The following is a 288,358-nucleotide window of genomic DNA, read 5'->3' on the forward strand; positions in this document are numbered from 1 at the left end:
AGAATTGGGGCAGTGTTAGGGTGGGGGAGAAAGGGAAAGTTCCATTGGATTCTTGGAAGTTCCCCTGCATGCACAATGATTTGGTTGCATAACCATAACTCTGCAAATGATGTTAGTCCCTTACCATAACAGGCCAAGTTTGGGTAAGCATATGATTCTATTGCCATGTTAACATAACATTGTAAATGAAGCTGTGTTGGCCCATGGGAAATTCTGAAGTCCGTATTAAGGCAACTGCTTTCTTCAGCCAACCAAAATGACAAAATAGTGCACACATCTTCTCGTCGCCTAAAACTCTTCATCGGACTATCGGGCACCCCCAAACTCAGCCCTCCAGCTGTTTGAGGACTACAATTTCCATCAGCCCTGACCACAGGTCCTGTTAGCTAGAGATGATGGGAGCTGTAGTCCCCAAACAGCTGGAGGGCCAAGTTTGGGGATGCCTGAACTAGATGGTAAGCTGAGCAATGTGGGCAAGAGAATGGTCCAGTGTAGAAAACCATGTCTGTGTTGGCTCAACTTCCAGAGGAATAGGTGAAGAGACCAACCTGATGCCCTCTAGATGTTTGGGATAACTCCCATCATCCCAGACCAGCACAGCTGACACACAGGGTTGATGGGAGTTGTAGTCCAAAACAAGGGTACCAGGTTGCCCTCTGGGAACATGAAGCATTAGCATTAGTGAAGTGGGAAGCACTGTATCAATAGCAGATCAGGGGTTGCACTAGATGACCTGCAGGGTCCCTTACAATTCTGCGGCCACTGTGAAAACAGGATGGCCCATTGGCCTGATCCAGCAGGCTAGTCTCATGTTCTGGTCAAGTCTCCCCGGCGATCAGGCTTTGCCCTGGAGAGGAGATGGATTTCCTTGCTGTGTTTCCTTCCTCGCCTCTGAACAGGCCAGGTTGCGCTACCCGCCTGCAGCAGGAGAAGCGCGCGCGCGCCTGAGGAGAGCCTCGGCCTCCAGTCAGCTTTCAGAGAGGCGAAGCCCCGCCGCGCCGCCCTTTCCAGCGGCTTCACCTCGGCCTTGGGTGGGAAGGGGTGAGCATAAGCATCCAGGCGCGGGCTGCCTTGGGCACCGTCTTAGGCCCTGGCTGCTTCTAGGCGGCGCGCAGCAAGAAAGCCGCCGGTGGGGGAAGTGGGCGCGCGCTCCTTGGCCGCCCACGCTCCTGGAAGGTTCGGGCGGGTTCCGGAGGTGGAGGGGGCGCGCGGGCGGTTGCCATTCCCTCCTTGCCGTCCCCAGGGCCGCGGTGTGAGAGGGCTTCCCTCGGGAAGGGCGGCGCCAGGCGGCGAGGGCTCGTCACACCGAAGTGGGAGCGGGAGAGGCAGCCTTTCGGCCCCCAGGAGGCAAGGCAAGGTCCCCCCGACCCACTCCCTCAGCATCTTCCGACTCTTCACTTCCACACAGCCCTCCCTTCTCATTTCGCAATTCCCCCCTCGAAGCAGGGCAGGATTAAGACCTTGAGAGAACCCAAATACTTGGAAGGTTTGGGTGTTCCCATATTATATATGCATTTAGTTCAAAATATAAACAATAACCATAAAATGAAACGAAATGAGGTGAAACCTACAGTAAGATGGAAAATAATCCTTATTTTTGTGTACTTCCATTTTACTTGTATTTGGGGGGAGGAATCCTCCCCACTTTTCTAATTGCAAAGTCCTTGATAAGATCTTCAAAACTAATGTTACATTCCATTCTATACTTAATACAGATAAGGCATACAGCCTGGTAGGGGTGCCAACTTGAATAAAATAGGGGGTGCAAGTAAGCCCTTCCCTGCATAATCAACCACATAATGCAGTGCACATTATGTCATTTAAATGGCAATACCCATCAGCTTTGGTGGGACCCAGTGCCCTCAAATATTTTATGGGGGGGGGCTGAAGACCCCTCGGCCCCTAGGAATTGGCTCCTATGCAGCCTGCCTTCTTGTGTTGTTGTTCTGTTGAGATTTTTAATGTACTTCCACTGAGAAAATGAATGCTCAGCAATTTGTGACCATTAATGTCAAAAATCTAGCAATGGAAAATTGCTGTGGTGCCCCCTTTCCTTTGATGCCCTAAACACATGCTTATTTTGCTGAAGGTTAATCCTGCTCTGCCCTGGATTCCAGGATGGAGGAATGGTGAGCGAGGCACCTGGTGCCTGGCACTGCCCCTACCCACCTTCTGCCCCAAATTTACTAATAGTAGGTAGAAGTACAACTGCTGTACTGGGAACCGTGGCATCACCTAACATACCTTATTGTGCTGCCTTTGGTCCAGCAAGGGCCACTGGCTTCTTCTTGCTCTTTCTGTAGTGTCATCTGTGCACATGGTGCTTTGCAAAGGGTGTGTGTGAGAGGCTCTCTGTCCCACGGGGCTAAGAAGAAGGAAGGCAACAGCAGCAGAAGTAGAGAAATGGTGGAGGAAGCGGGGGGGGGGGGACCCAGGCAGGGTTAAATAGAGGATTATTTCCATTGCACATACTTTGTATTTGTTACAGTAAAGGTAGCATTGGCTATAAATATAAACACACACACACACTAGTCTAAAATGTAGCCAGGTTTGTTTATTTATTTCTCAGTTCAGATCAGAACTGGTTTGGGGAAGAACACATCAGAACACAGTATTTCCTAAGAAATGGCAGGATAGATATTACTGTGACTAATGTTGTGGGTACACCGCTTCCCAAACCAGTGGTGAGGACACCGTAGATGCAGAGTAAATGGGAGTGTGTACATGACCACTGTTTCTGGAAGAAGTTGCCTTTTGTTCATCTGAAGAGCTGTTCTGGATCTGACCAAAGGCTCTTCTAGTCCAGTATCTTGAGACCACAACAGAGCCAGCCAAGTGCTTCTAGGAATTCTTCAAGCAGGGAATGAAGGCATGCACCCTTCCCTCATCAATTGAGACCCAGCAATTGTTACTCAAGCAGTGCGCTGCCTTTGAACATGGAGTTTCCATTTAGCAATGATAACTAATAGCAGTTGGTACACCTATATTTTCAGGACCTGGCTACATAAAGCCTTTTAAATATAATCAGAGATCTAGTAGCCATCAACACATATTGTAGCAGCAAAGCCTATTAGTTAACTATGTATTGTGGGAAGACGGAGTACCTTTCTTTTTTGTCTTGAATGTACCTCCAGTCTGTGCTACCAAATGATCCATAGTTCTAGAATGAGGGGGGGGGGGCTTTCTTCTTCTCTACACAATTAATAACGTAGTACATTCCAGCTCTTCTCTATCTCCATCATTTGATGAAAAATGCAGATTCCGTGGTAACAAAAAGAAACTAGGCAGTTATTATATTAGGATAAATATGGGTTTTAGAAAGTCAGTACAAGCCAAACTGGGGGGTAAAGTGTCATTGGAGAATAAAGCCACATCTTCAGGTGCCATAAGTTCAGATCCTGCTGTTTGTTTGTTTTTTAATATTACTTATATTGACTACCTGCCTTCAAAAAAAGAGTTTATTTTCTTGTTATGTTTTATTGCTTTAATCCTTGTGTTCCACATGAACAGTCTTTACATTAACAATTACCATATTGGAAGGAGTGAGGGCTGGGTACTACTGCAAAAATAAAAGGGCAGGGCAGGGATACCAGTGGGGTGGGGGTGGGGGAAAGGCAGCTGATAGAAGACCATGGGTGAGTAAGGAACAGGAACAGGAGATCAGAAACAAAGGGAAGAGTAATGACCGCTCTCCACATTAAATGGGGGGGGGTGCCCTTTGCATGGTCGTGCGCAGCCCCTGGGACCCTATGCGGCACCATTAGCACAGACTTGGCTTCGCCTTCCCCAGGTGGGATTCCTGGAGGTCTCCGCCTACCTCAGCCAGTTGCCCAATCCTGCCTGGGGAGGCATTGCCAAGGTGATCAGGCCAGGTAGGGGGAGGGACCACCCTGCCCACACAATAGGGGGAGGATCTTACCTGGGAATCGTCAGTTGGCTCCAGAGCTTCTCCTGCCCTACCCAGCCTCAGGTAAGACTTCTTTTGCAGGTTAACCTTTTCTCCACAGGTATGTCAAGCTCACTGTTGAAGGGCCGGAAAGGAATTCTCCTGCATTGGCAGGTTTGCCTTTCCCGTAGCAAAATTCCACAACTTTGGCGGTATCAGGCCTTGGGTGGAATCCTTTAGTCTGTCTTCCCTAAATGGGGATGGGCGTGCAGCAGTGACCCACGCCCCCCTTCTCTTTGCAGCGGCGATACCAGGGCTCCCCGTTAAAGGGGTTGTTTTGAGGGGAAGCTTTGGCCATACGCCTAGAGGTTGTCATTGCTTTCCCCTGCGACGGCGGCATAATGGGGGCGGGCTCTCTCTGCTTGAACATATGTTCTCCACAGCCAGCCCATCCCCCCCCCTCTGGATAACCCTGATGTTCCCCAGATCTCCAGCGGGGGCCTGGGAGGGATAAACACCCAATGCCTGAGCCAAGGTCTACCCACATCTGAAACATAATAAAGTTGTGGCCAATTTTAATCCCATAGCACATTGTCTTGAGTCGTTATTCCACACAGGGGCTGCCTATGGTTTGGGGGACTCCGCCTGTCCACGCAATAGGTCCAGCTGGTGAGCCAAGCAGTGAGATAGCAAAACTTGGGATGGGGATGAAGAGGTCAATGTAAGTTATGAAATGTGACACAAAGCAAGCAGCAAGGGGAAGAAAGAAACAATTCAAAACTTTAAATTTCTAACAGTAAGGGCTGGAGCCGACTTCCTTGGAAGGTGGTGGACTCTCCTTCATTGGAGATATTTAAGCAGAGGTTGGATAGATGTCATGGATGCTTTAGCTGAGATTCCTGCATTGCAGGGGGTTGGACTAGATGACCCTCAGGGTTCCTTCCAACTTTCTATGATTCTATGAAAACCAGCACCTTGAACCAGACCCAGAATCAAGATGGCAACTATTAGGTAATATACTTTTAAAGTCGCATTCGTGTCATGTCCATCTGCAGCAAACTTGGAACTATTCCATTTTATCTTAACAACAGCCAGTGATAATTGCTAACAATTTATGACTTCCACCAGGAACCATTCTTATAAAATGTTGATTATCTATAGACTACAGTGCAACCTCCATAAACAAGGAGGTAAGTTGTGCATTCTTCAAAACCCTGCTTTTTTTTTTTAGTATTGAACTAGGTTCATGGAAAAACTTGATGCACACACAAAATCCAAGCTATTTTCACAAATGGGATTTTCCACTTCATTATGTTAATTCATGTTTTTGGTTTTTGAATTTCAGGTAAATGTTTTATTGGTTACTAGTATGGTGAATCTTCTGTACCAGCCAGAAATCAGCATAGGGTCTTATTTGTTCTGCACCTACTAGCCAATAGCCTTTGGTAATGGATATAGGCCAAGGGATTACCAGTGCTATAAAAAAGCAAAAACGAAGAGGTTCCAAGAAAAAAAGGTGAATATGGTACTATATTAAGATTCAACATATTAACTTTTAAATTATCCTTTTGGGTTTATCTGCATGTAACTCTGAAAACATTTTTTGAGTTATGCACCCTTGTATGCCTCATTGTCACATTTCTAAAAAGAAATAGGTTGAGTGCAAGTCTAACTTGATCATTTTCTAAGTCTTTAAGCCCTTTCTGCTATTTGTAGATTTGTGAAAGCTGACGGTGGGTATTCAGCAATAGGTTTCACTCTTCTCAGCATGTTATAAAAGGCACCCCTTTCTCACTATTTCATATGTCTATATATTGAGCCCTTAAATCCCATCATCCCTTGCCACTGGTCTTGCTAGTCAGGGATGATGGGAGTTGTAGTTCAAAAACAGCTGGAGGCACAAGGTTGGGAAACACTGAGCCTTAAACAATCACAAAAATCACAATAAATATACCCCCCCCCCACTCCAGAGCTGAAAGACCAATGCTGAAAGTATCACATAATGTCTAATGTAGGCTCCTGCAAACAAAAAATAGTTAAAATGTTAAGTCCTGGTAAAATCAGATTAAGGCTTTCTTTTTGAAAAACCTCTTAATTAGGAAAATGCATTTTTTCTAGGCACTTTAGAAGTTTGTTTTGTAGAAGTTGTGGACGGGGGCGGTACTTTCTGGCATGCTAGACTCACTGGGATTAGTGTGCCCTAATGCTTAAGGCAGGAATGTACTTTGCTTTCAGGAACTTTTAACTAGCCTGTATCCAGAAGAGACCTCAGTTACAGTTCCTGCCTTCTGCTCAAGGCAATAGCTTGGCAGTCTTTCCAGCATTCCTGCAGTCAGGCACGTGTTTCTTGTGTGTTTGGGATCCTGCAGACTGTTTGCTGTGTTTTGTTGGTGTGCCTGCTTGTCTTCTGTTTCAAGTTGTGCATTTTAGTTCCCCTCAGGAGGGAACATATTTGTTCTTGCGATTGTTAGAGCTGGCTACTGGAAGCCAAAGCTACGTTGCTGATTTTGCAGTTATATTATGGTTGATGTGTTAACCTTTAACTTCTATTTTCTGATTGCTAACTGCCAGCAAAGTAAACCCAGTATTCGTTTTGAGATTCCATCTGCCCCCCCCCCCCATTAGTTGTATATGTGTATATGTGTATACATATAAGATGTGTTGCATGCCACCTCAATCTCTGAGCAATGTGAGATTCCTGGAGTTCCAGGTGCTCATCTTGGTGAATGTTTCCTTTTAGAAATAGGGCACAGTGGAGACTTTGGTGTCTCTATGATATCTGGTTTATTTACACACATATACAACCTGAGCTTATGGTGGAGGGGTTCCCAGTGTCAACACCCAATAGGAACTTCTGTCTCCCATAGCCACAACCTTGGATTCAAACAAAAATCAAACATTGCTTTCTGACCCTCTGCTTGCTGCTTCCCACCTCCCCACCCAAACTCTGACCTAAAAAACCTCAGGCCTTTCTCCATTTAACCATCTATGGACCATTATTGTCCTCTATCCTCTTAATGGCCCACCCCCCAGGCAATAACCTCATGTGGAATCTAGCCTGGTTTATATTGCTAGGATAATATGGATTAGAAGTCTGACTCCCACAAACTCATAACAGATGCAAGATATAAGATGACCTAGTTTCTGAGGAACCATACTGTAGCCCATAACTCATAATAAAACATGACAATCGTGTTATTTGTGATTAGCTGCATTGCCCTTCAGCTGTGAAACCATTTTGAATTAAATGTATAGTTAAACTGGTACTATATTAATTTTATTTGGGATATTTTGCCCTGTGGTAGAATTGCTGCTATATCTTTCTGTTGGTCTTTACACTTCACTGTGAAAAAAGAAGTAATTATCCTACCAACTTTCCTAAATTTCATTTATATTTTAGTATGTCAGACTAAATACGTGATAGAGGGGGAAAATATTCCATGATCTAGCAAGGAGCAAAAGCTGTCAAAACCAGGCATTTGTATGGTTTGCCCTTCTAGATTAAGTGTGTGCAGTGCATACAAAATAATATACAGGGGAGAAATTCCTGCATTTATTACCCAAAACATTACTTCTTTTTCAGAACATTTTAATTTTAAAAAAATAATTTTAATTACCGTAAATTTTCAAATTTTACATCTCAAAATGAACATCTTGCATTACAGTCAACAACTTCCCCTCCCTCCCCTTCCAAGGTTCTTTTAATTTGCCCACCATTTCTGCATATTTTTGTATATTCATCTCATTCAGTTCTCCCATCTTACATCCCTTTTAAATATATTATACTGTTGAATTTACCTTAATACTGCCAGCGTTTTCAACTGGACACAATTATTTTCTACATACTCAGGAAAAAATTTCCATTCCTCTTTAAATACCTGTTCTTCTTGCTCTCATATTCTACTTGTTAGACCTACTAACTCTGCATATTCCATCATCTTAAGTTGCCAATCCTCTTTGATAGGGACCTCCCTCACCATCCATTTTTGGGCTAACAAGATCAAGCCACTGTTGTTACATACATAAATAAGTTTTTTTTGTGATAACAGGAATGCCTCTTGGGTTTTTTTTTGGGGGGGGGTTAAACATTTTTTCCATCTCATGATATATCATTTCCCAATATTCTTTAACTTTTTTCCATGCCCACCACATTTGAAAAAAAGTTCCTTCCATTTCGTTACATTTCCAACACAAATCCGATTTTGCTCTTAGCTAGTCTACTTGGGTTAGATACCATCTATTAATCATTTTCATGTAGTTTCTCTTTTTTTTCCAGAACATTTTTAGGCATGCTTTGCCCTATAAGCAATCATGGCTGAAAGCTATATTAAAATTTAGAGTCATGGGAAAACAAAAGTACACCCTCTTTCAATTCTGTGGTTTTACATATGAGGACATAATAAAAATCTTCTGTTCCTTAGTAAGTCTTAAAATTAGGTGAATGCAACCTCAGATGAGCAACAACACATGACATATTACACTGTGTCATGATTTATTTAACAGAAATAAAGCCAACGTGGAGATGCTGTTGTTTCATCATGTTAAATGTGGTTTCTCTTCCGTTTTCATAAACTGCATTGTAGTATATTTCTTACCTAATCCAAATTTCTATTTCATTATTGCGAAGATTAACTTTTGAAGATGAGGTGCCTAGAATTGAAGAGCATCTAAAACCAAAGGATATATCACCTCAAGTGTAAGTATATAAATACATACATACATACATACATACATACATACATACATAAATACATACATACATATATTGTCTCTGGAGATCTGTCTCAAATAGAATCTAAAATTTGTGGCATATGAGCACCTGTGTCACTTTAATGAGTCTTGTATACCAAATATGTTTTAATTCTGTTTTGCTAGCATTTTCGTGCTTGAAAACAACTTTTCCACTAAAAAAGGGGGGGTGCTTTGGTTATTTATTTGTTTGGGTTCACATACTATATAAAAACTTGCTTTATTTCATTTTTTGTTTTTGTTTTTCCACTTGAATTTTAGAACTTTGAGTGCAATGTGGCCAGTGGAGATAGGGTATGCTTCAGTTAGTACCATTTTCCCAGTGCCGTTTATGTACATCTCTAAAAAGTTAAATTATTCTTCCTGTTGCAGATTTATAGGAAAAGGCACTGCCTTTCTTTCTTTTGGCTTCAGATTAATTAAGAGCTACACACAGCAAGGTTTAGATATCATTGGAGGTAAGAAGATGTAAATTCTACCCAGTTAGAGATAAAGTACCTGTAGAAACATTAGGATCCACCTCCCCTTTCTTTTGTGTATCTCAGTATCCTTCCAGTCATATAAATCTAGAAATGTTGTTTGAAGTCATGGCCTAAAACCATCTTCTTCACAATTCCTTTTAGCAACCTATTCTAACAGGAGCAAACGACTGGTGTTGTTAGATGGGAAAGGATTTTTCAGTCTGGATTTGCTTCCTACTAATTGTTCTGGTAAGGTAAATCTATAGTCCACTTTCAATTTCATTTCACATTTGTGTGCGCTTTCAGAAGGAAGAATTAAACAAAGTACCAAATAGTGTGCCCACTAAGAGCTTTATACCAGCCTCTGCCACTTCACATTTGACCAGTGCCTCTAATGATCTGTCTTTTTGTTTTGTTTTAAACTATTTTTCTGATGTCATTCGGCAATATTCAACAAGTAATTGTGCAATGAGTCTCCTTTGTGTGTGTCGTACTGCAGGGGGTTGGGTTGAGAGAAACCCTACAACAGATTTAGGAGGGGTGGGGTGGGGTGGGGAAACCCCATTGTGGGATGAGAAATCCTTGAGTTGACAGAACGCCCGCCTTAGTACTACATTGAATTCCACATTTAGTGGTTTTGTTTTCAAGTGTATTTTCATTTTGTGTCAGTCCTTTTGATCAAGTAGCCCAGATTTCTCTCTTTTTTTAAAAAAGGAAGCAGAACATTAATTTCAGCATTAGAGTTATTTTTTTATCAAAGTAAGTGTTAGATGTTTTGTTTATTTTCTCTTCCCGTACAGTATAGTGTGTGCTTATACATGTCAGTAGTACTGCATGTGAGGGGTGTCTCTTTGCATTTCTTAGTGCAGAAAGTATTGATCTGATGTCTAGAGATCTTTCCTATTCTATTTACGGTAATTCAAGAGGGTTCTGGAAGCTTCTCTGTGTGAAAGAAGCAAGCAGAAGGTTCATGGTGTTTGGGTTATTTCTTCAGAGAAGCTGAGGACAGATGGTTTAATCTGGTTCTCTTATCTCTTCTGTCAAAGGTCATGCTGACTATATAAGGAAGGCCTGGGTTTTACTTTCTCTGTCTATCTTTTTGTTCTGGTGTGATATTCTGTTCTGTATATAGTGTTAAGGTTTAGTCTTGTTATAAGTTCTTGTTAGTTTAAGATTAATCTGCTGCAACTGACAGTGCCACTCCTGAATGTATTGGATTTGTGACCTTTATGCTCACTTGCCTTCAGTAACAATAAAGCTCTCCTGGATGAAGTAAAATTGCCTCTGGTCTATTTTTGGGAACCCTGCAACATCTTTTAAGTGTTTCCTCCACACGCACAGCCCTGGAACCACCCTCCTGACACCTACGCCACTGCTCCTTATCTTTACCAAGCTGGGGTGCTGCCAAGGAAGATCAGGGCTGCACAGCTGAACCATTGGGAACACTGGAGTGTACAGCCACATGCCTCTGACCTTACTCCAGCCTGGTCCAGGTAAGCAGCAGTGACCATGGTGCCAGGAATGTGGTTATCCGGCTCTTCCTCACCTCTCTCTCTCTCTGGTGGTTGTATTCTGTAACATGTCATTAACACAATAATAGCACATTAGTGGTGGATTTATACTGGACTGCACAGACATCATTCCATATTATTACTTGTTCTGCGATGTTTCCCTAATATCACATTACTTCTGTCTGGAAGGGCAGCACAACAAAAGTGGAGCTAAATAAATAAACAATTGGAACATTTTGCAGTATGAAAAGTTACAGGATTTCAGCCATGTGTATGTACATGCAGGTCCCACAATCTGTCCACTCACAATATGGAAATTCACCTATCCAAATGTAAAGAATTGTGCCCAAACCTCACTATACACTCTGCAGATTTAGCCCCCTTCCTTCCTTCCTTCCTTCCTTCCTTCCTTCCTTCCTTCCTTGTGGTTGCTAGGCAGTGGCAGCCAATTTTGGGAAGAAACCATGCAGGGAGGGAGCAAGATCAGATACAAGTATAGAATCATAGAATTGTAGGGTTCGAAGGGACCCTGAGGGTCATCTAGTCCAATGCCCTGCAATGCAGGAATCTAAGCTAAAGCAAGGGAAAGCAGGAGAGATCTGACAGATCAATTTTTCCTTTGTCTCTCTTTTGATGTTTGGCTGCAGCCAAACCAGGAACAAACCATAGGGAGAGATTGGGCAACTCCCAGTTTAGAAATGTTCCCATAGGAAACAATGGTAATTATGGGCTCATTATGCTAATGCTTGTCTAATGAACGATTTCCAGGGAACACATTGTGTTCAGTAAACTGGACTAGCATTTATCTTAATCTGTTCTGTTCTTTGAGGTCTCCTAGCTAAGGAGCAATTTATATTGATAAATCTACTCTATTCAGTGCCCAAAACCCTTTTCCATTTCTGTTCTGCTACATACAAAGCATGAAATTGTTCATAATCCTATACCAACTCAAATTAGTCATGTTAAATATTTTAAATATTTCTTCTATTGAATTGTAGAATATGAATTTTCTACTGGTTTTAATGACTATCTTCTGAGTGGTTCCATTGAAGATGGAGCCAATACGTAGTATAAAACAGTTGGATTAGCTGAGCTTGTATTCAACTACTTGCCATGGAGACATAGGAAGCCAGAAATTCTATGTAGATGATTGAATGGACTGGTGGAAGAAGACAGATCTCGCCACCTCTCCTCTGCAGATCTACTTGGTGGAAGGCTAGTTAGAAAAGCCTGCCTGCTAAGTGGTAACACCTTTGCTGGCTGCTGAGGAGAACACTTCCCTTTCTCTGTAGCCAGCATGAAAACACATGCTAGTACTGTAGTGCCTTTGCAGCTTGGTTTCCCTCACCCCCTCCCTATCTAGTAATGTTTGTGGATTGATTTACAAGGCTAGATTAGATTACCAAATTATTATTATTATTATTATTATTATTATTATTATTATTATTATTATTATTATTTTAAAAATATTGTTTGTGTTCAACTTTTCAGTTAGAAGAGAGTTGGAGTTTCCAAAGTCTCAGCTCAGCTCGGCAAGAATCATCACTTACTCTGAGAAGTATAATGTCTACTTTGTTTTGCAAAAAGATTTCTCAATTAAGGTAAAATTGTGTTTTATCATTCTTGATACAAGTGGGGTTTTTTTCTTATGAGAAGAGAAACAATTTGCAGATTCTGGCAACAAAGTAATAGGACATTTCCCTGTTAGGGAAGATTTGCGCAGCATGTGAGCATATGGAACTAGCTATATGTCACTTTCAGAGAAGTGTAACAGAGCCCAAGTATAACTGCCCCCACCACTTAATGGATCCAAATGGTTTCCAGAGAGTGGTAGGGGATGTTTTATCCCATGTTGATGGCCTTTCAGCTGATTCCCTGGTGGCCTGCTGGAATGTGGAGTTAACCAGGACTATTGACTGTTTGGCTCCGAAGCGCCCTCTCTGATTGCATGAAGTTTGGACAGCCCCGTGGTTTTCCATGGATCTAAGGGCAATGAAACTGATAACTCATTCTGAATCTGACCGGACACGGGGTAGAGCTCATTGTCGAGCCTACCAAGTGACAATAGCGACGGCGAAGAAGACCTTCTTCACCGCCTCTGTTGCATCTGCAGACAACAGCAGGAGACTCTTTCAGGTGGTTCGCAGTTTAGCAGAACCACCTGCTCCATCAGTACGGGCCACATGATCTCCTGCAATGATTTTGCAAAGTTTTTTGCAGATGAAGTCGCTCATTTGGGAAGAGGTAGACTCCACCATGGGAGCAGGGCCAGGGCAGGAGAGTGCTAGAGTCCTGTCTAGTCAAGTTGCGTGGGATCAATTCTAATCTGTTACCTCTGAGGATGTGGACAGGCTGCTTGGACGAGTGAAGCCAACCACCCATCTCCTTGATTGTTGCCCATCCTGGCTTATAAAAGCTAGCTGGGAAGGGCTGGGCAATGGGCTTCGTGGGGAGGTGAATGTTTATCTCTGTGAGGGAGCCTTCCCAGACCCACTGATATAGGTGGTTATCAAACTGCTTCTTAAAAAAACATCTTTAGAAGCGGCCAATATGGCCAACTATTAAAGGTAAAGGTACCCCTGCCCGTACGGGCCAGTCTTGACAGACTCTGGGGTTGTGCGCCCATCTCACTCAAGAGGCCAGGGGCCAGCGCTGTCCGGAGACACTTCCGGGTCACGTGGCCAGCGTGACATCGCTGCTCTGGCGAGCCAGAGCCGCACACGGAAACGCCGTTTACCTTCCCGCTGGTAAGCGGTCCCTATTTATCTACTTGCACCCGGGGGTGCTTTCGAACTGCTAGGTTGGCAGGCGCTGGGACCGAGCAGCGGGAGCGCACCCCGCCGCAGGGATTCGAACCGCCGACCTTTCGATCGGCAAGTCCTAGGCGCTGAGGCTTTAATCCACAGCGCCACCTGCGTCCCCTATGGCCAACTATTGCCCAGTCTCAAATCTTCCATTCTTGGGAAAGATGATTGAGCGAGTGGTTGCTGAACAACTCCAGGACTGGATCCCTTCCAGTCAGGATTCAGACCTCATCATGGGACTGAAACTGCCTTGGTCTCACTGGTTGATGATCTCCGGCGGGCTAGAGACAAAGGTGAGAGCTGTTTCCTAGTTCTGTTGGATCTCTCTGTGGCTTTTGACACCATCAACCATAACATCCTTCTGGACCATCTAGAGGGAGTGGGAGCGGCCGCCAAGACCATGTAACACCGGTCTTGAAAGACCTACATTGGCTCCCAGTACATTTCCGAGGACAATTCAAAGTGTTGGTGCTGACCTTTAAAGCCTTAAACAGCCTCGGTCCAGTATACCTGAAGGAGCGTCTCCACCCCCATCGTTCTACCTGGACACTGAGGTCTAGCGCAGAGGGCCCTCTGGTGGTTCCATCACTGCGAGAAGCCAAGTTACAGGGAACCAGGCAGAGGGCCTTCTCGGTGGTGGCACCCACCCTGTGGAACGCCCTCCCACCAGATGTCAAAGAGAACAACAACTACCAGATTTTAGAAGACATCTGAAGGCAGTCCTGTTTAGGGAAACTTTTAATGTTTGATGGATTACTGTATTTTCATAATTTGTTGGAAGCGGGCCAGAGTGGCTGGGGAAGCTCAGCCAGATGAGTGGGATATAAATAAATTATTGTTATTATTGTTGTTGTTGCTATTATTATTATTATTATTATTATTACTATTATTAAGTTCAAAGCAGCTTGGGGAGAAGGGAGTTCTGAGTGGAGAAACTGGGTGTGGAAAGGGTTCAGTGCTCCACTTCCATGTGTAACATCTCAGCTTTAAATTATTCACTTTCAAAGCCACATTTCACTTTTAAAAGCAGTGTTGAAGCACAGTTGCATGCCTTTGCGTGTGACATATGAAAACTGTTGTCTGCTTGAGCTGCCCCTATTTACCTGAAACTCCAGGTTTTTAGTAGCTGTACCTGGTAATCTACTGTCTCTGCTTGTGCATCCACCACCACCCTTTCCCCCACTTTGCCTGTTTGGGGAGATTTTGTGGGTGCCTTCTAAACATTTACAGAGCAATCCTAATTATAGGAAGCCAGTGTAATTTAGGCTAGCATAACTCACATAAACTATCCCATTCCAAACTCCATTCAGGAGCTTTTGGCAAGGGCTAATGCCAAGTGTAGGGGACCAAGCTTTGAGGTGTGGGCCCTGAGTCACATGACCAAGCTGAACAGGGTTTGGAATAGGTATAAGTCTCTCTTTGCCCCAGCCTGCTCCTGCTCCTCCTCTGGAATGTCCCTTTTAGTTCAGCAACGTCTGGCAGACCAAAGGTTTCCCACACCTGCCTTAGCACATTACTAGCAGGTAAGGCTTAGTCATACTGGCCACATGACCCAGAAGCTGTCTGCAGACAAATGGCAGCTCCCTCGGCTTATATAAATGAGCGCACAACCCCCAGAGTCATCCACAACTGGACCTAACGGTCAGGGGTACCTTTACCTTTTACCTTTAAGCTTTACTGAATCAGCGGGCACTACTCTTGAGTAAGCATGCTTAGGATTGCAGTGGCAGTTTTGCTCTGTAACGGAAAACACGGGCATCCCATTTGCTTTTTCATTCAGTTCAGAGACACTGTTGCAAAGGTAATGAATACAAGCATACAGCAGTCACAAAATAGCCTTTAAAGAGGATGCTTCTGTGAGGATAGGAACGAGACAGGTACACAAGAGGGTCCCTATTTCCACTTGCAAGATGCTAGAATCTTCAACACTGCTTATTACTTTGTAATCCAGATAGCATTTTTTGTCGACTCTCCCATATCTGAGCTCATCAATCTGGTTTGCTTGTCACAGCAAGCCAAACTATAGTGCAGGAGGATGTTCAAAATTCAGAGTTTGAAAATACTGTATTTTTCCGTGTATAAGACTAGGTTTTCCCCCCTAAAAAATAATGTCCAAAATTTGGGGGCATCTTCCCCCATTTTCTTAAATTGGAGTCCCCAAAAATACATGAAGATGTCTTATAGACGGAAAAATACAGTATATATGTATCAGGAGACATATTGTCTCAAAACTATGCAGAACGTTGCTTTCTTTTGGGTTGCAAGAAGAAACAGGTTAAAAGTATATACGTATTATAAACTGAGGGAAAGATTTAGGATTCTTGATAATGTTTGATATTTTGGAGTATATCTGGACAGATAGTCATAATTTTTTCATTGTACACTAGTATAGAAGAAAATTCTTTTATAGTAATAACCAGATGATACATGACAACAAAAAAGTTCCATAAAGCGTGAATCTAATACTGAAGGGGGTCCCTCCCCCATTTATGGTGAAAGCATGAGAACGCAAATAAATTTTGGATACAAATTAAGCAGGCCATGGAAATAATAATGCAGAAATAGTAATAATACTAAATTATAATGCAGTAATAGTAATAATATTAAATTATAATGCAATAATAATAATAATAATAATAATAATAATAATAATAATAATAATAATTTAGAACCCACTTTATTTTTACTGACAAGGAAAGAAAGTATGTACGTTAGATGTAATTTGAAGTCTTGTAAAATACAAGATCTTTGACATCAGTATTTGTTTTTTTAAGGTTTACAACAAGGATTATAATGAGACTTGTTCAGTAGAAAATCCAGGTTTTGGACGGTTAACCTTTCTATCATTCAACCCAGTGAGAGATGAACTCATCGGTGGAGGAATCATGGGAGTAAAGGTATTGCCATTGCCATTTTATTTATAAGCCACATTTCCCCACAAATAAATCTGTGCTCACAGTGAGTTCGCAGAAACAAATCAAAATGCAACAACAATACATAGTAAGCCTTATAATAAGAATGCAACATAGCACACACAAACGAATCGCCAGAAATTAACAGTTCATTTGACCTAAACATTTAAATTAACATACACATTACTAATAGATGAAGTCAAAATATATATTAAGCAACAGTTGGTCTTCTGGCAGCTGTTCCCTTCTGAAGGCTTTTAGGGCTGGATGGAGGGGCAAGACAAGTAGAGATAGCCATCCTCTGATGTCCAACACAGAGTCTTTCACCCCTCACAGTTATTCCTCTGGAAACAGCTCCCTTCTGAAGGGATGTAAAAACAATACAGAGGCCTGGGCAAGGCCTGGGCAAAGCGGGTAGTAAAATTCAAAAATGACCTGGGCAAAAGAGGAGAGAGAGGCTAGCCTACTCCCCGCATGGCACCTGTTATAGAAATGCCATTTTGTAGTAGGTGCCCATGGTGTTTTCCAAATTTGCCCACAGGCCCAATAAGTTTGGCAAACCCTGCTTTTTTGTTTGTTGGTTGGTTTATTATTTGAATAGTCAAGTTCATGATTCCATGGCAGCTTACAACACTGGATACTTTCAGGCATAAACAAAACAATCCTTGTAACATTTTAGACAGAAGGCATCTTGGAAGCTGGTTAATCGCACCAATTCCGTAAAGAGGTGTGCTGAAAGCATTGTTGCCAGTCAGTCTTCAGCAGAGTGGACATAGGTGCATGAACACTAGAATTATGTTTTCCTGCATTAAGTTTGAAGGCATGACACCAAATTAATGTAACTTGGAAGCTGCATGTTTAGGGGTGCTGATCAGGAAAATCAGGATATATGAGGCCTCTTATTTTTGAATCACTCACTGGAATCCAGATTTTATCAGTTATGTGTATATGCATTATTATTCCATGGACACTTCTATTATGTCACTTGGTGGATGGCAGATCATGCAAAAACTACTGAACTATTGAACAATTAATATTGATTTCTGATCCACATAAATATTTATTATTCTTTTTCTACTGAATTACTGAATTAGGTGTATTCAGTTGAAGAAGAAGAAAAATCTTTTAATGCTTGTTTGGTACAGAAACCTGTAAAACTATCATTGCAGCTCTCTGATGAATAGTTTGCCTGCTAATAAAAGATTTTTGAGAATAGTTTTTTGGGGGGTTTTCCCCATTAATTATATAATACATATTGCTATTTTAAAAGAACATGAGAATTTCTTCCGTCTGGTTCTAGCAGTGTCCTTTCTAATAAAAAATAAAATAGCACACTTTCTGAAATGTAAATCCCTTGCCAAAAAGATTTCAGCACAGCTCAATCATACGCATATTTACTTGGAGATAAATCTCGCAGCGCTCCAAGTAAGTGTCCATAGGACTGCTGTCTTAAACTTCTAAATTTCCAACTGTTGCTATTTAAGCTTTTTAAATACATTTATAATATTTTCTATTTTAGATTTGGAAGTTTAAAGAAAAGAGGATCTCAGAAGAATCTAACATCTATCCAATGTGCAATTATGGCCTCTTCCCCAGGTACATGAGTTTGTTTGAGTTTTGGAATGAGCATTTAGACTAAACAGTGCAGACCCAGATGCCTGTATCTGTGCACCTTATTTCTTTGATGCAACCCATCACAATTCATGTATGTGAGTTGGAATATACAAATATATGGAAGTATAACTATGAGAAAAGTATCACCCTTTCCATTTGTGATTCAAGCTTTCTGGTGCTCATGGAGCTGCAGCCAAAATATCACTCACACACAAGCAAAGAGGTGTCAGCAGACTCAGAGTAACCTGAGGTTTGCATATATGCAAATATTGTTTAGAATATACATGAGGAAGCAACACCCCTTTCCCAATAGCCTCATCATAACCATAATAATGTTGATGGCAACAGCTTAAGTGAGGAAATGGAACTAAGTGACTGAGGAGAGGAAGAGACACATAGATAATATATATATAATGAAATATCACACACAAACACATATATAATTATACACACACACACACACACACACACACACACACAAACTGGTACCTCGGGTTACAGACGCTTCAGGTTACATTCGCTTCAGGTTACAGACTCTGCTAACCCAGAAATAGTACCTCGGGTTAAGAACTTTGCTTCAGGATGAGAACAGAAATCGTGCTCTGATGGCGCGGCCGCAGCGGGAGGCCCCATTAGCTAAAGTGGTGTCTCAGGTTAAGAACAGTTTCCCGCCCCCCCCCAAAAGGTTTATTTTATTTTATTTCTATTTTAGCTCACAGCTTTGCAAATGGAATGAAAATGTTTACTTAGGCTGAAATCCTATACGCTTGCCAAGGATAAGCTCCATTGAGCAGATCTTTTGGCAGGCTTTGGGCAGAGATGTGGAGTGAAATGTTAGGTGATATTTTGCTGCCAGACTTTTATAGAATGACGAACAATTTAATGTTTTTTTATTGTTTTGTTGCAGATATTGTTTGTATTATATTTGATTTCAATTATAGAATATTGTTTTATATTTTTATTGATGTGAACCTTTCTGGGCCTATTGATAAATAAATAATATTATGCAATATAGATAGGTAGCCGTGTTGGTCTGCCATAGTCAAAACAAAAAAAATTCCTTCCAGTAGCACCTTAAAGACCAACTAAGTTAGTTCTTGGTATGAGCTTTCGTGTGCATGCACACTTCTTCAGATACCCCTGTGTATCTGAAGAAGTGTGCATGCACACGAAAGCTCATACCAAGAACTAACTTAGTTGGTCTTTAAGGTGCTACTGGAAGGAATTTTTTTTGTTTTGATTATGCAATATGTTTAGCAGTGTGTGGTTGCATCCATGTCTTGGGTCCAGAGTTTTCATGAGGAGATCCTGGTTCATGTGATGCTCCAGCTGGCTGGAGGAAGGGAGGAGGTGGTTTTTGCTGATTCCTTCTTCCCTCTGTAGCCCCTGGTGATGCTTGAAAAACTGTGCTGGAGGGTTGAGGAAGTGACCCTGGCTCCTGCAGCTAAAAAGGAGAATTTGTGTGAATTGCTTCTTTCCTTCCACCATTGGATCTCGGTTTCCTTTCCACAAACAGAAGCAGCCCTTCCATTTGTAGAAGCCACACATTGGATCTAGCCATATATTTCTTGCTCAGTAGTGACAGTTCATATAAAACATCTGGTTCTAGCAGATTTTCTCTTTTTATCAGATTCAAATAATTCCCACAGTATTTTCACATTGCTATGTTTTATTTATGTGTATATATATTTAATGCAGTAGAGAATATCCACACATGGGGAAAAGGTGGTGCACAAATATGGATTTTGATGTCCTTATGCAAAGATACTACTGCTTTTCTGAATGCCATTTCACCTGCTACAACATCAATGGGAAAATGCTATTAGAGATACCAAATGCACATACAACCGAAATTACCTCTTGTGTCTACTCATCTGACGTTAACATTTTGGTTACTTCCTGCAAAGGCAATGAAAGTAAGTTGTCCCAGAGAAGCTGCAAATATTCCAATGTTATCTTCATACTTATCTCCTTATTTTATGGCACATTTTATTGCTGTTAAGAAAAAAAATACAAGGGTTTAAATCTCCAGTTACTGTTAATTTAAATGTGAAATTTGTAGGAGTACTTATTTACAATATTTTTATCTTGCCTTTTATCATCACTGATTTCTGGAGGGGTACATGCAGTAAATTCATAAAATTAAACCTCAGCAGTGAAATACAATGCAGTACTTAAATGACAGCAACTAAAATACCATGGTTAAAAAATATTCTTTATAACAGCAGGGCAGACTTCATCCTTCCAGTCTGAAGCTATGAAACTTATAACCAGCAGAACCCTGGGCAAATCCATAAGTTTTCAGTTGGTACCAACCTTGGCAGATGGGCTGCCACCACAGAGCAGGCTGCTTACCACATCGCTGCATAATGAACTTTTTGTCAGACGAGACCCCAAAAGGGCCTCTGACAATCACAATGCCAGTTTTAAATAGTACAGGAGGTAGTTCTTCAACCAAATTAATACATTTCATGTATTATTTTATACATCATTTAAACCATCCACATCCTGCCTTTCCTTCAAAGTGCTCAGGATGGCTGCCAATAAATATAAAACCACAAGTTACCAATGAAAAGTTTGTAAGCAGCAGCAAGAAATAAGGAAGAGTTTAACGAAATACAAGCTTCCACACAAGAAAGCCAGAAACGTAATAGGGGCAGTGGATGATAGATCACAAGGTGCAATGTAGCCTGCACTATCTCCACATGGAAATACCAATGGTAGATCGTACAAAAATAACTAGATGCACTATTAGAAAGGTAAATAGGCCCTGAATTGGCTCTGATTCTATTGCTCATGGAGCCAGAAGACACTATGGCAGTCACGAAGAGATCAGTTATGGAAGTATAGATTCCCACCCCACCCCCCCAAAAAAAATTAAGACAAGAATTTTGGAATTCATGAGTCACGCTAACTGTTAACTCTTTAGAGGAATACTTAGTACCAAATCAGTAATGGATTTATAAACAGATTTGTCTGTTGGATTTTAGAACTATCTACTACTTATATGAGATATAGACCTCCTGCAGCATTCACTAATTGGGACTTCAGATTTGGAGATTGTTATCAGTAGAATTTAAAACTGGATGTTCGCAGATAGAATTATTTGGGGCTATGGCTTAGATCCAAGAAAGATATTGCAATGATAAAGCCAGGCTAGACGTCACTCTGGTGTCTTTCAGCTTTTGAATTTTATGACCTTACATTGTGTTTGTTAAAACTACGGGAGAGTAATTTGCAGATATAGAGTTGGATCCAAGTCTTTGTACAATGTACAGAAGGAGTTTCTACCAAATCTCTTTCTCTGCACTTCTCAAAACCCAAGCTACTTAAATCCCCAAATCCCACTCCTAACTCCTCACACTTTCAGCAAAACCATCCACAGCCTTCTAAAAAAGTAGTTTATGGAGCTGTCATAAAAACTAAGGATGCATGTCAGATCCCCTCTTTCCCCTTGTAATTCAAGCACTAAACATAGGATAGATCTTGACAGAACAGTGCAAAGCTGGAGACTGGAGTGTCCTCCTTAGCCAAGCAAATAGTGACATGATAGAGCGATCCAGGTGAGTTTCCTTGCACAAAAGTGGAAAGCATATCACACCCTCTCTAACATCCTAAAACTGCAACTAAAGAAGCCATCATAAAAGGAAGGGGTTGACATACCCAATTTCAAACACTGATTTCAATAACAAAACCTGTGGATCCAACTCTGTAATCATAACTGAATTGTTACAGCTTTACAAATTTCGTGTTTTCCTGTTATTCTTTTTACCCAGTAAAATCTTGGAGTGACCAAGGCTCCTTGCTGCACACATTTCAAGGTCATTCAAAAACTGTCACAAAGCTGCTGCTGCACCCAAACTCTTCCTCTTTATTTATCTCTGGATCTCTAGATGGATCAGTCAAACTCTGGTCATTTGATACAATGGACATTTTTTACAGGTAGTTTAAACAAGGTAGTACTCCCTAATTTATAAATATATGGGTTTATATCTGGAGGTGGAAGGGTACCTTTGCATCCAGTTCATACATTTTACACACCAGGAGGTTGGCTAGCATTTCATATAGCTTCTAAAATACTAATGTTGTAATCCTATGCACACTTACTTGGGAATAAGCTCCATTGAACTCACTGGAATTGATGTCTGAGTAAACATGTATAGGATTATGCTATGAATTTGTTTTAAAATTCTCCCCCCTGAATATATTGATTGTTAAAGATATTGCATCACTTACTTTGTACAATTCACTATAAATCGTTCAACAAATTATATACGGTAATTATAATGACTTTTAAATGGCTTTTGTAGGAGCTGGTGTTATATATTGCTTATAGTAGCATTTTCCTGTTATATTTGGATATGATACAAACAGTAATTACCTATTGTTACAAAGTTCCTTCTTTTTGCTGGCTGTTTGACAAATGTGCCAAACTGACTAATGATGTTGTCCTCATCGACTTAGCATCAGTATTTGCACATAATGTGGATGATGAGGACAATTTTAATGAATATGATGTGCTTCCAAGAGTGTCATGTCATGATTTTCAACCATGGACTGGCTGAGTGCAGAGAAGTGGTGGGAGGCACTAGCTGGGAAACCCCCAAGGGAAGAAGGCTCAGAGACAGGGGATTGGTGGTGGAAAGACAATGAGTGGTCAGAGGGAGCAGACAGGGAGGAAGAGATATTGGAAGCTAAAGAGGCAACAGGGTTTAGTGAGCAGGAAGAGGCTGTGCCAGAGAGCAGTCCAGAATTAGAGACAGAAGCAGAGGCAGAGTGGAGGCAGGCTGCTGAAGAAGCCAGAGAATCTCCCCCCCCCCTCCTGCTGCGACCAGCTTCCCTCCCCATGGTCCCCCAGAACATGCAGAGAAATGAAGAGGACGGGAGCAAAGAGAGACAAGACAACAGAGCTTTAGGCTATTGGGGAAGGATCCTGGGGAGGATCCTTAGAGAGCAGTGGGAAGGCGGGTACCTTCAGTCCTCAAAACTGCCTCACTGGAGCAAGACCTAGTGGGAAGAGTTGCTGTGGTCACTAGGCCTGCACTGTTTTGGTTTCTTTGAATGAAAAGTTAACTTCACTGACACCAGGTGTTTTATGACAGATCTAACTCCAGCTCCCAGTACTTTTCTTCAGCTCACATCTGGCCTATAATACCATTCTTTTATATCCAGCATATCACCATTCAAAGAAGGAATACGTTGGATTGGCACAGTGGATGATAATTTTCTGTACTGCTGTTCTCCCCGCAATCTTCATATATATGACCTGAATTCATTTACTACCTTTTGGACTCGTTTCAACAGTCCGATAACTAAACTCTACGTCTGTAGTGCACATGAGAAGTCCAGCAGGGTGGTTGCTATGGGTGCTGACAACAGGTATGTTGAAATGTTGGGATTTCTGTAAAACAGATTTCTTAAAAAGCAAATTCTTACTGTTTCCAGTGTGAACACATTGTGATCCTTCCAAAATAAATATATTACTATCTGGATGATATAACTCTGAAGCAAATGGTTCAGAGTCATTCCATACATATCTACTCAGAAGTAAGCCCCACTGAGTTCAGGAGGACTTATTTCCTGGTAAGTGTGTATTGGACTGTAGCCATAATATCCTTATGCTAGTATCTAAAACTGGAAGCAGTTTCCTAAATAAAGATGACTGCATATATGGGGCCCTTTTATGGCAATGTAAAAGAGTTCTTTTTAAAGTGTATACCAGTGTTTCCCAAACTTGGGTCTCTAGCTATTTTTGGGCTACAAGTCCCATCAGCCTTAGCTAGCAAGACCAGTGGTAGGGATGATAGGAATTATAGTCCCAAAACAGCTGAAGACCCAAGTTTGGGAAACACTGATGTATATAATAGTTGACCTATAGTTTTTTGTTTTTTAAAAAATTCTGTTTGCTCTTTGTTTTCTTTCCAAAGTTTAAGAATATTCTCACTTCAAGACGGGGAAACATTATGTACAGTTCTGCCACCTCCTTATCCTCCTCTGATCCAGCCAGTTCTAAGTTTTACCTACAACCGAGCCAGTGGAACTGTTTTCTTCCTCCTGACACCTTCAGAAATATGGGTCTACACAGTAAGGTAATCATGCTAACCATTTTGCTTGCCATTCCAGTTACTGCATCAATCCAACTATTACACAAGTGTGGTTCACATTTTGTTCAGCGGGTGAGGAAGCCCTGATGAATAGGAAGAGAAAATAACATCTTTTATCGCTTCTGCAGCAACTGCACCAGCTGCCTGTGATCATCTGCACCCAGTTCTAGGTGCTAGTGCTTACAGCCCATCGTAGCATCAAATCCATATATCTTACCTGGTCACCTCTTTCCACATTAACTCCTTTCTGATTAAGATACTATTACTAAGAGCTTCCATTAAGAACACAAGAACAGCCTGCTGGATCTGGTCAGTGTGGTCCATCCAGACCAGCATCCTGTTCTTACAGAGGTCAACCAGGTGCCTGTAGGAAACCAAGAAGCAGCACCTGATCACCAGAACACTCTCTCTTCTGGCAGTTTCTCGCTACTGGTATTCAGAAGCTAATAACTACTGATGGTCTTATCTTCCATGAATTTGTCTAATCCTCTTTTAAAGCCATCTAAGTTGGTGGCTGTCACTGCCTCCGGTTTGAGTGAGTTCCATAGTTTAACAGTGTGCTGTGTGAAGAAGTGCTTCCTTTAATCTGCCCTGAATTGCCCAGCATTCAGCTTCCTTGTATATTCATAAGAACATGGGAGAAAAACTGTTCTCTGTCTACTTTCTCAATGCCATGCATCATATTATAAGCTTTTATCCTATAGCCTTCACTCGCCTTTTTTCTAAATGAACAAGTCCCAATTGCTGCAATCTTACCTCATTGGGCAGTTGCTATATCCCCTTGATCATCTTGGTTGCCATTTTCTGAGCTTTTCCCAACCCTACAGCATCCTTTTTCAGGTGTGGCGACTAGAACTGTGCACAGTGTTTCAAATGCGGTCTCACCATAGATTTGTATGGCATTATGCTATTGTCCCTAAGGCTGTCAAATTATCTCCCTTGGAAGTCAAGACCTGTGAGGCAGGCTACAATCCTAATCCCTCACTGGCTGGCGTGGGGATTGATGGGGTAACACAGCCAGCACTGTATGCTCCTCAGCCCTACCAATTTGACTGGCCAGGGCAGAAAGGGGTGGGTAGGTAAGGAAAATGCCCCTTCACTGTCCTAACTTCTAGGCAGGCGTTATGGAGAGAATTAGATTGAGTCTAATTGCTGTCATGTGATAGCAGGACCCAGCAGAGCCTATAGCAGCCAAGTCCCCCTCCCCAAATGCTCCATTTCAAGACTTTTCATTGACAGAGATATCACCAGTGGTAGCTTCTGCTTTCCATTTGGGTGGCTGCATTGGTGTGTTCCTCGCTGGTGGGGGCTTCTCTTCTGATAGAGCCAGGCAGGACTGGACACCTCCTCCAGCATGGCAGATCTGGGGTGTAGATTGCTCTTCCTCTCAGTTTGCTAGCTGGAACTGTCTATCTGTCACTGGGTGAAAATTGGGGTCACGGGATAGGGGAAGCTTCCAAAGCTTCCACTTGCATGTTATTATTGAGGTACAGTAGCAGAGGGCAATTCAGTCAGCACCATACAACCATGTGGTTGCAGACAGGGTATCAGTGGCATAGCTTCAGTGCCACTTCTTACCTGTTACAAGATAGGACCAGCTTTCATCTTCCTCTTTGATTGACTCACATCTGTCATGGCTAGCTTTCCACAGAGAATCATTTCACTAGTCACTGCTCTTTATGAACTTTCAAAGCAGCTGTGAATCCCTTTTTCCACGTGGTTACTTATTTATTTATTTAGCATATTTGCGATGCACCCTTCACCCAATGGTCGCAGGGTGAGCTACGTATAGCAATAAAGCAGTAACTTAACAATATCATATGTACAATATTAACATGTACATAGAACATTCTTAACAGCCTAAAAAAACAGCTGCTCTGTTGTTCTGCTGGCTGCTGAATTATTTTAAATTTCTTGTTTGCTTTAAAAAGTATGCTAGTCTCATTTTATTGTGGTTTTATGTTGTGTTGTGGTACTTTTGCATAAACTGCTTTGAGCCAAGGAAATGCAATATTTAAATATTTTAAATAAACAAGTAGAGTAGGTTAAAGGACAGGCCATTTATAATTTGAGGCCAAGAATATGTGTATTGGGGTGTTCCTCGCTGGTGGGGGGCTTCTCTTCTGTACTTCAACTGCAGAAACAGAACCAACCTGGCAAAGCCTAATGCAAAAGGTGTAGGCTGAATTTACTGTTCCAGTTTACAAGGCCCCTCTAGCTTGAGCTTCTCAACCACACTCATCCAGCCATTGAAGTTGACTCTAGTTCCCTCTGTAAAACCTTTTGTTGTGCCCTTTCAGCTATTGCCAAAATGACATTGTCTCACACAATGTGCTCAGTGAATTGTAGCATTTTTGGCTTAAACATGAGCCCTGGTGATTGATAGTAATCATCCACCCTTAATTCCAAAGAATTAGTTTGGATTAACTCTCGAGAGAATTGTCCCCCTCTATTGGCTGATGTTAGCAAGTGACATTGGGGATTTTTGAAGCACCTGAAGATTTTACTGTTACTAGGTGCTGAAGGTTTTTAATAGAAGCCAAAAATAAATTTGCTGATGAGTAAGATAAACTTGCATTCTCACCGTAATATTGAAAACAGTTGATTGGTCAGTTGGTATGTGTTGCTGCAAGTTAAAAGGTATAGAAAAATGAAATTATATTTTTAATGTTGTTCATTCTAAGGCAAAGAGGCAGTGAAGTGAACATTACATAAAAATACTACATTACTTGTCCATATTGACCTATTTGAGGCACATTTTTAATGGTATTTGATTTGTAGACATCAAAGTCAGGACCTTTTTAAAGATGGTACACAATTTAAGGAATCTGTCCCCTGGGTGAAGTTTCCTCTGTCCCCATCTTAGTTACATGTCAATAGCTTTTAAATATTTGATTTGTACTGCTTTAACATATTGTTTTATGCTGGTTGCTGTGTAGGATGTGTGTGTATTCTTGGTTTCTATATTTTTACTTCTGGATATGAAAGCCACTCTGATTACTTGTTTAAACAATATAACAATAACCTGAAATTCATTAAATACATACCATGTTAACAAAAAAAAACAATACAACCCCCACCTGCTGCCCACAGGACACCATAAAGAAGTACCTGGTCCTTTTCCACCACTCCTCCTTCAGGGTCTTCTGTGCTGTTCTCCATGTGCCCCTGAAACTGCTCTTTTAAATAAAGGAAGTACAATGTACAAAATAATAAATATGCACCTGTTGTTTTAATGATAGAGGTGTGCATTTTTAAAACGTGGCAATCTGTATTATGGCTCTAAAATGGATTAGTAAGAATTGGAAATGAAACTTTGGAACAGTAGATCACACACACCACAACCACTGTAATGTATTTGTGGCAAGTGAACAGTAAACAAAACAATTTCCTTAATTATTATTGCATTTGAGTCTATGTTGTTTAATTGTTGCCAAATCCTTCCTTTGCCCTAAATTCCCAATGTCTCAGTATCATTGTGCCTCCATTATACTCCTCTGTCCTTATATCAGGGCAAAAAGGTCTTAGTTTCACATATTTGCTCATAGGACCTAAACTGGTTGTGACTGACCAGGAATGAGACCTTGGGGTCGTCGTAGATAGATCAAGAATGATGTCAACCCAGCAGCTGTTAAAAGGGCAAATTTCCATGCAAAGAAACCTTAGAAAAGGAATGAAAAATAAACCTGTGCCAGTATAACAACGTTGTTATACAAATCTACATCTTGGAATACTGTTACGGTTCTGGTCACATAACATTAAAAAGAGATTTTGTAGAGTTGAAAGAAGGTTCAGAAAAGGGCAACCAAAATGATCAAGGGAATGAAGCAACACCCCTGTGAGGAAAGCTTTGAGACGTTTCAGTTTATAGAAAAGACGAGTAAGAAGCAACATGTTGTTGTTTAGTCGTTTAGTCGTGTCCGACTCTTCGTGACCCCATGGACCAGAGCACGCCAGGCACCCCTGTCTTCCACTGCCTCCTGCAGCTTGGTCAGACTCATGTTTGTCGCTTCGAGAACACTGTCCAACCATCTCGTCCTCTGTCGTCCCCTTCTCCTTGTGCCCTCCATCTTTCCCAACATCAGGGTCTTTTCCAGGGAGTCTTCTCATGAGGTGGCCAAAGTATTGGAGCCTCAGCTTCACAATCTGTCCTTCCAGTGAGCACTCAGGGCTGATTTCCTGAAGAATGGATATGTCTGATCTTGCCCTCTCTCTTCTGTTGTTGTTGTTTAGTCGTGTCCGACTCTTCATGACCCCCTGGACCAGAGCACGCCAGGCACTCCTGTCTTCCACTGCCTCCTGCAGTTTGGTCAGACTCATGTTTTTGGCTTCGAGAACACTGTCCAACCATCTCATCCTCTGTCATCCCCTTCTCCTTGTGCCCTCAATCTTTCCCAACATCAGGATCTTTTCCAGGGAGTCTTCTCTTCTCTTCTCTTGAGGTGGCCAAAGCTTCAGGATCTGTCCTTCCAGTGAGCACTCAGGGCTGATTTTCTTAAGAATGGATAGGTTTGATCTTCTTGCAGTCCATGGGACTCTCAAGAGTCTCCTCCAGCACCATAATTCAAAAGCATCAATTCTTCGGCGATCAGCCTTCTTTATGGTCCAGCTCTGACTTCCATACATCACTACTGGGAAAACCATGGCTTTAACTATACGGACCTTTGTTGGCAAGGTGATGTCACTGCTTTTTAAGATGCTGTCTAGGTTTGTCATCGCCTTTCTCCCAAGGAGCAGGCGTCTTTTAATTTTGTGACTGCTGACACCATCTGCAGTGATCATGGAGCCCAAGGAATCTCTCACTGCCTCCATTTCTTCCCCTTCTATTTGCCAGGAGGTGATGGGCCCAGTGGCCATGATCTTCGTTTTTTTGATTTTGAGCTTCAAACCATATTTTGCGCTCTCCTCTTTCACCCTCATTAAGAGGTTCTTTAATTCCTCCTCACTTTCTGCCATCAAGGTTGTGTCATCTGCATATCTGAGGTAAGAGGCAACATGGTACCAGTCTATATAACATCATGCATGGAATGGAGAACACGGATAGAGAAAAGTTGTTCTCCTCGTGACACTAGAATTCACAGACATCCAATGAAGCTGAAGATTCAGGAACGCGACATAGTTAAATTATGGAAGTTGCTCACACAAAAGGCTACCAACTTCGATGACTTTAAAACATGATTAGACGCACTCATGGAGGACAGAGCTATCAGTGGCTTATGCTATGTTCTTCCTCCACGGTTTGAGGCATTATTCTTCTGAATACCGAATGCTGGAAACCATAGGTGAGGAGAGGTCCTGCCTGTGGGTTTCCCACAGGCACCTGGCTGGCCGCTGTGAGGAGAGGATGTCGGACTGGATGGCCCACTGGCCAGATATAGAGGGCTCTCCTTATGCTCTTAGGTGCTGCTGCTTGTCCTTGCACATGTTGCTCTTTAAAGTATTGCTGAGCAGATGCACACCTGTCATATTAGTTCAAATATGTTTAAAAATGCAGTGGAAATATATCTGGACTTTGCAGAATTTGGTAAATGTATGTTTTGCCATTGAATCTTCAGTGAAAGACAATGGTAGAACACTGAAGCTATTCAGGGAATCTCTGCTGTGGTCAAAATGGAGCTTATTATTGGAAAATGGTGGGTATCACCTCCTGCTCAGATTTTCCTGGCCAAAGGTGTGGGGACCGTTCCTGAAGTGGCTTATAGGAAAAGAATGGCTGAGCAATCCCCCAAATGGAACATGATGCGGGGAGAAAACCCCAGAATGATAAGAAAATTAAAGCCTGATATGTGATGAATGCATTTCCTCTGCAGTAGCCTGTCTGGTGTTCACTTTTGAAGCAGGGTTAGTTAGAATCTAATTATAGTGGTTTTCAATATTTTTATTACTGTTATTTTACATCCATGCCCCACTTTCCAGACTTTTGTGGCTTCAGTTTTTAAGAAGCTTTAGAATGTTCAAACTCACAGTTCTATTCATAGAATAGTTGCATTTCACATTCAGCAACGTTTGTTGTGGAAACCAGTGCACCACTGTGCACACTAATATTTTTTGTATATAGGCTGCCCCAAAATCTTTCCAAAAGGCAAAATATAGTAAGGCAGGGCAAGAGTTATTTAACAGAGATAAAATCATGATTGATCCTGGGACACTTAGAGCATATAAATATGTTCCCTAACCAGCCATAATGGGGTGTGTTCTATTCTATTCCGAGAATGATGAACCTGCCAGCTTACCCCCTTTGAGCAGAAGACAGAGAGGCTTGTCTTTTGCATTAATCACCCCTCTTCCTTGAAGCCTTGAAAAGCGATATCTCATTTTTGCCTTTGTTCTGGTCAGTTTCAGCTTCTCCGCAGCTTCATAAGTAAAGTTATCCATTAAAGTAAACTGGATAAAGCTATCAAGTACTGACCTGAACTTGCTAGGTTAGTGGTTTTGAAACATGGAAACTCATAAGGGATTCCTCAATGAACAGACTGATAACAGCAGGCAAACATGTACAAGCTTGCATGCTAGTATTCATGTTCTGTAATGAGCAGCTGGAGGAGAAAGTTGTTTGCCTTCTGTGAAACAGTTTAAATGGGTCACTGGAAATGCTCAATGGACCACGCACCTTAGAAGGTGATACCCAAACCCTCCACCAATGAGCAAGGATTCCTCATGTGACTCAATGTGGAAAGGGGTGGGTGAAGCCAGGAAGTTTTATAACACGTCTCCTTGGGAGTTGTGAACCTTTTGAGCTTGATTTAATTAAGAGAATTAATCTCGATTACATCAGAACTATCTAGCAGATGAAAAATCTTTCAAGCAGCTATCTAGCTGCTGAGGCTTGGCAGCGTGTGTTTTTAAAACATCATCCTTTCTACAAATCAGTCTCAGCAAGGGTGTATACATGAGAACATACAAACAGAAGAATAATGTTTTTCAGTGCTGCTTGGCAGGATGAAGGCCTGTGCATACTTTTTCCTTTCAGCGTATTTAGGAATAAGATCTGAATGAATGGACATACTAAAATAGCTACACTGGTTTCATTGTCTTGATTATGGTTGATCACATACGGTAATCGCAGAGGACCCACAGAATTTAGAGAGTATCTAAATTTTCATCTTCTGGATTTCCAGCATACCTGATTTCTTTCCTTTAAAAAATCAATTTTATTAAAGGTTTTCAACCTAATGTACCATAAAATTCAAACTAAACTAAAGAGAATAAAACAAGCCCAATATATCAAACAGAAAAAACTAAAGAAAAAGTAAAATATATTAATATATTAATAATATATTAATTATAATATTAATATAATAATAATACTCAAGTGATCCCCATAAAACACAAAATTATAAATATATGTAGCACTCAGTACACCTGATTGATGAATTGCTTCTCTTCTGCAACATTTTGTAAACTCCTGTGCAAATAATAACAATCAAGGACTCACAATAGTTTGGATGGGAAGGTGAATTTTGCCAATTCTGTCTTACCATGATGCCCCAGCACCACCATCCACTGACTCTGGTCCTGGGAGTTGGGGAACCCTCCAGAATATTGAGGGAGATGGTGATGGGTGCTACTGGGGAAAACAGGAGAAACCACCTTCTCATCTCCTCTGCCAGCAAGCTCCTTCTGCTGAATCAGAAGGACCTTTTCCATCCAAGGCACAAGTCAGCTCCATGGCAAAGAGTTCCTTTCACCAGCTGCATTCCTGGGCCAGGGATAGTAGTATTAATGGTGGTAGTAGTAGTATTTATTTATTTATTTATTTATTTATTTATTTATTTATTCAATCATTCATTCATTCATTCCCCGCCCATCTGGCTGGGTTTCCCCAGCCACTCTGGGCGGATCCCAACAGAATATTAAAAATATGATAAAACATCAAACATTAAAAACTTCCCTAAACAGGACTGCCTTCAGATGTCTTCTAAAAGTCAAATAGTTGTTTATTTCCTTGACATCTGGTGGGAGGGCATTCCACAGGGTGGGTGCCACTACTGAGAAGGCGCTCTGCCTGGTTCCCTGTAACCTCACTTATTGCAGTGAGGGAACCGCCAGAAGGCCCTCAGCACTGGACCTCAGTTTCTGGGCTGAACGATGGGGGTGGAGACGCTCCTTTGGGTATACTGAGCCAAGGCTGTTTAGGGCTTTAAAGGTCAGCACCAACACTTTGAATTGTGCTCGGAAATGTACTGAGAACCAATGTAGGTCTTTCAGGACCAGTGTTATATGGTCTTGGCAGCCACTCCCGGTTACCAGTCTAGCTGTCAGTCTAGCTTAGTCACAGTGGTCCATGCACTGGTAGCTTCACAGTTGGATCTCTGCAATGTGCTCTATATAGGTCTGCCTGTGGGCTTGGATTGTGAGTTGCAGCAGGTACAGAAAGCAAAAGTAAAGTTGGTGGCTACCCACAAACATAACACCAGTTCTGGAGGAATTGCACTGACTGTCAGTTAGCTACCAAGCTCAGTGTGGTGCATTGACATGTAAAGTCCTATACAGTATAGGACCTAGGTGTTTGCTCGACTGCCTACCCTTGTAAACATCAGTCCGGTATTTGAGATTGGATGGACATTAAAAACCCTTGTAGAAATAGTTTCCTGTACTCAGGCATTTGGTTAGTTGATTGGAGATGTTTTGTCACTCTCATGGTGATGTAAAGTAAGTTTGATTTATTGCTGTTGCAGCTTGATTTATTTATTTATTGTTGTTTTATTTCATTATGTTTTTATGTTGTGCCTTGCTGTGGGAATTTAATGAGCAGTGGGTTCTAAATTACCTAAACGCAGCACAGCTCTAAATTACCTAAACACAGCAAAGTGTTTAGGTACTTTGAATTTGGTTTTAAAAATACTGAAAAAAACACTCAGAAGATTTTTGTATAAAAGTAGATGATATGACTTCTGTATTATGAAAGTGAGTTAATACCATTTGTTTTAAATATAGCAAGAATGACAGACTTATTATGTCCCAGTTTGTTCCTATTGTTTGGTAATGAATCCGTGTTTCATTTTACACATTCAGTGGGATAATGCGTAATTGCAAATTAACATGTGACAAACATAATGCTTGAACTCATGATGAGCCATTCTAATAGTCACATCCCTTAACGCCTTGAGAAAATGGGGTTATTGCTTAATTAAGTTACACCCATTGTTATTGATGCATTGAAGATTACTATCAAGGACTTTGTACGTACTAAGGAACAAATCTGCCGAAAGCATTAACACTGAATACAATTTTTTTTTAAGTGGGTAATTTGGCTCAAAGGGAGAGGCTGCATGGTGAAATTAAGCAGATGAAAATTTTATGAACTCAGAGTTGTATTTGATGTAGCGCTATGGCAAAGGTTCCATTGGTGCAAGGATTTTCCTTGCAAAACAGAACCTTCTCTCCCCTCCCTCCTTAAATCTGCTTTGGGGATCCCCAAACCCTCCTGAGCAGATCTGGGGATCATGTGGGCCGAGGAGAAGAGGATGTTCTCATTGCACTATCAAGAATCTTTGTGCTGCCTTCCACTAATGCAACAATCTCATTGAATTTGGTCCTCATTGCCTTAGGCTGTGTACAAAGCACTAAGCAAAATACTGAGCAGCTTGTAGTACAGAATACCAGACACGCCAAGTGTCCCTATTTTCCAGGGGCAATCCCGGATTTAAAGAAGTCATCCCAATTTCTTATTTGATCCCAGAATGGCCCACTTTTCCTTAGGATGTCCCTTTTTTCATGAGAGAAATGTTGGATGGTATGGAGTTATGCAACCCCTGAACCACTATAAAGCCTTTAGAAAACATTTGACAAGGCAGCACTGTATAGGGAAGTTTTTTTTTAAATGTTTTATGGTGTTTTTATGTATGTTGGAAGCAGCCTGGGACAGCCCAGTCAGATGGGTGGGTATAGATAGTAAAATTATTATGGTTTGTTGAGACAGAGGCACTCTTCCCTTTTGTAGCTAATGTTCAAATGTTTCTTCCTTAATAATTAGCAATGAGCTAAATCTAATGGCTCCTTGCTTATATAAACTACCATAAAAGTTGTCCAAACTGCCCTAAAAGTGAATTTTTAGCCTCTTATGCCACTGGGAATTTAATAATGAAATCCTGTTCTATTAACCCTATTGATTTTCAGTTACCTTATGTAACTGTGATTTGTGGTGTAATATGCAAAGATTTGAGAGGTTATATTCCTTTGAGGTTTGACTAACTAGATCCTAAACTGTTTCTAATCTAATATTGTAAATGTCTCTGTCATTTTTAATAGAGGATGTGCTGTTTATTCTGGGAGAGTGTGAAACCATTAAAAAAAAAATTACTTACTGAGCCAGCAATCCTAGGACGTGCCCATTTGAACAGCAATAAATAAATTTTGGTAGTTTCCAGTGGAAGTTGAGTGGAACTTTGGCTTGGCTTCCTTCTCAGAGGTTTGGCCAACCTCTTCTGAGATGCAGTGGTCATGTCCCTGTGAGTTTTCACCCTGTAGGTATGAAGGCAGCGTGGCAGTCTTGGTTTCCCCGCCTGCCCTCCAAAAAGGAAGAAAGTAAGCTTTCAGGCAATGAAGAGGTGGAGGAGGGGTCCAGCTCTTCCCACCTGTTCTCTGCAAGGGACCCCAAGTCATTGTTAAAGAAGGCCTTATCTTTGCAGATCACTTCTGTGGGGAGGGGATAGCATTCCCCAAATGCAAGTCCCTCATGATGAGGTTTCCTTTTCCAGAGAACTTCAACGTTAGTGAAGTTAGTGTGGGGCCCCCAAAGCTTCCCACTCCTTGCTCAGGTGCCTTTATCTTTATGATAAAACTGAGGAAGATTTCTTGAAGGTCAGAAAAACTCTTGCATGATCTCAGTTTAACATTACAGTAGTGATTTATGTAAGTTCAGAATGTTGTGGGAGGTTTTAACAGCTGAAATGTGCTTTGATTCTAGGACTAATCCGGCATGTAGAGCAGCAGTGTGGACTATAGGAGAGCTACAACAACACTTGTATAGGAAACATCCCTTTGCTTCGTAAGTTTCCTTAATCTGTTTGGTAGTCTTTCTAATTGTTGTTGAACTGCTTTTTCATCTGGCGTAGGCTTCAGTTCATTAAATATTTTTGTCTGTTCAAACCCTCTTTGGCTGCATTGGTAGAGTGTATTAATCCAGTTAATTTCTTCAGGAATAGTTTTGAAGTAATTTCATTCCACATGTCTAGAGCACCATATGTGATCCCTAGTCAACATGGAGCGATGAATGTGAACAGAATTATAAAAAGGGTTTACAGATAAGATGATGCTTATATTCAAGAGATTTTACATGCTGAATATTTCTTACATGACAACAGAATCCCCCTGTCCTGACAGCCTGGGGTGTCAGAATGAATTATTCACTACATTAGTGGGCATGGACTTCAAGCAGACCTATGACTGAGTCATAAACTCTGCCTATGGAAGAAATGACATTTTCATTTTGATGAAATTTCAGATGAGCAACAGGGGAAAAATTGTTTTGAACAAGTCACCATCTTAGATTGATGTGTTGATAAGGCTATAATGCATGGATCACACACACACCCAAAAGGAGAAAGAAAAAACATATAACAATATTATTATTGTTTTAACATGTTGATGTTTACTGTCCTGGGCTTCTTTGGGAGGAAGGGTGGTGTAAGGATATCAGGGGTTTACTCGAAAGCAATCAGGCAAATGCCTCCCTGGTCGGCTGTAAAGCCTCGCTATTGGTACCAAAAACCCTTCACCATGCAGAGCGCCACTATTCCGTGGCTCGTTCATTCACCGGCAGAATCTGTGAGTAGGCAGTCCTTAAACCTTCCCCAGCAGAGTAGTTTCTTGACGCCCAGTCTGCACCTCCCCTCTCGGCATGGAAGCCTACTGTGCAGGGAGGGCGTGGGTAAGGAGGACCTCTCTCCTCCCCGCTTTGCTCAGGCAAGGTGTCCCGGCACAACCTCACCTCCTCCAAGCCCTGAAGCTCCTCTCCACTGGAGGCGTGGATACTCTCCTCCGCTGAGGAGGTGCTGCTTCCCACAATCTTTGGGGGCTCTCTGTAATCCATCTGGCTTTTCCCCTCTCACCCCTGAGCCAATGGCAGTTCCCTGACAGGTGGGATGCAAATGTAATTAATTAATAAATATTTAAATTATTAAAAAGAAAAAAAAAAGAAAAGAAAAAAGAAAAAGGGTTCTTTCTGCAGATATAGTTTTTGTGACATTCCATTTACTGAACATGGGGCCCCAGCTTTTTGAGGCCCATGGGCACACATGGGATTTTTAAAAGGAGAAGGGGAGGGGGAGAGTTGGGCAATACCACAAAATTGTTGTTTTGGGAGGCTTTGCCAATAGCAAAGTGTTGGCAGTAACCCTGCTTGCTCACACTATGTGTTCTTCTTGGGTGCTGGATGGGATGCAGACAGGCTGGGAGGGAGGGAGGGAAAGAAAAAGAAAGAAAGAAAGAAAGAAAGAAAGAAAGAAAGAAAGAAAGAAAGAAAGAAAGAAAGAAATTACAAAGATACCCCCCCCCCCAAAAAAATAAGATGGAGAAGGGAGCCGCCCCTCTAAAAAAGACCCCAGAGAGGGAGGAAGCAAGCGTATTATCAGACATCCAGAGAGGAGGTGGCAGCAAACAAGCCAACAGACCTCTCAGAGATGAGGAGGAGGACCAACTTCCTCCAGCAGATTCCCAAAGTGGAACAAAAAACAAATACTGATACTATCCACCTGCCCCCTCCTGCAACTGGCAAAATGAGAGGCAGGAAGGAATACAGAGGCTTTCAGGGTGCTGAGGGGCAGGGGCTTCACAGGTAGCATTGTACCCCTGGGTGCTCTGCACCCACTGGTATTATGTTTGGTGAAGCAACTTTACTGGCCAAAATTCATGTAATACTGGTCTCTTGTGCCCATGTCACTCGTATTGCATCCAGTATGTGCTCCCACCTTTGAAGTTGCTTCAATATGTCTTCCTAGCTGTATTCAGAAGAATGAACATTTTCAACATACTCGAAAAAGAAATTTCAGGACTTCAGTGAAATGCGAATGCCTCTGCAGCTTGTCTTCACCATTGTGCTACTTGATAGATGAAGGAGTGGTGTTTGCAGATAACCAGGAATTTCTGGTTCTCGGCATGCAGGTAAAAAGCCAGATGATATATGCATAAAATTAATTTAATGAACTAGGTTTGTACTTGCTGGTAAAGGTTAGTATGTATACATTTGCATGCTTCACAGGGGTTGGAAAGGCAAATGCTGAATTGACAAATATTTACAAATTTGGTGCTTAAGGTATGTCCATAGGCTAAGTCAGCTTCTTATGAACTAGTGTTAAAGAAACTAGCACCCTCCAGAATATGTTAACCATTTTAATCTGCTTTATGCAGTGTTCTGCTATGGGGGATTTTCCATCTTCTTTCTTGAGGAACAGCCTGAGGACAGAGGTGTGCGTGGGCAGGGGAAATAGGGCAGGCTTTTAGAAATGCAAAGTGGTTACAAAGACACCCAGAAAAGCTTAGTAAGATAACATCCAAATGTAGTCATATGAAACTTAAAACTCTCAAATTAACAGATTATGCATTTGATACAAAGCACCCTTACATTATTGTTGGCCATTCATCCCACTCTTTTTCCTACTCTGGCAGGCAGTGTCTTTCCAGTGTCAGAGCCAGAGGTTTTTTCCTGATCAGACTCCAGAGGTTCTTTTCAGGATCCCTTACATTTTAGATGCTAGGGTCCGAGGTGTGTGTTCTGCTCCCTGAACTATACCTCATGTTACGTACACTTCATGTTACGTTCTTTCAGGTTATGTCCCGTGGTGAAACCCAGGAAAGGGTTACTTCCGGGTTTCACAACTTGCGCATGTACAGAAGCACAAAATGACATCACGTGCATGTGCAGAAGCGGCGAATCGCAACCCACGCATGTGCAGACGCGCTGTTGTGGGTTGCGCTCATTTCATATTGCGAACTGGCCTCCATTCCGGAGGCCCGTTTGCAACCAGAGGTACCACTGTATAGTTCCTCCCTTCATAACAGATTGGGAAAGATGTCTGCTTGAGACTTGGCTAACTGCTGCCAATTAGAATAAATAATACAGTGGTACCTTGGTTCCTGAATGGCTTGGCTCCTGAACAAATTGGCTTCCAAACACCGCAAACCCAGAAGTAAGTGTTCTAGTTTGCAAAAAAAAATTGGAAGCCGAACGTCCATTTTGGCTGTCAGCATTGTTTCTGGGGCCAATCAGCCAGTCAGAAGCCACGCCTTGGTTTGTAAACATTTTGGAAGTCGAACAGACTCTCAGATTAGATTGCATTTGGGAACCAATGTACCACTGTATTGGGTTAGCTGATCAATGGTTTGACACAATCATATAATCTTAGAGCTGGAAGGGACCCAAGGGTCATCTAGTCCAACCCCCTGTAATGCAGGAATCTCAGCAAAAGCATCCATGACAGATGGCCATCCAACTTCTGCTTGAAAACCTCCAAGGAAGTAGAGTTCATAACCTCCCGAGGGAGATTGTTGCACTGTTGGACAGCTCCTACTCTCAGAAAGTTTTTCCCACATGTTTAGTGGGAATCAGTGTACTGAAATAGCCCTTTCCAGTGTAAGGAGGTGGGCTAAGGTTTCAAAGTTAAGAAGACAAAACAAGGACACCGGGAAGCTGAACAAGGCCAGAATTTAATGTGATTGGCCCCTGTGAGGAACAGGATATTAGGCTACATAGTCCTTTGGTCTGATCCAGCAGGATAGGAAGAGAGATTAGGGGATTAGGGAACCTCAGCAGAAGTTTGCAGGGTCAAGAAGAGGAATGAGCATGAAGGATGAGCATGTACTGCATTCCCGTACATGACTTGTTGTGCTTTGAATGGGAAGTGGATGTAGTGGCAAGGGGGTGGGGGTGGGAGAGAACCAATCATGGTGAGGGGAAATGAAGATAGAAAAGCAGCCAATAAAGTTGTCTGGGCCCTGGACATTCACTAAGTTCAGCAGAGGAGCAGCAATTCCGGGAACAGGGTTCCAGGTTAGCTTTTAAGAAGTCTAGGATTTGAGTCCATCCTTCACTGCTGGTTCTGACACTAGGATATAGCTAAGTTAAGCTTTTCATTTAGTTACTCAGGTCTGTGTTTCTAATGGATGGCGATGAGATTGTATTCATTTTATTTATATATATTCATTAGGGTGTATTTCACAGCTTGTGGGTTGATCCTTTCAAGCCAAATAAGCATTAATAATGATATTTGTGGTTTTGATATTCTTTTATCAGCAATAATAATAATAATTTGTCAGGGTAAATTATGAAAACATTAAAAAAACCAACCACAACCACAGAAAACAGTCAAGAGATGTTGTGTAAAACCTAGGAAAAAACAGTCAGTTACAGTCAGATTTTGAAAAGTAAGATTACTTGTATGCTTCTGTTATACTCTCACATGAAAACCAGACTTCCACACAAAATGCATCTCTAGCTGTTTGGCTACATAACACATATGTTCAAGAACAATTTCACAGATTGCTGACCCTGAAATCTGAAACATAAATGCTACAGCAGTTTGCAACAAAGCATTAAAACACCTTGTATAACTTGTTTCATTATGGAGTGATTTAGCACCTGAAACTTTGTTAGTATGTAGATCTAATAGTTAAAATGAAACAGGTTGAGTACAGAAAGTACAGTAATTGCAATTATCTTACTGGCAACCTGTCACTGTACTCTAAAAATCTGCCTGATAGTTAAGAAATTTAGAAATTTGATAGTGGACAGATTATGGGGAAAAAACATCTTAGAGCATAATTCACACAGTGCCCTCCCCACCCCCTGCATGTGAAGCTGCACCTGGGGGAGGGGATCAGCATAGGTCTCAATGGGATTATTTTTCATCTTTCTTTTACTTTACAAGCTTAAGTGTAAATAGATTTCCATACCTCGGTCATCAATGAGAATAGGAGGCCAGTAATTCACCCATCCTCCTCCTTCCCATTGCACCACCCTGCAAAATATTCAAGTCTCATGGAAGCTGTCTAGTCTTTATTTATTAGAACAGAACAATAAGTAATATCCTGGGATCTCCATGTCTTTGACTTTATAGGTGCACTCTAATATTATGGCATTCTGGGGGAAAGCTGTGAGTGTTGGTAGGTGTGCGTGTTGATGGATAGTGTATGTATGTATGTCAGATTTTTCATCTCATTGAGCATAATGAGCTATCATTCAGCCTGGACACCGAGATCCAGCACCGAGAGTCTTCTGGTGGTTCCCTCACCGCAAGAAGTGAAGCTACAGGGAACCAGGCACAGGGCCTTCTCGGTACTGGTGCCCATCTTGTGTAAGACCTTCCCATAAGATGTCAAGGAGATGAGTAACTATATAACCTTTTGAAGCATAGCTGTCAACGTTTTCCTTTTTTAAGGGAAATTCCCTTATTCCAAATAGGATTCCTTGTAAGAAAAGGGAAAAGTTGATGGCTAGGTTTAGAAGACATCTGAAAGCAGCCCTGTATAGGAAAATGTTTTGTTACGTTTAATGTTTTGTTACTTTTTATATATGTTAGAAGCTGCCCAGAGTGATTAGGGCAACCCAGTCAGATAGGCTGAGTACAAATAATAAATTACTATTATTATTATTAAAGGATGGACGAATTCTATTTCTCCATACATCAGTACAGAATTTGGTTTATTATGAAATGACTGCTTATACAGATCCAGTAAGTACGTTTTTTCTAATCTTACTTTTCTCAACAATATGTAAAAATGGTTTTTTTAGTTTAAATATAACCTTTTTATATATATACTGCTTATTTTTGAGAACTGTCGGGATTGTGATAAGATCATCACGTTACATTAATTGGTCCAAAAAGGCTGCTACAAGAAGTGTCCTACATGTATTATCTTGAACTGCTAATTGTCCTCCGCATAGCATATATTTTAAAGGGTGAGGCACATCACGTGCACTTAATTACCATAATCTAGTTGTTCCGTGTTTGCACAAAATTTCCTCTAGGCAGGGCAAAGCTGGGAGTAGAAAGGCATGCCCCTTTCCACACAAATTACCCAACTAATTCCTTAGTTATGCAAAGACCAGCCACTGAGGCCCATCAGTGCTAGCCCTCTCAGCAAAAGGGAATTCTGGCAGGCTAAGCTTGTCCAACCAGTTTGAATCATTATAGAACCGCAGTCTTAGGAAGCAGGGTTCTTGAGAGATCATCTAGAACAACATATCTCATTAAAATGTTAAAGATTAATATGAAACATTATTGTGAAACCTAAACATACCAGCACCTTTCCAAAGAGTATATGAAAATGTGCTCTAAGTGGCCCGCTGATTTGGTTTTTTTTTTTAATTTTTAATTTTATCCATTCAGGAACTACCATTTTAAAATATAAACATCAATTGGTTTAGGTGGTCCATTTAAGGCACGATGTGGCCCATCAGCAGCTAATAATTATGTGCCAGAGCCCAAGATGCAAACTGATACACTTCAGAAGCTTACCTGGTCTGGAGCTCATGTCACAAGTGAACACAGCAAACGATACCATTGTTTTTACAAGGCTTGTGAGTAACGAGAACAATTGAGTGCTAGTGTGAGAATATGTCTGTGTGACACATTAATGGAAATGCTAGAGTTATTGTGCTGTGTCAAGCTGCAGTTGCTGCAAAAACACTGCTGCATGGTTGCTCTCTGGGGCAACCTATCAACAAATGTGAAACCTTTGTTGAATGGATTGCAATAGCTGCCAGTGTGCTACCAACCTAGATTCAATGTTTTACTACTAGTCTATATAGCCCCATACCTCTCCTCCTACAGCCTACCCCAGTCACTTAGGTCTGTGGTTGAAAATCTGTTGCTGATGTGCGCCCCACACAAGGTAAGAACTGTTGTAACTTGAGCACTTGCTTTACGCATTGTGGCATCAGTTGCCTGAAATCCTCTTCCCTTAGAAATGAAACAAGCCCCAACTTGGTTGCGTTTTTGACTTCTGTTGAAAAATTCTTTTCTCCCTTGCCTTCCCAAGGTAGCCTATTTTATCTCTCCGGTTTTTAATCCTTGTTGATTTTTATGTTTTAATACTGTTTTGTGACTTGTTTTGTTTTATTCTACTTCTGTTGTCTTGCTATATTCTATATTCTTACATCTTCTTATCAGGTGGAGTTGGTTTTTACTGGAGATAGTAGGCTGCTTTGTGCTAAGGCGAAACTAGGCCTTTTTCACCCGGCTCAAAGACCCATGCATATTTGTGAACAAGCACACACACACACACACACACACACACACACACACAGGCTGGGAGCCTCAATGATGTCCCTCTGGAGGCTTCACCCAGGGCAAAAAACATGGCTAGCCCCCCCCCCATGGCTATGGTTCTGCTTTCTAGAGCAAGTTCCTCAAAAAACAAAGTATAAAATTTTAACTAAACAAAAACAAATAAACCCTTTTCTTATGGTCATTGCAGAAGCTGTGTAAAAGGAAGAATTGGGTTGAAGGAAGATGAATGGCTTTATAAGACAGTCATGAAGGAATGTTCTCCATAAAGGGGTGGCAATCTGAAGGCCATTCTTTTCTTGACTATAAGTTACTAGACCTATAGACAGAGGGAACAGTGAGTTAATATATACCAAACTGAAATTATATACCTGTTTCAGAGCAATTCACTCTTCATTGGTCTGACATCTGGAAGTGTGGATGTTTTAAATATAAAAGAAGACAACAAAACAACTTTGTATGGAAAAGATGTGAAATATCATGGTGAGATCCTTTTGAAATAATTTAGTATGCATACAAATAGGAAGAGTGAAACCTTAGCCTTTTTATAGTAAAATTGTTAATGTCTTTTATGGAGATTTGAACACATTGATGCTGCAATCCCACACATATGTCTGAGAAGTGATGACAGGATTGCATAGTAAATCAGCATCAAAAATAAAAGTTAAAACATTGTTCCTGAGTTTTACTCAGAAAATTATGCTGGTATAAAGGGCATGACTTAGCCAAAGTAAGCACTTTTAAGTGAAGAAAGAGTTCAACACACATTTAAATCTTTCCCACTGAAGACAGTGGGATTACATAGAGGCTAGTTTGGGCAAAGTACGGTGGCTAAATGTTGGTGACATTATTTCAGGTCAGGCAGCCCCTGTCCTTGTTGAATATCCAACAGGCATTTTAACTGAATTCTAATCTTATCATTTTAACTGATCTTTTTGTCCTAAGTAACTTGTATACTGCTTAGAGCAGACATCCCCAACCTGCAGCCCTCCAGATGTTTTGGCCTACAACTCCCATGATCTCTAGCTAACAGGACCAGTGGTCAGGGATGATGGGAATTGTAGTCCAAAGCATCTGGAGGGCCAAAGGTTGGGGATGCCTGGCTTAGAGACTGTTGTATTTAAGCAGTATATAAATGGTCAAAATAAATAAATAATCAGACATTTCTCCCGCCACCCCAAAAAACCCCTCAAATAGTGCAGCCTGCTTCTACTTTCGCTTGAAATAAGTTCCTTTGATTTCCATGGGATTTACAAGCCTGTGTGCATAGGATTCCAAACTAATTCTTTTGGCAGATGGAGAAATCCTTAAATTAAACTGTTTTGGCCTCATAATATTTTGGTGGCCTGGTTTGTACACCCTGGTAAGCCATAGCCTGAAATAAGCTATGGCTTACAGAAAATAAGCAGCATGCTCAAACCATTCCCACCTTGCTCTTCCCATTGCTGCAACAAAACAAATCACAGTGTTGGCTTCATATTACATGTGAACCAGTGCCCATGGTTTGTTTCTCTCTAAGCAAACAATGAGCATCAAGCCAGGAACAACAAAGAAAACATAGTGGTATCAAAAGTCTCTGACAAATCCAAGAGAATAAACAGGGTCACACTCTTCTTGTGCCAGTTATCCACCAGTGTGAGCAACGGAATTTCAGTCTCGCATCCAAGCTGGAAATCAGATTGGAATAGTTGCAAATAATCACTTTCATCCAAGAAAATGTGGAGTTGGCCAACCATTACACATTCAAGGACCTTTTTGCCTGGAGAAAAAAAATGACACCACATGATAGTTATTTAGATCCAGTGGGACAAGCAATGGCTCCTTGATAAGGAGTTTCACAATTGCTCCCTTAAAAGGAGTCAGGGCATCATCTTTTCTCATGGCATTTTAAATCACAATGACCCAGATCCTTTGTCCTGGTCTGGTAGATCTAAGCAGTCGTGATGGACATGAATGCAGCAAATGTGGCGGCAATCCTCACTGCCCCAAGTATCTTGATTAAACATCTTGAAGTTGCCCAAACTGGACACAGTGGCTGAATATCTGCAGAAGGTGTGGGGAAGCTTCCTCTCTCAGGTCAAGTTTCCGAGAGCCAACATGACCACAGTGGGGCCAAGACACACATCATTCTCACACGGGCATCAAATTATCATGCAAACACCTGCTATTCTATCTGGTTTCTCTTGCTCACTCACTCACCCCATTTCACTTGCATTTCACCTCTGTGCGCTAAGAAAAGGCCTGCTGCACAACCATATCACTTCAGATCACACTAGGCATGGACACTGGGCAATGTGCTCCTCTCAGCAGATGGCTGAGTTTTAGCATCCTCCAGCCTGTCCTCTCACATGCAGCAGAAGGCATAGCGGGCCAGTGAAGCAGATGAGGGAACAGACAGTGGGCATGACATTTGGAAATAAACAAAGTGAAGCCTGAATATTTTAGTGATAAAGTTGTTGTTAGGTTACAGAAAGAAATGGAACCAGAATCCTCTAGCACAATATATTCTGCTCAGGTGTTGGTGTTGTGCTAACATAATTGAGTGGACATCATTCTGTGAGAACACTATAAGTAAAGGAATGTGTGTAGTTCTAATCCATTAAGTTATCTCAATAGATCTTTTCATGACATAATTGTTTCTTCAAAGGCACTGCGTCCTGTGAACAAGCCTGCAATCCTTACCTGAGAGTCAGCCACACTAAATACCTGAATAAACATGCATAAGATTGCATGGTCATCCTCATTCTATATTTGGATATGCATAATATCCAATGAGAATATTGATTATTTCAGAAAATTATTAATGCAGTTTCACATTCAGCTGTTGATACAGCCTTCTAGCTATGAATGGATGACTTGAGCAGCTATTTCATGACCAACAGTAGCACTGACTTTTCCCATGCCGAACCTTGTGTACAGAATTAGCTTGCCATTTAATTCCACCCACATATTTTAGTCCGTAGTAGAACTTTCAAGTTCTACTGAAGTTTTGTAATACATTTCAAAAATGATTCACACTTTCATTCTGTAGATGCTGACTTGCTAGTAACCTATTTTTGACTAGTTGTTACTAGTAATGGCTTCTCTCAATTTCACCTGTGGGGAGGGGTTTTTTTTTGCACTCTTTTATATTGTTAGAACTTATAAAAACAATGAAGAGTTTAGAAAGTTACAAAGAAGTAATATATCTTATCCATAAGCTTCTGGTTTTTTTGAGATGAATGAAGGTTGGAACATTCTGTATTTCGGTTTCAATGGCCTGGGGGTATCTGGTTAGAACACAATTCTTTTCCTTTGGCTAAACATGGGCCTATTTTTATAGTTTAGATAGGATCAAACCAATTGTGTGTTTTATATATATAAACAGGGGCAAGAGTCAAATAACTTGCTCACTTGATCAACTGATAAGTGCCCATTTAGGGCCATGATAGAGACAAACCTAACTCTGCCACAGTTGTGGAGAAAGTAAAAGTAGATTGGTAGAGTTCCAATTTTAAGAGTAAAAGAAGCACCCAATTAAGGAGTGCAGAATTCCCACCCATCCCGAGCAGCTTATCCTCCAGTGTTACTTTACCCACTGGACAGAGAAGTGGGGTAAGGGAAGACCAAAGGGGAGATGGGGGACCCAGGGCTGACACATCGTCATTATAACCTTTTCCTGACGGTGCCCACATTGTTTGGGAGAGGGTAAGGTGAATGAATAACCCCCCACCAAGGCTGCTCACAGAGCCCTGCAGACCTACCACCGTTCTGGCACATGATATTATCATTTCCTGACAAGGGTGCATTCAGAATCGGAAATCAGATCCTCAAATTCACAAATTACTGTATTTTTCGCTCTATAAGACGCACCAGACCATAAGACGCAACTAGTTTTTGGAGGAGGAAAACAAGAAAAAAAAAATCTGAATCCCAGAAGCCAGAACAGCAAGAGGGATCACTGTGTAGCGAAATCAGCGATCCCTCTTGCTGTTCTGGTTTCTGGGCCAGCTGCACAGCCTGCATTCGCTCCATAAGATGCACACACATTTCCCCTTACTTTTTAGGAGGGAAAAAGTGAGCCGTATAGGGCAAAAAATACGGTATATCAGAGTATTCCTTTTCTTTAAGGGAAGAATGAAGAAGAAGAAAAAGATGCTTTTTCGGACAAGTACCACAATGGCCCTGTACTGGCAGTGGATTCCTGCAAGAATTATTCTCTCTTTTTAAGTTGCGGGTAGGTGAATAGTTTAATGTTACCTTTTGTAACATAGGAAAAGGAAGACAGGATGGTACATGTGCTATAAAATCCATAAATCTATATTATGGCTTCATGCTCCAGACCAGCACCCAGCATAGTGGGGGAAATGTCAGCACCCACCACTGCTGACACTAGCATTATTTTAACCTTTTCATTTTAATACTGTAATTTTTTAAGAAAATTGAATCTCCACCCTAAGAAGAGAAGTACTAGGTAGGAGGGAGATGGCTTCAGGCAAAGCTGGCATGCTTTATCAGTATTTTTCAGTATTTTGTTGCTGCTGCAGTTTTTGTTGCTGCTTTCTTGTTGTTGTTTTTCAGGTGGGGTATCACTCTTGTTAAAGACCTTAGTATTTGGTGGGGGGGGGGGACTAAGTGGAAATAAGTATTATCCCCTGTTTCAAAAAGAGTACAAGTCTCCATTTTGCCCATTGTGAAATATGATAACTTGCAGACATCCAGTGAATTTTTATTTATTTATTAAGTGTGTACCTTGAGATAGAGAGATGCCTGTTTGCATGGAAGAAGGTTGCAGAGGGTGGGTAGGGGGAGTGATTTAGGGGAGCGACAAAATAATACAGCCCAGACACATTCCATTAAGCCCCACCCACTGGTGTGGGCAGTAGCTGCAGAATAGCAATACAGTCAATATCTATTTCGGTTTTAAACTGAGTGTGTAGAATCCAATCTCCCATGCAGAAAACCAAATCTGAACGACCTGCTTGTGCTTCTTGAAGCATCTCATACTAGAGGCATGGGGAATTAGATTTAGCTGGCAGGCCAGATCTTCATTTACCACTTTGTCAGGTGGTTGATAACGTTCACCAGTCAATCACCTGCTGCCATAACAAGAGCAGGTAATTTACTCACCCACCCACCCCCGCCCTGCCTCTGCAGAGAAAGATATTTGGATTCAAAGCACCTCCTTCAGCAATTCAAATTGCAACCTCTAAGAAATAGGAAAATGGAGCATTTTCTCTCTCCAGGGGGAACGGAATGGATTCAAAGCACTGGCGGAAGATCTTTGAATCTAAACCACTTCTACCTGACTCCTTGGCTATACTAGGGAGTTCCCAATACCAGTTAATTTTGGGGACTGTGTTTTGAAGCACTGGCAATCAGCTGATTGACACCTGTGGAGGGCTCTTTTCAAGCACCTAGCATTAGCTGATGTCTAGCTGATTGTAGGAGCTTCAAAGTGCCTCTTCAGCAACAAGCTAAGAGGGAGGGGTATTTGTTGTTGTTGTTGTTTAGTCGTTTAGTCGTGTCCGACTCTTCGTGACCCCATGGACCAGAGCACACCAGGCACCCCTGTCTTCCACTGCCTCCCGCATCTTGGTCAGACTCATGTTTGTCGCTTCGAGAACACTGTCCAACCATCTCGTCCTCTGTCGTCCCCTTCTCCTTGTGCCCTCCATTTTTCCCAACATCAGGGTCTTTTCCAGGGAGTCTTCTCTTCTCATGAGGTGGCCAAAGTATTGGAGCCTCAGCTTCACAATCTGTCCTTCCAGTGAGCACTCAGGGATAATTTCCTTAAGAATGGATGTGTTTGATCTTCTTGCAGTCCATGGGACTCTCAAGAGTCTCCTCCAGCACCATAATTCAAAAGCATCAATTCTTTGGCGATCAGCCTTCTTTATGGTCCAGCTCTCACTTCCATACATTACTACTGGGAAAACCATGGCTTTAACTATATGGACCTTTGTTGGCAAGGTGATATCTCCGCTTTTTAAAATGTTGTCTAGGTTTGCCATCACCTTTCTCCCAAGGAGCAGGCGTCTTTTAATTTCGTGACTGCTGTCACCATCTGCAGTGATCATGGAGCCGCAGAAAGTAAAATCTCTCACTGCCTCCAATTTTCCCCCTTCTATTTGCCAGGAGGTGATGGGCCCAGTGGCCATGATCTTCGTTTTTTTGATGTTGAGCTTCAGACCATATTTTGCGCTCTCCTCTTTCACCCTCATTAAAAGGTTCTTTAATTGCTCCTCACTTTCCACCATCAAGGTTGTGTCATCTGCATATCTGAGGTTGTTGATATTTCTTCCAGCGATCTTAATTCCAGCATGGGAGTCATCCAGCCCAGCCTTTCGCATGATGAATTCTGCATATAAGTTAAATAACCAGGGAGACAATATACAGCCTTGCCGTACTCCTTTCCCAATTTTGAACCAATCAGTTGTTCCATATCCAGTTCTAACTGTAGCTTCTTGTCCCACATAGAGATTTCTCAGGAGACAGATGAGGTGATCAGGCACTCCCATTTCTTTAAGAACTTGCCATAGTTTGCTGTGGTCGACACAGTCAAAGGCTTTTGCATAGTCAATGAAGCAGAAGTAGATGTCTTTCTGGAACTCTCTAGCTTTCTCCATAATCCAGCGCATGTTTGCAATTTGGTCTCTGGTTCCTCTGCCCCTTCTAAATCCAGCTTGCACTTCTGGGAGTTCTTGGTCCACATACTGCTTCTTTGGCACTGCCCTTCTTTGGGATTGGGATGTAGACTGATCTTCTCCAGTCCTCTGGCCACTGCTGAGTTTTCCAAATTTGCTGGCATATTGAGTGTAGCACCTTAACAGCATCATCGTTTAAAATTTTAAATAGCTCAGCTGGAATATCATCACTTCCACTGGCCTTGTTATTAGCAGTGCTTTCTAAGGCCCATTTGACTTCACTCTCCAGAATGTCTGGCTCAATGTCAGCGACCACACTATCTGGGGTGTACGAGACATCCATATCTTTCTGGTATAATTCCTCTGTGTATTCTTGCCACCTCTTCTTGATGTCTTCTGCTTCTGTTAGATCCTTTCCACTTTTGTCTTTTATTATGGTAATCTTTGTACGATATGTTCCTTTCATATCTCCAATTTTCTTGAACAGATCTCTGGTTTTTCCCATTCTATTGTTTTCCTCTATTTCTTTGCATTGCTCGTTGAAGAAGGCCTTCATGTCTCTCCTTGCTATTTTTTTGGAAATCTGCATTCAATTTCCTGTATCTTTCACTATCTCCCTCGCATTTTGCTTGCCTTCTCTCCCCCGCTATTTGTAAGGCCTCGTTAGACAGCCACTTTGCTTTCTTGCATTTCCTTTTCACTGGGATGGTTTTAGTTGCTGCCTCCTGTATAATGTTACGAGCCTCCATCCATAGTTCTTCAGGCACTCTGTCCACCAAATCTAAATCCTTAAACCTGTTCCTCACTTCCACTGTGTATTCATAAGGGATTTGACTTGGATTGTATCTTACCAGCCCAGTGGTTTTTCCTACTTTCTTCAGTTTAAGCTTGAATTTTGCTATAAGAAGCTGATGATCTGAGCCACAGTCAGCTCCAGGTCTTGTTTTTGCTGACTGTATAGAACTTCTCCATCTTTGGCTGCAGAGAATATAATCAATCTGATTTCGATGCTGCCCATCTGGTGATGTCCATGTGTAGAGTCGTCTCTTGTGTTGTTGGAAAAGAGTGTTTGTGATGACCAGCTTGTTCTCTTGGCAGAACTCTATTAGCCTTTGCCCTGCTTCATTTTGAACTCCAAGGCCAAGCTTACCAGTTGTTCCTTTTATCTCTTGACTCCCTACTTTAGCATTCCAATCCCCTATAATGGGAAGAACATCCTTCTTTGGTGTCATTTCTATAAGGTGTTGTAAGTCTTCATATAACTGGTCAATTTCAGCTTCTTCAACACCAGTGGTTGATGCATAAACTTGGATTACAGTGATGTTAAAAGGTCTGCCTTGGATTCGTATTGAGATCATTCTATCATTTTTGAGATTGCATCCCAGTACAGCTTTCACCACCCTTTTGTTGACTATGAAGGCCACGCCATTTCTTTTACGGGATTCTTGCCCACAGTAGTAGATATGATAGTCATCTGAACTGAATTCGCCCATTCCCATCCATTTTAGTTCATTGATGCCCAAGATGTCAATATTTATTCTTGCCATCTCATTTTTGACCACATCCAACTTACCCAGGTTCATGGTTCTTACATTCCAGGTTCCTATGCAGTATTTTTCTTTACAGCATTGGACTTTCCTTTCGCTTCCAGGCATATACGCAACTGAGCATCCTTTCGGCTTTGGCCCAGCCGCTTCATCAGCTCTGAATCTACTTGTACTTGTCCTCCGCTCTTCCTCAGTAGCATGTTGGACGCCTTCCTACCTGAGGGGCTCATCTTCCAGCGTCATAACTTTTATATGCCTGTTGCCTTTGTCCATGGAGTTTTCTTGGCAGGGATACTGGAGTGGCTTGCCGGTTCCTGCTCCAGGTGGATCACGTTTGGTCAAAACTCTCCACTATGACCTGTCCATCTTGGGTGGCCCTGCACGGCATAGCTCATAGCTTCTCTGAGTTATTCAAGCCCCTTCGCCACGGCAAGGCAGTGATCCATGAAGGGGGGGAAGGGTATTATATCTAATAGAGAGGATATGGTGCTAACAGGTAGAATTAGTTGGGGCGGGTGCTTTTAGCCCACTGAAATCAAAGAGTATATGAAAACATTTTTTAATAGGAATTTAAGCAGCAAATGAATAACGTAGGGAAGACAACAATTTCCCTTCAGCCTCCCATGTCCCTTCTAAATCTGTTCTCCAGAGTCTCTTACCCCCTCTGGAGAAGATTTAAGGAGACATGGGGGGCTGCAGGGTAGAGTGGGGATGACTTAAAATTACTTCCCTCCCCATTCTGCTCATGGAAGTCTTACCATCAGCTGAGCAACACTGTTGAATACAAGCTTGTGTGTCTTTTATAATTTTGTTTTATTTCTCAAGCGTAGGATTTCATTCATTTCATACAAACAATAAAAACACATGATTTTAGAAAAACCTTCATCCTGTAATCAGGAACCTGGTGTACTCAGTGCTAAACTGAAGTTCGCATGAAATGTATATGATTTAATTCCAGTTTGCTTTAGTACTGCGTGGGTCTTGAAAGTAAGCTTCTGCATAAGAGTGAGTTATATTCTGTCTTAAGACTATTTCCCATGATGTTCCCTTTATTTTCTAGTTCAGATTCCACGATAAAGCTATGGGATACACAGAAGAATCTGGTGGCAGATATCACTCTTGATAACACTTTAAGCACAGCCTGTTTCCTGAATAGTTCGGGTGATATTTTACTGGCTTTCAAAAATGATATTTACGTCTTGTCTCACAGTAAGACACTGGGCTTATTGAATGCAAATATTGATGCCTCTAGCATCTCAGCAACAGGTAACCTCTATAATTATATTAACAGAATTTCTTCATTTTTAAATAATATTACGTACTCAGGCAGTCTGATCCCATCCATTTTTACTCAGAAACAAGTCCTACTGTATTCACTGTGGCCTATTCCTGTGTAAGTGTGTATAGGATTGCAGCCTTTTCTGCTAGTTGGTGTATAGGATAATTTGGCATGATGCAATTAGCAAACTTACTGCTAACCAGCACTTAGTATTCATATGTACACCAACACTAACCAGTATTAACAGAAACCAAGGTTTCTGTCATAACCATGTTTTGAAATGGGGGTTTGAACTCTTGGTCTGTGTCAATCATGGTAAGTACAGATGTAACAGTAACCTAAGGCTGACATATGTCATGGAATTTCTGAAAGGCAGCACTTTGTCCTGAATTGTCTTGGGCAAGTTAATCGAGAAATCGTGTTTTGTAACGTGGGGGTTTGCTCAACAATTTTGGGCTTGAACCTATTGTTAAAGAGAAAAAGGATCCATTCTGGAAGAGGAAGTGTACTTGGCAAATTGGGAACCAGACTCAGGAAACCATGGTTTTCAGGGAAATTGTGTTATGCCTGCCCAGGCTCAAAGTGGTATCTTATTTGGCAGTGTTTTCAGTGTTTTCCTGTTCATTTGAGTGAAGAACAGAAAATTAGTTATTGATTACCAATATGCATGTAAAAAACAACTCACATTTCTTTTTATTGTTTTCAGGGATATAATGCTAAGTAGAAATTGTAAATAAAATAAGAGTGGTTTACCATTACGGTTTCATGTTACAATGTGAATGCTGCAATATAAATGCTGCTATCATGATCTCTTCTCCAGAATCCTATATTTTTGAAAGTCAACCTCCGGAAGAGCTAGAAAGAGGGAAAACTTACGTCTCGAAGCCAGTTGAGATGGCATCATATCTGGTATGTTGTAACTGACACAGCATTTTTAGCAACATGAAGAAACGGAGGTTGCCTAAATACTACACTCTTGGAGACATGATTCACTAACTGAATTGCATCTAAAATCAGGTGCAAAGTCTGCCACCCGCTGTTAGATGCAGTTCATTGCAATAACTGCAAAACTAATATCTGTTTTAAAACTTAGATTTGGAATCTGTCATTAACAAAATAATATTTTTTTCTGTATGTTATGTTGAAAACTAGATTGCCACAGTTTATTTAAGTAAATTCAACATTATGTAATGTTTCTAGATTTAATTTATAGTAGATTTTTTTAAGGAGCTGCTTTACTTCAGTTCAGATCTATTTCTGTATGGGATTGGATTTCACAAACTTACAAGAAATGCTTTTCATAGTATCACCCTCTTAAGTCTTTAAGGCTAAAATATGATACCCACATACTTGGTAGTAAACCTAGGAAGAACCTACACACATAAAAACCACTGTGAAAATGCTTTTTAAAAAATGTTTAGAAAAATACATTGAATTTTGCATAGCTCACTGTTTCCATCTAGTGTCACATTTGTATATTGCATTTTACAACACATTTAAAGCGTTTTATTTTCAGCTGTGTAGCTGAGTCCATAATTTAACTCAATGGGACCTACTTCTGAATGTATACCGTATTTTTCGTCCCATAGGACGCTCCGTCCCATAGGACGCACCTAGTTTTTTGGGGGGGAAATAAAGGAAAAATTGTTTTCCTTTATTTCCCCCCCAAAAGCAGGTCAGGGAAACCAAACCAGGTCGAGGAAGGGCGCTGCACCTCCCTGAGCTTGTGGGGCTGGCCGATGTCTGCCTCAGGCGGCAGGCTGCTATCCGCAGCATGGGGAGCCCTGCGGGGAACTCCTGCAGGGCTCCCCACCTGCGGATGTCTGCCCAGCGCGCGGGGCGCTCTGCTTCAGGGCGCACCACCCGCCGGGTGGCAGGCTGCTATCCGCAGCGTGGGGAGCCCTGCAGGGGTTCCCCGCAGGGCTCCCCACGCTGCAGATAGCAGCCTGCCGCCTGAGGCAGACATCGGCCAGTCGGTGCGCACCCACCCCTCTCGCTCTCCAAGCTTCAGCGAAAGCCTGCATTCGCCCCATAGGACGCACCCAGATTTCCCCTTCATTTTTGGAGGGGAAAAAGTGCGTCTTATGGGGTGAAAAATACGGTATATATAGGATTGAACTATGACTTGAACACACTGAACATCTGTAACACATATTCCTGTTCACTAATAGCAATATTATAAAAAATAGACTTTTATCATACCATGAATATCTTTACTATTTCTCTAGGTACCTTACAAGGGATATACCTTCACTGAAGACTTCACATCAGACTTGTTGGTTTTACCAAAGAAGAAAGGAAAGGTTGGGTTATAGTGTAATGAAGCATATTTTGCACAGTTATGACACAGATCCTTCAGTATCACAAAAAGACACCTATATCAAGTTTTAAGTTACCGGTATATCAACAGCTACTTAAATTTAATTGGCAAATAATGAATTAATCCATTAAAAGGCATATAATTAGGTGTAAACAGGTGAAGTAATTTTAGATGTTCAATTATAAACAATTTTATTTAAAAAAATAGTAAGCAGATTACATGCATTTGTACTTTTTTCTTCCCTATTAGCCCGTCTGGAGATTACCAGTGGCTCCCTCAGCAATCTACTGCTCTCCCTGTTCCTCAGATGTTTCTCTGAATATATTTGATTTCCTGCTCCAACCTGGAACTCCTGACTTAGAAGAACGTGATAAAGCTGAAAGTAATGGTTTAAATATAAATATAATCAAGGGGAGGTGTTCTTTTAATGATCTTTGGGTTTGCTCTCCCCTCCATCCTAGAAACCTATCCCAAAGCAGTGCAACAGTGTTTTTCCCTGGCATGGCAGAGCCTGTTCCTTATCAGCTTGCTTCAGCACACAACACTAGAAGTCCTTTGTGACTGAGAGAAGCTGGGAACTGGTTTCGCCCTTTTCTACCTTGCATCTTGATTGCTCCTGTCCATTCCGTGGCCCCATTTCCATTTTGCTTCCATTCCCCTTTTGTTCCCTCGGTTGCATCTGCAGTGCTTCTAACCATAGCTGAGTAACGGTGTGAGCTGATGAATTGATAGGCTGTCTGTTTTTTTAAAAAAGGTAAAGGACCCCTGACAGTTAAGTCCAGTCACAGACAACTCTGGGGTGGCGGTGCTCATCTTGCTTTACTGGCTGAGGGAGCCGGCGTTTGTCCACAGTTTTTCCGGGTCATGTGGCCAGCATGACTAAGCTACTTCTGGCGCAACAGAACACCAAAACCAGAGCAGCGCACGGAAACGCCGTTTACCTTCCCTCTGGAGCAGTACCTATTTATCTACTTTTTGGCATGCTTTTGAACTGCTAGGCTGGCAGGAGCTGGGACCGAGCAACGGGAGCTCACCCCATTGCTGGGATTCAAGCTGCCAACCTTCCAATCAGCAAGCCCTAGGCTCTGTGGTTTAGACCACAGCACCACCCTGTTAGGGCATGTTATTCTGTTCACAGTCAAAAGCACAGCTGAGCAAAACATGGGCTCTATCACACTGGTCTTCGACTGGTAGGTCAGGACCCAAAGTGGGTCACAGCTTGATTTGAGGTGGGTCATAGCAGGAGCACTGCTACCATGCAAATATGTGGTATAAGATTAAGAAATGGGTCCCCACATGCATGCTTGGATTTTAAAAGGGTCCTGGATCTGGAAAGGTTGAAAATACCTACTCTATCACATTTCTTTTGGTGCTGAACAGTGAAAAACTGCTATGCAATCTCTAGCAAATTACTCCTTTTAATAGCAAGGTGGGGGGCTCCCCTGTTGTTTGACTTGGAAGCAAAGCAGGGCCACCCACAAATTCAAAAGAGGCATCTGCAAGTTGGGGGCAACGCTGATGTTTTGCAGAAATAAATCTTTCAAAGTTAGATACCCAAAAGGAGGGAGCCCCTGTACAGCATGTCACGGTCTCATTATGCTTCATTGCAAGTCCACAGCAGGGCAGGCTACAACAAATAGCAAGTACCATTTTAAAACAGATAAAAATCACTACAGTTTTAAAATGCACAAGACCATTCCAAAATGGAACGGAGAAATAAAAATTCAGCAAGGGAGGTGAGTCACAGAAAACAAAATCCCTGAACTATCAAAGGTCAAGGTAAAGAGTTGTGACTTCAGCATGTAGTGAAAATTATATAATGAAGGTGGTTGATGCAATTCTGTGGGGAGGGAGTCCGCAGCTTAAGGGCTGCCACAAAGAAAGTCCACTCCTAGCTACAATTCCCCACATTTCTGAGGGAGGCAGAACTACTGAGCAAGACTTCAAAGCATATCGTAACTCTAGAGAAGGTTGGTAGGGATGGATATAGTTTTTCAGATATTTGGGGCCTAAGTCAAGCACAAAAGGTAAAAGCACATCTCCACCAGACCAGCATACTTGGAGGTTACTCTCATTGTAATAAATTTTCAGTTAATTGCATTTAGGAACAGAGTGTCAATTCTATCACTCAATTCTATTTTCAGTGTTTTAATGACATAGATTTCCCCTTGTAAATGTGAGAGAAATGTTCTGGGCTGCACTTCATCTCCAAGAATGAGTATTGGCTAAGAAATGGGCTAGTAATTAAAAATAGGTCAAAGTGAGGAGTATGAAAGAAGGACCAAATGAATGTAAAACTGTTGGCTGAATATTTACTTTGCTTAAGGAGCGTGCTATCTCACTTTGGTCTAGTAAAGTCTATCTCCCTAGTCAAAAGTTTCATTGACTCTTTGTGTAAGATTACAAGGAGCAGAAGCAAAGGATCTGATTGAAGTTCTCACTGTTTTCTTTCCTCAGTGTCCGAAAGAATGGTTGTGACAGATGATAAGAAGTATGTGCCTGGGCCAAAATTTCCAGCACAAACTCATTTAGAAATACCTTTCTTTGGAGTTTCTCCATGTTCATCTGTAATCTGTGAAGAGCCCAAAACAGAAACACAACCTAAGGAGCAGGTTTGTATTACCTCCTTTGTGGCTAACTTAACTATACTGCTAGAGTAGCAGGCTTCATTCAGAGAGTAGAAAAACAGAAGCTATAGGTTTCTTTGTCTTAATATCCTGGGCATGCATCCCCTTTTAAAATTGGAGCCAAGTTTATTATATCATTGGCTTACTATACAATTTTGAACTGAAGCGTACAGCAATACTCCATATCTCATGTGATACATGACTCAGATAGACTAAGACCCCTTTAAGAGACACAGGGTCAAGGGACACCACAACCTCTCATCTGTGACTAAGAAAGCACTATTCCCCAGTACTCCTAGAGTTGCTAAAAGAGCAGATGTCTCTTCGAAACATCAGAAGACTGCTTTCATTATGGGCTGAGTTTACAGCCCGACTTCCTTGGCTCAAAGGACCTCAGTGGGAACTTCTGCCTGATATGACACCAGGGAAGATCAAGGGCAAGAAATTTCTGCCTTAATAATCCCGATTCTATATGTGCACCATGTAATTTATGATCCTGTGCTAGATTTTGAGTGTGGCTTTATTTTGTAAGCTGCTATGGCAACCTAGTTTGGGCTATAAAGCAGGATAGAAGAATTCCAAGTAAATAAATAAATAAATAAACAAACAAACACTTCAGAACATTTGCTCTACCACTTAATTTTAATAGCGGTGACCTCGTATGTATTGATTCCCTGAATTTGTAGACAGATGGCCAAAACAGAGATGTTACAACTACTTTATACCATATGTGGACAAGCTTTTCCCATCAAGGGCAAAAAGCCACAGGGAAAATTATTTATAAGGCCAGATAGCCAAGAACACTCTTGCAGAGCACACTATGCTCACAGGAGGGGCTTAAGGATTGCCTTCTTTGGCGCATGTCTATTAAATGGCAGCTTCCTATGACTTTGACTGCAAAGTGATCAACTTCACCAGGTCCCATAAGTCCAGATTCAGCAATTAGCTATTCTGCTTCACTTGTAAGCTAATATTATTGAGAGGAAAACATCTCCTTTTGCTCTCTCACCCTTTCCTTCTTAGCTGTCTGGACTTATAAAACATGGAACATTTCCACAATTTTCCATTTAGCAGGGGTCTACATTACAGTTATAGGATTTCCAAATTTTATGTTGCTAGACCTTTGGAGATCTCAGAAATTGTGTGTGTGTTTTAAGGGTGTTGGAACTGAATCTCCTCCTCCTCCTCCTCCTCCTCCTCCTCCTCCTCCTTCTTCTTCCTCCTCCTCCTCCTGAAAACTAATGCTACTTTATTGCTTGTTAAGGTTGCTTCAGCAGAGGGTGAGTTACCCATTGTGGAGCCAGTACAGGAGATTATAAGTAAAGAGCTGTATTTGATAAAAGAAGAAACAGTCCCAGAAGCTGCAAAAGATTCAGGAGCTGCAGAAGATTTAGGAGCTGCAGAAGATTCAGGAACTGCAGAAGCTCTAGAAGATTCAGGAACTGCAGAAGCTCTAGAAGATTCAGGAGCTGCAGAAGCTCTAGAAGATTCAGGAGCTGCAGAAGCTCTAGAAGATTCAGGAGCTGCAGAAGCTCTAGAAGATTCAGGAGCTGCAGAAGCTCCAGAAGATTCAGGAGCTCCAGAATCAAAGCAAGAAACTATCCAAAATTTGAAGGAAAAAAGGACCCTAGAGTGCTTAGATTCAATTCCACACATAGGTATTCCAAGATTATCTACTTCCACTATTTGCTTTCAACAGAGTTTCCCTTCCCTGTTCTTGACCACGCCCCCCCCTCCCAATGCCTCAGTGTCACAATTAGGCTTGAAAGATGCCTTGCCTTGGTTAGAAAAGGAGGCTTTGTTCAAACCTAGTTTCAACAGAGGGGCAATTTCAGGCCAGTTGCAGCTGGTGGGGGGGGGGGGAGATTAGCCTTATCTCTCCAGCAGAGATACACACTCCTGTACATTGAAATCCTCCCCTACCAGCCCCACTGCAATTGGACTTGAAAGAAGCCTTCTATTATAGCCATAGGGGGGAAATGCAAGCCTATTTACTGGCACAAGAGTTTAAGCACATCTTTTGTTTTAGTTTCATTCTTTTCTATGAGAAGAGGGCATTGGAGGGCATTCCTTCAACTGAGGATAATATGTCCCCTCTGATACATATACAGTGGCACCTCAGGTTACAGATGCTTCGGGTTACAGACGCTTCGGGTTACAAACTTCGCTAACCAGGAAGTAGTTGCTCCAGGTTAAGAACTTTGCCCCAGGTTAAGAACGGAAATTGCACGCCAGTGGTGCAGTGGCAGCAGGATGCCCATTAGCGAAAGCACGCCTTAGGTTAAGAACTGTTTCAGGTTAAGAACGGACCTCTGGAACAAATTAAGTTCTTAACCCAAGGTACCACTGTAGACAGCGTCCAGTTCTTCAGGTGCCTCTCCAGAGGTCGGGCTAGCCTTTTGTTCCAGATCAACCCTGCCTCGCACACAGAATGCTTGGTTCCTGCTGGAACTTTCAAGAGACTGACTGTTTTCCTTCTTCAGGCCTAAACTTTAAAAAAATCTTATAGCCTTGCAGCCTTATAGCCTTACAGCCTATTTTCCCCCACCCCCACCTCCCAGTGTGGTGTAGTGGTTAAGAGCGGTAGTCTCGTAAACCGGTTTCGCGTCTCCGCTCCTCCACATGCAGCTGCTGGGTGACCTTGGGTCAGTCACACTTCTCTGAAGTCTCTCAGCCCCACTCACCTCACAGAGTGTTTGTTGTGGGGGAGGAAGGGAAAGGAGAATGTTAGCTGCTTTAAGACTCCTGAAGGGGAGTGAAAGGCGGGATATCAAATCCAAACTACTCCTCCTCCTCCTCCTCCTCCTCTTCTTCTTCTTCTTCTTCTTCTTCTTCTTCTTCTTCTTCTTCCCCCCATTCTCAACCTATCTCCCAATGCATTGAGCACAGACTTGAAATAAGGGACCACAAACCAGCAAATGGGTTTAGGAACCTTCCCTCACTTCACCTGCATCAAGAAGAGCCCTTTACCAGGTAGCGCAATGGCACTGCATCCTCTTCCCCGGCACCAACAACTACCCCAGAAAGCACCCATGATAGACAGTTCTGGATCAATGGCACCATCTGCAGCTCACCCAGAAGCATCCCAACTCCCTCCCCTTCATATAGGGCAGGTAGAGGACAGTAGCATGACCAGCCTTTTGAAGAGGCCCAGCAGAAGTTGGAGCATTGCAAGTCCAGTGAACTGGAACAAGGCCAGGTGCCGGAGGAAGCCAGGGAATAAGTACTCAATTTAGCACAAGCCCAAGCTCACTTTGAACTTCTCTGATGAGAGACCTCCCAGAGTTCATACAATGAGCCAAAGACTTAGTGGCTCCATGAGCCCTTCCATCAGAGGCAGCCAGTTCCTTATGGATCTGCTCCATGCCTCATTCGCCCCCTTAGAAACACAAGAAGAAGAGAACAAAGCAAAAATTGCTGTATTGATAGACCAAGACATAAACGTGAGAAAATCCACAGTTCCCATCCAAGGATCTCAGACTGCCCTTTGTCCATGTGGCTTCCTTCCTCTGCCTCAGTGAGTGTGTGTCCTCCATGCAAAAAGACCAAACATCTCCAGGGAATCAAGGCAAGTAGAAGACAGTTCTCTAAACTTGTCATAGCATAAAATAGGGTCATATGTGGGAACATCCACATATGTTCCTCTGGCATCCTCTACCTTGACTTGGATGTGCAAAAAGGAGAAAGAAAGCATCTGAAGAATTGGACCCTGCCTATCTCTGCCAGGTGTTAATCCAAGGTTGAAGGAATGCTTCTCGTTTCAGAGCTCTGCTGTGAGGTGTAGAAACAGCAGTTCCACAAGAAAATGCCTTCTGTATTCAGAAGGGCACTTTTAGATCCAACCCTTTATTTTCATGTAACTGGTGTGAAGACTCATAAAACTGAGAGGCTTTTTCATCATTTTTTGTAGATTCTTTAATTTATGGAACAACCAAAGAAAGATATTTGGGCAGAGACAGACTATTCAAGCACGTAAAGGTATTAATCATCCTGTTTAATATTTTCTTTCATGTTAATGATGTTTAAATTCTATTGATTTAAACAGAAGCATTGATCATAACTAACTCCAGCTGAAAACAGTAAACATAAAGATACTTAATATTGGCCAAACTATATCACTAATTTACAGGGATGATTTTGGGTGTGTGCTTTCTAAAGGCTATCGTAGTAACTTACTACATTAATATCCCAGTACTGATGGGAAGTATAGGTTTCACACCAAATGTGGCATGAGTTCTTAGCTATCTTTCTCTGGAGATCAAAAGTATAAAACAAGAACAAGACAAACACCTAAAACAGGCATAGGCAAACTCAGCCCTCCAGTTGTTTTGGGACTACAACTCCCATTATCCCTGACCACTGGTCCTGTTAGCTAGGTAGGGATGATGGGAATTGTAGTCCTAAAACATCTGGAGGGCCGAGTTTGCCTATGCCTGACTTAAAACAAAAGCAGGCCTACAGCTCTCTGCTAGCTTCAGACTCTCCTTTCACATTCTCTCCTAGACAGAACAACCAGGAGGTGATTCTTAAAAGATACAGCAACACAAATTTATTGAGATTTTGGTACTTCACAGCAGAGGTTGATTGAAAATTACATTTGTCTTAGTTTTTCACTTGCCCACTTTACTGTAATCTCCAAAATGTTAAAAGTTTTCTTTCTTTCTTTCTCTGCTGTATCATTCTTAAGCTCGGTAACAAAACCACAGCATGGGGCAAAACTTAAATTAGAGCTTACTATGCACGGGACACGGGTGGCACTGTGGGTTAAACCACAGAGCCTAGGGCTTGCCGATCAGAAGGTCGGCAGTTCAAATCCCTGCAACAGGGTGAGCTCCTGTTGCTCGGTCCCTGCTCCTACCAACCTAGCAGTTCAAAAGCAAATCAAAGTGCAAGTAGATGAATAGGTACCACTCTGGTGGGAAGGTAAATGGTGTTTCCGTGTGCTGCTCTGGTTCACCAAAAGTGGCTTAGTCATGCTGGCCACATGACTCAGAAGCTGTACGCCTGCTCCCTAGGCCAATAAAGCGAGATGAGCGCCGCAACCCCAGAGCCATCTGCGACTGGACCTAATGGTCAGGGGTCCCTTTACCTTTACCTTTATGCAATGAAATGGTAGTTTCAGTGATATGGAAGGATGGGTCACTGTGCAATGCACAATGAGAGGAGAGATTTCCCCCTCCCCACTCACTTCATTGTGCACTGAACAGTGATCTAATGAACATTGTATCCACCACATGATTGTAACATGCAATCAGTATGATTTTGGTTTTTCATGTCCGTTCTTAGTTTGACACATGGAAGTTGCCTTTGGAGACAACTGAAGTTAAGGAAACAGTAAAGGTCTCTGAGGTATATTTTGAGCTATCCAGCTCAATCTTGGGTAGAGAGAGATGTGGCCCGATTGTTCAGGCATGCCAGTTGAACATTGCATCCACTTCCAGCATTAGCATCCCTTCTATGCCTGTATCAGATGACTTCTAAAGCATTGGTCTTGGCCCTAAAGTTGGCATTGGTGCAAGACTCATGAATGCTGCCATCTACAGTGGCACACTGTGGCCATAGCCGCATCTCTGTGGCAGGGCTGCGTTCCTGCCCTGAGGATACAAGGTGTGTCCCATCAATGTTTACCTCAAAGTGGGACTGTGCTGCTTTCTGCTGGTGGGGCTCATTTCCCAGGTGCTGGTTGTGCCTGTGATAGTGTTGCTGTTGCCATGGAAGAGCTTCATTAGATTGGGGTAAGGTGAGATGCTTAACAGAAAGAAGCAGCACACTACATTTGCAGTGTTTGAATATAAGGCAGTGGTGACCAGACTCGGCCCTCCAGCTTTTTGGGGACTACAGTTCCCATCATCCCTGACCACTGGTCCTGTCAGCTAGGGGTGATGGGAGTTGTAGTCCAAAAACAGCTGGAGGGCCAAGTTTGGCCACCCCTGATATATGGGGTTTCTAACTGGGACAACTAGTTATATCATGTTTCTTATAAGATTTGGTATTCAAATTATGTGAAGTTATGAAATATGCTGCGTAATTTTTCAAAATCTGTGTGCTTAGGAACCCAAGAAACTCATGCCCAAGAAGCTCCTGAAAATAGAAAGGTTGAGTCTCAAAATGATGCGGACACCCAAACATGCAAAAAATAGTTTGCTTGCAAAGGTACTTTTTGTTATTCTAACAAACGAAAAAGTTATCTGGATATTTATAATTTTAACTCAATTGCTGGTTGTTGGGCTGGAGGTGAAAGTTTGTTGTCATTTACATAGTAACTTTGCATGAGAGACACTTTTTCCCCCCTCCCAAAGAGAACACTTCTAATAATATGGCTTGGGTATACTAAGATACCTTTTACATATTAATTTTTTTCTTGGATAGTGGCAGCCGTTCTACCTGGCTGCAGCAGACACACAGGTGAGGCAGCGCATCCACTCCATTGAGTCGATTGGAATAAGCTGCTATTTGATCTTCCTCCTCTGGAGTTGTCTCCTTGGCAACTGTTCCAACTGGTCATTGCGCAAGGAGAAAGCTTTGGAACCCAAATTGGCTTCTTTTTATTTCTCTTTCCATACCTCCCCACTTTTTTTTCATCCTGTCTTTTAAATTGTACATTTGAACACAGGGCATTATAATTATTTTTTAAAAGAAATAATAAGGTCCATATTATTGGGGAATGAAGGAAGCTTCAGCAAAAATGAGAGCTAGCTAATTTTCTTCAAGAAACGAGTATGCCCCCAAATGCAGCACTTCTGCATCAGACAGCTTGCTGCTAGAACGTAGGGCATGGTTGGTTCAGCGCTGGGTGAAGTGAGGAAGGGAAAATGCAAGCCAAGAACTTAATTTCAGTGGTGTTGGTACTTCTCACTGTGCACCTGGGATAATTATGGGCATGCTTGTGAACTGCAAATGACCCTTCACATTGCATCCAAGCCTCTGGCCACAGGAGTAGCAACACCACTGCTTGACAAAGGTGGACTGTAAGTGACCATTCCCATCCTTTTGTTCAAACTACTGGAGTTACAAGTGCAGTAGAACCACAATTCTCTTTCTTAGCAAAGTGGATTTGCAAGTCCTGGTTATAATTTAATGTAGTTGGTGTCAAAATGAAAGCAAACCATGGATGGAAGGAAGGGAGGGAGGGAGGGGGAGGGGGGAGTGCCCAAGAATAAGCTTCTTCCAGCATCTCAACCATGGTGCACCCATGATTGTCTGTATGGCTTGTCCTGCAAAATGCTTGATGCAGAAAAATGACTTTCCTTCTCTTTTGCCCTTTAGAGTGCTATGAGATCTAGAGACCACACATACGCCTCATGTGCCCAATCAGCTATTTCTGTTGGTAAGATCATATGTAGGGAAGGCAGGAATAAAAATGAAGAAGTAATATTTCACAGTGAATTTGGGGAAGACATTGTTTTAAAAACATAAGTTGGAATTCACCATTATACTAATTTGATTGTTCTGTCAGCACAAGCATTTTTGCTTACCACCTCTTCTCCCTACCCTGTGTGCTTTTTCTGGGCATTGTCTCAACCCCCAGAGTGAACTTGGGGGAGATATGGGGCATGCAGAAGAAAGAGAGGAAGGGAAAGCCCCATTGCACTAACTGGAGTGCCCTCCTGGCTTCTGCTAGTACAAAGGGTTAGTTGAATCCATTCCAAAGTATCGCTTTTTGTTTTGTTTTGTTTTGTTTTGTTCCATGGTACTTTTAATCTTTAGAGATGAATGAAGACTGTATTTAATTGATATTTTATTTAATTATTTATTGAATTTATATACCGCCCTATACCCAGAGTTCTATTTCTGAACTTTTTAATGCCTTTTGTTTTGCAATTATCTGTTGAGTTTATGGGAATACTATATTATGTTGGGAATCTTGTATAAACTAGTTCTTTTCCTCTGCCTCATACATTTCCATTTCAGATTCAGTGGGTTGGATCCAGGCTAACTGAGCAGTCCTAACTTGGCAATAGTGGGGGAGATACCACCATCTTATTAAAATTACAATTGCCTTCCTTTCATTGGTTATTCTACCAGTTGCAACAATTGGTGATCGCTTGAGTTTCTAGGAAAAAGCCTTACGCTGTACACTTACCATAAATAACCAGAAGATGGAGTATAGGCTACACTGTTTGGGAAATGTGAAATTTGCAGATGCAGTTACTTGTTGAACACTGTAGAGCATTGGTTCCCAAACCATTTCCCCCATGGACTGCTTGAAAATTGCTGAGGGTCTCAGCAGATCACTTAATGACTTTTCTGACTTGTCACACCAACTGCAATGCATTGTGCTAGATGTTGTATGATTTTAAACTATAGTCTTATTGCTTCTTTCATTTCTTATATTGTATTTTATTGTATTGCAATTTGCATTTCGTAAAATTCAAACAGTAAAGCAATATAAGAAAGAAAAGAAGCAATAAAAATACAACTGAAAAACAATATGCCTGTTTAATGCAAGACATGCCATGGTCCACCTGGATGAAGCTCACAGACCATGGGTGGTCCAGGGACCACAGTTTGGTAACTCCTGCTGTAGAATGTCATGGTCATCCTCTTGCCAAAGCGAAGCATAGTGATATGCCTGGTGAATTGTAGCTAAAAGCCACACAAATATATACTCTCTGTTTTCTTTAATAGTAAGAACCATGACCCTAAATTTACTGAAGGCCAAGTTTAGCACTTAAATAGCTGTATGAATTCATGAGTAATTCTATTCATAAAACCTCAATACTATACTTAAATTCACAGTGGTATGTAATCTAATGTTTCAAAATGCTAAGAAGGAGATATATGAAGGATACTTAGTATTAAAAAATGGCAGGTAGCCATGTTGTTCCACTAAAAATAATAATCAAAAGTAACAGTAGAACCTCCAAGTACTATTAAATGTAAAGGGACTCCTGACCATTAGGTCCAGTCGTGGATGACTCTGGGGTTGCGGCGCTCATCTCACTTTACTGGCTTTACAGTTTCTGGGTCATGTGGCCAGCATGACTAAGCTTCTTCTGTGGCCAGCATGACCAGAGCAGCGCATGGAAACACCGTTTACCTTCCCACCGGAGCACTACCTATTTATCTACTTGCACTTCGTGCTTTTGAACTGCTAGGTTGGCAGGAGCTGGGACCGAGCAACGGGAGCTCACGTTGCAGGAATTCGAACTGCCAGCCTTCTGATTGGCAAGCCCTAGTCTCTGTGGTTTAACTCACAGTGCCACCCATGTCCCCCAACTACTATTAGAACCAACTAAAAAGTTAATGATGAGTTGAAGTGAGTGGGCTGCAGTTTCATCAACATCTTTCATCAGTCTGGATCAGGCATGGGCAAACTCGGCCTCCAAATGTTTTGGAACTACAACTCCCATCCTCCCTGACTACTGGTCCTGTTAGCTAGGGCTGATGGGAGTTGTAGTCCCAAAACATCTGGAGGGCCGAGTTTGCCTTTGCCTGGTCTGGATATTAAAGAAACAGTTGATGTGGGGTCAAATAAGACTCTCTTTATTTTATCTCTAAGCCATCTTGAGTCCCTGTCAAGAGAAAAGTTGGGGTATATAGATTGCTATACAGTATTTTTTGTAATATTTTTAAAAATGGAATGGAGGAGACATTCTGTTTTTCCAAACAGTGTGTGTGTGTGTGTGTGTGTGTGTGTGTGTGTGTGTGTGTGTACACACCATTATTGGTACCTAGTGGTGGCATAAAAGCCTATGTCAGCAGTTAATTTGGTTCTGTTCCAATTAGTGCTAAAGGCAGAACCGGATAACTGCTCACATTTATATTTTCAGAGAGAGCAGTTGCATGTGCTTGTAGCCATTGATGCAACCTGAACTGTTTTTGGGTTTGTTGCTCCTTGGCTCACAGAAGCATTTCCCCAGAACTATGTTTTCATCAATTTTTAGAAGCTTATAGTGATACATTGATCATGATAGTAAGAACGTGGAACTTCACGGGCGTGAATATCACCTCTGCTCTAATCAAGGCTGCTGGCAGTCATGCAGTGAAATCCTAAGAATGTCTAATCCGAAGTAAGATATATTGAGTTCAGTAGAACTAACTCCCAGATATGTGTGTATAGCAGATTTGGGTATTTGGGACTACAACCCCATCATCCATGACCATTAGCCATGCTTCCTGGGGCTGATGGGAGTTGGAATCCAAAATATCTGGAGGGCACCAAGTTAGGGAAGACAGCTAGTGTATAGGATTCCTGCCTTGAAATGGATTATGTGGAATTTCCAGCAGCACTTGCTACAGATTTACAAATCTCTGCCATGTATGACAACTTGGATGGGAGTTTTACTCTGGAGCAGGGTAAATTAAATTAAAGAGTATATTTATTCAATTTGTGCAGAGGGCCAATACCCCAAAAATACTCAGGGGTATATAATCATTTACATATGAATTAAATACAAAAGCAGGTAAGAAATGACTGTACTTAATCCCTTTTGTAGTTAGTGTTGTCTCTTGAATACTGGCCCTAAGACCTTGAAGTTTTAGCCATATAAAGGCTTTCTAATTAAGTAAGCAAATACCTATAAATATTTATTATTCATAGTTTCAGGCACAGCTTCTCTATATTAATCCAGTCAAAGGCAGCAGAAAGAATGAGAGAAAGAACAGGCAAGGGTAAAAATTTTCTCCTGGTTCCTCCAGGGAGAAGAACTGTGGCTCTTGACTAGGAATTCTTGGATCCACTGGACAATGCCTTTGTGTCATCATGTTTTAATTGGATTGGCTCCTCAATGAGTCTTTCTCCACCACCTCAGTGAGGGAATCAGAATGAGAAAAACAGAAAAAGTATAGACTCTAGCTTCCATGGTTATTAGTATCAGCAGGCTGGCCCAACATTCTTAAGCAGCCACTAAGCTGAAATCCAAAATATTAAAATGGTTAACTGCTTATCCTGGATGGAATAGCTCTGATACTTCCTTAAGCAGAAAAAAATGTCTCTTTTGAAAAGGGGCAGCAGGGAGGGCAGGAGTTTCTCTTTGGATCACTGTCCAATCAGCACCCATCAGGGCCAAGTTCAACACTGAAAGCCTGTCTATGATTTTACCAAAATCCCCACCATTGTATGGGTACTGACCGTTGTTTCTTTTGAAATTAGAATTCGCTCCATATGTTAAGAGTGGGTCCAAAATTCACCATCTTAGATTCCTTATAGGATTAAAAGTCTGGCCAGAAGAGTTTAATACTTCAAAGGCACAGGTGCACCATTAAACCGGGAGTGATTGTTTGGTGAGAACAGTTTGTTGACAAATGGCAAACACCTCCCCGTGCTCTCATTGAAGATAACAAGGATAACTTTAGCAAAAAGAAAAGATTAGTCATTGGCTTGAAATTCACATCCCATGCCCTCTAAGGTTAAAAACAATTAAAACTGTTTACATGGGATGGTTGCTTCCTCTGAAAGCAATCTTGGGGTCCAGGTTACAGGTGGCTGTTGGTCCAAATTTTGTCTCTATGGACTTTTCCATCACAGTACACTCCCCTCCACCCAGTGACACTGCTACTGCTATTGTGATGTAACGTAAAGCTCATTATAAAAAAATGGGTTTCCCTCCACCAGTTTGACAACATCATACTCAGGCAAAGCAAATGAAGGGCAAAAGAAACTAAGCTAAGGTTTTTAATTCCTATACTATTTTAAAAATTATAATTGCTATCTCAAACATTTTCTGAAGGTTGAAAATTTGTGTAGAATTCTGACAGGCTAATGTTTTCACAGTATCAAATATTCTGAAACTCTGTAATTGAAGGAAGCACCGCGGAGAATGTTTTCTTCTTTGTGCTTGATATGATATGAAAGTAGAATGGCTGTATAATATAATATAATATAATATAATATAATATAATATAATATAATATAATATAATATAATATAATATAATATAATATAATATAATATAATATAATATAATATAATATTTACAATACTATACAAGATGAACTATTGATCTCATCTGTTGAATAAAGGCAATGGCTTTAATCAAACTCATTAAATGTTTTTTCTTTCCGGAATGAGCTTATACATAGTGCTGTCAGCATGTGACTCATAGGTGAACCTCTTTTACCAGTTAAGGTTGCTTTCTCTCCTTTGCCAGTAGAGTGTCTTTTGAGTTAAATTCTGCTCAGCTGATCCTCTGGCTATTGGGGGGAAAGTTCCAATCCATTAGACTATTAATGCAACATAAAGTATTCATGAGTGCATTCGTAATGAGGTGAACTGAAGTGATTTGGGACAGACTCACATTTCCAAACCACATCATTAACAAGGCTTGGTTCACACACAATGCTAAGCCATGGTTGTTTAAAGTATGGTTTATATAGGAAAGTCTGAACCCAGCCTAGCAGACTTGTCCTTGTTTGTTTTCTGACCTTCAGCAGCAGTGAAAAGCCCTACTTTCATATGGAAAGAGGGTTTCATTTGTGTATAACAGACTGCAGAGCAGGATATTTAGGTAATATTAATTAATGGCTAAAGATGAACCACATATGCTTGATTTGGTTCCTGATTTTCTCTCTCTCTTTGTACCAGGACAAAAACAGTTCCCTGCCCTTGGGACTGAGGTATGGCATACTGTATTTGTATTCAGAATACTGGGATTGATTGTAGGTTTTAAAATTTATTACCAGGATGTTATGCTTTGAAAGATTGCTGTTATGCTTTGGAATTTTGAAAACTACTTGAAACAGCAAAACTGAAAAGGTCTCTCCTCCACTTATACCATACACTTGTTCTCGTTTTGGTAGTTTCGTTATTGGTAGTCTTGCCTCCTGTCAAGAACCAAATTGTCCTCACCCAGGCAAATATGTATACATTCTTTATACACAAAGCATCATACATCAGTTTAGTCAGAACCTCCCATCAACCCACCTGGCCCATAAGGGGATAGGTGGCAACTATCCAAGGCTTATAGCTAGCGCCCTTCTCTGAGCCAAGATCCCAGAGCCCACAGATAAGCATAACATCAAAGCCAGCCAATTACCATGTATCACAGCAAGTGCATACAGGGGAACTACCAATTAGTTTCAGGCTTATCCTGACTACCAAGATAGGGTTTGCAGAGCTTCTGGAACAGGCCCACCTTTGCTTCAACACATACTGCCAATGTTTGGATTCCACAAGCCTCTCAGTTGTGCATGGATGGTGCCATGTGGTTATGTAAAGATTCACAGAGCGTGTTTACTTTTAGTTATATTAGAAATAGTTGGGGATTTTTAGTGGTGGTGTGCATCTAAATGGGGCAGTGGGAGAATTTCCATAATCTTTCCTAAGGAGCGCACCAACTTAGCCTGGGTCTTGAAGGGCTTCAATAGAAGTAATGAACATCTACATTCTCTGCTTAAGTAAACAGCTGTTAGGATCGTTATTTTAAAATTTACAACCTCTTTTATCTCTTGTTTTTGTTTGTTTTAGGGTTTGGTACTTGCTGACAAAAGGTATTTGTGATGAAAGTATGATTAAAACATGTATTTTTTTCACATGTAAGGAACAAGATTTTGTTTCTCATTTCATTATTATTTGTATACTTCCTTTCTACATTGCTGTGCTCAAGGTGGTTTGCTCATGCCTTGTGGCAGGCAGTAACACTTTATTTCATCTGCTACAGCAATCAACCAGTAGTGTAGCTCACTAGCAACAGGTTACCCATCCTGTTTCTCCCTTTCCACTTGCCACCACCCACTGGCCATGTCCCCCCAAGGCAAGGGGTGAATAATTACAACTGCACTGTGATGGTCTTCTTGGGAGCAGCCGTCTCCCAAGAAATTCCAAGATTTCTCTTTGGCAACCTCTGCTAGTCTCCCCTCTAGGTCTTACTCTCTCTTTTTTAAAAAACTCCTTCCAGCTCTTTGAGGCATTTTAACCACTGGTTACATACCCCATGGTCCAAGTAACATTGGTGTGAGGACCACCACCCCTTGAGTGTGCCCGTAAACCAGGCACAGAGAAACAGAGAGTAGGCATGATCAGGATGAACATTATTAAACACTTAATCAGAATATTTATCCTATACTAAGCACACTATCACAGCGGAAATTACTCTCAGTGGTCTCCTCTAGTGCTGGTGGCTTCTGGAGTTGGTTGCAGGATGAGGGATCAAGACTGGAATGTAGAGACCATTTTTGTCGCCTTTTGTGCCCAGGTAGCTTTGAGTTACAGGTCACTAAGCCCAGCCCAGGATGGGCATGCACTAAGGAAAGAGAGCTTAAAGTTGAGAGATAAGGCTGTCAAGGCATTAACTACCGATGGAGCTCCCCATCTCCCTGTGAAACAACAAATCTTTCCTTGGGGGGTGGTTGATGGATAAACATGGACTGTCCACCACCAGGTAATGGACACTGAGACAGGTGAGCCAACACATATGTGGTTCTTATTTCTTTGGGTGATGTGTAGCCAGAGTAAAATATTTCTTTAGGATTTAAAATATTTATAAATGTTGGAGAGAAAAAATGTAATTAGAGCAGCTTATGCTATAGAGCATAATCTGAGCCAGATGTCAGAAATATTCCTCTCTTCTCATTATAACCAGATATACTGTATATATCATATATTATACATAGATAGATAGATAGATAGAGTGTTTTACAGAGAATTGTACATGCTGAAAAAGTATTGTAAAAACAATCAGAAGCCAGTGCTGCTGTTTAAATTTTGTTTGATGAATCAACAAGTGTTATGGAGGAAAGATGGATATATTTTTCATCATTTGCTTGAAGCTATTCTCTTCTTTTTTGATCCTTCAGTGAATTTCAAACTAGTTTGCTTGCACAATGAATGATAAGGGCCTGGGGGTTTGCATTTCTGCTACAAACATCCAGAGAATTCCTTTAATCATGCATGCAGTGGTGCTTTCTGTGGTCATTTCTCAGCTGCCGTAGCCGTTGCTTTCATCCTGTGAGCTTTTGAAACTGCTTCTAAAGTTCAGGGTAGGATGAGGATGTGAATAATGATTCTGTTTGAATCCCACCATTTACTATATAGAACCACATCCTCAGTTCTTGTGGTTCAGCTCAGGTGAACAGGGTGCTCCAAGACCCATCTGAATAGAGTTCAGTAAAGTAGAAAAATATATCACATAATGTATCCAAAATATAGAAGCTGTTTAAACTTTACTAAATATTCCAAGGTACAAAAAATAAATGTGACGGAGATGTTTTTTGTTTTTGTTTTTAATTTGAAGCCTGTCCAGTGACAAAGCTGTGGTTAAACGTTTATAGGGAAAAAATGGATTTGGGACTCTCAAGTGCAGGCATGCATGTGACAATATGTATCTTAGAACACAGGTTCAAAATGCAAAGTGTATTTCGCAGCTTCTCCTGATCTACATTTTCTAGATAAAATATTATAAAGAAAAGAAAGTCTTTGGGGTGTGTGGGGGTGGGATCAGAATCAATTTTTCCATGAGGGAGAGGGAGTAACACACACACACACACACACACACACACACAAACACACATTTGCAGAGTTAAAGCTATCATTCCTTTTTCGTCTACTTAAAAATTTATAATGGAGTGCTGTGAACTCTAATACACAGATTTCTAGAGGTCTACTGTATTTTTCGCCCTATAGGATGCACTCTTTCCCCTCCAAAAATGAAGGGGAAATGTGTGTGCGTCCTATGGGGCGAATGCAGGCTTCAGGAAGCTATCCACAAGCCTGCAGAGCCCGCCAGGAGTTCCTGCCGGGCGCCGCAGGCTTGTGGATAGCTGCCCTAAGCCCGGGGTGCGCAGCGGGCTACAGCGCTGCGCTCCCAGGGCTTCGGAAAGCAGCAAGCTCCGGGAGCGATGGCGAGGTTGAGCGCAACCTCACCATCACTTCCGGACCTGTTCTGGGGGCTGGGGTTGGGGGAAGCTTGGGCTTCCCCAGCCCCGCAAGCTCCGGGAGTGATGGCGAGGTTCAGTGCAACCTCGCCTTCACTCCTGGACCCCCAGCCCCAAGGCTAAAAATGAAGCCAAGACAGCAAGCAGGATCCATCCCGCTCGCTGTCATGGCTTCTTTGCTCTTTGGGGCTCGGGGGGGAAATAATTTTTCTTTTCTTTATTCGCCCCCCCCCCAAAAAATAATTGCACCCTATGGTCCAGTGCACCCTATAGGGCGAAAAATACGGTAATTCATTGCCAGCTGTGAATATCAGTATGATGTGGGAATTTATGCCTCTTCTATTTTTATTTTCCTATGCAACAGAGTGATCATTGCATGGGTACCAACTATTATTTATGACAGACATTTACAATCTTTGCTTTTACAATTTTTTAATTGAGATTCATAGATTCAGTTAGGATTTCATGCCTGTAAGTAGTAAACTGTGTGACTCAGAAAGAACTCATGAAGACTGACTATAAAGAATGAATTTAGCTTGTAGCTATGAAAAGCAAAATGACTTTGTGTATAGACACGTATCTATATTATAACACTTACCTTAGGTCACGGTTCAGGGCTTAAATAAAACAGATTGTATAATCTGCAAAAGTTTAAATGTTCCTCCCTTAAATGGAAAAACCTGCCATGGCTCTATGCCAAGGAGAATGGGCACTGGAATTTGTTGCTGCTTGGGTTATAGCCATGGCCACAGGGTGAAAAGGTAGAGCTGTCGAGACATTGCTGCCTCTGGGGTTTCTCCATATCTCTTCCCCAAATTTTCAGCTTCCTTATTTATTTATTTCATGAAATGTATACACCACTTGATTCTTAAAAAAGAAAGAAAATTAAAGCTGTTTACAACAAGATTTTTTTAAAAAAATCAAGAAAAAATTACAACCATAGTTTAAAACATACAAAGGCAAAATACTAAAACAGATTAAAATTACCTCAGCGTTCCATGCATCTGGGTAGGCTTGTCGAAACAAGAATGTTTTAGCAGACGCACAAAATTTTTGCAGTGAAGGTGCCTGCTGGATATCAATAGGCAGTAACTTCCAAGTGTAGGTACTGCCACACTTAACGTTCAAGTTCTTACCAATGTGATACAGGTATTATGTAGCACTGGTGAGTAGTGCAGATTCTGCCAATTGAAGTGGTCAAGTGGGCACCTGTGGGGTAAGGTGAGCTGGTCCCAAACCGGTCATTAGAGAAATCTCCAGCCATTTTATTTGTGAAAAGGAAGCTTTACAATCACTTCTTTAGCCAGTGTAACTGACAAGCACCAAGGCACTTGTTTTTAAATTTTGTAAAAATTTAATGTTTTATTATTACTTCTGAATACAATTACACAAATCCAAACCTACTCAGTGCTCTGCATTTTGGTTATTGATGTTCTGCATGGATCTTGTCCCCTGCTTTCTATCCTGTTTTTCAAGATTGCAATACTTATTTCAGGGGAAGTTTCGCAGTTAGCATCATGTTAGTGGTTATCACAGTAGGCTCAGTCATAGGTCCTTGCCACATCTGGTAGAGTCTCAGCAGAAATAGTCAAGCGGGGGTAACGACAGAACTTTCAAGTTCAGGTTAAACAGGTTAGGACCTTGGATAGCTCCCAGAGACTGGACCATGCTTGTCAACATAGAGCCAATTGTGAGGCAGACAATACCTCTTCTGCTATAGGCCCCACCTTCTAGAGCAGGCTTCCTCAACCTCGGCCCTCCAGATGTTTTGAGACTACACTTCCCATCATCCCTGACTACTGGTCCTCCTAGCTAGGGATTATGGGAGTTGTAGGCCAAAAACATATGGAGGGCCAAGGTTGAAGAAGCCTGCTCTAGAGGAAAATGCTGCCTGTACTCATTGTCTGATTTTGCATTCTTTGGCTTCTGCAAAGCTGAGAAGAGGGTGATGCGGCTCGGAGCTTTTCCTCAGAGCCTGAAGATGGTGGTTGCACAAATTTACAACCAAGAAAATGATGCTTTAGAAAATAAAAAGTTTAAAATAGGATCAAGAAGATGTGTAGTATACTTGGTATCGATGATGGCTATTGTCAGCATTTTCATTTCTCTCGCGTTGCTGGATGTGGTCTGAGGTCTTGAGATATACGCTGATGCAAGTTTTGGAAGTGATCCCAGAGATGGGGAAAGCACTTCAGGAGTCTGTTATATACATAACGACTGTATGTTTGATTGTGTACGGCTGTGTTAGGTAGTGCAGCAACGGTTACCATGAAAAGGGGGAGGATGTCAGCATTTTCATTCTCTCCCGTTGCTGGATGTGTGATTATTACATCACATGCCTGTGTTTACATTCCATGCTTGGAAAGTGTGAGAACGGAAGCCAGTCCTATCTCTTCCGTTGTATTGTACTTTTGTATTTTCTCTCTCTCTCTCTTGGAGAAGATGTGAGAGGACGCCATGGTTGCTTTGTCCTGTATATATGGCTTAATAAATATAACTTAGATGTCACACCTCATCGCCTCAGCTTCCAGTTTTTCTCTGCTGTATGAGTGTGCACATATTTTCAGATATGTGTCGCTGCTGTACACTGGGACGGAAGAGTTATGAACGTCCCGGGCTGCGCTCCACAAGGAAGACGCCTGGAGAGGTTTGTCTCAGTTCAGGGGCTGTGCAGTGCCCACCCCCGGAGCTTCCGACAGCTATAAGGGTTTAGGCAGTCTGTAAACTAGATCCAAGTTTTCCAAGGACCTTGAACCTGGCTTGGCTGTAAATGGGCAGCCAGCCAGTGCAGATGTGACACCATTGCTAAGACATGTTTCCAGCCCTGTCAGACCCCACTCTTTAGCAGCTGCATTCTGCACCGGTTGAATCTTCTGAACCAGGCCCAAGGGCAGCCCCACATAAAGCAAATTGCAGTAATCCAGCCTCAAAGGTTACAAACACAGAGACTACAATGGTAAGGCTACCTCTGTCCAGGCATGGCCATAGCTGGTGAACCAGATGGAACTAAGAAAAGATACTCCTACATTATTATATTCAATCAATTTTGCTTAATAAACAATTGTTTCATAAATCAATTTCCGCATGATATTAGTTAGTTTGTTCGTACATAAAGCATCAATGCATTAAAACGTGACTTAAATTTGATTTATAAATCTTTTTATTTCATAGGCCCCATCCAAGAAAGAAGACTGTCCCGCAGGAAAATGAAAGTTATGAGACCTCTTATGAAAGAGATATTATAAGGTACAGAGTTTTTAAAATTAATTTGTATTTAAATGTTAATAATCTGCCTGTCTGTCGCTAGGGATGCTCTGTGTGACTCATGCTAAACCATAAAATACTATGGGATGTATTCAGCTGGCTTTTACTCAGAGTAAATCAATTGAAATTAAAGGGTCTACTCTGAGGAAAAGTAAATTGAATACAACACAGTATTAATAAAATACTAATTAGGGACTAACCCTAAGCCTTCAAGGAGCTATTAGGTGCTGCCAACCTCCCTCTCTGACAGTAGAGTGAACACAAAAAAGGGGACATCCCAGAAATGTGTCAGGGGTGTCTTTGATCCAGTGGACTCAACATCCCTTCTTCCCAGTGGCCCTCATGAAAGGTCAAAACTCTGTGTAAGCCCTGGAGCTGGCTTAGTTATTAAACTTCCCATTGGTGCCAGTCAAAGTGAGGGAAATGGAGTAGCTTAGAAAGTTATGGTTCCTCTGTTGTGGAATCTCATATACCAACAGCACCTTAAGATCGCTCTGTTAAAACAACAACAAAATCAAATTCAATGGAAACTAATGCAGCAGCATATAAATACCCACAGCCAAATGCCTGATGAAATGGTTCAAAACTTTAATTACTTAGCACTGATTATATATAGCATAGCTCCTTAGGAAGGAAATCAAATGTTACCGTCTTAGTTTTGTTCACTGTGCTCTCCTTAATCGTTTCCATCAACACACCATCTGCCCAACAAAAGTAATTTCAGCCATCCAGGAACAGCTTGACGGGCATGCAGGGTTCTTGCTGCCTTGCAATCAGAAATCAAGGTAACAAGTCGAGCTGAGGGCGATGGATTTTGGCATGCCTCCAAGTCTCAGATTTTTATGTATGTTTTGCATCATTTGCATTCAATTTCCCCTTAGTCTTAGTGAGCCTTTTATGTGCATTTTACATATTTTATTTAGAATTCCCCTTAAGAATGCGGGAATTTAAATAAAATCCCCCCTGAGTGGAAATTGAAATATATATAAATGTACATAGAATATGTAGAATTCCCACTGAAAGTGACGGCACAACATCAAGACTTATGATTCCCAGAGGGACTTGAAGCATTGATTTCAGTATGTATGGCAGCAGAAGCTCAGTGCAATAGCGAACCGCTTTTAGGCATTTGAAATTACTTCTTTGACAAGCAGTCCTCAAATCACCTGGTATGGAAAACTGGAGAGAACTCCTGCCCTGATCTCACATTGGTCCAGGCAGATAAGATCATGTGTGTCCACTTGGGAGACACAACTCATTGGATTCCTCCCCCAGCCCTAATTCAAACAAAACTCACAGCAGCATATAACTTTGCACTTTCTTTAGGGTGGTGGCCTGGAGGAGGAAGCAAAATGAACGAATTCACCAAGCAGAGGAGCGGCGTCTGATGCAAGAACATGCGAGAAGGTCATGTTCCCGGAACCACTGTTTCACACCTAGCAACTCCCTGCAGTGTAAGGAGGTTAATTTCATTAATGCATTGTTATTAAATGTAGAACGTGGGGGGCAGGGGGTTGGCATTAGAAATGACCTGTGTCTAAGGCTTTGCTCAGTCGGTAGATCACGTGGCTCTTAATCTCAGGGTTTGGGGTTTGAGCCCCATGTTGGGCAAAAATGAGTCCTGCACTTCAGGGGGTTGGACTAGATGATCCTCGGGATCCTTTTCCAACGCCATGAATCTATTATTCACAGCATTGTAAGGGGTCCCATCCAACTTTACAATTCTATGGTTCTTCCGTCACGTGTCAGACTAAAGGAGAAACCATGACTAAATAGAACTGTTTTCTTAAATGTGCTCTTTACATTGGGCAGGCATTTGAAGCCACTGATTGAGGTCTTAACCATCTTTAACACTGAGATCCCCTGCAATTGCACAGTCATGTAGTGAGATCTGCAATTTACTATGTTTGAGATAGGATTTGGACCAGAGAAACTGAAGAGACAGAAAAGTTTAAGCATCCCTCTTTCCCTACGCTCCTTCACTTTGAGTTCTGTCTTTCCAAAGAGTCTTTTGTTTGGGGTTTTTTTTTTGGGGGGGGGGGTAAAACAACATTGGGGCTTGTTACACATATATTTGCATAGAATGTGGAATTAGCCTCTCATTGCTCTAAGGAATTTCAGCATGCATGCTAAAATTAGTTCCTCAGATTGGCTCTGAGGGAAAACTGTAGTTCTGCTTTAAGTCACCATTGGCTCAGCATACGTACACTATGACACACATTTTATTTCATGATCTCTCTGAACTTCCTTTAAAGCTCCAATAATGTGGGGTTTACAGTAGGCATCACTGTTGCCAGAGGCATACCCAGGGGTTGAATAGGTTGCCCCCCGCCAAGGGCGCAGGCCAGAGGAGGGGCACATAAATTGTGCTGCTGCTTGGCACCCCTTGGGCAGCAATGAGTTTTCCTGGGGCAGTGCAGGGCACCAAGCTATCACTACCTTTGTCTCCACAGCAATATATTTCTCCGCTGCCCCTGGTTTGCCCCCTCTTTCCTCCCAATAATCCATCAGTGCCACCTCTTAACAGAATGTCTTTCCTTATGCTTAACACTTGTCCTTCCATAGCGACCCCCCCCCCACTCAGAAGAAGCACACTGCTTCCTGTAGAAATGCTAAATTTTAAAAGTCACTGAGCGTCTGGAACTAAGAATCACAGTAATGGTTTTCAAAGCAACCCATCAGAGCAGGCTTGTATGTGCGTGTGTGGTTCATTTTTGGTGCGATCTCGTTTGTTTCTTGACATGCATGTACAGTCATACCTCATGTTACATCCGTTCATGTTACGTTCTTTCAGGTTATGTCCCGTGGTGACCCAGAAGTACTGGAAAGGGTTACTTCCGGGTTTCGCTGCTCGCGCATGTGCAGACATGCAAAATGACCGCATGCACATGCGCAGAAGCAGCGAATCGCAACCCGCGCATGCGCAGACGCACCGCTGCAGGTTGTGCTGTTTTCATGTTGCAAACGGGCCTCGGTATGTACAACATACCACTGTATGTACATACCACTGTATGTAGAACAATCCCACATTCGTTTAAACAAAATGAAATGTTTCTGATCTTGTTGGACATTCCAAAAGAGTTTTCAAAAATCTGCTGAGAAGAGTCACTCAAAAGCTGCTTGTTGTTTATTTTGTCCATATTTCCAGTACAGAAGAGGATAAACTTACTTTTGAGGGCCATCCTACTAGTACCATGCATGTACTGTGGAACATGTGTAGCCCCTCACAAGAGTCAGCAGAACTCTCAGCCCCCACCCCTGGTGAAAGCCCCCATCACACCTCCCTGACCCTATGCTGCCATCTGCCTTGCACTGCAGTCAGGCCATTCCTCCCTCCCTACATGCCCATTCTCCTCCAGGACTCCTCATCCAGCTCTACTCCTGATTTTTCTTGGAATAGCCTGCATCCTGGGGACTCCTCCCTTGGACAGAAAGACCCAACCACAATGCTGAGGCACCCAGCAGCACCATGGGGAACTGGTGGGAGAATGGGAGCTCTGCTGGCACCATGTGGAGCAGCTTCACATCCGTCACATTTTTGCAACAACAAAGAAATTGAGCAGAGCTGCCCTATGAGTGGAGAACAAAGAAAAGGACAAGAAAAAGTTTATTTCTACCCTCTACTTCTCTTTGGTGCTTAAATCTAAACGACATAAAAAGCAAATCGCTTTTAGAAGTTATGATTCATTCATTGCCAGCATGTTTCCAGCTTTGGTTTACTTGATGATGGCTTCTGTTCTAAGTGACAAGGAAGGCTAAGCATGTGGTTTACATCTGAGGCATCCATTTGAGAGGGAACAAATCCCGCCATGTCCGAGAGCCTTCCTTCAATTCTATATAATTATGGCACCAGCAATTTTAAGTCAAGTGCACACCCTTTCCATGCCACCGCAGACAGATGACATCAACTGAACAGATCTGATAATTAAAACAAAAGCTTCCCTTTAGTATTTTTCTAGTTATACAATATTCTACCACAAAACAGATGTGCGAGCTGTTTTGCTGGTGAACTATAGCAGTTTTACTTGCATCCTTGCACATGTGAGCAGGCTCAGTAATGTGAACAAGGCATCAAAGGTTAGCTGAGTGAAAACTTGATGTATTTTAAACACAGATTGGTGTATTTTAAAATAGGCAAAGTGGTAGATAACTCACTTTTATTGCATGCCTTCAAAACATATCTCAAAATTCCAGAAGAATTCATAATTTTTATAAAAACACACATTTCATTCCCTTAGGCCATAATATTTATCACAGGTATCATTTTTTACTTGAAGACAAGCTCTTTTCTTTTTTTTTTGCTTGAGGACATATTCATTCTTATCCAGAATCTCATATTCTGCAACAACAAAGCCATTTTAAATGTATGCAGTAAGGATTTAACCATGCAAGCACTGCATGCATGTACACTGTTAACACACCAACGTGCTTGGCTACAGATTCATAGCATGCTAACATTTCACACTGGCAATAAGATCCGACTTAAATGAGATTCTAGGTACATGTAATGTTTCACAGGTAAGTTTTTCTTGTGTACCCATTATCCTTTTTAAATTAGGCCCAGAAACAAGGGAAATACCGTGTTGTATTCCATACAGTGTGCCCCATGACTGGCAGCTGCTTTTGTGAAAAAATACCAGTACAGCAATGCCTCACAAACAAAAAGGGCTTCAGTGTGAAAAGAAATGCAGATAATACATGAAAGGGTATGTTTATAAGGCTTGGTATCAGCAGTTTGGTATTTTTCTCCATGGGTATACACAAATGTACATAAAATAGCAGTCTTGAACTCAGTGAGTACAACCCAGAGAAAGTTTACTGAGCTTAGGTCCGATTGAAAATCACTGGAGCAAATTTAACAAATGATGTGGAGCATGTTCATCCTTTTAGAGTTTCTTCTCCTCGTCTTAATTACCTAGATCAAAATCTACAATCTCCTGAAAACTTCCCTGAAAATTTATTTGCCTGGATGAAGCCTTACAGACAACACCAGGGCCGTCCATACACAGTGATGGAAGAAACAACAATCAATCTCCCTAGAGAATTCCCTTACAGGTAGAGGAAACATTAAAACATCTCTGTGTTTTTTTTGTTAGCTTAATTCCTCATAAAATGTCTCACAAACATCTTGCAGTGTTTCATACAAATCAAAGTTCTATTGCCCTGAAGTTAAAGTGATTGAGCACTAGCTACTCTACTGAAATGTTAGTAAAGAGCATCAAATCTAGCAGAGCTAGACATCCCCCTTCAATTTGCTTTTTTTCCAGATTTATCTTCAGGGCTCTGTATTTAAGCTAGGTTTAAATAAACATATGGGGACAACAGGATGGCTATCTTGTCCAGGTCATCCATTTGCAGAGAGGATATTGTGCTGGTATCCTGGCACTGAGACCTAAGGGTGTATTAGACAAAAGATTAAATGCAGTTGGTGCACATTTCACTCTTAGCATGTGAAAAAGCTCAGAGGCTGATCCTGTTGATGTTTTCCTGGAGATATGTCCCATTGTCCATTGGGGCTTGTTCCCAGGTTAAGTAAGCATGGGATTGCAGTCCCAGATCAAAACACCTAGAGTTTTTCGTTAATTAACATTTATATTCACAAACTATGCTGCTGTGTCTTTTAAGAATTCTGGCTTGCATTATTTTAGAGATCAGTGTAACCTATTATATTCATAGGTTGGCCTGGGGAACTCCAACCACTCAAGATGTAGACATAAAATTGTATCGTCCCAAGGTGAAGTTCGATAAGGAACGCAAAATAAGCAGCCTGCATGTAGAGAAGAATTTGCAGCCAACTCAATCAATCCCAGCCAGAGGGTATGTTTGGAAGATAATATTTGTTCCTGTGCCAACTAGGTCCTGCCATACTGTTCACTCCTCAGTTCCTTGTGCCCTTCTTCTCAGTCTTACTGATGACAGTAGGCAGCATCACATCTTCATTTCATTTGATTTTCACCATGGTTTTTGTTTCTAATCAACAAAGGTTTGATTGCTTTTTAAGCAAAAAAGAAAAAATGGATTGTGTGATTATGGAAGCAGACTCACAATTCTGCTTCCTTTAGCGAAATGCTGTCACAGAAAATGCATTGGTTTATAGATGCTAGTTTACTAGAATTATATTACATACAGGGATTACACTATTTTTCATTGTCACTAAAATGTGCAGATCTGGAATCTGAACTGGACAGACAGGCAGAATTCACCAGAACATTTTATGGACACTTATTAAAAAAATCTAGTGACAGAGTTCTGAGAGATCTCTTGGACAAAATTAGTGCAAGGCCAGCATGTTCCAGTGATGTCACTAGGGCTGTGTACACATTGTACTTTTGAGGAGGCACATTCTTTAAAGAATTCTGATCACAGTAGCTTACCCCTTGCAGAGATACCAACAACCCATTAAAAAAACTATAATGCCTAGGATTCTTTGCAAGGAAAATTTGCTTCAAATGTGTTTTAAAGCTATACGGTACACTCAGCCTAGAGCATTCCGGAATCCAGATGGGAGTCTTTGTGAAGATGCCTAATTGCAGAGATAGTGCTGGTACAATAATAAGCCTATCTCTCCAGTAGAGTTATTTAAGGGAGACAGTGGGGATCTTATCCTCACATTTGTTATACATTCATGCACTTATACCGTATTTTTCCGTCAATAAGACACCCCCATGTATAAGATGCCCCCTGTTTTGGGGCACTCCGATTTAAGAAAACGGGGGGGGGGGGGAATACTATCCATGTATAAGATGAGCCCAGACTTTGAACATTATTTTAGAGTAAAAAAATCCATAGTCTTATACATGGAAAAGTACTGTATATACATATACATACAATACATAGTGTATATACTGTATATAAGGGTGGACCAAGTGGACTGCAATTGTACTTCAACACAGACCCCATGGGCCACACACTGCCTTCTCGTGGGGCGGGGGGGAGCAAGGCCCAAATTTGACACCTCCCAGCTATCCCCAAGCTCCCTTCTCAAAGCCGGCTAAGCAAGGCAATGGGCTATGGGAAGGAGGCACAAGGCTCTGGCGGGGTCCTAGAGCCCTCCCACCTCATTCCCAAAGCCCATTGCCTCACTTACCCAGCTTTGGGAAGGCAGTTTGAGGGCTGTGGGGTGAGGCATCAAATGTTGCCAAGGGCCGCCCAAAAAGGCCTCAAGGGCTGCGTGTTGGACTGCTCTGCTATATAATTTAAACATTGCTTCATAATTAACAGTTACAATCACCATCATCCCTGGTGCAAAAAGCCTCTGGAAACAGCTGATAATCCAGCATTCCACAGTAAATATTTAGGAGCCCTGAAAAACCACATTTCCCATAATTCCTGGTGCCTACGTTGCTGCCATGTCAATGTTCCTGATTCCAGGGAGCGAGAGGCCTTGCAAAGAGGCCTCTCTGTTACCATGGGCATCACAAGGTAAGGGATGGACGGAGGAAGCAGTTTCAGTTCTGGGATACATTGGCACCAGGCAAATGCATTACGAGCCAGACCTGAACTTTAGTGGAGTTTTGTCTCAGCTTGTAATGAGCTAGAAGTGTTGACTCTTCCATTCACCATCATGAGCCCCATAATTCTGCACTTACATGTCATCGCTATGGCTAACAACGGTTCTCAGCATTATGAGACACAGCCTTTGGATATAGTACAGTATGAAAACCATGTATTTTCCCCATCCCTGCTTTTGATTGCTAGTTGTTTTTAGTCCCATTGTCAGCATTCCTTAGTGTTAACTGTTTATCAATTGGTGATCTGTCTTCTTTCTTTCCTTCTCTCACTCCAGGAGATTCATCTTAGTGAATGACCCAGTTGGAGTACCTTCTACTCCTCCTTTGAGCCCACTGGAGAGCAGGTTACTCAGTGCTCGTTTCCCTAAACAGAAAGAAAAGATTCTGAATTCTCTCTTCACAAATGTGCAGGAACCATTCTAGGCTTTGCTTTTATTTTCAGCAGCTTTGTCTTAGTGAATGAGATGCCTTCATCATCTGCTCCTTCTGTGGGCCCATTGCACACAGCTTTCTTCATTCTTTTCTCCCAAACTTGTGGGCACAGTGCTGTCTCGTTTCATATTATTTGAACTGGTCTCCAATATTGGTTAGCCAAGTAATAACACCATATTCCAACCCTCAATTAATTTTGCAGTATGAGTTATTTTTATGATGGGCTGTTTGTTGCTCTTAATTGAGTCTTACTTGGATAGTTCATAAATTATTTTCCTCCGCACCAAGCACTATTTAGCAAATAAGTACTAATGGCCAAAGAGAAAACATATGAATTACTACTTATATGAATTACTAATGGAGTTAAACCCAGAGATCTGATTTGTGCAAATGTCCATAGCCTACGGTTGTGAGAAGTTTTGTTTTCCTGATAGAATTAAGTACTACGCTTTCGTTGATGTCAACTTCATTTGGGCTTTGGGTGAAACTTCCAATCCTTACAAACTACACACAATCTTGTTCTCTTTCTTCCACTCATCTTCATGCAAGAAATAGAATTAGCAAGGGGCAAATAGAATCCTTGCAAGGGGCATTACAGGAAGCACTGTAAGTCTCACCCAAAGCTCAAATGAGTTGTTGTTTTTAATTTGCAAGTAGACTTTGAGCAACTATTGGCATGTCTACGACTGTCACCGCCACATCTTTTTGGGCTGTCCATTTGGCAACCTGGTGATCCATTCAAGTGGATGCTGTTTCTCCTTCTTGAAGACAAATTGGTAACTACATGAAGGATCCTTGTTGCTCCTGATAAATTCTGATGTGTAACATCATTCAGCATTTATTCATCCATGTCGATACTAATGGAGATAGTTACCTTATGAAGATTCTTCTGACTCAAAAATAGTTTGGAACGTCAGCTGTCACACTACTCAAGTCTACCTAATTGGGTTTCCTTCCCTTTGGAATCCTGATTTTGAGGGAGTATTAAGGACCACTGGGCTCTGACTCTTAAGACACCTTAATATATGCTAATTGAAGTGGTACAAAGATGGTGTAGCTTGCAAGTTTCAGAAAGACTACAGAACTCATATAGTTAAACCAAAGATTAGCTATTGAAGCTACTATATCTAAAAACTGAGGCAGGAGTAAAAGTATAGGTAGCAGTAACAGGACTTAGAAACTAAGGTTTGTCTTAAGCAAGCGTCTTTGCTATTTCCACCAGAGAAAGTCAGTATAATTTTGCTAAATAAAAAAAATGAGATGCATGTTTAAAAAGCTTTGATCAGTATTTGTCTTTTCTGTGTGCAAGATCATGTTGTACGCTAAGCATTTGGCCAGTCTTTGAGCTCTCTTCCAGATACAGTTCAGTATGTCTGGTTGCTATATATCCTAGATACTTAAAACACACACACACACACACACACACACACACACACACACAGAGAGAGAGAGAGAGAGAGAGAGAGGCTTTACCCTAAAGCAGCATAAAGTGATAACTTCAGGCCACCATTTTTCTGCCCCTATGTATCCTCAATAAAATGAACTTTGTGTTGTTTTTATCTCTTACTTCAAGTGTGCACTGAAAAGCATTTTCCTTGGTTTCTCTTCAGCAACAAACACTCTTCTTATTTCTTCCTAAGCTGGAACATCTTCCAGAAGCCTGGAATCTCTAAGCAGGATTCAGCAGTATGTTTTCAATTATTCTGTGCATATATATATATAGTTTTAATATATTTTCCCCTCCTAACATTTAGTTTTTATGGGATCATCACTTACTCTAAAGGCCAACCTAGACATGGCTGAAAATGTATCATTGTACTTAACATGTGGCAACATAATATGCCCTCCCACTGCAAAAAGTAACCTCAAATGAGCACTTTTCATGAGGTCCATTGCAGTCCCTCCCTATCTGATGTGATCCCCTCCCATCTGCTGTTTGCATTTTTTGAAAGTGAATGTTAAGTGCAACATCCCAGCTGGCCTTAGGTTTAGGGGAGCTGCATATCTTAAATTTAAATAACTTTAAAAAATTGCTACCAATTTATATTTATTGTGAATTTCCCTATCCGCTTGAACGTAATAACTTGGTTAAGGGGCTAATTTTTCCCCAGCTGCTGAACCCTATTCTCCCTATACTATTGCCATTCTCCCTATGTGCTGAGAGCTCTCCATGATCTATGGGGCACATGAAGGAGGTGCTGGATTCAGGGCCGGATTTAGGTTTGATGAGGCCCTAAGCTACTGAAGGTAACAGGGCCCTTTATATGCCCTTTATTGATGTTTTTTGTGTTGAATATATGCTATATGGTATATGGTAATTTATGGACCTAATAGGTATCTAAAGCCATTTGCACATAACAAAATATGTATTTTATCAAAGTAATTGTTGAACTGAAATACAATTAAGAAGAAGTATATTAATAGTGAAATACTTTTAAACTTTTTGGCGGGGGCCCAAGAGAGTGGGGCCCTAAGCTATAGTTTGTTTAGCTTATACGTAAATCCAGCACTGGCTGAATTAGACCTAACTTTATATTCCCCTATTTTGCAGAGCTGCATTTTCTTCTCGGGTCATTTTTCAAAACCTTGCATCAGTTCTCAAAACAGCAGCACATTCAGACTTTAAATGCTGTGCTATTTCAAGCACAACTTGAGGCACAGAGGTTATAATTTGCTTTACACACACACACAACCCTCTACACTATCATGACACTGGTTGCATTTAGTTAAAGCTCTGAAGAAAGCACATATGCATTCCTTGTTTTTAAAAAAGCAGCTGGGCAGTGTCCAATATTGCTAGGGAAAACTTTGGCAGTGCTGAATCCGCCTGGACAGTATTGAATCCTCTTTTTTATTTCTCTCGAAATGGCAAGACCTTTGCACAGCCAAAATGTCTTCATAGGTGAAGGCAAGTGCAAAGCAACCTGGAGCAAGAGACTACGACAGCCACCCCCAGCCTGGTACCCTCTAGATGTTCCTGAACTACAACTCCCATCATTTCTGACCATTGGCTGTGCTGGCTTTGGCTGGTGGGAGTTGTAAGGCATTCCAGGCAGGGGCATATTTGCAGAAGAGATGCTAGAAGGAAGCAGAGTGGTTCCTCAAGTCAGTTCTGAGCCATTCCTTGCCTTAAAGCAGGGACGGGGAACCTGTGGCCTGCCAGCTGTTTGACTACAACTTCCACCATCCCTGACCGTTGGCCCAGCTGACTGGGGCTGATGGAAACTGGAGTCCAACAAGATCTGGAGGGCTGGAAGTTCCCCCTCCCCACATTAAAGGAAATGGGAAAACAAGATGCAGAGGGCAGGTTTACATCATGGAAAGCCTTGATTATTTGGGCCAGAAAGTTATGCAGATGGTGTTGGAAATGAGCAATAAAAAGCCTCGCCTCCCCCTTTAAATGTTCTTAAATGTCTACATGCTGGGCGCTTTCCCTGCGTGACTAAAGCAAGAGAATGATATACCACTCCCAAAGCATGGAATACCAGCAAGATTATTCTCTCCACTTACCTCCAGTTTTGGAAGCCCTCCTAGGGGTTCTTTTCTTCCATCTATAACCTATTTACTTTTTCTCTCCATCCTGCGAGTGTTCTTAGAAATATTGGCGAACATAATTTCCTTGCCTTCTCAGCAGGTCTCTCCCTCTCACTGCCGCCACACACATGCACTCGGTAGCAGCACTTGTGGTGGAGCTGAGCTCCCCCCTTAAAAACTGCCATCCTTTGCTGCATCCCTAGATGGGCCAGACTGCAACTTGGTCAGTTTCACTGGTGTAGCTGTGGGCCCTGGCCTTGCAGCAGCAGCTCCATCATCCCATCCAGGAAAACAGCAGTAAAGTTGGTAACGGGGAAGATGGCTCTGCCCCATGACACAGGCCTCTGCTGTGGACACTTCTGCTGCATCGCTGTCACATGCTACTGTCCAACAAAGCCTAAAGTACATTTGGCATGCTGGTCTTGTCAGTAAGTGCCGAAGTCATTGCTACAGATTTTTTCCCTTTGTTTGCATGCTTGGTCAGTAGTTTAGGAGACAGAAATAAAGAATAGGGCACTTGGAATTGCTATGTCTGCTCATATCACTAATTCTGTGTGCCCCAAGTTACGTTGACCTAGCCTTGAAACTGCTGGTAATCACAGAGGACTGGGATGTAGTAGTTATGAATAAGAAGACTACTCTTCTGTGGGTTAGTGTCACGTTTTGAGTCAAAACAGAAGTCATTTAAAACATTTTTAAAGAGCTACAGTTGGGCAGATTTCCCACAGAGGTTTATTTTTCTTCTTCTGTTAACAGTCTCCTAACCAAAACCTCTGGCTGGAGCCTAAAGGGGAGGGTTATTTGATCTAATACACTAACCTCCCAAAAATTATGCTACCTGTATCAAGTCTGGCAAAGCACCTGGATGGATGGGTGGGGATGAACTGGTCAGATATATTGAAAGAGAGTACCATTTCATTTTTCTGATATATACCGTATATATCACTCCTTTCATCAGTAAAGTTCTTTTATTTATGAGATTTCTCTCCTACCCTTCATCACAAAAGTTTGAAGAGCTAGTCACAACAATGTAACATGCAGCCTAACCATAACTTACAATTAAAGACATCACTGTACACCTATCAGCTATATACCCCCAATACATTCTAAAGGAAGGCCCATGTAAAGGAGTGTGAGTCTGACACACTCTGTCCCAAAAGCCAGCTGGGCCAAAGAGCTGCATATTGATATTTATGCTGCTCTTGGTCATAGCCAAGAACAGCACACAGATGCTGATCGGGTTGAAAGTTGGAGAAAAGGGATGCAGGAAGAGTCTGGAGTCTAAAGGGGAGGGACGAATTGGGAAATGTGCCTCTTCAAATGCATGTCTTCCAAATGGCTTCTAAGTAAAGTGTGTGTGAGGCTCCCTTCAGCAGATAAAGGTTCTAGCATGGGCACTCTCAGATCGACATTCTCAAAGCAGTATTAGAAACAGAGATATGAAAGCTAGGAGCTAAATGTCACCTTAAACTTAGGTTACTGGTGCAACAATGGAACGTCTAGGAGTGCTTTTTTAATAGCAAGAATACAAAGCTGAAAAAGAATGAACTGCAGCTAAAATATTATGTTCAGTTTTCACATGGTCCTTCTCCTGCCCACCCCCCTAATATCCTTAAGAGGGTCTCTTCTCCAGTCTTCAGAGAGTAGCTGGAAGTAAGGTAAAGCTAAAGAGACCCCTGACCGTTAGGTCCAGTCATGGCCAACTCAGGGGTTGTGGCGCTCATCTCGCTTTATTGGCCGAGGGAGCCGGCGTACAGCTTTCGGGTCATTTGGCCAGCATGACTAAGCCACTTTTGGCAAACCAGAGCAGAACACGGAAACGCCGTTTACCTTCCCGCCAGAGCAGTGCCTGTTTATCTACTTGTACTTTGATGTGCTTTCAAACTGCCAGGTGGGCACCCCATCGCGGGGATTCGAACCGCCGACCTCCTGATTGGCAAATCCTAGGCTCTGTGGTTTAACCCACAGCGCCACCTGCGTCCCTGTAGCTGGAAGTAGGGAGGCAGAAAAAGGTCCTCCTCTCCTTCCACTCTGCAGTTTTAATCTGAAATCTTAGGTGCTGTACTGCGCCTCGAGCTCAGAAACTGCTCACGCTAATGAAATTCCCTTTCACAAAATGCAGCTAAAACAATGGGAATTTCGAACACTGTCTCAAAAGACAGCACTGCTCTTGCCCCTTGTCCACTGGATTATGAGCAGATAGCTTCATTATAAACCAAACTTTTCCTATGTATTATAAACTAAACTATCTCATGTATATATTTTTTCCCTAAGAATGATGCACACTCACACACTGGGTCCTTTGAATTGTGATGGGGCCTGTCCCTTCTCTATTCAAAGAGCTGAGAAGACAGAAATTTGCATTGGAGGGAACATTTCTTCTGAGATGATTCCTATCTCTCACACAATATAAACACCAATGACCCCCCCCCCCCGGGCCCGGTTTCACTTGCTAAATCTAGAATCCAAGGACTGATTTTTACCTCCCATGGACTGCAACTTCCTGGTGGCAGGGCAGTATTGCAATTTGATTATTTGATCCCTCCAGAAATTTGCTGAGTACATATTGCCCCAAACTCAAACAGATGTGCAACTTCCAATACAAGTCACTGGTTTTCTTGTTCAAAGACAGCTTAAAGTTGGGGGGTTTCAGCAAAACTGGCAGTGTTTGAATTGGAAGAAAGTACATCTGTTTTAAAAGGTAAAGGTAAAGGTACCCCTGCCCGTACGGGCCAGTCTTGACAGACTCTGGGGTTGTGCGCCCATCTCACTTAAGAGGCCAGGGGCCAGCGCTGTCCGGAGACACTTCCGGGTCACGTGGCCAGCGTGACATCGCTGCTCTGGCGAGCCAGAGCCGCACACGGAAACGCCATTTACCTTCCCGCTGGTAAGCGGTCCCTATTTATCTACTTGCACCCGGAGGTGCTTTTGAACTGCTAGGTTGGCAGGCGCTGGGACCAAGCAGCGGGAGCGCACCTCGCCGCAGGGATTCGAACCGCCGACCTTTCGATTGGCAAGTCCTAGGCGCTGAGACTTTAACCCACAGCGCCACCTGCGTCCCATCTGTTTTACTCAGTTGCAAATCTGGGGAAAGCACAGCCAGCACTCATACCCTAACACTGTTTATTGGTATAATAAAAGACAGCTCGGTCTCAATTTCCGTTACTCTAAAAACATATTCTTGCTATTAAGTCAAGATACTAATAAGTTATAAGCACCATTGTAGAAATTTAAACATTTTGTCATGCTTTCATTTAATTTAGCTGAAGTTTGGGGGGATTTCCTACAAACTTTGAACTCTCTCAAGCTTCATAGAAATCATAGGCATTTTTATATTGCTGTGAGGTTTTCTTGGGGGGTTGGGCAGCCTGTATGCTGCTTGCCTGTGTTCCATGTAATTCCTGGCTCCAACAAGGATTCAATTGCTGGAATAGCCCGGCCATTTCCTGGTGAGGTAATGGCTGAAGTATGGGTCATTAAGGTAACAAAGGAAGTGGCTCTGTGCCAGAAGTAAAATGGATGGGGGTGGGGCTTCCCTCAACTGTCCGTTAATGAGAAAGACAAAGACCAGAGGTGTGTGAGCTAGCAGCTAGAAGCATGCTGGGCAGCTAAGAGACAGAGCCATTGCTAATTTCTGCTGGGATCCAAGGCTATGGGAGAAGCAAGCCCTTCTTGGGGTGTTAATGCTGTGAGCCCCTTTATTGCTGTGAGCACCACCTTCTCTGCTGACCCTAATTCTGATGAAGCCGAACCCTGAATAAGCGCCTGGAAGCCCGGTAATCTCACACCGCTCAGAGAATTGGGATGGCATGCAACAATATAATTGTCTGATGCTATCCAGAAACTAATAAAAAATTCTTGAGCAGGAGTGGCTTTTTAACATGGTTAAATTCTCCGTGATGTGGACATCTTGATTTTTAAAATCTGCAGTGTTACATTTTAAAATGTAAATGGCACTTGCCAGCAGCTCTATTAAGATGGTTTCTGTGCTATAAAATAGAATATGTTTCAAGCAGATGTGAGCACCTCATGCAGGGAGGAATTCAACAGCCTGTAATTTGGCTTCATCCCACCCTAGCCTTGCTTTGAAAAATAAAGCATCTGGTTTTTATTTTTAATTGCACTACCAAAAAAGCTAAAAGAGGTAGAAATGATTGATTTCCCAAAATCTATTTTGGAAATGACCAACCTGTCATTGAATAACCCTAAGCATCCAGCCTGTGTCAAACTCTTTCCAGGGATATTTTCCGAAGCATGATTCAGAAGGCTTTTTGCTAAACAGCGTGTAGCTTTAAATTTCTATTCCTAAACAGATGTGTCAGCAGTTCTACAATATCGCTGGCCTTGAATCAGCATGCTGAATCTAAACTTACTGTTCCTTCCCCCTTCAAAAAAAAAAAGTTTAAAGTTGGCAAGTTATTGGTTGCCAGTTTCGTCCTCCTCCTGGTCATTTACCAAAAGATATACAACCAAAACAACTTTATAGGTATACATTATTTCTGTTATACCCCTAGAATAAGGTATGTTTTGTCAAGGTAGTTTCCTGCCCATTCACAGGGCTTATCCACATTGGCCTTTTGCCCAGATCTTTCCAGGCAGAGGTCTGTGCTTTAACGCTCTGTGTCCAAGTGGTGGTTTGGGGGGGGGGGTTTGCCCTGAGATTTCCCCCACAAAACCTGCTCTTTACAGCTGAATCAGAGCAAACGTCAATTCAGGTTTTCTGCAGATTGCCATTTGCTTCGACTGAGCTTTAAAGAATGGGTTTTTGGAGGGAGGGGGGAAAACCACTCTTGGACATGGAGCTTTCAAGCTTCGATTGTGCCTGGAAAGTGCAGAGGAAAGCTATGTGTAGATAAGCCCTTAGTGGCAATCTTTGCTTACATTACAGATATCAAGTGCACCACACATGTACTCAGAAGCATTGTGACCTCAGACTCATTTCACACAGAACAGAACGTGCTTCCTCTTGCAAGTGAAAGGCATTCTGCAGATGTTCAAAGATTGCTTGCCTTTAGGTTTCTCCCCTGCCCACTTTAAAAAAATGTACAATCTCCATTATCCAAGCAGGAAAGGATACTTAAAAGGCACTAGCATTGTCTCAAAAAAACATTCAGCCAAGAGCAATGATTTCAGTAGGTCTCACTTGAACATGCTTAGGATATTTTTCTTAAAAAAGAAAATCCATAACAGCAAATAGAATTATTTCTCTGTGTGAAACAAATCATATGGTTCTGAAAAAATCTGAAACTGGCAGAACAAGACCAAAGTTGGCAACACTGAACATACTGCAGAAACCGATATTGCTTGCATTTATGGCAAATCCCACTGTATTCCTAAAGCTGCTGGGATTTATGCTCATGGCTACCTGGGATTGTTTGGATTCTGAATCTTTTTATGGTAGATACTGTTGTCTCCATCTCGTGACCCTTTATGGAGTCAATAATGCACATGTGGAGTCCTGTTTTATAGGTTTCTAAGCTTTGAACACCCAAGAGGATTGTAAGGTGATGCTCCTGTAAACACAAGACACATAGACTTGCTCTCCCCATTGAACTGGATGTGAAAGCACATGTATTTTCCACTTGAAAGTACTGCATAACAGACCCCTTCAAATGGGCAGGGGGGGGGAATTATGCCCAGGCCTATTGTGATAGGGCTCAATCAATCCAGTTCAAATTACTGATTGAAATGCCAAGCATTGCTTTGAAAGATTAGGTGTCATTCCTTCATTCCCATAAGCACTTACCGGGCATTGCACAGATAATAAAACTTTTAACTGTATCAATACGATTCTCCCAGGGGTAACCGCAGACAACATTCCTGTAAACTGCATTGTTGCTCGGATTTCAGCAGATGGCACTCTTATAAAAATGCAAATTTTTTGAAAGGCAATTTGTTTAGTCAGGCGAAAAGGTTTGACATCTAGGTGTGAAATCAAAATACTGTCAGAAAAAAAGTTCTTTCTGGCAGCACTAAAAAGGGGGGAAATAAATGCATGCAGCCTGCTCACCTCTGAAACAGCTCTGGTATTCTACTGCATTCAGACATCGCTAAGCCAGCCTCTGGGTTACTAAGACATGAATGTGTGGGCTCTAAGAGAGGAGCTTACTGCTCTCTCTCTCTCTCTCTCTCTCTCTCTCTCTCTCTCTCTCCCCACATGCTAAGCTAAGCTAGGGAGAAGCAAAGTAGCTTCAAGGTCCTCAGAGCGGTCCACACATTCATGTGGTCTGCATAAGCCATAGTTTGGCTGACTGTGATGTGTGAACCAGGCCACTGTGATCATGAGCAGGAAAAGCAAAATATTTTGTTAGAATGAGTACTAGAGGAAGTTAAAAGGGACGCGGATGGCGCTGTGGTCTAAACCACTGAGCCTCTTGGGCTTGCCGATCAGAAGGTCGGCGGTTCGAATCCTGTGACAGGGTGAGCTCCCGTTGCTTGGTCCCAGCTCCTGCCAACCTAGCAGTTCGAAAGTACGTCCAAAAGTGCAAGTAGATAAATAGGTACCGCTGTGGCGGGAAGGTAAACAGTGTTTCCATGCACTGCTCTGGTTTCGGTGCTCCGTTGCGCCAGAAGTGGCTTAGTCATGCTGTCCACATGACCCAGAAATACTGTCTGTGGACAAACGTCGGCTCCCTTGGCCTGTAAAGTGAGATGAGCGCTGCAACCCCAGAGTCGTCTCTGACTGGACTTAACTGTCAGCAGCCCTTTACCTTTACCTTTTTAGAGGAAGCTACTGATGGACCTTCTTAATTAGCAGCGTGCGAGATGTCATGTAAGAACATGTTGAATTTCAAGCAAGTGCTGTCGCTGCTGTTGGGGTGCAGCATAGCACAAAATGGCAGGGGGGGGGGGAGAGGGCCACAACATGGTCTGGGCATGCCCTCCCCCCTCCATGCAAATAAAGCACGTAAATCAGCCATGGCCACATCTGATCACAGATAGAAGCTCTTTCCAGCTCTCTCTTCACAGTGGATGGAATGATGGGATCCGTCCCCGGCATCTAATGAAGTGTAGTTATGTTTAAGAAGTGTGTGTTCAGTGTTGGAGAGGCTCAGCCACAGTAAACAGGATCTGAGCAGGGAGAGCAATCAGTCTCATATGCAATGTGGATTTTTAAGGAATGCTTACAGCACTTACACCTGCTCTTGATGGACTGAAAAGAGCTAGCTTCAGTTTCTAATACAGATATAAGGCTCATTTGAGTCTTCAGAAGTCATCATTTAGCCTACTTCACTGGATGGCAATGAGGATGAAAGGAAATTATATACTGGACAAATATATAACATTATGCTTTCTGTGACAGGAGTACTCCATGCTTTAAGATCTTCAGAAAAGCAGCTTTGGGGAGTGAGGCAGTAGTGCTACGCAGGGCCTTTTTAACAGTGGGCACAAAACTTTGGAACTTCCTCCTGAGGAAAATGCAATTCTACCCACTCTGCTCATTTTTTAATGCTACAGGAAGGAATGAGGTTCTTTGAATAAGAAGGTAGCATCTTCCCTGTCTGTTGTACTGGTTTCTTTCTTTCTGCTGTTTTGTTGTCATGGGCGTAGCCCCCCTTAATCAAGTAAATCAATAAAAATACTTAACTGAGGTTCTGCCTCCCCATGAAGCCTCCCCACCCCCCAACATAAATCCTGGCTACGCTCATGTTTGTTGATGGTTCTTTTTACTGCAAGTAAAAAAAGTTTTTATCATCTGCTTGTTTGTTTTGATAGGTTGCTTTTTAAAAATTTATCCATTTTTTTAAAAAAAAAGTGCATTCAATTTTAATGACATCAGGCCATGTGTACATCCTTTCGGCTGGGAAAGGTGGGGCATCAGGGTATGAATATTCAAATCCACAAGTGAACACAAGTGATTAAACAACTACTATACAATCTACTAAGGTCATTGAAAGAAAAGTGGGGTGTAAATGTAATATATACAATACCAATGAAGCCCTTGCACACAGACCCCACGAAAGCCACCTTTACCCAAAAATAGAGAGATCTGTGTTTGCAGCATTATGGAGAGGACATTTCATGGCTTTCATGTTCATTTCTTTGAGAACTGTTCGGGGGGGGGGGGGGGCTTTCCTGAGGCTACCAAGGTCATGGTACAAAGATTGAAGGCAAACAGTCTGGTTCTTCTGTCAGGTTTACATAACCTGCTTTGATTTTTCTCATCACAAACAGCCAGCTGAATCATTGTTTTTGCTCTTGCAGAATTCCTCTGTCCCCATACAATGCCACAGATGCTTTAGACCTGGACAAGGATATCAGAAAGGATATTGCTTCACCCACTCTCTTCCACAAGCGGTGGAAAAATTGGGGCAGACTTTATTTCAGAGGAGAAAACACACTGGAGGCTTATGGCTCTGTTGAAATCTCTTTTCTCACTGTTATAAAGATACTGTGGGTTGAACACAAAAGCGAGAGCACATAGGCAGGCAGTGCCGGATTCACAGTAATGAAGTCATATTCAAACAAGCACTTTGAAATCAGTGGGTTTAAGTTTGTCGTCATGATGAACAAGCCCATTCTTTCAGTGAGTCTGCTTGGGAGTATGACTTAGATAGAGCCACAAAGGAAGAGCAGCAACTCTAAGGCTTCAGTGCACACTTACATGTAAGAAAGTCCCATTAGACTCAGTGGGAGTTACATCTGGGTAAACAGCAAAGGATTGGAAAACGCAAAGCAAAACATTTTCCTCCAAAAAACTCTTAAGCTCTTCGTGCACCTAAGCAGCATGAATTTCCCCTTCTACCCTACAGGTGGAGGTAAGTTGGTTACCATGGTGATCTGCCTGCCAATAAATAGCATGGTGAAAAGTGGGATAGATGAATGATCAATGTGTAAACACCACACAAGCAAAACAGGATGAGACCAGGATGAATTTAATTGTCATATAACAAGCAAATCAGAGAAAATGCTCAGTAACAAGGTTATTCTTCTTATTTATTAAATTTCTATACTGCCCTTCATCTGAAGATCACAGGGCAGTTTACAATATAAAAACACAAAATTACACACCATACCCTCACAGTTTAAAATGCCATAGATCAGTGTTTCTCAAACTTAGATATCCAGCTGTTTGGGGCCTAACATCCCCATCATCCCTGACCACTGGGTCCTGCTAGCTAGGGATGGTGGGAGTTGTAGTCCAAAAAAGTTTGGGAAACCCTGCATAGATGGTTTAGTCAAAGGCCTGCCATATTGTCTGGAGGAGCTGCAATGCCAAGTCTGAAAATAGGTCTATAGAATGAAGCAGGAATCACCTCTCAGATGAAGCAACGGCAAAGGTTTAAGAGACTAAGGGACAAAAGGTTTGACCAAGTATTTGACTAAGGGACAAAGGGTTTAAGGGCAAAGGCTTTGAGACTAGTCGGATTCCACTTCCCAGCAAGTTGTTGCTCTGCAGACCATGTGTGGGGAACCTGTGGCCCTCCAAGGGCTCTTGAACTCCAACTCCCATCAGCCCCAGGCAACACAAACCAGAGTCATGGAGGGTGGGAGCTGTAGTCCAGCAATGTCTGGAGGGTCACAGGTTCCCCATCTCACTGAATAGCAGTACAGTGGAACCTCAGTTTTTTACTTCCAAGGTGTGTTTGAAAATGGAAGCATTCACTTCCGGGTTTTCGGCGTTCGGCTTCCAAAACATTTGGCAGCCAAGACGTTCGAAAACCAAGGTTTGATTGCACAATCAAAAGCCATAGATTTGGAGGTAGAATTGTAGAGTTGGAGGGGAGCCTGAGGTTCATCTAGTCCAGGGGTGTCCAAACATTTTTCAAAGAGGGCCAGATTTGATGAAGTGAAGGGCCATGAGGGATGACCAAAGGGCCGACCAAAGTTGTTAAAGTTGTTGAGCTTTTTTAGGGTTCAAGTTGTTGAGGGTTTTGTTTTTTAGGATTTTACCCCAGGAAATAAACTGCCACAGGGGCCGGATTAAACTGACCCGTGGGTCAGATTAGGCCCCCGAAACAGACTTTGGACATGCCTGATTTAGTCCAACTCCCTGCAATGCAAGAATCTCAGCTAAAGCATCCATGACAGGTGGCCATCCAAGCTCTGCTTAAAACCTCCAAGAAAATCCACCACCTCCTGAGGAACTGTTCTAGATCAATTCCCTGTGGGAAGTCCAAATAGAGCATCTTCACCAGACGTCCTCAAGCAGAATCTGAAGAGCCATCCACCAAGAAGCTACTTTATACCATGCTGGACCAAAGACCCATCTACCTCATCATTGCCTGTGGGTCTCCAGGGTTTCAGCCACGAATGCAGGTGCTGCTTAACTAAAAACTTCCATCCTCCACGGCCACGGTCTGCGCTGCCTGGGGCTGATGGGAGTCGTAGTTCAGCAACATCCGGAGGTCCGAAAGTTCCCCACCCCCTCCCCTAACCCACCCCCACGTCCTACTCTTCTTGCCCTTGCCCTGAAGGCTAAACCTCGACGCGTGGGGACGAACGGCTGTGCCTACTAAATCGCGCCAAGAAGAACTCTTCCCATGCTCAGAGGCGGCCCCGCCTTTCTTGACGAGTATAAAAGAACCGCCCCCAACTCAAGCGGGACCTGACACAGGTACGCGGCTTGGGAAAGGAAAGCCGCAGCTGGGCGCGCGCCTGGCGACTCCCCTTTCAGCCGGACGCATCCACGGGGCAGGAAGGGGGGAGGGCAGCCGCCTTCCGCACGTCCCGAACGAGCCGCGCAACGAGCTTCCGCTCGCTTTACTCCGCCTGATCCCCTCGGCGAGAAGCGTCAGTAGCCGGGCGGGGAGGGAAAGGAAAGGTGTGGGAGGGCGGCGCGCCTCCCTTCGACGCCCTCTCTCTCCCCCTCCCGCGCCACCGCGCCGCCTTAGTCCGGCCCTGCCCCGCGCCGAGGTTTCCCTTTGCCCTGAGGGACTGCGCTGTGCTGCTCTCGCTTCGCGCCGGAGAGGCAGAGCCGACGGCCGGAGGAGCTGGGCGTCGGGAAGCGCCCGCAGCGACGCCACCAGCGGCAGCGCGAAGCCCGGGCCATGAGGAGCCGCCGTGACTCTCTGGCGACTCCGCGCGACTCCCTCGCCGCCGCGGCCCCGGGGGATGCCCTCTAGGCGCGAGGATGAGGCAGAGCAGGGGGCAGCGGATGGTCCTGGCCACTTGCCTGGGCTCTCTGCTCCTCGTCGTCTTCTACTTCCAGAGCAGCTCCAACCCAGGTGAGTTAAACATTCACCCCGCAGGCAAAGGTCCTCGACCCGGCCCCGCTCGCTCGCCCGCCCTCCGCCGACGCGCCTCGTCGCTTCCCTTCTCAAGGCGTCTTTTCTTCTCCCCCCTCTCTCTATCAAGTTGGGGCTTTGCTGGGTGTTTGGTCTTCCCAGCAAACTTCGCTAGCTGCTCGTCTTTTAAGGTGACTTTCTAAAAGTCATCTTGGCAGCAGCAAACCCAAGAGTGCAAACCTGGCAGCGCCGCTGTAACGGGGTCTACTCGGAAGTAAATCTCAGTGAAGGCAATGGGGCTTACTCCCGAGCATATGTGGAAGTAGGATAGTAGCCGTGCTTATTTTGTTTAACTTTTGAGACCACTTTCTCGACCGCTTCTCCAAGCGGTTGGCAGAAGGAAACCCAACTCCGGAATGAAATCATTAACATTTAAAATCCATTTCCATCCAAGGTGCTCACACCAGCATGCCATGAAATAAAAGAAAAATAACCCAGCTAGCTTGAAAACAAGATCCAAGTTGTAATTTAATATTAATTAGCTTCCAAAGGCCACGATAAACAATTAACATTTTAAGGGCTTTATTTAGGTTAAATGTGTAGGGTTGTCTCCTAACACAGCTTCCTTTCTGGAAATTGTTGTCCAGTAGTTGTCTGAGAGAAGCAAGCTGCCCATTAAAAAGAGAGGAGATGACTGAATGTAATGTCAGGTGTTTTTTTTATTAATGAGTCTGCCAATCAGCTGCTAGTTTGTTTTTAAAATGATACTCTTATGGTGGGTTTAAAACAGCAGCAGGTCAATAAAAAATGGTGCAATTCAGACTTTATTCCTATGCATGCCTAGTTGGGTGTTAAGTCCCATTGAACTCAATGAGAAAACATAGGATTGGCTTTACACAGTAGCTTTGAAAAATAGAGTAGCTGAACAATGCCCCAAACATTTCCAGTAACTTTAGTACATTTAAGCCCATTGATTTTAGTGGAAAATACTTAAGTGTGGGATTCACTTTCATCCTGAGTCAATGGTCAACAGGAAGTCAATACCCGGAGAAGGCCTTTTTATGGTGTGAAGATAGAAAAGAAACTTCCTTACACTGAGTCAGCCAATTGGTCTATCTAGTTCAGTATTGTCTACACTGACTGGCAGCAGCTCTCAAGGGTTTCAGATAGGAATTTCTCTGAGCCCTACCTGGAGATGCTGAGGATTGAATCTGTGACCTTCTGCTTACAAGGTAAATGCTCTACCCCTGAGCCACAGCCTTTCCTCAAGTGGTTTCTAGGTAGGCCTTCCTGGGCAGTGAGTTTGAGAGAGTAGAGGTTGCTGTGGGGAAAGTCTTCATTCCAGGTCCTACTTACCGGTAACTTCCCTGGATAAACAGAGGGTCACAGAGGAATGCAAATGTGCTGACTCTTAACTTAAGTGGGCCTTCAACTTATTTCTTTAAGCAAGTCACAATGTTTTTTGCTGGAACATACTTCCAAGTAAATTTATGAGGATCACAGCCTTGGAGGATCGGAGTCCTAAATCCAGATTTCACTGAAAAAAGATGAATACGAAGCAACTCTAGATCTGTGAGATTAGCCGTGCCTTCTGTTTATGGAAACATTCAGTCAGCTTTATGTGCTGAATTTTCTGAACTGCAGCATGGGTGCATCTTAACGCCAGGTACGTAAAAAAAACTTTAGTAAGCAAATACCAACTTGCTGGAAAATCCTTCTTAAGTGGAATCAAAGAAACAGCCCAGGGCAACTCACTCTGAGATATTACATATTTTCTAGCTAAGATCATGTTCTTCATCAATGCATATTTTTGCAGTGGGTTGTGACACACAAACTATGCTTACTGCAAACAAAACTGCGTTTTGAAGCTGGTCTTGGCAAAGGTACCAGTGTGATGCAATGCATCTGTAGCAGAGATGGAACTGACTGTGTGTTTCCTCAGGTATCCCGCAGAATTCAGTGGTGCTTACTCACAGGTAGCAGGTAAAGGATATCAGAGTGGCTTTGTGCCTGCTGCTTTTGAGCTTCTATCCTAGCAGTATGTTACTCCTCATCACAAAGAGGAGTATGTACTGTATAGCTATTTTCACCAACTTGCTTCCCTTTATTACTGAACTACTTCTGGTGGTGGGGATCAGCACACAGTAACAAAATGGTGCAAGTGAGAAAGCACACATATGTATTCAAGTTGAATGGTTCTAAAATAGAGGTAGTTTCTGAACTCTGTGCATATATACATCAGTGGGCTAAAACATGTTTTTATAGAACGGTTACCAGACGTCCCCATTTCCCGGGGACAGTCCCTAGATTTACAAATCAGTCACCTGACAAAATCCATCCATTTAGTAGGGAGTTGAAAAGTGCCCCTGGATTCACTGGAAAAAAATCTGGTAACCTTATTTTATAGTGACCTGATAATGCTATATCTAGCAGATTATTAGCCATAGCACCAGCCACCTCTGGGCAGTGTGGATAGATTGAATCCTGAAGCTTCCAGCAGGGCTAAAGGGAGAGAAAATGCATGGGAAGTCCTTTCAATGTGGAGAGCAGTAGCCATTCCTTTCCCCACTGAGAATGAATCTTCTCCATCCCACAACAGCTCATTGGCCATTGACTGCAATCCATCCTATTGGATGAGGTTTTACCCCTTCAGGAACATGCACACAACACACTTCTGAAGCTGGGAGTCTGCACACAGAAATGTATTTCACACATGTTTGACCTTAGCTGCATCTGACTTCAGCAGAACATTTTGGAACCAGTGTAAATTCACACCCTGTATTTATGTTCTGAGGTCTGGGACAGAAGTCGTCCTTGAGATGGGTGCAGTCCAGGTAACTTTAAGCACACGTTCAGAAGCACTAACCTACTCTACTCTGGCTGTTACATTGCTTTCAATGAGGCTTAAGCACAGCGCATCTTCTGTGTGTGCACTCAAGGGGTAAGTCCCATTGAGTTCAATGGAGCTTGTACCCAGATAAGCGTGTATATGAATGCAGCCCTATTTTTTATTTTTTTAAGGAGGGCTAAAGGCTATATGACTAGAAGCAGGCGCTTCAGTGAATTAGGGTTTAACTTCTTTGACTCCTGCTATATTTAATGAGCTATTTCAAGATGTTCTCTGGCTGTTTTATGAAGGCAGCAATTTTTCTTGTGTAATGAAAGTATAGATCTTTTATTTTCTGGAAAGTCATGGCCCAAGAATTCAGATGATGGATGATGAGGCTGTCAGCAGCGAATAAACTCTCACAGAGGGCCCACTTGAATTAAAAACTGAGTCAAATTCTGTGGCCAGTGAATTGATAGATTAATCTCCAAATTAATGTTTTCAGTTGAACAGCCAAACAATGCAAAGCCAAGAAGAGTTATAACTTTCTTGCATGTTTCCTGCACCTTTACTAGAAAGTATGTTGCTTATTATTTTCAGAGAAACATGCGTGCATAATGCTTATGATTCAACAATATGCCAGGGTCCTGCATGGCACTCTCAGCTAACGTTAAGTTGACCTAAATGTTCACAGATTTGTTTTTTACCATGATGGATTGAAAGGTGCCATTTCCATTTTATTGTGTTAGTTGAAAGTATAGAAATTAGCTGGATGAGTATCCTAGAATTTGAATAGGTCACTCTGTGCTTTAAACTTACTATGAAAGCATCATATAAGGCCTACTGGATAAGGGCTACAGTTTTGAGAAAACTGTACTGGGATATCTGTTGAGATAGGACAGCTGCCCACTCTCTGTACTTTACAAAAACAAAAGCCATGTGTATTTCAACAAACTTCCTCAGCTGGCTGAATGCATATCAGCCAAGGGCGTAGCTACCTGGTATTGTTTTTTTAAATTTATTTGTTTGCATTTATCTTTAACAGTTACTTAAGAAGTTTTTGGAAGGTGATAAATAATGTTGTTGAAGGAAAGTGAGCTCCAATTCATGACATGACTTTGTTTTTTAATGAAAAGATAAAGAATTCTGCAAGCCACTTCCCAGTAGGTTTAAAAATAAACAGAAGTACCCATTTGAGGGAAGGGAAAGCTACTGCGATGAAATAAAATGGTGCAGTTGATGTGCAGAGTGTGTGGAGGAAGGTGAATGAATGGTAGAGGTGAGCGATATATCAATATATCATCCAAAACTGGTTTGAAGTCCATATTGTGATATCGGTTTTATAATTTTTGACTCAGCAATGTATCGTGAATCATTATGTGTGTGCGTGTATGCTATGCAGAAATCGCAATGTGGGGGAAAACTATGAAGCCAGCCAATGCTTCTCTTGATTGCTCTGCCAGCTCAGCTGTCCCCTGTCTCATGCAGAGGGCAGCGAATCGCAAGAGCAGGTGCCGGCAAAATTCACGATGCAGGAAAAACCGTGAAGCCTCTACATAGCTCCATCCTTATTTGAGACATCAAGATATATTGGTATATCACAATGTTGAAAACCAGATATCACCCAGCCGTAATGGATAGTGGTGAATGACTAAGTTGGTTCATGTTTGCTTCTGAGTCTTTTGGAGGACAGAAGACGTGTCCTGATCCCAGACACAGGTGTAGATCAGCTGTATTATATTAGTGCCATCAAGGCCCTTGCTTGCTCCAAAACCCAGGCTGCAGGGATGTGACAACACTGGGAGAACTACACTTTGGATCCTGACAGACTAGGTGTGGCAGCGTAGGCTAACTGATCTGGGAGAGGCATCTTGCCAGCTAGGCTAACCTTCACCTGTTGCTGATTTTCATGTTCATGTCTTGCAGAACTTTCGTGTGCATTTCTAACCTGAAACTGAGCCTTGCAGCATTTCTGGAGAGGCAGACTCTGGAGTCCCTCTAAGTTTTCCTCCTATGTATCTCTGACCTTGCTTTCTCTGATTCGTGCTGTCATTGTTGTACCTAACTAGTTATCTGAAATGTCCACACATTTTGAAAGTCGGTGGTTTGCCACTTGACACATTTTCAGTTAAAATATCAGGAAGTCTTCACCTGGGGAAAAAAAAGTTTGGTGCTTTTATTTCAGCTAGTTTTTAAAACGACACACTCTTTGTCATTTCAGATAGCAGAAGTGGCTTACTTTCGAGCTGAGGAAATTCTTGTCTGCTTTTGGTTTCTTTAATACCACAAATGGGGGTGGGAATTAAAGAACAAAGTGAACCTGTCACACATTTCCTGTCAAGATTCTTGCTTTCACTTCCTTTTAAAGTTGTCTCATTTGTTTTAAAAAATATTGTTAAGTTTATTTAGGTAAACCTGATTTGGATAGAAAGGCTAAATGTAGAATTTCCCATTAAGCATGAACATAATTCATGGGGCCTTGCTATGGGGGGGCGGGGTGGCAGGCCAGCAAGGTTTTAGTAGGCCAGTAACTATTATTTACATGCTTTAAAAAAACCTCACTCAGCCGTGTGCAGCAGAGAATTGTCCACTGAGTAAGACATGTGTGTGTGTTTGTGTGTTTGTGTGTGTGTGTGTGACATTTACTATATATTACTGTATATTAAGAACCTAAGAAGAGCTTGCTGGATCAGACCAGTAGCCCATTCAGGCCAGCATCCTGTTATTATAGTGGCACACCAGATGCACTCTCCCTTCCTGCTGTTTTTAGCAGCTGATATTCAAAAGCGCAGCTTGTGGCAGTGAAGGTAGAACATAGCCATCATGGCTAGCAGCCATTGGTAGCCTCAACCTTCACGGATTTGTTTAAGCCCCTTTTAAGGCCATGCATGTTGGTGGCTGCCATTATCTCCTATGGAAGCAAATTTCATAATTTAACAGTGTGAAGTACTTTATTTTGTCTGTCGGGAATCTACCAATGCTCAGCTTCATTAGATGTCCCCCACCAGTCCTAGTGTCATGAGAGAGCGAGAAAAACTATTCTGTATCCATTTTCCCAACGCCATGCATACACTTTTTGTGCTTCTGTCACGTCACATCTTACTCACCTCTCCTCTAAATTAAAATGCCCCAAATGCTGTGACTTTTCCTCATGGGGGAGTTGCCCCATTCCCTTGATCAGTTAATAAAAGGTAAAAAAAAGGTAAAGGACCCCTGACAGTTAAGTCCAGTCGGAGACAACTCTGGGATTGTGGCGCTCATCTCGCTTTACAGGCCGAGGGTATTTGTCCACAGACAGTTTTTCTGGGTTATGTGGCCAGCATGGCTAAGCCGCTTCTGGTGCAACAGAACACCGAAACCAGAGCAGTGCATGGAAACACCATTTACCTTCCCTCTGGAGCTGTACCTATTTATCTACTTGTACTTTTTTTGGCGTGCAGGGGCTGGGACCAAGCAGCGGGAGCGCACCCTGTCATGGGAATTTTAACTGCAGACCTTCTGATTGGCAAGACCAAGAGGCTCAGTGGTTTAGATCACAGTGTCACCCGCATCCCTTTGATCAGTTAATAAACAATACACCAATTCCAAGTTGTAGACAAACCATTAGCCACCAGCCATTCTGGGAACGTTGCAGGAAACTACTCCACCCACTGATCTGTTTAGGGCTCTGGCCTGCCTTGATGCAGATGGCTTTAAGCCCAGAATCTCCTGACTAGCAACCTGACTCTTTGATCTGAAGAGAGTGCAATCCTATGGAATGAGTCTGCTAATGAAATTCTGCAGTCCTGGCTTTTGTTATTTTGCAGTGGGGCAACAACTGAGGCATGTGAGGGTCACAACCAAGAGGTAGGGAAGCCATTCTGGTGTGAGATGCTCTGAGGGAACAGTGCACTTGAGTCTCCTCTCTCTCTGAGCTCAATCCCAGCTGTGCCTGTTTTAAAATGCAAAACATGAAAACTGAACCAAGAGGCAGGGCTCTCTCCCTCTCTTTATCAGTTAATTATGTCTACAGCAGTTTTTCCACACTGTTTACACAGAGTTTCACCCTTCTGATAATTTGTAGGAAGGATGTAGCTCTCTCCTGCGGTATCACTACAGAGGCTGACAGCATCAGTGAGGTGCCATTGAGTGATTGGGGGCAGTTTACACTGTTGCCTTTCAATTCTGATACAAAATGGATAAGATTAAAAAGTGGTTAAAATGTTTGCAAAGCTAGATAAATTCAATAGGCTGCAGAATGATATCCCACCAGCCCCAGAGGTTGGGCGCCATTTCTAAATGTGTTGTTTATGCATCTGTTTCATGGTGTGCATGGCTGATAATGCTAGCAGATGTTGAGAGTTCAGATTCCTGTCAGTTGCAGCAAGTGTGACCACAGTAGTCCAGCAACCTCCAGAGGTCAGCCCCTGAACTTCTTCAAAATCAGGATATTTGTATATAGGATTCTGTTGCACATGGACTACTTAGGTCATGAGTGCATGGATTTCAAGCTTGCAAGATCTACTTTGTTTTTGTTTGCTAGTTTTGTTAGAGAGGCATACCCGCTGGAGCAAGTTCACAGTGGGAGAATAGTAGTTTGGGAAAGAAACCAGATACAAAATGGTGGCTCATGGGGTGGAGCCAGTTACCTATAACAGCACATGAACCAGACATGGGGATAAACTAAATATAAAATTCTAATCACACAACTTGAGCCCTTTTTCTGTTGCTGTTCATAAACGATTGGACGTCAGCAGCACTTTCTGATCTACTGCAATTCATCCAGCATTCTGCCTGCAGGTGCCAACGTACCTTGTGCCCAAACCTGGCTTAAGGGTTTTGCCAGTCAAACCCATTCACCCTAGTCACTTGCTCTTCACCTAGAACAACTGTGTGGAGAAGGAGGGAGCAAGACCATGCCACATTGACTCTGGCCCTGATTCTGCAGGTGTTTCTGTACCTCTGGACATCTGTGTATCTGCTCAGCTGACCTCTGTTTTCCTCAAGAATATGATTGGAAGTACAGCCCCATGGTGAAAGAATGACCTCTGTCAAAATTCATTGTTGTTTGCACTCAGCTGTGCATTTTTATTATCGTGCCCATCTTTTAAATATGTAATTTCCTATTAAGATAAGGAGTAAGAGGCTAAACAAAGAGAGGTTATTGTGGGATAATTACTTATCCACCAGTAGCAACTAACCCTTTGTTACAGTGTGAGGTTTTTTTTATACACACACACATATTAAAGTTTTCATTGATCAAGGTCATTGCAAGAGTGTAGAAAATATTCTATGTAAATTAGCCATATTAGTTCTCTGCTTATGATATCCTCAACTTCTGATTGTTGAGAGTCAAATGAGCAGTCTAACTTCTTATGGCATGTACATGTGCAAAAACACACACACACACACACACACAGAGAGAGAGAGAGAGAGAGAGAGAGAGAGAGAGATGAGGGGGTGGGGAGCTTCCCAGGAAGCCATTGCACTGACTGTCGCATACCTGATTCTGCGATGCAATGGTGGGCAAAGGCTTAGTTAACCCTTCTCCAGCAGCTGCACACATTCCAATGTTTCTTGCTGGAAGGTAAGCCCACCACTAACCTTTCCTCCTGCAGATGTTCTATACAAATACTCAAACTAACAATATCTCCTTGCAGAAATGCCCCCCACATATTAATTTTGGTTATTATTCTGGTCTTAGTTTCCACACAGCAGGGAATTCTCAGTGGGTCGTTCCCCACAAGTTATAAAACTGCCTCCCATATGAGTTTTGGTTGTTCTCATTTAGGTACCAGGTGAAAAGTTTTTTCCTGTTTACTTAGGTCTTTGGAATGTAACCCACCTTTTTGCCAATGCTGCTGTTTTGTATACGGGCACTTCTGGACGACCTGTTTGTTGAGCATTTATCCTGACTTGTTTGCAGGGAGATTAGATGAAGTTGACTGTTTAAAAGGTAAAGGTACCCCTGCCCGTACGGGCCAGTCGTGTCCGACTCTAGGGTTGTGCGCTCATCTCACTCAAGAGGCCGGAAGCCGGTGCCGTCCAAGGACACTTCCGGGTCACGTGGCCAGCGTAACGAAGCTGCACTGGTGAGCCAGCACCCGTGCCGCACACGGAAACGGCATTTGACTGTTTAATGAGCATTAATTCCGATTTGCTTTGCATGGAGGTTAGATGATGGTGAGTCAAAGCAAGTGTCATCCCACATGCTCCCCTGTCTTTTCCTTTCACTTCCCCTATTGCAAGAAGTCTGATCCTTCGGGGAAGTGGGTTTCTTGGGCAAGACCTCCTAATCAACTAGAGTAGGGCAAGCCAAGTTTGCCACTAAGAGATTAAAGATTGTGATAGTCTTTAATGTTGTTGTCAATGTTTTGTTTAAATATTGCTGTGTTATACACAGTGGCAAAGCTGCATGCTTTGGCACCGGGGGCGGAGAGCAGGTGGGTGTGTGGCTGGCATGCACCCTGGGGGTGTGGCACGTCACCCACAGGGGCAGGGTGTGCATCCCGGGGGTGTGACATGCTGCCTACGGGGGTGTAGTGTTTGTCCTGGGGGCGTGGTGTGTGTCCTGGGGCGTGGCGCGTTGCCCACGGGGGGCATGGCGCCCAGTGTGGGGGTGCGCAATGCGTGTCTGGGGGGGCAGCCGCAGTGGTGCCCCCCCTCCCCGATGGTGCCGGGGGTGGTGTGCTTCCCCACCCTCCGTTCCTACACCAGTGGTTGTGTAGCTTGCTGCTCTGTGCTCTCATTGGGAAGAAGGATGGGGTAGAAGCACAAGGAGAGTGAGTGAGTGAATGAATGAATGAATGATTGCAGGCAGCTGGGAGGACATGGGTCTTTGGGCAACTGGTGGATATATAAGCATATCTGGTTCAACAACAGTGATGGAACAGATTTCACTTTGCCTGTGACAAGTAGGCAGAAGTGCAAAACTCTGAGAGGCCCTCTTTTTCTTTACTTCTTCTAACTCAATTGTTTCAGCTGCAGACCTTTTGTCAGCTTAGCTTCCCATATGCGTGTAATGTGAGAGGCTGTTGCTAGAGAGAGGGGGAAGAGAGAAGGGCTATGCTGAATGAAGGTCCTCGTGTCAGCAGAAACTGCAATGCTGGATAACACATGTTGGAATTTCATTTCTGCAGAGACCACAGCTTCCTTCAGCGTTGAACAATAGGGGTGCAGTAGAGGCTTAGCGATCGATCCCATTCCTGCCTGGACCATGACTACTTTGCATGTGGCATGAGGAAAGGGTCATAGCTTAGTGCATGGGTAGGCAAACTAAGGCCCGGGGGCCGGATCTGGCCCAATTGCCTTCTAAATCCGGCCCGCAGACAGTCAGGGAGTCAGCATGTTTTTACATGAGTAGAATGTGTCCTTTTATTTAAAATGCATTTCTGGGTTATTTGTGGAGCATAGAAATTTGTTTTTTTTTCTTCCAGAATATAGTCCAGCCCCCCCCCCCCCAAGGTCTGAGGGACAGTGGACTGAAAAAGTGCTGGAAAAGTTTGCTGACCCCTGGCTTAGTGGCAGAGCACATCCGTTGCATGTGCAAGATCCCAGATTCAGTCATTCACAAGGGCATTCTCCTGCCCACCCCCCAAATTACCTTCCATGTCTGTAGAAGGGGTTATGAATAAGAAATGCAGGTAGGGATCCAAAATCCCATGCGTATCTTTCTTTTTTTAATCATTAGGTTTTGCTTGATTCAGAGTTTTCAGCTCTGACAGATTAGAACAGCTTGATGCTGGTGCTTCCTGTCCAGTTTACAGCACCTCCCTTTCCCACCTCCAAGTTCCAAACGTGCCCATACATAGCCTGCAATCCACAGAACTTCTCTCTTCCATTTTTTGCTTCCAGTATTTTCTTAGGTACAACTTGAGCAACGGGTTTCTTTAGATGTCCTTCTCTCCCAGCAGTGACAGAACTTTTCTCCCTTTATTCATCTCAGCTGGCTGCTTCCCATTGGTTCTTGTCTTGGCTTCTGTAAGAGAGAGAGTAGCTGAGGGGAAAAGTTCTGCTAAAGCCTCTGCTCACGTTGGGGAGGAGAGGGTTACAGATTTCTTAGTGTCTTGGCTTAACTGGGGTGAAGCTGGTCAGTGGACAGAGCTAAAAGTGCTGGCCTTCCAACTTTTGCTCAGTCCCAAATACGGCCCCTTGTATTTTATTACATTTTTTAAAAAAAATCGTTGCTGATCAGCAGCCTTTATTGGAAATGACTTTGTATTTGGAGCTGTTATAGCTGGAGGATTGTTTGGCATAGACGTCCTAGCTGTCTGTCGGCCTTTCTATTTTAGCATTGCAAATAATGAAGCAAGCAAGCAGGTTTGTTTTTCCGTGTGCATTTCTCTCTCCACATGTTCCGTTTGCAGTGGCAGCTAGAACTGTGCTGTCTTGTTGCAGTGTTTGGGGTGGGATTGAAGCTTCTCTAAACCTCACATCCTTCCCTCTTGCAAGACTTCTTTGCGCCTCGCAAAGCCAGCTCAGCCAGCCGCACTTCGGAAAACACTTGGAGAGGTCCATGAATTTGCTTTGCACATTCACTAGACCCTTGTTTTGACTCTCTGGCCCATGCTATTTGACTCTGAAAAAAGGAGCAGTTGTAAGGAATCTACATTTCACCGTGATTGCACTTATACTCAGGGACTCCCTGACAGGAGCCAGTTTTAGGCACCTGCTAAAAACTCTCTCTCTCTGTCTCTCTCTCTCTCTCTCTCTCTCTCTCTCTCTCTCTCTCTCTCTCTCTGTGTGTGTGTGTGTGTGTGTGTTTAGGCAAGCCCTCAAAGACATGTAAAGCTGTTATTTTCCCTTATTTAATTTTTAATTATTGGTATTATTCACAGAAACCTACAAAGAGCATAAAATTCCGTTCTAGAGACTAGCAAGCACAGCAAACAGCAATGCAGTTTGTTAGCAATCCCTCTCATACTCCTTCTCCAAACAATTCAAATTCCCGGGATTCCCTGTGCAGAAGAAGGAACCATGACACTACTTAGTCATTTTAACAAGCCGTCTCATCTCCGCTTCAAACGCAGCGAAGTCTTTGTGATTCACTCAACCCAAAGGGAATGAAGATACGCTGGGAAGATGTGGAAAAGATAGGCCTCTATCTTCATTCTCCCATAATCTGGTTGCTGTACCGTGGGCTGGAATTTATCAGTTCCAGATGTGGAACTGGCAGCCTCTCTAGAAACAAGCCAACCAGGCTTTCTCAGCCCTCTGAGGAACACCAGGCTGTGAGCAATACATCATCAGGGGAAATGTGTTTCTCCCACTTGTGCGTGTGACCTTGGGAGTTTCTTGAATTAATTTGGTGATGTATGAAAACAATAACATGAATGAATTGTGCAGTTGTTAGAGGAGAGACAGGTGGGTCACATTTTACTCTGGAGGAATCGAAGGATTGAATGCCTGAACACAACCTGCATTTGAGGCTGGGATAAGAAAGTGAACAAACATGGAACAGAATTTGAATTATTGTGGAAAGCTCTCAGATCCAAGATAGTCCAAGACTAGATCCTCTGGACAGAGGCCAGCTTTTTGTGCTGAGTCTGTGGAAAAACAGCTTGCTGCACAATTGCATGCGGGTCTCTGGCATTGCCTTTGTGGAAAACCTTCTGCTCTGTTGTATCCAGACCAAAGTTTGTTGCTTTCTCTCCATACCTCCACCTTCACTGGCAGCCTTGGTATTTTTGGCACCAACACATCCAAAAACCATGTCACAAAGGAAGCATACTTATTTAAGCATTTGTGGGTTGAACATGCTGTGCCGCTCTCTTCCATATGCTGCTGGTTCCATCCATGGCCAAGCAGCTATTCGGGGATATAATGCAGAAGGCCAGTTTTTGGAGATCACCCTGTAGCTTGGTAAGCAGGAGGGGCTCTTTCAATATCACAGATGTTGATACAAGCATTAAAAAAAAACCCTGAGATGCAAAATAGCTTCTTATTGTGGGCTGGTTCAATGCACCAAGTCTTCTGTCAAGTGCTGGATGAGGAAAGCAAAACATAAACAATAATGAAGTCCTTCTGCATCCACACCTGGTGATAGGGCACCTTGCTGCTCTGGGGACAAAGGTGGACTTTGTCTTGATTTGGTTGAGTGGATTCTAGGTTGTCTGCTCTTGCATCTTCTGTTCTGGAATTCTGGCAGGCTTTTGTGACAGGTCTCTGGATTTTTCAGTTCAAGATTTATAACAGGTTTAAAACTTCAACTCTGATATATCTCCCCTTACTTTCAGGCCATTTGGCTAGAACGATATGTTTGTATCCCATAATGAAGTGGTTTGCAGGCGCACTGGCAAAAGTGCTGACTTGGCTCTGTACACGTCTTTGGGACTTCCTTTTGGAGGCCAGGTGTGCAGGCATCCAGGTAACTAGTACTGATGGCTTGGAAACTGGAGTCTCCTTTAACCAACAGCAACACGTGCTTCATTCTCAGTGAGGTAGTAAACCTGTTTTCAGGTTTGCAGGTGGGGACTTGTATGCATTTGAGTGCTCTCCATAAAGTAATAATAATAATATCCTGCATGTGCTATTATTCAGTGATATATGATTAGACTTAAGGCTATCTCACATTGGTTCAAGCTCTATAGAGGCAGGAAATGGGAAGCTAAAACTGATGCCTCAACAGACATGATTAATGATGTTGTGCAGTGTCATAGGTTGTGCTTGCTTACAACTTGGCTCTCCATAAGCCAACACTTTCCCTTTGTCTTAGTCCAAATCCAGATGTGGAGGGAGAAAACAACTCGCAATGTCTTGTATTGCCTTATGAAATGTTTTGAGTGTTGCTTGAGGGATCCTCCCGCGAGTTTGACCCATGCTGCTTCGTTGCTTATGTTAGTAGCCACCAGAATGGGTTAAAGAGTAGGAGATGGAGGACTCCTTGAATGCAGCAGGAGCAAGACTCTGGCTCAAACAGAAGTTGAATCAGCTAGTTAGACAAAATGGATGGGAAAACACCATAATTTGAGGGGCAACCCTGCATATTCCCGATCTTGGCGCTTTTGCCATCACTACTTCTGACTGATCTCAATGCCCATGAAGTCTAGAACCTTTTCTTTTGAATGTGGGGATGCATTCTGTAGTTTACTATCTAACTCAGCCTTAGCTGCACTTAAGCTCATTAAGGAAGCCTGATTCTGTTGGGTCATCACCAGTATATATGTAGCCAGCCACAGCAAGCCTTTATTCAAAGCCGGCAGAATTGGTGAAAAGGCATTGCACAGCTGCAGTTCTCCTTCTTCGCCTCCCTTTCCCCCTCTATATTAAAATAGGGAAAGCTCCCCTACTGAGATGTCTACCTCCACTGAATTTCCAAGCCATTAGAAAATACATTCTGGCAGCTGGGTTTCCTCAGGTCACAGACACTTTTTGTAGTGAATAATACCAGCTGATTTTAATGTCATTGTTCCTTAACCCAATTGAATCGGATTAAGGTAAGGAAACTGTCTGGCTTAATTAGGATTTACCAGAGTTCAAGTTCAGAGCAAGTGATCAAAGCCCAACTAATCCTGATATATACACATTTTTTTCACTCTTCACAGTGACAATCATCACCAGTCATTTTATGCTTCCAACCCTTAATTCCATCTTTCAGGTATCCTTTTCCAGCAAAACCACACTAGAGGAGTGCAAATGGAAGCCAAGTTTTCCTTAGTACTGATAATAGGATGTTCCAGAATCCATATTTGGACAATGTCAGTATTAGGCCAACCAAGGGTCTTTGCTGACCTAGCATGTTGTTGGTGCCATTTAAGGGTCAAATCATAGAGCTAGATGGAAGGGGGTCTTGTAGACTATCTAGTCCAACACTCAACTTCAAACAGAATATCCCCAGAGCTGGAGCAGCCCCAGCAGGTGGCTGCCTAACCTCTACTGAACTACTACCCCAATCAGCACTGACCATTAGCCAAGACTGAGTGGGGCTGATGGGAATTGGAGTCCGATGGCATCTGGACGGCCACAGGTTCCCCAGCTGTGCTCTACTAGTAATTCTACTCTGGTAAGAATTAGCCCATCAACCACCAGCCAGCAACAGCTCAATTAAGCTTTAGGTTTTGCATTATGCCTAGAACTGCAAAATAAAATAGATCCAGTCCAGAGCAGGTCACAATATATGGCATATGTTGGCCAGCCATGGTTGGAACAGGATGCAAAACAGTGACAACAGTATTCAGCGGAAAAGCCAGGCGTCCCACCCCCAAACAAATTCTCTTAACTGAAAAGAGACTGTCTGATCTGAGGCATGCAAACCAATCACAGTGAACTCTTATTTTTGCTCTTTTCCTGTGTGCTTGTTTTGCTGAACCCTGAAATAGTTCGGAAATTAGATATTGCAAATGTTCAAAACTTCAAAGAATCTCTCGGGTGTGCTGTGATCAAGTTGGCGTATAAATGAATACAGTGGTGCCCCGCAAGACGAACGCCTCGCAAGATGAAAAACCCGCTAGACGAAAGGGTTTTCCGTTTTGGAGGCGCTTCGCAAGTAGCGCTAATCCGCTAAGCTGTCAATGGGCTTGCTTCGCAAGACGAAAAAACCGCTAGACGAAGAGAATCGCGGAACGAATTCTTTTCGTCTAGCGAGGCACCACTGTAGCTGTGAACACTGCATAATTTCTGACCAGAAAGCGCACCCATTTTGTGTGCTTGCACACCAAAACTTTTAAAATACAGAATGGGTTTATCATTTAATTATTGCAAAGCTTTTTGTGATATGGTTTACATTTTCAAGTCCGGACTCAAATTTTTTGTTTTCTATGGTTGCTCCAGCTTCTTTCTATAAAAGATAAGATGATGTGTTCTGTCAAAGCAGCCTTCCTGAGACTAGCGACGGCTCAGGGTCCCACTAAGTCTCGGAGGGGTCTTTTATTCTCCCAGCCAGCATTAAGCACCACATATTCATGATCAGTTTTGATACAGCTGGGAGAACATTTAAGTGACTCCCACTTAGGAGTCTGGCATGATTGTGTGGATCCAACGAACAGGACTCCTAAAAGGGGCAAGGAGGCGATTTCATGGGAAAGAGATGCACACATCAGGTTTTGCTCACCTAGCTGGGCATTGAACTCTTTTCTCAGTTGCACGGAAACCACTCATGGATAATCAGCTACCTGAAGTTGAGGGAATATCAGAAGATCATAGGAGAAGGGCTGGAGCAAATAGAAGTGACACCACCATCATCATCGTTGTCAGTAAATAAATACATGCTGTAACAAATCTAAATGCCATTAGTGAATGCAGATGTACAACAGGTTACTTTTATTAATTGGGTTTTCTAAGGTAAGGAGAAATCCAAATGATTTTTTTAAAAAAGTATGGGCTATTGGGTTGACAAGAACATTGTGGATGCTGCAAAAAAAGTGTGTGTGTAAGCAGCTCAAATTGCACAATAAATGTCTGTCTGTGAATACCCTGAATCTCTAACACAAATCCCCAAACAAATGCATTTATGATTCTCAAAATGTGGAGGATTTCCTTACTGGCATCTGGACACTGAAAAAGAAAAAGAAAAAGCTGGATGTTTTCTTGCTGTTTCAGCTGCAGTCAAGCTTAGGTGCAAAGTTGCTAATGGCCACAGGGTCACACACTCCCCCCCCCCAAAAAAAATTCAATTTGAACCTTTGCACAGGTGCAGATACCACAAAGAGCTAAAGGGGGCAGTGCTGAGTCTTTTGCCAGGCACAAGCTAAACTGGCACTCCAGGTACTTTGAATTTTCTTCTGCAAAATTTTCATTTACCTTTTGCTTAGCAGGAAATGGGCTCTCTATTTGAGGAAAAGGTGAAATGGCATATGCATTGATTACTATCAAAAGTATAAAAGAAAAGCACTAAATTCATTGCACATAATGGGAGTTTTATCTGATGACATGGGCTATAGCATCTTGCCCAAAGCAAACAAATTTGGAAATGGCAGACTTATTTTTTATTTCCTTCTAAATGTTACTTTTAACACATCTGGAACTGGTTTAATTGCTTTTCTTCAATCACAAATATTTGCATATAGCTGTATGTTATTTCAAAATAGAATAAAGTGTGAGTTTTAGAAAGTGGCCAAGACTGAAATTCAGAGGCAAGGAAATTAAAAGCTAAGGATAGTTATTTGATGCTCTAATGAGCTTCATCCAGTCTGTTTCCTGTCCCTGAGAGCAGTGGAAAAGAAGAGTTTTCAACTTAGCAGTCACATTTAAAAAAATAATTGGAACCCAGCTCTTTGAGATGACTTAGCTGTGGTTGCTGGCATTTATTTTTCTTCTGTCTCGATGCCTGTTAAATTTGTTAACAGTGAATGCGTCTCCTGGTAGGAGCACATCATATAGCTGACTACAGTCTCCAAAAATTATGCTGCCAGGAATAACTAACAGTACGTCAGAATTGGCCCTGGGACAGAAAACGTTTTTTGCTTTGTGAAAGGAGTTCTCTGGAGGGATCCATATGGGGGAAAAATGAATTAGGAGTGCAGAATTCATTTTCAGGAATCCAGTCTCCTGCTTCTGGATCTTTCATACAAAAACCATATGGATTTTGAATTCTGACAGTGTTCTCTACCCCCGCTTTAAATGGCTTTTTCTTAAGTACATATATTATTCTTTGGAGTAGGGAGGGTGCCTGTATTGACCATAGGCATTGCTCCACAGAGTAAAAGAAAAGAGAGAGATGTCTAATTGTTGTGCCCTACATCTCCATACGCGGGTAGCGCTGTGGGTTAAACCACAGAGCCTAGGACTTGCTATCAGAAGGTCAGCGGTTCGAATCCCCGTGACGGGGTGAGCTCCCGTTGCTTGGTCCCTGCTCCTGGCAACCTAGCAGTTCAAAAGCACATCAAAGTGCAAGTAGATAAATAGGTACCACTCTGGCGGGAAGGTAAACAGTGTTTCTGTGCGCTGCTCTGGTTTGCCAGAAGTGGCTTGGTCTTGCTGGCCACGTGACCCGGAAGCTGTACGCCGGCTCCCTCGGCCAGTAAAGCGAGATGAGCGCCGCAACCCCAGAGTCGGTCACGAAGAAGTTAGTTTCACAAAACTATGGAATTTACTCCTGCCAGAGGTAGTAGTGATGGCCACCAATTTGGGTGAATTTAGAAGGGGGGGAAAGGAAGATAAGGCTATTTATCAATGGCTACTAGCCACAATGGCTTTGTTCCACCTCCATCAGAGGCTGCACCACATTGGCACCCACTGTGGTTATAATAATTTCCTTTAGGTGTTACTTCCCCGCCCCTCTTTCTGCTCTCTTTCAACTGGACTTGCTGCTTTCTTTTTGCCCTCCCCCCCAAAAAGAAATAATTTTAAATGAATTGAGCGAAGAGAGTTCTATCTTTTTACTGCTGTCTGCTGGATGGCTGCATATGAACCAATGACTCATCAAACCTTTCCAAGTATGTGTGTGTGTTGGCCAGAAACTTGCTTTCCTTATCGGCAGGGGATGAGGTGGGTGAGCAAGCAGCTCTCGTTACTTTCTAGCAGTCCACATGCTCTCTCATGGAGGAGCCGCAGCCTGTTTTATTTTGGGGTTTGGGGTGAAGAGAGGGAAAGGAAGGACCCATGCAAACTCTGCCTTTAATGGAGTGTGTATGGGATTGTTCCCCTCTTGGAAATGTCTGTACAGGGAAAGGGGAATTTGCTATTCCATGCAAACTATATAGCCCATTGCCCCATGTGCCATGGTCACCTCCAGACTGTGCCACCATTTTCCAAGAGAGATTCAGTGGCGTACTGGCTGGCAGTTAAAGTGTGTTAAAGTGTTTTGTCAATACAAATCTGCTTTGAGAAAAACGAAAACTTCTGAACTTCTTTTGTGGTAAGGAAAGTGACGAGGGGATGTGCTAAAAAATGTGGGACGGCAATCAGTTGATGTGAAATCTTATAACCTCTGTGCATTCAAATTGGGACAAATGCTTGATAAAAGAGCAAGCACAGTATAGCCTCCATGCAAGCTTTGGGCTAGCAAATCAGGATTGAATGCTCAGTGGATGGGATGTCTGGAGGAACTCCCAGTTGCCCCCAAATGCAGTTTTGCTGTTTCTTCAGTTGAGGGAGTGCATGTGTGAAAGAGGGAGGAGGGAGAGAGAAAAAAACTGTTTACATGGATTTTGAGAAAGACCTTATATACACTAAATTTTATTGCAGTTCAAAATTCCATGTTGTTTGTTCAGAAGACTTCCACAGCCCCTTTATCAGTCTGTCTACACTTTCATTAGGGAATCCTGAATTGGAAGTGAATTTTGTATTTACACAACAGAGGGTTTATCACATGCCAACAAAAACAACGAAACAAAAAATCCTCTGTCTACAGGCACAAAGGAATATTTCAATATAATTTGTTATCTTTTGTCTTCATACAGTTCATTGTGTGTGTGTGTGTGTGTGTGTGTGTGTGTGTGTAGAGGGAGGGATTGTGCTCTGTTTTGTCTTCCAAAAAATAGGCAGTTCTGTCTTCCTGCTGTACAGTGGTACCTCGGTTTAAGTACTTAATTCGTTCCGGAGGTCCGTTCTTAACCAGAAACTGTTCTTAAACTGAAGCACCAGTTTAGCTAATGGGGCCTCCTGCCTCCGCACCGCCAGAGCACGATTTCTGTTCTCATCCTGAACTAAAGCTCTTAACCTGAGGTATTATTTCTGGGTTAACGGAGTCTGTAACCTGAAGCGTCTGTAACCCAAGGTGCCACTGTACTGAAGAGTTGGCACAAACCAATATGGACGGCTTGTGCCACGGACAGCCAAACTACAGAACTGTTTGGAACCTAGTATCCAGTGGGCTTGAGATTAATCTTTACAGTGGACAAAGGCATGATTGGGGGAGGCTGTTCGAATTAGGTGTAGGTGGCACTGCTTTGCAGTGGTCTGGTCTGACATGGATGGTTATTTACAGAGGGACCTCCTTCATGTGCCTCCTCTATGAGAAGTCTGGAGGGTGTCCTTTTCTGACATGGCTCCCTGTTTGTGGAATGCTCTCTCCAGGGAAGCTTGCCTGGTGCCTTCATTGCATATTTTTAGGCGCCAGGTGAATACATTCCTCTTTTCCTAGGCCTTTGGCTAATAAAACAATCAATGGTCTCTTAAACTGTAGGGGGTATTGTTTTTGTTTGTTGCTATAGCATGTGTTTTTATGTTGTAAATCACCCTGTGATCCTTTGATGAAGGGTGGTATAGGAATTAGATTTTTTTAAAAAATAATGGTAGATAGGACCATTGGTCTGTTTAGCTCAACACGGTCTCTACACAGACTGGCAGCAGTTCTGCAGAAACTCTTTCCTGGAACTCTATTACAAACCCTTTGCACCATTTCCCCCCTCATTTCACATCTGGCAGTGCCGTCGCTGAGAGCTGGAACCACCTAGAGTGTGCTAAAGCTGAAAAATGTAAATGCCAGGCTGAAAGGGAAGGGTGTGGAATGGCATTACCCATAAAGGGCATGATGCAGGATTCCATTCACCTACCTTTTTTATAGAGGGCTCAGCTGGAGCTGGGGAATTTTTGCCCCTCTTCAAGCTAGCACCACACATAACAGGATCCCCAGAGGTTTTTTGTGCAGCTGATGCAAGACAGGCATTAGTTACAGGTACCCCAAATAAGCAAGAGAAAGTGATGCCCCCAAACAGCAAACAATTTGCAGGGGGGGGGATTCATCACTATTCTGGGTTTTTTGTTTTACAAAAAGCTATTTGTCTCAAAAGCGGGAGAAGAGTGTTAGTGTGATTCCAAACCAGGCCTGGCAGGAGTCTTGTCTGAAGCTGTGCTGGAGCTCATCTTGTCGTTTTTGCATGAAAAGGCAGTTGTGCAAAGGTGGGAAGATCTTGGAAGATTTCAGGTCAAGAAGCTCTTCTGGTGGAAGAAGACTCGAGAACAGTTTGAATGCTGGGAGTTTGCTGGCACAGTCTAGTTTACAGTTGGCAGATGAAACCAGGATCTGATATAGTGGCATATTTCACTTCAGAAACCCTGGTTGGCATTTGAGTCTCTTCCCTCAGCTGCTTTGCACTTCTTAATATGGGGTAATATTCAACTAAGTTTTACACAGAGTAGACCTATTGAAGTTAAAAGCTAGGTTTTTCAATTTCAGTGAGTCTGTTCTGAGTAAAATTTAGCTGAATCCCCCCCCCCCCGTGATTTCTCATTGCTTGCACATTCAGGGTTATTGCTTGATTACTGAGGGCTGGATGACTGACAGCTGAATGTGTAAATGGGCGTTGTGGTGAATTAATTCTGCCAGTTTGTTTTATTATTAGTAATCTGCATCTTCAGGGGAGAAACACTCCCATTAAAGCCCACTCAGATAAATTAAAACAATAAAGGAATAAATTAATCGTATGACAACACTGGTAAAAAGAGCAGCGGAACGAGACACCACATCGTTACAATGTGCTAATCAAAGGAGACTTCCGGGTTGGCGCCATCGCCGAATGGCGGACTCCCTCCGAGCTCCGGAGGGAGCCTGCTTGGCAGGGGTTGGGTCCCCGCGCCAGCGACGCGGGGACCCTCAAAAACCATGGGCGCAGATGCCCATGGACTTGGTGACTCGGCGGGCAACGTTTGCGCCCCCCAACCCGCGAAAGAGCCTTTTTAACGGCTACGGAGCGGGGGATGGGGGTGGCGTGGTGCTATGAGTCCTCCGCTTCCCCTGCCGAGCGAAGCTGCATGCCATTCGACGGAGAGCGCTGACTTCTTCCATTGAAAATTTGGACTAAAAACAACAACCCGTGAGTAATTGGGAAATCGGATCTAAAAGGAACTAATTTTTTTAAAATTCGGAACGAGCGGGGGAGATGCAAAGAGGAAGTCCGTCTCCCCCCGTTGTAGAGGATTTAAAGCAAGGACCTGACAACTAAGATCGAGAGAAGGGTCTGTTTTTTATTGATAAAAGTTATTAATTTCACGATGGAAAATTACAAGATTGTGCTGGAGGAGAAAAGTGGATTGTTTGAGTTAAAGTGCAACCCCCCCCCCCCGGGAACCGGGAGAGATCCGTGAGAGAGCCTGGTGAGGAGATATAAAGATTTTGACAGCTGTCAAAGTAGCTGTCAAAGTTGGAGAATAAAAAGAGAACTTTGTTACTAGTACTTTGCTGGTTAGATTCGCTACAATGCGGATATAAATTGTTGAAAACAAGGGACAATAAGTTAGTTTGACTTTTGGGTGTGATCTGGAAGGAAACTAAGTTACCATAATCCCTCTAGAGGGGATTTTGGGACACTACAAGAATTGTTGCAAGTGGAAAAATACTCATGGATTTGAATAGGACTTTTTATCTCCTGGGAAAGCTGCAAAAATGAAACATTATTTTGTCTACAGAGGTCTCTACACTAAAGGAGACAATAGATATATTTATTGAAGAACGGAAGGGACTTGACGCAAGTTTCTGTTCCTGAACAAATAAAGCCTCTGTAGAGGAACTAGAAGATTTTGAAATTAGAATGTTTTTGCTGCGGAACAGGAAAAGAAACCTGAGGAAAGTGAGGAAAGAGAACAACAAGAAGTGGACAGAGCTGGAAGTGGGAGCATTTGGGACATTCAGATTTAAAAGGATTAAGAAACAAAATTTGAGTTTTACTCGTAAATATAGAGATCTGGATGAAAGAAAAAATGGACCTTCTTGAGATAGAGTTTTTCCAAAGACTGGGTGTTTGAAACTAAAGACTACCAAAAAGACAGCAAAGACTACCAAAAAGACGGCAAAGTGGAGCTGATCGAGATTTGGACATGGCTTGGGGTCTCCAGGCTGACAGCAGATAGATTGATGGACATTGGGGATCGAAACCGGGAAAGGGGGGAGGGAAATTCGGAATCCAAAGGGTGTAAAATTATATTCTGTTCTTTATTTTGTTATTTCATTCTGTCCTGTGTATTAAAGAGGGGAATTCGTGGAAGGGAACAGGGATCGATCTTAGAGGGAAAAAATATTTTTAAGTTGAAGGATGGTGGAATATAAGGGGAAAATGGTTATATAAGATGAATTAAACTGAACATTGGGTCAATGATAACAATGATAATAAGCTTAAAATTTAGGGTAAAAACTTGTGGAACTAATTTAATGGAAATGGAATACAAGAGGGGGTGGGGTGGAGAAGTCCTGGAAAGATGTCAATGAAAGTAAGGCCTAAATGCAAATGTCTTTTTCTCTCTCTTTTTTTCTTTTCTCTTTTTTTTCTTTTATATTTTGGATTTTTTGGGAAACTTCAATATTATTTTTTAAAAAAAAAAAAAAACAAAAACAATGTGCTAATTAAAACCGCTTAGCTGGGTTTAAAAATCTGCTGGAAAGATGAAAGGGTAGGTACCCTGTGGGGATCCGTTGGAAGAGCACTGCATTTATGGGCCATCCTCTCCACAGTTGCTACTCGCCTGCCACCAAAGCTCAAGACACTCAAGGAAAGGTCTCTTGTCTGGCGGAGGTTAACTATGGATAACTATGGATTTGAATGCTGGATAACTATGGCCAAGCTACACCGTTGGGCTGGCGCACCAACCTCAAATGGTGGAGGCTGCTCTGTAACCTGGAGGCCTGACGCCTCCTGTAACAACACTGGGTCCGTCAGCATCCTCACCAAACAAAATGTGATGCTGGTTCTTGAGGTGGACTGCAACCCCTTCTCCACTCTCACCAGCGGCACCTCCATCTTGTCAGGATACAGCCTCAGTTTATCAACCTTCCTCAAGTCCATCATGGATGCCAGACACTAACTCAACACTTTTCCTCCCATGAAGTACAGTGGTACCTCAGGTTAAGTACTTAATTCATTCCGAGGTCCGTTCTTAATCTGAAACTGTTCTTAACCTGAAGCATCACTTTAGCTAATGGGGCCTCCCGCTGCCGCCGCGCTGCCAGAGCACAATTTCTGTTCTCATCCTGAAGCAAAGTTCTTAACCCGAGGTACTATTTCTGGGTTAGCAGAGTCTGTAACCTGAAGCATATATAACCTGAATTGTATGTAACCCGAGGTACCACTGTATAACCAGAGGTTCTGAGGTGCCATTGGTGGCCATGTGTGAGAGAGGGCTTTCTCTGTGGTGGCGCCCTGTCCCTGGAACCCCCTACTCCAAGAGGTTAGGCTGCAAGGGTATCTTCCTCTTCAGTGGTTGAAGGCATTTCTTTTTTTAAAAGCTTTTGATTCTCTTGTTACTTAATTTGACTTCTTGGTCAATTGGTGTGTGTGTGTTTCTGTTTTGGGTTCTTGTTTTCTTGTTCTGTGTTGCTGCTTTTTAGTCTGGTGCTTGTTTGTTCTCTCCCTTCCCTTCCAAATGATGGATTCCTGGTGTTTTTATATTTTATTAGTTGCTTTGAGCAACCCCTTTTTGGAGGAGAAGACCTCGATATAAATGTTTAATATAAATAAGAAGAAGAAACATTGTTGATGGCAGACTAGCTCTCTAGGTACTTCATCCAGCAGTTTCCATGCAGATATGAAATAGAATGGGGACTAGATAGGATCCTGTGATGAGGGGCTAAACACCAGTTCCCCATAGCCATCTTCTGGAATTTGCCCTTAGAGCAGGAGCAGAGACATGGCAACTCAGTGTGCCATCAGTCCCAACTGCCTGTCCAGAAGGATTTCATGCTCAGTGATGGTGAATAGCATTGAGTGGTCCTTCACTTAGCTTTTGAGGCACTTGCAGTGTCCAAATCAGGCCTTAGCTCAGACTGAAATTAACCCAGGTATGAGATGATATGGTATAATATTGTGCTAGATCTCTGGTGGCCCATTCAGAAGACCATATTTTCACCTGACATTCTAGATAGTGGACAGCTTTATTTGTGAAATATTCACCCAGAACTTACTGAATTGTTTCTGAGACAGGAAAACCGGCTACATAATTTCATTCAATCTGTGCTGGGCTTATTTGTGAAGGACCTGTTTGAAACAGCCACTCTGAGATGAGGATTGGGCAGTATTGTGTGGGTGAGCCTGGGGAGACAGGAATGGAAGGGTGCTTATAATTGATATTACATCATGGAAGTATCTACCTTTTGTTTTTAAAAAAGTAATAAAAAATGGAAGTTTGCAGCTGTTGGGAGCCCTAACAATTGAGGGGTATTAGGGAAAGCATGCAGGGAGATGCAGAAAGAGAACCACAGTTGTTTCACTTCATTATTTCCTGGAGATATCTGGTTTCTCTGGTAAGTGAAACTTAACAGCAGCATACCCCCCTGCAACTTTTTTTTCTGAGTCAGAAGAGCAGTCCTTTAACATGCCTGTCCCTGTTCCGAATTGCAACACAGTCAGTCAGTGTTCTCCCCATTTTTACTCCTGAGCCAGTATGCAGACTGCTACAATCTCCATAGTTCACTCAGCTGAAACTTGGCTGCTCTGCCCATTTCAGGCTCTTATCTAGGGATGCTGGAGAGCTGTGAGAGGAGCATAAATTGCCGGTGTTCACTTACTCATTGTGTTTCCGTAACAGAAATCAACCCAGCAATAAAATTGGTGTTTGCTGCTACTGTTGTTTTCAGTCCACAAAACAACATGTACTGGATTACATTGTGTGCCCCCCCCCCCCCCGCAAATTTTTGCACGATGTTTCCCTTGCTTTCAAATGAACAGGGTGGAATAATGTAAGGACCACATAATGACATCGGTTACGAAATTTTGCCACATTGGACAGTGAGACACGTAATGTAGTTTGGGGTGGAAGATGAACAGCAGTGGAATGGAAACAGTGCTGCATGAGAAAAATACAATAAAATGCCCTTCTTTCACAATGAGGGATTTTGCTGGATCCCTGGCACTGAGAGAAACTGCCAGTGGGGAAATTTGGAGCCTGTGGCCCTTCATAGAATCATAGAATTGTAGAGTTGGAAGGGAGACCAAGGCCCAACTCTCTGTATTGAAGCAATTTCAGCTAAAGCATCCATGACAGATGGCTATCCAACTTCAGCTTAAAAACCTCCATGGAAGGAGAGTTCAGCAACTTCTGAGGGAGTCCATTCCACTGTCAAATGGCTCTTTCCATCAGAAAGTACTTTGTGAGATTTAGTTGGAATCTCCTTTTTTGTAACTTGAAACCATGGCTATCCTATCTCCTCTCAGTCTCCTCTTCTCCTGGCTAAACATACTTAACTCCCTCAACCATTCCTCATAAGGCTTGGTTTCCAGACCCTTGATCATCCACAGGTTCTCCCTCCTTGTCATAAGGCAAATAAGAAGAGCTCAGCTTTTCATATAGTTTATACATGTCCCCTTTTCAGTGCTAATATAATGGTTTCTCAACAATTTGAGCTAGGAATACTGGAAAATAGAGTCTTTGCCATCCCAGCTACTTTGAAGAACCAGCTGAAGGGCTTGCCACATTTCCAGCTAATCACATTTTCCACTTGCATTACTAAAATAAGAATGCCATTTGTGGCTTTTGAGCTTGTCCACGATAAGTCTCCGGTGCAATCTTCAGTTTTTCCCAGCTCCTGTTAAAAGTCTGTCCTCATTTCACTTTCCTGTACAGCTCTAAAGATCATATTCTGTTGCTTGATTGGGCTGCTTCCCATTTAAGATGGCACACTAGTTCGTTAAAATTAACATTACATTTACTCACTTAGAATCATTGGCTCATTCCTACCTTTATGAACATCCAATAGAACTCTGGTTGCGGCAGTCACTTCACAGGTGGAGGGAGGGAGGGTGGGGGGCAAATGGAGGGTGGGGAGGAACCTTCTAGAACTTCTGGTAAAAACCCTCCTTTGTAGTGGGTAGATAGATAAGGGTTTGAGGGAAGGTAAGGGGAATTGATTTGAAAGCGCTGAGTGCATGGAAAACATACTTAAGGAAACATATTTGAGGGGGAAGAAAGAATAGAGGAGTGGAAGAGAGAAGGGAGTGATTATTCCTAGGGTTTCTTTTTCTTCTGATGCTGAGGACAAACAGTGGAATGACTAATGGAGCTGCTCTACTTTGAATGCCAAGCTCAGCTTCACAAACGTTGGCATTCCTCAAGGCCAAACATTAAATCTTGACAGAATGGCGAGACAGCCTCAGGTTGACGTGGAGGGGCAGCCGTTTAGACATTTTTATTTTATATTTATGCACGTATTTATTTGAGAATTTATTTCTCGCCCCTCAGTGTAAATTCATGTTTTGGGGCAGCTCACAGCATATAAACTTTCAATTTCGTAACAATGGGATACTGTGTGTGATACATATATATATATAGAGAGAGAGAGAGATACAGTGGTGCCTCGCAAGACGAAATTAATTCGTTCCGCAAGTTTTTTCGTCTTGCGAGTTTTTCGTCTTGCGAAGCACGGTTTCCCATAGGAATGCATTAAAAATCAATTAATGCGTTCCTATGGAAACCGCCTTCAGACCAGGTCCGGGACAGTCTGTCCCCCGACCTCTTCTGAAGGCTGAGGGGGGGACACAAGGGCTTTTCTTCCCACCCCCAGCATTTTAAAAAACCCCGGGACAGCATTTTAAAATGCTGGCAGGCGGCAGCGAAGGCTTCGCTGCCGCCCGCCAGCATTTAAAAATCGCCCCGGGACAGCGGAGGACTTCTCCGCTGTCCCGGGGCGATTTAAAAGCCCCCGGGAAGGCAGGCAGGGGGGACAAAGACTTTTGCCCCCCCGCCCGCCTTCAGAAGAGGTCCAGGACCTCCCGTGCCTGCCTTCCCGGGAGAGCGGACGGCTTTTGAAGGCAGGCGGAGGGGAGCAAAGAATTTCACCCCCCGCCCACCTTCAGAAGAGGTCAGCTCTCCCAGAAAGGCAGGCAGGGGGGGAGCAAAGACTTTTGCCCCCGTGCCGGCCTTCAGAAGAGGTCCTGGACCTCTTCTGAAGGCCGGCGGGGGGGGGCAAAAGTCTTTGCTCCCCCCGCCTGCCTTCAAAAGCCGTCCGGGATAGCGGGAAGCGCTTCCCTGCTATCCCGGACTGCTTTTAAAATGCTGGCGGTGGGGAGCAAAGCCTTCCAGCCTCCGCCGGCCTTCCTGGACCTCTTCTGAAGGCCGGAGGGGGGGGAAAGGCTTTGCTCCCCACCGCCAGCATTTAAAAGAGGTCCCTGGAGATTTCCCTATGGGCTTTCTTCTTGCGAAGCAAGCCCATAGGGAAATTCGTCTTGCGAAGTGCCTCAGAAAACGGAAAACCCTTTCGTCTTGCGGGTTTTTCGTCTTGCGTGGCATTCGTCTTGCGGGGCACCACTGTACGCAGTACTGGATTTAGGGCAATGTGGACAATTCCCCTGCACAGGATACTGAGCCGAGGGGGCACGATGAAGAAGCAGCAGCAGCAGCAGCTGTACCAAAAGGAATTATTGTGAAAAGAAGAAATGTTTAGGAGCGGGTGCCAAATTTAGTCATCGCTCAGGGCCCCATATTAGCAAAGTCTGACCCTGATATATATATATATATGCAAATTTAGAAATGATTTCTGTAAGTCAAGTAGAAATACAACACATCTCATTATGGTGGGGCAGTCACCAGGGAACCTGTGTGCTTGCTTAGTCTGCTGACCAGGTGCTGCTAACAGTTGACAGGCAGCTTTGGAGCTCCTGCTCTCGCTTTTTATGGTTCTTTAGCTTTAACCAGACTTGGACTGGACAGCCAATCAAACATAGGACTGTCACATGTAGTGTAGGTCACATGACTGCCCTGATCACAAACATGTCACGCCCTAGAGATTTCCCTGCCACAGTTCCTCATCCAGCTAGGGGACATTACTAGATCTTGGGTCTTTCCTTTCTTCTACCCCCTCATCGCCACTCCTACTTGCCCACTTTCATTTCTTCCCAAACTTCCCTGGCAGCAAGAAGGCCTGATTAGGCCCTATAACGCTTCAGGAGCAGTATCCCAGGTTCCTGGTTCCGTGGGAAATGGTTTCCTGGGGGCTTGAGCCACACAGTGCTGCTTCCAGGCCCAGTGAACATCAGCTTGGGGTGTGTGTGTGAGCTGGCTCCATGTCCATTCAGCCAGAAATTTGGAATCCCCAAATCTCTTGGGGATGTTTCAGGTGGTTTGTTTTCTTTACCCTAGTTTTAAGACTCTGCTTTCCCCCTCAGTGACACTAGAAAATGTCATTCTGGCCTATTACTCCTCTGCCACCCTTTGCCAGCTCCCCTCAAGAAACCTCCTGAGGCAGTTGCGCCAGACACAGGACTTTGCCAGTCAACAGCCTCCTGTTACATTGCACAGGCAATGTGTTATGTCTGTAGGTGTGCTTGGTAGGTTGTCCAAGCTGCTCAGAACAGACTCCTGCCTGTTGTGTGCTGCTTTGTCAGACCACAAGCATGCAGGTCTCACTTGGCAAAAGAAACCACCTTAGTCAGTAGACGGAGATGCATCTAGAGGAAGGGAACCCTAGTCTTAGGAATAAAGGTGCTATTCAAGGGCAATGTAGGTCAGGGCCTGGCTGGCGCAGGAGTGGCTGGATTTCCTCCATTCAGAAAAAAGATTGCTTGGAACAGCTTGGTTTGGGGAAGGGGGTCGAAGGGTGGAGAACAGAACTGATCCAGTCATCAGTTTTACAGGGGTGCATCAATTGTAGATTTGAGAGTAAAAAGCTTGTCACATTGCATTCCACATCTGGGCAGTGTAGCACACAACCAGAGGCATGAAGAGTGTGTTGGCCAAAGTTGGTGGACAGACTTCGCCTGTACGGACCCAGTTGATCTTTTTGATCATTGGAGGAGGCCCTCCATGGCTAGTGGATTGCCACGTAGGGACAACACTGAAGTGGGCCTTTTTTGCATATATGTGACATCAGGCAGGGGGGCCATGGCTTGTGTAAAAATAGACTTGTGGGCTAAATTATAACCCTTGCTAGGTCTATTTAGGCCCTTGGTTGAAGTTCCCCACTACTGCTTTTAGGAAAGGGATAGGAAACTTGAGTGTGACAGTTTTACAGAATTGTTTCGTGAATTTCGCATGCACCCACCTTCATTTTCTGTTTAACAGCACAATCTAACCATGTCTACTCAGAAGTAAGTCCTGTCAAATTCAGTAGTAAACAAAATTAGGATTGTAGCCTAAATTGCTTCCCTGCCACCAAACAATATTTATTTTTGGAGAAGTTTATCTTTAGATGAGAAAACCATGAAGTCAGTTTATAGCATAATATCTGGACTAAGGAATGGTTACAGTGAGAAAGTGTCATGAAGGCTGGCTTGTCCTTCCTTGCATCTCCTGAGAGAGCCTTTGAGACAAAGAGAGATGTTCAAGCTAATACTCTCTCTCTTTTTTAAGCTTTGTCTTTCTACTTCATTTCCCATACTCTCTGTGGCGTGCATCACATAAGGCATGTTGGTCTAGTATAGCTCCTACAGAGGCAACAGTTGGGTGAGGTGGGGGCAAAGAGATGGGTCTCTTGACCAAAATATTGGTTTTCTGAGCTTCCTTACTTTTATTGTGGTAAAAAAGACGATGTTTGGGAGCACCATAGTTTGGGGAAGCAACTCTTCAACCAATGTGACAAGAAAATGCCCCATGTGGAAAAGAGGTCTAGACTTTAGGTCCTTCTCTGCTCTTTGTTAACGGTATTACATATGGCCCTATTACTGAAAGCGGAATAAAAGTTGTATGCATGTTAGCATTACAGATGAAAATACTCTTAATTTTGGACTGCCCTGGAGAGCAGTGGGCAATATATGATTATTATGGCCTGGAAAAAGGACAACAACAACCAGTTTCAGTTTTGACAGATGCCTCTTAGATCTGCAGGAATCTAGCAGAGAAAGGCATGCTTCTCTTGTGCGTTTCCCATTTTTCCCATTTGTGGTCATTGCCGAACATTTAAAATGTTAGCTTTAAACAAGGAGGAAAGGTAAACAGGATCTAAATGCAGTTACCCCCTTCAAATCATTACTCTTCCAAAAAGCAACAAAGACTGACTTTTTTTAAAAAAAGAAGATCTTCTGGATCACTTTTTAGAATTTCTACTTCCAGGAAGGCCAGTGGCTGTAATTGTTGTCCAAAGCTATAATTTCTGGCTTTAAGACAGCTCTTTCATTTCCCCCTCTTTTTATATCTTGGGCAGATGCAACAGGAAGTGAAGGGGGTGGCTGAATTTAGTAACTGATGGGGCAGTAGCATACTCTACAGACTACAGATGCAAGTACACTCCCCTTCTGTGTCTTTTCCAAGGACATGATCTAGTCATGGCTAAGGACCTTTAAATCTCACAATTTATTTCAATGGGAGAGCAAAAGTTCCTGCCGTCTTGCGTTGTGCCCTGGATTCCCAGTTTGTCATACAACCCAGCCAGTGGTTTGCGTCCAAAGTTGTGAGCTTTGCATTTTGGGATCTGTTCTTAATCATTGCTGTACAGGGAAACCCTGTTGGCTGCAGCCTGCATGATGTCACCGTCGGCTGCCTTGAAATCTGGAGCGCTGTCCCGTCGGTTCCCAGCCAGTTGGATTCGTCATTTGGTGCGTGTCTGATCAGTACACAGATGCAACGCTAAGAGGGAACTACAGCAAACACATAACGTGTTTCTGAATCCTCTTCCAGAGGATATAATTCTAAAAGTCTCCCAGTCAATTAATGGTACCCTTCAGGAGCGCAGCCTCATTCTGATTAATAGTAAGGTAGTGAATATTTCTCTCATTACAGAGACTTGTGTTCAAATAGGTCCACAACAATGGGCAGTTCTTGGGATTACTCAGCACTCATGATTAGATGCTTAAATGAGCATTTCCCTCTTTGAGTGTTTGTGGCTGCGTTCCAGACAGTAGTTCTTTATGGCATGTTCACGTCCTTTTGCCAAACCACAGGTTCAGGCATGTTAGAGCCACATTGTTCAGTGCCCTTGGCCCTTTTCCCTTTGTCTCCTCCTACATGCCTACTTTAGAAGGAAGATGAACGGCAGCAGTTTCCACCTCACAAATTGGGGGTTAGTGGGCAGAAATGGGAGTCCAGCCAATGCCCTACTCTGAAGCTGTGAGGAAACCTGACACATTTTGGCATCAGGTTCCAGATGTGCAAGGCTGTGTGTGTGCTTTTCCAGTTCTTGACATGCTAAATTGGTTTTGGGGCAAAATGCAGCGTTCTGGTCAATGTGGTGTTTGTTGTTGTTGTTGTTGTTGTTGTTTTAAGTAAATTAGGTTTTTGCTCTTGAGGAAGTGAATACAGATTTGGGTGATGCCTGGCAAAATCTTGGGAGTGTAGGAAGAGGTCAGGGGTTTGAATAGGAAATCCAGATGTTGGGAGCCTCAGTGCTGTACATAACTTGTCATCCTTTCTGACCACAAGTAGGAAAAGGTTAAGTAAAGCAATTTGCAATTAAATCAATGAATAGAGGCCTTGGTATACAGTTTCTCCCCCCCCCCCCCGCCCCTTGAATCTTGAGTTGCCTTAGTAAAATTTTTTGAATTGCTTGTTTTATCAAAGATCACAAGTAGCCCAATGGACAGGGGTACTTTTTCGTATAAAGAGCTGAGGCTCATCCAGCTGATAGCTTCTATCTGTTAGGTGCTTGTGTAGTAAACTGGAAGTAGGACAAAATGGAAGCCTTTGAATGGAAAAAGTACTTTACACACAACAGGTTAAAAATACAGCTCATGTCTCATACTGTTCCTATAATTGCTTCTCTTTTCTCTGTGAAGACACTGTTAGAAACTGACTCTTGCCTTTATGCAGTGGAAACTTGGTATGTTCCAGACAGACAGACACTCATCTACCTTCAATTCAGTTTAAAATCCAGTAAATGTTAAGTAGACTAGAGGCCCCTTTGTGGGACTCTCTCACACACACGTGGCCTGCCCAGCTCAGTCAGTTCATAGCTTCCAGAGAGGAACAGGAACATTTTGATTCCTAGAAGGTTGTGAACCAGGGTTTTGTGTAATTTCCATGTGCTAATTTTGTTGATGTCTTAGGGATTGTTAATGGTTTTTATTATGAATGTATTGGGGGGGTGTACACACGTGCGTGTCATATATATATATGTATATGCATTGCCTTACAGTGGTACCGCGGGTTACATACACTTCAGGTTACAGACTCTGCTAACCCAGAAATAGTACCTCGGGTTAAGAACTTTGCTTCAGGATGAGAATAGAAATCACACGGCCGCGCGGCAGCAGCAGCATTAGCTAAAGTGGTGCTTCTGGTTAAGAACAGTTTCAGGTTAAGAACGGACCTCCGGAACGAATTAAGTACGTAACCAGAGGTACCACTGTACTGTGGGTTGTGCATAAAACACACACACACACACACACACACACACACACACACAGTACAGTCAATTCGTGGTGAAGTAATATATTTATTAGGACCAACTAAAATGTCACAAAATGGGGGGTAGTCTTTTCAGTTCTCCATAGCTTGTAGGGTGTGGGGTAGAAAACAACTGGCTGGCACTGAAGCTATGGTGCTGCATATAGTCACAGTTTTATGATGGAATATGGGAGGGAGCAGTAAGCTTGCATAGATTGGGCTGTACTAGATTCTAGGAAGGTTTCAAGTTGCATCTAGGGCTGCCTCAAGGGTTGCTGGCTCCAAGCAGCTTACAATGGTTCACACAGACCCCAATTTTTGAAATTAAAAAAACACCATCTGTCTCCATCCATGGGTGAAACACACAGGTTCTTTGGTAAGTAGCATCCAAAATCAAGCTGGAACTGGGAAGTTTTAACAAAGTTGGAGACTAATTTTAAGAGATATACATGGAGGGAAAGTCAATACAAAATAAATTGGGTACTAAATACTAAAATACTAAATAGTGTGGTCCTCAAAAAAGGTCCATTATTTGATTTGTAGACACTTTTCTTCTTCATGGGGCTATTAGATTTAGAAAAAGACAAGGTAAACAATGAACAAATACATGAGTGTCAAAATCTTGCCCTTTTGGCACCAAATTTCACAAATGATTTTAGGTTCTAGGGGGTACAGATTGATCCAGGAAAAGCAAAGAGTTTGACAGCCAACTTTTGAAACTGCAGGGATGCACTTGCCATAATTTCCAATGGAAATGCCAAAGGGCACCATTGGAATTGTTTCCAGGTCAGCATTGGGTAAATATCTGATCGTCAAAAGCAGCAGGGCTGTTCTGTAAGCTGTATGTTCTCAAAAGGTTCCGAGGAACATTCTCTCTTTATCCTCTGCCCACTCAATTAGTATAATAAACCAAACAGGCTTAGCTTCAGATTGATTTCCTTTCTGTTTCTGAAAAAGAGTGATGGGAACCAGCTGGCAAGTCATTACAGGGCCCTGGCTTTAAAGCTATTATTGCCATCAAACTGCTGGAGAATAATAGCATCACTGTTTAGTAGAATATTACTTCCAATTTGGAGTGGTATTTTCCTTTTCCTCAGCCCTACAGGCAAGATTGATGGCAGTGGTGGTGAACTCCACGAAGTCATTCTTCATACATGGAAAGGCCTTAATGCAGTTGGATCAATCAGCGTTATTAAGTATCAGTTAATTATGTTGCTGCACTTCCTAATGCATGTTGCGTATTGGGAACAGAGGAGATTCTGTCCACGGCCACTTTGCAGATTGCAGAGATGATGGCGGGGGCATTTCACACATTAGATTCATTTTGTAATGCTCATGTTAGCACACTCCTAGAAATTTAAAGAATTAATCAGGGATGTTCTAGAGGTGGATTTCCTGCTCTGACAGAACTATAGATGACCTTTGTGGTTCCTTATAACCTGGGAACTAGGACCAGAACAACACCTGGAGGTCCACCTCTGCCCTAAGAGCTTGAATTGAACTGGTTTGGAGACACATCAGTATATTCTGTTACATAGAGCTCTTTATTAGATCAGAGTTTGACATCTGGAAGAAGATGACTTAAACAGAACAGGATTGAGGGGCTTTCAGGGGCTGGCTATGTTTGGCTGTATCACACTCACTCCTGGAGCTACTCAGCTATGTCTCTGCTGAACCTTTCAAGGGCCTTTGCATACGAAGGATGTCACATACAGCACCTGATGCATCGTAAAGTCAGGTGGTTTCGTTCCAAGACATTGCAATATCGGGAAGGCTTTTGTGATGGGGAATCCTGCTGTGCTGATGGCTGTAATCCCGACTTCTAGTGGTGACTAAGAATCAGATCTTGCCCTTCAGGAGCAACTATAGGTCAGTGGTAGACCACATGCTCTGCATGCAGAAGTTCCCACTTCAACCTTCTCACTTTAAGAGTGAAATGAAATTGTGCTGAATTTCCCAGCCTTGAAACTTTGTGCCATTTCTCCTATTTGTGTGTGTGTGGTGGTGTGCATCAGAATCAGCCACCGTTCGGAGGTGGTGGCTTCTCTTTAGAAGCAGGGCTGTAGCGGATCTTCTCTTCCCCGCCTCCTTTTGCTGCTACTTGCAATGGCATTGGCAAAGGGAGAATTCTTCCTTCACAGTTGGACTGCTGCCCTGATGTAGCTGAGCCATTTGTGGCTCCCTTGGGGCCATTTTTATAAGTGCTGCTTAAATCATGTTTTTAGGTTTTTCCACATTCTGCAAATTGAAAAGGCTACACTGAGCGGAGTAGACATTCAATTTTTGCAACAGCTGCCTCCTGTTTTCTCTACCGCACTAACATTCAGAAAATAATATTTCTGACTGTAAGGTGTTCTCCAGTTCCAGCTAAAATTGTTCCCTGTTATGAATAGAAAATATGATTCAGTTCAGATTTAAAGGTGAACCTACCTATTTGGCAGTTTCTGAAACAATGCATGAACTGAAGCAGCCATTCTTCAAATTTCCTTGAATTTTGCATTGCAGTTCTCCAGCCAAGTCACATGCACCAGAATGCAGGCTCTGGGATAAAGTGTGCATAAGATGCATATATTAGTGAAAATGCATTTTACTAGGGAAAAAACACTTTGCAGAAAGGTGTCTATTAAGAGAAATTAGCACTCAAATTCTGATGAATTTTCACGAGGGCTTTTTAAAATAATACTAATCGCAAGCTGATGTGGAAATGTGGGAAACTGAGCTTAAGCTTGGAAAACTTGAGAAATCAAAATTAACAGGTCCCCTCCATCCCTAGTTCTAACTGAGATGGGCTGCAGTAGTTTAATATTGGGAATAGCTGAGTATAAAGCAAACAGGAGTATTATGGATTAAGGCACTTACTGATGTACAAGTGTTTGTGAAATATGCCGTCACTTCTGACCCAAGCCATGAAATTTGAAAAGCATACAGACAAAAGAGATGGCGTAATCTTTTATTTTAACACCACAACCGCCAGGTCCTGTGGAATGAAGAAGCTTGGCTGCTGCCCATTTCCAGGCGAGAGCTTCAACGTTCTTTCACCAATAAGTTAGCAGCTACTTCTTTTCTAAAAGAATAAAGATTACATAGCCTTCTCTTCCCCTTTTGCCAAGCAGACCAAATGTTCTGCTGAGTATTGCAGACATACATGAATGGTTCCTGCATATATATGGTTGCTATCTCCTGAAAGGCAATGTTTCGGTCCTTGGTTGAAGCCCAGCCTAGTGGTGCCAAGAGGGGACTGGAACATCATGCAATCCTTTTTATTCTCCACCCACACAAGCAAAAGCCATGATCAGAGTTCAGGGGCATATTACAGCCAGCCAAAAGCACTCTAGGTGGGTGCAAAGCAGGGGTGGTAAGGAGCATGGTTGGGTTATGTGGCCTGGGTAGGGTCCCAAGAGCCAGACAGAGAGGCTTGGAGAGCTGCATTTGACCTCAGACCTGAGGTGCTCTACCCCCGGAGCACAGCTATTCCATTACTCAGCAAATCCCCTCCCTTTTTTGACTTTCCAGGTAAACTGACCTGATCCACACCTCCTGGACTGATGTGAAGATTAGGACGCAGTTATTCATTAGATTTCACACTTCTCAGAATTCTGCAGTAGAGCTCTTGGCATTAAAACCCACACCAAACAGCCTTTAAAATACATCTAGAGAAGCTTACATTGAGACAGAATAAGCATCTCAGTATAAACAAAATAAAAAAAAATCCTTCCAGTAGCACCTTAGAGACCAACTAGGTTTGTTATTGGTATGAGCTTTCGTGTGCATGCACACTTCTTCAGATACACCTGAAGTGCATGCACACAAAAGCTCATACCAATAACCAACTTAGTTGGTCTCTAAGGTGCTACTGGAAGGATTTTTTTTTATTTTTTTTTGACTACAGCAGACCAACACAGCTACCTACCTGTAACTACATCTCAGTTTTTGTGATAAGATAAGGTCAGGATTCACCTAGTGAGCATGTCAGCCAAAGCTGTCCACAAGGACTTCTGCTTGTGTGAGGGAGCTCTCCACTCTCTCTCTCCCCCCTGTGTCCCTCCTTGAAATTAGCTTGGGAATCTGAGAAGCCCCAGAACAGTGTGCAGAGGGAGGAGAGCGGCATCATAGCTATTGGCTATTCCACTGGAGGTGGTGGTGAGGAACAGCAAATGAGCCTGTACTGCCCACCGTGCTGCTTCCATTTCTCTTATCTGCCATATACTGTATTTTTTTCTCTATAAGACTCACTTTTTCCCTCCTAAAAAGTAAGGGGAAATGTGTGTGTGTGTTATGGAGTGAATGCAGGCTGGGCAGCTATCCCAGAAGCCAGAACAGTGAGAGGGATTGCTGCTTTCACTGCGCGGTGATCCCTCTTGCTGTTCTGGCTTCTGGGATTCAGAATATTTTTTTCTTGTTTTCCTCCTCCAAAAATTAGGTGCGTCTTATGGCCTGGTGCGTCTTATAGAGCGAAAAATACGACATATGGGTGCATTCTGCACTTACGTGAAGATAGATAGGTAGATAGATAGATAGATAGATAGATAGATAGATAGATGATAGATGATAGAGTGGCTTGATAACTGGGTCACAGAGCCAAGCAATTTCCTATTCAGGTCACTGTATTGTCAATAACTTCAGTGCTTGAGGGGGGCCTGCCACGGCTACTAGCACAATCAGTAAATATCCTGCTCTGATGGTTCCCTTGACAGCTCATACACACACTCTCCGAAACAAGATATCTCGAATCCCAACTTTTCCTGTACTTGGCGGGCTACGAACATTTATCCCATTCCCACTCTTCATGTTAGTTTCCCCAAAACTGGTTGTTGAGATTCTCTTTATAGTGGAAGCCCCGCGCCACATACCACCCTGCTGCACTCTGCATGAAGAATTATGTAACTGGCCTCAGGCTACTTTCCCCTTTCTTTAAGTGTGCTTGTGCTCTTTAAGTGTGTTTTCATAAGGCAAGCTTTCATCTCTGCTTTATGATCAGTGCAGAGGAGGCAGAGCTAACTTGTGGCCCTATGGATGCTGCTGAGTGACAGTTTCCATGCCCTTAGCATTGCCTATGCTGGTTTTGGCTGATGGGAGCTGATCTCCCAACAACCTCTGCAGGGCCAAAGGTTAGCCACCTGGCGGAGAGATTTAGAGACTTCTGACAACTCGATAAATAACTGTGCCAAAGGGTCATTTATACATCCATGTGCAATGTGTATCTGACAACCGAGGATCGCACTCCTTGCATCTGACAAAATGACCCCAAGTCCACAAAAGCTTATGCCGTAATGAAAAACTGTTAGTGTTTAAGGCATCACAATACTCTCTGTTGTTTTAGGAAGGAAAAAAGTCTTAACTGCGCCTAGTTGCCTTTTAGTTTTCAGGTGTTGCAAAGATGCCAAAATGAGGTTCCAAAAACCATATTGGAACCATGTCTTCAATTAGGCCAGCCGAAATAGTGTGCAAACTCTTGAGTTCTCAAGAACTCTTCATCAAGCCACGTGGGGAACAAATTAAGCAGTAAGCCTCCTAGGCTGATTTTATAATACAGTTCCATGGATCTGTTATGTATGCTCCAGTGCTCCCCGCCTCTCTTCCCAACACAAATGCTCTTGTACACATTGTAAATATCATCTTGGCTAGAGGAGATCAGCACTGCTAGCCTCCTGTTGCCTTCTATTGAGAAATCCCTTGATCAAGCCCACACAGCAGAAAGGGGGCATATTCCCTTGACCGCACAGAGCAGATTGCTACCAGTACTTAGTGAAGGAAAGCCTAAAACACATAGTTGTCTTAACACCACGAGAGGTGTATAGGCAGTTTGAAAACTAGTTTTTGAGTTACACATATCTACAGTTCTCATTTGCCATGAGGTATCTGTAAGAAAGCTGGTTAGTTAGCAAGTTTCTAACATGTTAGGTGTTGTCAAGCCAGGGCTAAGTCCAATTCAATGCCAGTTCTTCCTCCCCCCCCCCTTTTTTTGTATGTGGTTTGGTGCACATTTTGTCGTGCATTGACTTGGAGCAAAGGCTGCACTTGCTGAGACCAACATTCCCTTTGTGCTTTGAGTTCTGTCTCTTCCCAAGCAAGAGAACTTGGTCTAACGGTACCAAAATCCAGTCAGTTTGGATTAGGTTTGAACATTTACAATCTAGGACAGGGCAGAGAGAAGACTGAAATGCAGATTAACACTTGGTTCCCCATATCTAGCAAAGCTCTCGTGACAAGCTCTTCCTATCACCCCCGTAACGGTACCTTTGTGGGCATGGGTTGTGGTTACTTGCAACATCGCACTTCTTCAGTAACCTGCCGCTTTCTCCCAACTTTTTGCATCAGCTCACAGATCACTTGCCCTTTAGCAACTGCCAACCTTGCATATCGGCACTGCATTTGCCCAACCTGAGTAACTTCCCCTTCTGTCACGTGACAAGCATGTGGTAGGGCTGGTGATATTTCTCTGGATGATTAAATTCTCCCCCTCCCCTGCTGATTTCCACAACCACTGCAAGCTATCAGGTTATTCACCATGTAAGAATGTGACCAGCCTTACTTTCTTTCCCCTCCCCCTACTTCCCTTAGTATGCTGAGCTGATTTCCCAAGTACTGTACAAAGCAGTATAAGAACATGCATTTACTTGTTTTCTCAAGCCAGGGACAATGGCATTTAGATTAGTGGTCTGTTACTTATGACTTACAGCCTGGAGTTCAAAAGCTTGCTCCCCTTCCCCTAGCATGCTCATCCTGATTCTTCATATTCATGCTTCTACCACAAAAGATCTAGATTTGCTATTTTGAACATGGCGCCTTGAAACCCACCTACTGTGGCGCCTACAGCAGGAGCAGCAGCGCTACAAAGAGATGTTTGGGCCAGTCAGTTCTGTTCTGTGCTGATTTGTTGTTATCCCAGCAGTAATGGGAATACAGAGCATAGGCCTAGGGTTGGGCATCGTCCTATAAGCCGTGGATGGCTTTGGGGCAAATTCATGAAGGATAAGGCTATCATTGGCAGCTACCAATAATGAAGGGCATGCTTTGATTCCACAAACAGAGGCAGTAATGCTTCTGAGTAGCAGCTGCTGAAAATCACAAGTGGGGAGTCTGCTATTGCACTCAGGTGCTGCTTGCAAACTTCCGGCAGGTTGACCACTGTGAGAACAAGACGCTGGATTAGATGGGCCACTGGGCTGATCTGGCAAGTTCTTCCTGTGTTCTTACATTGAGCCTACTACAATAGCAAATATTTTCAAGTTCTTATTATGGGGAGCAAAACTAATGAGCATGCCCTTCTTACTTTTTTCCAGAATCCTGGCCCCCTGCCTCAATAGGGTTCTTAGTCATTGCCATGAATGAATGTTTAAAATCCGCCTTGACAGGTTTCTCCTTTTTAATTGGTAAGCCACTGGCAGTGGTGCAGGCTCAGAACCTCACACATGAGCAGCTCAGCAGAGTGTGGCAGCTTGGCATGCGTTTGATCAGGCCTCATCCTAGCGCCACAATGACTTCCCCTTGCTGCAGGCCGAGGGTTCACTGGGTTGAGCAAGCCAGTGACTGTTACTGACAGCCACCGCTTCTTGGGTAATTGCCTGGAGAGTCTAGCCCAGTGGGAAGTGGTCTATCCTTGTGCCCACAGGGGTCTAATTATTTTGCAAGTGACGAGTGAAGGGTTTAGGTACTGTAAATGGGAAGTACTAAATAAGGCAAGCCACAGAATTTTGGTTTCCCTGTCTTATGCCCTGTCTGGACAATGAAAAGCAAAAAGCAAAAAGAAATGCAGTAGAATTAAACAGCAAACCAGGATAAAAAGTGCAGCACAGAAAGATAGGGTCGTATGTGGTATGTGGTGTGCTCTGGTCATAGCTGTCAACTTACAGATTTGAAAATAAGGGACCAGCAGCCTTGAAAATAAGGGACTCACAGCCAAAATAAGGGACCTGCAGCCTCACCTGTTCCAGGCACTCCAGTCTTCCTGTCCTCCTGCAGTCTGGTCAAACTCATGCTGGTAGCTTCGAGAACACTGTCCAACCAACTTTGTAACCAGAGGTTCAACTGAATAGAATCTGAATCACATGCACCACAAGGCCTATGCAGCCTCAACTTAAGATGGCTCCCCGGCCTGGCTTTGCACAGCAAAGTTTGCAGCAGCACGTGCAACAAAATGGCGTCCAGCATTCAAAAAACCCCTCAGCTTGCATTAACTAGCCACACACAAGGCATGCAAGCTCCACCCCCCAGTCATTCTTAGACTTCTTATTGGGTGAGCAACACAACCAAGCAACACAGTTGGAGCCTCCCTCCTCCCTGGCCGGCAGGGAGGGAGGGAGAAGAGCTGCTTCCTTTGAAATTTAAGGGACATCATTTAAGGGACATTTAAGGGACATCCATCAATAAGGGACAGCAGCAGGACATGGCACTGGAATAAGGGACTGTCCCTTCAAATAAGAGACACTTGACAGCTATGGCTCTAGTCCATGGGGTCACGAAGAGTCGGATATGACTAAACAACAACAACAAATGTGGAATAGCGCTGTGTGAACATTCAGTCATCAGTGCAAGGATTTCTGCTTGTAAAATGGAACATTCTCTTTCCCCCTCCCCTGGACTGTTCTAGGGGTTCTCCCAACCCTCTGGAGCAGGTTTTTGGAGGGGGCAAGGAAGGTGGGGAGGGGACAGAGGGGGCAAAGTCCTGTTGCACAAGTGGATATCTTTGTGCTGATGGGATATCACCCAGAACGTAAAATGCGAATCATAAAAGTGGAATTAAGACATAAAAGCCAACAAGAATTAAAAACAGCAAAGATAAAAATAGGCTAATTTGGGAAGGACTGGAAGAAAAGAAAAGTTTGTAATAAAGGCTGAGAACATCACAATGTTTGGGCTTCCTTCGCTTCTAAAGGAAGAAAATTTCAGAGAACTGGTGCCACAGCACAAACAGCATGTGCCCATTTGTCATGTTTTATTTTGCTTTCTACTGCTAGTATTTTTGCTACTACTGCTTTCTTGTTTTATTTACCATTTAATGTTTCATTGTGTTGATAGCTTCAATCCTTGTTAACAACAACAACAACAATTTTATTGTTTATATCCTGCCCATCTGACTGGGTTTCCCCAGCCACTCTGGGCGGCTCCCAGCAAAATATAAAAAATAATAAAATGTCGGACATTAAAAACTTCCCTGAACAGGGCTGCCTTCAGATGTTTTCTAAAAGTTGTGTAATTCTTTATCTCCCTGACATCTGATGGGAGGGCGTTCCACAGGGATACTTTGAAGGTGCTCTAACAGAAGAGTGGGATTAAACTAGTAAGTGAGAGCCTAATCTTATTTTCTCTAATAATTTTTAGTGGGAGGAAAAAGTGAGAAGTGGAGCAAGCGAGACAACCTGTTTATCAGACCTGTTGTGCTTTCCAACTCCATTGGGGAGGTCTTTTTTGTCAGGCTTAGGTGTTCATCTTGATCCAGGCATAACAGAGCACATGTGAAAACCATTTCCCAGGCAGAATCTTCTCTTAGATGCCTACCACCCAAGCATCTCAGTCATATACTACAACCAATTGGGTGCCTTCCAGCTGTTTGGTCTACAGCCCCTGCCAGCACATGCTGGAGGTCACCAGGTTGGCAAAGGCTGACACTGTGTATGTGTGTGTGTTTATATTCATTCATTCATGAAACAGAGCTGCTAGTGGCACTTTTTAAAACTTCCCCCTTTCCTTTCCAGCTGCAGAGGACAGGATTCTGAAGTCCAGTTGGCATGGAAAGTCCGGTCGAAGTCCACTTCAGGCTCTTTACCACGGTGATCAGGTGAGTGAACGCGAAAAGGGAAGGTGGAAGGGCGTGGAGGGAACCAGCAAGAGTTGGGGAGTGCTCATTGTGTGTCAAAGTCCAGGCAACACACAACGCCTGCTATGATGCAACTTCGGTGTTACTATCTGCAGAGGAAGATGTGCATTTCTTCTTCTTTTTTTGTTAGGACAACTTTACACCCAGGCCACATTTTTTTTGACCCATTATATTCTGCCTCGATAATTACAGAAAGGTGGGGGGCAGAGGAGGTAAATTGCCAGTTTGGTGGTTTTGTGTATCTGGAAAGGGGATTGAGTTGCTCTCATGCCCTGGCCACCCTGCTTTCAAAGCATCCAGCAAGCGAATCAGGAGCAAGTCCTCCCAAAGGCCAGCTCCACTGTGAGCATGTTGGCTTTTCCCCCTCTCCAAATAGTTTGCAGAAGTTAGAATCAGTGGCATCAGATGCTTCTGCTGCATAGCTCAGGCTCTTGGGCTGCAAGTATTCTGGGAGGCTTCTGGCAAATATATCTAGATCTAGAAAATTGGGTGGAGTTATTTCTCTCTTAGAGGTTAGACTCAATTGTCACTCCTGGGGAATCTAACCTGCCATCTTTTGCATGTTAAAAGCATGTGCTCTACTGCTGCACAATGACTTTCCCCAAAGGTCCGCAGCTATCTCTGCTGTTGCTCAGAGATTTGGTCTAGCAAGAGATTTATCCCCATAGGTTTATACCCTACAAACAGTGGATGACTTAAGCAATCCTATGTCTGGATTGTACCACTTTAGGTTGCAGGGGGAGGCATGCAGCAGTTTGACATGGTGCAGTCCAGGTAAAGGTTTTGCCACCTTATCCGATGGCCCTGACTGCTTGGCTACAGACTCCATTTAGCAGTGTGATTTATGCTAGGGGACTGATGCCTGGCAAGGGCAACCTAGGAATAAGGAAGGTAGGAAACTCTCCACAGTTCAGATACCACAGGATACTCCCTGTGTGTGGCTGTTGGAGCTTGCCAGAATACATTTTATTTTCTCCTCGTAACCACCTACTCTTGCCTTCCTTTTGACAATTAATTTAATGGAAACAGGAGAAAATGAAAGCCAGATAACTGCTCCCACGGCAGCGACGATGACTCCCCAGTGAACCCATATAGGAAACGGAACGGCTGCTTTTCAGTGTTATAACGTTTCTGCCTTAATGTCTCAACTGTGTTTTTAAAGAGGAGCCATTGCAAGCGCACAACATTCTATAACTTTTAACCCTTGTGTTACACAAAAGCCTCCTGGCCCTTGTGAAACGGGGTGAGTAAATGGCCCCTGGCGTAGTCAATAGCCATAGCTTCCTATCCAAGATGTTCCCCAGCTCTGGGAGATGTGAGTTCAAATCCTGGGTCAGCTTATGAACATAAGAGCCCTGCTGAACCAGGCCAAAGGCCTCTCTCTAGTTCAGCATCCTGATTCCTGCAGAGGCTGGCCAGCGAGGTCTCTTGGGAAGCCCTCTAGCAGGACCAGGAGCAGCACTAGAAATAGTCCTCTCCCAGAAACTGGTATTGGGAATAATGCTGCCTCTGTTCCTAGAGTAGCCACTGGTAGCCTTATTCCCTGTGAGTCTGCTGTCTTTCTTTTCAAGTCACTGTGTCTGAGCATTGGTCTTACTCCCCACCTTGGAAGTGACCACAATCAGATCCAATTTTGCTAGATGGCCAAAACAATAAGGTGTGATGTGCCTGCTCCACCCATCTCTCGGTCTGGCATTAAGAGAGTGGGTTGGGTTGTTTTTTTAAAATGTTATCCCCCTCTTCCTTTTGAAGAGCGTGAACAAGTCTTATTTGGCCTGGCAGATGCCAACGGGTGAGTGAGAAATTGAGGCAGGCATGGTAGGTTGAGTAAGCAGGCTCCTGGGCTGTGATCTAACAGTGCCTGACAGCTGTCAGGAACCCTCAGAAGACAAATGTGAAGGAAGCAAAAGGTCTACCTACGCATTGCACAGCCCCTCCTAGGAAGAAAATGCTGTTGCTACGTAGTGGGAGCCTTACTTGAAAAGGTTTTGTGTTGTGTAGGCCAGATTGTGGTTTCAGAGCCATATGCTTTTTAGTAGAAGCTCCTTGCTTAAAGCTAGGAATGCTTTTCTGGGCGCAAGACAAAGAATCTGCTTAATTGTGTAACAAAATGCAGAATGCGCCCTGCGCAAATGTCCAAGATTTATCTCATGAACAGAGCTTTAAGCCCTCTGTGGGATGGCGTAGCTGATTCCCCCCCCCCTCCCCCAGAGAATATTTTGTGTACGGGGATCTTCAAAAGCAGGCCTTTGGCACGACATCAGAACTTGTGTGACGGTGGAAGGAGCAACCGCAGGAATAAATGCAACTGAACCCACAGCTGCAGTTCACGTGCTGAAACGAGAGCTTTCTGTCTTTAATGAAATAGGAGGGAGAGAATCAGGGCAGACTCCTTCAATAAATTGATGTTGCCTTGTGTTTCTTTAAAAAAAAAGAGGGGGGGAGACAACGGTGGGCATAAGTGTAGAAGAAAGCAAGAGGAACACACATGCATACCTTCCAAGTCATGAATCCAGTTCTTGAACTTGTTCAGAGTAGCAAGCCCTGGGGCATCACCATGACCTTGGAGTGGCCTGACCTGACCCCTTCCTAACAGATGGCTTGCACAGGAAAGAACCGCAATAAGGAGCAGGGAGGCTGGGATGTTTGAATAGCCCAAGGCAGTCTCTGTTCACGTCATCCTGTCCCAGAGTTAACTTTGCCCTGCCAAGAGCACTTGGCCAGGCCTTTCATGAAGGAAGCTTTGATGCTCCCTTTTCCTTTGCCTTCAGACAGTGATGACTTGACACACTTTAACAGCACCTTCCTCCTCCTTCTGCAACTCTCTTGTACACACAGCCAGGTTAGATCCCCCCTTTCCAAACGCGCCAGCTAGCATTTTAAATCTTGTGGCATTTAGTTATCACCCAAACAAATCAGCAGATGTACAGGGAGAGAATACAAACAAATGACCCCCCTCCTCCTCGTGATTCAGGTTGCTAAAAGCTCTGAAGGGGCCGTAAGGAGCCTCGTATCATGTGGGCACATCTACATTACAAAGCTATATCAGGGTTGTTGTTTTTTTAAAAAATGGATGTATCCCCCACCTGTTAAAAAGCATGTGTGTGTCTTTCTATAAACGTAATTAGACACACACAGTAAAAATATCTACAAAAATAAAAACATTACAGTGCATATAGATAAAACAGTACAACTGTGAGGATTTATAAAAATGAGTTAGAATATGCAGACTTTTAAAAATATAGGCTATACCCGTTGACCTCCCAAATAATTCTGGGAATTGCAGTTAGGTGAGGGTGCTGCACATTCTTAGTGGCTACAGACTTCTCTAGGGTATAAATATTCTTTATGTGAATGCCTTTTTTCATTGCATCAACATAGTTGAGGTAAAGGTAAAGGACCCCCGGACGGTTAAGTCCAGTCAAAGGTGACTATGGGGTTGCGGTGCTCATCTCGCTTTCAGGCCGAAGGAGCTGGCATTTGTCCACAGACAGCTTTCCAGGTCATGTGGCCAGCATGACTAAACTGCTTCTGGTGCAGCGGAACACTGTGACAGAAGCCAGAGCACACGGAAATGCCGTTTACCTTCCCACCGCAGCTTCACCTATTTATCTACTTGCACTGGTGTGCTTTCAAACTGCTAGGTGGGTAGAAGCTGGGACAGAGCAACGGGAGCTCACCCTGTCACAAGGATTTGAACCACTGACCTTCCAATCAGCAAGCCCAAGAGGCTCAGTGGTTTAGACCACAGCGCCACCATAGTTGAACCCCACCCCTAGAATTGTAGAGTTGTCAGAAACCCTGAGGATCATCTAGTTCAATGCCCTGCAGTGCAGGAATAAACTGTCCCTCCTCCCTCCTCTTTTTGTTTTGCCAACTCTGTTGCCAGCCAGTGAAGAGGTAGGTGCAGGGGTTTTTTGAAGGGAAGTTGTCCCAGTAGCAGGTGATCTCCTGACAACTGCCTTAGAAAGGCCTCCAAATTCTTTATCTTCTTGACACGCAGTTGTTTGTGGCCCTGAGCAGAGAAAAGGTTAGGATCTGACCAAATGCACTTTACCAGCCAAGTGTACAGTGACTCTTTCCGCCTCCCCCCTTCTGTCTCCTCAGTTTGAGCAGTCCTCCCTGCAGGCGACGCACCAGCGCAGGCGGGACCTGCTGAACAAGGTGTGCAACCGTTACACGCGCAAGCGGCGCCTCCTCACTCCTGACGACTTGCGCCACCTGGTGGTTGATGATGTTCACGGGCTGCTGTACTGCTACGTCCCCAAGGTGGCTTGCACTAACTGGAAACGGGTCATGATGGTCTTGACCGGGCAGGGCAAGTACCAGGACCCGTTGGAAATCCCAGCCAACGAGGCGCACGTGGCTTCCAACCTGCACACTCTCTCCGAGTACAGCATCCCCGAAATCAACTACCGCCTGCGCAACTACCTCAAGTTCATCTTTGTGCGGGAGCCTCTGGAGCGGCTGGTCTCTGCCTACCGCAACAAGTTCACCCGCAGCTACAACACAGCTTTCCACAAGCGCTACGGGACCAAGATAATCCGGCGGCATCGCCAGGACCCCAGCAACGAGGCCCTGGAGCACGGCCATGACGTGCGCTTCGAGGAGTTTGTGTACTACTTGCTGGATCCGCAGACTCAGCGCGAAGAGCCTTTCAATGAGCACTGGGAGCGAGTGCACTCCCTTTGCCACCCCTGTATCATCCACTACGACGTGGTAGGCAAGTACGAGACATTGGCCAAGGACTCCAATTACATCCTGCAACTGGTTGGGGCTGACGCAGGCGTCAAGTTCCCCTCCTCCTCCAAGACCACCAGGACCAACGACGACATGACGGCTAAGTTCTTCCAGAACATCAGCCCCTTTTACCAAAGGAGGTTATTTAATTTATACAAAATGGATTACTTGCTCTTCAACTACTCCATCCCGACTTACTTGCGCACCCGATGAGGTGGTGACCAAGCAGCCGGGGCTCCCTTTGCCTTTCCTGGTTTCTGCTGTCAGCCAGTCAACATAAGATAGGAGATAACCTTTCCCCTCTTGTTGTGATGGTCAATCCATTGGGATTCCAGTTTGTCAAAACTGCAGCCAGTGTTCCTGTCTCTTCCTTTCCCTTATTTCAGTTAAAGAAATCTACTGTTGTTTGATTATCCTTCCTCAGCCAAAGAGAATTTTTCCAGGAGAACACAGGAATTGTGGCCTTTTTTTTTTTGGTAAGGAGATTGGAGAATCAACCTGGAGCAATCAGAGAAGCAATAAAACATGATATGCATTTTATGTGTTGTTTAATATTCCCCCAAAGCCTCTCTCTCTCTCCTCATAGATTGAAGAAGCAGGGGGTGTGAGCCAAAAGTGTCTTATTGTGAACAATGTCTTAGTGTGAACTAGAATTTTTCTGTGAGACAAAGCCTTATTTCATGTCCCCTCCTCGCTCTTTCTCTCTCAACCAGTGTTGGATATGACTGAGCACTTACTGCACACAAAGCCCACCAAGTTATACTCCCAAGCAAATTCCATTTATATGAATAGACATTGCACTGGGGCAGTGCTGCTTAATAGATTGTCCATTGGAGTAGGGCGGGGTGTGCACACATATTTACATATATGAATGGCCTGAACCAAAGCAGAAATGAATGCCTTTCTTCAATCCTAAAAAACACACACAAAAAAAACAATGTCAACATGCAGTCATTGCATGAAGGAATTGCTGTGGCTTTCTCTCTTTATGTGCATAACTCAGGAGTAGCCAACGTGATACCTTCTATATATTGTGGACGACAACTCCCATCAGCCCCAACCAGCATGGCCAACAGCCAAGGATGATGGGAGTTGCAGTCCAAAACATCTGACAGGCACCAGATAGGCTACCCTTGGTCTAGCTCACCATGGGCCTAACCAATTTAAGCTCCAGAAACAGGTTCTTTAATCTGTGAAAAATGGGTGGAGATGGAGACAGAGTTGGGAACACCCTTGGGATTAGAAGGCTAGCAATGTTTCGTTTTACCAGTCTGAGGGAAAATGTACCTTGAATTAGAATTGAGCTTTTTGATCTGATTCACACAACCCAGTAAGCCAAACTATGGCTTATGGGGGACCACATGGGGATCTGGGTTCCCAGAGAGGAGCTTGCCACTCCTTTGTTCTCCCACCCTCGGTCATTTTTGCTCCTGCATTGTGCTAAGCCAAGGTGCCGTCTGGACCAGAGCTTGCACCTAAGTGATGTCTCACTCACTATGAGTTGTAACCGACAGCGAGCCTTTGCTTTCTCATGTTGTGTGAACCAGGCCTTTGTGCCCCACACCATTTACTGTCCCACCAGGTCTGGCTCCATAAAAGGGATCCTGCCCACCCCACGGACCTCTCTTGGCAAGTGGAGCATGTAGAACATGCCTTGTAGGACTAGTCACGTTTCCTGCCCTTGCAGGTATCCATCTTTCTCTCATGCGATTTCCAGAGGAGGGAGATAATGTCCCTGGGAAGATGGTTGCCATCTTCTCTCTAGGAAAGCCTGCATCCTCTTTACCAACCATTATTCTTAGGAGGGAAAGAAGTGTATATTTTTAGCAGTGTCCTTCACCTCAGAGCTAGCCACTCTCTAAGCCTGAAACAAAAGAGAGGATGTAGGGCTGTAACTCTGAGGTGGGGCGGGCAGCATTCTGTATTTAGCTGCTGAGCTGTGGGCTGCTAATTGCAGCTCCAGAATAAATACAATCCCTGTGCCCTGTAAATTAGAGGTGTCTGGAATGTTCAGAGCAAAAGCTGGACTGGAAGTGGGAAATAAAAATCCCCCTTCCGTTCCAAACCCCCAACCATGCATTTAAAAATGTTGCTTATAGTTCTTCACAACCCTTTTGTTCCACCCTCTCTTGCGCCTTCAGTGCCATTCTTTTCCTGCTTTCCCAGCCCCAATATGGGGATCACATATTGACCCCTATGAGGTCACAATGCCATATAGCCAAGTGACATCATGACACATATTTGGAGTGGGAGCTGTGCTTCTTTTGCTGACCCTGAGAGAGGGCAACTGCTTTCTCCTTTGTTTCCAGTCCTCCCGGGAAATTCAAACAGAAGAGGAGTACTTTCCCTAAGGGAAACACTTTTACAAAAGGCACTTACCCTTCATGCCAACCTCACTACATATATTTATTTATTGCCTTATTAGGGTAATGTCTCGACTGTTTTTCCCCATAGAATAGACATGGGAAACCTGTGTCCCTCCAGATGATGTTGGGACTCCCATCAGCCCAAACCAGCATAGTCAATTGTCAGGAATAATGGGAGCTATAGTCCAATGGTATCTAGAGGATCACAGGTTTTCATGGATGGCCTAGGACAAGAGTGTAACAAAGTGTGTGTGTGTGTGTGTCCCCCATGTTTGTGTCCTTTAATTGGAAGAGGGGATTTCTCCTCCCAAGTGGTCCATCTCTGCTTGGCACTTCCCTCAGCTGCTTTCTTTATTCTCGAACCTCTGATTCATACTCCACACATTCAAAAGCATTTTTAAACCTCCCAACTCTTGTACAGAGAAAATGAAAGGGCTGAATGCTGAAACTTGGAGCCTCCCCTGCCTTGGGGGATATGAGGTTCCCTCATTTGTGTTTTTGCAAGTTGTGCCTCAGCTGGGCGAAGGTGCCATTCTGAGTGAAGGGATGGTGGATTTGGAAAGAGTTGGCGCCCTTAAAATTCTCCTTATCAGCTGGATTTGGTTCAGGAAGAGTTTGGACAGAGAGCAGTGTTCATTGATTAGGGGTGCCCTGCTCTGTACAAATCCTATACCCTGAAAGACTTGCCTTACATTAAGATTGGATTATATTAAGACTGAATGCACCGTTTGCCATAGACTGGTTTTCATATTGATCATTGCTCCCCCCCCCCCAAAAAAAAAGCTGCCTTCGTTTCATGGGCCAAGTCAATCCTCCAGCATATCCATTTTTATTTTGCTGCAAAGCACTTTGAAATCCCAAAGAACTTGAATGCACTCTAGAAGTAGGAAGGTAGGTAACCTTATTCAGTGATGACATGGGTTTTGGAGGGGAAGAACATGTTTGAAGTGGTAGAGATATTGCCTAGATATGGACATGAGAGAGAGAGAGAGAGAGAGAGAGAGAGAGAGAAATTTCACTTGTAAGCCATGGTCAGTCTGCCTAGCTTTGGAGCATTTGTACTTGAAGAGACAATCAGTTCAGTCCAAATGGACAGTTTTGCTTCAATTAAAGCAGCATTTTTGTCTCTACCATGTTACCCTTGTCTTTGTCTTTGTACATAATGCATCATCTCTGTTAACTAACTGTGCTGATAAAGAGGATGCCTGTGCTGCAGGCCTGGATCTGGTGACTTGGGCAAAGAGGTGGTCCATCTGGGCCTCTCGAGATGATGTGGACAGCTTCAGCCTGCCACAGCCAGCATGGCCAAATGGTCAGGAGAGCTGGGAGCTGCCATTTGCCAACATCTGGGCTATCCTTACTGTTCTGAGTGGGCTTGGGGTAAAGAGACTTGTGTAGCCATTTGGAATTGCTCCCCACAAACTGAATCGGGTTATGCAATAGCCTAAAAGTGTGCTTCATATTATTAAAACCTGGTCATATATGCCCCTGTGACTTCTCTGTTTGTATGCAAACTTTCCATACAAGAGTGCAAGCCTCTTGAGACTGGTTGCACCTAGAATCAACATAGAGCTGTGGGGACACCTCAAGGCCGATTGGGTGAACTACAACCATTTAAACTGAATGTGATACTCTTCTTGCACCTTGACATGCATGCCGTTGTTTCTGTGGAGCAATTGCAGGTCTCTGGGAGTGAAAGGCGGGATATCAAATCCAAACTCTTCTTCTTCTTCTTATCTTCTGCATTCTCCTACTTTTTTAAATGGGTAATTCTGATGCCATTCCAAGTTAAGAAGTCCCAAAACAGCAGGAGGGGAGAGTGCTGTTGTGCTCACGTCCTTCTTCCATGATTCTGTAGGAGCTTGGTTGGCCACTGTGAGAATAGGATGCTAGACTAGATGGACCTCTGACCTCATCCAGCAGCCCCTTCTTGTGTTCTTTCTGCTTAGGAAATTGACTCAGAGTAACCAGCTTCGGGAAGGGAACTTTATAAGGTGCTTGCTATATTTTCTTTAAAAAAAGAAGAATTTAGAAAGATACTGTCTCAGCACCATTGGGCCTTATGGCATAGACAATGGATAGGGAATCTGTTATTGGACTTCCAACTCTCACAAGCTCCTAGCAGGCTGGCTGATGGCCAGGCGATGGGATAGTTGTACAGTGGTACCTTGGGTTACATACGCTTCAGGTTACAGACTCCGCTAACCCAGAAATAGTGCTTCAGGTTAAGAACTTTGCTTCAGGATGAGAACAGAAATTGTGCTCCGGTGGCGTGGCAGCAGCAGGAGGCCCCACTAGCTAAAGTGGTGCTTCAGGTTAAGAACAGACCTCCGGAACGAATTAAGTACTTAACCTGAGGTATCACTGTACTCCAAACAACATCTTGGGGAAGAAGGTACTGGTTTCCCCTCCATGACATAGTTTTACTTTCAAAACAGCAGGTCTAGGCACTATTATATAACAGGGCAAGCCAATTAGGGTTCACGCCCTAACACCTTCATTGTTCTGCTACCCCCTGAATTCTGGAATAGCAGGCAGAAATTGCATTTCCTTTTAGGAGCTTTTGTGTTCACAGAGCAAAACAAATTTTCAATCGAAGCAATTTACTGTAGGATGTCCCTTCCCACTTAAATATTCCACAGTATGTTTTTTGGTAACAGAATGGGCAGGAGAGAACTGGCTAGCAAATATTTCAGTATGAACTTTGGACCAATGTTTCAGTATGAACAATGAGTTGACTCTGCCTGTCACTGGCTCTTCCTACCATTGATCTCCCATCCCATCCCTGATCCAATGGGCGCTAGCCACCACTGCTGGAAGGATCCGTGTGCCTTTAAGAGGCGAGCGGCAGGCAGCAATCCAACAGATGCAGCTTTCCTTCCCAGCATGAAGATGTGACAGGAGCTGATGGATGAGCCTTGCAGCTGTGGTTCTAAAGAGAAGCATGTGTGGATCTGTGGGATGAAAAAATAAATGATTTGTTTCAGGTGGGGGGCGGGGGAGTCAGCTGGCTGTCCTACGAAAGCCTGCAGTCTACCAAGAAGAAAAACTTGGTTTTGCCAGAGGTTCCACAGCTGCTGTGACCTGAAGCCTCATGTGGGTCTTTGAAGTTAATTAAGGGATCTGCTTCTACATGTTGGCTCTTCCTGGGTATGGCTGCCCTCCTGGTGCATTAGAGCAGATTGCAGAATTCATCCCCCACCCTCTCCGCCCACCCGCCTAGCTGTGCGTCATGGGCTGAATGATGGCACTTGTCCTCTTTGTCTCTCGCATTTGGTGCAGAACCAGCAAGGCCATTTATCACCCCTCTTCTGCTGAAAAGTCTGAATAATCTTATGTGGATTCAATCTTTGTCAATTAGATTAGAGAACATCGCATAAAATGGATTTAAATCTGCTCTCTTCCCTGGCTGCATTAATCAATAAGCTGCCACCAAACGGCCACACTTTTCTCTCGCTTGCTCTGTGGCAGGATGTGTGCCTGCCCTCCAAAGAGCTCTTGGAAAGGGGCCTTAATCATTTCTTTGCAACATAACGCCAAAGGTTTTGACTTGGTAATAAATCTTCGTTATCCCCCACAAAGATTTTTGTTTAAAAAACAACAACAACCCAACCCTGACCCAATTGCTGCAAGATGGAGAAAAGTCTGCAGGTCCAAGCTAACCCCCTTTTCGGAATAGTCTATGTAGAAAGAAAAAGTCTGGCTGTCATTTCCAAGGAGAGCAGGCCGGCTCCGGTTAGCACTACTTCCCACGCAAACCACAACTCTTCCCTGCAAAGGCCCATAGCTCAGTGTTAGAGCATCTGCTTCAAGTGCAGAAGGTCCCAGGTTCAATCCCCAGGTGGGGCTAGGAGAGTTCCTTGCCTCAGCCCCTAGAAAACCGCTGGCAGTCAGTGTAGACAGTACTGAGGTAGATGGACCAATGATCTGACTCAGTCTGAGGCAGCTCCCTATGTTCACACTTTGGCGAGAATCGCAGAAGGCACCATTGGCCAGTGTCTGCACAGCAGCCCTTAAAGACATGGGCCCAACCAACACCCCCTGCCCAGCCAACTGATCAATGCTTGTGTGGGGAGGAATCTCCAATCAAAAAGAGCAAAGTGTGAGCCAACTGATGGTCAACTTAGTGGAACGATTACTAGGAGGAAGCTTTAACCCTACTTAAACATGTCTGCTACAGTGCTTGTGCCATTGTGGAATTGCTGCTTCCTCATCAGAGTCCACACTGCAATGAATAATAATAATAATAAATAATAATAATAATAAATAATAATAATAATAATAATAATAATAATAATAATAATAATAATAATTTACAGTGGTACCTCAGTTTACAAACACCTCGGGTTACAGACACTTTGGGTTACAAACTCCGCTAACCCAGAAGTAGTACCTCAGGTTAAGAAATCGCATGCTGAAGGTGTGGCGGCAGCAGGAGGTCCCATTAGCTAAAGTGGTACCTCAGGTTAAGAACAGTTTCAGGTTAAGAACGAACCTCTGGAATGAATTAAATTCATAACCTGAGGTACCACTGTATTACTTATACCCCGCCCATCTGGCAAGACCTCCCCAGCCACTCTGGGCGGCTCCCAACAGAATATTAAAAACACGATAAAACATCAAACTTTAAAAACTTTCCTAAACAGGGCTGCCTTCAGATGTTTTCTAAAAGTCTGATAGTTCTTTATTTCCTTGACATCTGATGGGACGGTGTTCCACAGGGTGGGCGCCACCACTGAGAAGGCTCTCTGCCTGGTTCCCTGTAACTTGGCTTCTCGTATTTTGGGAACCGCCAGAAGGCCCTCAGGGCTGGACCTCAGTGTCCGGAGGCTGAACGATGCAAGGCCACATTCCTTGGGTCACCTCCAAGGCTGTCGCCTATGATGGCAGTCACTGGATGTTGCCCTTTAAATCTTAAATCCTCCCCATTCCCTCCCTGGTTCTGTTGTCTTCTTCCTTCTCTCACCTGCTGTGGGATGCAGCTGGAGTTCCACTTGCTGCCGCCACAGGTGAGTGTGGGCTGGGTGATAGGAATGCAGCAGGAACAGATTAAAGGAGCCTCTGCTGCCCTTTCTCTGCCTGCATTTGGAAAGGAAAGGCTGATGTTCAGGATACAAGATGGCAGCCCTAGTGGCAAAAGGTAGTGCAATTATTTCCCATCCTAGCAGCAGAGACCCTGACTGAGTCAAGGTACCACACGGCTGGGGTTTCCCATCACACTTTCGAGTGGTAGAAGCCACTTGGGAATTTGTGGGTAGGCATAAACTGTTGACAGAACCGTTAACTGGATTTAGCTTGGTGCTTCTGAGCTGTGTGGAAAGAAGACCTATAGCAGTGTATCCAGTGAATAGTCACTGCTGTGAGTTTGTTGGGAATAATTTGCTAAAAAGGTGCATCTACTGTACGAGTGTGTGTGTGTGTGTGTGTGTGTGTGTGTGTGTGTTGACCCAGGACAGGTTTCAATGTGCCACTGTGATCCATGGGCTGAAATAGGTTACCTAATGCTAGATTCGTGTGTATGAGGTAAATTTTTTTAAAAAAATGCACCCTCACCAACAAGAATGCAACTCTGTTGACTCTATCTAATTGGCTCCTAGTGTTACATAGGGAGGAAATGGAGCTTCCTTCCATGCAAAATAAGCAACAGCTGAATTCTTTCTCTTGACTGTTGAATGCATTTCTTAAATCACTTAGAATTTTCATAAACAGCACCCCTGCCTGCTTGCTTAAAAAACATTGTGTTTTGTGCCAGACCAGGAGTATGTTTGTGTGTGTGTGTGTGTGTGTGTGTGTGTGTGTGTGAAATGCCCAAATACCGAAGTCTCCTTTCAGAGTTTGGTGTTAAATAACACAGCTTTGACTGTTTACCAGGTAGAGGGATGAGGCAAATACTGTGCTGGGGCACCCGGGGGATTTTTAAAGGAGGTTATTCAAATCTGACAGTGTTGACCTGTTGGCATTTTGCTTGCTCCGTGTTAGAGAACGTTTGCATCTCTGTCAAATTGTTGCTGCTGGAAAACTACTGGCTGAGGCCTGCAGGGTGGCTCTGTGTGGCGGGGAATAAGAAGTTCATCTTTTGTCATTTGGGTAGCCCAGATTTTTTCAGTTAGGGGTGGGCACCGTTCCAAGCTTTATCAGGAGAAACATTTCTGGCTACTTCCAGTTGTGGCTCCTATTAATGGTTCCATCCAGTGCTTTTTTCTGGGGGGACGCAGGGGTACAAATACCCCTGAACATTTTGTGAATCTAACAGGAGAAGAAACTATTTAAAAATAAAATAAAATAAAAAATAGTTTCTTCTCTAGCACGGTGAATCGTCAGTTCTGCTGATACCCCTGATGGCAGCCTCATTTCCTATCATGGTGTTTCCTGAGTTTCAGACAGAAGCGAGCGTTTAATGTGTGAAGTAGGAGTTGAAATCTAGCACAGTGAATGGTCAGTTTTGTTGTTACCACCTCCGATGGCAGCTTCATTTCCCGGTGTAATGCATGTTCTTTGTACTTTTGTCCATTTACTGTATTTATTTTTCCTAATTTGAACTATAAAATGGTGATTTTCTTGAGTCAAAATGAAAGTGCTCCTAAACATTTTATATATATATAGAAAAAAAGCACTGGTTCCATCAGGCATATTGGTGAGAATCCAGGGAGAGGGAGAAAGAGTTCCCTAGCTGAACTATGCGCTGGTACCTTCTTTTGTCCGCCCTGACTCCTCCAACATTCAGCTTCATTAGAGCTCCACAAGTTCTAGCATTAATGTGAGAGGAAACAGTCTAACCACCTGTGACCCCTGTGCCATGAATAATAAGAAGACTTTGGTAAACTTCTATCAAGTCAACTTCACTTGCTTTTTCTCTAGAAACTAATAAGCCTCAAATGCTGCAACTGTTCCTCACAGGGCAGCTGCTCCATCCAGGAAACTAAGTGGCTACTTAGGGCAGTAAAAAAAATCAGGGGTGGCAAAATTAGAAGAGCAGGAAAATTGGAAAGCAGACAGGCGGTGATGATGGAAGAGCCAGTAGCCACCAGTCCCAGTGATTTTGGTGTACAGAAAGGCTGCCGCCATTTCATCTTGAAGATAAAAACCTCCTGAGTGGGGAGTGGCCAAAGGCACCAGTGGATGCTTCAGAGCTCCCTCAGAGCTGTGGTCATAATGAGGAGGATGTGGCTGGCCCAGCAGAGTTTGGAGTAGAGGCTGTATCCCTCATGCTGGCTCTCTGTCTCCCTTGTGCTGGGGTGGGAGCAGATTCAGCCCCCCTGTCTCTGTGCCCAATATGGACTCGGTACAAAATACAGTGTCGCCACCTACCTACCACCTTGTACTGACTCCACTCCAAATTCCAGGAAACGAGGCAGAACAGAGTCTGAGTTAGCAGCTTGAGGGGGGGCGACTTTCAATTCTACCCCCCACTTTTAAAAAGTGATAGTCTTTACTCACTTCACTTCTTTTCCATGTTTGAAGGATAGTTAATGGGAGGCGGAGCCTACTTGTTCTGGGATTGTTCATGGGTGATATAAGGCAGAGTTAACACATTTTTAAAGTGCTGCATTTATGCTGTATGATTTTGGTGTTCCAGCTATTGATTTCCTTGTTATTTTTCTTTACATCCTGCTGTCATTGTGGAAAGAATTGCTTTCTTAAACTGGGTGTTTGATACTTACAGGCAAAGAGCCTGTTGTGTTGCTTGGTTGAGAGGGAAATCGTTCCTTTCTTGCCAGAGGTAGTGAGAGGTTTTGTGCTTTTCTTTGTATAGAAGACATTGCAAATGAAGAATAATGGGACTCCTGCCGTCCTTTGTTTCTCAAGATGGATGTGAGACAACAGTGATAATATCATGGACTGAAGACAGATAGTGATTTTTAAGAAAGAATGCCCCTCTGTGCCCTATCATGCTTTGATCACAGTCCTGCTAGCCGTATGCTGCTGTGCAGGTTATCAGTGAAGCATGAACATGTGAGATCATCTGAGATCCGCAGGAACATGAAAGCTAGTAAAATCCTGGAAATAGGTTACAAGTGGGCCAGGTGGATTTTATCTGCAGAAACCTGTCGTGTACAGAAAAGGCACTGAGATTTGGCCCTGAAATTCTCTGTGGGACTTTTGTGTATCTGCCTCATGATGAGATGGTTCCCATCTCTCTACTAGAGAATGCAAAGATTGGGATTTGTGGGCCTCCTGGCAATATTTTTTTTAAAAAAGGTTTACTAGACAAACAACCTTAAATATGTGCCTTTGAAATCCCCTTTTATTGAAACTTATTTCCTCCTGTTGCATCATATCTCTTGAGGATGGGATGAGGGGGTGGGCATTAGTGTATGCCCTAGATGTTTGTCCTTGTTGCACAGAAGTGAAGATGGTGTACAGCTTAGCACTATAGCAGGTGTTTCAGACTTGTGTTTCCCAGAGAATGGCAGCTAAGGCTAGCACCATTTCTTTCCTTTCAGAAATGGGTATTCAGAGGCATATTTTGGTGTGGCTCCCTCTCTGCAAAACATCCACATAATTCAAAAGGAAAAACATTAGCTGAAACAGATGGGTCTTGTTTACTTTTCACAAATAGGTGCACAGCAGGTATAGATGAGGCCTTGCCCACAGCTAATTGTTGTTGTTTAGTCATTTAGTCGAGTCTGACTCTTCGTGACCCCATGGACCAGAGCACGCCAGGCACCCTAATACCATCCACCCAAGTGAGTTGGGTAACACCATTAACCTTTGCAAACTGAGGGCTTGTCCACCCATGCCTAGAAAGTATAGGTCTGAGAGGTTTTCTGCTTGCCCCATGCTTTCTAGCCATGGGTCTGAGAGGTTTTGCATTTGCCCTGCAGCTTTCCCTGAGAAAACACACTCTTTGCTGCTGAATTGGACCAAACAGCAATCCACGGAAAACAATCATTTGGTCCGATTCAGTGGTGAACAGCGTTTCCCCCAGGGAAAATAGCTGGGCAAATAGAGGTGTAGGCAAGCCCTAAATAATTAGAGCAGCATGTCTTTGTTTGTTTGTTTGTCTGTCTGTCAGTGAGTGATTTTGTATCATTTTACAAAATTTTGTGCCATGCTTGGCTTACCAGCATGAGGCACTATTTTTTTAATTTTTAAAATCTGCCTACTTTTCAGAAGAAATTCAAGGCAGCTAATGCTACAGTGTTGGGGGAGACACTGATCTGCATTTCTCCTGAGTTGCAGCCTAGGTGGCTAGTTATCATGTGCTCTGCAGTGTTTCTGTTCCTCTAGGATGACATAAAGTACTCAAGAAAAGGAAGGAAAAAATAGTTACTATGACAGAGTATAGTGAGTGCTTCAAAATATTAAAGGGTAGATATTTTTTTCAGATTTCTTTCTTTCATATTGTAGCAATAAGCACCCAATCATGCACTATTCATCATCAGAACTACATAAACAAACTCTTACTTCTTGCAGCAGGCAGAGAAACGGGCTTCTTTATGGCTAGTTAGGTAGAAAACACAACTGAAACTGAAAAGCAGGGCGAAGGAAAGTCCGAGGGGTGAAGTTTAACTCCAGCCCATAATACAAAGTTCTAATATTGAACTCTTCAAGGATCGTGCTACTATACAGCCTGGTTCCCCTCTCCCCGCCCAGATCATTTAAGTAATTATAGGGTGACGCTGATAATGAAAAATCCACCCACAGCCAGGGAAAGTCCTGGATAAGCAGTCCGAGGATGTGGAGCAGGGACAGATGAGGCTCTTGTTGTGCATTCGCCCTGCTTTATTCATTGAATTTTTCAGAGGCCCCTATTCTTTAAAAAGCTGTCATTATTTTAATGGAGACTGTTATCCAATAATGGAGACTGTTATCCAATAGGAGTTGGTGGGACACAGCATCAGGTGCAATGCCAACCAGGACTGGAGAAAAGGGGTTTAAGGTCCTTTTTCTTAGTGGGAAATAGGATCCACCACTTAAAAGCCTATGCTCTAGATCAGGCATAGGCAAACTCGGCCCTCCAGATGTTTTGAGACTACAACTCCCATCATCCCTACCTAACAGGTCAGGGACGATGGGAATTGTAGTCCCAAAACATCTGCAGGGCAAAGTTTGCCTATGCCTGCTCTAGATGGGCCTACATTAGGGATGGAAAACCTGTGACCCTCCAGTTGTGCAACCACAACTCACACCATTCCTTACCACTGACTGGGCTGATGGGATTTGGAGTCTAACAGCATCTTGAGGGCCACAGATTCCCCATCCTTGGCCTAGATCATCCACTGGGTTGTTCTCTATGTCACATGAGTTGCGTCTTTTTATTTGTTATTCACCTCTCCTGTCCAAGAGCCCCATTCAAGCGAATATGGATTGTACAAGAGCCCAGCTGAGCTGAGACTTGGATGGATATTCTCCCTGAGCCGGGTCCAAGGCGGAAACAAGCCCTGCAGTAGGCCTGGATGAGAAAACTCTCTTTTTTCCCCTCCACTAAAAAGGAGACAATTTCTTGTTATGACTCCAGGGGAATGAACAGTTCAAGCCCTAGTTTGAGTGACAAAGTGGGGTCGGTGAAATTAAAAGCAGATCCTGTAGTAGGAGCAGCAGCAGCAGCAGCAGCAGCGATACACAGCACTGTCAAAAACACAGATGTCCTAAAGTAGAAAAACTGTTGGGTCACACTGGCTAACCAAGCAGGCGGAGGGTTTGAACTGCCACCACACCCCCTACGGGGGGGGGGGGGTCTTTTCTCTCCAGGCCTGCTTTAGGAATGCCTTTTTTTCTTCGCACCATGCCTCAATTCTTTCCAAAAGGAATAAGCCAGTTTTAAGATTATATAAAGCATTGTGCAACTTATTATGCCTTCTCACCACCTTCTTTCAATTACTGGGAGCTTTAGAGCAAGGAACCATTCTTCCTCGGCGGACCACAAGAGTTGCGGCACATCTGGGTTTATGGCTGAATACAGCTGGAACCAAGTAACTCTGCCTTCGTGCACAAAGGGATGCAGATGTTTTGCTCACATGCTGTGAAAGAACTCATTCATTATATTTTGTTATGAAGATGACTTGCAGGAGGGGAGATCCAAGTAGTTCGGTGTCAGGATACCTGAAGGATATCCCATATATACTTTCCCAGTCCTGCCAAGTCCGGTGAGGCATGTGAATATTACGGAAAGGGCCTTTTTGCTGGTGGCACCACCTGTTGTGGAATGCTTTCCCACAGACTCTTGTCATAAAGATATTTTTGGTGCCAGGATATATATTTTTTAACCTCTTCCAGGCTAATAATTGAAATTTACTGTTTCCTTTGAACATTTTGGTCCACACCCCACCCCCTCCACTGAGTTTTAGCTTTTCATTATTGTTTTCATTGATTTTATGTTTTGTGCTGCCATTATTGTTGAGATATTAGCGTTTTCTGTTTATTGCTTTTGCTTGCTTGTTTTATTTTCATTTTTAATTTGTGAACTGACCAGAAGTCACAATGGATTTGACGTCTTGGTCTTCAAACATATACTGTGAGGTTTTACTTGTGTAATTTTCCATGGCTAAAATGTGGAAACCAAACTTATATCCTTGATGTGGAAGGGAAGAAGACTTCCTCATCTATACCTGAAGCAGGTATATCCCATATATACTGTCCAGTCCTGGACCAGGACCCACAAGGAAACTCTCAAAACATGAACCATTTTTACACTTTTATTTTACATGTGGGGAGGGGGTGTTTCTACAAACCATAAAAACTCATGAGATTTGAAACTGCAAAACAAAAAACGAGGGAGAGAGAAGGACAATTCTATCACGCTTGGCACTTGATGCTGATGACATGGTGAAAATCCACCCTTGGGTCTTCCCGACAGGCGTGGGTAACCTGTGGTCCTCCAGATGCTTCTGGGCTACAAAGACAATCATCCCTGACATGCTGGCTGGGGCTGATGGGAGTTGGGAGCCCAACAACACCTGGAAGGCCAAACATGCTCCGCCTCTGCTGCAAGCCTTAAGCAATCATTCACTGGGTTTTTAAGAGCACTATGCCAGGGATAAACACGGCTGATTTTCCTGCCTTGGGAAGGACAAGTGATTTGATGAAATCCATGGGCACAGAACTCTTAAAAGGTGCTGAGTACTATCAGCACATTGCTTCCCAGGACAGTGACTTCCATGCAGAATACATAAAGCTCACCCCTACCCCCAGATGAGCCTTCAGAACACACTGTAGGGAACTATCTCAGTTACTGAAGAAGTATTTACGAAATCCATCAGCAGAGCTGGCCATTTAATCTATGAGTATTCTTGCACAAACCCTGAAAGCAGTTTTGGACGGGACAACTGGCGTGGAGAGTGGGATGAGAAGCTGCTCAGCCTCTCAAGATTTTATGGGTGGGTACAGTTGTTTGAAACCATTCAAACAGCCCATACGAAGCTTTATTATTCAGTTTTGGCTATTTTATGCCTTCAAGCTACATTTTCCCCATCCTCGGCCACCTTCTCCCACTTCTTAACTTATACTCCACTCCTGCTACCGCAGTGTCAACACTCTGAAACTTCTGCAGAACACTCAAATTACGCATCAGAATGCAAACTGAGAAACGTAAAGTACCTAAATTGCTATATACAATGCTGCAATGAGGTATTGTGAGGCAGAATCTGAGTTATCGCGGTGCAAAGTTTTTTTGGTTTCCTTTGTGTAGGATAGACAGTATTTTTTTTTAATTTTTGGTGCAGAGTGTGACTAGCCCTGGACATAATTCTCTCTCCCCCACCCCGCTCTGTGTGGGAACATATAGAAGAAATACAGACAGGAAAATGCCATCTTTGATTGCCAGCTGATGCCTAGCAAAGACAGTGAAACATCCTCATCTAGGACATAATCTAAACCCCACTGAGATCAGTGGATAGCCTCCCATTAGCGTCAATGGGCTTTTCGGACTCGGCCATTTCAATAACACTTCTTAACCAAGAGGAAGGTAGACAGGAGCAGCGTTTCACAACCCATTCATTACTGACACTTCGGAAGCTGTGTCCACGTTGATGCCGTTTCATTGGTAGGTATCTTTCAAACTTCACACCTACGTGGTATTGAGATGGAAGGGGAGGGATATCCAAGCCATTCCCATTTAAGGAGCTGGACATCCTCTTCTTCATACCCTGTTTGGACCGTGTCAAGAGCACCATAGCGATATTTATTTATTTTTTACTTGTTGAAACAGTAGGCAGGTCAGTGCTGCAGCAGAAGTCCTCTTTAGTGCTTTGGTATGGGCTTCAACCCATTGCAGATCCAAACCAAGTGAAAGCAAAGGGCCAGGAAGCCAGTGCCCAGGACGTCTCCCAGAGCGGTAAGGTAGGGGATGGAATAGTTGTCAGGATCCATGCCCTTTCTCCAGAACAGCCTCACGAGAATATCAGCCAGGTACAGCAGGATTGCCACCTGTAAGCAGAGGGGGTAGGAAACCACATGGCCATCAGCATGCAGATCAGCCACAGTTCCATTTTGCTGGGAACGGCTTCTGTTACTCAGGCACCGGACTTGGCAACAACAGTGGGGCACAGAGGAACTTCGATTCCATGGACCATGGGAGCCCAGAGGGCAGGAATATTTAGGGCTGGGTCAAATTCTCCCCTCCACCAAGTTTTGCCACCACATTCACATGTTCTAAAGCGGAAGGGTGAGGTCACAAAAGGGGGGGGGGAGTAGTGAATGAAAGTGGGCCAAAGGAAGTGTGCTCTGTCCACCCCTCTCCCTCTGCAAGCAGACTAGCAGGTAGACAGAGGGCAGGAAGCAGTGTTGCCTTCACCCAGTCTGGTTTCAGGATAAACATGAAGTCATGGCATCCTGCCATGCCCTTCCAACCTGCTACTGGTTTGTTGGTGGAGTGGGTGGGTGGAGGGAGGTATGACAGCTGCAACAGGGAAGACACAGGAGCTGCAATGATGTCCCACTCACAAGGGATGGCATTTCTGTGTGGCACGCAGAGCAGGCCACATGGGGTTGTCTGAAGAGCAGTCCCAGTATACATGTGTGTAGAACAGGTATCTACAACTTCTACAGACCCAAGACCCACTTTTAGCTCACGCATGCCTTGGGGGACCCATTTCTCAAACTTTTCCCATGGGGGCAGTGCTTCTGTTGTGACCCACTTTGAATCAGGCCGCGACCCACCAGCTGAAGAACAGTGGCACAGGTGGTCCTGCACAACCAAGACACCGGTGCAACTGGGTGTCCCACTCACACACAACTCCTACACACAAGGAGGCGCTCACAGAGCGATTTCTCTGTAGATGATTGTGGGCAATATGCGGCAGGAAACTGTTGCCGGGTTGCAGATGGGGCTAAAATCACAGCACTGCTCTTCAGTCAGCGCATAAATGCTCTAAATGCAAGTACCTCCAGATGAAGCCCATGGCAGCCCCTGGGTATGAAACCAGCACCTTCCTAAAGCTAACTAGGCAGCTGTCAGTCTGAGCAGTGTCTGGACAGGTGATCAGGTGTGAAACAAATCTATGCCACCTTGATCAGTTCCAGGATGGAAGAAAGGCAGGGCATAAATGCCCAAACTCCCCTTCAAGCTATTATAGAGATTTTGACTCAACAATTCAAATATCATGGGAAAAGGAAGGTGCATGACTGATCATTTTTCTTAGTGACATGGGGAAGGTGTGAAAAGAGGGTAATGTGTTCTAGCTGGAAATGGGGGGATTTAATCTGCCACCCTGCAGCATTTTACACTGATATCTCAATCAGTTTCCCCTAGAAATCTCTACTAAAAAGATACTGCGGCTTCCAAGTGGGTGCTGTAAATTTAGAAATCTAAAAGGGACTGGGATGAGGATGGTGGCCTGCGGTTTGTAGAAATCAGGGTCTGTCCCTTGTGCATTCATATAGCTACAGTGGCTAATTGACTCTGGAACACACGGCAGAACCCAAACTTATACTAAAAACAGAAGAAGTCAAGTTTCTGGTTACCTGTAGAACAGCAGCCATCAGGTAGAAGGAGACAAAAGTGAAGGTGGGAGCCGTATGGCCTGCCTGCAAGAAATGAATGGTGTAGATGAACAGCAGGTGCCCTGGGATCACTAGCAGGATCAAGACACGAGCAGACTTTGAATTTATTCCTGCAGAGGAGAAAAGGCAAATGACATCATAACTCTGGTTATACTGAACAAATATGAAATGGTCCGCTAGTAAGGAGCTGGTCCCAAATGGGAGATCCCCTATATATGCGGTTTGCCATTGGTGTCCATGTTTTAGCTGTGTGGGGCTGCATGTGTCTCTCTTATGTTACTAAAGGATGAGCACTTTCAGTGTTTTTACTCTTCTGGTGTGTGCTTGATATTGTATGCTGCTTTTGAAAAACAACAACCCTGAACATTGCTCTGGGACTTCTTTTATAGTAAGCAACAAATAAATACAACTAATATTATTATTAACAACAATAATTTGGACTAGCGTAGAGTTCTCCCTGCGGGTTTAGATGCGAGAGTAGCTAGGCACCAGTACCTAGAAAGCAGATTACCTGAGCTGAAGAAGGTGGTACATGGATTTGGCCAGTGCTGCCTCATCTTGTGTGGCAGGACTCCAGGCATACTCCAGAAGTGCAGAAATGTGGAGATGCGGCTGGCCTGGATAGCTACCAGATTGCCACCAACACCTGAAAAGCAAAAAAAAAAAGGCAGAACACACCCTTTAAGCCTCAATAGCTGGGAGACACTGGGAGGATGGCGATCAGTCAATACCCACTCATGCACTCCCACAGGTCTGAAAGCTAAGCAGACGTCTGTCCTATAAGTTACCGCCTTACTGCCACTGGCTTACATTGCCTTCTCTATCTCAGTATCCTTTAGAGCATTGCTCACAAGTGGATGGTGAGGCAGGAAATGCTGCTGTCACCTGATCAGCAGGAAAGCATTAGAATACCGACAGAACAACAACCGGATCGGTGCTATGGATACTTCGTACAACAAGAATTGCTTCTGTTGCTACTGGCGTGGCCCCAGAATTCTACCACCTACCCAGCAGCTGCACAAGCACACCTGTACAGATCACAATGCCCTGCGTGAGCTTTAAGCATGGCTAGCAATGCCAACGCTCAGCTGCTAGAGGTGGGGAAGTGAGAGAGGAGCCGGGGTGGGAAAATCATAGTTCCCAAGATCTTCTATCTCTGTCAGTTGGCATTTCTTAGTACAGAAAGTATTGATCTGGTGTAGCGATCTTTCCTATTCTACTTAATTCAAGAAGGTTCTGGAAGCTTCTCTGTGTGAAAGAAGCAAGCAGAAGGTTGCTGGTGTTTGGGTTATTCCTTCTGAGAAGCTGAGTACAGCTGGTTTAAACTGGTTCTGTTATCTCTTTCTGTCAAGGTCATGCTGACTATAATAGTGAGGCCAGAAGGAGCCAAAGTCTCACTCTCTCTTTTTCTTTCTGGTGTGGTGTACAGTATATAGTGTTAAGGTTATAGTCTTACTATAAGTTTGTAAGTTTAAGTTAAGTCTGCTGCAACCGGATTTCTTATGGACAGTGCCAATCCTGAATGTATTGGATATGTGACCATTACGCTCATTTGCCTTCAGTAGCAGTAAAGCTCTGCTGGATGAAATACAATTGCCTCTGGTCTATTTTTTGGAAATCCTGTCACATGTTTAAGTTTTTACTCTGCTAATTATGCATTGGAATCTACTCTGGATCGATACTGAGGAGACTTCCAATGACAATCTCTACTGTGGTTTTACACAGAGAAATGGAAAGAAGCTACAGGGGCTGCAGCAACTGCTCTTACTGCATTGAGGCCTCGGAAGGCACTGCAAATCTTTCAGGGGACAGAGGCCTCCTCAAATTTCTAACTACTAGAAAATGAATTGCAAAACTGCTGCATGAACTGCAACAGGGCTTCTCCTTTTGTTTCTCTTGCTCCGGATACATAACCAAATACTTCCAGTTCTGAGAGAGAAAGATTTCCCTCCTTCCTTATCACATACTGGATATGTGTGAGTCAAGATAGCCAACACAGGTGCTCTGTAATACAACTTGTTTGACTCTTGTGCATAGACAGGTTCTTTTATAACAAACAGCTACAGGTGCTGCAGTGCCTAGCTGTGAAACCACCTGCAGTATATCTGCAACTGTGGTAATTACGGTACCAGCAATTTCTATTCTGAAGAAAGGAACCATGGAATGAGAGGACAAATTAAAAGTTCAGCACCATCAGTCTAATTAGTCTCCTCTGGATATGGGCCGCCTTGCATTCTGACAGGCTCTCGGCATGCAAGCTTATTTATTACTTGCAACAAAATTTCTATCCTGCAACCTCCTGCAACACCTGGAAGAGGTGTTCAAAGCAGAAAAGAAAAACAGAGCGAAAAACGTACTGCAATCAATTAAAATGCGATAGGACGGTAAACAACGCAGAGTGTTTGAACAGCATAACAAAGCTAAAACTGAGAGAGGCTGAGTTAAAAACAGCCTCTAGGGGAAAAGACAGTGAAGCTGGAAGCCTTCAATTGTAGTTGGACTAAGACTTCCCCCAGGCCCATTGCCAGGGACTCGAGTCGTAGCTCAACAACATCTTGAGGGACACAGATTCCTGCCCTAGGGTCTGACTCCATTTCCTTCTCTACTGTGCCATCTCTCGGGGCAAACTGTATAATACTACTAATTTCTGGCTGTCACTCAGGTAGAATCTACACACATGTGAAAAACCGTTCTAAAAATTCTTTTTTTAAAAAGCCTTTATAAAAATAAATTGAATTTTCCATAAGGCTCACCATCGCCATTTAGTGTCACATTGTATATTGCACTTAAAACACACTTACAGTGTTTTATTTGCAGCCGTATAGCTGAGTCCATAAGAAAGGATCCATAAAGTAATTGAAAGGAGAAAACCCTGAGTAAACGTCTCCCTTTGGGGGGGCTATTTTAAAGCAACATTATTTCTTCAACCACCTCAGATTATATGAAGCAATTGTCCTATAAACCTTTGGCAATAATGAGTCTCAAGGATGTATCTGGCACAGCAATTGCAGCGCTGGAAATCCAACAGCTGCTTTCAATCCCCTTTCTCAGAAACAAACAGAACCAGAAGACTCTTAAGTCTAAAAGCAAAGCATGGCAGAGCATTGTCACAATGTTCTTCTGGAGGCATTGGACTCAGCCGAGAGTGAATCAGGTCAATGTAAGGCCTGGTAAAATTGCAAGACAAATGTTAACTTTCTGAAGTGGAAGGAGAAGTTACCTTTCATGATCAGCAGATAGAGGTTAGTTCTGTGGAAACCTGACAATGTCTTATATGTCACTCCTTGTAATGCTCCCTGATGCTGCCCGTTTTGGCGCATTGATAGAGACAACAGTTCTTGGTAAAATCCTGTTCACATGAATGCTGTTCCTGAGTTCAGAGTGGAGCAATCCTCTACTTCATTCTTGTGTTTTATTTCTTTAAAACGTTTTTATATTTGCCTTATTTATATCCATATATTTAAAGAAAGCTCAAAACCACATTTGTTCCAAACCAATTTCCATATCTCATGATGCAGTGCACAGTTAGTGCTAGGCGGAAAGGGAAATTCCAGGACTATTCAATTCATTTCAATGGGTCTACCCTGAGTATGACTGACATTGGATCTCACCCTAGAAATCCAATACTCCAATAGTTTTGCCTATTTCCAGGGCCAGCACAAAAGTGTTAAGTACTATACACAGCTTTTGAAGCATTTAATCTTCTACTGGAAATTTAACATTTTAAGTTCACAGGAAGATGCTTTACTGAGTCAGACCAATGGATTGTTTATCTCAGTGTTGTCTTCACTAAATGGCATTGTCATGGGTGTCTCTTCCAGCCCTATCTGGAAATACCAGAGCCTGAATCAGGACCTTTTGCACAGCCAATACTTGTGCTCCACAACTGACCTTAAGTCTCTGGTCTATCCAACCCAGACTTAGAGCTAATAAATTAAATGCTGCAGGCAGACAATGCCTTTCTACGGCAAGCAGAATTTGTCTCACTTACGGATCTGAAAACAGGGATTTTCTAAGTCCTACAACGATGAGGCTAAAAACAGGGACATATATTTGACTTGCAGCCTGACATGCTTAAAAAGAAAAAGAAAAAAAGAACCAACCTACCATTGATCACAGGAGTGAAAATAGCTATGCCTTCAAAGTTTGGATTGGTTATGGTTTTGTCCAAGATAAGTCCCCCGATGCTGTTTTTTAAAAAATGAGAGAACATGAGTATATCCTTCATCTGTTAGTATCCCACTACTCAGTGACTGTATAAATAATCAGTATCTTCTTTGATTACATTTGCTTCTAATCCTGATCTTTTTCAGCAATATTCTGTGGAAATCCTTACTTTTGCTGTTGCCATTCAGGCAGACAGCTTTACTAAGATAACAAAGATTTCACCCCAGTTCCCAGACTAGGAATACTTGAAGGAAAATAGTACGTCTCTGAAATCCCACAACAGGAAAGATTTTGGGATGAAGGGAGGTATACAAATTTTAGTAACAACAACAACAACAACAACAATAATTTAACATTCTATGCCATTAGGAGGACAAAGGGAAGGTAAGGAGCCATTAGGAACGCGAAATTAGAGGAGGCTCTGTGCCAGATGGCAAATAGGAGTGACCTTTCACTCTACCAAGGGTTAGTTTTCGGAAACAAAGCAGAGTTTTAAGAAGATTTTGAAGAAGAGTTGGCTATGACAAGACCTAAGAAAAAAGGTTGCAGTCTGTTAAAGTCAGCAAGCTGGAAAGAGGGTCAGAGCATGATGGTTGATTTCTGCATTTTAATCGAAAGCTGCCGCTATGGGAGAAGCATGACCCTCGGGGGGGGGGGGGTCAGTGTTGTGAACCTCTCCCTTGCATGCTCAGGTTTCATCTATGTGTAAATAAACCATATATCATAAAGACACCACGGTCTCCACTGTGCCTCATTTCTTAAAGGAAATACGGACCTCGGGTCAGCGCCTGGAACCCCTGAAGTCTTGCACTGCTTGGATATTGGAGTGACACGTAACAATATGCATCTCAAGTCAGGGTGAAGATGTACATCTTCAGCACTGGCAGGGAGCTGTATAGTGAAGGTGCCAGACGCACATCTGTGTGAAGGGAATTCCACAACTAAGGGACTGCCCTCTCTTGGACCACCCCCCCAAGGGCAGAGGAACTACCAAGAGGGCACCCTGCCAAGGTCAATACTCAAAGTATGTTCTTCCTGTGCATCATCTGATACTGGGTCCTGCCTTTTTTTAAAAAAAACATGGCTGCATTTCCACATGCCCAGACCTTCCAATATAATCATAAATATGCGTGTGTGTCCAGCCTGTGTCTTATTAGATAGCAGTTGTTTGGTCAATGAATTCTAAAATAAGTACAGATATGCTGTTTACAGTTCAAATCAGCTCAATATGCAGTTATCCAAGCTGACTCCTTTTAAGAAGTGGGTAACAATGGAAATAGAGTTATATTGCAAAAGCGACATGGCTGGAAGCCTGCACACTGCAACATTTTGTTGCAGGCCTCATTTGTCTTTTTTAACACATACACATAAGCAGTTTTGGGGCTGGTTCATGCTTATACCAAGAGTCCATCAGCATCTTGTGGTTACTGAGCATTGTCCTCATTGCACACTGTTGGGACCCCCACTTGCCCTGTGGAATACCCTCCCACCAGGTGTCAAAGAGAAGAACAACTACCAGACTTTTAGAAGACATCTGAAGGCAGCCCTGTTTAGGGAAGCCTTTAATGTTTAACAGACCACTGTATTTTAATATTTTGTTGGAAGCTGCCCAGAGTGGCTGGGGAAACCCAGCCAGATGGGCGGGGTATAAATAATAATAATAATAATAATAATAATAATAATAGTTTTCTCCCTTATTGGACTTCTGTAAACAATGGACATTCCCCCAGCTTGCCGACACGTCCTGTGCACGTATGGCACTGTTTGCGCTACCTAAGGCGCCACACTCCAAGAACATGTTAGCTACAAACCAAATACACAGGAAGAAATTATCCCTGGAAGCGTCGTATTTACACAGTTAGCACCAGGGACAAGACCTCTTAAATTCCAGTCCATCTCTAGCCCACGATGCTTACCTGCTGATGGCCATGGCAACAATGACTGGCTGCCACCCAGTCTTGAGGACTTCAGCAACGGGAGGACTCTGCCTGGCAATAGCGATCCAAAGAGGAATCATAACAATGAAGACGGCACAGATCAGGGGCGACAGGTATCTCACCTCTGTCAAAGAAAAGGAAAGGTTTATTATTATTTTATTTTTATTTATTAAATTTTTATATTGCCCTATAGGCATAGATCTCAGGGTGGTTCACAACATAAAATCGCAATCTAAGAAACAAACAAAAAATACATAATAAAACAATGACGTTGACAACTCAATCATCCCCCTTTCCACAACACATCTTAAAAGGTATATGTGTGAATCTCCAAATCTGAAAGGATACAACTTTGTGGGGAAGACCACTCCGCTTTCTCAAGCGTAAGAACAGATGCAGTGATGAGTGTCCAAGCTTGTTTGCTCTAGGATTTTTATGCAGCAACCCTCCCTCACTGCCTGCTTCCATCGCCATCTATAAGCAGCCAGCAGAATTAGCTGACGTGGGGGGGGGGGGATGCATTGGTTGCCACAATAGAAAACATAAAGCTAAACTAGTAAGCATGCTCTAGCAGGCAGGGAAGCAGGGTGTAAAGTCTCAAAACCAATGGACCAAGTTACACTCATTTTTAAATGTAATTGATTTATATGGTTGGAATTCAATGTCAGGGCCATCTTTAGTAGATGCAGCGCCAGGGTGCAAATATCCTCCTAGCGCCCCCTAATTACCACGGATAGTTGGGAGGGGGAAGCTGTGCACTCCCAGCCATGGGGGGGGGGCGCAACTCTCCCCCATGCCGCTGTGGGAAAGCAATCCCCGCAGAGGCTTGGGAGGGAAGCTGCATGCCGGCCAGCCATATTGTTGATGGGGCGCAGCTGGCAGGCGTGCAGGGAAAGGGGAGGCCGCTGGCAAAGCCACGTAGAACCCCCACTCACTGGGCGCCCCCGAGAGGCCAGTGTCCTGGCGCAACAAACCACTAAGCCCTATGGGAAAGACAGCTCTGTTCAATGTAGATCGTTCAAAATGTTGCAGGGTACATGCAGAGAAGGGGGCCTGCTTGTGAAACTGGGCTTTTCTCCCCTCTTTTCCTTGTGCACCCCCTAAATCTGTTCTGGGGCTCCCTCCAACCCTCTGGAATAGACTTAGGGAGCATGCGAGGAGGAAGGTGCACGTTTTGTTGCATGAGCAGACCTTCTTTGTAATTAATCTATTATCTCAACTTTCCATCCAAAAGGATGTGCCAAGTTGGTTTTACATCAATATAAAACCAAAGCATATATAGACGCCTAAATGAAGTAACACAATTACAGGACCAGCAGCAACAAAGCAACAGAGCTGGATAAGGATATAAGAAGCCACCATTCTTCTCTTCCTAGTGCCCAGGTTCACATGGGAGAAGGTGATCCTTAGGATCCGATGCTTTAAGTGGAATTTAATTAAGCATGACTAACTTCAGGGTCAGTGTGTTTTTCATGTAAGCATCACTACAGAGTATAAAAACTGGATTTGCTACTAATCTTCAGACAGAAGCCCCTTCATGACATTGGCAAGATGGAGTTGGCGGAAGCAGAATTACCCAAAGGTAGAAAATTAAGAAACCCTAACTGACTGCTCTTGTGGGGTAATAGAACAAGCTCATTAACACATCTCCAAGAAGTGATTTTGTCATACTGCAGGACTTGGCATTTAAAAGAAGCTTATTAATCCGTACAGAGGAAACAGGATACCTCCTAAAAGAAGCCAAGGAGCTTTCATAAAAGGAAAAAGCACACAGCTGTTGTTGGGTTTTTTAAAGGCTTTTAAGCAAGGTGCAGGAGAACAGTAAACTAAGCAACAAGTGAAGAAAGATAAAGGTAAAAGAAAAGGTAAAGGTAAAAATAAATGAAGAACACTATGTGTGTTAACAGTAAATGGGCTGACCAGAATGGAACTAGAGCCCCTTTTCCATTGCATAACAGTCACTGCTCACTAAGCAACACTGTTAAAAAAAATAAAACAGACCCCGGAGCGTTTAACTGAACCAATGAAAAAACCTGAGCATTTCTGAGTTCAGTCAAGGGAAGGACGCAGCTCAGACTTAATGAAGGGAGAAGACCTGACAACCAAGCATTTCTGACACTATAAGGACAGTTCGACACAAGTCAACTTTTGTTACCAAATTTTGATCAGCTGCGATTTGAGAAAAAGAGCTCCGGAATAGGAATTTCAGTTCAAGTGCTGAATGAAGTAATGAAAACTGGCTTCTACCCTTTTGACAATTACTGAGACCTCGCAAGAGATTTAGACACGGCTTCAAAGAGTTAGACCATGTGTAAAAAGTTCCAGACCTGGCCTGAAGAACTCTAGAATTTATAGTGGACACAGACCTAATACCATATGCTGCTATTGTTCATGTTGTTTCAAAAGGAGCAGCTGTCTTGGTCTGTTGATTCGTAGAATTGTAGCATTGGAAAGGGACCACGAGGCTCATCGTGAGCAAAGGCAACAAAAAAACACATGGAACCTTGAAGTCTAACAAATGTACGGCACAGAGCTGCTGAATTATTTTGATGGTTATCCTCTTTATATGGGTTTTTCCTTTTACCTAAAATACTGATTGTGGTATAATCCAGTTGTGTATTTGTAGCTGTGAGGTGACTTTGTGCCAGGCAGGCTGGATCTAGCTTTTATATACTTCTCTACGAAGCACCCAGGACTGTTTGTGAGGCGACCAGACTTTCTTGTCAAAAAAAGGGGATAATGGACTAGAATGCCAGCTACTCGGAACTAGAGCAGTTACTGCCCTTTTTATCCCTACCCACCCCTGTCCCTTTAGCTCAGGGGTCAGCAAACTCTTTCAGCAGGGGGCCGGTCCACTGCCCCTCAGACCTTGTGGGGGCCAGACTATATTGGGGGGGGGATGAATGAATTCCTATGCCCCACAAATAACATAGATATGCATTTTAAATAAAAGGCCACATTCTACTCTTGTAAAAACACACTGATTCCCGAACCTTCCGCAGGCCAGATTTAGGAGGAGAATGGGCCAGATCCGGCCCCCGGGACTTAGTTTGCCTACCCATGCTTTAGCTTATATCAGCTCCTATTGTTTTATTTCTGTCTGTCTTCTGAATACGTCAACCTTGGGGTGACCTTTAGAAGTGCAGGAAAGAGGGAGAGAGAATGCTGCTGCTCTGACAAAACATGAATGACTCAGAAGCAGAAGGAAGGAAGCTTCAGAAACACCTTCAAGCAATGGGGATTGTGCCAGGCCTTTTGATATGCTAACGATCGTTCTTAGAGGGCTCTCTCCATCTGCTCTTCATAACTGGTGCAAAGCTGGGCCAGTCGCAACACATTTTGCAGGTAATGGAGCAATTGAAGCATTCTGGAAATGTGCTTTATATTTTTTCTCCCTCTCTCAAAACAAGATTCTGTTAAAGCCTGAGGCTACAAGTATGAAGTTATCAAAGCCTTTAATCACAAAAGTTGTCTTAAATCACAAAGGATGTCACCCAAAAAGGGAACACACCTTTCTCTGGGGGGTGGAGCATGGGATTTTCAAAGCCCTTAGCATCACCCCAGGTGATATAGGGCAGGAAGCACGTGCAGCAGCAGCAGCAACAACAACAAAGGGTTGGGAACTTCTCTGATTGATTTTATAACTGGAGGTAGGGAGTGTCTGATCCTAAGCATCTCTGCTTTCAGAGACAATCATATAGCTATCAAGCGGGAGTCCTTTAGCAGGGAATGGGGTCCAACTGGGATTACGGATGCTAATTTTTACATTATAGGACTGCTACAGAAAAGCTAGCTCTGCCAATATTCCTTCATCTGCACAATTATCAGAAACACAAGAAGCCCCGTAGCCCTTTGCATTTGTTCTCTCTTACAATGTAGGCGCTCAGGAGTTTCACAACAGCCCTTTGAGGTAAGCAAAGTCAAGAGCAGCGACTGGCCCAGTGCTACACAGCAGCCAGTGATGGGTGAATCTGCCCACTTTGGTTTCTCGGTTTCTCATTTTCCAATTCTAAATTCAGGTCTCCACATTCCCACATCAGTTCCTGCCCCACGGTGTTGATTTCTCTTAATATGCACATTTTGTATGCAATTTTGCCAAACTATTTTTTGCAAAGCATAGTCCCTCTAGTGTATATGCTTTTTAATGCAAACTTTACCTCAGTATATGCATTTTTGTACACCTTACTTGGCTGAAGAACTGTACTGCAAATTTCGAAGGATGGTTGCATTTTGAATTGAATTGAATCCATCCCCAATCCCTACCAGTGGGCTTCCTGACTATGTTTCCATGGTCCCAATCTAATGCACTATTATGCTACATTGGTTCTCTGTTTTTCCTGAAGGGGAGGAGGGCTGAAATGGTAAGAAATTATTAGGCCACCTTTCCCTGCTGGTGTGTAGCATATTTGCTGTCATGTAAAATGACATAAAAGGGATGCGGGTGGCACTGTGGGTTAAAACACAGAGCCTAGGACTTGCCGATCAGAAGGTTGGCGGTTCGAATCCCCACGACGGGGTGAGTTCCCGTTGCTCAGTCCCTGCTCCTGCCAACCTAGCAGTTCGAAAGCACGTCAAAGTGCAAGTAGATAAATAGGTACCGCTCTTGCGGGAAGGTAAACAGTGTTTCCATGCGCTGCTCTGGTTCACCAGAAGCGGCTTAGTCATGCTGGCTACATCACCCGGAAGCTGTACACCGGCTCCCTCGGCTAATAAAGCGAGATGAGTGCCGCAACCCCAGAATCGGTCACGACTGGACCTAATGGTCAGGGGTCCCTTTACCTTTACTAAAATGACATAAAGGAAACCACTAAGTAACCCACATTATCTGCTCTCAATTTCCAGTTAGTTTGGACTGCTGTTGCTACAAACTTCCAAGAAAAAAAAAATCTTTAATCAAGTGAAAATAAAACATAAGCCAAAATCTCATCCTTCCACGAACTCCTCTCAGACAGTCATGCAATAACTGCCTTAGCAATTTAAAATTTTTAGTGAAAGTGTACAGCAGATTGGAACTGCCTCCTTATATTGGGAAACTTTGGTATCAGCTCTTAATATGCAGGCTGCATGGTGATGGGGTATCTTTTCCTATCTGGGAGGTTCTTCATGAAGAGGGGGCACAGACAAGGGATAACTGAGATTGAGAGTATCCTACTGTAGAGAGAGGACCATCAAGGCCAAAGAGAACAGGGATGCCATACTTTTAGGAACACCTTTGTAGAAGAGGGGATCTCTGCAGGTTGTTTTCTCTCCCCAAAACCTACAAAATTTCATTTTTCACACAACTAATAAGGCACAGGATCCTCTATTTCTATCTGGTCAGCTTACTAAGAGCAAGCGAATGCACTGGGTGATTTACAGGGTGCTTCAAGTGCAGGAGTTTTGATGGGTCTGTTACACAAATTCCGATTTTCCCTTGTTGGTTACCAAAATGGATCCCACTGTGCCTCTTTAAATGAACTAGGAGATTCAGAGAGTCTGAAGGTTCTCTCTCAACAGGCAGAACAAAGCTGTCCAGCCCTGCAGACCCTAGTCAGCCTGGAAATCTGCTTTCCTTCCATTGTGGGCGGCTGTCTAGGGAGAGGCCATTCTGCGGTTTCAGAGCTCCCAGGCTTCTTTTGCTAACGTACCTATGTATTTGTAGAGGGTGCTGCTGATGGCAGCTAGCAGGGAAAGCGTTATTAGGTCTCCGAGGCTCGCTGCCAAGGGCGTCGCAATGTTGTCTGGGTTTATCCCCACCTTTCTTGCACCAAGGATCACGCCAATCATCACCAGACCTGAAAAAGATAAGAAAACAAGTGGTTTGGAGAAAGTTCAGTTCAAGGTGAGGGAGACTCCCTGTCTGCCAAGCTCTCCTAAAGCCAATAGAGGGAACAGTAGCCCTGAAATTCGCCCAGGGCTTGTGCAAAGGATGGCATGGAAAGGCCTGGATCTGGAAGAGAAGCAAGACCCGCTGAAGGGAGAAGATGAAAAGAGAGTAAAAAAGGAGGCTATTTTGGCAACTGGAAAAGAAACCGGCGGGGCCTGTGGCTCTTTTTTTTGGGGGGGGGAGTTAGTCCCTCCCAACCTCTATTAATGTACATTTCCCAAACCATAATCAACAAGCCAAAGGAGTTACATTAACTACAGGAGTAAGTTGGGGTGAGGAGATAAGCTAGGGAGAAAAGGGCTTCTGCACAAGGGGGAGAGGGGAATACATCAGCTGAGGCCAGGTATAGCATGGATATCCATACCATATGCAGTCCATATGGACTCCCTTTCACTGTGCCTGAAAGCTTTCCAAACAAGAGGGTCCTAACATTAAGATCCCTGAGAACTGCAAGAATGATTGGACCTTCATAAAGGCTTGAAAGCCCTGGCAAACCACAATGGGCTGGGCATTTCCTACTGGCGATGCTTTCAGACCTAATGAAGGCAGGGAAGGGCTATGGCTCAGTAGCAGAGAGTCTGCTTTGCCGGCAGAAGGTCCCAAGTCCAAATCTCCAGGTACAGCTGGAGAAACGTCCTGCTTGAAACCGTGGAGAGCTGCAGCCATTCAATGTAGACAACACTGAGTTAAGATGGACCAATGATATCACTCGATACAAGGCAGCTTCCTGAGTTTCCAAGGCAGGGGGCCATACACTGTTCCTTATCCCTAGCGAGTGATGTTCGGAGGAATAAGGCGCCTGAATGCATGGCAGATACACTTCGCTCTCAGAGCCAAAATAAATTCCTCCATGGAATGTGTCAATAGTATCATATTTCTTTTTCATACCCACTCAGATCACTGAGGAAAACAAAGGAGTAGCAATCTGGCATCCAAAACCATCTTGCCTTGTTCAAACAGGAAGGAGCAGTCCATCATCCTAAGATGTTGCCCTCATTTCTTTGTGTTTTAGGGTGCCAGCATTTCTGATGCCGCCATCTACTTCCTTCTTTTTTAAAGGTCTTGTGCTGCACTCTTGTGGAAAACTTGCAAGCTTCTCCTCTTAGCAGCAGCCATGCTCCATTTGGCAAAAAGCACCGTGAAACAGTCTTTCTGGAGTGACATAAAATCCCCACGGCACAGAGAATGCCATCATATTACGACGGCTGAGGTTAGAAGATCAGAAATGAGAGAGGAACGCACTTAGTACCTAAGACTGCTCATCTAGATTTCGAGAGTTTTCTCTAAGTCAAGGGTCCCCAACCTGCGGCCCACGGAGGCCATTTAACCGGCCCATGAGCTGCCCCCGAACCGAACTACCCACTCGGCGAGTCCCCGAGCGCTGCGCTAAACCGGTGCAGTGCAGCACAGGGACTCTCTTCTGTGGTTCCAGAAATTGCTTCTGCGCATGCACAGATGCTGGAAATTGCACCTGCACATGTCCACGGCATCAGAAATCACTTATGTTGCATGCCCAGATGCCAAAATTTGCTTCTGCACAGGTGCAATTTTTGGCATCTGGGCATGCGCAGAAGCGATTTCCAGCGCCACGGACATAAGCAGACGCGATTTCTGGCGTGCTATGCTGGTCCGGCCCACGGAGGATCTCCACGGGACTGATGCGGCCCATGCCCAGTAAGCCTTGCCAACCCCTGCTCTAAGCAGACAACTGGATCCCATGAAAGGCAGAAGGTGGGACATTAGGTTTGGGTGAAAGGCCAGAAAGCTGAGGGCGCATCAATCAATTTTCTAACAGCTCTGGCTCAAGGTGAATAGGCAGTCATGACGAACCTACTGGGAAGCATACCTGAACACTGTAGTCATTCTAAGAGAGAAAGTGGACTTGAGACTGTTTATGGCAAGGTACAGAGAGAGGCTTCCAGAGACACTGGATCCTACTCTAAAGTTAAGTAGTTTACAAAGACTCACCAAGTGAGAGGGCGGCTATGAACGCTGTTGTCAAACTGCTGGCACACAGGATGGCTGCTTCGTTCAGATTCAAGTAGCCTTTGGTCAAGGCACCAAGAAGGACTGCTGCCACTGCAGCCAGGAGCCCCACCACCGTGGCCTGCAACTGTGGAGCAACAAGAATGGAGGACAGAGAGTCTCAGGAATTATTCGTCTGGTATCAACATGCAAGCATTCCTGGAACAAATGGCAGGTTACATGCAAAAGCACCAGAAAGACTCAAAATTTCTTTTTTTCAAAAAAGGAAAAGCAGTTTTGAGGTAGCGAGGCATTGAGCAATGAAGCAGCAGTGTGTGTGCATGTGCTCACAAAACCTTTTCCCTGCCAGCTATCTTTCCATTTGCATGTGCTCACCAATGTTTTCCCTTTTGCAGGTTTCAGACACACTTGTGAGGGAAGATGCGGGTCTGAAATCTCCAAGACGGGAATGTGTGATGTGGCGCTCAGAGTGTCATACTGTATTAAAATTCAGGCATCTTTAGGTTGTTCACAAAAGCTTACTGCTGCCCCCTCCTGGATGAAAACATTCTACCTAATATTTCTACATGCACTCAACAGACAGGGCATCTCTGGACTACAAACATATCAATTTCATATCGTATTAATCGCCATGGATCCCACTCCCACAGAATTCTGGGAATTGCAGTTTTGTGAGGTGCTGTGAATTCCCTGTTAGATATTCCTATTCTCACTTCACAGTACTACAACCTTAGGGTTTCCTGAGAAGAGAGTTTAAATCTGTAATGAGGATATGGCCAATTCATTAGGACCGTTAGCAGATGTTCCTGTTGATAAAGAAGTATGAAAACATTTGAGTGATACAGTTACATTTCAACCCTGGTAAGCAGTGTTGTGTATATTGTGTATATTATTAATATATTGATAACTCCTTTACCAACAGACATTGGCCCAATAAAATGTAATGCATTATCTTGTATCTTTAAAAGGCAGTTGAGAAAATTAACTTCTTTAAGCTGACCAATGTAGTGACCAAATAATAGCTCAGTTCAATTGCTATTATTAGGGTATCTAAATGAAGATGTACTGAACAAGGTATCCTTAAACCAGCCTTAATCAACCTGGCACAGCTGATGGGACACTAGGTTGAAAAAACGAATTTAAACAATCACCTTCAGGGCATTTCCTTAAGTAATGACAATAGTAGGAATTTAAGTCAAAGCATGTTGTGTAAAGCAAACTTCCAGAATTCAACAGGACGTTATTTTCATATAATATGTTCAGGACTAGAACCTTAAGATGGGTTTATAACCAGGCCCAGGAAGATAGGAAGAGGTAATGAGATAAGTACAATTAATAATCTAATCAATATTTAGAAAACTATTACTATCTCTAGTCTGAATAGCTGGCTTTCATCGTTAATATATTTCAGAACATATGTTCAACTGAACAGGCATTAACTTTTCAAAAAAAGAAAATCTGAGGTTCTACCTCAACTTGCAGATAAATGTTGAGTGAACACAGCATACGGCATAGGAATTCCAATTAATTCTTAGAGGGGCACAGATATGCAGGATCACATTCCTGTAAAGATGGTGACATTGGAAAAATCCCAGACTATATGTAGACATACAGCAAGTTCCAAGCTATGCACATGTACACAAAATGATTCCACATGAGCTATTCAGTCCACTAAACCTGGGACTTCATAAACCTGACCTTTATGAAACATAGGTCACACCGTGAAAAACTGCTGCGGATGTGAGGCTCAAGCCTTAGGTATTTTGGTCTCTGGTTGCAATTGCTTTAAAAGCGTCCAGCCAACAAGACTTTGTAGAGAAAAACGAGGCCTCCTCCACCGATTGTAAAGCACAGTTTTGAAAGCACACAATGAGCAGATACCCTAAGCCTTGCCTTGTCGCTCACACCACTCCAAGCACCCGTGAGAATGTCCGCAGGGTGTGTAGTTTGACTAAGACTATAAAGAGGTCTCAAGCAAAAGTTTAGATCTACTTACCTGAATCAGAGCCAAATTGCAAGTAGCCATTTTCCACTGTGCCTGAGTATCATCCATTCTTCCAGTATTAGCCTGGAAGGCAGAAGAGGGAAAACTTAAATGTTACTTGCTGGCAGACAAGGTGGGAGAGAATACCAGCCTGGGCTCACACAAAGTCTGGGTGTAGGAGGCTACACCCAGACTTGGGGAGCACTGTGGCTGCAGTCATTTCTGTTTCCGCCCTTTCCATATGTATCAGGGCATTCCACATCGGCCCCTGCGGGGCACGGGTTTTCTTTTCTTCCCATTAGCCGTGCAAACATGATCTGAGCACACAATGTAGCACCAGATTGTAAGGGACGGTGGCTCAGAAGCTGCAGGTTGTGCAGATTTCACACTGGTGACCAAGGCATGAAAGAAGGAAAAAGCTTTTTTTAAAAAAAATCTGCTCTGTCCAGGGATTAAAAACTTTAAAAACCATGTGTGTTTTGAATGAGAGAAAGACTATATATCTTTGTATATCTTTGACTATAAGAAAAGAAACTTAATAAAAATATTAAAAAAAAAAAAGAGAGGCAGAGAGGGAGAATTTACAAAAGTTGGAAAGTTGGGAAAGAACTCTCCTAGGCAAGACTGAATACTTATGTAGTCCATATCCTCCGATGAATTTATCTTTACGGGCAACCTATGTAACTCCATCTTGCAGCAACAAAAGCTCCCACAATAATAAAATACTGTCAACATGAATATATGTGTATGCCAGTCATGACTAAATAAGTAAATAAAACTTAACATGTAACTAAGTACTTGTTCATGTACTGACAAATGTATATATACATTATATTTTTCATTCACTCAATAATAAAAAATATGCCCAGGATCAGGCATGACCAGGTCTACAATGATATCAAACCTGGCTTCCTATGGTACCTAATATTTTAATGGGGGCATTTTTCTATCCCAGCCTGGGCTCACACAAAAAATGATCGCTGGTTCCTAGGAGTTAATTCCTCAGCCCACTCTGCAAACCAAAACCCTGGGCGCGAAATACAGCTGCAGCATTATGCTGAGTTAAAACCGAAACTATCTAGAAGGCAGATTGGAATGTATTACAGTGGAACCTCAGCTTTCAAATGTCTCGGCTGCCGAATGTTTCAGAAGCCAATTGCCGAAAACCCAGAAATGAATGTTTCCGTTTTGAATGCGCCTCAGAAGTCAAATGGCTTCCCGGGGCATTTTTTCCATTTTCACCATTCGCTTTGCCGACAACCCTTTGATTTTTGGTTTCTGAAAGTTTTGGAAGTCAAACAGACTTCCGGAACGGATTATGTTCGAAAACCGAGGTTCCACTGTATTAGATTGTGGGATGGTTTGCCATTAGCACTTAATGGTTTGTTACTCAGCAAAAAGCAAATTTTAATTCACTGTATATTTAATACAGTGGTACCTTGGGTTAAGTACTTAATTCGTTCCGGAGGTCTGTTCTTAACCTCAAACTGTTCTTAACCTGAAGCGCCACTTTAGCTGATGGGGCCTCCCGCTGCCACCATGCCACCAGAGCACGATTTCTGTTCTCATCCTGAAGCAAAGTTCTTAAACTGAAGCATATGTAACCCGAGGTACCACTGTAGTTGGTTTGTGTGTGTGTGTGGAACAACAGGTTGCCGCTGACTAGGCAATAGTATTCATTTTTATCACGGCCAATCTCCCTATCCAACACAATTTTTTGGGATTAGCTGTTTCACATGTGAAACAGGGCCCACTAAGCCCTAGAAAGCCTGGCTGCCTTTTCCTCATTGCTCAGCTGATTGGTTTACATTGAGAATTAAGTCTGCTCCTGCCTGGTTTCTTGGTCGCACCAGTGACCTGGAAGCAGCGGTTCCATCATGAACAGAGAGAAAAGTGGCTGCAGCACCTTGAAAGGAGAAGGGGAGGTTGTTCTGTCAGAAGCCTCCACCTCCATCATCTCTTGCCTATCCCAGCAGGCAAGGAAATCTATCTTCACTATGGGCTGCTGCCTCAACACTGCTGAAGTACCTCAAAGCAGCACTTTCGCAAAGGTGCAGCCCATGCTTTGACACTGCTGAGCAAGGAGGTGGGGCAGGGAGACTACAGCATATTTTTCTCCTGACAATATCCATGCCCCTGCTTTGTTGTGTGGTGATATGTGTGTCTGTGTGCATGTGCGGAGGAGGCCAATTTTCTCTTAGTCATGTCCACCGTTGACTATCTGTCTCCAGAAGACTGGCCACAAAAATGTGGACCTCAGGCTGAAAAAACGGTTCCCTACCCCTCGTGTAGACAATACTGAGCTAAACGGACAAATGCAATGAATAAGTATAGGGTGGCTTCTTTTAATTATTTGTGGTATAAGAGGCACGCAGCATGTTGGTGTTAGCTGCAGCAAATCAACGCTTCCTTTTAATCAGATTTAATCAGCCAGTTAGAAGTACCCTGTAAGCAAAGTTTAAAAACTAAAAAAGGAGAGGAACAGGCAGGAGATCTAAAGATCTGGAATGTTAAAGATCTGGAGCTCAGGTCCCTGGGGTACCCTGTAGCAACACCACTGGCAATCGATTTTCATGGATGGGCAGCTAAGGAGACTTCTTTGATTACACCTCCAAACTGTCCTTGTGAAATAAAAGCCATGAACACATCTCTGCATATTAAACAGTAAAACAACACCAAAGTTGACACTTACAGCAGTAGAAAGTCTAGATGCCAAGGTCATTTCAAGGTTGCCCTTCAATCCGACAAGGGCTGGAATCAGGATAAATATTTCTGTGATAGTCTTGAACACAGTCCAGTGCTGAGAGAAAGGGAGAGGAGAGGATGTTAATCCACCGCTATACCAACCACAGTCTTCTTTAGTCACAAACACGGATGCACAATTTCCACACATTGTACTTGGCAACATGGTGATGCAACACTAGCTAAGAGAGATCCCGAGGCAATGAAATCTTTGAAATTGCTCACCAAAGGACTAAATGATTCTGTTCTCCCTGCCCAAAAAAGTAGTGAAACCAACTAGTATTATCAGCCACTATAAACAATATATATAACAAAAATTGAGGCAACCTCTTTTATGTGGCCACCTGCTTGTTGGCATAGGTATATGCAAGATTAGTAGTCATATAGAGCTCTGCATCATGGAATAATGTTATGTTTCTGTCATGGGAACCTATTGGATAATGCCAGTGAATTACTTACTCCTCCTTCCCATACCATTTTGTGACGAGATCATTTAGACAAAGTCATTAAGGGTGGCAGGTTCCTTCACTTGCTCTAAGGAGCAACTGTGACCTCAACTTTTTGTTTCTGGATCCTTTGCCGGTCAGTCAGAGCAGAAAGCCCTGGGTTCAATGAACCAAAGGTCTGATTGTATATATTACTCTCCCTGACTATCCCTGACTGTTGTAGTCCAACTTCTAGAGGGGCAGAGATTCTCCATTAATGACATGTATGTCCATATGCCTTCATTCCAGGGTGTGGGAACAGGAGAGACAACACGGTGAGAGCCACGGTGGTTAAGAGCTGTAGTCACGTAATCTGGGGAACCGGCTTCGCGTCTCCGCTCCTCCACATGCAGCTGCTGGGTGACCTTGGGCTAGTCACACTTCTTTGAAGTCTCTCAGCCTCACTCACCTCAAAGAGTGTTTGTTGTGGGGGAGGAAGGGAAAGGAGAATGTTAGCCGCTTTGAGACTCCTTCGGGTAGTGATAAAGCAGGATATCAAATCCAAACTCTTCTTCATGGCAGGAGACAGTTCAAGTGAAAATAGAGCCACACATTGGTATTTAATACCAGCTGATAAACCTAATGACGAAGACCAGTGGTAATGGTGCTGTGCTGTGGTAATTTCCAGCAAAATCAGCTGGAAATTACCACAGAGGCTCAGTGGGCCTTGGAAAAGGAATGAGGTGAAGAAGAAGAAAAAGAACCAGTTCATTGCTAACAGCAGTTGTATATAAGGAGCTAGAAAATGGCCCTTGGAGGAATGTGACCCAAAGAAGGTGCTGTTAGATGAAAAGATAAGTTTGAACAAAGGAGAGCTTGAATTATAGATTAACAAGTAGGAACCTGCCTGCAAGGAATTCCAGGAGGCTGGAGCAGCAGCAAATGAAGAAGCATATTTTCTACCCTTCCAGTCTTTTGCTTATCTCTTCCTCTTTGAAGCTACTCCATTCCTTCCTTTCCCCAGTTGCCACCTTCTCCATGCAAATTTATCTATCTCCTCCCAAATTGCCTACATTCCTCCCCTCAATCTACCACTTGCCTACTTACCTCCCCACCAAATTTCCCTTCCTGTAACCCACCTTTCTCCCTTGATTCTCCCCAGCCCCTGCTCATAGACCTTCCTCCTCTTTCACTCTTCTCCAACGGAACAAACCCTCACTCTTCTCCTCAGCCTATTGAAGGATGCTCACCAAGAGAGCAGCAAAAGCCTCCCTGAGTCATCTAGGCCAGTAGCTTCTTAAGAGTTCCATATCAGGGGGGGAAATGTGGCAAGGCCAGTGCATTTGTATGATGTTCTGCTGCTGAAGATACTCCCCTGAACTAGTCATAAACAACCCTAATCTTCAGGACTTTGAGACAGCAGATGGTGGAATGACTCTCCCCACTATTCTTCTGCAAGGACAGGCAATCCAAAACTTGCCAAGCATCATTAGATATGGATTGATTACTATGGGTTTCAGCTACTAAGCTATACATTTACATGAGTACAGTGGTACCTCGGGTTACAGACGCTTCAGGTTACAGACGCTTCAGAACTAGTACCTCGGGTTAAGAACTTTGCTTCAGGATGAGAACAGAAAATGTGCGGTGGCAGCGGGAGGCCCCATTAGCTAAATTGGTACCTCAGGTTAAGAACAGTTTCAGGTTAAGAACGGACCTCCAGAACTAATTAAGTTCTTATCCCGAGGTACCACTGTACCAGAAATGCTGAAAGGAACAGAATGGGGGGTGGGGGGGAGAGACTGAGGAACAAAGTGTCGTTACAAAGCTGTGCAATATGAAAGAAAGATGAATAGGAGGAAAAAGCACAGTGTAAGTTGAATTAGTAGTGATTAGTAGCTTTAACATCTTGGATCATTGTATACGGGATCAAAAAATGGATTAGATGGGAAAAGTAACTCTAGAAATTAGCTTGCTAATCTTCCAGACTTGATTGGAAAGGGGTGTGTAGACCCAACAGCAAACACTTTGGTGACAACAAAAGCAGCCTAAACATGGAGGCATGATATCCTAACCATCTTCTGTGAACGTTAAAAAGACAACACCTGTAGTTCAATTACAGGCAGTAACAGAGAAATCAAATACAGTAACCCCCAATTTCTAATTCCTTCCCCTTCCCCTTTAGAATACGGTTATCCTTCTGTGAATCATTATGTGTGACTCACAGCCACAGGGTTTTTTGTTTTTGTTTTTATTACATCAAATCCAACCTTCAGCGCAAATTTTAAAAGCCCTCAAAAATGAATGTAAGTATTCTGAAATTACAATAGCACCATCAAGGGTATAGGCTGGCTCGGTGACCTCTGCATTCATCTCAAACTGGAGCCAAGAGTTACTCATTCCTCCCTTGTCTGCACCTCTTAATTTTGCTTTCCTCATGACACTGCGGAGCTCATAAAGCGGTGATGCACAGAGGCTGCTCTTTTGCAAAGTAGACAGTGTACACAGAGTGAGTAGTGTCAGTTAATGTTTTTATTACTTTCTGCTCAGTTATGACGAGGTTGGGCTCTGTCCTTATCGTCTGTATCCAGTACAGTCAGCTGAGCTCTTACATTATGTGGTCCACATGGCTGGATTTCCTACATGACACGGCTATCAATTAACATGGAGCTCAACAGTGCAATATTGTCTTTGTGGCATCTGATTCTAAGTGTTCAAAATGACGCCTAATGTGTAGCATACAGCTATATCCTGGAGTTTCGTTAATTAAATTATCGGCATCATGATCCCTTCTCTCCCCAATCACAATCAGAACAATAACTGCAGGGATAGGTGGGGGGGGGGGTCAATTGGCACTGGTGGGAATGCCCTCCCTCCGAGGCTTCTGGCCAAATGGGGAGGGCAGAACGTCTGTACCACTTGTGGTTGGAGAATGAAGAAATAAGTCTCTCCATACCATAAACTGCATTTATGATAGGAATTTCCCTCACTCCACCTGTAATCAATCATGCTACTCATTAAGCATTGTGTGCAATTTGTCCCTGAGGGTGACAAAGAAAAACATGGCAGGAAAAGTGGCAAGGTCAGTGCTGCCAGAGATCTAATGATGCATGATTTCCATTCCTTATATGTCGTGCATGAACTGGCTGTTTCCTTTTCCTCCCCCCCTCTCCCCCCCCATATCAGCTGATGCTCAGGGGAGGCAGCAAGAGTACTGGTGACATTTCTACCAGGATCAAAAATGACAGGGAGAGGAAAGGAGGGGAGAGAGAGAGGATGAATGAATGAATGAATTTGGGCTAATATAATAGTGACACATGTTACAAAAATCTACAGCATGACTCTATCAACAGCATGTGGGGCTTATCCCCAAAGACTTGTGCACAGGGTTAAGCTGCAAATGACTCTCTCCTAGTGTAAGCAAAGTCACACGCATGAGGGACGGCCATGGGACTCAATGGAACAGTGAAATGAACCACCCACAGACAAGGCGAGAGTTGTTGCATAATCAGCCGACTTCCCAGATATTGAAGAAAAACATTAATTTGGGAATTACAAACAGAAAAAAGGTCACCACGTCCTCCCACAAAAATAGACCAAGGAGGACAGGTATCATGGAATGTTGAGTTCAAAGGAGTGTCAGTTGAAAGAGAGAGGAAAAGGGAGGGGAAGAGAGATGGAATTGACCTGTCTGAGCCCCTCACAGTAGGAATGAAATAAGGGTCAAGGGTTGCACCCCCAGCCAAATTCCACTACGTGGAAAGGAGAAGTGAAAATGATCCCCTCCCCTATGCTGTACCATTCAGGTTCAGAGCAAAATGAGCAGCTTCATGTTCACCTAGCACTGAACTTCAGAGCTCAGTAGTCTGAAGCTTGCCTAGAGAGGGATTTCCCAAACATTTATATGCTCTCCAGGATTCCCTGTTGGTCCCTCTCTCGTTAGTATTATACAACTCATCCTAGTAGCTGTGCTCCCGGACAGTTAGATACAGTCATGTGCCTTGAAAACGAACGAGAGCTTTCCTCTGAAATACCTCTTTGTGACCCTAGCATGCCCATGGAAGGCACTTTCCCCACAGACAAGGAAGCACACAACACTGCTCATAGCTCCTAGGTACCCACAATTAAAAAAGTGATGCTCAAAGTCACCCAGGCAACATTTACCAATGGTGTTACTAACGTACTTGAAAGCCCATACATACTTGAACAGTATCGATCAACAATCCAGCAAATAACAGGCCGAAACCTGAAAGGATGAATGGCACAAAAATCTGTGATGCTATGGTGAACGATGTTTCTGGAAGGAATCCACTGACTGATCTGATGTACCTGCAGGTGAAACCTCTGAGTTTTTTCCCATGGAAGCACAGCTCCAATTTCAGCTGCGTGACCACCATGACTGAGCGCCATTAACGCATACTCAAGAAGCAGGTGGGCTGGAGGAAATCCAGGATATGGAGGTGGTCCTCACTTTCAGTTGTACATTCCAGAGCCTAAGGCACTTTTTAAGTCAGGGTTCTGCCACCACGTGTCTTCTGTTTGCAGTCTTCTCTCTTCCACCAAAGAGCCACAAGGCTACTTTCTAAATTCCATTTGTCTTAGTTAAATGCAGCTTTGATTAACGCTTCAAGGCAGCTCCTTCTTTACATTATACTCCAGAAAGGAAACAGAATCCAGAGGAAGGAATTTGATTGCTAAGATGTTTACGTATAAATACATACAAAACCACTTCTTCGGTGACTTCAACAACCTGGATGGAAACCAGAAAGACCGGCTTAAGCTATGGCACCAAGTTCCACCAGCATGAAGCGTAACAGACTGTGCACAGATCCCTCTTGAATATTTCAGTCACTGGTGTCCTTTCTCCTCAAGTTACAAATACGATGGTTGAAAATGTAATCCTGTGCTGTTGAAACGGTCACAACTGCTTCCAGCTCATCATGTGTTGACACTGAACTATACTTGCTTGCCGTCCCGAGTCAAGGAGGCGGAGGGTAATGAACTCCTCGGTTTTCTCTTGTTTTCCCTCTTGTTTCCTCAAGGTGAAGAAAGGTCATCAAGGATAGGAGGCTGGTCCCACTGAAGAGGTCAAGAGGAATAGCTTAGGAGATGTACCGAGTGGAAAGGCACTCTTGTCCCTCTGCTTCCTTTTCTTCTCTCTGTTTCCCCAAGCTTTGCTAAGGGTGTAAAAGTTCAGGAAATATGTGGTTGCTTGTCTCTAAAAGACTGACTTTCAGAAGAAGAAAAAAAATTCCACAGCAAAAACCAATGAGCTTCAAAGGCTAACACCCTTATCTGCTGTCATCACTTCAGCCTTTCAGCTACTATGCAAAGGCCTGTGATAAGAGTCTGTGCACAAGTTTTATTTAAGGTAGTTCTTTAGTCTTGTTAGTCAGTGGAAAAGTTTCCAGGGGGGTTGGTTCTATGTAGTTTGTTTGTTTGTTTGTTTTTACTTCCTGTCCTAAAAGTCTGCAAGGCACTGTTATGCATAGCTTAAAAAAGACGAAAGAAGAAGGGAAAAAGTGACACAGTCCGTGGTGGCTTGAGAGAAAGGGCATTTGGCACACACTAGTGTAAAAATGATCCGTGGGGCTCTATCAGCCCAACCCCTTCGTGGACTCCGGGCGGGAAAGTTCTGGTCCAGGTGGTTCAAATTTTGTCAACTGTGTGGGAATTTAGATGGGGGAAGTTTCTGTCTGAGATATGTTGTCATCCCCTTTGATCAATTCTTTAAGAAGAAAATCTCAGTACACATTCTTGATTATGAGTGAGACCAGGAGGGGGCTGTCATTAATTGGATGGCAAATAGTTTGTGGTGTAGTTTTTGTCCATTCAGCGCCACCTTGAGTCTAGTTTTGGATCAAAAGGGATATAATAAAAAATGGATAGAAATCTGAATGTTTAAATAATTTTCTAAAAAGCGATAGCACCCCCAAATTAAAGATGTGGAGGGTCATGTTTTCCTTTAATGGACGTTTTGCAGGCATTTGGAGGACTAGACATTACAGGTAACAAACTTACCTGATTTTTGTTCTGTTTTGTTATTTTTTGTTCTGTTCTGTGCCACTTTTCGGTACCACAGATCCTCGCAAAGCAGCCTTTCCTTCAAATGGTGCTACACAACGCTAACACCCACTTTATCGCTGCAAGCATCCCCGCAGATTTCACTCTGATTACTAAAAGTGGGTTGATCATGAGGACCGAATAAGGAAGCCTTTCTGACACAAGCTGGATGGTTTTTTGGGTTTTTTAAAGGTTTCGGTGATAATATCTGCCTTGACACTAATCTTTGTACATGCTTTCCTCGCCACAGGGAATAGGCATCTACTCAGTTAGACACATGCCTGGCTTAAACCTAGTGCATCTGCAACTAGTATCAGCTGAATGGTCCTTAGACATTACCTTGCTGCACAGGAAGAGGAAATAAAACCTCTTCAGGCTTCCTGTTCCTATGGAACAGCATCACTTTCAGAAAAACAATATTCGCGTCCCTTGTTACTTTCCAGAAATGGCAGCATGGAGCGGTACTGCAGATTCCCCTTCAAACCTACTACCCCCCACACCCAGATCCCCTTAATCACGGTGTTTCCCTTCAGAGTCTGAAAACAACTGGCAGTTTGAGCCGAGTATTCTCTCTGGAAGGGAGGGGGTGGAAAGCAAGCTCCCCAGAGCTGCTTCTCCTCCAGCTGACTGCTGGGGACGAGGGAGGTTCACGCTGATCTCCCCCTTGACATAATCCTTTTCTTTCTGGGAGGCAGGGGGTGCACACTGTCCTTAGGTCTCTCTGGCCAATGGACAGGGTCAGAACGAGATTCCCTGATTAAGTATGGCTGCCCACCAGCAAACACTCTTGACACAGTTTGGATGCTCAAATGTCAAAACAAATTAAAGTATTAACAATACAATACGCAATACAGGCATACCTTGGTTTACAAACAGCTTAGTTCTTGAAGGTTTTGGCTCCCGAACGCCACAAACCCAGAAGTGACTATCTTTTGTTTGTGAACTATTTTTGGAAGTCGGACATCTGACGGGGCTTCGGCTTCCGATTGGGAGCCACGCTTTGGTTTCCAAATGTTTTGGAAGTCAAACGGATTTCCAGAATGGATTCCGTTCAACTTCCGAGGTACGACTGTACTTAGAAAACAATGAAAAAAATCTTTCTAGTGGAAACAGAATAAAACAATTAGATTAAAACACACACACACACACACACACAGAGAGAGAGAGAGAGAGAGAGAGAGAGAGATTCTTTCTCTCAAATCCCAATTCTATGAAATGGTGTGAGAGGCTTATTTAAAACAACTTTTTTAAAAAAGGTGGGGGAAAATAGATTTTTGGCACCATAAAAAGGACATCAGGCAAGCCTTTTGTGAGGGGAAGGGGCAATTCTACAGCCAGGGTGCCACCAAAGCCAGCCCTTCTCCTTGTATGTACTTGTATGTACAAAATACACATGTATGTACAAAATACACATACATGAAAACATATTAAAGGCAGGCCATGTCACAGAAACATCTCCAAAATGGCAGGGTGGTGACTCCAGCTCCCAAACCTCACTGCCACGCATTTACTTTATCAACCAATTTCCCCCAGCCTTCATGTTGAATCTTACAACCCGTGCTGAGAGTTAAAAGAGCAGGGACTCCTTGTAGCCCATTTCCCACAGAGGTGATGGGGCTCCAAAATGGCGTTCAGTTCGATCTCTGCCATTTCCCACCACCTGCTCTCTCTGCTGCTTTCCCTCTCACACACAGCGATTCCATGGCACAGGGAGCAGTTCCAGTTCCTACTGGGATGCGGTAGCAAGCATGGCCTTCAGTAAGGTTCAACAGTCTTGGGTGAATGAGTTTATTGCTCTCCATCTCCGTCCATTATTAAGCAAGCACCATAAAAAAGCCTACAGGCAACAAATCAATATTCAGAAAGCGCCAGTTAACTCAGGAGACCTGAGAGTGTACAATTTCTTTCTTCCTTTATTACACAGTTAAGGTGTTTCCAGCCAAGAGGAATGCATCTGCCAACACAGAAATAAATAAGCTTACGTATCTGTGCACACTTGGGAACAGGAGTTTTCTTTTCATTATAAGACTCCCGTATGGTGCCCAGCATAAAGAGATAAACAAGACACCTACACACAACACAAATAAATAAGAAATGCTATCAAAACCAAAATAACAATCCAAGTCAGCCAGTCAAGGATGAAGTGCTTTCAAACAAAGATAGCTAGTTAACTAGACAAACATAACTAGACAAAGATAGCTAGCTAACTAGACAAACAGATCTAGTTCTTGGTCTCCGATACTCATTTTTGATATTAATAATTATCTATTGACCTTGTTAGTTGTTTGTTATGCAGAAAGGCACCCAAGTGACTTCAACAACATATTTAAGAGCATAAACGTCGGTAAAAATCCAACATGTAGCATTTCTACTGCACTTCTGCTGCACATTGTGAAACAGTCTCCCTCAGGAGGTTGTGGACTCTCTTTCCTTGGAGGTTTTTAAGCAGAGGTTGGATGGCCATCTGCCATGGATGCTTCAGTTGAGATTCCTGCATTGCAGGGGGCCGGATTAGATGATCCAACTCTACAATTCTATGATTCTAGACTTCCAAAGCACTTCACAGTTATTGTCAATTAGGAAGTAAAAGAGAGCTAGGCAAAGTTGACTGAACTTCCCCACAGCTAAATCAAGAGGACCTTGATAGACGCAATGGCTATACAACAGAACAGACGTAGAGAACCTTTTTCAGGCATTACCTCAGTGGAAAGCTGTGTGTCCTGGGTTTAGAGCCATGCCACTATTGGGGATGAAAACTAGACCCTTTCTTCTCTTCAGGGACATGGCCTGGGGGCCAGATTGTGAGGCCTGGTGAGCTGGATTAGGGCCAGAGGATCCCCATTCCCAGTGTCACGATTCTCTTTATTGGATGAGGAGAATCTTTGAACAGTGAATCTTGATTTTTTTATTTGTTTGCACTGTTGCTATTAAAATCCAATAAAAATGAATAAAAATAATTAATACAGTATAATTAATGCAGTCAAACCTCGGCTACCAAACGCCTCCGTTTTGGAATGTTTTGGCTCCCAGACACTGAAAACCTGGAAGTAAATGCTCAGGTTTTTGAAAATTTTTCAAAAGCTGAACAGTGCAGGAAGCTCCTGCAACCAATCAGAATCCGCGCCACGGTTGTCAAACATTTCAGAAGCCAAAAGGGCTTCCGGAACGGATTACGTTCGACAACCGAGGTTTGACTGTAGTGATTTAACCGTCTTAAAAGGGAACATATTAAAAACAATAATATGGTGTCTTAAACAGGGATTCTTAATAGAGTGTACAGTATGTCCTTTATTACCTAGTACAATAAAACGAGTTCTGGAACACAGCGTCAATTTGAAATAGGTGGGACCTCTAACCTTATGGGACCTAACTGATTTGCTAAATATCCAGGAGAAATATTAACTTCAGCTCTGTTAAAGTGGTCAGGACATGCAGGAAAGGTTCTCCGCCCCCTGTTGTTTCAGTGTAATCCTCCTATCTGATAGATAAGGGGCAGCATGACCTGGTGCCTTGCTAGTTAAATAAATCAGGTAGCGAGAGAAAAGGATTGCAGTCCTTTAAAAAGCACCCATTAGGAAGTACTTATTCAAATTCTAGTTCTAACTTACAGAATATACAGAAAACGTTAATATAAAAATAAAGCAGAGGGTTAAGTCACCTGTCTCTAGTAAAAAAAATATTCAACACTTGATTTAATACTTTTGAAAGCTTGTTTGTTTAAGACTGTAATCCAGTGTAGATACATCTAATTGATAGCAGTAGGACAAACCTCTGAGTTTAGGACTGTAATTTTTTTCTTGATTTTATTGTTTCATCCTTTTGCAAAACGCTTTGTTGTTGTTTACAATCAAGCAGTGTATAAATATTTAAAACAATGAAATAAATAAATAAATAAGAGTTTGTGTTTAAGACTATTTATTTCAGACATTATCTACAGCTATTGCACTTAAGAAAGTACACAAAGCAAGATTAAAGCAATAAATACGTAACATTAGCAGCTAGCAGAGATAGGAATAGAGAATAGCAGAATCTGTAGATGCTATATACAGAAGCCATCTCTAAACAGCCCTAGGCCAGGAAGGGACACAATGACACAGTGTTCTAATTCTTGAATCAACTAAGGAACTTAGGCACCCTAGAAAAATACCAATACACCCCTACTCCACACATATTTACTAAGTTCAACAAACTTGCAGGACTTACATAGCCTCCCATATAAAGTGTTTGCAGAAATTCAGCCTTAGTCTTGAAGGAAATACAGGCAAAGGGATTCTGCAACTATGGACAACAAGGCGGGTGTGAATTAGCTACCCAAAACAATATGAGATCTCGGGTTTTAACTGCACTGGGCTGTTGACAGTTAGCAGAGAAACATCACAGACCTGTCCTCTAGTCACAGAACACAAAGAAGCAAATGCACAGAACTTTCTGTTCTTCCTACCTGAACGTAATCCAAGACCATCCCTGCAAGGACCATGCCCATGCCCGCCATCATGTACGGCAGGAGCACCTGCAGGCCAATCACGATGGCAGACTCCTCCTGAAGCTTTGCCATTGCCACTTTTGCTTCAGCAGGCTGCTTCTGAGGCAGCAGCAAAGAGCCATCCTCTGTCCCCTGGCTGCCAAGTTTGCTCTCTTTGTGTTTAACCTTGCCCTTTGCTTTGTGCCTGGACCGCTCTCCATTGCGAGTTCTGCCTTCCTTTCTCCGCTGCCGAGTTTCTTCACCTTTCATGTTGGCTCTTCCAGTTCAGGAGTCCTTTCAGACAAGGGTGAGATGAAGACCAGACCAGAGAGAAAAAGAAATGAGAGAGAAAGAGATAAAGGCAGTAAGAGGGAGCCATTCCACGATGCCTTTGAGAAGAAAAGTCAGTTGGCACTCTTTCATTTCTCCATGTATCCAAAGGAAGGCAACACATTTCACCAGATTCACCCAACTTTGTGCTCAGGTGGCCTTTAGAGAATGGAATCAGGGAATATGTTTTTATACTGTAGCTCTCTCAGCCTGCTCAATGGCTGGATGAGACACTGCCTGAATGGGAGGCCTGGAAGCTGCACAGAACTCCCCCGCCCCCCCAAAAAGGAAGCATATAAGTGTGCTAATTAAATAAAATGCATAGCCTGCAGATATCCAGGAACCCTGGTTTGTAAGCTGATCTCTAAACCATTTCCATAACTGGCTAACACCAGAGATACGAGCACGTCTGTGAGAATCAATCCAAGTGCTGCCCCTTAGGTGCGAAACACCTACTTATCAACCAGATGCAATTCATTTACAGAACTACCCTAATCCGCAATCCATGGTGCTAGTGTGGGTTAGGATTGGGCAGAGATGTCCCTCCAACGGACTCTGCTGCTCTGGAGGCACCTGCTGAAAGCACAGCACCTGCTACTAGCAGTAGTGGTCTCACCAGCTGCAGCTAGTGTAAGGCCTCCAAATGATGCATTTCAGGAATGGAGGGCAGGGATGGGCCCACTGGATCCAAAGCTGGTCCAGTTCCTAGAAAAGAGCCCAATCCATGGAGCTGGCACAGCAAAGTAGATGCAAAAACATGTGCCTTCTCTCCATTAGGATAGCTCCCCTTATGGTTTAAGGAGACAGCTTTGATAACATTTTTCCCAGTAGTTGGCTACTCTGGTCCAGTCACAGTTCCTGCTGTTTTTCCTCTCTTCCATATAGCCACCTTATCTTCACTTCCTCCTGCCCAGAGCATTAGAGAAAACCCAGTTGTTGGCTATGGCAGCTCCTGGTCTCCACACTCTCCTGGTATTAATGCCAGAAGTGAGAAATCAAAGGAGGGGCATCACAGGAGGGGTGCAACCCTTACCTAGTGGCATGTCATACTCAGTCCAATTAAAGGGCCACCAACAGTTTTTTGTTGGCTTGCTTGCTGCCATGCCCATGAAAACTTGAGGGGACGATACACACACGGCATTTTTGCAATAATATTTCTACATTGAAGTTCTCAGTGGGACTCTTGAGAAATGTGGGGATCCATTAAGCATGATTATTTGAAAAGACTGATGGTTTCTCCTTCAGTTGGTTTATACCCAATGTTTTAATTTCCCCGGGCTGTTTTGGAATCTGTATTATTGTTTAAGTTTCTGGTGTTAACATTTTGATCTTAACGGGAACTGCTGTTGTGACCCGTTAGCCAAACTGAGTTTCTTTTTGAAAGCTAGGTGTGGAATAAATTTTCAAAGCAAACAAATTCCTGTGGAACAGGATGTACCTTACCTTACAGAATCTCTGACAACCCTAATAAATAAAGCGCTCTGGTGCTATTTCTGCTGCTGGATACACCAACAGGGATGCTTTCGTGACCAAAACCAAGTAACATTAATGCCATTCCTGCACCTTCAACTGACAGTGGTGGACCTCAGGTGAGCCAGAGGCCAATGCTGAACTCTGTCCTGGGCTCAAGACCGTCACAGATCCACATCTATCATAGATCCACATCTATCATGTTAATACAGCAGGACTTTCCTCTTCTGGAGCAAGTCGCCAGCGACCAGCCTCAGTTTCCCCAGCGACAAAAAGCTTGGATCACAGAAAACACCATTCCAAATCCTACGATTTGGTAAACAATTGTTTCCCCGAGACAAACGGATGCCAACTAACTCACTACGATTTTATTTTTTATTTAAGGGTGTGTGTGTTGAAAAGATGTGAGAATGCAAAGGTCTATAAAGCAAGGCTCCCTCCGCCGCCCCCTCCATATAAGGCGCGGAGAGTCACGCCCCTCGCCAGCAACTTACCGGCGGCCGCCTTTGTCCTTTCCTGCCGGAATCTATCGCCCCCTGGGACCCGACAGGGGCATCGCGCGCCTCGGGAGCGCATGCGAAGCAGAGCGCGCCGCTCCACCCTCACCTGGAGTGGGCCCAGGGCTTCCTAGCGCGCGGCCCCGGGCATCGCTCGCTCCGCTGGGAGGCAGCAGGCGGCAGCGGAGCTTTGGCCAGGCGGCTCCGCGGCGGAAAAGGAAGCGGCCCGCGGAAGGGGGAAGCGGAAAGCCCGCGCAGCGAAGGAGAGGGGCGGGCCTGCTCGGAGGGGCGCGCGGCCACGGGCGGAGAGTGCCGCCCCTTCAGCACATACCGCCTCTGGACTCTCGCCCTGGGCTGAAGCCGCCAGCCGTGGTTGCCAACGCACCTCTGCTTGCAGCGCAGCGGGTTTTATATGCTGGTGTGTTTTAAAAGAGAGAGGGGGTGTCGGTTTCCAGGGTTGTCTGGGAAGGCTTATTTCAGCCCCCCCCCCCGGTTAATTGCTTGGAGCACTCTGCACATGCTCAAGGGGACGTTACTGCAGGACAGAGAGACTCTGAGAACGCCAGTGTCCAGCTGGGGAACGACAAGTAGAAATGGTGGGCGCTGCCAGTCAATGGACATGTAAAAAAAGTTAAAGGACCCCTGGACGGTTAAGTCCAATCAAAGGCAATTATGGGGTGCGGCACTCATCTCTACTTTGCCAGCGTTTGTCCACAGACTGCTTTCTGGGGTCATGTGGCCAGCATGACTAAACTGCTTCTGGCGCAACAGAACACTGTGACAGAAGCCAGAGTGCAGGCAAATGCCGTTTACCTTCCTGCTGCAGCGGTACCTATTTATCTACTTGCACTGGTGTGCTTTCGAATTGCTAGGTTGGCAGGAGCTGGGACAGTGCAACGGGAGCTCACCCCGTCGCGGGGATTCGAACCCCTGACCTGATCGGCAAGCCCAAGAGGCTCAGTGGTTTAGACCACAGCACCACCTGTTGTGAAATGGACTAGGGGGATTACGTATTTCAGCGTGTGTTTCAGCTGTTGTTGATGCTGAGAAAATAGGTTATTTGTGCCCTGCAACGGCCTTTTTAATATGAGCAAAGATGCTTGCACCCACCTCAGAGCCATTGAAAGGAGCATCTTTTACCAGCTTCATCTGGGGCCACCGCTACAGCTGTATCTGAACAGCCTGACCACTCTAGTCTATGCATTGCTAGCCTTAAGGCTGGATCACTGGAATGCGCTCTGTGCGGGGCTGCCCTTGGGCCCTGTGTATTTGCACTAGCTAGTGCAGAATGCAGCCACTAAACTGCCAATAGGGACAGATTAGCAACAGCGAGTGACATCCTTGCTATCCTACCAGACCATGCTTGTCCAGCAGAGATTCAGGCATCCTTGCTGCTAACTTCCATGTCTCTCTTGGATATATTTTACTGCCAACAGGCCTTTTCAAGAAGAGATAGTCATTTTTAATAATTATTTTGCATTGTTTTATGGTTTATTGTGCTTTATTGCACCTGCTTTCCCCCTGTACACCACCTTAATCATTTATCTGAGGTGGTGTTCTACAAATGCATCTTTATAAAGAAAAATAAATTAGATTTGTGTAGAAATTTCCCCAAATGATTTGCCTTTGTTCGTGGAACACCACCTCAGATGTTTACAGGTACTTCTGGGCAAATCCAGGGTATTTGTCTGTTTCAGCTAAATTGAATAGCGCACAGTTGGGAGCTACATTTACAATACATTGAGATTTTGAAATAGTGGTTGGTAGCCCACACAGAACGATCTGCCAGATACAAGATTTATTATTCACATAGCAAATGTATGTTCTGCAAAGGAAAATTAAATAATTTCTTTTTAAAAATCCTGACAGCAGCATTGGCTTGTGGTTTGTCTTTGCTGAAATGATATACAGATTTTTGAAACAATAACCTTTGCTGTTTTTCTTTTCTTTTCTTTTGTCCATTTATTTCCTAATGCCTTTGGCTTAAAAGTTGTAGGGGAGTGGGATTTCCAAATAAATTCTGTACTGTGAACCTCATGGGCTTAATAAACAGGAGAGTAATGGATGTAAAAGTCTGAAACAGTGAAAAATGGTCTCTTCTGCATCATTAACATTGTGTTCCATATGTGCTAGCACAAGGTTTAAACTCAAGGCTTCTTTTTTAAAAAGAAAGAAAGAAAAGGAAATGTACCAAGAGGAAAGTCTGAAAGGATAGGTAGATTTTAAAAAAAGAAGAAGTATTTGACCACACACACTTAATTCCCACTTCATTAATAATGTGTGCTGTCCTGTAACTTTCGTTTTTAATGAGCCATTATAAATACTGGGTATTGCTGGTGGCCCATTTATTTTCTACAGCAGTTTGTGTGTGTGCTGCTTTCTCTGTAGCTCTTTTAATTAATTGTAGCTCTTCCCTTCCAAGGCAGAGAGTCAGCAAACATTGTCACCCCAGCATCATAGAATCAACTTTTTTGCTGCTGTTTTATTTCATAGGATTTAAAACACACAAACGCTTATTAAAGATGACACAGCAAAAAAGCAGGCCAATTCCTAAGTTCAAAGGGGCATTTGGGAAATAGCCCTAAGTGCTCCACTCTGCATCGGAGCCCAGCAGTCATGAGTGGCTACAAGCCACCATTTTTATTTCCCACAGTGCCCTGGGAAATTCAAAATGGCGGCTCATAGCCTAGCTGTCTGCCACCCGGCATAAAATGCTCAAGAGCAGCATCAATGTTGTGCAGCCCTTGCAGGATTCTGAGTCTCTGGCAGCTGCCCAAAGATACTGAATGCTGACTATGAGCCTGTGACCCATCTGACTAAATGCAGTCCACCAGTTATGTATAGCAGATTATAAAAGGAACTTTAACAAACTTTTGCTGCCTGCCCAGGATAGCAAGAATCAGAGATTGCTGTAGGTGGCCAAGGAACTGACAGGAAAATATAACTCTATGGTGTATTGGAAGGAGATGCAATTCTGTGACTAACTCCTCAGTAAGGCAGACCAACTACACCAGGAATTATTATAATTGTACTTTGTCAGCTTTGTGCATTTTTCCCCTTCTGGTGAGAGTATCGTATTTAATAGTAATGTTGGTTGTTACTGTAATCCTAGTATGGCATATATTGGAAGCATGTTAAAAAGATGAGACAATATTTCATAAATTACTATTGTGCTACCTAGAAAGTATTCTTAAAGAAACATTTTGATCTATTTGGCCCTAGAATATGGTCTAAATAGGAACTATGTAATAGCTATTTCAAAACCCCGAATTCTAAACCCTGTTGCATTTGTACACAATGAAAACCTTTTGCAGTAGTCTGAGTGAATGGGAAATTATATTTCGAACCAGTAAACGCATGCATCATTTGCACAAGAAAGGGAAATGATTGATCTATCCGATACTAACTCATTTGTATCTCCTTTGATTAGAAGGAAGTGCATATACTTATCCCCTTTTATTATTGCCTGTTTGGCATTAAAATTAGTAATCACAACAGCTAAGAAAGAGGAACATTCTGTCAGCCATTTTCATGTTAAATTGATTGGAACCATGCTCTTTATGTTCTTTAAAGTTTTCAGGATTTAGAACCCTTACCTCCAGGTCACAGCTGGAACAACTGCCTGTTCCACAGAAGCTCAGTTCAGGAAATAAGGTGGTTAGGCAAGAAGCTTCTTAATTCCAGAAAAGGTGCTTCACATGGTCCTGCAAGGCTAAGGCTTCAACTCCACAGCTACAAAAGAGTTGCAAGATTTTGCAAGTGGCAGTAACTGAACCCTGCAGCTGCTGTGTCCCAGAGCTGTGCATCGTTTCAGGGTGTCGTTTTGAAACCAGCCAGGCTTAAATTTCAGCTCGCTTTGCAAAATTGTGTGTCTTCACATCTTCACAAGTGGTGCTCCCTGCTGCGTGATCTGCGGCAAGGAAAGCTTTATTTTTCCATCAGAGGAATTGCTGGACCACAGTGGTTGTGTGTTGCTCCACCTTGCTTACATGAGTTATTATGAGAGCAGGCTTAGATGGAAGAGATGAACGTGCTGGCTTTGTTAAAAATAGGGGCCTCGCCAAGATGGTTTTAGACTTGTTATGACTTATGATATCAGTTTTCAACTGAGCTTCAAAAAGCAAATGAGAAGTGCCTTGAGAAATGTGGGGGGGGGGGGGCAAACTTGAAACTGACTGTGCAAGTACATCATTAATTTGATACATCCTCAGTTTAACAATGATATGTTATTAGTCATAAAATCATAAGGGTTGGAGATGGCCTCGCAGGTGAGTAGCAGTGGCGGCTATTCTGTTAGGACCCCAGTCTGCTCTTAGCCAGTGCCCACGTGGCTGCCTTCTGATCCATGCAACCTCCTCCTCCTGCTTGTCAACCTCCTCCTTTGCCTCAATTTTACCTCTGTAGAATTTGGCAGGGAGGCGGATGGGAACAAAACTAGAATTTGTTGGCTCTTTCTGGCTCTGGCGCCACCTACTGTTGGCCTCCCAGCCTTCTGCTCAATAGGGACCAGCCACTCCTGTCTTCCAGTTCAACCTGCTGTAGCAGAGGAACTCCAGAGCTAGAACATTCCCCAAAGATGGCTGCCCAGCCTCTTCTTGAAGACTTCCATTGAGGGAGAGTCTCTCTTTACAACTCTCAGCACCTGTAACAAACTACACATCCAATAATTCTTTGGTGGAAGCCATGGGTGTTTAAAGTGGTATGATACAGCTTTAAATGTATGGAGCAGATAAGGCCTAGCTCAGGCTCAGTGATGTATTCAAGGCCAAACTTTGGAGCAGAAGTCCAGGTCCCCATATGATCATTTAAAGAGTGGGTCCCTCCACGATACCATTTAAAGTAAGACAAATTAACACCCAGCGTCTAAAATTATTTAACTGTTCCATCCCAGTCTCATACAAAATATTTACTTCATTTCCAAGGCGCCAACAACAGTTTTCATAAACATGCTACCACAGATGAATAAGGTTGCTCTTTCACAATCTGGCTTCATAGAAACAATTTATGTACTGTTTTGATATTTATGTTACTGTCACAATGACAAATTAGCTGGTGTGTACAGTGTGCCAAATGTGCAGTGCATATGCATGTAGGCACAGGAAAGAAGAGACAAAATTGAACATAAGAACAAAATAGCAGCCTGCTGGATCAGAACAGTGACTCATCTGCTCAAGCATCCTGTTCTCACATTGGCCGGCCGGATGCTTTTGGTTGTTTATAATGCTTTTGTTTTATAATGCCTTCACATATCTGAAATACTTTGGCCTCAGATTGGATTAATCAGAGGCCTCAGCTCTGATTAAATTAAGTCTGTGGGTGATCTCAGCTAATCAAAGAACATGTAGTCAACAGAATAACATTGCAACATTACATAACCAGTCAAGGTTAGGAAGGTGAGACAACAATTGAGAGCAACAAGAGAGACCAAGGCAAATGAACAGGTTAAAAAACAGTGTGGGCATCCTGAAAAATCACGAAAAAGAGGGATGCTTTTCAATGTTGACAAGTGTTGGAAAATTATTCGGCTCATGCCAAATAGATGGATGGTTTGGAGGAGGTGTGTTTTGATGCTTCAGTGCAGATGTGGTTTTTATGCCAGTGATGGTTAGACCACATCTGGAGTAACGTGCCCAGCTCTTGGCACCACATGTAAAGAACAGTGTGGACAATCAAATGTGTCCAGAGGAGAGTGGCCAGGTTGGTAAGAGGCTTTGGAAATCAAGTTCTAAGAGGAACGGTTGAAAGAACTACGAATGTTTACCCTGGAAATGAGGTCAAGCTGCCTTCACATATCTGACGGGCTGTCACCTAGCAGATGGAGCAGACTTGCTCTCTGTTGCTCCAGCAGGCAGGATTAGAACCGTAGGGTGAATTTTTTTTTTTAAAAAAAATTGACTTAACTTTAGGAGAAACTTCCTAAAAGTCAGAGCTGTTTCGACAGTGGAACATCACAAGAAGTGATCTCTCATTCTTTGAATATATTTAAGCAAGCAGGGGCTGAACAGCCAGCTGTCTATGATACCATACATACTTTTCTTGAAACAAAATAAAAAAATTCCTTCCAGTAGCACCTTAGAGACCAGCTTCCAGTAGCACCTTAGAGACCACATGAAAGCTCATACCAATAACAAACTTAGTTGGTCTCTAAGGTGCTACTGGAAGAAATTTTTTATTTTGTTTCAACTACGGCAGACCAACATGGCTACTTACCTGTGACTATACTTTTCTTGAGCAGGGGCTTCCAAATTCACCTTTCACAATAAAATCTGATGATTCTGTGGCTAGCTGGTGGTGTATGGACTACATCCAACTTCCATATTAAGACCAAAGATGTTGGCCATCATGAATCTAGACCCTTGTGTTCTTTCTCCCTGAGTGACGCTTTTGCTTGCATATGCTCCTCTGCAGCCCTCTCACAGAGCTATCTCTCATGCTAGAGACACTTTTACTCCCTTGCAGTTGCCCCTTGGTAACATCACTGCCACAATGAGGGGCACATGTTTCTTTGGGCTCTCAGCTGTCAAGGATATGCCTACCAAGAGCAAGCACAGCTGCTCATAAATAGGATGGGTACTGTGTCTGTGAAGATGTGTGTGCTGTGGCTCATTGGAAGTACTGTGAAACAACTGTAGAGGTGCCCCATTAGTGCACAGAGACTTCAGTCCCATGGACCTGCCAGCCAATACGGATACTCTAAGGACCAGGGGGGAGGGACAGATTTGATTCGGTTCGCATATAAAAGTACCTAATTTGCAGCTCCCCAAACAGTACATAAACTAAAGCACTGCCATTCTTTGAAATTTGTACTTCTCTGAATTTTGCGATGCGGTTCTCCAGTCCACTGATGCGCACATGAATGCACATACCACATTATAGTGTGGATATAAATCTGTGTCTTAGGAAAGCAGGTATAGAAAAACACATTAAATCAGGGAACACTGTTTTGCAAGGATGTATGTGTTAGGCAGAATGGCAAACAAATATGTGCATATTTAGGAGAAAGTTGCACAACAATGCTGATTAATTTTCACGAAGGAAGACTTAAAAAAAAAATCACAATCTGATGTTGAAATGTGGAGAACTGGATTTAAGATGAGAAAGATGAGAAACCGAGAGAAACCAAAACAGACAGATTGTTTCAGCTCTAGGGCACACTTTTATTTTTTATTTTGTTTTTTAAAGACCTGCAAAAAAACCAAGCAAGAGCTGGGACAGAGCAGGTTCACATTATCAGAACTACATGCTACTTCATGCTGTTTGTTTATTTGTTTGTTTGTTTACAGGTATCAGGTGCTGATCCAGTGTGCTGCAATTGTGCTCTTCTCTAATATGCTATTACTTGGTCATCGGGTGCTTTTGCTTGGCCAACCTTTTCCATGGTGATGAAGAGCACCAGTCTCACTTATCCTGTTTTCCTCTCCCCACGTAATGCAGTGTAAGGGATCCCCCTTCATGAACAGGAAAGAATCCAAGAGGCAGCAGATTCCATTTTGTGCGGACAGGGCTTAACGCGCAATCGGGTACCTTACAGAAGAAAACGTATCTCTTTCAGAGGCATTTTCCCATCAGCTTTTTTTGAGACCAGGGAGGCCTGATTGAGCTGATTGAGCTCACCGCCATATGCCTTCTTGCATGAGCAGAAAATTTGTAAAACTATGTGAATCGCTGAGGAGTCAAGAGGCCTATAGAAGGAACCAGTGAGCGTCCTGAGAGGAGGGTTATACTTTTTAACTGCACCAAGCAAGTCAGACTCCATTTGGTTTGGGATTTTCTTAACTACAACAATAACATGTAGACATTATAATACATGAAAGCTTCCACACATGGGATCAGTTTGTGATCCTGGGAACTTGATTCTGGAAACAAGTAATGGATAAGATATTTTCCACATGATGGGTAACACAGAACATTTGGGGGAGTATGCACCTCCTGTTGTCAATGGTGACTGTTCTTAATGGTGACTGTTCATCTGCAGGGACTGGATGAACTCCCCAGAACTGGGATACTCCACTGTGGGACACAAAGATGAGTTCGGCCACTTGCAGGCACCATCCAGCCTATAGAATGAACTTGTCCATGAGGAGATTTCACCCCTCCCATTGCAAGAATCTGCTGATTTTCTAGAGAGGAGGGGGCGGATTGTGCTCGCTACTTATTCCGCTCCAGCCTCACTTCAAAGGGGGAGACTGAGTGTTATCTCTGTGTAGATAAGGTCGCTGCAAAAGCAGCTGTAACACTCAGTGCAGTCCAGCGTCTCCATAAAGCTTTATATATAGTTTGCATAGTACAGTAGCTGTAGAAAATAAAAGAAGATATTCTTCAGCACTGTCGTCCGAGTGATTTATGCTCTGCTATACTCTGCTGTGCACGGCTGTCTTCTGGAAGTGAGTTCGGTGCTCACAGCTCTCAGTTGTGAGTCCACAGCACTTAGACCTGTTCCTGCAGAAGAAGGTCTCTGGAAGTGCTACCCCAGCTTGCCTGGCCCAGTCGGGGCTGAAGTGGTTGAGCCCAGTCGGTGGCACTGGCTCAAGGGCGAAGCTGACAGTCCATACTCCGAGAGGTCCTTGAACAGGGATGGGGAACCTTTTCCGACACAAGGACTGCATTCCCTTGTGGAGAACAGTCCAGATGCCACATATCAGTGGTGGACAGGGCCAGAGGAGAAGTGACAGGGCCAGAGGCAAAAGTGGGCGGAACAATGGGTGTGACTCATTGTCTGCAGAAGCCAGAGGTTCACTACCCCCCCCCCAACAAACATCCTCCATTGTCTGTCCAGGCAAGGAGAAAGCAAAATCATAGTTTGAGGACACATTCTAGGCAGGCAAAACACCTGAGGAGGGTATGGAGAGGGCTGGAGAGAGCCACAGCCTGGGAGGAGTCAGAGAGGCCTGGAAGGCTGCATCTGTCCCTACTGAGGGGGTACCTCAGGTTCCCTCCCTGTCATGCCCCCCCCCCTCAGGGTACAAGCTGGGAAGGGGTGGGAATGGCAAGACATGTCAGAGGAAGAGGACCCTGAAGTCTGGGTTCGGGAAATTCAGGTGGTAATGGGGTCCTGGGTGCCTTTGTCAAGGATAGGGAGTTACGTGGGCCAGCCACATATTGTTATTTTTTGGAAGGAGGGGTGCTGGAATGTTCTCCTGACTCCATGGGGACAGACAGTGGAGAGGGCTCTAGCAGAAGCTCCCAACTCCCTAAAGAGAAGCTGGTAGCCCCTCTCACACCTCGATTTGGACATTTCTCTGTGACACCAGCTTCTCCAGAAACTCTTTTTAAATCCCAAAAGGGCAGCACCTGGTGTTTTGAGAAACAGTGACATCAATGAGCAATTTATTTTAATGAGCAGCACGAATTTCATCCAATGCTACAATGCGTACCAAATGTATCCCCAAAGCACCAGATTTTCTCCACATGTTCTTGCTTTAGAATGCCATTATTTAATTCACTGATGTTCAACCAGCAGTAGCAGTTTCAAGAGATGTAGAGAGCCCCATTCTAGCTGTAGGTGGCAGCAGAAGCTCATGAAAGCCGGTTGTAAAGGGAAGGGAAGCCCAGCAAACTGCCTGGAATGTCTGGACTTAGAAGGGATGGGGAACCTATGGGCCTTCACATATTGTTGGACTCCAACTCCCATCAGCCCCAGCCAGCATAGGCCATGGCCAGGGATGATGAGATATGTAATCCAGCAACACCTGGAGGGCCACAGCCTCCCCATCTCTGCCTTATAAATGTGGGCTGCTTGCTCCATGGAACTTCCCCTCTCTCCTCCCCTCTGTACACCCCAAACCTGTTCTGGGGTTTTCCCCAACCCTTCAGAGCAAATTTAGGGGTTGCAATGGAAGATGAGGGAAGAGAGAGAAGGTCCTGTTGCACCAGCAGCCCGCATTCTGCACATGCAACAATGTAGTTGAGTCCCACATAAGAAGTTAAAAACCCACCAGGAAGTATTTCCTGTGCAGTTCCCTTTCAATTTACTGGGACATGCTGAGTGAATTGCTTACCTAAGCCTCTGCCACATTCTTGGTGTGTATTGGCTTCATTCCTTCACATATCTGAGTTCAATACTTTCATATACTGACTTTACCCCTGCTGGGTTGAGATGACCAAGGACACAAGAAGAGCCTGTTGGATCAGGCCAATGGCTCATCTGGTTCAGAATCCTGTTCTTATGCTGGACAACTGAATGCCTGTGGGAAGCCTTGAATATGTCTGATCCTCAAAACGATTCAAATTTCAGGCCATCACTGCTTGCTGTGTTTAGCTATGTGCCTGAATCCCCTGACAGCCAGCTTTGTTGGATGACACATTCTAGTGTTATGAGAGAGGGGGTGAAGCTTTTCTCTATTCACTTCCTCTATGCCAGGGGTGCCCAAACTTTTTTCAAAGAGGGCCAGATTTCATGAAGTGAACATGCATTTCTCCAGGAAATAAACTTCCGCGGGGGCCAGATTAAATCGACCAGAGGGCCGGATTAGGCCTCCGAAACAGACTTTGGACATGCCTTCTCTGTGCCATGCATACATTTATACATGTCAATCATGCCATGTTCTCTTCTTCTCTAAACTAAAAAGCCCCAAATGTGGCAAGCTTTCCTCATAGGGGAGTTGCACTCAGCCATGGTTCAGCTGTATCATTTACTTACAGAGGGGCATTGCATGATCCCACCCACTCACCCGCCCCACCAACCTGCATCTATTAATTTTCAGTTCTTTCCCCATTGGCTCCAGCTCCCATCCATCCCTGTCTGCATGGCCAACAATTGGAGGTTATGAGAATCGAAGTGCACCCAACTGGATAAGGCCCACTGCCTTCAAGGGAGCAGGAATGGTGGAAGTGGCCTACCTGCTTCAGCAGGTGCCTGTCATATCCCTGTGTCCATACCTCTTCCCTCATCCCCCCTTTCTCTACCTTTTCCCCTCTCAGCAGCTTCTTCCACCCCTGGAATGATAAAACAGCCAGGACAGTTGACATTGTGTATGTGTGCATTAGCGAGAGAGAGTGAGTGATGGTGGCTTCTAAGAAAGTCTGCAGAAGTCTTTTCTGCTGCTGCTGCTTTCACAGGTCAACTCTCCCCACCAAACAGTACAAAGGAAGAAAAACAAATGAACAAAACAACAATGATGAAAGTGAACAATGTAATCTTGATCAGTAAAGCGTGAAGGCGGTCAATGTGATTTGTATGAATTGAACACAACCTTATATAATGCTTATAAATTATATAAGTGTGTGGGGTTTTTTTGTACACTCACAAGCAGGGATGGGGAAGCTGCAGTCCTCCAGATATGGCCGGACCACAGCTCCCCATCATCCTTGAGCCCTGGTTATGCTGGCTGGGCCTGATAGAAGTTGAATTCCAAGAGCATCTGAAAGCACCACAGGTTCTCCACCTCTGCTTTACAGTATGTGCACAAGAAGCCCTCAAGTCTATTGTTCTAGGCATTGACCAGAAGGACAGAGCTGAGCAGCCACTTCCTCCAGCTGCTCCAGCTGCAGATTGCCCACTCAGTAGGGAAGACAGAGTGCTCATGGGAAAGAACGGTCCTCACCAGGGGTGGCCCATCCAATTTCACTGACTGAGGCAAAATGAGAAGCGGCGGCGGCGGCGAGATCTTGGGCGGAGCCCCTCAAGAGCTCACAAGAGCTCTGGGAGATTTTGCAGAGTTCTCGCAGAATCTTGCTGGAACCCACTGCCTGAGGAATTCCACCACCTGAGGCAGCTGCTTCAGTCTGCCTCATGAGTGGGCCAGCCCACTGGTTGTCTTCCTTCAGCAGCAGTGGAACTACTTTCAGAGCACTGCCACCCATAATCCTCCTCTCTTTGCAGGTGTCTCTCCATCTCATTCATGGGGGGGGGGCTTCAGCCCACAGATGCGCCTGGTGGTTCTAGAACAAGCCCCTGGTGATAATTCTTGATGCTCACTCACTCAGAGATTTCAGAGAGGCAAAACAGGAAAACCCCAAACTCTCTGATCTCATGGGAAGTCCTGCAAATAGACGGTGCTGTGTGAAAATAAGAAAACAAAGTGAAAATTGCATTGGGATCGTGTGGTATGTGTCTGGGTCTATTTTCTCCCCCCTGTGTTTTTTGTTTAACTGTTCTGAGAACTTCTTCTGTTTTTTAAAGGGCTCTTGCTAATGAGGTGATTTACATTCCCAGTTTATTGTTACTACGAAGGCCATAAGAAATGCAGATGTCTCGCTGAACACCCAAGGCGGCCTGCCAATAATAACAACAGTAATACAAATAAACAGAAAGGGGAAGGGAAGGGGAAAAGAAAAAAAAGAAGCCCAGCGAACCCATGAGATAAGCAATGTGCCCAGAAAGCATATGACTCTGGTACAGTTCAAGATTGTGTTTGTCACACAGCTCCCTCTGTTCAAAGAAGTGAAAAGCATGCAGCTCAACGAGCTACGCAAATCCCTCCAGGCGCTTGGGCAGCCCTCCAGCCCATTGGTTTGCCTTGCTGCTAATGAATCAGCCTCTTTTGCAAAGTTACCTCCCCAGCTTGTTTACTTGGAAACCAAGTGCTTAAGGAACAGGGTGCTCTCCGCACATAACAATGACCCCTGTTTGAGATGCTCTGCCTTTGCCCGCTCGCATTTGCCGAGGGAGGGGCACAGGCGCAAGGGTGCCTGTATCTTGACAGGAACTTCCAGGAAACTGTCCCAAAGAACATGAGAACATTTTCATTTCAAGAGCTGACATTTTATGGTGCCAGCATTTTCACACACACACACACACACACACCCCACTGTATCAGCCAGGCCTAGATTTTTCTATGTATATAAAAAATGAAGACCATAAGAAGAGTCTTGCCTGATCAGACCAGCTCCCGCATTCTCCATCTAAACCATGGTCTGCTATGTGTTTCAGGCAAGCTTGCAAAACAAGCTTGGAAAGTGACATGATTCTCCTGCTTCTGAACGGGGATACACAGTTTTACTAAGTGCAGGTAATAGACATATTTTCCACAAACAAACTCTGCTTATATTCAGAAACCTGGACGTTCTCTTTCTTGCTGTCTGTCTGAATTAATTGTCCAGAGCTTGTAGTTAGCTCTGCTCACTTAGAGAAACTCAAGTTCATTTGATGACGATGATCAAATAATTTATTGTATTAACCAAAGACCATGACAATTTCTTTAAAATTTGCCCAACTGCAAACCATTGCATACAGTACACAGCAACCACATGGATGTTGATGGATGTTGTACATATATGGGCTTTTGCTTGCTAATAAAGTATCTCTTCTAAATCACAATGTTGAATTTGGAACTTCACGCTGAAAACAGCCAGGAGTGAAATAAGCTGAGTGAAGTTACTGTGGAATGTTTGAGGGCTCCATCTCTTTCACACAAGGCAGCTGAGGAATGGAATAAGTTTGAGTACAGTGAGAAAGGAGTGATGCTGAAAGGAGGAAAAGGAGTTGTTTTAAACAATGGCAGAAATTTGAGCAAAGCAGGGATGGAGGGGTGCATTTTTGTATAGCATTTCCCCCAATAAATGGATCTTCATACACGTTTCCCCTAATATAGACTTTTTCATACGCATTCTTTGCTTGAAAAAGTGTGAATTTCAAAGAATAGCTGTGTTTCCACTCCCCTATTGTTTCAGGAAGTGCAGATTAGGTAGGCTCACATCTCTCCACACTCCTAATGAAGAAAGCTGAACCCACCATTTGGAAGTCTATGCCTATTGGCATCAGGCAAGCACCCGCTTTATAACAAATTTTGTTTAAGCAGGCCTACCCAAACATGTCAATTTGCAATGCTTATTTTAATTATATTTTGAATGTTTTAAATAATTGTTTTTAACTGATTTTCTTTTATTATTTTTGTAAACAGCTCTGATCAGTTACGTAGTATATAAACCTTATGAAATAAAAATAAAGAAATGAGTTTGCGGGAAGGGAATTTGAGAGTTAAGAGGATAAGGAGATGCAAACGTTTCAAGTCCACAAGGTGTGATATCAGGTGTGAGAGTAGGAAGATGAGGGAGATGCTTATTTGATTGACCCACCATGAATGAACCAGGCAATGGCTCAGCAAAGTCCTATTGCAGGAAGTTCCTTTGCCACTATTTTTCAGATTCACTGGGGCCAAAGTGGACATGTGAACAGGATGACATGTGACCAGTCTCCTGGTGGTTGGTTCTGATCGTTCCCCAAAAGCAGCTTCAGAGGCTGGATCAGGAGCAGATGGCAGGAAGGGGCTGCTTCAGTTGATGCCTTTGTCTGCTGAAAATTAACCCCCTGTCCCAACTGTAAGAGAAAAGCAACTTGGGGAGGGTGAATTTATGCGGGAAAATTGGTGGGAAAGGAAGGGGTTAAACAGCCCCATCCTGCTTAAACTGGCATGGTCCAATCCCCATTTTTCCCCCAGTTATAAAACAAGATTGGGAGACTATTCATATGTTTCTAGTTTGGTCTTTAATAGTATATTTTACTTTGACATGTTGAGTACCTAAACACATTTAGGAATGCATCTGTTTCCTTCAAACGAGTGGAATAAAGTTGGCATCCAACATTTCCTGACACATTAAAAGGCTCCTACTTAAAAGGAATCAAATCTAGACCGTTTATTCCCTTGAGCGCAATAGTATTAAAGTGTTTTCATTAAATGACTCACAAAGTGAGAATTCCAAAAGAATCTTCTTCTTCCCCTCCCCCTAGGCAACTATTTTCTTCTCCATTCGGCTGGTATATATAATTGTGTGCCATTGCACTTATAATTCATTTGCAGTTATGTTTGTTTGTTTGCTGCGAATGCTTGATGGTTGCCTTCCTGCCCCCTCCAGCAAAAGGCACTTCATAAAAAATGTGGGTTTGTATCTCTCAGGCTTCATTGTGGTGGGTGAAAGAAGACTTACCGTACTACTATGTTTGTTTTAAACAGACCAGCTTGCCTACAGAGCTTGTTACTGAAAAAGTGATGGCGGATTCCAGAGGTACAAATCGTAAAAGAAAGGTGTGTTTTAGTTTTCTTATTGTTTCAGCAATAGCAAATTAGACAGGTTCACATTAAAATGCAAATTGAACCAAATGTCATCCTCAGCCAGCTACTACTCTTTTCAAATACTGTATGATTATATTTTGTTATATCATAAGATATAGTAATCTTCTTCTCTGTGCCTCTTTTCTCTAACTCATCTTTGATACTTCTGACACAAACAGTGCACATTGTGACATCATCACACACTTCGCCTTCCTGCCAATATGCTAGCCAATGAAAAGAAAGCTCTGTGACTCTAATTCGGCTCTAAGAGTGACTTTTGGGTCTTGCTCAATCTATTCCTTACTCCCACTATGCAATTGCAAAAAGAGACCCAGTGGTTGTTTACATTCTCATTCTTCGGTTTCCCTCTAAAAGGGAGCAAACATACAAACCATGCAGCTTTCCTGAAGTAATTTTTATTACAGATAAAGCACCTAGAATCCCTGACATGGGCAACATTTCAAAAATGTAGAAAAATAGAATGTAGAATGTAGAATGTAGAAAAAAAATATGTATCAGTTAGCATATATCACATTTACTTGTTTCGTAAATCATGTAACTCAAGAGCTCTCTAAGTGGCGTGCAAAATAAAATTGTAGGCAAAACACAACTATTAGAAATCCAATATGCATAAAATAGTTACCGATTATAACAAGCGGGAAGAAATCAGCAAAAACTTTAAAAATGAAATTATATGTCTGGGTAGGCTTGCTGAAATAAAACTTTTCAGAGGGTGTCTAAAACACCATTGCAGAAGTTGTGCGAATTTCTCCTTTGGTGTTAGCTTTCGGCTGGGAAAAATGTAATGGAAGATAGCTTTTGCAAATGAAAAATCTGTGCACGCATTCCTGCGCTGAGTCAAGATGACAGCAGAGTCGCACTTCCACATTTGGACATTGGATGGATGAGCCGAAGCAGGGAGAATAATGCAAGGCTCAAAGGGAACGCCACCACGCTCGACCCCAAATGAATGAAATGTCTGTGAATGGAAGCAACTTTTCCTGCTGGGAGCTGCCCTGGCATCCGGCATTCGGGAGTAACAAGAACCATAATAGGCATGCAGCTCTTCTGCTTCCCATATTTGTGGCATGTTGCTCGCCCTGGCTGTTTGGAGCCTCAGGCATCTGGATTAGGAGTAGCATGTTACATCTTGTGATCAGCTCGCTAATAATACTCTCGCGCTGATAGTGACATGAAAAACACCCTGGATCCTTTCTTGGAGGCCGTCCTGCAGAAAGGGGAATCGTGAAGGAAATCCGTCAAGAGCCTTCTTCAGAAACGCTGGGTGTGACTCTCTGTTTACAGGACTTTGTGCCCATCTTTTATTTCTGAGAGGGAGTAAATATTTATTCAGTTTAATCAGCGTGGGTTATTTAAAAGCTCCTACATATGGGCTTGAAGAAACCCCAGGTAACTGCAATTATGCACCAAACACCCTCCTACTCTGATAATGTTTATGTTGCCCTGTGCGGAACTCAGTGGCAGGAAGGATGAACGGACAACATTTTGTATTTTGGATGTTTGTTGTAAGCCACTTGGGGCACAGCCCACTCTGGAACAGGTGTGTGTGTGTGTATACTAAATTAAATTAATCTAGTAACCAGGTGCCTTCCAGATGTTTCAAACTGCCTCTCATCAGCCCCAGCCACCATGCTCCTTTACTAGGGATCAGTGCTATTTCTCTAGAAAAAGAGGTGTCAGAACTCTCTATGAACCTTGCTCTCTTATAATGGCAATGGTGCCTACCTGAGAGGTGCTGGAACTGAATTCTGGTGAGTTCCAGCTGAAAAAAAGCCCTGCGGCTTAAAATATTTTGGGGTTGCCAAGTTGGGGACGCGGGTGGCGCTGTGGTCTAAACCACAGAGCCTAGGGCTTGCCGATCAGAAGGTCGGAGGTTCGAATCCCCGCGATGGGGTGAGCTCCTGTTGTTCGGTCCCTGCTCCTGCCAACCTAGCAGTTCAAAAGCACACCAGTGCAAGTAGATAAATAGGTACTGATCTGGTGGGAAGGTAAACGGTGTTTCCGTGTGCTGCTCTGATTTGCCAGAAGTGGGTTACTCATGCTGGCCACATAACCCGGAAGCTGTCCCTTTGCCCAGAATAGCAAGTTTACTCCCCATATACATACTAGAGATGTTCACACATTACATTCAACAAGTGTAAAGTCTGTGTACCTGTGCACAACAATAGTTGAGCAGTACACTCATACAGTTATTCACTTGTGGCATTCAACAAATGAACAGTGTTGTATGAAATGAGCATACAACAGTCGAGCTGTTACAAAGCAACACGTGTGCACTCTTTCACACAAACACTTCTTCATGCATAGAGACAGCTTTTGCCTGTGCTCAGTGTAATGTGTGGACATGCCAATGTAAAAAAAGATGGAATGATTCAGGGTGAAGAAGCTGGTGGGAGAAAGGCTGTTGACTTGTGCCAGTATAACTGGGTTGTATGTGTGTGTTCAGCAGCCGCTCAAGGGAGAAGTGCTAGAATTCAGAGTCCATAGCTGTGGTCACCATAAACGTCACTACGCAGCAACGGGATGTACAGCTCTGCAGCTGGAGTGTGAAAGTGCCTCTGGGCTGCTGCTGCAGCTGCTTTTCAGCCGATTCATAAAGCTCTCAGATCATTACGCTGATAACTGAACAGTTAACAGAGCTACTGTTTGGGTTTGCACTGTGATACTCAAAGGAACATGCTGTGCTTGGCAACACCAGCAGGAATCGGAATGCGCATTAAGTTGGTGAATTCAGCATGGCAGGGGTGCTAGAATGTCATTTACGACTGAGATCATAAGCAAAGCCTTGGAGAGAGTAAAAAAGGATGATTAATCATTGTTACTTGGATAATTACAGACTATTTGCGGTGAAAACTGGAGTGCCAGGAGAGCTCAAGCTACAACACAGTGCAGTCTTTCTAGGATTGAAGAGTGGCGGAACAAAATATCCCAGGCTGTCTGAAAAAAAACTGGAAGCACAATCCACAGGCTTTATTCTTCCACCATGAAGTGTCTCATGAGGGTGTGTGGAATCCACTGTATAAACAGCTTCACTAAATGATAGTCCACTCTGTGTGATAGATACAGCCATTTAAAACCACCTTCCCCAATGGGATGGCCCTGCATATGTTGTTGGACTCCATTTCCCTTCAGCACAAGCCAGCATGGCAGGTGATCAGAGAAGATGGAACTTGTAGTCTGACAACATCTGGAGGGCACCAGATTGTGGATGGCTGATTTGCAAGAACAGGTTCTGTGAAGAGTTCGGCCAAAAGATGACTATAAGAAAGGAAGAACCTAAGAAATGCCCTGCTGGATCAAACCAAAGGACTTTCTAATCCAGCATTCTGTTTCCCACAGTGGCCAACAAGATGTTTTTGGGAAGCCCACAAGCTGGACATGAAGGTCATCCCTTGTGGTTAATCCCTAGCAACTGGTATGTAAAGGCGAGGTGAGAGAACCACATGCACGGGCCTAAGGCCTTTGAGTGGGGTTAACAAATGTGACAGCATCTTAAAAAGCAGCAACTTAAAAAGCCGAGACATCACCTTGCCAACAAAGGTCCATATAGTTAAAGCTATGGTTTTCCCAGTAGTGATGTATGGAAGTGAGAGCTGGACCGTAAAGAAGGCTGATTGCTGAAGAATTTATGCTTTTGAATTATGGTGCTGGAGGAGACTCTCGAGAGTCCCATGGACTGCAAGAAGATCAAACCTCTCCATTCTTAAGGAAATCAGCCCTGAGTGCTCACTAGAAGGACAGGTCATGAAGCTGAGGCTCCAATACTTTAGCCACCTCATGAGAAGAGAAGACTCCCTGGAAAAGACCCTGATGTTGGGAAAGATTGAGGGCACAAGGAGAAGTAGACGACAGAGGACGAGATGGTTGGACAGTGTTCTCGAAGCTACCAGCATGAGTGTGACCAAACTGCAGGAGGCAGTGGAAGACAGGAGTGCCTGGCGTGCTCTGGTCCATGGGGTCATGAAGAGCCGGACACAACTAAACGACTAAAGAACAACAACAACAACAAATGTGACAAAAAGCAAGCATATAGCCTTTTGGCCACTGCAACATCTTGTGGTGGTGAATTCCCATGAATTGATTGTGTATTGCATGAAGAAGAGTTTCCTTTAGTTTGTCCTGAAGAAACTCACAGCGAGACTGAATTATTGGCGGAATAAACCAAGGTCATGTGGATCTACCCTTCAAGTACTTGGCTCAGTGGTGGCCAAACTTGGCCCTCCAGCTGTTTTTTGGATTACAACTCCCATTAGCCCTAGCTATCAGGATCAGTGGTCAGGGATGATGGGAACTGTAGTCCCAAAACAGCCCTTAAAGGTAAAGGTAAAGGGACCCCTGACCATTAGGTCCAGTCGTGACCGACTCTGGGGTTGGGGCGCTCATCTCGCTTTATTGGCCGAGGGAGCCAGAGTACAGCTTCCGGGTCATGTGGCCAGCATGACTAAGCCGCTTCTGGCGAACCAGAGCAGCGCACGGAAATGCTGTTTACCTTCCCGCAGGAGCGGTTCCTATTTATCTACTTGCACTTTGACATGCTTTAGAATTGCTAGGTGGGCAGGAGCTGGGACTGAGCAACGGGAGCTCACCCCGTCGTGGGGATTCAAACCACCGACCTTCTGATCGGCAAGTCCTAGGCTCTGTAGTTTAACCCACAGCACCACCCACATCCCTAAAACAGCCCTTGGATGATCATAAATAGGCTGTTTATTATAGTCATGTGGAAATTGGTACTCAAACGTTATTCTGTACACCTGAGAACTTTCCATTTCTAGAAGTTGCAGCCTTGTAAGGTATAGCAAAATCTGCTTTCGTCTTGTGCTGAAAAAGAAATTCTGCTACCATCACCCCCAGTAGCATCATAGGAGCTGCCTTCTCACATTCAGGTACAGCCCTAACCAAAGAGCATGTAGAACAGAAACCTATTGATTTCAACTCTGATCAGCCCCTGCCAGAATGGCCAATGGAGTTGTCTGATCCAGCAGGGCTCATTTTATGTCCCAATCCGCTATGCTTTATGCATTTCCACTCACTTAGGCTCATATCATCCAGAAGGGGCAAATTCCTATATCTAATGGCTTATTGAGCATCTTAAAGTTATATGATGTAATAATTCTCTACTTTCCTCCTCAGTCACTAGGACTTCAAAACAAACTCAGTTCAGCCAAATCCTGAGATTCTTGAGTAGATAAAATCCCTTATTTTGGCATCTTGGAAAATCTCTAACAGGGTCATGGGAGCCCTGAATCTGAAAAGGGCCTTAGTGAAAAACAGAGACGTCACACTTTGCTGAAAAGCTTTCAGCTAATAATCACTAAATCTTATGGATCCGCGTGTGCTTTGACTTTCCATCAAGCTAAAAAATGTAAACTATGCCAGCCGGTACTTTCCTCCCGGGAAAAATGTTTAGACTCAATCTGTGAAATGGTTTAATACTGCAAGTTACATAACACAGTTATTCCTTCTGCTAATGGAATCAGTGCTTGCTGTGCTGCATCCTCTGACAGAGGCCTGTGCAAAACCATGTGGCAAGGAAACAGCACCACACTTCACCTGAGAATCAGGCAAAGTGGTAAGGGGCAGCTAGTTCCAGATTTACGTATAAGCTAAACAAGCTATAGTCAGGGGGAAAAATCTGGATGTACATTTCCAAAATATAAGATAAAAAAGAAATAAAATAAACCCTACATACAGCAACAGTGTTTTGTGTTGTGTAGGCTCCTATTAGGTCCATAAATTACCATATAGCATATATTCAACACAAAAAACAGTGACAATTTGTTGTTGACAAAGGGCAGCTGGACATATAAAGGGCCCTATTACCTTCAGTAGCTTAGGGTCTCATCAAACCTAAATCCGGCCCTGGGGGCAGCTGATTACGGAGCATCTTCGTTTTAGGTGGAAAGCGCTGATTCTCAAAGGTGACTCATCATTTTTCCAATACCCTGAGATGAATTCATTGAGACAAACAGTGGGGGAAATTATTAGCACTGTAGATAACAACCAGACTGCAAGTGCTAATCTGTTCTCTGCTTTACATGCATAAATCTCAATACCAGCTGCTGGGAATCGCAAGTGGGGGAAGTGATCTTGCAAAGTTGGCCACTTTGAGAACAGCATGATGGATCATTGACTTGGTCCAAAAGAGCTCTTCTTTTGCCAGTTAACCACTGGAAATGACATTGAAACGCTGGAGAAAGGAATACATCTGTGGCATGCATGGTTCTTGTTGAAGTAAGATTTTGGCAAATGCAGTTACTCAAATTGCTGAACCACTATTCAAAGTTCTGATCTGACAGATCCCTTCAAGAGAGACAGAACTCAGGCTGCATTCTCCACTTCTGTCTCCTGTGTATGGGCTGCTCCTGCTGGGGGGGGGGGGGCTTTGCTAGCCTATGGGATGGATAATCCCAGGTTTCTTTCTCCGCACTAGGCTCCGGATGTGTTTTTGTTAGCCCTCATCTGTAATTACAGTGGGAAAAATATCAAGAAGACGCCAGTTCGCTCCAAGCGAAGCATCACATGGAGATGCCTTGCCTGTTCTGCATAGTGACACAAAGGTAAGGAAACTCTATCTCGATGCTGTCACTAATGCAGCGATGTTTTCCTGGCCGGGAACCAAAATGTCATCTTGGTGTAAACAGCATCAGAGGATTTATTACAGCATTTGTACCACCATGTGTGTTTGTGTGTGTGTGTGTGTGTGTGTGTGTGTGTGTGTGTGCCTTTTCACATGTTAGTTTTAGATTATCTGGAAAAATTCGGATTTAAAACCATATGCCCTGTGATTTTGTCATCTTAAAAATTCTGCACTTGCTGTTTTCACATATACGACCGTTCTGTTTGCAGAACAGGACCAGAAAGTGTTGCAGCGACATTTCCAAAGCTGGCAATGGAAATTCAGGAACAAGCTGCCCCAGGAAGGTGGGCCAATCTGTAAATAATCTGTCATGTGCCCTAGTCCCCAAAGTCCTGGAGATCTGTTCCTAAGCGTTTGACGCCAGAGGGGGGCTGCGATTACCACTCATCAGGAAAGCAAGGGAAGTGATTTACCTTACTGTTTTCTGCATCTTCTCAATCTATATTTGGTCTTGCTTGACATTACAGTAGCACTCCCTGTCACCCGAATTATCCTGTGCAGAACCCCCCCCCCCCCAGTGATTTCTATAGAAGGAAATTGAAGGGCAAATGAGTGAAATACTGAGCTTTAGGGTATGGATTGTGCATTTTGACACTAAATGTTTCAGAAGGAAGTGATTTGGCACCTACCTGCCCTTCCTTTCCCTGTGAAGTTCAGTACCTATTGTAAAGCTCCCTATGGAGCCTTGCAAGGGGAAAGCAACCAGGTGAGGTCCAGGGGGTGTTAAATTTAATTTTCAACAGAAAAGTAGCAAGCAGGGGAAGGGGTAAGTTAGCCTTTCCCAACATGGTTTTGGACTGCAGTTCCCATCTGCTGTAGCCAATGGTGAGGAATTATGGGAGTTGTAGTCCAAAACAGGTGGAAGGCACCAGGTTGGGAAGGCTGAGTTAAACACTCCCCTCACACCAGCTGCTACTGTGCTAAAAAAAAAATAACCACCCCCAGCTGCTTTTCCCTACAAGAAACAGCTGTCAAGGCCATTTGGAATTTCCTGCGTCTGATAAAAATGCAGCCTGGTAATCAATCCTGGGCAATAAATGTCATAAATTTTGTTCCACTTGAGGCAACATGTTGGGTTTCATCTGGAAAATGGAACAGAACCGAGCAGTGCTTCATGCAAATTTATTTATTTTATTTATTTGTATTTATTAAATTTGTATACTGCCCTTCATCTGTAGATCTCAGGGCGGGTTACAACATAAAAACACAGTATGAAAAACCACAACATACATATTAAAAATATGAAACAAACACAAACCAATAATCCCCAATCCCGTCCTGTACCGGGTTACAAAATATTCAACTAAAAGCCGAGTTGATGGAACAGGAAGCAAGCACTAATCATCCCAGTTTTGTACCTGACAGAAAACTTGCATCTTAGGAGAACTCTCATATGAGTGTATCTTTGATAAGCTTCTGGTATTTTTGCAATCCTCACCCTGTTCAGGCATTTAAAGGCAAGTAAGAGATTTTGTGAGTGGAGGGAGCGGTGGCGGATGAACCCATTAATCCCAGCCCCTCTGCTGCATCTCCTTACACAGGTCTGAGGCCTTCCTGGCTTTGTGCAAAATGAACTTCTGCAGCAGAGAACATGCCAAGCTTGCGTAGGCTCATTGTGCAATTTAGAACCCTGATTAGGCAGAGTTCTAAGCTTTGCCAAGAGCTTCCGCTGAGGTGGTGAACAGAAGGTCTTCCCAATGTTGCCAAACCATAACTCTCATCAGGGGCATAGCAAGGTGGGTGTGGTGGGTGCGGACCGCCCCAGGTGTCATCTCGGCGGGGGGTGACATTTGGTGCCAACCCTCCCCTACAAAATGCTCAACAACTCCTAGCAATGACAATGGGTAGATCACAGGCAGTCTTTTCATACTGTGAGTAGATCGCAGTCTCTTGGGAGTCCAACTAGATTTCAATGGGGGGGGGGAGGTGACAAGAAATTTTCCACACCGGGTACCACCTGACCTTGCTACGCCACTGACTCTCATAATCCGTGATCACTTGGCAGGGCTGGCTGGGGCTGTTGGGAGTTTTAGTTCAACAAAATCTGGAGAGCCACGCAGTTTGGCCACCCTGGCCTGCACAGCTTCTACTGCGTTCTGTCTGCTGCAGATGCTTGCTCTGCAACAGCAGAAGGGCTGCAGACCTGGGCTAAGTGACACAGTGAAGGGGCGAAACCAATGGACTCAGCCTTGCTTCACTCCTCGTGCAATTTCACAGTGTTGTGAGATCGGCAGCCCTGCAGATGTTCCTGGACTACAATTCCCATCAAAGCTGGCCATTTGCCATCCTGGCTATGGCTGATGGGAGTTGCAGTCCAGCAATATCTGGAGAGCAACAGGTTCTCCATTCTTGCTGCATCACATGTATCAATGCCTGAACAGGGCCAGGGTTGTGGATACAGCAGCTACTAATATAAGGGCCCAACTAAACTGCAATTATGTACACAGCTCTCTTCCCTCATGCGATCTCTACATCACATGTCTTTAAATGCCTGAACAGGACTCCTGTCTTCTCTCACAGGTATTCAAGGCCAACTTCTCAAGCTTGTTTCTTATGTAACCAAATGTTTTTAATATTAATTGCCTCCTCCCTTTTGCATATAGAACACTTTGCCTCTCACAAATGCTGGCAATTTGCCATGAGATCAATCTTCACATGGCAACCACCAGATCTCACTGCTGAAATGGGGTGGATCTGCACCCGGGGTTTGGGAATGCTATAAATAAGTCAGAAATTAAATCGTTATAACGAAAGAAAGAGAAAACCCTATGTAAAACTCATATAGAAAATTTATTTGCTCTCTGGCTCCATCTGGTGTTCCATGTTTATAACACATTCAAAGCGTCATCTTTTTTTACTACTGTAGCTGAGTCCATGGTTGTGGTAAAAACCAAGGGCTTTCCCACATTTCCGCTTGTCCCATGCCTAGGAAGGACGGAGCCTTGCACTTTTCTTTTTGCCCTGCCACTTTCCCATGAAAACCCTGCTCTTTTGCGCTAATTCGGAACAAATGGCTATCCATGGAAAACCTGATTATTGTTTGTAGATCTTGCTGCACTGTAGATCTTCCCAGGTGAAAGCGGCAGAGTGAATGGAAGTGTGTGGATGGGCCCAAACTCTCCAAAATGTAGCTTTTGAGAGTCTGGCATAAGTTGCTCCTGTCAACAGGAGGAAGGCACGCTGCAGATACACCTCTAACATGGCAGGGCTATTTGACAACTTGATTTTATTTCTTCATCACCATTTATTTAACAGCATTTATTTACTCAAACCTCAACGCAGTATAGAAAACAGAACCCAACCTTGTTGTTTGACTTTCCCTTTCCTGATTGCTTCTCCTTGCTTTAAAGCTGGTAAGCAAAATATGCAGAGGAAAACGACACCACTGATTCACCCCTCTCCTTCTCTAAACTTTTTGTAAGTCTTGGGGCCTTGTGTCCTTCCGTTTATGCCTCTTCTGCTTACTATTCCTATGAGGTGTCTGGCAACGCAGCGGCAACACATGGGTATTACAAAAATGTGCACAGAGTTAATTTAAGATTCTCAGCTATATGCTAGGAATAGAGTTGGCAAAGCATGCACCACACCTGCACTGAAATATCTGCATGGGTTACCAGTTTGTTTTTCCAAGCTGAATTCAAGGTGCAGGTTTGGATCTTTAAAGACTTATGTGGTCTGGGCTTTATTCGAGAGAGCCCTTCCACCCCAATGAGCTCACTTAAGAGTTTTAAAACCTGCCAACTTCCTGCTGAACACAAATGTGGTTTATTTTTTACTTTTTGTCCCACTTTTGTTGCCCCTCTAGATGGCAAGAATGCAATAACACCAGCAGAACAAGGTGTGGGCGTTCCAGGGTAAATCCATCACAAATGCACTATTATTGCTTCAATGGAACTCTGCAGAACACAAGCAGCAACAAAGAAAAACAGAGTGGTCAGTAGGATGAGGAGAAGGAGGAGGAGGCCTTTTTCTGATATCGCTCAGCAAGCTCTATCTCTTTCTCTTCCCAGGAGCAGAATCCAGGCCAAGCGATACCACTGAATATAGAACCCTTTATCGTTTTCGGCGATCATTTGTAGCCGAGTAACATTGTCTTCCATAAACACAGTTTTAACAATGAGTCCGTAAGTGACTGTGGAGGCCAATTCTGGATCCACACGTCCTTCCACAATGGGGACATAGGTTTCTGGATGGGAGTTGATCATGGTGAGGTTTTGCCCAATGTGCCTTCCTCTTAGCTTGTTTCTCTGTCTCGTCTTGAGTTTGAGCGTCTTCAAAGTCCATGACACCTTTGGTAAAGGCTGTTCTCCAGTTGAAGCGCCACTCACAGGCCAGTGTTTCCCCGTTGTCGGTGTTGATAAAAAAATATAGTTTTGCCTTGAGAGAGTCTTTAAACCTCTTTTGTTGATCACCAGCATTACGCTTTCCTTTTTAAAGTTAGGAATAGAGTCGTTGCTTTGGAAGACGATATTCAGGCATCCACACACCATGACCAATCCAATGAAGTTGATGTTGAAGAATCATTGCTTTGACACTGGTGATCTTTGCTTCTTTCAGTACATGGGCATTAGTTTGCCTGTCTTCCCAAGTGATGTGTAAAAGGAATATGGAACCCTTTATCATACCACTGACTGCATGGGTTCAAGACTGTTGCTCCCCACTCACCTTTATTTTCCTCATCTGCTTTCTCTGGACCTTTCTTGGCAATCCTGGGCTGTCTCAGCCTCCAGGGGATTAAGCTGCACATGTCTGTCCTGGCAGAGAAGAACGGGAACATCATGTTATTTCCATTCACTTCCCTCTAGTGTTCTCTCAGAGCCCTTCCATCTACCGCTCATGGCTTCCACGCTGAGCAGCCTTCTCCCAGGTTGCCATGGTGCAGCTGCTGGCTTGTCATTAATATGGTGGGTAACTTCAGATCCTTGACCCCCTTTGCTTTTCAGGGCTTCTCACGGCGTATTTTGCCCCTGATTGTATAGCTCCACATTCCCCAGCAAAAAGATAAAACACAAATGAAAAGCTGCTGCTGCTTGAACGGGGACATGTGTTTCACAAAGGCACGCTGCAGCAACAGCAGAACTTTAGGGAAGAAATGGGAGATTAAAAGAGCCACAGACTCCGTCGGAGCAGGGAGGATGGCAGATGTTGGATTTTTTCCAGTCTGCTTACGCTGGGACTGTGTGGATCCCTGAAAGCTTAGGCTGCAATCCTAAATGCATTTTCCTGGGTGTAAGTGTCCTTCGAATTCAGCGAGGTTTACTTTTGAGTACAAGCAGGATTGTGTAGAGCAGGATTTCCCAAATTTGGGTCTCCAGCTGTTTTTGGACTACAACTCCCATCATCCCTAGCAAGCAGGACCAGTGGTCAGTGCCTCTGTAAGTTCAAGGAAGTACAGTGGTACCTTGGTTCTCAAACTTACCCCATTCCAGGAGTCCGTTCGACTCCCGAAACCGTTCGAAAACCAAGGCTCAGCTTCCGATTGGCTGCAGGAGCTTCCTGCAGTCAAGCGGAAGCTGCGTCGGACGTTTGGCTTCCAAAAAATGTTCGCAAATCAGAACAGTTACTTCCAGGTTTGTGGCATTCAGGAGCTGATTTGTTCAAGAGCCAAGCCATTTGAGAACCAAGGCACCACTGTATAAAATATGTGTGGGACAGGAAAGAGTGTGAGGCTTTGAAATGTTGAAGATGAAGTTTTTAAGAATTGCTTGACATTTTCAGGGGGAGCCCTCGGCCCCAGTGATCTAGCTTCTGCTGGTTGGATAACTGCCTGAGGTGATGAGACAATATTCAGTGACCACTCAAACGTTAGAATGATGCAGGGTAAACAGAGTGAAGAGTCACTTGTGATTTTATTGTCATCTCAGACGAGAGGCCTGCAAATCTCCAGAAGTCATTGGAGAGTTTCGGGGGGGGGGGGACGATGACAAAACAAACTCCACTCTTTTGGAGAGTACAGCAGAAAATGATTCCCATTTGGCAAGAACTGTTCAAGTATAGCAATCGACTCTAGGTACAGCCTGTTCTCTTGCATTTAGTCATATAACTTTGGCTTCTGTGGAGTAGAATGAGACAAAGGCTCAGCTGTTGGGGGACTGTATAGAAGCTGTTTTGAATTTTGAGTGCTGAACGCATCATCTTGACACACTGAAGATCACAATCTCCCCCACCCCCAAAGCTTATTGCTGTTAGAAAAAGCTTCATCTTTGGGAAGAATGTGGATTTCTGAAAGGAAATCAGGCTTTGTTTCCAAAACAACAAATGTTATAAGGAACTTATCTATAGTTCCTGTGTTTGGTTTCAGGGCATGCCAATCGCATTCTCGGTCGCATTCTCTTTATCTGGCTACCCCGCCTCATCCCTAGCATTATCAGAGTTTAAGTGTTTGTAGAGACTAGCCTACTGTACCGGAGGCACTCAGGCACATGGCATTGCCTCTCATCTTCCCTGTCCCTGGTGGAGAAGCCAATTGGCAATGCTTGGACAAGCGCTCTGGCTCCCGCTGAGTTTAGCAAGGCTCTGGGGCGCACGGCAGCGGAGTGGGGTTGGTGCAGGAGGCAGCAATTCCCGCTTCACCTCATGTGCTGAAACAGGACAGGCCGCCCCTGCAGCAAGCCCACACAGGATAACTGTGTTTCAACAACAACTGTCTCAGAAATAATTTGGGCACAATTAGTCCTTCTGTGAGGCCAAGGATGGACTGGGTGTTGTTTCAATGTACCTTCAAGCCCCTAACATTTTTCATGATTTTATAACCGGCTCATATGAATAAGACTTTACAGGCACAATCGTGGCTCAAATTGTGTCATTTGCACACAGTTAATCACCCCCATCTTTCCCTAAACATATGACTCAAAGCAGGCTTCTAAATACATTCCTGGTGCAGGCAGCGCTCTGAAGTCGACAGGATAGCGCAAAGAACGAGGCACAACTCATCTCTCAGACTCATTACATGGGGTGCTGCAAAAAGCAAGACACTCATGGAACACTAATTTTAAATGCACAGGCAGCCCTTTAGAAAGCTGACCTATATCTGGAGAAAGTAATGTGTGTTTGTGCAGAAACAGTCACATTCACTGTTTATAAATATGAAAAAAAAGAAGCAGGAAATTATATTAAATCTTGGCTGAATCATACACACTTTAGAGGGGGGGGAAAGTTACCAGCTTCTTTCTCTTGCTGATCATGCATGGGTTCCCTACAAGGAGGGAGAGATCATGGATTTTCAATATTAACATTTTTAAACTTGGAAATATTTATATGTATAATCCAGTGGCTCCCTCCTCACCCCCACATGGAGGATTTGATACTGGAATGGAAATTGCCGAAACCATTTTATAAACTAACATCGCTCAAGATAAATAACAGACCCAGAGCAAACTCCAGAAGGCTTGTTGCAGACTGTACATATTTGGACAAAAATGACATAATGATTTTATGACGGAGGGCTTGCTAATTTTGGAACCACCTAAAGAAGCTGCGTGCGTCACCGATTTATACAGGAATGCTGACCTCTTTATATGACATCACCTTGCAAGAATGAGAACGTAATTATTCTACCTCATGTTTAAAATCAGGACTAACTTGAAACCACTCACTCGTATTTTGTTTCTTTTTTTTGTGATTGTGCAAATCAGCATTCTTAGCACTGCTCAGTAGATTTCTGAAAACTTATATATGTAACTTGGATGGGGCAACAGCATTACAGTCTTCATGTAATGATGAAATGGCAAACTGGTGTAAGCACTCTGGTAATTGCCCTTTTGACCAGTGCAATTTCTGGATTGATGCGCACAGGTATAGTGACATCACACAACCATTCCCTCCTTCTGGTGTCTCCTGTACTGCTTAAATCAGAGAAGTGGAACCTGTGGCCCTCCAGATGTGGTTGGACTCCCATAAGCCCCAGTCAGTTTGGCCAGTGTTCAGGGAGGGTCAGAGCTGTAGTCCAGCACTGAAGGCCATAGCTACTTCACCCCAGTCTACATCAGTCTACATCTAGACTCAGGGCAGAGACTCGTCTGCTTCCCCCCCTTTTTTTTGGACAGCTAAAATTTGTTTTGCAAAAGTAGCTTATGAATAGTTACCTCGGAGATTCACTAATGGAATTGGCTTCCTTGCATTTAAATCAAGGAAATCAAGTAATGAACTCATTATGATGACTGTTATTGTATTTCAGTTCAGCTGATGTTTTTGAAGATACCCAGGGAGGTTTATTGCTCGTTAGAATTAGGTAGAGGAAACTGGCAGCTTGCAGAGAGCATCCAGCACCTTAACTTGCTCCCATATTGACATTGCTGTTCTTGACCCAGAGGTGTCACTGTCCCAAATGTACATCCTGAACTTTTATATACTGAATGCACATTTTTATTGTGAATTTTTAAAGAGCCACTTCTTAATTTCTCTTGTCTTTTTTATTACCGTTCCAGAACCAGAGCTTGTTTGGGCTTTATTTTATTAATTTATTGCCTTTTTACCCCACAAATCTCTAAGGAGCTCCAAGCGGCATGCACAATTCTCCCCTGCCTCATTTAATTCCCACAACAACCTTCTGTGAATGTGGTTAGTTTGAGAAGCAGTGACTGGCCCAAGGTAAAATATTGGACATGGACCCAGAGAAGGCATCTCTGCTTAAAATTGTAAAAAAAAAAAAATCAATATTCACCCCAGTTTCATTCTATTAATCCTCCTTCAACATTCCTGAAAAAGATTTCTTGCCATTCTTACACTACCTTATCTTGCATTTCACTAATTAACAAAACAAGTCCATCACTGGCCAAATTATTCTCCCGTAATCTTCCTTTCCTCCTTTGGGCCAATATGGCTAGTTTATCCACTCTGCTAATTCAAGGCATTTCAATAAATGTTCCTAGTCTATTGGGATTTGTTGGCATTTCTTTGCCAATATTTTTTTTTTTTTAGCTGCTATCAATGAAATTGAAACCAATGATTTCAAATCCATAGAACTGTTAACCTCAGTCGGATTGAACAAGATTAATTTAGGAGTAAAACCCAAAGTTACAGAAATTCCGTATTCCAACAGAATCATTCTTCTGCTGTGCTAATATAGAGACTGCCATGTTTCTCTTTATTGCTGCTTTTTGCCTAACTGGGAACATGTGTTTTCATTAAGGTATGCCACAGATCTGTATAAGATTTGAGCTTTATAATTTCATACATGGGGAGCAGCCACTGTTTCTTTAGCCTCAAACCCTAAGTTTGTAACCTGATACCTGTACCATCTAGATTTAATCAGCCAGCAGTCTAAAAGCTGACTATGACTAAAACAACTAGCCCAACTCTCTCTCTCTCACTCTGTGTGTCTCTCTCAGTGTGTGTTTGTGTGTGTGTGTTTTGTTTCTGTTATGTACTGAAGTTCTCACCCTGTTCCAGCAAGGGGATACTGTAGATAGTTTTCACTCAGGTCCACATATGCAAATAAGGGATTGAAAGTGACGTTCAGTGATTGGATAGTTACAGAAAGTGGTTACTGTTGCATTGTAGCGGAGCTCTATATAAGCAGGCTGGCTGAACCCTTCAGCTCAGTTCTGTTCTGGCCTGTGAATAAACAAGAGCTGTTTGAAGAATCGCTGTTTCGTCTGATATGTTCACCCACAACTTAACAGTTTCTCCTTGTGCCATCCTCCTCCTAGGCTTTGCTGGAAAACACAGGAGGGGAGAAAACTCTTGTGCTTGGGTCCTGCTTCTGGGTTTCCTACAGGCATCTGGCTGGCCACTGTGAGAACAGGGATGATGGACTGGATGGGTCATCAGCCTGATTCAAGGGAGCTATTTTTATGTTAATTTAAGGGAGCTATTTTATGTTAATCAGTTTTTTGTAAGTAGGATTCAAGTGCAAAAGAATCCACTTACAAAAAACCCTGTTTGCAGTTAGGAAAGTGATGGTGAAATGCATTGAAAACCATGGAATGAACAAATGATTAACGGGAAGACCTATAAACGCTCTGCAAGTAAATCAAGATGAATGCTTATTGTCATACAAGCTCCCCACAAACAATTCAGAACAAATGCTGGTTAAAGACTGGGTATAATTTCACCTCCATGTAAGCATTATGCAAGAAAATCATGCTCAATAAATAGATCATCTGGAGGAGCCTGAAAAGTTCCAGGGTACTCAAAAGCCTGCTACTATCTTGTAATATATTGGTTGGTCCTAATAAAATATTATCCAATTGTGCATTTTAGAGTATATTTAATATGTGATCTCTGACTTAATAGCACCCAATTCTTCATGCTGATGAATGCTTAACTTTTTCTGAAAAAGTCGTCTCTGAAATGGTCCTCAGACTATAGGAATGTTTTATACACCCTTTGGGAAGACTATTCTACAGAGGGATACACAGAAGATACACTGATGAAGAAAGCAGATTATCTGATTTTCATATGCCAAAGCTAAACAAGTTCTCCTCCAGGCCAAGAGGAACTGTGAACACTGAACATCTGCCTCTAAAAACCAGGCCACATACAAATAGAGTTTTATTTTTTAAAAAATAAATAAATATCCATCATCCATTTATCGCCTTAGCTATCCACGTAGCAGCCCAGATGTTGATTTGGCAACCTTTCTTTTTTCTGTGGACACCATTTCATCATTAATTTGAATGCATGCTATATAAGAGGGAAATCTGTAACAGGATAACTCACATAGGTTCCAAGATCCACAAGCTGGTTTTGGTTTGATTTTAAAGTCTGAATGAGAAATTTGAAGCAGGCAAGAAGATCTCTGATGTAAGCCCGAAATATTAAGGCCAGAGAAGATTCAGTAACCCAGGGTGGTTTGTTCCTAAGCTACATGTGTGTCCCTGTGGAAATATTTGAATGCAAACATGTAATATTTTAATGTGAACTTTTTATTATGCTGGGATTTGAGATAACACATTTCTGGCCTAATGTAGGGCTGCCATACGTCCAGAATTTCCTGGACATAGCCGGAATATGATTGTTGGAAACAGTGTCTGGGCAGAAATCGCTGAAATGTCTTGGAAAATCTGGACATATGGCAACCTATGTCAGAAGTCTAGATTTTGGCTAATTTCCTTAAAAATCTCTCAGAAACTTAAATGTTTTTGAGATTTGGGAGGAGGGGAATCAACTTGGCCCAAGAAAGCTCAACATATTTTATTTTACAGCAACCCTAGCCTAAGGCAAATAAATTGTACTGTTTAGGTGTAGAAATTTCACAAGTTGATGTAGCAGCCATTTTGTTTTCTGATTTGGAGTCATTTCATATAGAGATGCATTCAGGGTTGGAGATTCACTCATAATATGCAGCTGTGGTGGTTAAGAACAGAAGAGGAGGTTTGCTGGTGGTCGCGGGGAGGGGACCATTTGGGTGCAAGGCTGGGAGGCCATTGATAGGTGGACCCAGAGCCAATGGCAGGCGGAGCCACATCCTGGCTGGTTGTAAGAAAGGCAGGCTGGTGGGGCTGTCTGGGGGGTAGACTGAGGTTGATGAGGCAGTGACCTGTTCACCCTCCTGGACCAGCCTTCGCTGCTTCTTCATCCATGGTCTAACTAGCCAGCAGTTGCTGAGCTACACCTCCCATTAGCTCCAGTAAGCATGAACCTCCAGATGTTGCTGAACCATGACTGTCCATTGGCCGTGCCAGCTGAGGCTGATGGATATTGGAGTCCAGCAACATCTGGAGGTCCCCAGGTCCCCCATTCCCTCTGTTAACTGAAGGTTTTCTGTTTCCACTTTTCCAATTAATATTCTGCATGGTCTTACAACATTCTGCAAACTCTGGAGGCCACTGAGCATACGTGGACTGGATCTGCATGTTGTGTGTGTGTGTGTGTGTGTGTGTGTGTGTGTGTGTGTGTGTTTCACCTTTCTTGGTTTTTTCCTAATGCTTGGCAGTTTTGCATACGTTCACCCCAGCATGCCAGTATTTCCTCTTTGTTTCTTCAAGCTGCATACCATCACTTTCAAGCACATTTAAAGTGCATGGCTTGGCCCCAAATATTGCTGGGAACCATAGCTTGTTAAGGGTGCTGGGAATTGTACCCCAGTGTGTAGTAATAAACTACAGTTCCCATGATTCTTTGGGGGAAGCTATGTGCTTTTAGTGCATGGTGCATACATAGCCTCGGTAGCCCTGTTTTGACACTGTTCCTGCCAACACTCAAGCATCTGAGTTTGTGTGTGTGTGTGTCTTAGGTTGTTTTCTGCCCAAAGTCAAGCACTGAGAGAAATGTTAAGACACATGCAGAGCATGTGCTTTGTGTGTGTATGGGTCTGGGTAAGGGATGAGGACCCGTGCAAGATTCCCGTTGCAGAGCACAGTCCCCCACAAAGGTGTTTTTTTGGTTTTTAAAAAATGAATTCTCCAATTAAGCATGAATCTGAGCCATTTGGATGTCCTATGAGTGGTTTTGATTTTCAATTCTGAATTGTGCTCTTTCTGGTGCCTAATGAGAACTGGTATTCCCATGATGAGCGATTAATTTAATTAGAGTATACGTCAGGGAGCTAAATCTGCTCGTTTGCAAGGGAGCCAGCCACACTGCTCATTTCGGGGAAAACTGTTTAAATTTTCAGAAGAAATGTCTTTATGGTGTCCTTTTCCCTCTTCATTCAAGGCAAGTGTCAGAAGGTGCTGCTGATGCAGTTCTGAGATGCAGCCTGGGCATGTTCCAGTTGGATAGCCCGAATTCTTCGCCCCTGTGTTTTTAATTACCTAACACCAAGAGAAGCCAAGGTTTAGCCAACCGCCAGGATTTCCAGGAGACTGATTGCATTCACAATTTTTGTAATCTTTTTATGTTCATTTAGAGAATACTAAACCTCCCCGCATCCCCCCAAAACACAAAATCCAGTAATCAGAACTTGGCCAGTAAATTAAGCTCTTATTCAAAAGATTAGTTCACATCATCTGCACTCCATTAGATGTTCTCTCTAGCCAGGGAATATGATGCCAGCTATATCTTCTAGGGGGAATAACTTCGGCTGTTGCCAAGTGTTTGCAATTTACTGACTCTCGCAGTAGAGATATCAGGAGTTGTAGGGCTCTGGGCGTTGCAATTCCAAGCCCTGGCAGTTTATGGGATTAGCCATATGGAGTGCATCTGTTTCATTTGGGTGTTAAGTGATTATCAATGACATGTTTGTAAGGCAGTTGGGTGGCAGACAGTATGGCAGTTTACGCAGCAAACTCATTCTAACAGTGTTTATTCAATAGCAGCTGCCATGCACCACCCATTGGCCATTTTTGTCCATGGCTGCTGTGTGCCTAATGATCCTCCCCACCCCCATAGATGCTCTGCACCTAGTGGTTCCCCCACCCATGGAAGACACTACAGTGGTACCTCGGGTTAAGTACTTAATTCATTCCGGAGGTCCGTTCTTAACCTGAAACTGTTCTTAACCTGAAGCACCACTTTAGCTAATGGGGCCTCCTGCTGCCGCTGCGCCGCCAGAGCCTGATTTCTGTTCTTATCCTGAAGCAAAGTTCTTAACCTGAAGCACTATTTCTGGGTTAGCGGAGTGTGTAACCTGAAGCATATGTAACCCGAGGTATCACTGTATACAGCAAATGGTCACTTTTTCCTTGTGAATCCTATACATTCAGTGCCTGCTTTCTTTCTTTCTTTCTTTCTTTCTTTCTTTCTTTCTTTCTTTCTTTTTCTTTCTTTCTTTCTTTCTTTCTTTCTTTCTTTCTTTCTTTCCCTTTCTCAAAAAAGAAAAAAGATTCTAAAGTGGTGAACAAATATTAAATGGGGCAGGGAGTTCAATAATCCATGGTTCATAGCTGTAAAGCCATGATTAATAAGTCTATGTCAGTAGGAGCCTGCCAAAAACCAAAGCAGAAATGGAAAACAGCAACTACCTGAATAGCTGGTAGAATGGTAGAATAGAAAGGGGTGACTCGTGTGTGTGTGTGTGTGTGTGTGTGTGTGTGTGTGTGTTTCTGCTTGTGCTCTCAAACAGCAGGAAAACCCAGCAAGACTTGGGATGTAGGTACAGTGGTACCTCAGGTTAAGTACTTAATTCGTTCCGGAGGTCCGTACTTAACCTGAAACTGTTCTTAACCTGAAGCACCACTTTAGCTAATGGGGCCTCCTGCTGCCGGGCCACTGCCGGAGCATGATTTCTGTTCTCATCCTGAAGCAAAGTTCTTAACCTGAAGCACTATTTCTGGATTAGCGGAGTCTGTAACCTGAAGTGTATGAAACCTGAAGCGTATGTAACCCAAGGTACCACTGTATCTGAAGGAGCGCCCACTCCCAGATCAGCTAGAATAAATGTGTCCATTTTAGTCTCTCTCACTTTCTCATCTTGTCAATCTTATATTCAGTTCTCCATATTTCCACAGCAGCAGGGACACGGGTGGCGCTGTGGTCTAAACCACTAAGCCTCTTGGGATTGCCGATCAGAAGGTTGGCGGTTCAAATCTGTGTGACGGGGTGAGCTCCTGTTGCTTTGTCCCAGCTTCTGTCAACCTAGCAGTTTGAAAGCACACCAGTGAAAATAAATAAATAAATAAATAAATAAATAAATAAATAAATAAAAAGTAGGTACCACAGTGGTGGGACGGTAGACTGCCTTTCTGTATGCTCTGGCACTTGTCACCGTGTCCCGTTGCGCCAGAAGTGGTTTAGTCATGCTGGCCACATGACCTGGAAAGATGTCTGTGGACAAACACCAGCTCCCTTGGCCTGGAAGCGAGATGAGTGCCGCAACCCCATAGTCGTCTTAACCATCCAGGAGTCCTTTACCTTTACCTATTTCCACAGCAATTGAGATTTTTTTAAACAAACAAACATATTTTTAAATTATTATTTATTTGCTCATGAAAACCCATCAGCATTTGAGTGCAGATTTTTCCGAATACACACATTCCCCCCCCCCCCAAGGATCTGGTTTCGTGTGTTATTTCCACAAATGTGCACATTTTCACATGCACTTCCCTTTCATGTGTACATTATTGTAGACACTGCAAACTTTGAGTAGGTACAAATTTCAGAGGATAACTGTGTTTTGATTGCATTGGTGTGAGGAGTGCAAATCACACAGTTTCTGATGGAGATGCAAAGAAAACCGAATTTCTGCCCCTCCCTATTCTCAGCCTGCCCATGTCATTTTCCTCTAGGTGCCCTGAAGGAAACTGGGTGGCATTGAAAAAGGGGGAGTTCTTGGTTGTGCCACTCTGGTGGAATTCCCTCTCCAGGGAGCCTCACCTGGTGGCTGTCAACCATTGCTGTCTTTTCCAGTGCCAGTGATCAGCGACAGCTCCATTGGCCCATGCCAGCCCAGATGCTGACACTGGGTCTCTTTGCAGTTGCCATAATCTGCGGCTCTCTGCGTGGTCATTTGAGGGATCCTGGACTTTTGCTCTGAGGTTCAAACCTAGCTTTAACCACTGGATGCTGTAGCAGACAGCATGGTGGGCTGGCGATGGTTACCTGACCTCCTGTTGGCAGGAAGGCTGGCATGGTGCAAATGCACCAGCAGAGCCAGTCTGGCACGTATGCCAATATGTTTGCACCTTGCTTACCTCCCTGCTGCCGTGCCCCTCCAGCAACTCAGCTGTCAGGAGGCCAGGTAGGCAGATCAGTCAACTTTATTGTACATAGCCAAAGGACTTTACAGTATTTAAATACTGCCTTTCCACCATGCCATCTGCTACTGCCTGGGTGTACAACCCAACCCTTCTCAGGGCAGAATGAAAAGAACATTTAAAAGCACCAATTTGATCAGAGTCCTTCACAAAGTCACAGAATGTAATGTGGACAGTCCTCTAGATTGTGTATCCCATGTTTCTCTCTAGCTGTGACTCTGCCCTCCCAACTCAGTATAATATAGAGTCCTCCTTGACTAAGTTTCCCTGGTTCTAGACAGACTATTGCTCTGTGTTAGCAGGTTTTGGGAGTCTGACTACACTCCCTAATTACATCATTGATCTTACAGTTCAGGAACGTTTACTGGCCACAATGAATATCATTCTGTGTCTCTTTCCTGCTAGTTAGTAGTAAAAATCACTACTCTTGCCATTAGTGGAGCATAAGAGCGTTATTGAGCCAGCAGCAGTGTATGTACAGATGTACGTAAGTTGAACAGTGACCCATCTTCCATCTCAAATGGAAGCCAAGTGGTGGTGTTGGGAGATGAAGGCTGAGGATGGAATCAACCTTGAGCTCAGTGGTATGTATGCATGTTCTTTTCAGAAAACAACTGAGCTCACACCAGAAGGAATTCAACGATGTGCTGTGGCAATTGTTCCATCAGTGCAAGCATTTCAGTTTGCCAGATGGAATGAACCCCTCCACCCCCTCTTTGTGCTGTTCTGGGGCTTCTCCCAACCCCTGAGCCAATTTGGCATGCCCATGGGGAGAGAAGAGAGGGGAAACCCCAACTGTGCTAGCAGAAGTCCTTGTGCAGGCTTCTGCTAGTAGGACTTGCTAGCTGAATCCAGCCCATGAAGTCCCAGTTTTGTAGCATTTATTTATTTTTACATTTATATCCCAATGAGCTCAAGGTGGCATACATGGGTCTCCTTCTCCTCATTTAACCCCCAGAATAACCCTGTAAGGTAGGTTAGGTTGAGAAGCAATGACTGGCCCAAGGTCACCCAGGGAGCTTCATTACTGAGTGGATATTTGGTCTCCCAGGTCCTAGTCCAGCACTCTAACCACTACACCACACACCTGGTGTGCTTAGATTTAGAAGACGCTAGTTTGATCTCAGTTGTAGTAGCTTTACTACACATATCACAATTACATTAAAACTACGCTCCAAATCCTAGAGCTTGGCCTCATTAAGCAATACAGTAGGAGCTCTTCTTTTCCCCTTGTATTGCACAATAAAACTTTTATGTATGGAAACACGAATTGTTCCCAAAAATAGAGCAACAGTATTTCACTTGATATTAGCAGACTTAATCCTCTGCTATACTCCACCCTAGGCACTCTGGCTTCAGACACTGAAAAACATATTTCTCACAATTGAATCTTGGAAATACGGTGAGATTTTAATTACTAAATTGAATGAGTTTTTAATTTTATTATCATCCTGCCCAATAAATATCAAGGGGCTCTTCCCTTCAGGAAATGTCAGCCAAGCATAACCCAGTGAAAAATGAACATTATGTTAGTTTTGGCTTTCTCGACAGGACCAGAGTGTCCAAAGAGAGGGTAGAACAAAACAGAGACCCAGGCAAACAACCTGGCCTGGAAAATGGGCACAGTTTGAGGCCAATGTGCTGGTATTCCAAGCCAAACCTCCTTGCCACTAAAGCCTTGCCAATTCAGATAGCTTTCCCTTTCAATTTCTCCAAGCCCAGGAAAGCACCATCAATAAAGATCCTGGAAGTCAGGGGGAAATAGAACCACGGAAGATTGATAGCTTCCAGAGCCTCAGGCCAATATCCACTTTCATCTTCGTAGTATTTGTATTTTTTAGAAGACAAAGAAATAACACATTTGAACAGCTCCATCACTGTTTGGTGATCTCCGAGCCAGAATGGAAGAATCCTGTCGACGTATCTGCTACACATCGAAACTTTGTTGCAAAACATTTAGGACAAATGGGGGTTTAGCTGGACTGTTCCTTTCCCCGCTTCTCCACCAGCTGCACTCCCAACAGACTCTGAGAGTCTGTGTACGAATGTTGCCCCTGTCAAACAAAAGATGGGCATGATCTTCAAGCCTAGTGAGATCTTGCTCCAGAACTGGAACTGATCTCCACTCACCATCACACTTTCTGCTGCTTGGCCATGACCATGGTTCATGGAGAGCAAGAGGTGGATGAAGGATCTGTTCCAAATTTCATTACTAAGACAAAAAAATAGAACAGCCTGAACAGGGTCACCAAACTGTTGTGATTGTTGACACATTTTGCAAATAGATGGTCATTATTCTTCGGAATTGTTTCAAAATTCTAGACTGGAGACAGATGATCATTTTCATCCAGGGAGCAGAAGGTGGTTTTGAAAATGGACTTCTGCTGATGGTATGTGTGTTCACCCTGTGTTTGCTTTTGGTAAACAAAAGGGCTCAATAATTTTTGGCCGGTCAATGAAAATTGGGTGGAGCTTAGTGATAAAGCAGATACTTTCCACGCAGAAGGTCCCACTTTTAACCCTTGGCATCTCCAGGTAGGGGCGGCAGCAAAATCCATAGCAAGGGCAGGGAATGTCCCCTGTCTGAAATCCCAGACAGCCGCTGCCAGTCAGTGTGGGTAGTACTGAGATAGATGAGACAATGGGATGACTCAGTATAAGGCAGCTTCCTATATTCCTATGCCAAGGCATTCAGAGTGCCTTTGATGTTCCTCTCAAGAAAGGCTGAGTGGAGCTTAACCAATGGCCACACCATAACCATACATCTAAAGCACTAGGACAGAGGCAGATTTGGGGCAACATGACTGGTTCCACCACATTGGGTGCTGAGCCCAGCGGGTGCCACAACTATGACATAGTGAATTGAGCAAAATGGAAGATGAGAGGCTGGGGGTACTGGACTTGGGGCTTGCACAGGGTGCGGCTGAAATTTGAAAGACCAGGGTCTGCCTCTGCACGATGGACACCACTTTAACTGTCATGGTTTCTCCAACTTAGAGTCATTTAACGATCAGTCTTGTTTCATAGAGAACTCCAGGAATTATAGCTCTGGGAGGGGAACGGGGGTCTCCTAACAACATGAAGCACCCTTAACAAACTCCAGCTCCCATAACATACCCTCCAACATTACTCTGATGAAAATAGGGACATCCTAAGAAAAAGCGGGGCATTCCAGGATCAAATCAGAAACCGGGTCGGCTTCTCTAAATCCCTGGAAAATAGGGATACTTGGAGGGTCTGCCATAATTCTTTGAGGGAATCCATCACTGTTTGAAGTAGCATCACATCATATTAGATGTATTGTGTGAATGTGGTTCCTGTGTTGTTAGGCACCATGACTGGAAGATTTGTGGGGTTGAAGACACTGCAGGGGTTTAAGATGGCAGCTCCCTCACTCTCTCATGGCAGCTGCACAGTTCCAGGTGAGTGACAAGGGGATAAGTTTAATAACACCCCTCTAGCCCAGTATACAAGTAGGCACTGCCAGCAGTGGGCCTTGCTGAGTCCAGACAGAGGGGCCTGGCATTTGCCCAGGCATTCTGTGCGCTCATGCCAGGCCTGTGATATCATCACAGATTAAAAACCCAGTATGTCAGGACACCAGAAGCCTAAAGCTACTCAGGATCCCAAGGTAAACCTGGATGTTTGTAATCTTCATGAAAGGCTGTGCCTGATCCATGGGTGGACTCCAAGAAGGGAAACCTTGGGAAACAGGATAACTTGTAAAAATTGCATTTTGAAGCAGCTGTCTGGCACCATGCTGCTTTTTGGGGGGATGCTTGGAGTTGTCTTGGGAAGAGAGATGAATGGGAAAGAAACAGGTGAGGTGGTCAAAGCAGCTTGATAAATGATGGTGGGTTTTTTTGAATACCATTGTACTGTAAAAATAATAAACGAAGTGAAGGATGTTTTACTAGATGTTCAATAGCACGTGGCCCTTTGTGGGCTGGATTGATGAGGAATTCCTGACATTACGATTGGTGGGTGCTGAGGGGCCCCATCTCAAAGGTTTGTACTCAGGGCCTGTTTTTTATTTCCATAACTAATTCACTTTTTGTCAGTTAATAAAAGATAATCTGTGATTAGACAGACCATCTTAGACATTTCTACTTAGAAGTAATTCCTGCTAAGTTCAATGGGATTTACTCAGGTAAGTGAGGACAGGATTGCAGCCTGAGCTGCTTTAAGGAACGCATGCCGAAATTTGCATTAACCCCCCCCCCAGCCATTTATCAAAATGTGGTTCAGAAGAGGCCAGAGTTAGGCAGATGGTGGATATGTCAATTGCTTGGGGGGCGGTTTTGACAGTGGGCAGGGGTATATATCTGTGATTACCAGAAACTGAAGGTGACCTTTACCTCCATACCCTGTTTATGAGCTTTCAGATACATCTGGTGGGTTACTGTTGGAAAAAGAGTGCTGGATTAAAGAGACCTTGGTCTGATCCAGCATATGTTCTTGAATAATTTTTTTTTCTGGAAAAGGCACTAAGGTGTAATAAAATTGTCATTGCAATAGAAGCCAGCATAAGGATTAACTGTTCTTGTAACAAAGATGCCCAGCAGTGAAGATGAGAAGTTGCTATTGTGTTAAATTTATGTCATTTATTATTAAATTTATATCCAGACCTTTCTCCCAAATGAGCCCAGGGAAATAACAGCAACAATTCCCCCACCCAGTCCTATTAGTCGGACATCAGATCTGAACTCTCTCCTTAACTTGATCTGACCACTGATGCTAATCAAGTTGCAGTTTGCTCAGACACGAATCTTTGTTCATATAATTTTTCTAGAGAAACCATTCCAGATGTGAGGCACTGAAAGGTTTGCTTGACTCATGTCAAACAATGAGTAACATCCACCTAAGATATATTCAGTGTGGATGCATTGAAATGAATGGACTTACCTACATTATTATTATTATTATTATTATTATTATTATTATTATTATTTATTGTTTTTAACCTTGATTTATTAATTGCCTTCTAAACCACTGTCTCATTACAATTTACATAAGAAATAATAACAGTTAAAAACACGAAACCAAATACATTTAAAACAAGATTTGAATTAAATTAAAAAGGGGGCGCTCGTGGTAAAGACCTATTTAGCCAGCTGGGAAAGTCTGTTGGAAACAAAAGATTGACTTCAATTGTTTCTGGAAAGTATAGAAAATATATCTTGACAGGAATGCTATTCCACTGAACAGGGTCATCCACATTTAAAGCCCTGCTCTGAGTTTCTGCAGACCAGGCTCCTGAGACCGCAATGATCTATTGGGGGTATAAGGGATACATTGGTCTCTCAAGTACAGTGGTACCTCGGGTTAAGAATTTAATTCGTTCTGCAGGTCCATTCTTAACCTGAAACTTTTCTTAACCTGAGGTACCACTTTAGCTAATGGGGCCTCCTGCTGCCACCGCCAATTTCTGTTCTCATCCTGAGGTAAAGTTTTTAACCCGAGGTACTATTTCTGGGTAAGCAGAGTCTGTAACCTGAAGCGTCTGTAACCCAGTCCTGAGCTGTATAGGGCCTTGATTTCATAACTGGGTTTTATCCTATGTTCTTAAATGCTCTTACAAGGTGGCTAGTCATCTTGTTGCTGTGAGACAGTTAATATCTGTTCTGTGTGTATTTAAGATGTAAAATGCCATTATGCATGTGAGGAATCCGTACTCGTAAGGTGAGCTGTCATGAAATCCAGAACACACGCAGGCATTGACTCCATTGCTGGCTCAATCCCTCCTGCAAAGTTAGATGATGCGATAAACACTGTAAATAGAAACTGTTTGTTCTAAGCAATTGCTCTTAAAGAAATAAACAGCCAAAACTTGGGAGAAAAACCACTAATTTTCCCCCTCATTTATCAAACAAGACTATCTTCTTTATGCTTTTTAATTTTTTTTTAAAGAGAGAGTTCTGTTTGTAAAGATCGAAGACTGCGGGAGGGAAAACACAAGACGTTCTTTCAGATCCCGTCTTTGGATCAAATCTCGCCTGGTCTTCATGTCAATGGTGCATAGAAAGCTGAGTGATGCCAGCATAAGGATTTGGCAGTGTGGCTGTTACATAATACAATCCTGTCTTTCACAGAAGAGCAATCTCTGTGCTACTCAAATGTGCTAAATGTTAACCCACTGCTTGGCTTTCTTCAGCCAAAGCGGCAGTCCACTATTTTAACAAAGTACAGAAGGAGAAGGAGGTTCATTCTGGAAGGGTGTGGGGAGGCACAAAACTCCCCTGGAGAAAGAAAGCCTAGCGAGGTTAAAAAATATTTGCTTAAGGAAGTCCACACTTCTCTGATCCTTTCCCACAGAATCGGTGATGAGGAGGAAAGTGTTGGTTTTTGAAAACCAAATGTTGTATTTATAATACAAGCATGCCATGAATAAACTAACAAAATGTACCACAAGGGGCAAGGTTTGACCTAATCATGGGTAAGGTGTCCCTTTTTTCAGAAATGTTTGGAAGAATAGAAATGTCAGATGCTTCACCGTGGTGTTTACATGATGCTGGGCTGTTTGGCTGCTGTGAGGGGGAATGAAAAACAGGGATAGTTCTTTCCAGCACATCTCTATATTTAACTTGCATACTGCTTGACCAAAAAGCATGTTGTCTGCTCAGAGGTAGGCTAGAGTTGAGTAGGATTAATGCTTTGGAAAGTTGAGGGGCTCTGCAAACTGTGGCTTTATGGAGCTAAATATGGGAGAACTAGTGGGGTCCCTAAATAGTTCTAGTCTAGCTACATAGGCAGGAGCAGACAGTGAGGAGGCAGTGCTCACATGGCCTCTGGTCATGTTGCTGCTGCCTACTGGGGGGTAGAGGGCAAGGGGTGGTGAGGTTGTTGTGGTGCCAGTACCCGCCTGTCCATGAGGCAGACTGAGGTAGCTGCCTTGAGTGGTGGGATGTGGCCTTCCTCTAGCATCCTACCACCGGAGAAGTGAGGAAAAGTGGTGGCGGCAGGTTCTGGTGAGACCTTGGGAGATCTTGCAGAACACTTGTGAGATCTCCACAAGATCTTGTACGAGTTCCATGAGATGTCACTGGAAGCCATTGCTGCACAACCTTGGAAAGCAAGGCTTTAGAGGAGGGGCTGGGGGCTGCCCCTGCATGGTGCAAACATATCAGTGTTGTTGTTGTTCTTAGAAAACCATATCCCACTGCCAAACTGGCTTGTTTTCTCTTTAGAACCAAGCTATATGAAGAGTGGGACATTCTGCCTCTCCTGCACACAAAACATATATTCCCAGAATAGCTCCATGTGTGTAAATAGGGTTCCATGCCAAAGTGTGAAAGCTTTTCTTAAACTGTTACTTTTATAATTACTGCATCTTTTGATATCGATCAGTGGTGATGCACATTTCGCTGTCGCTCTTTGCCTCCAGGAAAAGCCCATCTGCAACACTCCGTGTTCTTCATGGTTCCAGGTTATTAAGTCTTCCATTATCAAAGCGATTGAGCAAGACATGTTGAATAAACAATCCCAATGAAGAGGCATTTAAAATGTAAGCGATGTTTACTTGAGTTGATGTTGTACCCTGACCATTCATCATCCAAAGTGTCTTCAGATGCAAGCCATAATAGCATCCAAAGACTTGCACATAAGTCTTCCATATGTGCTAAGTGATGAGCATATAACAGATATGTAAACACAGCTGTCTAGTCATTGGCGAAGCAAGAAGGCAGGGTTCAGCATGCATCCTTGCCAAATATCAGGTTCTAGCTGAAGAGCAGAACAAGAAACGTCCTTCAGTTTTTCAGCCATATTGCTAGCGAATTTGTTTTCACCAAGCGTGCTTTCTCACGCTCAAAAGCAACCAATGTTAAAGCAACACAAGCTATAGTCATAAACAAATTACAGTGGGGGAATCATCCATGGGTCACAGAGTTGGACAAGACTAATACACCATCTAGCTTAGCTTGAGACTTACCAAGCCAAATGCAGACCGCTAGTCATGCCTTGTGGCTTGCAAGGGGCTTGGCGAGCTCATTTTTGCTGTCTCTGGCATGCAGGAGGAGAAATTGGCTGGTGAGCTGTATACAGTTTGGTGGGTTATGAAGTGCACAGGACTGATCTAGTTAACCCCCATGACCACCTATTTACTTATATTCCATAGAGCAACCAACACTGTCCATTCTGTACTGTAGAGTGGCACAAAGCAGAAAGAGCAATGTGAAAAGATGCACAAGGCTCAAACAGCTCCAGATGACTCATGCATCCAGTTCCAGCTGTATCTTACATCTGTATCTTGCAGCAAAACTCCCCACGGATCATTCTGGCCAATGTAAACTTGGGAATATTCCTTCTGGACTCTAAATATAGAATGAGTCAGACTGTCAGTGCGATCAAGACCCATCCACAAAGTCATTGGGAAACAAAATTTGAGGCACGGTTGGGGACTTGATTCCAACTTACCTGACATCCCATCTTGAACCCATCACTATTCCTTGAAATCTGCTCCAGGATTTCTAAATTTGCCGAAAGCTGTGGACTGGGACTTTTGATGGTGCTGTTATTTTGCACATCACATTTTGCAGGGGAGCAGAATTGTGAGCTGAAGCATCATTCATGGGCAGTCCACATGTTGATGGGGGAAAGTTGATACTGTTGCTGCCCACAGCTAGCCCAAATGGACTAACAGAATTGGCACTGGTGGCGATGTTACCATTGTGACAAGAACACTAAATCAACAGGAAGTACTTTAGTTAATTGCTTCCTGTTTTGTGCTATCTCTATCACCACTGTTGGTGGGGGTGTTGTTGTTTGGAAGTGCCATAAATCTTGCTATGCCTTGCAATATTCATGTAAATTGTCTACATCTGCCTGTAGATCTATAAGGGACTCCTTCTTGCTTTCACATTCTCATGCATGTGAGCCCAGTGTGGATGGCAGAGAAAATCTGGCTCACCAGGTCATTGTTTCCAAGACTATAAATAATATCAGGCTGCTGTCTAAGAAAGCTGATAGATTGTGAAATTATTTTCAGCAGACCCAAGGCTTCTCTTGGCTCAGGATCATACTGCTATAGGCTAGCTAAATCACTGAAGTTGGCAAGAGAGAAACAACTGAACAATAAGACACATTGCCAGATTCAGCAACGTGGTTAAATGTGGTTTGAGCGTTTCTCAAAATCAAAGTTTGAACCACATTCTTGTGCTGACTTTAAAACCACAAACAACTAGTTTTCTTTGAAGGAAAAGAACATACTTTTTTAAAAAACCAACTCTCTGCTTTCAGCAGGTTAAACTTTAAGGGATCTGAAACTTGTCAAGAAGTTGTTTCTGAGGTTTGATTGGCAATAAATACCACAGTCCCTTTGGAATGTTACTTTAAAGCCGTCTTCCAACATACCCCATTCTCCTCCATGGGGACACCAGACTCTTAGTAGAAGGGTAAGTACATTGAGAAATTGTCCTTAAATAAGTGTTACATGTACAGTACATGTCCAGTAGCTAATTATCACATAGACGAAATTCAATATATATGCATTTATTTCTTGAAGCACACCCAAAGAAGCCTGGTTCATGTTAGCAACTCGGTAGCCTTGCCAAATCTGATCCTACAAAATAGTGAAGTCAACTTAGGTGTTTGTGAGGCACGGAATGTTCCAACCTAGTAAGCTTTTTTAAAATTGAAATGTTTAGCACTTGTCTAATTTTACAAGGCAGCTCTGTGCCCAAAAGTTGAAGCTGGCCTCAGTATTGTCTCACGCCCCCCCTCCCCATTCCTTTTAGCAGCAGGAAACTCAGGAGATATTTTGATTGTTATTTTCTTTTTTGGAGAGAAGACCTGGAAACGTATTGTGTGTTGTAAACATGGATTTAGCAGCAAGCTTTGGAAAGGTTAACTTCAAAGCAATATCAGTATACCCCTCCCTCAGAAATCCAATCCCCTTAAAAATCCAATCCAATGACTTCTTGGATGAGATTGTTCATCTATCTAGATCCATTTCAATCAGATTTCAGGTCAGGGTTCAGTGCAGAGGTTCCTCTTTCAACCCTGATGATTGTCCTATACTTGGAGGACAAGGAATGTGTAGCCCAGCAAATTCTCCTGGGTACCTCAATGTCTTTTCATACAATCAATCATGATACCTTCTGGATAGTCTCTCTGGATTGGAGACTGAAGGATTATGTTTTAGTGGTTGTGTTACTACCTGGAGGGCCATTTGGAGTAAGGTGTCATCAGTTCACAGATGGCAGTCAGTGTGATTGCTCCTTCTCATCTACCATCAGTCAAGATGTGGAAGTGGCGAACTGGTGTCTGGGACCAGTAGTGGACTGAAGAAGGACTAACAAGCAGCAGTTCTGCAGGTGGGTGGGTGAAACCTTCTTGACTTCACACAAAATGACAAGGTAGATCGGTGATCAATTCCACTGAAATAAATCTGACAATAGTCTCTTGTCAGTGTTCCATTTGTATCCATGGAAGTGCCACTTCCTGGACTAAACTGGAGAATGCTTAGAAAATGCTGCCTCACTGAGAGGGAAAGTATCCATGGCTGACTCCAGTGAAGTCAGAAACTCCTGAATGAGAGATATTTGTCAATCATCCTGCTCACTTCCTGAGCTCATTTTGACTTATGCCTATCTAGCTGGAGTTTCCAGCTAGACTTTGATCCCTCTCCTGATCTCATGCCAGTGATTTGGAAGAGTAGGGATGTGTCTGTCATTGTGTGTGTGTAATGAAATAGAAGCAGAACAACTTTGGTAAATGCCAAATCCTGAAACCAGCATTTCAAGCAAAAAAATATAATGGGGACATTGACTGCCAAGGCTGGAAACAGCAGCTGAGTGAAGGGGAAATGTAAAACATTCTTGGCACTGTCCCAGAGTTTCAGCCAGCTGGGCTGTGGAGAGCGGTGGGTGGGGATGCAATTTCCAGACCTCACCATTCTGACCAATAATCTCTGTTTCCCTTGGGGAGTTACAGATGTTTGCAACGTTTGTGATAACCTTTTTAAAATAAAAGTTTTACTCACGTATATGAATTATCATTCTTGTCTTGGAGGAAAATGTAGGGTTTGAGTATTGATGTGGTTATTTCTTAACAAACTTGGTGTTTCAGATCAAATTGCATGGCAATGCACACATAATATTATGCCTTAATTCTATCAGAAAAATCATAAGAACAGGAGAAAAAGCTGCTGGATCAGGTCAATGGCCCATCTAGGCCAGCATCCTGCTCTCACTTGCCTTCCCCTAGCTGATAATTGAAATAACACACAAGAGAAGACGCACATTGGATTTGAAATTTTTGTCTGGCTTGAAGACATCATTGACTTATGAGGACATAAATCCTGGTCCTCTTAGGTCCTGCCAGGATGTTTTGGTATCTCATTTTGCAAACAATTTAATTGACTAGCTGATCACAGGGTTGAAATGGTTTTCCAGAATGCCTTTTTTTGGGGGGGGGGCAAACCTTTGTTCAGTTTCAGACTGAACATAATGCTAGATGTGGTATGGTTTTATTTGTAAAGCATATTGTTTTATTAGATCTTTGCTCTCCTTCAGGCCCAGCGCATGAGATTGCGCCACCATCTCTTCCTCTCTGCTCCCGACCCCATGGCTGCATCCACTCGCTGCTCCACCACTTGTCCCCTGCTGCTGTTGCTGCTGCCCCCATTCTGCCTACACACACGCCCCCAGCACTTCTGCCCTTCATCCCCAGCTCACGCTGAGGAACAGCAAAGGGGGTCCTTCTTCAGTGTGAGGCATTCTGGGTGAGGCGGCTGAGGAAGTGCCTGCGCTGCTGCCATTGCCACAGCAACTTTTTCCTAAATTTGAACTGTATTTCTAGCCACTTTGTCAAAACAGAGTGGTGGTGCAGGTTTCCGTCTGGCCACTTCACCCAGAATGTCTCACTTTGAGGAACAACCCCCTTGACCCTTCCTCCGGGGCTAGAGAGGGGCAAGGAGGAGATGGAGGGGTGGTGGACAGCCTTTCTGGGAGATGGGGTGTCTGATGGCAAAAATGGAAGCAGAGCAATAATGAGGCAAGTGAGTGGGGATCCTACGGGGTTCCAGTTTGCTGCTCCCGACCCCATGGCTGCTGCCTGAGAGAATTGTCACTACTTGCCTCACTATAGCACTAGACCTGCTGTCTCTTATAAGCATCATCACAAGCAACATTTGATACTTAACATTTTGGGAGAAAGAAACGTTCTTTTCCAGAAGCACTAGCCAGTAATTATAAAAAAACGAATTCTCCAAGGTTTGGAAAATTCACCTTCTCATTAGTGTCTAATTGTCTGCAAATGGGTTTAGGGCCAGTATCCATTGCATTGGCTGCCATAACTGGCAAGTTTCATATTTTGTTTCTTTTTATTGGTCTTGGGAATTGAAAACAGGGAAAGAAGTTGGAATAGTTCAGAACCCAAGTGGAAAAAATACCCACAGTCCGAGGACGAAACTAGACGTGATATTTTTCATGTAGTTTGCTCTTGCGTAGCTGATTTTCATTTAACAATTAACAGGATGGAGAGAGAGAGACCATGGCCTATGGGAAATGGGGCTTTAACCTTTCCCCCCTGCCATAATCCTATTCAGAACAGTTCCTTGCTGAGCCTGCTATTTGCAATGGGAGAAAAGTTGACCTCTGACTCAAGTCATTTCTATGTCAAGATGAAACTTCACTGAAATGAATGGGGATTCCGCAAGAACATAGAAGTCCTGTGGATTTCAGCAAGCCATTTCTAGTGGATTGTGCAAATTCTACTTGAGGTCCCTTTTTGTTTTTGTCTTTGTTTTTTTTAAAATCATATTTTTATTAGATTTTACAAAAGTTGACAACCAATAAAAATTAACTAAAATCACAAAAACATCAAACAACACGCATCAAAAATACAAACAGAAAAACAGAAAAAAAGAAAAACATAAAAAAGAAAATTTAGCATAAAAAAGCTCTCTTTCAAATTAATACCCATTCCAGATCTTATTTTCCTTGCTTCCACCCACCTTCCTTTCTTGTATTCCACTTTAAAAATTAATTCTGCAAAATCATTTATTATTCAAGTTCATCCTTCATCCTTCCCTTTATACTCTTATTTATCTTGATCACTAGAACCCCTTCATTTCATTTACAATGCCCTTAACATTCATAAAATTTACAATATTTTTGTAGGTAAACTTTGAACTTCTTCCAGTCCTCTTCCACCTGCTCTTCTCCTTGATCTCGGATTCTGCCGGTCATTTCTGCCAGTTCCATATAGTCTATTACTTGCATCTGCCATTCTTCTAGAGTGGGTAGATCTTGTGTCTTCCAGTGCTTTGCAATGAGTATTCTTGCTGCTGCTGTGGCATACATAAAAAAGGTTCTATCCTTCTTTGGCACCAATTGGCCGACCATGCCCTTGAGGCCCCTTTTTGTGTGCTCCCCACAAGAGGTCTGGAGGGTGGCAACACAAGAATGGGCCTTTTCTGCAGCGGCTCCCCATTTGTGGAATGCTCTACTACCCAAGGAGGCTCACCTGGTGTTTTCATTAGGTGCCAGGTGAAAATGTTACTCTTTAACCAAGCCTTTCACAAATTAACATCCTATACCCCTTTAAATGTGTTTGTGGGAGGGTTGGGGGTTATTGTTTTGCTTTGCTATTGTTTTTGTTCTTAGTATGTACTTTGTGTTTTTATGTTGTATTTTAATGCTGTGAACTGCCCTGAGATCTTCGGATGAAGGGCAGAGAACAAATTTAATAAAAAAATAAAAACAGACCACTTTATAATGTTGCCGTCTGCCTATAACTCTGCTTTCAGACCCCATTGCAGCAACAGCCATAGAAATAAGCCCATTTAGCTTGGTGAGTGGGAAGCTGCTTAAAGGACACTGAATGGGATGCATTTCCAACAGTGAACATTTCAGAGGGAAGGCTTGGCAGGCACCTGCAACATGAGCGGTAAACTGTACAGGAAAGCAAACGCACGAGGCATAAACAGATAAAATGATTATTATTTTACTATTATTATTTAATGTAAAATGTGTTTTAACCACATTACTCTATAATGTACGTGTATAATATTTATTTATATTATTATCATCATTACCTTCATTTAAATTTTGGATTGTGTTGTGAACTGTAAGGGTCTGTAAACCACCTAGAGGTGAGTGGCATAAAAATCAAAATCGTCATTTCTTTTGTTCCACTGCTTTCCCTGGGAAAACCCCTGTTTACTGCTGAATCAGAACAAACATCAATTGGCAAAACAAACAAACAAACAAACAAACAAACAAACAAACAAAAAACCACGGTTGACATTAGCTCTGATTGAGCAGTAAACTGTGGGTAGGACCTGGGCTGTGTCTAGGAGTCATGGACCAAACAGAAGAGTGGATGAGCCCTAAGTTAGCTGTGAGCCCTATAGTGATGGGAATTGTAGCTCTGTGAGAGGGAACTAACCTTTCCAGGATGCTTTTGGGAGGAAGGCATGTGCTCCAGAAGCATGCTGAATGCACTTTAAATGCATGGTGTGGATCTGCCCCAGTGTCAAAGGGACAGGGTAAAGAGATATCTCTTCAGCATTTGCCAAAAGCGATATAGTGAGAAGCAAGATGCACCTCTGTAGGGAGGACATTCCGCAACTTAGGGGCTGCCACAGAAAATGGGCATGGCAACAATCCCACCTGGAAGTTACCAGAGCATGGAGTACCATGGCCAAATCATCGCTTCTCCAAAACGGTATGTTGCTGGCAAACCCATCAGAGATGGAAATAGGCATTCCTAGCCACCAAGGCCACTTGGGCCTCAAGTGACAATGCTGGATCCAGGAGGACCCACAAGATAGCAGGAGACAGCACAACGAGTCCCACTAGCGCAACAAGACTCTCCCTCTGTCCTTCTCCATGTGCCCCCACACCCCCATATCGCCTTGCAGGGGTTGAGAGAACCTCCAGAACTGCCTTGAGGAGGAGGAAGAGAGGAAATCATTCTGTTTGGCAAGTAGAGATGCTGATGTAATGATAAACTTAGGGCCACACTGAATTCTACCCATGTAATTCTACCCGCTTCCCCTGAGTCTGTCAGTCACAATGTATGAATCCGCCATCACATTTCTCTAGAAGCCAGAGAACCCACTAGAGAAAGGCCAAACTCTGCTCTAGCACCTCTCTCACACATTTTTTGTCTCATTCTTACATACAAACAGAGTAGAATGATCTCAGTGCAAATGGGTCTCAGAATGAATGTAAGTATGCTGGCTGCTCAACAAATTATTTGATTTGCTATGCATCAAGCAAGGCAGGAGCAACTTTCCCTTCCCGCTATTGTAGAACTAGCCCTGATCCGGCAGTGACAGCTTGCTAACTGTGCAACGTAATGGCGTTGTGGTTTCCTCTACACTGCTGGGAGAAAGCCGTACTACAAATTCCCAATTACAGCTGCTTCTACTTATCCCATTCAAGTAAACTGAAGTGGTGAAATTAACTTAACTAGAGTACAAGGTCTTCTGTTCTAGTCAATTTCACAAGGAAGGGAAGATCTTGAGTGCACAGAGGGGAAGTGCACATTGTTTAATTTCTTTAAAACACAGAACTGAAAAATGAGAGCAAGCAGTCCTGCACTAGTTTTGTTTTCAGTTTAAAGGCCCATGTCAGTGATAGAGAAGCTGTGGTCCTCCAGATGTTAGATTCCAACTCCCATCATCTCTGACCATTAGGTATGCTATAATAATTCAATAATAAGAATAAGAATAAGAATAAGAATAATTTATTTATACCCTGCCCATCTGGCTGGGTTTTCCCAGCCACTCTGCTAGCTTTGGCTGATGAGAGTTTGCGTTCAGCAACATGGATAGGGCCACAGGCTCCCCATTCTCTGCAGCACAGAACCAGTTACTTTGCCAATTTTCTAGAATTAAAATAAAATCACTTGAGCTTCAATAGGTTTCTTACCCTCATGCCACCAGTTTTCAAACTGATGGCTCACAAAAAATCCTAGGGGGTAGGAACATGGTTTCTATTTAACCCACCCTCAAATGCTAAGGCCTGCGTTTGCAGGAAAAGCACTGCACCTATCATTTTGAAAGCCATCTGTAAATTGCATAGAATTCTAGTGGGGGGGGGGGGAATTAAGAGAATTTTTCCTTAGAAATAAACTTTAAAGATTCCCTGCATGAAAATCCCTGTATGGCTCCACCTATAGCGGCAGGCTTAATAAACTCTGGGTGCCTGCACATTTCATCCACTTATGTAAAAAAACCTGTTTTTAGATTCCTCATAATGAGAATGAAACCGAATTTTGGATTTAACATATCAGGTCTGGACCCCAGGCTGCTTCCAAACATTACTAAAAAGGTGCAGCTTGTAGTCGCTGCTCACTCCTAGGGAATAATGACAGCACTATGCAATTGACTTCACTTCCCTGGGAATTTTCTACTCTGTACACTGCAAAGCCTGTGGCTAGGCTGTTTATTGAGAAGCATCCACTGCAACCGACTGTCCACTGGTGATTAGAAAGAGAGGTATGCTTTTCTCCACATTATGAGGACATTCGTTTTTTGTTTCTGGCTTCATTTTGTCAGCAACACTAGCCACTTTGAATGGTGATAGTAAAAATCCCATGTCCCCAAGGATGGAGGAAGTTGCCTACTTATTACTTTATAATTACCTGCAAATTTTGGATGAAGTTGCCTGGAGTCCACTGTCCGCATTTTGTCCTGGCTGACAAACCTGGCAGAGGATTTTTGTACCGGCAACAGAGAACGGGGAAATGTTGGAAAGCATGCTAAATCTGGAAAAGAAGCCTTTGAAACCACAGAGGAGCCTCTGATTAACTGGAGTCAGCCTTTGCCACTCCTGGTCTCTGTGAGCAATTCAGGTTTAGAGAAGTGAAACAAAAAGGCATTTCATTTGGGGACTTCTTGTGCCAAAGTGAATTAACATGAGGGAATTGTTCCTATTCTAACGGCGCCTGGGCAAACCAGGTTTTCCAAAGACAAAAGAGAAAATAAGTGCTAAATATACCAAAAAGCCTTAAGACACTGTGGGAAAATGAGAAAACAATTTTTTAAATAAATAAAAAATTCCATCACTCTTGTTTATCTCTCTTTCCATCTTTTCCACATTGAGGCCTGGGTACCAATAATTCACGATTCTTATTGTCTGGAGAATATTCCCGTAACTCCAATGGATATCTTCCCAGGGTGTTGCCTTCTTTATATTTCTTTTTGGTCCTAGTTTTGCTTTCCATGCTAAAATTATGTTTTGATGAACTGAAATGAACCATTCCAGGTTAATAGTCAAGGACTTCTGATGCTCAAAAAAGTGGATACAACATCTTTAAAAGATAACATACCGTATTTTTTGCTCTATAAGACTCACTTTTTCCCTCCGAAAAAGGGAGAGGAAATGTCTGTCTGTCTTGTGGAGCGAATGCAGGCTGTGCAGCTATCCCAGAAGCCAGAACAGCAAGAGGGATTGTTGCTTTCACTGCACAGTGATCCCTCTTGCTGTTCTGGCTTCTGAGTTTCAGAATATTCTTTTTCTTGTTTTCCTCCTCCAAAAACTAGGTGCGTCTTGTGGTCTGGTGCGTCTTATAGAGCGAAAAATACGGTAAATATATTCCACTCCTTTTCATTGTTTACGGGGTTATTATGCCCTCCTTTTTCTGCACTATGCCTCACTTCAAGCTTTTCAGAAAATAAAAAAGTGACCAATCAGTTTATCTACTATATATTTTCAAAAGTGGTTTGTCTGCTTGTTTTCAGTATGTTTGGGCACCTCTTGAGATATTGCCAAACATGGCATGAGGGTTTCCAAGACAGGTGTGGCACTCGTCATTGATGTTTGGATGCTAGCCATCATTTTGATTCAAGTTGGTGGACCCAAACGTGACTTTGCCCCTTTTTTGACATATTTTTCACCACCTCTCAGGATATGGTTACCAAACATGGCATGAGGGTTCTTGAGGTGGGGGCGGCAGTCTTTGGGTGCCAGGCGCCATTTTGTATCAAGTCGGTGGTCCCAAACATGACTTTGGATTGACTTTACAGTACCTGATTTTTGGCCTGAGAGGTCCAAGCTCACAAGTTGCACTATCCATTTTAAAATCACAATATTTTTTGGTTTCTAAAAATCCCCGGGCAGTGCTAGGCTCTCCCTGATAGTATATAAATAAAAGCAAAGTCAATAAAATTCAAATGCTTTTCTTCTTGTAACAGATTTTTTTATTGCATTGTATGGACTTAAACAAAGCTGGAGCTGTGGACTGGATTGGGTGGTGGTGTCCCTCTACCCAGCTTTCCTGGCTAAGATGGCTGCTGAATGTGCGAGTGGGTGGGAGTCTTGTTGGCAGGATAAGAACAAATGAAGAACCTCCTGGATCATGTCAATGGCCAATCTAGTCCAGTATCCTGTTCTCACAGTAGCCTCCCAGATTCCTGTCCATGTCCCCATTTCTGATGGGTGTTTTGTGAAGACCATATCTAATACCAGCCAGTGTCAAGTAATAATAATAATAAATTGCAGCAATCCTCAACAATCCCAAACCTCCGTTGTGTTCCGAGGGGCCTTATTGGGGGTTGTGCAAGTTGTAAAAAGAAATTTATGAAACCCCAATTGAGCTAGGATTGCCCGCACACTGAGAAATATCAACACGTCTTTTCTCCGTGCAATTTATCATGGTCTTGATCCTCAGAATCCGAAATTAAACATTTTAAATGCCCTTTGCATGGAAATCTAAAAGCTGGAATCAAGCTATCCTTAACTGGCAATAATAGTGGAGTTTTATATTTTCCTAAACCAACCGGTGATGGCAATAATCAAAATAATGCAATGAGTCTGTTCCTTTTAGTGTTACCAGAATACCCCCCACAGGACGTTTCAACTTCTTACTGGCTGGTTTCCATTCCTCCATGTCCTAAGTGAAAACAGGCTTCCCATATGATATTAATTTATCCTCAAATTGAACACTTAACATTGCTGCTACGGAATATAGCTCCCACTGGAATCTTGGTGGAAAATAACCCAATACTTTATTAGAAGGATCCATTGTATTATGGCTAAGGACTCCCAGAATGTTATGAAATTTGATGATCTCTAAACAGAAGGTCTGGGAAGCATTTTCCCTCTGGGAAATATTTTTTCCCTCAGTTGTGCAAGGAAATAATTGCACACATTGTCCACTGATTTATTTCTTTTTCTTTCTTTCTTTCTTTCTTTCTTTCTTTCTTCCTAAAAAGCAGTGTATCTTTTGAATTTGCTCCTATTGGTTTTAGAGAAGGATCTGAGGAAGGCGTATAGGGTTTTGCTGGTGAGAACAAGAATGCCAATGGACAGTGCAGAAAGAACACTGTGTTAAGAAATGGGAGAGGCTATAATGAGCCTAACGAGTGTGATAAAAGAATCCAGTGCCCAGTTGTTCAAGAATGCATGTCTATCCAGCTGTAGTAAAAACAGATGAACTTGCTTCATGTTCTGTACTGGAATTCCACTCTTCGCCCCATTTCTGCACAAAATTGTTCATTAATCGGTTTCTCTGGATATTTCATTTCATGAGGGTAGGTATACATCTCAGGTCTGTACTCTCTCTCCCCCCCCCTCCTTGCCAGATCATGTTTTGCTATTTACATAATTTCCTTTCTCAGATAGTACAATGAGCCCCCTGTATAGTGATGAAGTTTTCTTTCTCTGGAGATAGCTATGTCTTGAACAACTGAGGGAGAAGCAGCGGGGGTAGGAAGTGGACCAACAGCCAAATTACAGGTGACTCTGCTAGTACCTCAATACTTTAGTACTTTACTAACAAAAAGAAACTACCACTTGCTCAGCAGGACTGATTCTTTCTAGAAAAAAGCTCTAAATCAAGTTTTAGAGTGAACAGCTGAGCAGATCTCTGATGACAGCAGAAGAATGTATTTATGTACTTTTTTAAAAAAGAGGCTTTGACATGAAATTCAGGATTCAGTCTCTTCTTTTTGGCTTGCGTCTTGAGAGGAGAACACAAAGATGTCAGCCCTTCACCCCCTCTGTTTGGTATCACACTATTCCAATTGTTCACAGAGAAGCAATCCTTAACAGATAGATTATGAGCATAATCTGAGGAGCTGATAAACCATCCCACAGCGAGAATGAAGCAAAAAGGCCATATGACAGAGACCAGAGGTCAGCAAACTTTTTCAGCAGGGGCTGGTCCACTGGCAGACTATATATTTTTTGGGGGGGGGGGGGAAATGAATGAATTCCTATGCCTCACAAATAACCCAGAGATGCATTTTAAATAAAAGGACACATTCTACTCATGTAAAAACACGCTGATTCCCGGACAGTCCACGAGTTGGATTTAGAAGGCAATTGGGCCGGATCCAGTCCCTGGGCCTTAGTTTGCCTACTCATGAAAGAGACCTATGACATATCCTGGTGAAGATAATGGCATTAATACTTGCTTTACACCAGTAAAACTCCGTTTCAATTTTAATAGATTCCCTTTGGGTTTACCGGAAGAGCAAGCCCTGAACGCCAGTGCTATTTGTTGAATTCCTGATTGCAATAGGATGCCAACATTGGCTAGTATCCCCCCCCCCCTTTTATGCTAGTGCATTCTTCTAATAAATTACAGCCCTTCAACCTTCACAATTCCACCGACTCCATGAATGATGAATTGGAGTGTTGTTTACCTCTCCTTCCTCCATTAATTCATCTGTGGTTTCCTACATAGGCACGGAAGGAAGAGAATGTAGCCTGTCTAAGGTGTAAGCTTACACACACACACACACAAAATATACACTCGCTGATCAAAGGGAGGTCTTTTCCCTCAAGAAGCTATCTATCCTGGCATCAGCAGAAAGGAGGAGGGGGTCTGCTCAGGGAGACTTTGACAGAGAATTCCATGGGGATGTCGACCACACAGAAGGCCTCCGGTCTGCAAAGGTTATGTACACTATAAATATGCAAACTGGACACGCTAATTTAGCATTCCTCATTTGCGGTATGCTAAACCAACACTCCTATCCCCAACCCCTACCCCGCACACAAATATATAAAGAACGTGTTCTTGTGCACAAGCATCACTCAGATGTCTAACTTGATAAACCGGGTAGAAATAGGTAGATTGAATGCTCTTGGAGCTTGCTCCCTGTGGAAGGCAGCTAGTCCCTTCAATGATACTTCATTCTTCATTCTCCCGAGGCAAGCAAGAAGGTCTTCAGCACTGGGGTTCTTGTTGGCACCCACCAGGTGTTTCCAGGCTGCAGTCCCTTCTGACCTCCCTCACGAACTCAAATCAAGCGCGTAATCTCACAGTTTCATCATTGCATCATTTCAATGCTGCACCTTTTCACATTTTTCTTTCAAAAGCAAAATAGCCCCTCCCCCCCCCCCACGGTGTGTTCTTACTTTTTAGTTTTACAATTATTATTTTTTAATTTATTCAATTTGTATGCCACCCTTCATCTGAAGATCTCAGGGTTGTTCACAGCATAAAAAACCAAACAAGCCAATAACTTTAAAATGCCTCACCAGATTCCAGACCAGAGAGCGTGCCGGAAATGCAGAACTCCAAAATCCAGGGCCGAATCTACTTCTGTAATCATCCCTGATTGAAACTCATGTCAGTCTCAATTTGCTCTTGTTACTTATTTATGTAGCTATCAGCCAGGATAAAAAATACATAACGACTGGCAGATAAAATCAGCCTAAAAAACTATTGATTCTAACCCTGCTGTGGTTTCTTTAAATTGTGCCACTCACAATTATTTTAAAAGCAAGTTTCTGACTGGAGATGTGCTCGATAGCACCCAAACAATATGTTTATAGTGCTTATTTAATTTGTACATCTCTTTTTCATAGAAAAAAAAATGAATGCTTTTCAAATCCTGACTGTGCATGTGTTACTGTAATGGCTGCATACGCGTCATACATTTAAAGGCCATGCCTCCCCTGCCCCCCATAAAACCCTGAGAGCTATAATTTGTTAATGGTGCTGAAAATTGTAGCTCTGTGAACTAACCAGGATTCCTCTTTTTTTGGATGGAAGGGGGGATGTGTTTAAAAATGTATTTTGTGGGATATACACTGTATTCCTTAATACGCATTCTGAGTTGTCATATCCAATATAACTGATATATGGCGTACAGTTAAGGGAGAAGGAGGAAGAGTAAAGCAGCAGGGAAAGGGGATCTGAAAAGATTTGCACTCTAATAAGAGAATGGAAACCCTTGTGGAACACAATACAAGGTATCCAGCACTGGCCTTCTGCAAGTGTACATTGAAAGGCTTTAGCAACAAAAAGTCTTTGTTAGTCTACTTAGCGCTACATTCTGCATTTGAAGCAGACAGTGTTTGGAAGAGCTCCATGCTGCTTCTTTATGTTCCCAAGACCAGAATACTCTCTAATGCTCTAATTTCCAGCTCAGCTACCCCAGGGCCAACTGGAGACAATAGGGACAGATTAATAGCCTCAGGAAGTTGGAAGAGAAAAACGTGGAAGATCTTCCGACGAAGGAAAACCTGGGAAAACATCCCTAAATGTATAACTTTCAACACTGGGTGTGTACTAATGAATTGTACATGGAAAACAAGTGTGTGCGCGCTGTTTTACCTCAGCTCCAAGTTCCCCAGACTTAAACTATTCCATACGTTGCTTGGTTTAAAACAAAAAACCAACCCAAAACCATCAGTAGTTTTCGTGGGGCAAAAAATGTCCGCTCTGATGATTTTCAACTGCACCAGTCTGAAGTAACATTGCTGGAATCATTTCAAATTTGTACTTGCTGTAACCGAGCAAGATTTGATCCCTTGTTTAGTTTCATAAGCGGCAAGAATCAGGTATGTCTGTGAAGATGCCTTGTACAAGTACAGTATAACCCAGGGGTCAGCAACCCGCGGCTCCGGAGCCGCATGTGGCTCTTTTACACCTTTTCTGCGGCTCCGGGGCAGATACTAGCGAGGGGAGGAGGCGCATTGTGTGCCCCAACACTCCCCACTGTGGCGGGCACTGTACTGGCTGTGACGTCGCATGGGGGCAGTGGGGGCGTTAGTCACGCACCGTCCCGACGTCACCTTCCCGCCCGCCCGCTACATTGTAAGGGGCATGTACGCTGGTCACTGTTTTGAAGGGGAGTGAAGAACACACACACACACACACACACACACACACACACACACACACAAAGGTAACTTGTTAATTTAACGTTTATTTCTATGAGGAGGAGTAATTCTGAGGGGTCAAACAAAGTAATAATAAAAAAGTGACAAAAAAGTTATTTTTATAATGACGAGTTTTGCGGCTCCCAGTTTTTTTTTTCTTCGGAAACGGGTCCAAGTGGCTCTTTTTGTCTGAAAGGTTGCAGACCCCTGGTATAACCATTGGTCCATCTCAACCAGGATTGTTATCTCTTTGTGATAGCTGTTTTCTGAGATCTCAAGGAGAGACTCTTCCTAGCCTGGCAAGCAAAGATCATCTCACTCAACAGCCTGGGGGAGCCTGTGACCTTACACACACAACTTACGTGCGCCATCACTAAGCTTTAGGCCATTCCATTCCCTTTTCACTGTTAGCAGCACATTTAGAAAGTCTTCATATGTGAAAAAATAATAATCTTCTTATACCTATTTGGTGGTATATGGGACTTAGCCTTGATAAACAAATTAACTGAAAAAGTCAGACATCGGAAAGACAGACACAGAGTTGTTTATTGATAGATGGTTTGTGCTTCTTTCATATATAAATAATTCTTCAGTACAACATTTCTCAAGCAAGCATAGATCTTTATGGAAGGACTTGACTGCTGCATGGATTTTGTGTGGTCGTTGATTCTATGAAGATTTGTCTTAATTAAGGACAATGTTCACGTTGAGTGATTGCATTTTTGTGGTCTTCTTTGAATTTATGCTTTCATTTTTGTTTGGTTTATCTGTACCATTTCTTTGAAAAAATGCAATGAAAATCATTTTTAAGATGAGGTTTTTTTAGCCATTTGTAAGAAAGCTTCTACAAAGAGGGATCAACATAGAATTCATCCCTCTCTGCGATTAAATTGGCCTTCTTTGGGTTGAGAGGAGCCAAAATGATTTGCTGTGTTGGCCAAATATTTCCTTGCTGTTTCTGCATTGCATTTATTGAAATACACAGCAGGGAGCTGCTAAGTCCCTTGTTTACACACACCTCCCACACTCATGAAATAATTGGGCATGTAACATGATGACCAAAGATAAGCAAAGAGCTGTAAGTTGCACAATATGCGCGCTTCCACTGTTGCAGTTGACAAAATGATTAACATTATATGAATAAGTGGCATGGCAAGGCACGCAACAGATCTAATCCAATGGAATACTTTGTGTACATTTGATTATTAAGCATTGTTTTATTATTATTATTTATTAGTCAGGAGCTAGAGGATGAGGGGAGGAGGGAAAAGAAGAAATCATTTATTATTGTTGTTTTTATTTATTAAATTTATATGCCACCCTTCAAACAAAGATCTCAGGGCGGTTCACCAGATAAATATACAAGATAAATGCAAAAGTAAATAGTTAGAACAAAAGAATAGCTCCCCTCCTAAAAGAGCAATATTTATTATTATTATTTATTAACTTTAAAAAATTGACTGTGTGGGTTGTGTAATGTTGAATACACAACCCTCTATGTTGTGCCACCAGTGACAAGGGAAGCTACTTCCTTCTCTGGGGGATTATGGGTGTTAAATTGTGGGTGAACATATCAGACGACACAGCGATTCTTCAAACAGCTCTTGTTTATTCACAGGCCAGAACAGAACTGAACTGAAGGGTTCAGCCAGCCTGCTTATATAGAGCTCCACTACAATGCAACAGTAACCACTTTCTGTAACTATCCAATCACTGAACGTCACTTTCAATTCCTTATTTGCATATGTGGACCGGAGTGAAAACTATCTACAGTATCCCCCTGCTGGCCCAGGTTGAAAACTTCAGTACATAACACTGAGGAAAACAAAATGGTGGCCACCAAGAGTCAGGTTCTCTCAGCACTGTCATCAACAGGGGCAGCAAAACATACTTCCTGAAGACAAATGTGAGCACTGAACTGAAAAGTGAATGTCAAAACAAATGAACTTTTGCCAGATAAAACTTTAACTAAAAAGGATTTTTGAGTTTTTAAAAATAAAAATCTTGAAAGTAAAACCAACTCTTGCACACCACTCGTGTGACAGGGGAAGGCAATGAGATCTTTTGAAAGAGTGCAAGTCAAGAGCTTGGGGGAGGCTCAGCATTCAAGAATGGTAAACAGCCTCTATTCTTGTGGCATTCCTCAGCACAGGTCTCCTGAAGTTCTAAGAAATGGCAATAAAATGCTATGGCTGATTTATTACATCCAAGATGCCCAACATATTTTAGTCAGATGTGTTTATTGTCAGAGGGAAAAGCTGTTCAGTGTGAGAAACAAAGAGTTAGCTTATAGCAGGTGTAAGCAATATTTTGACCTGGAATTGAGAGGCCTTGTTGTCACCCAGTACAAACCTTTCCTTTCTTCAAAATAAATAGACCTTATAAATAGTGAAGGAGGAATGATATGAGGTCCTTCCTTCCTTCCTTCCTTCCTTCCTTCCTTCCTTCCTATCCTCTGTTTTAAAGATGATCTTATTCAAGAGCATCCCCACTCCATACAACATAGTGTATGCACCTTGCATGCAGCAGAGAACTGGTAAAATTAATATTAGCTGTCTGCCACAGGAAACATCTTGCATGATTAAACATTCTATACCTATGAGAGTGTGTGTGTGTGTGTGTGTGTGTGTGCGTGCGCACACACTTCATGTGTTGGAAGACATTATGTTTTGTGTTAAGTATGAAAGAGCAGAATTGGAGACAGAAGAGAAGGAAATAACAGAGATGTTAGGCATTTATTGTGCATCTGTCTGCAGAATGAAAAAAAAAAGATTATGAAGCAAAATTAGACATCAGCTGTGAAGCAGAGTTGAAGCATGCCGGGTTGGGGGTAATGGAGAGAGAACATACTGCCAGCATCTGAAACTAATGTTCCAGTGTGTTCTAGGGAATTTTCCATTTACTTTACTTTTCTTTCTTTCTTTCTTTCTTTCTTTCTTTCTTTCTTTCTTTCTTTCTTTCTTTCATAGAACCCATTAAAAGTGTGGGCATGTCACACAAATTTGACACATTAGATATTTAAGAACACAAATGAAAAAGCCACCAATAGACCAGGACAGCCAGTACTTTGACAGAGAATCAAAACATTGGCCCTAATAGTTCTTTGTATTATCAGCCATCAATGTATTAACAGGGATGAAGACAACCGAAATGAACAAGGGGTTGGGAGCACCTTCTGTACCAGGAAGGGCAAAAACATTTGGGATAATTAAACTTAGAGGGGAACAGATAACTAAGGAATAGGAGAGGGATGGGGCAGAGTTTATAAAATTATGAATAGTATGGAGAATGCACAGAGAGAAAGAGAGCGAGGGAGGGGCAGGCAGTCAGGCAGGCAGATAAATTTTTCTAACCTCTTTCCTAACTTGGGGTCACCAAATGAAATTAATTGCCAGTAGATTCAGTACAGACAAAAGGAAGCATTGTTCCATACAATGTAGAAAACTAACTTATGGGATTCAGAGTGGCAAATAATCCATATGTCAAAGAAAAATTCTGTCACCTGCTATATGTTTATCACATTCACTACCACAAGATGCCCACTGCCTTAGATAGTTGGTTAGAAATGATTAGAGAAACTCATGAAAGATATATGTATCAATGGCTATTGGCCTTTGGAACTGCCATTTCCAGAGGAACGATACCCCTGAATCGCAAATCCTGGGGAGAAATGACAGTGGAAGTCTGTTGTCATCATTCCCTGCTTCTATGATTCTCATAGCCTTCTGGCTGGTCATTACTGGAAGGAGAATGCTAGTCTAGAAGCACATTCGCAGCACATATGGAAAGCAGTATGATAACACGTTAAACAGTCTTGTCTTCCCCCAAAGAATTCTGGGTGGTTCTGTAGTTTGCTGTGGATGCTGAGAGTTGTTAGGCGACCCCTATTCCCCTCACAGATTTGCAATTCCCAAGTCAATCCCTCTTCACAGGTACCTGTGAAAATACATGGGGTAGTTTAAAGGGTGCTGGGGAGCTAATACTTACCCATATTACTTGTTAACATAAATGCATGCCTCAGAGAAATAATAGTTACTTGGATTTAGATGTGAATCAGAGGAGCAGGCAAGCAGAGGCGATTCAGTTCCTTGCGAGAGCAAACATTCCTACATTGTGTAAATGGCTCATCTTGAAAAGCCTGTGCCAAGTTGAACTTACTTAAACCAGGCTTTTACATCTAACAGTGTCCATTAAGTTTTTATTTGCTGTACCCAATTTAGCATGTCCTCCTCTCCCAGCTCTCCCCACCACACAGATAAACAGTGAATCAATGGAAAACTATGAATGGCATGGCTGCCGGGCCATGAGCCCACACTATGTGGGATACTAAGTATAAAAACCATATAATGTGTTGACAAATACCATCCCTTGATGCTGGGAATGCTCTATACAGTGCATAATGTTCCCAAGTTTACCTTTGGCCCAGCTCAGTAGAGTCTTTATGCGAGGAGTATCAAACGTGTTGTTCTTGCTTGAGACACAGAAAATGTATCACTTTCGAAAGGAGAATACTTGTTTTGCTACAGTACATTGTGGTTTCCTCCATACAGATGTCTCCCAAGGGGGCTTCTATTGAGGGCATTTAGTGGTTTGGGAGAAAAATTATCCCTATGCTGTAAAAAATATTTTTTATTATTTGTTCAACGCAAACGCTAAACCTTCACCACCCACCCTGGCCTATGTGTTCACGCGATGGACAGATTTTGGAGTTTGTTTGCTTTTCTTCTTTACTTTCAGTGAGTTTCACTGTCAAATGGAATTTCTACTTCAGCATTCATCAGTGGATATTGCCGTGCATTTTCTTGTACTTTGCTTGAACATAAGATCGCCATTGCAATTTCCTTAAACGAGGGGACGTGGTGAGAAATTTCATTGCCTGATACATTTTCCCTGTCACCTGACCATACTTCTTTTTGTCATCTTTGTTTCCCTCAAAAAAATTCAGATGTTTCACACATGTGGGAACCAACAAATGCACCTCGATTTTTAAATTTTACTTTGGGCCAAACATTGCGGAAATATTTGTCTTCATAACCCATTAACATTAATTTACTCCTAAGCTTATAAAGCAGCACTTAACACAATGAAATATGATGCCATGCATTTAATCCTGTGAAGAGCTACCTTGTTTTGCTTTAGAAGAACAGGTGAAACTGACAAAACAGGTTCAGTTCCTATTGATCCAGGTTATAAGCACAATAGTATCTGGGCTAGGTGAGCCCAGTTGGAACTTGAAGGCGAACATGTCAACTCTTTGTGCCAGCTTTTAAAACATTTACCTCAGAACTGCCTTCTTTTGCTGTGTCTCATGGGCTTACTAAAGGGCCATACAGTGACATTCTCTGCCACTCTATTTGGTGTGTTTATGGGCAAATGTAATGCTTGCAGGATCTCTCCCCACCCCCACTAGATCCCCCCACTAGATCTGCCAGCTGGAGCCTGGTGCAAAAGGCATACTTAGAATTAAAGAAGTTTGAGCACAGGGGTTTGTTTTGAGAAGCAAAACTGACCTGAACAACTGTCTTTCCACACAAAAAATCCAGCCCTGGTCCCCCTCCCAGCTTCCTTCATGTCAGCTCCATAATAGAGCCAGAGTCATTTTGTCATTGCCTTGTTAAGAAATCATTACTGGTCTACAGCAAATCATCCAGTGATCTGCCAAATAGATCTACCTTCTGCCTACCCTGGTCCATAGGACTAAGTGTGACAGTGTAGAAATTTGCTATTATGTACGTATCTTAGAAGGCTGATTGGAAACTACAGCCAGTGCAGGACATTTTAGCCTAATTCTTTAATGGGGTGAATTACCAGAAACTCATCAATGCATTATCATGTCACAAGAATGGCTATCATTACTTCAGTCTTGTATGCAATAGTCACCTATATATGCATAACCTCAAAGCGTCCCTATTTTCCATGGACAGTCCTGAAATTATGAAAGCCATCGCAGTTTCTGATTTGATTCTGGAATGTTCTGAGAGATTTTTGCATGGGCTGGATTTTAACTGTAGAAGTTACCTTTGTACGTTTAGGTGTAGGAATTTGCATGTTTGATAGCAGTTTCATGTTTGATAATGCTTTAGTACAAATGCCTTTAAAAACAATTATTTAGATGCTATTTAGATATAAATAATCAACAAATATCAGAATATCCCTTTCCCAAAGAGAAAACCATACCCATCACTGATGTTTTGCTTTTAGAAAAATAACTATGGGCAATAGTTAACACAGTGATCAGAAGCAGACAAGGGAACAGTACGTGTAGGAAGCTATAGCAAATAATGAAACATATTACCAAAGCACATGAGATTATTGGGTTAGCATGTGAAGTGACCACTGGAGGAAGGCATTGACCTCTGGAATGGCTTCATTTTCAACCCCAAGTTTAACTCAAGTTTGAAAAACAACATATTCAGCCATGACTATCCAGCATCTGTAAGAGGTTCATTGATCTGGGAGGGGGTGATCAGGTCAAACCATACACAAAGGTCCAAGCAAAAATGCATAGTGGTTTGATACCTCTGTTCCAAACTGGCCCCCCAAGGCCCTCAAAATAATTATTTTTTCTTTTAAGCAGGCAGTAACTTACCCTGCTCCTTCAGGATAGTTAAAAATAAATCTGAAGCAGATATATTCTTTAGTTTTCCCCATCCTATTATTACATTTGATTACTGAGTACTCTCTCAAGAACAAAGTCATGGGACATGTTAAACGCTAATAGAAAGAGATGGTGGCTTAAGCTTCTGTGGGCCAAAGCTTTAAATTCAAGGAGAAACTTTTTGCGTTCGCAAAAGACCCTAATCCTGCTCAATTATCATGCAATGGAAAAGGTGCTTTGAAAACTGACCAGCTATTTCTTGAGATGAAGTGTGAACAGGGACTCCGCGATAAATCAAAACTCCTTGCTGGTTTTCAGGCAAGACACATTTCCTATCCTTTTGCCTGATGTTGTCTTGGTTCCTCCTCACTCCCCAGGCACTTGAGAAGAACAAAAGGAAGCCAAATCCTTGTTTTATTGCTTGGAAATGACTGAGATATGCATCCCCAGCCCTGTTCCAACTGTCTTAATTGACCCAAGAGCAACGTGTTTCTTTCGCTGTCGGGTTAAGTTTTTACAATGTGGCTCGGCGCAAAAGCCCTGGCATCTTCAGATGACAGCTTCTCTTTCCATGGGGCTGCCATTCAATTTGGACATATACCCAGGATAAATTTTCCCCACTCCAAACATCCCACCCCCTATTTTCACATTTGTGCAGGTTATCTTGCACCGTACTTTGTGTAAGTTACTCCCGGCTAGTTCTCCAGACAATCCCTTGGCAAGAGAGCTTCACAGAGCAGCTACTCAAGCTACGATTTCATTACTGGTCAACTAACTGAGTCGCATTTATAGTGGCATGCCAGAAGAACACTATGGTTTGTCTAGTCCAGCATCCTACTATCACAATGGCTGATCAGAAGTCAGAGCAAAACCTGCAAACTGGATATGAACACAGCAACACTCTGCCCACCGGCTATTCCCAGCAACTGGTATGGCTCTGGCAATGGAGGGAGAACATAGTCATTGTAGACTAGCAGCTGTTGATAGCTTTGTTCTCTGTGAATTTGTCTAATCCCCTTTTAAGCTATTCCAAACCGGTGGCCATTACAGCCTCTTATCTAATGGGAAAGGTCCATAGCTCAGCGGTAGAGCACATATTTTGGATGCAAAAAGTCCCAGGGTTTGGTTTAGAAGTCGCTGATCCCTCCCTCCCTCCCTCCCTTTTTATTTACAGAAGACAAATCACCCCCATCTCCAGATCCATCTGCAAGTTATGCAAGGGACTTCTCCAGAATGTAACATCGTTCCAATTGGAAACTCATACCAAGTACTTTATCAAACTGAGACAAGGTTTGGTGGGAGAATGAGAATTAAGTTGCCTCTAGACACAAGTCTATTTTATTTTGGGGATGTTATAGATTATATTTTAAGATGCGATGCCCATGGCCCACGATAGATGTGGAAACATGGGAGAGCTTGCAGAGAGTTGCTTCCAGCTTCATTTGCCAGGTCACAAGTTTATAAACAATGGAAACTCACAATGGGGTCTGTTCTGGGCAGTGCTTTTTTTCTGGGGAGACGCAGGGATACACCCCTAAACATTTTGTGAATCTTTGTACTTTTGTCCATTTACTGTATTTCTTTTCCCTGATTTCAACTATAAAATGGTGATTTTCTTCAGTCAAAATGAGAGCACCCCATAACATTTATTTATTTTTAGGGGGAAACGCACTGGTTCTGGGTGTTTCAACAGGGGTAGAGAAATAGCCTTCTGAGGGGCACTTTAAGCATTACATTTTAACTACCTGGAAACAACTCCCACGTAGGAAGAAATATGAAATAGCCGATGAATTGTCTCACATAAACAGGATTATCACATAGGTATCTGTTTGCTGTGAGTGTATGCATGGGCAAGCCATGGCAAGCACATGTACACCTTTTATGCATACCTAGTGAAATAGGGGTCACATCTGCCCCCTTAAAGCACTTAAAGCACTCTTCTATACCACTTTCCCCAAAGAATCCTGGGAACTGGAAACTTCCGGTGAAGGGCAATATATAAATTAAACAAATAATATTAAATAGTACTGGGCTCTGCCAATAATTCTATTGTCATAGGACTCGTTGGGTTCCAGAGCTTGACTGGCAATTGCCTCCGATTCCATCCTGAGCCCAACATGTGGCTGTTTCCCATTGCTCATGTCTCTATCCAATGTCAGCTCACGATTCAATTTATACATGCTCAGTAGCTTATGGTCCAGCACTGGCTCTAATCGTGTGAAATCATCACAGCTGGAGATCCGTGTGTCACTTTCATGCACTTAACTTTGCAAAAGTGCTTGGCATGTTGGAAAAGGTTAACTCTAAGAACATCGTAGCCTGCTGGATCAGGCCAATGGCCAGTCCAGTCCATCATCCCATTCTCACAGCGGCCAACCAAATGGCTGTCAGGAAACTGGCAAGCGGGACTCAAGCTTGAGGGCACTCTCCCCCGCTGAAGTTTCTAGCAACTGGTGCTCAGAACCCATAGTGCCTATGACAGGAGGCAAAGTATAGCCTCCATGGGTGGTAGCCAAGGATAGCCTTATCTTCCATGAATTTGTCTAATCCTCTTTTAAAGCCATCCAAGTTAGTGGCCATCAATGTCTTCTGTGTTCCATAGTTTAACTATGCACTGCGTGAGGAAGTGATTTTTATTTTTTTACCTGACCTCAATCTTCCTACAAGCAGCATCACTGAATGTTCATGAGTCTTAGTGTTGTGAGAAAGGGGGAAAAAGCTTTTCTCCACTTTCTCCATGGCATGCATAATTTTATAAACGACTATACAGTATTGTGGCATTCGTACGGAGCCCCCGGTCGTCTCACGGACTATCGTCTCACTAATCCGCTGCCACCAACCAGGTCCTCCCTGGTAAAATCACTTCAGTCTCAGTCAGCTTCTCAATTAATAAAGAGTGTATTTTATTTCAGACACAAACAAACTTTTATGGCATTCCAAACGTTGTTGTTCTTTACTTTCTTAGTCTTATTTTCCTCTCTCTATCTCTTCTACCTCCCCACACTGAACAACCCACTGCCCTAACTGTCTCTCTATTACCAACTGCCTTTCCCAACCAGCCAACCCACTAAAACCCACGAACTACCCACCCACAACTCCCAACAAATTCCCCCCAGAACTGGTTTTATAGTCCCACTGACTCCACCCCCTGGGTCCTGACTGTGCAGCCTATTTAACTATTTCCCCTCCAGCACTCTATCATATATGTTAATGTCACAAGTATATACCCTCTTACTACAACTTATAATGCTACAACTTATAATAAACATTTTAGAGCTGTTGTAGAGTTAAAAAGCCCTAAGATGTTTATTATAGGTTGTTGCATTTTCCCCACAATGTATATATGATTAGATATGAGAATCATGGTTCCAGGAGTCAGGGGTACTACTACTAACACAGTACTTTCAGCACAGGAATAGCTTTGTTCCTCCAAGGCAGCTGGTTGATTCAAATATGGTCCCCTAATCTGATGGAGTGTGGCTCTGATTGCATATTAGATAACCACTCTTTGGGGAATGCTAATAAAAATGCAACTAAATATGCACACCAGTGGAAAATAGTTGCCTCCTGCTACCATTTTCCAAGGGGTGAAATCAGAAAGGATTACAGAAGAGCTGGCCCATATGAAGAAACCCGTAATTAGTCTCATGGATGGGACTACAATTGGCAATAACTCCATTAAAATAAATGCACGCTGTAGAAAAGCTTGAGCCCCATAAAGAACTTGGCACCAATCTCCAATTTTCAGTTCTGTTACTAACAAGCTTTACTAAGCAAACATCAAGCCAAAGCTAGTGGAACATGCTGCACTTCACACCAGAGCACATTGAACACCCCTGGAATATAGAACATTTCAGTGGCACCCACTAATACTTCTGGCACAATATGTGCTTGGCACTGTGGACTAAGCAGGCAGTGCTGGGAAAGGGACTGTTTATTATCACCTTCAAAATTATGTTTGCATTATGTGGGAATTTCAGGAGGGTAGACATGGAATTGGATGCGAACAGCTTTGTAAGATTGGTTCCAAAAATGAAAGGGCTTGGACTTAACAGATCTAGTTGTATCTCCGAGTTGGGTTCAGAGCCAGAAAGTTGATCCAGAAGGAGTTTCAAGATGGAACCAAGATTATAGGAAACACAGGCAGTGGCAAGGTGGTGGCTGGTCCCAGGGAGGTGCAAAAACTGTCCACTGCTATTTCCATTCTCCCTCCCTTTGGCATCATATATTTAGGATAGCTATCCCGAAAAACAGATACGTGATTTCCAATAGATGTGGCCAAATCATTGCTGCACACTGCAGGCATAATTCTCCGCAATATTTTGCAATGGAAAACAGAGACCATCCTGCAACTAATTGTTGCCAGTTACATGAGCAAGAGCTTGGGACGGACGACTTCCCAGGTGCCCTCCGACTCTTATGATTCAATTGATTTAAATTTCTTTCTTTCTTTTTTTGCATCAACGACCCCCCATTCTTGCGAAGGATAAGTTCTTATTGAACAACATCTTGTATAATTAAGCCACTGCTCCCTCCACTCTAGCCTAACAATAATATTTGGAAACCCAGTTTGGGGATTTATTGCAATGGTGAATATGTGATCTTTTCCTTGGGAGCAGGAAATTGTGGCTATTCATAGCATCCCTAACAGACTGCTTAATTAAAGGGTTCAGGGAATTACCTGGCAAGATATAAGGAGCCAGCCAGCCTCAACTAGTCAGGTGTGGATTCCAAGAAACAAGTAATGAGTTTCTGGAGAGCAGAACTTAGTGATGGTTTCCTTAACCTAGGCCAGGGGTGGATAATCTTTGGTCCTCCAGGTGTTGCTGAAATACTTCCATCATGTCTTTGGCCATTGCCTGTCCTTGCAGGAGGCTATGAAGTCACAGCTCTTTCCATCATTCCACATAGGACAGTCACTACATCCCTTGCATGGCTTTCAGCAGATTATACCCAACCCTTTTTGTACCTGACCATATGAACATCTTGCACATTTGATTTTTTTAATATGGAGACTTCCAATCTGGAAACAGATTTCGTGATGATCTGGTGTGTTATCACAGATGCACCAGTTTCTTTTTACCCCCCCCCCCTCGCTAATCTTTATGCGGTGTGAACTGCACTGAAAACCTTAAAGCTTTGCATCAGGAACTGAAGAAAGTCAAGTTACTAAAAAATTCTCTTAGGACAACAAAGGAAGACAAAGATCTGGCTTGAGATGCCTAGGATGTTTTCAATTAAACTTGTTTTTCTTCTTAGAAGGCATCAGGATTACTTGTAAATCTCCTTCTAACAACAAGTGACTATGTTAAATATATAAGAATATATATAGTAAAAACCCTGTCAATAATTTTAAAATCCCACCGAAAAGAAAATATTGTACCAGAATGGAAGGAAAGCTTGAAGCAATTACCACTTATTTCATTTCATTGTTTTGCTGTTTGCAAAGCTGCTGAAAAGAATAGAGAAACACATTTGAAAATAATTTTTACTTCCATAAAAACATCAATGGACATTGACATAATTCATACCCTCTAACATTTCTCCGATGAAAATAGGGATGTCATATTCTGCTGCTGCTGCTGCTGCTGTTGTTGTTGTTGTTATTTCCTCATCCATCTGGCTGGGTTGCCCCAGAGCAAGGCACACTCTTGTCTGCCCATCAGATATTTAAAGGAGCAGCATCGAGCTGCCTACAAAGGGCTTTCAAGAAGCCGGACTCTGACCTTTGATGTTCTGACAACTGGGGCTTCAAAGCGCAACTTCACCTGATGTCACTATTGTATCAGGCGATTGATAGGTGGCCAGCCCTATCCACCTATCAAATTTGGCCTGTTGAGGGTAGAGAGAGTACAATCTGGCCCATCAGTCAGAAAAGGTTCCCCACCCCTGCATAGTTGGGATAGTGTCACCTTCTAAGTAACCTGGATTAACTTTCAGGTAAAGGTAAAGGGACCCCTGACCATTAGATCCAGTCATGGCCAACTGTGGGGTTGTGGCGCTCAGCTCGCTTTATTGGCCGAGGGAGCCGGCGTACAGCTTCCGGGTCATGTGGCAAGCATGACTAGGCCTCTTCTGGCGAACCAGAGCAGCGCACGGAAACGGCGTTTACCTTCCCACTGGAGTGGTACCTATTTATCTACTTGCACTTTGACATGCTTTCGAACTGCTAGGTTGGCAGGAACTGGGACCGAACAACGGGAGCTCACCCCATTGCGGGGATTCGAAACACTGACCTTCTGATCAGCAAGCCCTAGGCTCTGTGGTTTTAACCCACAGTGCCACCTGCGTCCCTAACTTTCAGGTAAGATCATGTTATTTATTGTGTTTGAACACAGAGGTGATGCGATGTAACCATGACTGCTTTTTATTGACAAAAAGGACTGCTTTAACTGTCTTTATCACCAGCACATGCTCTTGGCATACCCAGTTTCCATCTAATGCTAATAGGTGTTCTCTATAACAAGCTTTGTTCCTTTATATAAAAAGAGTCTTAAAATAGCCTGTCATAACTCCCACTGTATGCTGGCAAACGCAACCTTTTGGCAGTCTCTCTAAGCTGACTGATGGCAAAAAGGGGGGGGGGTGGAATCCCATAAGTCATCTGTTTGTCCATATTCTGTCAAAAACAATCATTTTCTCATCTGTAAAATCTGGAACTCCTCCAAGTAGATCTCTCTAATCACACATTACAATCCCAACCAGTCAATGATGTGACAGAAATAAATTTGCGTTGTGTTCTATAAATGACTAATTTAGAACTAATTGGAACAAGTTTAGATAAGCTTATAGGTGAGCCACAGGGCACATAAACCTTAACAGTGAAAAGTCTGTGGCTGTTTCCTCAAAAGTAAGCCCCACTGTGTTCAATAGACATTTTTTCCCAAGGATTTTGCAGAGGATGTGAACCCAAATATTTTCTCATAAGAGACCTACAGGTTCTGGTACATAAAAAAAAGATAACAGACATTCAAGCTGCTATTTTATGCATATGTACCTGAGAGTAAAGCAGTAAACATACATTGGATTGAGTTGTTAATGTCGCAAGTAAGCATGGGTGTCTGCAGGAATAATTCAGGGTGTGGCAAGGACTGACTTGTAACTACAGGTTGTTAACTATCTGCAGTCTTTGACTGAACTCAATGAGCTAAAGAGGAACAATACAATGACAGGCATGGGTGTAGCTAAGGAGAGGCAGGGAGGCAGCTGCCCCCCCCCCCATCCTCAAAAAGTATTGAAAAGCATTTAAAATACTTAATTAACTGAGGTTTTGCCCTATAAGAAGCTCAACAACTTTTGGGGGCAATCTCCAAAAAAAAGCTCAACAACATTTTGCCCCCCTCCCCCCCCCAAAAAATCCTGACTACACCCATGATGACAGGCTGTATGGGATTACGCGTTTCAGAATTAACGTCTAACGAATTATTTTGTTTGTTTAACAACAATACTAAGGTAAAGGTAAAGGTACCCCTGCCCGTACGGGCCAGTCTTGACAGACTCTGGGGTTGTGCGCCCATCTCACTCAAGAGGCCAGGGGCCAGCGCTGTCCGGAGACACTTCCGGGTCACGTGGCCAGCGTGACATCGCTGCTCTGGCGAGCCAAAGCCGCACACGGAAACATCGTTTACCTTCCCGCTAGAAAGCGGTCCCTATTTATCTACTTGCACCCGGAGGTGCTTTCGAACTGCTAGGTTGGCAGGCGCTGGGACCGAGCAGCGGGAGCGCACCCCGCTGCAGGGATTCGAACCGCCGACCTTTCGATCGGCAAGTCCTAGGCGCTGAGGCTTTAACCCACAGCGCCACCTGCGTCCCTAACAACAATACTGCAGGACTCTAAACCAAATTTAAAACCCAAGGCTAAGTTTCACACATCTTACACAGAATTTGCCCTGGCTGTGATATAAGCTGTGGAACCAGTCAGACTTCTTTTGTTCACACTTGTCTGTCCATGACATCAAGGAAACTATACTACAAAGACGATTATTTTTTTAAAGGAAATTGGTGCCTTCAAAAGTATTAGCCAAAATGGTCATTAGTTTCTTCTACAAATTTGGGATAAGTCCTCAGCTTTTCTCTACAGACACATAACTAACACAAGCCAGACAATTGATCTTCACTCATTGCCAAACATCACCATATATTCACCCTGAGCAAAGTGCTAAAGAATCATTCAATTATGCATGTTATAATTGGAAAAGTGCTGTCATTTTAATAGCACGCCTCTTTGTGTGGCGAGGCCCCAGGGCCCAAAGTTCCCCTTAGATAATAGACACACAGACACAAATTTTTGAGTTAATAGGATAAATAAGGCCACAACTTTATTGGTTACAGATGTGAGCAGTTTGGCTTAGGCATTGGGTGAAACCGACTATATCATGACTCCTGCACACCCGCAGGAAGTCTCTTAAGAGTCAACCACCGATAGGGGGTGCCCTATGATATACATTACTTAAGAGAACCACCAGGGTCCCCAGTGGGGTTGTGGCATGGCCCTATCCCATGCCCAGGCTTCAAACAGGATCCACACCCCAGATCCCGTTAACAGAATACCCTTAATGAGGATGCTGACACAGAAACTTTTTAATGATGGTTTAATTGTGCCAACTCTATTATGCACATTTACACCTTTCAGACCATTTACAGTGAGATAAAGTTTATGGGATGAGCAGTGGGCAAGGTTGCTAAGGATAGGTTGTCCTGATTTGTGCTTGAATCTCACCTTCTCTTTCTGCCCTATAGTTGCACAACCATTGCATCCTTGTCCAACTAGCTTAGAGATCTAGTCCAAAATCAGAACAAGCAGATGAAATTTGGCCGGCTATGCCTACTGTAGCTTGGTCTGAGATTGAAACCAACCCCAAAATTCCTCCTGTACATTCCCATCACTTTCTTCCATAAATCTTACACCTAGAGACAGTTGTTCTATGCCAGAAATACCTCCTATTTCATCTGCTAAAACTGAGGATCTTATGTAAGCGTTAGTCTTCACAACAACATCTTCCCTCAGAAACCAGCCACACTGTGCTATTACCTCATTCTGAATACTTTTAGGTGTGTACTTAGCATTCCCTGCCCCAGTTTCCATTTTTTTTTAATTAAAAAGTTATTCCATCTCCTTCTTCAGCACAAAACTGTAAAAGGTTCTATCATGTTACCAGGAAGAGCAAGATCACCTGACCCACAACAATAGTTGATAGTACTGAGCACAGCTTCTGTTTATTTTCCTCTATAGCTCATGCTTGTGACTTACTAAGTTGTTGTCCAGTTAACACCCTTTTCCTGTTCATGACAGAAAGGAAGGTAGAAGCACCTTCATGTGAACCAGTCCTCGGTGCAAATGTGGGTAATAAATATGCTATATTCCCCTCGTACTACTGGCTAGGAAAATAAAATGCAATAACAATATAAAGCTCCTTTCGTAACAGCGAAGTAAGCTAATTAAGCAGAACATTTAGAAAGTCAAGCATGGGGAAATATTCTTGGACCCAGACTATCATGCCTGGTCATCACTTTCTGCAGGGGTCCAGCATTGTGTAAGCGTGTCAAATGTTAACACATATGACAGAGGATTAGCTTTTTATATTTAGTTCCTTATATCCAGTTTTTCCTGTCATTCAAGATGCACAGTACTGGTAGCTGCCTCCACCTTTATTAGATTGCATTGTGCTGTATTTATGGAACAAAACTGGCTAGTTTGGGTGTGTTTTATTCGGAACTAACTCCTTTGAAATAAACAAGGTTCCTTTTATAATGTGAAAAAATGGTAATATTGCTCTTCTCCTCATTTTCCATGCCCTTCAAACAGCCACTGCTGGTTTCCTTGTCATCACTGGGCTGTTGTTATTAATATACAGTATCCATAAAACAAAAATTTAAAGTGCAAAATGAATTGGCAAATAAAGCCATAACATCATCCAAGTTAAGATCCGTACAGAAACAGCAGTTCTTTCCCATAGATTGCTAGTGTGATTGCTAGGCACAGGGCCCCAATCCACACACAGTCTACCAGACCCAAGAAATTCTGTTGGCAACACTGCCTGTGGCCTTCAAAATGTTGCAGGACCAAAACTCACTTCAGGATCATGGAAGAAAACTTATTCTTGGCTCACAAATTTGCCTCTAATGTAAGACATTTTATGTCTACAAAGTTCTTTCAAATTTACTTTTTTGGAACCTAGGAGCGGCTAGGACATCATTAAAAATGTCATCCCTGTGTGTGTTTTTATTTCTCAAAACAGGCAATTCTTATTATTATTACTGGACGTATTGCGGATCTCATTCATTGTCTGGCAAAGACACAGGCGAGGGGCCGAAAGGCAGGATATAAATATTTTACTAATAGATGGATAGATAGTACAGTGGAGTAACTATCTTGGTCTCAAAACAATCTGAGACACCACAAATTGCACTCGGAATGGAGTCACCTTATTTATGATTTTGCTAAGCAATATATGTTTATGCTGCGGGCAGCATAACACAGGCATGCCCATAATATAAATCTAAGTCAGTTCCAGGCTGCTTAACTGTTATGGCTTTCAACCAAAGAATCCTTGTGGCTCAAATTCTACAAAAGGGCCAGGGAACTTTAAACACTGAAGTATCAGCCATCTAAGATGATAGTTTGCTCTAGGGGTGTGCAGCAACTTCCTGAAGTATCAGCCATCTAAGATGATAGTTTGCTCTAGGGGTGTGCAGCAACTTCCAGCAAATCCCAAATCCTGAGATAAAGTGGGATTCTGAGCTTCTCCAAGGTGAAGCAGGATCTGGGCGTGGCACCTTAGGTCAAAGTGGTGCACCTCTAAAGCACCTCTGGGTGCTTCAGTGATTTGGACACCAAAGCAGCTACAGGCAAGTGTCTACAAAGAACAGCACTGATATGTCTGACCTTACTGTGTAAGGAATTTTATGGGGAAGGTGGGGCAAATGCCAGGACAAGAGAGGGAGGAGGGAGAACTACATTGTGACTGACAGGTCAAGCTTGTATGCAGACTTCACTGATTTGGGGGAGCAAAGTGAATTCTTGTTTCTCCTCTTCCAAATCGAATTTTAAAATGCCTAGCACGAAACCTGCTGGATCAATTGGTCAGCAATTTGGCAGATTTTTTTACTTAGGGACATCTCTTCCATATCTGCTACTTTCAGACCAAAGTCCCCAAAATCTCTAGAAAAATTACATGGTTCCTTTTTTACCCACCTCAACCCTGGAGGAAAATTGCTGCTCTGGCAGGATTTGTCACCACAGGAAGGGGCTACCATGCCTGCAAATTTTAATCAGTTTTGCCAAAAAGATAGCATTATAGGCATTTCCTATTTTAAAAAGAAATTAAAATTTAAAGGCAACCAGCACATCACCTGCTGAACATATTTGTCTGGAATTTGGCAAGCTTAATGCACTTTGGAGAGGCCTGCAAATTATATCTGCCTCTGCCAAAGGGGGGGGGGGCTTTAAAAATGCCCATAATGAAGGGAAGAAATGAAACCCCTTTTCCAGTGCTATTTCTTGCTGCATAAGGATGAGCGTGTAGACTTCTCAGTTGGACAAGTTATTAGAAGCATAAAAATTGCAGAAGTCTATGCATGTAGTTAACAGATTGCTGTATCAGGCCTAAGGGGATTTGTGGTCTGATGGCTATTTAAATAGTTCGCACCCCATTTAAATTCCAGCATCTGCTTTCTAATGCAAGTCATTCACACACAGTAGGGGTTTCAACTGATTGATTGATCAATTTTGCTTTGTGGTCATGTTTGTCTTTGCCAAGAAACCTATGTCCTTCCTCATTCCTTAGAATCGGAGATGCACAGTCAACTATAGACATTGACAGGAAGTAGTTCTTTTATGCTGAAATATGCAATCCACATTATCTCTTCTTCTCAGCCAGAAAGCCACACAGACTTTTCAGTATATGCAGCTGGAGTCAGTATACAGTGGTACCTCGGGTTACATATGCTTCAGGTTACATACGCTTCAGGTTACAGACTCCGCTAACCCGGAAATAGTGCTTCAGGTTAAGAACTTTGCTTCAGAATGAGAACAGAAATCATGCTCCGGCGGCGCGGCGGCAGCAGGAGGCCCCATTAGCTAAAGTGGTGCTTCAGGTTAAGAACAGTTTCAGGTTAAGTACGGACCTCCGGAACGAATTAAGTACTTAACCCGAGGTACCACTGTACATTGGATAAAACAAAGCAAAGGTGGGGTTTTTTTTTGGGGGGGGAGTTTGGTTTGTGAATAATTTTCAACTTCATTCTTTTGCTAGCTGTGCTGTTTTATAATCAACCTCCCTTAACTTTTCCAAACATTAATCTGCAAGTCATTCTTGTTGTAAAGAGTGCCAATTTGTCTGGATGGATCTGACCACCTCCTTTCATCTGACCATTAGTGAAGATCCATGAGGCATTCTATTTCAGATATAGCATCATTATTTATTAGTACTACTACTACCATTTATTCCCCGCCCTTTCCCCTAAGGTCCCAGGTTATTACAACCAAAACACAATGTTGATATTAAAACAAAGATTACACAAGATTTTAAAGCAGCTTAAAACAACTACAGAGACTTCTTCAGCTTTGCCCTATTGTTTTCAGTTGTTGATACCCAATGCTGATAGTAATTGGAGCTGTGCTTTATAAATGGGATTAATGTCATCTTTTGTTTGAGTCTCATTTACAGGACGACTTTTCAGATTTTGCCCAGTTCTCTGGCCACTGCAGAGATCGTTTTATCCTAGATTTGTGAAATAAAACTGACATCTCTAGTAAAAGATGGGGTTTTGGTGCAATTGTTTCATTCATGCATTGATAATAATGATAAAATCCTGCACCACTAAACAGACATACAGCAAGTTGCACATTCCAGAGGGTGTACGTTAGAACAGCATATAAAATAAAATACACTGTACACATCATTTTAAAAGCTTTTGATTATTCTGCTAATGCACATCAACAAATTCTGAAATGGCACACTTCTCATATTCCCCCTCATCCTGCATGATATCAGCTGCTACCCAACATTCTAAGTGGGAGTCTGAGTTAATCTGTGGACACAAACCCCATTTTTTCATGTTTCAGTAAAAATAATACTGAGCACGGGTAGTTCCTCTTCTTGTTATAAGAAGCATATATGGAGTCCTAAAAACATCTAAGATTAATTGCTGATGTTCCCACAGACATGGCTCCAGAAGCCATCTTTGACAGTAGCGTAAATCTAAAATTATCAATTCTGCTGAGTTCCATGAAGCTGCTCTGGATTTACTGCACCACAACCAAGGTCTGACTCTTCTCCAAGATGTATTGCTTTCAGCTAAATGTGCAGCACACTCTTGTTTAAATATTTTCTGAAACAGTATACTTAGCTTCAGAGGAATAATTACAGTATGGCTGTAATTTATGTGCAAAGGCAAACAGAAGCATCGATGGCCAACGCTGCCTTCCCAGCGTGCACATATTCCGCAAAGCTGTCCTATAAAATGCTCCTTCGACAAAGCTGAAGATTTTCCCATCAAGTGGGAAAATGAATAGATGCTCTGTAATAACAAGGAATGGGCCTGGATGTGATTCAGATGTTCATTCCCGCTTCTGCCCCCTCTGACAAAACTGCATCAACATACACTGTTGCAGCTGTGCAAAATGATTTATATAGTCATCAGGCTTTAAAGTATTAATGCTGGAACTCCTGTCCAGTGGGATCCTCTTGACTGATTTACAATTAATATAGTTCATTTCTGCTGAAACTTGTACACCCCCTCCACCTCTTAACTATGGTCCACATTGGGGCTGTATAAGCAAGAGCAATGAGCAATGAACCCATCGCTGAACACAACAGTGAAATTGGGTGGGGAGTGGGAAGTGGGTTCACTCTGTACACACTAATTCAATTACAAGATTTTATAACTTTCCTGACGAACTGAAGGTCGGAAGTAGCCTCAAGGGCGGAATGAAGGCAAAATCTTATAGATCGGCACTGGGAGGTTTATAAAACTAGCTTCGGTCCATGCAGCTGAGTAGGAGGAAGACTACAGGAATGCTGAAGAGCAGCAGTTAGGGCTCCAGAGGTAGACTTGAGGGGCTAGCTGTGCATTACATGCAAATTCGGGTAACAAAACCCTCCCAGCCACTTATTCTTTAAGCCCCCATATCATCTAAGGCAAGTTTCCTTAAACTCGGCCCTCCAGATGTTTTTGGCCTACAACTCCCATGATCCCTAGCTATAGCAGGACCAGTGGTCAGGGATGATGAGAATTGTAGTCTCAAAACATCTGGAGGGCTGAGGTTGAGGAAACCTGGTCTAAGGAAACATGTTCAGCCTTCTACTGGATTAGTTTCAGCTACCCAGAATCAAAGAGGAAAGTCAAACATCCACACAACACTTCAGAACATGGGATGGGGCTCAGTGAGTTTGCAAGGGAAGGAAATTCCATCACTGCATCCACATCTTACATGCCCCACAGTTGCCAGGGAGGCAGAAAGCAATATGTCATAGAAGGCCTGGGGTGGTGGGCATGTGTGCGGCATTTGCAGCCCACAGGCCACATTCCTCCATGGGCAACATTCCAGGGGTTGCATGCCAGTGGTGGGCAGAGCAATGCATTTAACCATTGCAGAAGATTGCATTTCAGCCGTGAGAAAGTTAGAGGTTTCTACACACCCACTCACAGATCCCTCCCTCCTCAAACAAGCATCTGGGGCTTTTTAGTTTAGAGAAAACACAGGTAAGAAGTGATATGCTAGAAGTGATAGTGCATAGCACAGAGAAAGTGCATGGAGTAAAGTTGGCCTTTTAAGGAAAGCTGCTTCAATCCACGCAACCTGAACCTGCAATCTGCAAACCCTCCTCTGAAATTCACACATCTCTGAATTTTGCGAAGTTGTTCTCCAACCCCAAAATGCACACAAGTGAAAATACCATACCGGAACGAAGAATAGAATCATAGAGTTGGAAGGGATCCCAAGGGTAATCTAGCCCAATCCCTATGCATTCTCTTAGGGAAAAATTGCTTGCAAAAAACCCACAAAAAACCCACCTTGCACTAGGCAAAACTGTATACAAAAGTATGTGGGTTTTTTTAAAAGGAGAAATGTGCATGGAATTGCATAAAGATTTTCATGTTCCTCACCCTTTTAAAATTGCACTGAGATGATTTACACCAAAAAAAATACCCAAAAAAAACCTGAGGTGAGGGAAACCGAAATCATCAGATTTCCCCTATCCTAGTGGAACCAGGGCTGGAACTAGATGCCAGCCTTGAAGGCAGCAAGCCAAGTGGCATCTCAAACCCTGAACCAAAGGGACCTAAACCTCATAGACCCAGCAATCTTTTACTATTCCACTGGGACAAAGTGTAAAAAGTCTGTTAATCTTATTTAAAAATAGCACAGTGCAACCAAGTATTGAATGCCAGAGATTGCTATTCTGACTTCAGCAAAAACCAGTGTAAATCCAGAATAGCCTTAATGAAGCCAGTGAAGCTGAGATCACCATTTGGCTGAAAGTCAACAGTCTGATAGCATGCCAGATTCCTTACTGCACTCTTTCCGTACGCGCCTGTGTGTTAAGAAAAGAACATGGTTTTTTTTTTCTTTTAAAGAGAGTGTAAATTTCAAGCAGTCTAAAAGTACATTCTGTGATTTTGAAAACAAACAAACAAACCCCTTTGACGTAAAGAAGCACCACGGATTCGACAATATTTTGATTGGGTATATGTGTTTAAAGGTGCCTGCGTACACACGCATACACACACACACTCAACAACTGAGCAAATATATTTGCTTCATGGGGGTGCAGTTTGGAATTATCTCAATGGCCCATTCAAAGCCTGTCAAGGATACCAGCAGCGAAAGCACACTGTAATGACACTTTTGCAATGCATGTGTGGCCCTGTGGCCTCTTTACCAGATGGGTGGGGGGTAGTAGATACGAGACATGGTTAAGCTCGGGGAAAGCAACTGACACTAATTGTTGAAGACCTTGTAGATCAGCAAGCTGGCTCAAAATATTTGCGTGATCTTCTTCTCCAACATTTCACCAATGAAAATAGGGAAGGGGGAGGGAGGGAGGGAGGGAGGAGGAGGAGGAGGAGACGACTATTTTCACCTCACGCCTGACGGGATTCCCGCAGCCACTCTGGGTGGCTTCCAACATTAATAACATGGCTCAGAGGGTCAGATAACTCCATAACCTCCAAAAAAATTACAATGAAAGTAGGAACATCCTACCATACGCTCCAACATTTCTCTGGTGAAATTAGGGACATTCTCTAAGGAAAAACAGGACATTCTGGGATCAAATCAGAAACTGGGACGGCTTCTGTAAATCCAGGACTGTTCCTGGAAAATAGAGACTCTTGAAGGATCTGTTCTTCTGCAATTTCAGAAGTGCCCACTTCCAGTCACAAGCTTATAATGAACCACTTGGCTATAACAATGCCTCCCACAACCATCTTCACATGTATGGCTAGAATGGTCTTGACTGCCATTTGTTGTTTGAGATTCAGACTGACGTAACAAAAATCATACGTCCTTGGTTGTCTAGGTGCCCACTTTTGAAGTCTTGAGTCATTTATACCAAGAACTTGTAGCCCAAGAAGCCTCCCTATCAGGGGATAACTTACGATTCCAGGAAATAAAATGTGAGCTCTGGCTACCAGAGCAGCTTTAAAATGTAAATGAGCATTGAGCCTTAATAAAGTCTATTTATGCTCCTCTGTTTTAGCACAGTACATGCTTATAGGATTTATTGGGCACTTAGCAGCATGAAAGAGAAGCGTTGGCTTGTTATTTCTGCCAGTCCTTATGGCTATCTGTGACTCAGTGGCCTCTTGGAAAACACAAATATTTTCCAGAAAACAAATAACTGGTTCAAGCTGCAGTTTGCTGAGGGGGAGCGAGCCAGCACAAGAGCCTTCATTTATAAAGAGAATGTGCTTTTTAAAAGAAAAAGGGGAGAGTATACAAAATCCATGACTACCCAGTGGCAGAAACGTAATCAATGCCTCCAACCTACGCAACTAAAGTAACGGGATGATGCTTTTGGCTTCTTCACCAGGTAGGAACATTTCTCTGCAAGACTGAAAAGGCGGAATGCAGTGTCATCATTCTGTGCCTCTAGGGACTGGAGTAAGCCAGTGACTATGGTGATAAAGTTTCATGTTCTGGACCTGGAATGCTGTGAATTTGCAAATGAAATCCAGCTATTTGACTTTACTGAATATTTTTATTTACTGTATCTAAGAAGCATTTGGCTCTGTATGTGGTTCCTTTTCCCATCTTATCCTCACAACAACCGTGCAGTGCAGGTGCGGTTGAGAGCTGTTGACTGACCCCAGGTCACCCACTCAGCTTCCTAGCTAAGCGGGGATTTGAACTCATGACTTGCCAGTCCTTGCCCAGCACTCTAACTACTACTCCACACCTACTATGCACATGGGATTGTGGGCTGTGACAGAACCTCTTTCCCCTACCATGAGGTAAATCATGCTTTTCCAGAAGCTCTAAGAAGTACAGTGGTACCTTGGTTCTTGAACAGCTTGGCTCCTGAACAAATAGGCTCCCGAGCGCAGCAAACCTGGAAGTGAGTGTTCCGGTTTGCGAACATTATTTGGAAGCTGAACATCTGATGTGGCTTCTGCTTGAGTGCAGCAAGCTCCTGCAGCCAATCAGAAGCTGCACCTTGGTTTTGGGAGTTGAACGGACCCCCAGAACAGATTAAGTTCAACAACCAAGGTGCCACTGAAGTGTCCCCTTCATAAAAACGAAGTTTTCTATGATGTAACCAAAAAAATAAAGAAATATATTTAAAATATTGAAAGGGGGTGAAAACTCAACTGTTTACCTTATTCCACTTGCAGACCTACAGTTCACATTGGGGTTTAACAATCAATTTCTCTTTCCTGGGCATTCAGAGAACTGGGAACCACTCTCAACAGCCTCGGAGGACTACAGCTGGAACTCTGAAGTAGGGGGGAAATCAGCGCTATTGCTCTAAATGTAGCCTGGTGGTGATTCTGAAGATAGGCAGCTGTGCTGTAAGTTGAGAGGAATAAAAGTGTTTGGTGCTCACAATAACATTTTATGGTCCCCTTCTTCCACTTTTATTGTTAGCCTATTGGCGTGAAAGGAATGTGCCTCTTGTATATCCTAATCGGCTTGTTTATTGTGGGACCATGAAGTTTCCAGGCTCAAAACGCACATCACATTTCAATCCTGTCACTGGAAGCTGTCTTAAACTGAGTCAGGCCATCGGTCTGCCTAGCACCATATTGCAGATACTGGCCAGCAGTGGCTTTCCAGAATTTCAAGCAGGGGGCATCATCATGCTACTAGGAGATGCCAGGGTTGCAACCACAGACCTTTGCATGGGAAGGAAAAGCGGATGCTCTTCTACCAGGGCCCAAGATGGTGCACAATACATGGAGTTATCTCCTTCCAGAAACACCATGTGAATTAGGGAGAAAGGAAGTGACCAGCTTGACCCCATTTTCACCTGTGTGGGTCTTCCACACCTCCAGCTGCCTGCTACATACTACATTCTTCACATAATCATTCCTTTTAAGAGCAAACGTGTGTGACTGAGGGACTTTCAAGTCTGGAAGTGGAGAAAAAACACAAAGAAGACTGTGATTTCTACACCCTTAGGGAGGGACTACAGCCCACCCAATTGTTCTGCAGCACAGAGCAACTTCTTTGGTTGTGCTAATTGTGGTGCTCACCTAGTCAGCCAAAGTCATTACCTGGACAATGGTTTGGCAAGCTTGCTGTTATACGTACTACGGCCACAGATACAGAAACCCCAAAACTGGAAGGGACTCAGGGCATCATCCATACTGATCCCCCCCAACTCATGATGGTATGCTCTCCTTTTTAAAAATAAAACATAAACCCTGCTTTTAGTGTTGTTAGTACTGTTGCTTTTTAATTGTTGTATGTTGTTGTTTTTAACTTTTGCAAGCTGCTTTGTGTGTTTTTAAATGGAAAAGCATAGTAGGAAGGAAGAAATAAGCCCCAACGAGTGAGATATGTTAAAGCGAGCCATAGTGATTGGCTCCCAAAACACCTAGGGAGCTTTACAGTGCAGCAGGATTTGAACCCAGATGCCACTGGTCTACATATTCCACTGCACCATATTGGCTCTGACTTTCTGGGATTGCTGTAGGAGTCCTTTCTTCTTATGTCCTTTCCTACCATCTCTAAAAGAAAAGCTTCTGGTTTTTTCACAAAAGTATATCTTAACATTTTTTTCATCTCATTGTATATCATTTCCCAGAAACTTTTTACTTTTTTACATCCCCACCACTGATGAAAGAACGTCCCTTCTTTATCTTTGCATTTCCAACATTTGTTATCAACCTTATACATCTTTGCTAGTTTTACAGGAGTCATATACCATCTGTAAAACATTTTCATTACATTCTCTTTCAGCAACGTACATGCTGTAAATTTTATATTCTCTTTCCACAATTTTTCCCATTCCTCAAATTGAATATTATACCCAAAATCCTTTGCCCACTGTATCATTACCGATTTAACCTCTTCATCCTTAGTATGCCACTCCAGCAATATCTTATACATTTTTGACAGAGTTTTATATTCGTTGTTTATTATGTCTTTTTGGAAAGTTGATTCCTTTTCTACATAACCTTTTTCCTTCAAATCTTTTTTAATTATTTCATTTACCTGACGATAATGCAGCCAATCATATATATGCTCTTTAACTTGTTCATATGGCTTCAGTCTCCATTTCCCTCCTTCATTAGTCACCAGTTCACCGTGTATACCCCATTTTTTTCTCATATTAATTTTCTTAGCGCTCATTACCTCCAATGGGGACAGCCAGTGTGGGACTTTTGGTTCCAATATATTTTTATATCTTTCCCACACCTCTATTAATGAACCCCTGAAGATGTGATTTCCAAATCCTTTGTGAACCCTTTTTTTTTCTCACACCAAAGATACGCGTGCCATCCAAATCTGTTATCAAAACCTTCAAGATCCAATAATTCATTATTTTTTAACTTTATCCATTCTTTTCCCCTAAGATTCTCTATCCAAAACAGAGTTCAATCATACTGTTGTAGGTTCAAAACATCTCCATATTTGAACACATATGATAACCAGTGTCTGGTTCTTCTTGCTTTTGTGGTTCAGAATGATTTCAGCTTAAGAGACTGTGTGATGAAATACTTGGTCTTAAATCAGGGGGAGACTTGGGCTATTCAGCCATGAAGTTCATGGTATAATCTCAGGCCCATTTCTATCAACCCCTACCGCACAAGGTGAAATTAAATGGGAGTGGAAGAAGCCCCATGTTCCCTACCCTGAGTTCCGTAGAGAAAAGTTGGGATATGAACAAAAGAAATAAATAAGAGCACAATTTTTTATAAGAACATAGATATCTAAAGAACAAAGAAAAAATGTCAAATGTTCTTTGATAAATTTGATGTAGTATAGTGGTTAAGAGATGAATGAATCAGGAAGTCTCAGGTATAAACCTCACCTGTGCCATCAATTCCTGTTGGTGACCTGAACTGCTCCATCTGCAGTGCTGAAGTGAGGGATATAATACTTACAAGGTTTGTGTAAGGATTCCAACAATATAATTATGTGAAACATTTGCCAAGATGATGATAATGATTAGAAAAATGTCAAGACATACAACGAATGGTTGGTTGCTATAAAGTGTGATCCATTGTGTGGGAGTCAACCATGAGCACACACTTTGGACTTCTGTTCATGCAATTTTATGGGTTTAGCAACCCAATGCTGGCTTTGTAGTCAATAAGGGAAGCATTGTAATAATCCCAGCCTCCAAAGGATCACTCACGCTATAATAATACTGCACCTTTCATCTGACAATCTCACAGCCTTTCTCAAACTGTTCAGTGAAAATCATCCTGGTACCATCATAAACCATGTGGTGATATTTAGTAGGATTTCAGCATTCATTTCCACCCTAAAGAGAGAGAAAACTATGCCTAGGCACAATATGACCTATACCAAATTTTCCTATGTTTTGACTATGGGGCTAAAATCTGAGGTGGCATACTTCTATGGCAATATTATCACTCCCTAAGCTTACTTCCATGGATTGCACAGTTAATTAATGGGCAGGTGACAACTAATCTGGCACCCAACTATTTCTTGATAGCTGCAATACTTGATTTATTTACTGCATTTATCTCTCACAATTCCACCAAGGAGCTAAAGATGACACACCAAGAACTTCCCCTCCCCATTTTATTTTATCCTGAGATTCCTTTCCATGTGAACTAGCCCTGTGATTACTCCTGTTCCAAATCTCATTCAGGAACCTCTTGAAGGGGGGTTACTGTTGTCTGAACCAAGGACTGGGAAAGGTTGTGGACCAACGGGCTGAACTTCACTGCATGTAATGCTTTGAAGGAAAATGTAATGAAAATGATATATAGATGGTACATGACCCCAGTTAAACTTGCCAAAATATACCATTTGTCTGATAACAAATGTTGGAAATGTAAAGAAAATGATGGAACATTCTTTCACCTCTGGTGGACCTGCCCTAGAGTGAAGGCCTTCTGGGAAATGATATATAATGAGCTGAAAAAGGTATTTAAGTATACCTTTACTAAGAAACCAGAGGCCTTCCTTTTGGGTATTGTCGGCCAGAAGGTGTTAAAGAAGGACCGAACATTTTTTATGTATGCAACAACGGCAGCAAGGATACTCATCGCTAAGCACTGGAAGACTCAAGATCTACCCACACTGGAAGAGTGGCAGATGCAACTGATAGACTATATGGAACTAGCCGAGATGACTGGCAGAATCCGAGACCTGGGAGAAGAGAAGGTTGAAGAAGATTGGAAGAAATTTAAGATTTATTTAAAAAAGCACTGTAATTTGGTTGAATGTTAAGATGGAGGCTAGATCATAAACAATTGAGCACCACTAAATTAGATCCAATTAGGATGATAAGTGAGATTGAGGAAAAATCATAAACCTTTGGGAGAATTATTAGATTATCTTCTAAATGAATGGGACACAAGAATGTAAACAAGATGATAAATTGCGGGCAAGAATTGACAACGATGCAAGTGGGAGCGGGAGACGTGAGGGAGTCCAAAGAAGTTAAGAAATTATGTTATGATATATGTTTCATTGTTCATTATTTTTGCATTTATGTATAAAAATCTTAATAAATATATATTAAAAAAAAACTGTTGTCTGAACCATTAGTGAGTGGGCCCAAATTTTGAAGATTGGGCCCTAGGTCACATGACTGAGGTGAACAAGCTTTAGAATAGGTGTAAGTGTGTCCTTGTCCTCTCCCACTAATGCTGTGCCCCTGGAACGCTCCTTTCCAGGGACTCAGACTAGTGTAAATTACATCAACTTAAGTTCTGTCAGCTGAACCAGAGTGAGGGACTTATGCTGGTGTCTCTCCAGGTCATCTGGGGTGAGGGATTATGCCAGCATAGGCCTGGGTAGCTGGGAAAGTCCAATGTCCACCACATCCCAACTCTTTTATCCTGGTGGATCTTGGGTTTGGATTATGATGGATTATGCTAAGGCAGTGTTCCCAGTTTATCTTCTTCAAAACCAGTTTAAACAGGTCATGTCCCTAAATTAATTGTGCAGAGAGCACCAAGAACAGAGTTGTGCAAGGTAGCATTGCGACCAAACACTATATAGATTACTGTATGAAATCCTACATTACTGCATGAAATTAGGGTGGGTAGGGATTATTGTGTCATCTTGGGCTGATTATCCACCCACATCCTGACCTTTTTCCATTAGTTGCCTACCTGCTTTTTATTACCTTGACGCATAACAACTGCTTGTCCCAAATATGTTATTACGGACAAGCCGAATGGAACATGGAAACTTTGTGACATGGCTGAAAACAGGATTGCAGAGAAAGAGGTGGGAATGAAACCAAGTGACCTCAGTCTGCCGAAATGTGTACAATGCTTCACTTTCAACAGATCTCTCTCAAACGCAAGGTTAAGCAAATAGTTCCAAGGATTCCTGAACTTTTGTTTGCTAGTAGATGAAGGCCGTTTTTCTTTTCTGTCACGATCAATCAAGGTTACAGTGACTCTGCCTTCAAAAGCACAGCTTCTGCCACATTTATGTATGAATTCTGCTCTCATTGATGGTGTTCTAGGACATCGATGTGGCTTTTGCTCATATTGCCAGTTACTGCATAATGGCCACTGGAATCCACACCCAAGTCTTCCCATAGATATTCAAACCAATTGAAGACCAGCTCTACACAAGGGATGAGGAACCTGTGGTCCTCCAGATGTCACTGGACTCCCATCATCCCTCACCATTAGCCATGCTGCATGGGGCTGATCAAAGCTGGAGCCCAGAATACCTAGAGCAGAGCTTTCCAAACTTTTCATGTTGGTGACGCACTTTTTAGACATGCATCATTTTGCAGCACAGTAATTCAGTTTTACTAGCAAACTAACCCCTTTCCAGGCCTGGGAGGAGTGCGGGGAGCATTTGCCTGATATACCTACAAACTGCAGCTGACACACTAACATGTCACGACACAGTTTGGAAAGCTCTGATCTAGAGGGCCACAGGTTTGTTACCCAGGGTCTACATTCATGCCCATAAATTCCTTTCCTATTATCACCCTCAGCTAAAGTCTCCTGTGCTCTCAAATGATGCCACCCATTTTCTTTGCTCTTTCTTGAACATATGAAGCTACTTTATTCAGGAGAAGAGCAATAAATCAATGGCCAAGCATGTTTCCCACAAGAAAGCTTCAAGTTCAAGCTCCAGCATCTCCAGGTAGGCTAAGAATGGCATCTGCTTAGCTAGATAGCCCAATAGTCTGCCTCATTATAATCTAATTTATGTTATACCGAGTCAGACCATTGAGTATATATACTGTCCACAGTGACTGACAATGGTTTCCCAAAGCAAAGTCTCAGGTAGAATTCTTTACCAGGACTGCAGTATGAGGTTGTTTCTACTAGAAATTATGAGGATTTCAATTCCGTGTGCAAAAAATATGCCCTATCACTGAGTTTATAATAGCCCCGTATGCCTCAAACTCTTCCCAGAAGATCTATGTGATGTCACCAATCTTCCTCAAAAGCCACCTTCTCTATGAAGCATTAGATTGCAATGTTGGTATAAAACCTTACACAAAATTCAGACGGAAATTCTCAGGTGTCAAAAAAGGTTATTTATGTATGCCACTACTGCAGCCCATTTTCTGTTAGCCCAAAAATGGAAAACGAGCAAGGTCTCATCTGAAGAAGAATAGCAACTTAAACTAATGGAATATGCGCAGCTTGCAGATAGAAAAAGAGAACAAGAAGAACATACGTTTAAAGAAGACTGGAAAATGTTATTGAATATATGGGGGGGGGGGAATTGTGTACATTTGAAAACATTGGCAGTATTAAGATAAATTCAACAGTGTAAACAAGATTTGATGGATGTAATAATGGAATACTGAATGGTTTAGTTTATGTAAAATATGCAGGGATTTGTGATATGCAAAATGAACCACGGAAAGAGAAGAAGGAAAGTCATTGACATTTTAAGGTTGTTTAAATGAATATTCTAAATTGTAAAACAGAAAAATTAATATAAATTATTCACACACAAAATAAAATAAAACCTTATACATACCTTTGTTTATGGGTTAGATCTTCAAACATGGTGAGATTAAGGACTGTCTGTGGTTTGTTTTATTGCCTGGATGCTTTGCATTAGGTTAGACAGCTAGACTGTCAGAGAAGCAAACAGAAGCTTTCCCTTTGAAAACAAAGAAGCCAGAAGTCATCTGAATCTGCCGCTAGCTCTAATTGGATCTCACATATCCCTTGTAAGGCAAATAAATTGAAGCACAGAAAAATGTAGTAGCCCTTATATGAGCAAAGCTAGAGAGTAATTTTAGAAACTTCGAAATTAGATGGTAAGTTATTGCTATGATTAAGCAAGGCATAATTTGTCAGTGTTGTAAATTGAAACCCACATCTTTTATATATCCTTTACTTTTAACCTATTAACCTTTTAACCTATTAAAAAATAATCACTTCATCAATGAGGACTTCTGGCTCGTATTGCTTGTTTCATCACTGTCCCTATTAAATGGAATTGGATCCTGTCTTACGTAATAGCCAGTGTTTCCAAATCCATATGAAAAGCAGGTGATGATACCTTGTTTTAAATATATATTGTTTTCCAGTGCTATAGAGTAGAGATAGCATGGGAAGAAACTTAGGTGTCAACTGCCTCTCACATTTAGTCCATCCCACAATCCATTACTGTGGTTTTGGTAGCCTCAAGATTGGCCTTTCAGCTGGCACCATTTTCTGGCAGGGGTAGGTTCCTCAGTCCTCTCCTTGCAATATCCTGCCCTCAGTTGGGAAGACACACAACACACATCTGCACACTGCCAATGTGTTGGACAAATTTGCTCCTGACTCACTGCTTAGATTCCCAGTATGCTGGCTTGAGAGGGAGAATCACGAGCTGTCACATTAGCTTCTGATGATGATGTCATTGAAAAGTTGGTGGAAACGTCCCTCAGAGAATGTTGGGTTTATACCTTAATACAGTCACAAGCTGAACTGTATTAAAGTAGCATTGCTGAGGTGAAAAAATATTTGGTGGGAGTGGGATGAGAGGAAACCCTTTAATTAGGTGTTGAATTCAGGAAAATAAGGTCAGGCAACTACAGCTCCCATCCAGCAAGCTTGGTCAATGATCAGGTAGAGTAGAAGTTGTAGTCTGACAACATCTGGGGACCCAATGGTGCAGTGGAGGAACACTGCACTGGAACATATTTTCAATCCTTTCCTATTTACCTAGCAGTCCTTCCACAGCACCCATTTGCAGAGTTGCCATCTTCTCAAGTTGATTGAGGAAGCATCTTCTCAAATCGTGGGGAGTCAGGGGGCAGAGTCAAATGCCCTCTGAACACTGAGGGGGTCCAGCCCCCTCAAAAAATTGAGGGGCCTGAAACTGCCTCAGCCCCTAGGAGCTGGCACCAATGCCCCTTTGATTTCTCTCATTTCCCGTGTGTGTGTGTGTGTGTGTGTGTGTGTCTGTGTGTGTATCACTTCCCCAGCAAAGGGCCTTCAAAGCACTTATCTGGCTAGAAACATGAAATAGAATTTAAGAATCTACCGGTACATTAAAAACAAGCAATAAGTAGACAAGCATTTTAGAAGTCAGAGCAGAAGAAGAAGCAAGTCACAGCAACTCAGCTATCTGTAGGTGTGTTGCATCAAATGAGTGTGCATTCTCTGTATCTCGGTAGTGGAGGCTGGTGCCATGGTAAATGAAATTTAGTCCACAAGATCTGCTCCTGCTTACCCACACTAAAGCTTTATTCATTTCAACACCTTGATTTTTTTTGG

At 43.2% G+C, this 288,358-nt stretch overlaps 3 protein-coding genes and 4 long non-coding RNA genes across 16 annotated transcripts in view; 4 read left to right on the top strand and 3 right to left on the bottom strand.

The window, feature by feature from the left end:
- Positions 1 to 4,643: 4,643 nt before the first annotated feature.
- LOC310836422 (uncharacterized protein) lies at positions 4,644 to 83,877 on the top strand. Of its 2 annotated transcripts, XM_083721598.1 has the most exons (34): positions 4,644 to 5,076; positions 5,232 to 5,402; positions 8,514 to 8,582; positions 9,008 to 9,093; positions 9,259 to 9,345; positions 12,099 to 12,208; positions 16,186 to 16,308; positions 17,843 to 17,919; positions 19,636 to 19,853; positions 21,714 to 21,879; positions 23,110 to 23,316; positions 23,865 to 24,026; positions 34,951 to 35,031; positions 36,983 to 37,145; positions 40,637 to 40,711; positions 41,407 to 41,559; positions 42,649 to 42,751; positions 46,379 to 46,484; positions 51,502 to 51,707; positions 52,541 to 52,629; positions 53,949 to 54,023; positions 54,290 to 54,422; positions 56,498 to 56,652; positions 57,932 to 58,325; positions 60,578 to 60,645; positions 62,719 to 62,820; positions 63,934 to 63,994; positions 69,194 to 69,225; positions 70,076 to 70,098; positions 75,652 to 75,726; positions 77,071 to 77,198; positions 80,664 to 80,799; positions 81,421 to 81,561; positions 83,531 to 83,877. In XM_083721598.1, exons 2-34 carry the CDS (start codon positions 5,335 to 5,337, stop codon positions 83,676 to 83,678), a joined length of 4,020 nt encoding a protein of 1,339 aa, XP_083577724.1. In that variant the 5' UTR covers positions 4,644 to 5,076; positions 5,232 to 5,334; the 3' UTR covers positions 83,679 to 83,877. The 2 variants fall into 2 exon arrangements, with proteins under 2 accessions (XP_083577724.1, XP_083577725.1); XM_083721599.1 differs by lacking the exons at positions 4,644 to 5,076; positions 23,110 to 23,316 and having other exon boundaries at positions 5,156 to 5,402.
- LOC310836503 lies at positions 71,299 to 74,268 on the bottom strand. The gene is made up of 3 exons (XR_014560096.1): positions 73,468 to 74,268; positions 73,079 to 73,347; positions 71,299 to 71,699 (listed from the first exon to the last, which is right to left on the bottom strand). It is a non-coding gene; the product is annotated as an uncharacterized lncRNA (long non-coding RNA).
- Positions 83,878 to 97,112: 13,235 nt separating the features above from the next.
- Positions 97,113 to 149,362, top strand: CHST13 (carbohydrate sulfotransferase 13). Its single transcript, XM_083728768.1, has 3 exons — positions 97,113 to 98,389; positions 141,005 to 141,087; positions 145,234 to 149,362. Exons 1-3 carry the CDS (start codon positions 98,296 to 98,298, stop codon positions 146,077 to 146,079), a joined length of 1,023 nt encoding a protein of 340 aa, XP_083584894.1. The 5' UTR covers positions 97,113 to 98,295; the 3' UTR covers positions 146,080 to 149,362.
- Positions 149,363 to 159,857: 10,495 nt separating this feature from the next.
- Positions 159,858 to 199,212, bottom strand: SLC41A3 (solute carrier family 41 member 3). 9 transcript variants are annotated; one of them, XM_083721707.1, is made up of 11 exons: positions 198,701 to 199,212; positions 192,787 to 193,101; positions 181,808 to 181,915; positions 179,128 to 179,199; positions 177,114 to 177,258; positions 174,907 to 175,053; positions 169,259 to 169,403; positions 167,283 to 167,362; positions 163,687 to 163,821; positions 163,137 to 163,285; positions 159,858 to 161,600 (listed from the first exon to the last, which is right to left on the bottom strand). In XM_083721707.1, the coding sequence occupies exons 2-11, from the start codon at positions 193,075 to 193,077 to the stop codon at positions 161,415 to 161,417; spliced, it is 1,458 nt and encodes a 485-aa protein (XP_083577833.1). In that variant the 5' UTR covers positions 193,078 to 193,101; positions 198,701 to 199,212; the 3' UTR covers positions 159,858 to 161,414. The 9 variants fall into 9 exon arrangements, with proteins under 9 accessions (XP_083577833.1, XP_083577834.1, XP_083577838.1 ...); XM_083721708.1 differs by lacking the exon at positions 198,701 to 199,212 and adding an exon at positions 195,102 to 195,329; XM_083721712.1 differs by lacking the exons at positions 192,787 to 193,101; positions 198,701 to 199,212 and adding exons at positions 186,485 to 188,131; positions 189,206 to 189,440.
- Positions 199,213 to 216,222: 17,010 nt separating this feature from the next.
- LOC310838210 lies at positions 216,223 to 223,109 on the top strand. Its single transcript, XR_014560809.1, has 3 exons — positions 216,223 to 216,346; positions 216,546 to 216,672; positions 220,558 to 223,109. It is a non-coding gene; the product is annotated as an uncharacterized lncRNA (long non-coding RNA).
- Positions 223,110 to 277,753: 54,644 nt separating this feature from the next.
- On the top strand, positions 277,754 to 280,439 carry LOC310839831. The gene is made up of 3 exons (XR_014561678.1): positions 277,754 to 277,995; positions 279,044 to 279,135; positions 279,226 to 280,439. It is a non-coding gene; the product is annotated as an uncharacterized lncRNA (long non-coding RNA).
- A 6,183-nt stretch (positions 280,440 to 286,622) lies between these two features.
- The window catches only part of LOC310839833, a 5,788-nt gene continuing 4,052 nt past the window's right edge, over positions 286,623 to 288,358 (bottom strand). The window contains exon 3 of the long non-coding RNA XR_014561679.1: positions 286,623 to 286,748. This is a non-coding gene — a long non-coding RNA (uncharacterized lncRNA). The remainder of the gene's footprint in view (positions 286,749 to 288,358) is intronic.

Source organism: Podarcis gaigeae (genome assembly GCF_964106915.1).
Source record: "Podarcis gaigeae genome assembly, chromosome: 2".
Classification (NCBI taxonomy): Eukaryota; Metazoa; Chordata; class Lepidosauria; order Squamata; family Lacertidae; genus Podarcis; species Podarcis gaigeae.

What these genes read in the sequence shown, in the direction of transcription:
- SLC41A3 (XM_083721707.1), bottom strand. Translation starts at nt 193,077, where the DNA reads ATGAAAGGTGAAGAAACTCGGCAGCGGAGAAAGGAAGGCAGAACTCGC. An exon ending in CATCTAGACTTTCTACTGCT is followed by an intron (nt 179,200 to 181,807) that starts GTAAGTGTCAAC and finishes TCTGCCTTCCAG; the next exon opens with GCTAATACTGGAAGAATGGA. An exon ending in CACCCTCTACAAATACATAG is followed by an intron (nt 169,404 to 174,906) that starts GTACGTTAGCAA and finishes TTTCTTTGACAG; the next exon opens with AGGTGAGATACCTGTCGCCC.
- LOC310836422 (XM_083721598.1), top strand. Translation starts at nt 5,335, where the DNA reads ATGGATATAGGCCAAGGGATTACCAGTGCTATAAAAAAGCAAAAACGA. An exon ending in AAGGATATATCACCTCAAGT is followed by an intron (nt 8,583 to 9,007) that starts GTAAGTATATAA and finishes TTCCTGTTGCAG; the next exon opens with ATTTATAGGAAAAGGCACTG. An exon ending in TCTCTCTTTTTAAGTTGCGG is followed by an intron (nt 46,485 to 51,501) that starts GTAGGTGAATAG and finishes TTTATTTTCTAG; the next exon opens with TTCAGATTCCACGATAAAGC.
- CHST13 (XM_083728768.1), top strand. Translation starts at nt 98,296, where the DNA reads ATGAGGCAGAGCAGGGGGCAGCGGATGGTCCTGGCCACTTGCCTGGGC. An exon ending in CCAGAGCAGCTCCAACCCAG is followed by an intron (nt 98,390 to 141,004) that starts GTGAGTTAAACA and finishes TTTCCTTTCCAG; the next exon opens with CTGCAGAGGACAGGATTCTG. An exon ending in CTCTTTACCACGGTGATCAG is followed by an intron (nt 141,088 to 145,233) that starts GTGAGTGAACGC and finishes CTGTCTCCTCAG; the next exon opens with TTTGAGCAGTCCTCCCTGCA.